Raw genomic sequence first — 288358 nt, forward strand, 5'->3', positions numbered from 1 at the left:
GTAGAGTTAGGCGAAGTTGGGCATGGGGAGGATTCCCTGAGGACCACCGAGAGGGTGGGTGAGCCTTCTGAGGGAGACGTGGCTGCAGGAATGCCGGTAGCAGCGACGACGATAGAGTCCCCACGTGTTCGAACAGGAATGTCGGAAGCAGCGACGACCATAAGCGTATTCGTTCCGGTCCTCAGACGACGAAGTGTGGTATAAGTGTGGGCCCCTACGGTCACGCTGGGGTTAAACAATTGCCCGAGTGCGGCACCTTGGACAGAGCTTCCGCGTTCCGGTCACCAGTACAAGATCTTTCAACTCCTGCTGGGAGACAGCCTGCATTCCTGTGTCATGCAGGCACCTTCCGGGTCAACATGGGCGCGGTCCGGACACACGTGCGCGCCCACCTGGAGGCCGCGTGGACGACAATGTGACCGGGTCCTGTTCCCTTTCCCTCGACCGAGCAGCGAGGAAACATCGTCACCGCCCTGCCGTGGATGGTACCATCAGTGCCATCGTGTGATTGGACATCATTCTTCGAACTGTATTCCCCTGCTAGGGATCTGGGGAATACGAAGAGTATTTAAGGAGCTGCTGGTTTGGTACCAGAGGAGAGCCCCCCTTCTTGAGAGATACCAGAGACTCCCGACTGCTAAGAAGCTCTCTTTGCTGTGAAGCACTCTCAGTTGCCCGCACTCGTACATTATGTAAATAGTCCTTGTATAAAGTTTTCCAAGTTATCTTCTTCCGATCGTCCTCGTCTATTCTCCGGCCCAGTCACGCTACCTGAATACCAACAACTGTGGCAGCGGTGGGATGCTGCTACCTGAATACCAACAACTGGTGGCAGCGGTGGGATGCTGCTACCTGAATCCCTACAACTGGTTGCAGCAGTGGGATGCTGCTACCTGAGACTCAACAACCGGTGGCAGCGGTGGGATGTCCGCATGAAGTTACCGGCTCCAACGGACCTCGGAAGCTACGGGACTGACAGGCGTCAGCTATACCTTGGCAGGGTGAGTGCCCAATGTTTTCCGTTCATTTCGCCAGACCGTACTAGCACAGGCAGATGCTAGGTGCGGATTCCTGCTCTCTGGGAAATTAAGGGAAACTGTTTTGTCCACTTCAAGCTAGGGCTTTTGTTTTAGTGGGCTTGATAACGCATGGTGGAACTAACGATAGAAAAGTTAAATGTGCGGGAGCTGCTCGAAATTTGCCACAAGCTGGGGATTTCGCTACGTTCTGTGAAAAGAAAAAAAAGAAATTCTCGAGGTTATGCGGCAGGAGGAGGTGACTACTGAGGAGGTCGACGAGGCTTGGGAAACGATTGTTGGACGCAAAGAAGAGCAGAAAAGACGAAAGTTGTGCGAGCAGAAAGAAAAAGAAGAGCTTCGGTTGGCTCAAGAGAGACGGGAGGTCCGTGATCATGCTCAAAAAATGAAGGAGCTCGAAATCGCATCGAACGGAGGGAATATGTCGCGGCTTAGCCCTGTAGCTTCGGTAGAGGAGCAAGTGAGGCAGATATTGCAGGATCTCGTCTCACCATACCGTGTGGGAGGCGATATTGCACTCTTTTTGGTAAATTTCGAACGTGCATGTGGGAAGGTGCACATCGACAAGAGCGCTTGGTCGGAGAAGTTACTTCCTCTCCTTCCGTGCGAGGCGGCCGAAGTCGTGGCTCGCCTCTCACGGGAAGAGTGTGATGACTACGAGAAGGTAAATAGCGCACTGCTTAGAAAGTAGCGGCTTTCTGCTGAAGCCTTTAGGCAGCGATTCAGGCAGGCAAAGAAAGGCGGGGAGTCGCTTACTGACTTCGCGTACCGGCTTAAAGTAAACCTAAACGAGTGGCTTAAGACCGCTGAGGTGCACGGAAGTCATGATAATGTACTGGAGTGCATCGCACTAGTGCAGTACTATAGCGCGATTCCAGAAAATCTGAGGATATGGCTGCAAGATAGGCTAACAGATATAAACCTATACAAAGCGGCACTGCTCGCAGACGAGTATTACGTTCGCCGAAACCTCCAAAGCAAGGCAGGGTACGATAACAGGTTAGAAAAGGGAGAAACCTATTTCAAGAGAATCCCCGACCGAAGGGTGCCACCAGCACGGCGGGATCACCGAACAGAGGAAGCGGGATCAAAAGGAGGAGGTAGCGAAAACAAGATGGAGTCACCCAAATCTGCCGATTCGCCAAACCAGTAGGCACCTGGAGCTCGCGCGTTTGAAGCGAGAGAGCTCATTGCCTGTTATAATTGCAACAAGGAGGGTCACATCTCAGTGAACTGCAAACAACAAAATATGGCGTTCACGTGCATGCGAGAGTCGGAGGAAAACCTTAAATTGCTGGAGCCATACATGCGGGACGTGGTGATAAATGGCAAGAAATTCAGGGCACTGCGGGATTCAGCGGCTACCATTGATGTTGCTCACCCGTCCTGTGTTTCCTCCACGGACTACAAAGGCGAATGCGCCTGATTTAAGCAGGTCGCCGAAGAACAGAGTGCATGCTTGCCTATAGCGAAGGTGACTCTACAGGGGACTTTTGGCAGGCTAGACACAGAAGCGGCAGTTAGCGCAAACTTGCCGACACACTTGCCCCACCTGTTTTCGAACAAATCCGAGCAGCTGCTGAAAGAGAAACGTCTCTCTTTCACCTCTGGCTTGGCTTGCATGGCGCTAACACGTTCTCGAGCGCGAGAGCTCGCAAATAAACTCGACTACGCTCCGATAAAGGAGCAGGCACCGAACCATTCTCCCGACCAGCCGGGGGATCCTTGCAGGAAAACTGATCCGTCTAAACCACATGAGCATGACCATGAAGGTGCTCCCCAACAAGCGGTAGCTCATGAAATCCAAGGAACTGCCGATTCCGTAGAAAATGGGGCAACAAGAACCAACGCGAAGGGTTCGACATTAACACCTGCTTCGACTTGTTGGGAGGAGTTGACTAAGATTGATAGGAAAGCACTTATTGCATAGCAGAAAAGCGACCCATCGTGAAGAGCTCTAAGCCATAAGGTGAGCGAGGGAGTCGCCAGAAAGAACATCAGCTTTCATGAGAATTCAGGCCTTCAGTACCGGAAATATTGCGACTCAAAGGGACGCGCATATGAGCAACTCCTAGTGCCTGACAAGTATCGGCGGCCGCTTCTAGCGCTCGCACACGGAAATGCATGGGCGGGCCACCTGGGCATAAAGAAAACAAAAGCTAGATTAGCCATCGAATATTACTGGCCTCGCTGCTGGAAAGATGTGGAACAGCTTATTAGATCTTGCGACACCTGCCAGCGGGTCGGCAAGTCGACGGATAAATGGAAAGCACCCATGACACTAGTTCCCCTAATTACAGAGCCCTTTCGGCTTCTTGTAATAGATACTGTCGGCCCACTGCCAGCGTTCAACTCTGGCTGTCGCTACATTCTGACCTCACTGTGCGTGGCAACCAAATTTCCCGAGGCCATTCCCTTGAAGGAGCTAAGTTTTGCATGTGTTGTAGGCGCCCTTTTGTCACTTTTCTCTCGCGTGGGGTTCCCTGCAGATACATAGCGATAACGGGAGCGTGTTCACAAGCTGCTTGAGAACAACGTTCTTTGAACGGTGTGAGAATAAAATAATCCGCAGTTCCATTCACCACCCTCAGTCAAATCCAGTCGAGCGTATGCACTCAGTTCTAAAGCGGATACTTAGGTCTCTGTGTTTTTAGCATAAGGGAGATTGGGAAGGCTGCATTCCAGCAGCACTCTTTGCAATGAGATCCGTCGCCACGAAAGCACAGGATTTAGCCCCGCTGAACTAGTCTACGGGCGTGACTTGAAGACCACATTGCGCATGCTAAGGGAGTCATGGGAGAGTTACGGAGAGGATCCCTGTGTAGTGGAATACGTCCTGAAGCTACTGGAAAGACTTGCGAAAGCCAGAGACCTCGTGGAAGCAAATGTCAGAGCAGCGCAGTCACTGTCTAAAGTGTACTACGACAAATCGGCACGCAAGCGCAATTTTCAACCTGGCGACCAGGTGATGTCGCGTCCGTCAAAAAGGAACAAGCTTGAGGTGCAATGGAAAGGGCCAGCTAAGGTGGTTTCCAAGCTTTCGGACATCAACTATGAGGTTAAATTTAAGAACAAACACAATCGAATAATCCAAAGTAATTTGATGATGCCTTATGTGCAGCGTCAGGCCATGGTTAACATGGAGCTGAACATGCCAGAGGAAGTGATCTCAGACATACCTTATGTCATACATAAGGACGAGCAGGCTCCGAATGAGCTGCTAAATTCAATCGACAGAGAGTCACATGTGACGGAAAGTCAACGAGGAGACATGAAAAACGTCGTCCGCGGCTTTGAGGCGGTGTTTTCAAACAAGCCAGGATAAGTAAGAGCGAATGGTGTAACGTTCCTTGACTCTGAGTTATTAGGGCGGGCAAAATTGAACGCCACGTCGGCCAAATCCAGTCACCTATTCCCGTAACGAGTGCCCTCTAAGCGCCAACCTGATCTCATTTAGCGAATTTTTTTTCCTATCTAAGTGCGCCTCGAGCGGGAGCACACGCCTTGGACAGGTGCCCTGTCAAAACTACTCGTTCGGAGACACCATGTGTTCATTCACGCAAAACATTTGATCTCTTCAAGGTCTAGTTGAAGTTTTTTTGCTAAGTGCAGTTTTGGCCCTGAGTTTTGGTTAGTGACTGCGACATTGCAACTAGCGTGGAAAGCACAAGGACAGAGGCAAAAGGATGTGCAATGCTTACCAGGCAAAAACCTGCGCAACAAAACACGCCACGCGGTTTGTGAACTGCACCATCGGTGTAGTGTACCTGATCCCACTGACCTGTGGTAAGTGTTATATTGGCCAAACAGGCCAGTGCCTTAATGAAAGGCTACGAAAACACCGGTCTACAGTCGCAGCTCTGATGGCCGGAGGCCATTTGGCCGCACATTGCCGCAAATGCAAAATAAAAACAGCAGGCGGTAATGAAGAAAAATGTGTTCCACTCTTTAGCCACACCAGAGTGCTGAAGCGGCTTCATAGGCAGGGTTACAGGGAAATATTTGAGGCATTTTGCATTGACAAGGCAGGGGACAAGTGCGTGAGCACACCCTCAGTAGCCCTCACAAATAAGGAGATAATTTATCTGTTGAAAAACTTGCGCATCAATTTGGTTTAAATGTTTATTCCTTGTTTTGACAACCTGCTTCTTGATAAAGTGGAGGGGGGCGGGGGCACAGTCTCCTGAGCATGCGCCGAAAGCAAGTGTTAAAATCTGTTACGTGTGCATTAAACGTCAGTTGAAGTCTAGCGTGCTGTCTCGTCTGTTCCTTTTGCCTCTGTCCTTGTGCTTTCCACGCTAGTTGCAATGTCGCAGTCACTAACGAATACACACCAACTAGCCCAACTGTCTTCCATGATCATACTCCTTTCTAGTACATTGGACCCTGTCCTTCCCAACTTTCTTCTTCGTGAACCGTCAACGACCTTTGTGAACCTGATCACCATCGCAACGTGCCGTGCCAGGATTCTTACCTTTGCGCTCAACAACCGTCTGGTTCCCTTGGAGGTTCAAGCCTTGTTTGCTCCATGCGCCCCTTCCGTTCAACATGCAAGACGCATCGTCAAAATTATGCGGTCAGAACTATGGCGGCAAGTGAGGCACTTGCATGTGTGCCTACGTGTCGTCACCTCGTCGCAAGTGAGTGTACATCGGGACTGTGAGGCTGTGCTTAGAACGAGAACTCGTGAGGCTTCAAATGTTTGCGAATTTTTGTGGAAGCAGTGCCTGCCGAGCTTAACTACTTGGAAGGACCGTAGCAAAAAATTGCCTGCTAGGACTGCACCGATAACTTGTATTGGTCTGGAGAAGCTACCTAAAAAGGTCGAAGAAGTGTAAAAACTTGGTCCAAAATTCTGCATTGAGCCCGAAGAGAACCCTGTTTCTCTTCTAGGTATTGTAAGGAACATAGCGAACCGTGCTAGCAGTGAAGAAAAGTGTAGGTGTGTGTCAGATGCCGTCGACTGTCTTCCTTCAGGTCCCTTAAAATCTGCAAAAAAGTTAGCGGTCAAAAATACGGTTGAGTTCTTAAAACGTAAATCACAGACTTTGCTTGTTTCTAATAAAGAGGGCGGTTTTGTTGTTATGCCTAGGTCACTTTTTGGTGAGAAAGCAGCCGCAGCTATAAGCAAGAATTTCGTCCGCGTTACGAGCCATCCTTCTAAAGTGAAGAAAAGAGCGTCTGCCCTATGCCAAGATATGAACCTTGTAAACCTCGGAAAAAGTATTGTGGGCTCAGAAAGGGATTAGGTTGAGCTTGTTTTTTTCTGCTAAGACCCATAAGGAAGGGATACCTCTTAGGGCAATAGTTACGGAAAAACTCTGCTTTCAGGGACAGCTTTCCAAGTTTCTACAAAAACACCTTAACTTGTTGACTCTGGATGATTCGTTTTTAATTCGGAACTCCAATCAAGTAATAGACTTCCTTTCGAGACATGAAAAAACCTGTGATGCGTTTTATGCTTTTTTCGTTGACGTAGTAGATCTTTATTACTGTATACCACAGACACAACTCTGCACAGCGGTCAGAGAGCGCATTGATGCGTTGGGTGTGACTGTCTTCCAAAATTCATCTGGGATTTCAGTAGATAACTTTTTAGAACTGCTTAGCTTTTACCTTTCTTCTACACTTGTTGAGTTTGACAATGCTTCTTACTTGCAGAAGCAAGGCATATGTATTGGTTCGCGTATTGCACCGGTTTTAAGCGACTTGTTTTTAGCGTCTATTGACAAAGAAATTTTTTCGCGTGTGGACAAGACTTTTGTTGCAAAAATTTTTAGATACGTTGATGATTATCTTGTTGGTTTAAAAAGTGTGTCGCCTGATGGAAGAGATGACATGGTCAAGAGTGTTTTTAGTGTTTTTTCAAAGAGTGTGGTAAGGGTCTGAGTTTTACTCGTGAGGTTCCTGATAAGGGTTGCTTACGTTACCTTGACCTCAGCATTAGCTTTAGTAGTAGATCACTATGCTGGACGTACTTCCCTCGTTCAAAAAAGCCTGTTCTTAGCTATAATTCGGCCCATTCGAGAACCGTAAAAAGAGGGATAGCACTGAACTGCCTAAGAGCCGCTCTTCAGAAGTCTTGTGAACACAAAGTGAATGTGAGTGTTGAACAGCAGGTCCTCCGTCTGCGTAGCGCTGGCTTCCCTGACAGCATACTCGCGTCCGTCGCTGAGAGCCTTATTAAAGAGCTCCGACAGGGACGCAAGACAGCAGGCTGCTGCAATGACGGCCCGGGGGGACGTCCGGTGCCGGTGCCCTACATGCACAACTTGTCCCATCGCCTCAAAAAGGCTGCGGGAAAGTGCGGCATCCGTGTCGTTTTGACAGCCCCACAAAAGCTGTCTAGGATGTGCCGAATGGTGAACAATGCTTACCAGGCAAAAACCTGCGCCACAAAACACGCCACGCGGTTTGTGAGCTGCACCATCGGTGTAGTGTACCTGATCCCACTGACCTGTGGTAAGTGTTATATTGGCCAAACAGGCCAGTGCCTTAATGAAAGGCTACGAAAACACCGGTCTACAGTCGCAGCTCTGATGGCCGGAAGCCATTTGGCCGCACATTGCCGCAAATGCAAAATAAAAACAGCAGGCGGTAATGAAAACGGCAAACGCCGCCGAGAATGTCTCTCCTCTGCTGGGCCTACGAGTAGGCCTAGCGATTAGGCCTAACAATCCCGCGTGGCCGCCGAGAAATAGGCAGATCGCGTGCCTACCTTCAAAAGTTGCGGTCCCCCTAGACTCCTTGTCACGCTGATAGTTGATTCCAACGATGATTTGTGCACTGACGGTCCAAACTTGGGCTAGAGCGGCCGTGTTCGACGGAGCTCATCGAACATGCGTCCGCTCGCTCCGGCTGCCTGGCGTCCGAATCCCGGCTTCGAAATAGCTTTTTGCCGTGACGTCAAAATGACGTGTACTTGAAGACTGATTTTTAGCACAGTTATATTTTGTGCCGGGTTGGTAAATTTAAATGTCTGTGGAGGAGAAACGAAGCTACATCTGGCATGGAAGAAAACACTTGGCTCGTTTTAGCAATTTTGAGAAAAACAAGTTCGTACTGTGAGGGTTGCTTCCTAGAATGTGATTGGCTGGAGGAATGTCACGTGATTCACGTGATGCACAAGCATAATTCAGTGAGGTCAAAATGACGTTTAGTGACGCAAAGGAAATGATGCCGTTGTTGAAAAATGCCCCATTTGGCTGCCATAATTTGAGACGGCCGCAAGATGGTCGAATTATGGTGGACATAGTCGAATTATGACCACACTGATTTATACAGCTGTTAGCTCACCGTAGTTTGGTAGGCGCTTATTTCAAGTAATAAACTGTTCAGAAACATGGTTGTTTTGAATGTACAAGCATTGAAACGGCGTTATAATGGTACCTCTTAATTAAGCAGCCTTTTAGAGCCTTAATTATCACAGCGTAATTTTACACCCGCATGAGGACTCTAGTTGCGCTCCCGTTTCAAACGCTTCTCTCATGCTAAGAAATTATCGGCCCGCGCGGTCGCGGTTGCTACCGCGCGGATATGGCGGCGTCCGTAGCTGCCGTTTGTTGTCACGGGCTGCGAGAAGCGAAGGATTCGTGAGTGCGCCTCAGTGTTTTCGAAGGACTACACGGTTCGTGAGTTTGACGGCCTGGCCAGTGATATATGGTGTGGTGGCTTTGCAAGAAGCTTTGCGGCAAGAGGCAGCACGTGAGCACCTTGGTCTGCCTTAAACATGGGATTGTAGGTGCTCCGGCCGTTACTCTGATCCTGTGTTTCAAGGCGCGATCGGTAGCTGTGAACGTCTGGACACCAATTAGTTCAGTGTTTGCCTCTATTTACACGCTGTCCCTGACCTGATATTCCACTGCGTGTGTGATGAGAGGGTGGCACAAAGGGTTGTCTGCCGGCTGAGCAACATGCTTCCAGAATGTGCTCGGCTTGTCGGCGGGACTGTGGTCATCAGTGCATCATCTGTGTGCTTAATTTGTGTGCATTGTTGTGTCTTTGTGCATAAGGGCAGTTTCTGAAGACAGCGGTGTCAGCAAGGCAGCGTACATGTGCCGGGTACATCGTCTCGAGCATCGATGAGGTAAGGGAAACAGCAACGAAAAATTGCTGTTGACTTTCTTCAGATGGCTGCATGCAAAGTTCATATTGATGGCTGGTGGCTTTCTTCGGGTGTGTAATAACAAGTCCCTTATGTTCCCACCCTTTTTTGGTCGCATGCAAACAGCTATGAATCTCATGGCACATTTATTTGTAGCCTATTAAGCGAGGAAGCCTTGCGCAAATAAAAACAGCATTTCAAAATAGTCTTGTCTGTAAAGTAAAACGCACAACGAGTTTTCAGATTACTACAATATGCGGATGTGGGTGACTAGTAGGGCGTCTGCATGTCTATGGTTTTCTTTCATTGCACACAAACGCAATGGCTTGGCATCTGCATTTTGATAAATGCAGTTGCAAAAGCATTCGTGTAGTGAGATTTTAGTGCAGTTCAATATTCTGAGGTAAAGTTAACCTTGGACTTCCCCTACAATGTGCCTTGTAGCAGTTGCCTTCACTGCAACACAATAAAAATAAATATGTAATAATTATTTATACCCATCAGTCTGGCTGTAGTCAAGCTGTTTTCACAGTTTTGTTTTACTTCCTCCATCATTTTGATAGAGATGACCAATAAAATATAACTGTTACAAAAGCAGTTTATGTGAGTAGTAGTTACAGTCATACATGAAACTTTAGTTTAATAATTACAGCCCTGTGATGTCTCGTATTTGAAAGTCTTTTCTCTTGTGTGTATGAAACTTGCATTGCACTCAAGCTCACGCACTAAAGACAGTGTTGATTGCCTTCCAGGTGACATGTGTATAATGTGCCTCTTCGATGCATCACTGCTATCCTAGGAAGTCATGTGCTGAGGAATGCTGCTGCAAGGTTCAACACCGTTCACCTCTCAGCTAGAGTGCTTCTCAAGCAAAGAATCATTCTTTGGAAGGGTTACACTGGATGTCTTCACAGGTGTCAAGTGGTGTACATATGGAACAGGATTCTTTTCAAAGGCGATCACAACTTGCACTGTGCGACACATTGCATGCATCCTCACTTAGCTGCAGGACTCACTGCCATAGTTTTCACCTGTAGTCATGCTATGATCAGTCTATGTAAACATTTTTTGTGCTTCAAGTTTCATTGCACACAGCAAGAAAGCTGTTCAAGTCTGTGATTTTTGTGCTGCTCTTTAAACAGGACCAAATTTTGCTTTCAGTTTGTCACTAGAGTGTGTAATGACAGGTGTGTTTGATGTGTAGACTAGGCTTTTCTCTAATGCTGCAGTTCTTCACGTGACAGGAAGCGTAGAAGAAACTTTAATCCTACCATCTGCAAATTGGCCGGATGTGTGCTTAAACACATGCTTTAACGCTACTGAACAGTTGCTAATTCTTAATGTACTGCAATGTTGTGTGCTCTCTTTATGCAGAATGTGCATGTTGGTGCTTTAGTGCAGTGAAACAGAGGAAGTCACCAAAATGTTTTTCTCCTGCCAGCAGAGCTTTGAACCAGTACTTCTCTTTGATTTCTGTTAAAAGCTTGTGCTCCATGACGTGATTACTGCTTCACTGAAATTTCTTGACATGCACGAAACATAGGGATGTGTATGCAGTCATTTATCACATCTTGCTCACGGCGCAGTCTGATTTTGTAGGCAACTGTTCGTCCGATAGGAGGTCCCTAATGCGTCATCTGTGTGTGCTCACAGAGCAAAGCAAGCTTTGTCTCCTGACATTTCTTTGCCTCTGTGCCTGTTTCCTACTGTTGCTTTTAAATGCTATGTGTAGTGATACAGCAATCCACTAGTTTTCCTCTGAGCAAAAATTGAGGCAACTCTTTCATGTTTGCCATCTGCCAAGCTTGTATGAATGAAAGACAAGGCAGCTGTCTGCTAGTTCGACCAGTTTCGCTGTGTAACGCCCCGCTTTTACCAACCTTGTTGCTGGCACTTTGCTTCTTAGCTGCCGCTAATGCTGTTAGGCGAATTTGACAAAAATTCCAGACAATCTGTTCAACCTATGTTTCTTTGGTAAAACTGGGGCATCAATGGACGCATTGCTATTTTTTGATTCAACACAGGAATTTACTGGATTTGGCACTTCGTGAAATGGGCATTATCAATGTGCACATATGCCGCATCACACTTCTTTCACACATTGCAACTTGTCTTGTTACCGGAGAAATCTGCCTCTGTGACCCTGATGTGTGTGGGATTTTATCACTTTTGCTGTGTGGCAGCAGCAATCGGCTCATTACTGTCATTGCCATCACATGTCCTGCAGCAGTCATGAAATTTTCTTTTGTATCAAAAACAAATGTGTTTGTTGTGATACTTTGCAGAAAGGAAGTTTGTTCTACAGCTGAAGAGCGTGTTGTTGGGCAAGTTGGCTTTGCATGATATAGAAGAAGTTAGCGCAAAACTTAGACGAAGACAGAGAAGAAACACACAAGACGACAGACGAGCGCTACTACCAACTGTTTATTGGGTCTTAACCCTTTGTGCCACCCTCTCATCACACACGCAGTTGAATATCAGGTCAGCGACAGCGTGTAAATAGAGGCAAACACTGAACTAATTGGTGTCCAGACGTTCACAGCTACCCATCGCGCCTTGAAACACAGGATCAGAGTAACGGCCGGAGCACCTACAATCCCATGTTTAAGGCAGACCAAGGTGCTCACGCGCTGCCTCTTGCCGCAAAGCTTCTTGCAAAGCCACCACACCATATATCACTGGCCAGGCCGTCAAACTCACGAACCGTGCAGTCCTTCGAAAACACTGAGGCGCACTCACGAATCCTTCGCTTCTCGCAGCCCGTGACAACAAACGGCAGCTACGGACGCCGCCATATCCGCGCTGTAGCAACCGCGACCGCGCGGGCCGATAATTTCTTAGCATGAGAGAAGCGTTTGAAACGGGAGCGCAACTAGAGTCCTCACGCGGGTGTAAAATTACGCTGTGATAATTAAGGCTCTAAAAGGCTGCTTAATTAAGAGGTACCATTATAACGCCGTTTCAATGCTTCTACATTCAAAACAACCATGTTTCTGAACAGTTTATTACTTGAAATAAGCGCCTACCAAACTACGGTGAGCTAACAGCTGTATAAATCAGTGTGGTCATAATTCGACTATGTCCACCATAATTCGACCATCTTGCGGCCGTCTCAAATTATGGCAGCCAAATAGGGCATTTTTCAACAACGGCATCATTTCCTTTGCGTCACTAAACGTCATTTTGACCTCACTGAATTATGCTTGTGCATCACGTGAATCACGTGACATTCCTCCAGCCAATCACATTCTAGAAAGCAACCCTCACAGTACGAACTTGTTTTTCTCAAAATTGCTAAAACGAGCCAAGTGTTTTCTTCCATGCCAGATGTAGCTTCGTTTCTCCTCCACAGACATTTAAATTTACCAACCCGGCATAAAATATAACTGTGCTAAAAATCAGTCTTCAAGTACACATCATTTTGACGTCACGGCAAAAAGCTATTTCGAAGCCGGGATTCGGACGCCAGGCAGCCGGAGCGAGCGGGCGCATGTTCGATGAGCTCCGTCGAACACGGCCGCTCTAGCCCAAGTTTGGACCGTCAGTGCACAAATCATCGTTGGAATCAACTATCAGCGTGACAAGGAGTCTAGGGGGACCGCAACTTTTGAAGGTAGGCACGCGATCTGCCTATTTCTCGGCGGCCACGCGGGATTGTTAGGCCTAATCGCTAGGCCTACTCGTAGGCCCAGCAGAGGAGAGACATTCTCGGCGACGTTTGCCGCAAAGGAACATGAATAGCTCGATGGAATGTGTGGAGGGGGAAACCATCGACCCTGTAGAACTGAAGACAGGGACGTGGTTCACCAAGAAAAAGGGCCGCGTGGTGCCCCTCGGAGATGAAACCCGGGCCGCTACCAGGGATGGGGAGCAGCGGCAGACTACAGGACATAAGGCCGCCATCGGAAGGAGACTGGCGGCAAAGTCAGTGGAAAGACAAGCAGTGCGGATGCCCAAGGACGCCGAGAAAATAATAATACGCCCCCGAGGCGGAGTCAACCGCCTTATAAAAGGAGGAATGATCGAGCTCGCAGAATCAATTGCCCGCGCCGCCGGCATCGAGCCTAAGGACGCTGAGGACGACATCTTCTCGGCAAACGTAAAACAACAATCCATACTAATCGCCACAACCAGCGAAGAGCGTGGAAGAAGATACTCGATTTTACGCACCGTCCTTTACGACAACGAAAACATCGAGGTAACGGCGTACCCCACCATGCCTGAAGACTGTGGCAAGGGAGTTGTGCACGACGTCCCACTGCACTACTCCAATGAAGAGCTCCTGGAGAAAGGAAAACGCAGGAGAAAGGAAAACCCTACAGTACTTGGCGTTCGAATACTGGGAGCGGCCTCTAAGTCAATACTGATCCTATTCGAGGACCAGAAGGTGCCGCGCTGGGTATATCTATCTCCCTTCGCACAAAGATGCGTCTTATACAAGAAGTATGAGGTCTGCCTCGCGTGCGGCCGCATGGGACATCGAGAAGACGTCTGCCCGGACCCGACGAATAGGAAGTGCCGGGGGTGCGGCATAGAAAACCCTAAAGATGACCACCAATGCGAGCCGAAATGTCAGCTCTGCGGAAAAGGACACCTTCTCGGCGACAAACGCTGCCGGGAAATATATAGGGCCCCATATATCTCCAAAAAGAGACAATGGGAGAGGAAGCTGGACCAGCAGGACCAACAAAAAATGACCGATACACCACGGGCCGGCGAACGCGAGGGCCGCTCAAGAGCCAAGAAGGGTGACGAAGAATCCCGAACACCGGGAAGAAGATCCAGATCCAATAGCAAGGGCTACAACCATTTCACAACCAAGGAGGGAGACTTCCCAAGGCTGCAGGAAAGAGCAACCGCCAACTCCATGCCCCGCCGCTCGAGCTCCGGTACCAGGAGCCGATCCAGCTCAGGGCGAAGGCGCTCTAGCTCGAGAACCTCGGCTGACTCCTCCTCCACGGCCAGCAGTCCCGGGCGCTTCACACGGGACCCCAAGGCGCCATGGGGGCCACCTGCAAGCAGACGCGGTTCGAGTGGAGATCGAAAATCGGTAAGCTTCACAGCCAGCAGTCCCCAGGCAAATAGAGAGGCAGATGAGAGAATCGAAAAGCTAGAAAAAGAGAATCAAGAACTCAAGAGCATGCTCCGCACGCTCACTGCAGAGATCCAAAATCTAAAAATGGGAAAGAGTACCCCTCCTTCTCCACCGAGGAACCAATCGGTACACCAAAAACAGGCACAGAAACAGACGCCCTCTCTCCCGCCTGCGAAGGCAGTAATCGCGCGCCCCGAGCCGAGGGACAACGAAGGGGAGAAAATGACTACTGAAACAATCAGGCCACCCCCGCAAAAACGCAAAGGGGATGAGACGGACCCGCTGGTGGCACTCGAAAGTAGAGTAGAAAAGAAACTAGAGGCTAGAGATGCTAAGTACGAAGCAAGATTCGAAAGAATCGAGACCCTCCTCACCCAACTAATGGGTGCAATGAATCAAATACAGACGCAACTCGCGCAATTCACTGCCGTGCAGAACGCCTTCAAAGAGAGGCTAACTACATTAGGAAAGACGGTTACTCAAATACAGCAAAATGGACAGGCGCAGAAAAAATGAAAACACTCTGGTGTGGCAGTGGAACTGCCGCGGTTTCCAACGAAAGCGAGCGCTCTTGCAGCAGCACTTAGAGCAGATTGAAGAAAAACCTTTAGCTATAGCCCTTCAGGAAACGGGAAAGGGACCACCAAAATTATCGGGATATCAAGCGTTCAACAGTGACCGAGGAGAAAAATCTCGCGTCTCCACGCTAGTTAAAAGACATATAGCGGTAGTCGAGCATGAGGTCAACTCACGGGATATCGAAGCCGTATTAGTAAAAATTATCACCGGTCGCAAAGACAAGGCTAGTCTCTTCATCTTAAACGTGTACAGCACCCCCCAGCAAAGAAAGGCACGTTTCCGCGCCCTCTTTCGCAAGGCGATTATAGCAGCTGGAAACAACACACTCATAATCTTAGGGGACTTCAATGCCGCCCACCAAGAATGGGGCTACAATAGACACGATCCCAAGGGCAGACAACTATGGGAGGACATACACGAACTTGGCCTCACCCTCCTGACGGACCCTAACTGCCCGTCCAGAGTGGGAAACAGCGTCTGTGCAGACACCACCCCGGATCTCACCCTTGGGAAAAACACGAGAGACGCGGCCTGGAAAAACACGGCTCAAAATTTAGGCAGCGACCACTTTATTCTGGCTCTCACCCTCAGCAAGGGCGTCAAAACACGTCGCCTCAAAAAACCCAAGATCACTGATTGGGACATGTTCAGGCAAATTAGAGAAAATGGTGAATCGGAAGGCGATATCCAAAACATAGAGCAATGGGCGGAGGAACTTAAGCAACAAGTCGAGAGGGCAACCACGACCCTGCGAGAAGACGATGCGCCAGCGACGGTTGATAGCAAACTCCTTCACATGTGGGAAGCGAAATGCGGCATGGAGAAACGCCTCCGGTCACAAAGATCGAACAGGAACCTTAGAAGAAGGATAGCAAGGCACAACAAAGAGATTGAGGATTACGCAGCAAAACTCTGCGAACAAAATTGGTGCAATAGATGTGACGAGATGGAAGGGAACATGAGTCTAGCTAATACGTGGAGTCTACTCAGACACCTGCTTGACCCTGATAATTCGAAAACCCAATCGGGCATAAGACTTACGAAAGCCAGGCACACGTTTGAGGGCTCGGACAGAGAACTCATGGCAAAATTAATTAATATGTACATAGGAGATACAAAAACCTCAATCCTGCCGGAGTACGAAGGACCCCCAAACGAGGCCCTAGAGCGCCGATCACGGAAGCGGAGGTTCGCGCCGAAATATTAGGCCTAAAAACAAAGTCGGCCCCTGGTCCAGATGGCATTACAAACAAGGTCCTCCGAAACTTGGACGATAATTCCATCCGCATGCTCACCAAATACATGAACATCGTATGGGACAGAAGCCGCCTCCCACAACAGTGGAAGACGGCAAACGTGATTTTAATACCGAAGCCGGGCAAACCCCCTAAGCTAGAAAACTTACGGTCAATCTCTCTAACATCCTGTATTGGGAAATTGATGGAACGGGTAGTCCAAACGCGCCTAACGCGTTTCATGGAGCACAACGATCTGTGGCCACACGAAATGGTAGGGTTCCGACCCGGCCTGTGCACACAAGATGTAGTGCTCCGCTTGAGACACGACATCATTGAAAATAGCACCAAGGACGCGAGGGTAATATTAGGTCTCGACCTGACGAAGGCCTTCGATAACGTAAAACACGCGGCAATCCTCTCTGGCCTCCGAGAGCTGGGGGTCAGAAACAAAACGTACGGCTACATAAAGGACTTCCTGTCGGGTAGAACGATAAAAATAAGGTTTCAGGACATTGAATCCCCCACCGTCAAACTAGGTAGTAGGGGTACGCCGCAGGGTTCAGGGCTGTCCCCATTCCTCTTTAATGTTGCCATGCGAAATCACCCGGCAGAATTGAGAAAAGTGGAAAACTTGAAATTCAGCATGTACGTGGACGACGTCAACTTATGGGTCACCCAGGGCAGCGACGCGAACATCGAGGAGCGCTTACAAACGGCAGCAGACACCGTAGTGTCCTATGCGGCTGAAAGGGGCCTCTCGTGCGCTCCCCAAAAATCGGAGCTGTTTATCTACAATCCGAAGGCGCTCAGGCACAAACGCCAGATAAACATCAACATAACAGTAGAGGGCCAAACAGTGCCAAAAGTCGAGCAGATTAGGATCCTGGGGCTATTTCTACAAGCGGACGGGTACAATGATACAACGATAAAGAAATTGAGTGCGTACGCCACGCAAGTCATGGGTCTGTTCAGGAGAATCGCACTCAAGGGTCGAGGCCTTAAAGAACGAAGCCTCCTGAAACTAATGCAGGCTTACATCACTAGCCGCATATGCTACGCCACACCATTCCTAAACATCAGATCGGACGAAAAGCAGAAAATAGACGCACTCATCAGACGATGCGTGAAGAGGGCTCTGGGACTCCCCATCTCGACCTCTACTGAACGCCTCCTCGAAATTGGTGTGCACAATAATTGGACGGAGCTAGCGGAGGCTGTGCGCATGGCACAACTGGAAAGATTCAGCAAATCTACCACGGGCAGAACCATCCTTGGCTGGGTGGGGCTGCAGTCAGACATGGGGACAGGACATGCCAACACGCGGACATTCCACGAGGATGCCGCGAACACATAACAGTGCCCCCGCTACCTAAAAACATGCACCCCACATACAACGGGGAGAGGAGACGGAAGAGGGCCGAGACTCTCGCAAAAAACGCGGAAAAAATAGGGCCGAAAGGAGTCGCCTACGTGGACGCGGCTAGCGGAAAGTCGGGGGCGGCGGTGGCTGCGGTCGTTGACGGCCGCGGCGTACCCGTCGCCGCCGCTTCCGTTAGAAGTCGAAACATAGACACGGCCGAAGAAGTTGCAATAGCGCTCGCTTGCGTTGGCACGGAAGCCAGTACGATCATTAGCGACAGCAAAACAGCTGTCTGGAACTTTGGAAAAGGGAGGGTCTCGAAGGAGGCAGTCAAAATCTTGGAAAAGGGAAAACTCGATAGACGAGTTCGAATAATTTGGACCCCCCCGCACGAATCCGTCCCCGGCAACGAGGCGGCGCACGAGCTAGCCCGAGCACTCTACTTCCGGGCAGCCGCAGAGCCGCCTGGTTGCGAAGGGATGGACGAGAGGCTGCAGACATGCAAAGAGATCATAGAGCACTATAGACTTGGTAGACGGTCCCTGCCACCACCGGACCGAGCGCTAACAAACAGGGAGGCAGTCGCATGGCGGCGCCTGCAAGCTGGGAACTTCCCGAACCCCGTCTGGCTCTACCACACGCAAGTGGAGGAAAGAGCCGACGATAAATGCGCGACATGTGGAGAGAGGGGTACTTTAGACCACATAATCTGGCAATGCCCTGGTTCCCCGGGCGCCAAGGAGAACATAAGAAGTAGAGAAGCCTGGGAACTGATGCTGCGAAGCGAGTCCCTCGCCCACCAGCAGCAAGCCATCCGCCTGGCGGCTGAAGCCGCGAAGAAACACTGTCGCTTCGCTTGTCTTTAGTCGCGGAGACCCCGGCCCCCGTTCTCCAGGCCTGCGTGCCGGGGATGGGGAGTAGGGGGTCTCCTACATCGGTGGAAAATAAAGTTCTTACTCACTCACTCACTATTTCGAAGCCTGATGGTTTCGCGCCACAGATTTAAAACTCGTGACTTGCACGTGATCGCCCAATGAGCCAATCAGAGAGACAATATGGCGGCGAACGGCGGCCATGCGTGTCGAGAATAGGGGCTGCGTTCCAATACTCCCAAGTAGACGGCTACTTAGACGTCTAGCCGGACAGCCGCCATCTTGGGACGCGTTCCATTTCTCGGCGAAGCAGTCTCATATGACTGCTTCGCCGAAGTCCACATCGATGCAGTCTAACTTGCTGTCTAAAGATGGCGGAGCTGATGTACGCGGATGAGCGAGTCGTGCTCTTGCGGGCGTCGGACTGTACACGGAGTATAGGAAAGGAAAAATGTGAGTCATTCCATTATGTTATTTGGTACGCAAACTAGTGGCTAATTAATCTTCGTGGACGTGCGATTCCTAGCAGTGAATCACGCCGGAGAAAATCGTGCAGTTGAGAGCTTTGCTACAGCAGCGGACGCTGTTGGTCTGTTTACGTGATCCGGACGATGCCGGATCTTAATTAGCACCTTGATTTTAGAGAATACTCGTCGCTGTCGTTGGTTTCCTCGGCGGGCGTTAAGACGGCTGGCGTGACGGTTAACAAATGTGTTCTTCTGTTGCTGTATTAGTTGCATCAACTCTTTCGCATGCATTCTTTTTTATCTCTACACTCTCAGAACAAATACACCGGCATGTTGCGAATTGATTTTAGTCGTTGCAGGATTAAAGATCGCTGCTGTATTTAGGTCTCTCGCTGTCTCCGAGTGCCACGTAGGGCAGACAGCAGGTTTAATGTCACGTATGTGTTTTCCTGTTGCAGTGTATATTAGCCGTATCGCATTTCGCGCATATTAATTACAGTCTTTCGTATTCTTATGTTTACAGGACCGTCTGGACGAGCACGTTCGAGGAGCATGTACAGTTGAGCATCAATAATAAAAGAATAATCGCATATCTCTTTAGCGTCGTCTTCGGAGAGCGGCCCCGTCTGCTACAAGTAGACTGACCGATAGGCACATCCACCAGTCCGGTTTACGCGCAAATTCATTCCAGAAGAAATGTGTAAACTTGTTGAAAACACGTTTTTAATTATCTTTATTGCTCAGTTTGTGAAAAATAGTAGTACAACTGTTCATAAGCTTTAGTTACATTATTATGTCGCGAGGCGGCGTGAGCAGTAGACAAGTTCCAATACATGGACATGTAGACTGCTTCCTAGACGTCACACTACACGTCTTGTTAGACGTCTAGAGTATTGGAACGCAGCCAGGGCCCCTGGTTATGGTGACTAGAGGGGGAGGTGGCAGCTTCGGCGCGGGCGAGTTGAAGCAGGCATTCAGGACGCAGCGGCGGCGCTGCTGTCGGCAGTTAGATCGCCTCGCAGGCAAGATGCGCAGAGGTATGCAGAGGCGCGATCGGTCAGCCCTCATCGCGGCATTTTATGCACGCGCTTAGACTGCGCCTCAGTTATTGTTTTTGCATGCTGTATAAGCTTTTTTTTGCAGATTTATGTTCTCTGTGCACACTATACTGGGAAATAAAATTACGGACATAACCTGGACGCGCGAAGCGCAGAGCTGAAGCAACGGACAGAACCTGATCAGCTAAAGGATATGAAGGTCACTTGTGGACTTAAACGATTGCTTGTATTTTATTTTTGTTGCCTATAACTTTTTTTAACTGCTCATGGATCAGTGCATCCGTTTATGGAGTCTACTTATCAAGACACTTGTAGCCCACTGAAAATAAATGCATAGCGCCGCGGGAGACTGCAGTAGTACAAGCAACGGTCAGAAAAAGAAACCTTTATTTACATTGAGGCATTTGCAGATCACAGAACTTTTATTTACATTGAGGCATTTGTAGATCACAGAAATTGAACAATATATGTACAGGCAACAAAGCAAACTATGTAACACGTCGTAGTTTTAGCAGCCGCGCCTTCTCTCTTTTTTCTTGTCTGTTTTTGTTCTCAGCCTGAACAAGGAAATGCAATCTTGTAATGGCATAAAATTTGATTACAGAATTCGGCACCTCTTTGTTGTGTTCAGGACAGCCAACAAAGTTCAGCTGATTTTTTGACAAGCATGATACAAGATCCATAATGCTGTTTGCTTTGAGCTTGTTAAAGGTGAAACAATGGGTAAATGAATCCTCCATCTTCAAGATGAGGGTTTCAAGCTCCTTGGAAGGATACAGCAACCCTCCTCTGTCCACCTCCATAGTTAAGCAGGCTTCATTCGGACGGTCAGATCTAGTGGCTGAGCAAAGCAATGATTTCGCACAATCCTCACACTTTGTCTTCTTTAACATCTTGCGGGCAGCATATCCAGCCACATAATATGTTATGCGGGCATCACTCTTGATTGAAACAAGACAAGTGTGGTCGGGCAAATTGTTGGTGCTTTTAAGCACATCGTGCACTTCGTTAAGGAACCCAATGTCCATGAGCTCATCGAGCTTGTTATTTATGTTGTTTGACGAAACCGGCGTCGGCAGACAGCAAGCTCTTGATCATGCCTGGAGAGACATTTCCGCCTGCAGGTGCCTTCGCCAAGCTGCAAAATGCGAGGCAGTTTACGGAAAGCAAAAATTGTGTTGGTGTTGGGTGATCATTCCATCCAGACATTTGTCGCAGGATTCCAAACATATTTTCTAAAGGGTCTTGACTTAAACGAGCAGTCATCAGGTATTTGTAACCAAGCTTGCCAGTAGCATAATCAAGGAGGGATATGGTACTGGCAAGGGTTACTCGAAGACCCTCTGCGGTTGGACCACTAAGAAAGCCCAGTTTGTCGACTTTTGCTTCCCAAGTATCTATGTATACCAGGAAGTCTTTGACAGTCGACAGGCTTCCAGAATTTGGCCGCATAGCATCCTTGCTGCACCTGGATGTCATCGCAGCAACGAGTTTGCGCATTCTTCTTGTAAAAGCTACAGTAGCAGTAGTTGACCCAGTGCCGTACATGCTTTCCACTTGTTCTTTATATGTATAAAGGCCCTTCAGAACTTCGTCGCTGAGAAGAGCACAAGCAAAATTTACCTTCATTTTTTCAAAGCCATTTGGCTCAATCACCGCCCGTGTAACATGTGGCATTGCTCTGAGCCTCACAACGTCTCTGTTGTCACACTTCCATGCCTCCTTGATGACAACCATTCTCGACCTCCCTTCTGGTGTTTCAAGGCCTTTTGAAACAACAGAGTTGCGGACGCACTTCAGTAGATGCGGGAAATCAGAGAGAAAGTGTAAACTTCTCCCAGCATCTGCAGGGTGCTGCACCTTGCATACAGTCCGCTTTGCTGACCCTTTCACCCCAAGTGCATGCCACATGCTTCTATTCCATGAGGCACCGTCTGTGGTGACAAAGTCCACGAAAAGGCCGGACCTCTCTGCAGCTAGCGTGGCATCAACAACAATCCTTGAAAGCAGATCTGCCTTCACGTTACTGTGTGAGCCAAATACTCCAAGGATTTGCTGGAAATCTCCAGAAAACGGCTGGAAAAGCCCTACCAAACCATGATCGCAGGTCTCTTGGCTCTGGGTTTGTGAAGAGTATGCACCAAGGTCAACAAACCCTTCAATAATTCCTGTGCTGGTTACCTTTAAGTTTTCAGACAGTTTCATTTCATCTATTAAGATGCCTCCATGCCGGTGATACTCATCCATGCCTTTAGTCTTTTCCGCAATTGCACTGAATATGTTTTCATTGAAACCAAAGCTGCTTTTGTAATTCTTTGTGTATTTTAGGAGGCAGCTTTTACTTGGCAGAACCATTACTTTATGTTTACGAATGTGTTCATACAACTTGGGGCTCTTCATTCTCATTACAATACATTCAAGAAGCCACTCTTCATTGTACTTCATCCCCTGAGTGCATTTCCTCCTGGATGCATCGAAGCATACCTTCACCTGCTGCTGTTGCTTTAAGGGTAAAGCAGAAATGCTTTGCTGAAGGTTCGAATGTGAAATGAATGCATTCTCTTCCTTCATAGTTTTCAGAGCATGCCAGTTTTCGCACCTTCTTCCTTTCGCGACGAAGCTGCATGTTACGTGTCACCAGCTTTTTGAACACAGTCAAACGATTATTTTTTGCCCTCATCCTTCGATAGGAGGCTTGATTTATGAGAAGTTTACGGAGGTATCTGCACTGAAGGCACGGTCCTTCATTCTGTGATGCGCTGAAGCATTTCGCACTGTGCAGCCTGGCTCCATGAAATCTATACTTGACCTGGCCAGTCCTGGGAAATTTTTCTTCCGCCAAGTCCTTCTCCAATCCCGCGCAGGAATTCATTTCGTTTACAGAGCGAAGGAGGCCTTCCACACTTACAGCGTCAAAAACGTACACTTTCTTTACAGATACACCCTGAACAAACACTGAACAGTGGTAGCGATCTCCGTGCGCGGAACACAACACGAGTTTTCTGAAGCACAAGCTATCGTTGTCTGGCGCGCAAACGCTAAATGCGACTGTTTCCGGCATTCCGGCAATAAGGCTTTTCGACCAGTACTCGGTCGGTAGGTTGTCTCCGCTAAGATGCTCCAGCTCTCGTAGGTTACATGTGTTTGAACTCATATTTTCTAGCGCTTAGTGAACACAAGGGACAAGAACACAAATACACAGGACGTACGCTAGTCTTCAACTGTCGTTTAATCGAAAAAACATTCAATATAAGACAACTCAAATGCTGATATTCACACACGCGCAGTAGCAACGCCACGTTTCAAGAACAACAATTCTTTTTTTGATAGATAAACAGATGGGGTGCTGACACATTTTGAACCTTCTTTATCAATGCACATAGCTTCGAAAATTTCCCGTTCCGATTGCGTTTTTAGTGTTCCTAGAATGCTTGTTTCATGCAAGATTGGTGTGCACGGTACAGGGTCAGGGTCGCCAGGGTACCGTTCGATGAGAGCGTTTGCAGTGCACCGCGAGATTCCCCCCCGCCTTACTAAAAGTTACATGTGTAGTGAACCGCTGTTTCGCCAGTACTCGCGTCGTCGAACGAAGTTGCCTCCTGTGGCGAATCGTCATTTACTTTCCTTTTCTTCCCCAGAATTTCTCCGCTGGATGTCTTAGACTTTCTTTTCGGTGGTAGTCATTTGGACAAATAAGATGGTGTGTTGGGAAACAACGTGGGTTGGCGCTGGCTGGCTGGCTGGCTGGCGCTGGCTGGCTGGCGCTGGCTGGCCGGCTGGCTGGCTGGCGCTGGCTGGCTGGCTGGCGCTGGATGGCTGGCTGGCTGGCTGGCGTTGGCTGGCTGGCTGGCTGGCTGGCTGGCTGGCTGGCTGGCTGGCTGGCTGGCTGGTTGGCTGGCGCTGGCTGGCTGGCTGGCGCTGGCTGGTTGGCGCTGGCTGGCTGGCTGGCTGGCTGGCGCTGGCTGGTGCTGGCTGGCTGGCTGGCGCTGGCTGGCGCTGGCTGGCTGGCTGGCGCTGGCTGGCTGGCGCTGGCTGGCTGGCTGGCTGGCTGGCGCTGGCTGGCTGGCTGGCTGGCGCTGGCTGGCTGGCTGGCTGGCGCTGGCTGGCGCTGGCTGGCTGGCTGGCTGGCTGGCGCTGGCTGGCTGGCTGGCTGGCTGGCTGGCTGGCTGGCTGGCTGGCGCTGGCTGGCTGGCTGGCGCTGGCTGGCTGGCTGGCTGGCTGGCTGGCGCTGGCTTGCTGGCTGGCTGGCGCTGGCTGGCTGGCTGGCTGGCGCTGGCTGGCTGGCTGGCGCTGGCTGGCTGGCTGGCTGGCTGCCGCTGGCTGGCTGGCTGGCTGGCTGGCTGGCTGGCGCTGGCTGGCTGGCTGGCGCTGGCTGCCTGGCTGGCGCGGGCTGGCTGGCTTGCTGGCGCTGGCTGGCTGGCTGGCGCTGGCTGGCTGGCTGGCTTGCTGGCGCTGGCTGGCTGGCTGGCGCTGGCTGGCTGGCTGACTGGCGCTGGCTGGCTGGTTGGCGCTGGCTGGCTGGCTGGCTGGCTAGAGCTGGCTGGCTGGCGCTGGCTGGCTGGCTGGCTGGCTGGCTGGCTGGCTGGCGCTGGCTGGCTGGCTGGCTGGCTGGCTGGCTGGCGCTGGCTGGCTGGCGCTGGCTGGCTGGTTGGCGCTGGCTGGCTGGCTGGCTGGCTGGCGCTGGCTGGCTGGCTGCCTGGCTGGCTGGCTGGCGCTGGCTGGCTGGCTGGCTGGCGCTGGCTGGCTGGCTGGCTGGCTGGCGCTCGCTGGCTGGCTGGCTGGCGCTGGCTGGCTGGCTGGCTGGCTGGCGCTGGCTGGCGCAAGCTGGCTGGCGCTGGCTGGCTGGCTGGCTGGCGCTGGCTGGCTGGCTGGCTGGCGCTGGCTGGCTGGCTGGCTGGTTGGCTGGCGCTGGCTGGCTGGATGGCTGGCGCTGGCTGGCTGGCTTGCTGGCTGGCTGGCGCTGGCTGGCGCTGGCTGGCTGGCTGGCTGGCGCTGGCTGGCGCTGGCTGGCGCTGGCTGGCGCTGGCTGGCTGGCTGGCTGGCTCTGGCTGGCTGGCTGGCTGGCTGGCGCTGGCTGGCTGGCTGGCGCTGGCTGTCTGGCTGGCTGAAGCTGGCTGGCTGGCTGGCGCTGGCTGGCGCTGGCTGGCTGGCTGGCGCCGGGTGGCGCTGGCTGGCTGGCTGGCGCTGGCTGGCTGGCTGGCGTTGGCTGGCTGGCTGGCTGGTTGGCGCTGGCTGGCTGGCGCTGGCTGGCTGGCGCTGACTGGCGCTAACAGACTGACTGACTGACTGACTGACTGACTGACTGACTGACTGACTGACTGACTGACTGACTGACTGACTGACTGACTGACTGACTGACTGACTGACTGACTGAATATGAATTGCCAGGAATAGAATCGAGCATTTTTGGACATGCACAAAATTTTGTATACAGCTAACAAAGTAATCAATCAGTTGCACTTATGTAATCATGAAGGTAGCCGCAGACACTGCTTAACGGGAATCCCTTCGCGCTCGCACCGAACGAAAGAATAACTGCAAGATACAGTTGGAGTCCTAACCTAGAAAGAGGGACCTCCAAATACTGCTTTCTCTGAATTGCGAACCGCCGGCAAGAGAGGAGAAAATGATCTATTGTTTAAACTTTCCCACATGATACACAAAGGTTTGTCGTAGTGAACCCACATCTGCATAAGTACAAATTTAAGTGAGGGATTCTGCATCACAGAAGCGTCATTGACACCTCGCAAAGCCTTGATTTGCACCACCGGATATTTCATGGGAACTTTAAGTGGCTAAAATCCACGATATTGAGCAATAGATCACTCATGTTGGCTGAAATATGTTGGAAGCGCTGGAAACGTGAAGTTTCTAACAGAATGAGGTGAGGGGCGGGTTATATTACAGGAGTGCTGAGAGCTAACCTTGCCAATAAATCAGCCACCTCGTTACATTAGACGCCCGAATGCCCAGGTACCCAGACAAAGCGGATCTCACGCACTGTGCATGGAACAAAAAACCTAAGCGAACGATTGAATAAAGATTTTCTCGAATTTTGGAGAACTAGAACTGAAAGGCAGTCTGCAAGAATAAGAACCCGTGCTACATGCCTAGGAAGTTTGAGAAGAGCCAAACAAATGACCATAAACTCTGCGAAGAATATAGGAGTATAATCTGGAATACGAACGGAATAGCTCCAAGCCAGCTCCTGCGAATATATCCCAACCGCTGCCTTCTCACAGCTGCCGGAGGCATCAGTGGAGGTAACAGTATGAAGAGTAAAATTCTGTAGGTGTTCAGAAAGGACACCATTTAGGATATTTGCGGGCATATGTTTCGCATGGGACGGGAAAATATGGTCATAATAGAAGACGGCGTCAGCCTGCGTATCTGCAACTTGTTGCAAGGAGATCAGATTAACCTGAAGCGGGGCTAACAGATTCTGCGTGAACCTAACTTGCGGAAGCTGATAGCGTGGCCAATGATTAGTGAAAAACAGGTGTGGTTGGGATAGAAAAATGGGAATACGAACGCCGGGGCCCGGGTCAAAGGACCTGAGGAAAGTATGCACTGTTAGAAGTTGGAATCGGGAAAAGAGATCGGGGATTCGGGCTTCCAGATAAAGGACAGTGTTTGAAGCTGACTTTGGAAGCCCGAGGCATAGCCGTAGGGCACGCCTTTCCAGTAAAGCTAATGGCTGCAGCTTGTAGTTTGCGCTACCAGAGAACAAGACACAACCAAATTCCAGTATCGGTCTCACAGAAGCCTTATTGAGCAACAGTAACGTGTCACGACGCATGCCAAACTTTTTATTGCCAACTCGTGTCAACCGGCCCAGAGAACGTTCCCCTTTAATAACATTATTTTTAATATGGTGCTGCCAGTCCAAGCTTTGATAATAAGTAACGCGTAGGTATTTAACCGCCGCCACCTGCGGTTTTGGAGTGGAGCGGTATACTACCGCCTCCACCTGCGGTTTTGGAGTGGAGCGGTATACTTGCGAGATGTACAAAAGTATGTCGGGCGGAAATACAAGCACGCCACATTTTCTGACATTAAGTGATAAATTAATTTGGTTCAACCAGACTTCAATAGCATTCAGGTATGCCTACAAACACTTGTATAGTGCATGAATATCCTTTGCTGATGCGAAAAAAGCTATATCATCTGCGTATACATAAACTGAAATGTTTGGATGAATGGGTATGTCCCGAACCAATATGTTGAAATGCAGTGGAGACAAAACAGATCCTTGCGGCACACCTGTTGATTGAACATAGGTATCAGAACAGAAAGATCCGTCTGTACAGAAGAAAAATCTATCTTTTAAAAATTCACAAATTCAAGCATAGATGTAGTGCGGTAGATGTAGCTGAGCAAGATTGTTAAAAAGGACCGTGTGTTCAACGCAGTCATAGGCTTTAGCAACATCAAATGTCACCAAAGCCACAACTTCTCTCTTGCGCATTGAGAGTCGTATTCGGCTCTCGAGATCCGCATGCGCGTATCATATGGAACAACCGCGACGAAAGCCAATCTGGGCGGAGCTGAGGCCGTTAACTTGATGAACATGCTCTGTGAGGCGACTGCGCACTACTATTTCTATTAGCTTTACTAAATTTGAGGTTAAAGCAATCGGCCGAATATTGTCTCAAATAAATCCATTCTCTGCATTTTTCAAAAGTAAAATTATTTTCGCAATTTTCCAACTGTAAGGAATCCAAGAGTTTTCCAATGACGCATTTACAATATCCAGAAGGTGAGTTGGGAAGTCTTGCGCTAAAATCTTTAACATGCCCACAGTAACCCCATGAGATTCCGGGGCAGCAGACTGCATCGAGGAAACAATTGGGAGGAGTTCCGACACGTCCACCTCGGGATAGTCCGAGCTGTGGGTGAGAGTGAGCAAAGGTTCCGTTTTCTGCACTTGGAAACGTAAAGCCAGCCCCTGAGCAATACGTTCAAGCTGTTGCTTACCTTCCTGCGGAGACAATACCATTGACTTTATGCGGTTGGAGGCCGGAGAGTTGTTATTCTGCGCCATGAATCTATATAGAGCCTTCTTATTCTGAGGTTTAGAGAGATATGTGTTTAAATTTTGATTATAATCCTCTTTTGCTTTTTCAACAGTTCTTTTGAAAGATGCGGTGTAGAATTATAATATATCCAATTAGCTGGGCTCAGATTATAGGAAAGGCTTTTTGCATGCTGCTTTTCTAAGGCAGAAAGCTTTCTCACACTCCTCCGTCCACCAAGGAGACAGCTGTCTGGCAGTAGCGCACACCTGCAGAGAATACAGAGCTCTCAGCAGCATCTTGCAGAAAGGAAATTGCCCGCTGAGCTCTTTCTGCTCGACCTGAGCTAACTATGGAGGGAAGCGAGGCCGATATCAATTTTTTATACGCAATGTGATTTACAAATTTCATGGTTGCACCTCTTTTTCTGATAGGAGAGGACATAAAAGTAAATGTAAATTGAAAGTGGTCACTAGATGTACCTGAGTCTACTGTTGACCATGCAGATACTCCAACCCCACGAGATGCTAATGTTGAATCTATAACTGAACGAGAAACTCCACGCATAAATGTTATTGCTCCAGAATTGCAGCAGTGCACTGCATTCATAGACATCTATGACCAGAGAATCTGGCCGCAGGAGTCAGAGCGACTGCCCCAGACACTGTGGTGCAAATTAAAATCCCCTGCGATGACTGTGTTGTTTGCTCCGCTCAGGAAGGCATCCAAACAGTTTGTCCTGTGAACACCTACAGGAAAGTAGACGTTAGTAATAGTTACTGTGGCCCACTGCGGAAGGGAGATTTCAACCGCCAACAACTCACAGTCAGGAAGCGTAACTTTCTGCGAAATTGATGCCCGGTGACATATTTTTGAAGAGATCATAGTTATTAACCCACCACCCGTGTCATTACTGCGGTCTACCCTGAAAACACGGAATTTTTTCATTGGAAATGATTTAAGTGGAGAGAGCCACGTTTCTTGCAAAATCAAAATATTTGGATTATGTTTATGAAGAAGTATTTCAAGATCCGTGAGAGAAGAAAGTACGGAAAGACAATTCCATTGCAGAACTTTTAGACCTGCAATGATTATTGACTGATGAAAGAGGCAGCAAGTCTCCTTCAGCACATTAGTCTGGGGGATTAGTTTGGGGGGTCCTTTCTTTGCTTTTATTTGCGGAACAGCTGACTTCGAGGGTGAGGAAGAAGCTCGACGCTTCTGGGAAGGACAGAGCATTTCAACATCCGTGTTACAGATATCTATGTGAGAGACACTGCCAGGAGCGCTGTTGGCAGGCGGGACTTGGGACGCGTCAGGGGGCGACATGGAGTCATTCTTACTAGCAGCACAATTTAGGAGCGATGCAGGCGTCGCTGCCGAAACAGATGATTGAGAAGGCAGAGACAGGCCTGCAACAAATTGAGATAAAGCCTCGGTAAAGTTTCACAGCATTCGCTCGACCACCACAGAAAGAGCCTGTTCTACTGAGGACACTATTGAAGTAGTCAAACTTGACTCTATATCTGCAACAGAGCTTCGCGCACGGCTGGCATATGTATTATTCTTCCGATCCAGAATTGCATACGCATCTGCTCTCGAGCATCGCTTCGCTTGAATTATATCTAGCAGGCTTTGTTCGTCAGCTCACTTCGAGCAGTGGGCATCATCAGCTGGGTGGTTTACACTTGCAGAGACAACACTGGGGCTGATCAGAGGAGCAGCTGTCATCCGAATGCCCGTCTCCACAAACACGGCAGCGAGTCGCGGATTTCCAGGCTTTACCACTGTGACCAAACCGCCAACAGTTGGTGCAGTGAAGTGGACGGGGTTACAGAGGATCCACACGATACACTATTGGCCAGACCTTGAGCTCAGAAAGACAGTAGGAGCCAGCAAAAGTAGTTATAACTGATTCTGTCGCTACACGCACAGGATTTAATTCTCTACTGCACCGGTATACAAAAAGAACCTCCACACCTGCATACTGAACATGTGTTGCAGCGCGAACCACAAGAAGGGACGACGACAGACTGAGTGAAAAGAGCGCTGACTTCCAACTATTTATTTTCCTGATAGGCCACGCATTTATACACATTTGAACCTTCAGCAGGAAAGGGCAGGCAAAGCAATCAGCATGAAAGGCATAGGAGATTAGGACAATCACCATCGATCCAGAAACTTCAGCTCTTTCTTGGTTAGAACAACTGATGGCATGCTTACACACCTGTCCTCTGCACGAGCAATACTTGCCGCCTCGATTATCTCCCTAACACACTGATCATTGTGTCGAGCAACGATTGTGCTTTTTTGGAACGCAGGCGCGCAAGGTTTTCTGCGGCGACGTGCAGACTCATTGCCACACTTACGACAGTGCGTGCTAAGATGGCCCTGGTCACCATCATTTACATTCTTGTTGTGTTCTTTCAATCTGGTATTTATGCACCTGCCGGTTTGTCCAATGTATTCGCGTCCGCAGGACAACGGAACGCGATATACGACACCATCGTCGCAAGTGACAAACTGATTCTGGTGTCTAATCATGCACGATTTTTCCTTTTTGCTGTAGCACGGGTTAGTCTTCTTGCACAGAACTGATAGTTTGAGTGGGGCCGAAAACACAACATTAACGCCTACGCGCTTTCCAATCTTCTTCAAGTTGTGGGAAGTCTGGTGGATATACGGAATGACTGCCACTTTTTTGCGTGCATCCGGGCCTGTCACGGCATTCTTTTCAGATTGCCGGACGTTTTTCATTTTCTGGAGCAAGCCCTCGGCCACAGAAACCACAAGGGCCTTCGGGTACCCTGCGTCAGACAGGCGTCTATTTTGCAGGGCTAGACTTTATTTGATAATATGGTCGCAGGACTTAGTCAGGGCATTTACAAAACAGTGCTTTACAACGCTGCGCTTCACAAGCTTGGAGTGGGCAGACACAGCGGGTAATAAACCTTTTTTCCCCCGTGGTTCATACCCCCAACAAACATGGTCATTGCAAACTTTAGTCTTAGTTCCAAAAATCTAATGGAATTGTTGCTGGGCAGTTCATGCGTCAAAACTAAAGGTGCTAAGTTTCGCTTGAATGTGTCAAGCACGTCTTCGGCTGTTACATGAAAATCCGCATTGGTGTTCTCAGTTATGATTAAAAGGTCATCTACAAATCTAAAGACTTGGACAACACTTGTACCTTCGAGACATCTTTCAATCATTCTGTCATGCATGGCTAAAAACAAGTCGCTAAGGACCGGGGCAATACATGATCCAATGCATATTCCGCGTTTTTGCAGGTAAAAACCTTTGTCCCAGGTGGCAAACGTAGATCGCAGGTACACATCAAGCAATTCTAGAAAGCCACTAACATGTAAACCACAACTGTTCTGGAACGAAACGGCACCCATCCTATCAATGGCCTGTTCAACACATGATAGCAGAGCATCATGCGGCAAAGAGTAAAAAAGGTCTTTTACGTCTATGGAAAAGGCAGATACATTTGCAGTCTTATGCTGCCGCAAGTATTCAACAACCTGTTTGGAGTTCCTAACAAGGAATGGGTCTTCAATTGTTAGCATGGCCAACTTATCCTGCAGAAAAAGAGCTAAACATTTCTGCCACGTTTCCTTTTCTGAAATAATCACACGAAGTGGGCAGCCATCCTTATGTGTTTTTGCGGAAAAGAACATGTCTAAACAAGGTTTCTTCTTGTCCTGAGTTTGCTTGACGAGTGTTTGCAATCCTAACCGCTTGCACAGTTTTTTTGCCAGGTTTCTTCTTGTCCTGAATTTGCTTGACGAGTGTTTGCAATCCTAACCGCTTGCACAGTTTTTTGCAAGCGCCAGTGCACCAGCAACTGGCAACGAACCAAGTAACCTGTATTGGTGAGTGTAATTTGCCCGAAAGGGTTGAAGCTGCACTATCTCGTGGTCCTAAGTTCTGTATTGAACCAAAAGAAGAACCTGTACATTTACTGTCCATGGTCAGGAACGTGGCGGCGGCAGCAAGCTCAGATGAACAGGACCGCTGTATTGCTGAAGGTGTAGAGTGTTTGAGGTATAGTGGTGCACCTTTTGCCCCCAAAATACCAGTTAGATCAACTGTCAACTTTCTGAAGAGCAACGATCTTGCCCTGTTAGTGTCGGACAAAGAGGGAGGCTTCGTGGTGATGCCAAATTCTACGTACCGTCAGAAGGCAAACGAGGCCTTGACAAAAAACTTTGCTGATAGGAAGGTGTCTTTAGCCAAGGTGAAGAAAAAGGCCATCGCTTTATGTGAAGAAATGAACTTGGAAAGATTAAGAAAGAGTATCTCCGCTTCTGATGTAAACTCCCTTAGTGTTTTCTTCACGGTAAAAACCCACAAAGAATCTGCGCCTTTCCGCGCTATCGTTACGGAAAAGGGATCCTGGCAGGGCTCCTTGTCAAGGTTCCTGCAGAAGCACCTTAGTGCTATTTCTTTAGACGACCCTTTTCTGGTAAAAAATTCCACTCAAGTCATTGCATATTTTTCTGGCGTAGAAGCTTCATGCCCAAAAAGATTTGCCTTTTCAATTGATGTTGAAGATTTATTCTACTCAATACCTCATCCCGAGCTGTTTTGCGCGGTCAGAACTTTCATTGAAGACGCCGGGCCTGTGGCTTTTCAGAATATGACAGGGTTATCTACCGACAATTTTCTAGAGCTTTTAAGATTTTATCTTTCATCCACCATTGTCACCTTCAATGATCGTTGCCTCATCCAAAAAAAAGGAGTGTGCATAGGCTCTTGCCTAGCACCGCTTTTAAGCGATATATTTTTATCCACCCTTGACAAGCGTATTCAGGCGTCCCTTTACAACGCCAGCGTGCTGAAAGTTTTTAGATACGTAGACGACTACCTTGTAGTAATGAACGCGACTGAGGCTCGGGATAGGGGTATTGTCGTGGACGACATTATTGACATTTTTGTTTGCAACGCCTTTGGCATGAAGTTCACGCACGAACTGCCGCAGGAAGGGCACATCCAGTATCTAGATGTGTGCTTTATTTTTGAGGAAACGCGCGTGTGCTGGCAGTACAAGCCACGGTCGAGAAAACAAATTATTAACTACAAATCGGCTCATTCTAAGCTCGTGAAGAGAGCTATTGCAAAAAACTGCATCCGCTCTGCTCTAGCCAAGTCGTGTGAGCATCGAGTCCGGGAGAGTGTCCAGGCCCAACTAAGGCGTCTGGAGAAGGCAGGTTTCCAGAAAGAAATCGTGGCCTCAGTGGTCGAAAGCCAGATTAGCGAAGTAAAATCTGGTGGACGGCACAGGCAGGTGGATAACACACGCCCGCAACAGCGACCTGTCGTTGTGCCTTACTGGCACAAGGTCTCGCACCGCCTCAAGAAGGTCGGGGACAAGTGCGGCGTCCGTGTAGTGTTTTCAGCTCCGGAGAAGCTGGGACGCCTGTGCCGCCTAGTAAACGAACCCAAAAAGAGGTCTGCCTGCAAAATTAGGCACACCAAAGCCCTCGTCGACTGCAAGGTTGGCGTGGTGTATAACATCCCTCTCGCCTGTGGCAAACGCTACATTGGACAAACCGGGCGCTGTATCAACGAACGCTTGCTAGAGCATCGCAGGACAGTAACTTCGATTAGTGGCGGAGGTCATTTAGCTGACCACATTCGCCGTTGTTCGTATAAGCCAGCATGCAAGGCGTTTTTGGAAGAAACAAGTGTGTTAAGAAAGTTCAGGACTCAGAAAAGCCGGGAAATTTTTGAAGCCCTCTGTATTGCCAATGATAAAGATCACTGCGTCAGTACTCCCTCTATTGTGCTTAGAAGAAAGGAACTAGATTATCTGAAGGCTAACGGTGTTGATCGTGTCAGCTAGGCACAGAAATTGTGGGCGATTTGCATGAAGGCACGTGTGCGATATGGAACCTGTGGCTCTGGTTGATTGCCTTTTGGTTTTCCCGATTTTGTGCTTTTGATATCAGTTACCTGGTGGTCACATGTGTACATATAAGACTGGTTTCTGTGAATAAACTTCAGTTGATGTCCGGCGATTGTGTGTCTGTTCTTCCTTCGTCCGTGTTTTTCGTGCGCCAGAACGATGTATCATAATGCGGTTGAGATTAAGAAGTGCAGGCATAGGGTGGGCGCAGCTTACAGAGGGCCGGGTTAATTGGAGACATGGGAGAGGCGTTTGCTCTGCAGTGGGTGTGGTCAGGCTGATGACGATGATTATTATGATTTGATAGTGCTAGGTCTCATGACACTGACGTCTGTGACGTCAATGCCGTTTCAGCTCCCACTCGCCATTCATTCTTTGCATCAAAGAGAAATGTACATACCCGCTCGCCATTCATTCTTTGCATCAAGGAGAAATGTACATATCTATTCGCCGTGCTTATATTTGTATGCATCAGGGTGCGCATGGAGAGCGGCTTCTCATCTTTACCATGTCCTAACCGATGAAGATGGAGCTCTAGAACCGGTTGGCAAGCGCGGGCCAATCAGAAGGCATCATTTTGTTGTCACTTAATGCAAGTGTAGGCAGGCTGTACGGAGGGAGGGGCGGTACAGTTATTGTTAGCGGTGCCTCCTTTAGTGCAGTGCCTGCAGCCTTGCGGTCGTTCCCACAGTATTGCAGTAGTCCGTCTGTTTCACTCAGGGACCGCGTAGTGCCGCAAGCCTATTATTATTCCACCCCTCAAACTTTACTTTTTTCAGCATTACTTTTGGTTTATGGTTTATCGGGGTTTAATGTCCCAAGGCGACTCAGGCTATGAGGGACGTCTGGGTGGAGGGATCCGCGCAATTTTGGCCACCTGGGAATCTTTAAAGTGCGCTGACATCGCACAGTACACGGGCCTCTAGAATTTCACCTCCATCAAATTTGCACAGCCGCGGCCGGGATTGACCCCGCGTCTTTCGCGTCAGCAGCCGAGCGCCATAACCACTAAGCCACCGCAGCGGCCCTTTCAGCATTACTATTTTTAAAAGTATTATTAATGCAGACCGTTTTTCACGACTGTTAAAAATAATTTAGGCCACATAAAATGCGCAGATCTCTGCAAAGCTGGTAAAAGCGTCTATTAGAGGGTAGTTAGGAGTCGTGGATGGCCGGGCTCGAGCAGCCAGACAAATCTCCCTACGATGTAGGCGGTGTGCTCAAGAAGGCCCTATCAGTTTAGTAATACTTGCTGGGGGGCTAGTTGGTGCATATTGTTACGGGGATGTTACGGCGGTAAGTCTATATTGGCGGCTGCTCTGAGATGGCCAGCACTCAGCTCAGAACCGAGCGCCCAGCTACCAACTGTCAACGTCGTCGTCGTTCAGCGCACCGCCACTTCTTCGTTCATGATTCGTCCACTTGTAACACTATCCCCCTCGGCTGAAGGCTACGTCCCGGTGCGTGTTAGGCGTGCGATGTCGATGGTGGGTGATAGGGCTTGAGGCGAGCTACATGAACGACTTCGGACTTCAGTGGAGCGGACGTCGAATTTGGGTGCAGCGGCGTGATTTCATACGTTACGTCGGTCACTGCCCGTAATACACGATAAGGACCTGTGTAGCGCGGCAGAAGTTTTTCACATAACCCCACACGACGGGATGGGAGCCACAGCAAGACGAGAGATCCGGCAGGGTATCGCACATCACGGTGCAGGCCATCGTAGCGGTGTTTTTGAGCCTCTTGGGAGGCGGAGAGCTTGTGTCGAGCAACCTGGCGGGCGGCGTCTGCTCGGGCGATAGCGTCACGCGCATATGTAGTGACAGGGCCAGCTGTGGGCAGCAGAGTATCGAAGGGCAGTAAGGGGTCTCGTCCAAAGAGAAGATAGAAGGGCGAGTAACCAGCGGTGTCATGGCGCGAAGAGTTGTAGGCGAAGGTGACAAAAGGCAAGCTTATGTCCCAGTCCCGGTGGTCGTCGGATACGTACATGGCGAGCATGTCTGTCAGCGTGCGGTTGAGACGCTCCGTAAGGTTGTTCGTCTGAGGATGATAAGCAGTGGTGAACTTGTGACGAACGGAGCACGAACGAAGGATTTCGTCAACAACTCGGGAAAGGAAGCAGCGGCCACGGTCGGTAAGGAGTTGACGGGGAGCGCCATGGTGTAATATGACGTCGTGCAGAAGGAAGTCAGCGACGTCAGTGGCGCAGCTGGTTGGAATGGCGCGAGTGATCACGTACCGCGTGGCATAATCGGTGGCGACGGCAATCCACTTGTTCCCCGTGGAGGACTCCGGGAAGGGCCCAAGTAAATCTAGCCCAACACGAGAAAACGGATCGGTCGGGATGGGGATCGGCTGCAGGTGTCCAGACGGCAGGACAGCGGGCTTCTTTCGGCGCTGACAGACGTCGCAAGCGGCGACGTAGCGTTGGACGGAGCGGTACAGACCAGGCCAGAAGAAACGCCGGCGCACGCGGTCGTACGTACGGGAGACACCAAGATGACCAGCCGTAGGTGCGTCATGCAGTTGTTCGAGGATAGTGGACCGTAGGTGGCGGGGAACAACGAGCAAGTGCTCAGCGCCATCAGGTCGCATGTTGCGGCGGTACAGCGTGTTCCCGTCCAGCGAAAACCGGGCCAGAGAAGTGTCGCGGCGGTCGGTGCTGAGGCGGTCGATGAGAGAGGTGAGGGTGGGATCCAAGCGCTGTTCGTCGGCAATGTGGGAGAGGTCGGAGATGGAGAGGACACAGGCATCCGACTCACAGTCTGTAGAAGGAGGATCGACGGGATAGCGGGACAGGCAGTCTGCATCTTGATGGAGGCGACCGGACTTGTGAACCACGGAAAAGGTGTATTCTTGCAATCGCAATGCCCACCGGCCAAGACGGCCAGTAGGGTCCTTGAGAGATGAGAGCCAACACAGGGCGTGGTGGTCGGTTATAACAGTGAATGGGCGGCCGAACAAGTATGTGCGGAATTTTCCAATGGCCCAAACAAGAGCCAGGCACTCGCGTTCTGTGATGGAGTAATTCTTCTCGGCGGAAGAAAGAAGACGGCTGGCATACGCAATCACGCAGTGCTGGCCGCGTTGTCGCTGAGCAAGGATGGCGCCAATTCCGTGACCACTGGCATCGGTGCGAAGTTCAGTCGGGGCAGACGGGTTGAAATGGGCCAATACAGGAGGGTTGGTGAGGACGGCGATAAGGCTGGAGAATGCAGTAGCCTGCTCTGGGCCCCAGGAAAAAGGAACGCCTTTCTGCAACAGATTGGTGAGAGGGCGATCGACGGCTGCGAAGTTCGGGACGAACCGGCGAAAGTAGGAACAGAGTCCGATGAAGCTGCGGACATCACTGGGCGAGCGGGGACAGGGAAAAGCACTGACGGCACGAACTTTATCAGGGTCAGGTTGTATGCCACTCGCATTCACCAAATGGCCGAGGACTTTGAGTTCGCGGCGGCCGAAAGTACGTTTTTTTGAGTTGAGTTGAAGACCTGCGCGGCGGAAAAGTGCCAAGATGGACGAAAGGCGAAGCAGGTGGGTTTCAAAAGAGGGCGAGAAAACAATTACATCATCTAAGTAACAAAGGCAGGTCGTCCACTTGAAGCCCCGGAGTAACGAGTCCATCATCCGTTCAAATGTGGCAGGGGCGTTACAAAGGCCGAAGGGCATTACCTTAAAATGGTAAAGGCCATCAGGGGTGACGAAAGCTGTTTTCTCGCGGTCTCTTGCGTCAACAGAGATTTGCCAATACCCGCTACGAAGGTCGATGGGAGAAAAGTAGCGGGCGCCATGTAAACAGTCCAGGACATCATCTATGCGCGGAAGGGGATAGACATCTTTCTTCGTGACCTTGTTGAGATGACGATAGTCGACGCAAAACCGCCAAGTTTGGTCTTTCTTTTTCACGAGCACGACAGGAGATGCCCAAGGGCTGTTTGAAGGCTCGATGATATCGTTGGCCAACATCTTGTCCACCTCCCGCTGGATGATCTGGCGTTCTGGTAGCGACACACGATAAGGCCTCCGGTGTATAGGTCTGGCATCGCCGGTGTCAATGCGGTGAGTCACTACCGATGTTTGACCCAGAGGAGCAGAAGCGAAGTCAAAAATGTCGGAGTAGGACACCAAAAGGTTGTGAAGATCCTGTGCATGCTCGGGGCTCAGGTAAGAAGCAATCATCGCAGAAATGGATTGCGGAACGTTGGCCAGGATGTCGGCCGCTTGAGAGACAGTAGAAGGCGGTCCAGGTGAGAGAGCAGTGACGGTACAGTCGGTGAGAGAAGACAAAGTAGCAAGCGATATGCCTGCAGGAAGAACTTGCGGTGACAAGCTGAAGTTGAGGACAGGAAGGGAGGTGCTATTCTTGGTGACGGTCACGATGAGGTGCGGAAGAACAACATTGCGGGAGAGAACGACATCGGCGAGTGGACAGGCAAGATAATCCCCATCAGGAACCGCAGGAAATGGGGACATAGGCAGATAAACGGCAGAGTCGGGGGGCAGGCGAGCGTAATCGGTGGAGCGAAGGCGGGGCGTGGAGCTTGAGGGTGTGTCGGCTGAGCTGAGAGGCAGGTCAAATCGTAGAAGGCCGCTGGAGCAGTCGATAAGGGCAGAGTGAGCGGTTAGAAAGTCTAGACCAAGGATCACATTGTGAGGGCAGTGTTCGAGGACGGTGAACAAAACTGGGATGTGACGATCGGCAAGAGTGACGCGGGCAGTGCACAGGCCAGTGACGGCAGCAGTGCTGCCATCGGCAACGCGAACGGTGGGCGAAGCGGCAGGGGTCTGAACTTTTTTGAGGCGACGGCAAAAGGATGAGCTAAGAACCGAGACTTGGGCACCAGTGTCAATGAGGGCAGAAACAGGAACACCGTCCACAAAAACGTCGAGCAAATTACAGGGCGAAGGCTGGGTCAGTAGAGGATTTTCAGGTCGGGGCACCAATGCAGCATCACCTCCGGGAGCTGCACTGGCTAGTTTCCCGCGAAGCGGCCTGCAGAGGACGGTGAGTAACTGCGGTGCGGAAGAGGTGAGCGGGAACGGTGGGCTGTCGGGGAGGGAGAGCGGCTGGTTCTACGAGGAGGCGGTGTGGACTCGGCGCTGGGTGGGTCATTCCGAGGCGTGAAGCGACGGGGTCCATAGTCATAACGGCGGTCGACGTAGGGCAAAGGTCGAGGAGGTGCGGACCAACGGCTGCGGCAGTGGCGGGAGATGTGGCCTACGCGCGAGCACGTAAAGCAGATCGGCCGGTCGTCAGGGGTACGCCCCTCATCCGGATTGCGATACCTTGTGTAACTTGGGACGAAGGTGTTGCGGGCCGTAGCAGTAGCGACCACGGGAGATGGGGCTCGCACTCCGAGGTTCGACGGGACGATGGCTGGAGGGCATGCCCAAGTTGGCGACCTCCTGGAGGACGACAGCTTGAATAAGGGATATTGTGGCCAGGGTGTTGTCCGACAAGGGCGCGTTGGGCGTAACAGGAGCCAGCGCCTCCAGTTCACGGCGCACGATGCGAGTCAGGTTGTCGGGGTTGGAAGGCTGCCTTAGTGTCGGCAGATCCTCGCACGTGGAACTGGCAGCTGTGTTAGGCAGGCGGTCGAAGCGGTGTGCAATGCGCCGGTGCTTGGCCTGCTCGAAGCGTCGACACACCTGCAGAACGGAGTCAACCGTAGAGCAGTCCCGGCATAGAAGAAGGTGGAAGGCATCGTCGGCAATGCCTTTAAGAATGTGGCCTACCTTATCGTCTTCGGTCATGTTGGGATCGACCTTTCGGCACAGTGCCAAGACGTCTTGAATGTATGTAATATATGATTCAGTGGCCGTTTGGGCGCGAGCTGCAAGTTCTTTTTTGGCAGCAAGCTGACGGCCAACTGGTTTCCCAAACAGGCCGCGGAGCTTTTGCTTGCAGGCATCCCACGTGGCAATCTCTTCGTGGGTTTCGAACCAGACGCGTGCGGTGACGGCGAGATAAAATATTACATTGGCCAGCATCAGCGTGGCGTCCCACCTGTTGTGCTGGCTAACAGGCTCATAAAACGAGAGCCAGTCCTCGACGTCCACGCCATCTGTACCGCAGAATGTGCCCGGGTCGCGAGGGTGGGCTACGACGACAGTTGGCGTGGCAGGCGCAGACGGAGGGGCCGGGTCGGTAGTCATCTCGCCGGTTCGGCCCGTCGTCTCAAACCCGCGACCTCCACCAAAAGATGTTACGGCGGTAAGTCTATCAACAGGACTTGTCGGGATAGTTGGTTGATCATAATGCAAAAAAGACGAACTGTGCAACAAGAACACGGACGAAAGGGAGGCAGACACACACTAACGCAGACTTACAACTTTACGAAAGGAAGGAATACAAGGCAAATATATATAGCGATCCCCCAACGCACTTCAGATCAGATTTGAAGTGCGTTGGGGGATCGCTATATATATTTGCCTTGTATTCCTTCCTTTAGTAAAGTTGTAAGTCTGCGTTAGTGTGTGTCTGCCTCCCTTTCGTCCGTGTTCTTGTTGCGCAGTTCGTCTTTTTTGCGGTAAGTCTATATTGGCGGCTGCTCTGAGATGGCCAGCACTCAGCTCAGAACCGAGCGCCCAGCTACCAACTGTCAACGTCGTCGTCGTTCAGCGCACCGCCACTTCTTTGTTCATGATTCGTCCACTTGTAACAATATTTTCGTAAAAGGATTTAGCACCAAAACAGAGAGCACACAGTAGGAGAAACGAGGCAAGCTCAACTTGCAACTGTTTATTCACAGCGGATGCAAGTGAATATGAGACACGGAACCAAGGACAGGAGTAACCACACATGTGCACGAGGATGTGCAACTCGGAGCACAGATGGTAGCCAGACGTGTACCTCACCATATTCTCTGTAAAAACGCAGTTTATTATTATGAATTGAAAGTGACGGGGTGCTTATACAATCGATCTACCGTGTCTTTCTATATGGAATGCCTCGACCAGCTGAGAGGCTATTTTGTCCTTACCCCTCTTTAATATCTTGGTTTCCTCCAGCTTCGCTCCGCGCATGTTATCTTCTTCACCGCAGGCTTTAGTATGATGTGGTAAATGAGATCCTGTGCCATTCGTTAAATTGCAGTTATATATGGTCTGCTGGGCAATTAGGCCAGTTTGGCCGATGTACATTTTTCCGCATGTAAGAGGTACCTGATACACCACGCCCACAGCACACTTCACAAACAGAACTGCGTGTTTCTTTTTACATTCTGTTTTCTTTATCTTAATGGTCAGTTTTACACCACAAGCAGGCCAGATTTTTTTTTTCGAGGCGAGAAAAACCACGTGTACTTCGTACTTCGCTGTAACGTGCTTCAAATTATGCGCTATACCTCATGGGTACATAAGGGATCACGACCGCTTTATACTTTTCTTTTTGGTAACTTCGCCTTGAGTGTTTTTTTCATTACATTCGTTTTTTTTTTCAACTATTTCAATAAGGTTTCTGCGACTTTACTACTGATCGAAGTCGGATAGCCAGCTTATTCCAACTTTCGAATTTGTTCCTTAAAGCTGTCCACCGCTTTATGGCGGCATTATTTTTTGAGTGACGCTTCCACGCACATTTGAGCAATCGCGCGCTTCATCGTTAGCCCGTAGGGAGTGCAAAAGGTCTTCTGTCCTTTTCCCTCTTTCACTTTCTGTACCTCTCGCTCTCTCTCTCTCGAAACTTTCCTTCTCTCTCCCCTTTCTCAGTGGCTTATGGAATGGGCACGTGCCGATGGCTGCCGGGTTAGGTTATCCCTGACAACCTGCGCTTACGTCCTGCTTGGAAGAACGTATAAAAGGACATCGCTCAGAAGAAAAGGCCATCGCGTCGACCGATAGGCGGGGTCTGCCATCTGTTTCTGGCGCAGAGCAGCTGCTGGGCTGTTACGTATGCGGTCTTGGTTGTTTTGTAATTATCCACATGCCGTTTCGTGACAACAGTGCATTGCATTTTCCCGCATTGCGTCGTGTTGTGACGCTCTGCATCTTCAATTGTGGGGATAAAGACAGCGGCCCTGGACGAGACGATTACACTGTGTGGAGGAGGAGGAAAAACTTAATTTGAGGCCAGCACTTAAATAGGCCCAGTGAAAAAGAGCGCTTGCTCCACCAAGGCCCGCTGATAATCTGCCGAGCCCGAGTGAAGCCAAGCGCTGACTTCCAACGGTTCACTTCTGAAACTTCTGAAATAAATAACCCTACGCACATATCAGACGACAAAGGCGTAAGATCATGTTGAGCTAACAACAGCAAAACAAACGTTAGCAGATTGCACATGGCTGGTTAAAGAAAGGGAATATGATAAAAAAAACTGTATATTCGGATACAACTAAATGAACACTCCATACAACTCCTTCTAATTTTTATTTTTAGTGTAAAGCGATCGTTAGATTTCGAAACAGGTTCCTGCTTTGTTGCTTGTTCGGCAGCAAAAGACGCATTTGTTGCAGAGAAGTTTGGATTTATAAAGGAAGGGGACACTTTTTTCCTGCCACTCAAGCTGATGATGTCAGTATAGCGGAAAGGACTCCGTGATTACAGTTTGGAAGTTAATGGCGGTGTGGACTCTGAGATGCGCAAAAGAAGAAACTGACTTGACGTCATCGCGGATTACGTGTGAAAACGACCAATGGTGCTGCGATACCTTATTTAATTGTTTTTTGTTGCTTATGAAATCTTCGTTTTCAGTGAAAGTACAGTCAATGCCTCTTTACAGACCTCTGTATTTAGCCTTCCCGGACATAAGCGGTGCATACGACAACGTGAACAGGGAACTCCTGCGGAACATATTAAAAGATGAAGGTATCAGTGACGAGGTAATTGGTTTTCTACAGAAAACATATCGAAAAAATTGCAAACTCTGGTTAATTGCTGTGGAGAGGGAGGAGACAGTCTAGGCTTCAGTTTTAGCGCAACTATATCAGGGGTGACGATTTTCAACGATACAGCTGATCAGGAGCTTACAATACAAGGCCATGAGATATCCCAAGTGGCCGAATACAAATATCTCGGGGTATGGGTAAACGAAGAGCAGATGTACACGGAAAAGCACGAACAGTCTCTTATAACAAAAGGGCGAAGAGATGCCAGGATAATGAAACATAGGGCATAGTGGGGATACAATAGGTCTGAAGTAGCGAGAGGTATTTGGAAAGGAATACCTAATATTGGTGCCGGGGTTTACTTTCCGGAATGCGGTTCTGTGCCTAAGAGCAGAAGTTCAGCCGAGATTAGAAGTAAATCAGAGAGCTGTTGGAAGATTAGCACTAGGTGCCCACAGGATAACCACAAACAAGGCGGTACAAGGGGATATGGGCTGGGCATCGTTTGAAGCACGGGAAGCTCAGAGTAAAATACTATACGAAGAACGCCTGAGGAAATTGGACGATAACAGGTGGGCAGCTAAGGTATTTAAATAACTATATACAGAAAGAGCATTGACTCACAATGGCGGAAAAGAACAAGGAAGCTAACCAGTAAGTATGCCAGACACGAGGACGGAGAAAGAAAGAGCATTGAACGAGTGCTTGAAAATGTGGAAGGTATAACTTGGATAGATTCAATGCAAAAGAAGCATAGTGTAGAACTATATCGATACTGGAAAATGCAGATCAAGAAGGAAGCGTTTTATGATAACTCAAGAGGCGGTGCCCTACTCTTTAAAGCTAGGCCAGGATGTCTTAGAACGCACAGCTATAAAAATAAATTTAACGAAGAAGACACATGTGCTGTGTGTGGTAACAATAGAACACCTCATACTAAAATGTGATGGTATCCATCCCGATGTCGATGCAGGCACAGTCACTCTTCCTGAGGCCTTAGGGTTTAGAAATAACAATAGTAATGTAAATAAATATGTGGTGGAAATTAGCAAAAAGCAATTGGAAGATTGGTGGTTCCAAAGCAGAAAGGTGAAATAAGGATAAAAATGTAAGAAGACGTATCTAAAGAAAATGGTGAATTTTAATAACTTGCAACACAGCTAAACAAAAATAAATGAAAAAAAGCTGAGCATGGTGGCAACTGCCATCACCCCGTTTGAAAGGGTATGCTCCTACCTTGCATCCACCGTCCATCCAGCGACCCGTCTGTACAATTGTATTTGAGCGAAGTTGCTGTGTTCTGGCCACTTGCATAAATTTGCGACTTTTTACTTTCAGCTCTGCTTGCTTATGATTTTCGTTTGCTTATTGAACAGCCGAAAATGCGCGGAAGGCGCCGTCAACCGCAGAGACGTCGTGTGCTACAGCGCGCGGTAATGTACGCATGCACGCATGTGTTGCAAGCGGAACCACAAGGATCGCTAGCGACCACCTCAGGTGGAAAGGAGGAAAAAGATAAAGGTAAGGGCAGCAGGTTTTTGGCGCACACGGCAGGCATCTTTCTAGAGGAGGCAATGGCTAAACTAAGACGGGAGTCGGAGCAAGAGAGGCCGCCCTATTCGCTTCCACGCAACAGTCTGCTGCAGTTGCCAAGAGACGCTGGCTTGCTGCCTTACTCAATAGTCGTTGGGAAGGGCAATATTCCTCTCATTAAGGTATCTGTCTGGGCTAGTTGGAAAACCACATTCTAGGTAAAGCGCACAGAAAAAACGCGGACTAGTGAACACAACAGACAAGCTCTCATGCCTGCTGCTATCATCAAAATAAAGGAAAAAAATGAAGGGGGCATTTAAGCTCCGCCTTAACAATACAATGCGATAGAGTAATAATTTCTATATATTCAGAAGATCATTCTCTACTTTACATTCATAGATCCCTGGGAGTACTAATGACCCTCCTGGTGCAGTAGTGCAGAGGTTAAGCGATGTGCCACTGCCCTGCGATAGCAGGTGCTCCCAGCGATGGGCAATGTGCGGCCCAGGTTGCTCTTACCAAGCGACCAAATATTAATTTAACTATCACCTGCCATGGTGGGCAATTTGCTCACTATCCGGTGGGCAGGTTCCGATATGACACCGAAAGACCATGTGATCTGCCTCCTAGGTTGTTCTCTGGGGACCACCTGCATGTACGGCGCCAGGATATTCGTAGTGAGCTGACGGAAAAAAAAAATTAGAGAGGGGAAGGGTTGAATGCCTTCGTGGCATAAGATAAAATAAACAAAACGCAGCAACGAGAGCTTCACATACCCGCTTACCAGCAAGAGTGCCTAAATAATACGGCTGTCTTCCGGGAAACACCTTTGTTGTAAGGTTCTGAAGAAAGCGCTTGGCATATTTTGATATGGGCTGGCAGGTTTTAAAACTCATATCTTTCAGCTTTCCCGGCCTACGTCATCGGCACAAGAGATTCCGGTCTGGTGGAAAAAAACAAACATGAGACTTCTAACAGCGTGGTGCAGCCACGTGCGATGCATACCGAGGCGGCTGTGACCGGGAGAAGAAAGGCGGCGGGGAACGCTCGTAACATCCAAAACAGAGGCGAAAACAGGCAGTTTCGCCCATCTGACCATGCCCCTTTGCTTGAAGTGAACTCGTGTTGTGTGCGATGCAGCAGCCCGAGATCAAGCTATGAGAGGCTGTTATTTTCCCGGGTGTTCTGCCCACACTAGAAAAGGGCACTGGCTGTTTCGTTTTGCTCGAGACAACGCGCGCGCAGAACAAAGTGAGAATCGCTAGGCCGTATCTCCAAAATTCTAAGCAAACACCCAAAAAGCACTAAAGAAGTAAACATTGGCATGGGCTCCGGTTCACTCAGGTAACCCGAGGAACGAAGCCGCACATCAATACCCTCGAAGATTTGCCAGCCGAGCAGATGAGTCGACTCCGAAGCGTGTCTGCCCCCTCAGCATTGCTCGTTATGTACAGAACAAGCTACGACTCGGAGAAGACTGCAAACTAAGTCGCAATGCAACCTGTGGACATACGCGAATATCTTTCCAGAACTAATTGAGCCGTGTTGTCATCTATGAGGAAGCCCCACCATGTTAGATCACATAATCTGGGACTGCCCAGAGTACCCACCTCCGGTAGACACGTACCTTCCTCCATGAAAGAATGGGAAGCTGTTCTCGCTAACTCGGACCCCACCATCCAGACCTGGGCGACAGCCAGAATAAAACTGCCGACCACCTCTCGCTCGCAGGTTTAGAGAGACTGTTGGAAACTCCAAACTCTACGAGGTAAGGCATGCGAAACACTTGCATTCCAGAACAATTTTTGCTGGAGACAGATATAATGCACTTTAATGTTGCGTCCTTATAATTACTGAAATTAGCAGTCGTAAGAGGCAACTTCCCGCACCTAATTTCATGGCAAATGAGAAGCTGTTTGAATGGCAGTCTTTTGGCAAATATGCAACTGCAGCTCAAAGCAAGTAATCCTGATTGTTTGAAAAGTAACTGAAATGTTAAACATCCGGGTCAAGACATAGCACTGGATTATGCTAGGCACGTTGCAAAAATGCACCGATTGTTCAATATTGAGGCACCAACTTTCTCGGCAGATTGGCTGCGAATGATATAATTTAGTGTAACCAACTCCAACTCACTGTTTAAAAAAATGGCTAGGGTAATGAGATGAGCAAAATATGTACCTGTCTCCAGCACTCCACAGCATGGAGGAGGTTCCGCAAAGTTGAGCCCCCAATGGCTCCGACTGAAGCAAGTGCAGATGGGCAAGTGCTACATAAGGGTAATCACATGGTCATGTCACGTGATACGGCAGAGGCTCGGCACAGCGGCACAGCCGCCAAACACAGAATATGCGTGTCAGCTGAAAGGGAAAGTTTGTCTTGATCATCCCACTTCTTTCCAGTGGTGTCAAAATCCTTTGAGGTAGCATTGTGGCTTGATGTATTACGCACAACTCCTTGTCCAGTCCCCGGTTTGTGTAGAGTGGGTGCACTTGCTTTTTTTTCGGCCCATAGTGTTCCAATAATTTCACGCTTCTGATGCTTTCAAAAGAAGAAATCTGTGTCATTAATCCTTTTCATTCACATTACACCAGAGGTTTTTCCTGCGCTTCATCAAGAAATACCTGATGTGTCCATGTTAATAGGTTAAGCAATTTTTTTTCCGAACCCACTGTTCTGCTTACAAACACCTGCACTAGCAATATGCTGTCCATGTGCTGCCACAAGTGCCATGTCTGAATGCTACGCACAGTGGGAACAGAAATCCGTTCTTTCTGCTCCGCCTCTCCAAATGCTTTGACATCAGTTTTAAGGAGGCGAAGCATAATGATCTTCGCCAGATCATTAAAATCAGTTTTCCTACCATTTCAGACGCTGACTTGATGGTGGCTGTAGCATGCCCTCGGAGATTATGCTGTGTGGTTTGATGCTTCACAAGGCCCCCTATTCCATCACAGGCATTTTTGCTATGCCCAGCTGCCGTGAACATCCACTTCGCAGGAGTCCAATGGTTGCGCTGGAGTTCACAATGTTGGTGCGTTTTTAAGGTGGCTTGCTGTGCCATCGACGACAGAAGTCACGTTAGTATATAAAGGTCCCGTATCGCCTAGCCACTCGTGGACTTTACTGAGAGCATAAAACATGAGCCAAATCATGGGTTGTGTCACTTGACTATGAAAGCCAAACTACTGATTTTTTTTCTTGTCGTGATGATGCAAGTAAATAAAGAAACTTCGCATTTTTTCCAGTGGTACAACGTAATTTCTTCAGGAAAGACAACCAACATTTTCTGCAGTCAAAAATGGAAGACAGTGCTACTCTTCGGCAAAAACTCCTTTTCCTCGCTAATGGCTTGCCCCTGAAGATGTCTTGTGTAGTTATGTGTTGTCCATCTTCTCAGGCACTCCCAGAGGTGTCCCAGAAATGAAATTGCGTTCGATTCTTTTCTTATAACGTTGCCGTTTTCCCACATTGCATACAACACTTCCTCTTCATCTATACTTCCAAGCCTCAGTTTGGTAAGAGCTTCTACGACGTGGGACATTCTTTGCACTCACCAAGTAAGCATTTACCCAGAGGAGGGCTGCACGCAGCCAAGTCGCAAAGGTCTTCAGTGCTCTTTTCCTGCCTGCTAACTTTTTTTGAGGGCACACACAGCCAGCTTCATGTGTTTCTACAATAAATGTGAATACACGCCTCCTGTGAGGGGATGGTAATCTTGGTAATTTTAGCCTCAGAGCGTACAATTTTGTTCAGTCGACGAGTGTGTTGGCGTTAGTGAATAGACCTAGTCATGACACATGCGATTAGTTCTTTCCATCAACAATACCAAACACATTTCTTATTTGGGGTCTGTCAACAGGAGTCCAGATAATCCCTTGATCACTGCTGTCTGCAGCTGCCCTTGGTTCAGTCACATTCTTTTATAGGAGTCAGGCATTGGCCACACACCCAGCTCCTGGTACTTTTTAGACTTTCTGATTGGACAATAGATGGTTGACGGAAAGATAGTTTGATTTTGGAAGAAGAATTAAAATGCAACAGCGCTCATTACGGGAATCGGAAGAGTAAAAGGCATGCTTCAAATCAACTGCCCATTCGGAGCAGACGTTGACAACCACATTATGCATCGTCATCGTATGCTGTTAATACAATGACAAAATCCTTGAATCTAAGCCGATGTAAGACTTGCATACATCGAGTTTTTAAAAAAGCTATCTGCCTAGATTCAAGTAAATACGGCATGGTATGTAGATGCCTTATTTGCCAGCAATTGAAGCAAGTGGGACACATGTATCCCGCTGCTGCACAAAGAGTTAAAATTTGGCCCTGTTATAACCAATTTGAGTGCATTTTAAACTATACATCCTTTGACAAGCAGCAGCAGTGGATGTTCATGCATGAATGGCGAGCTATTGAAGTCCAGGAGGCCTGTGCCGGGGCAGCACAAAAGTGGAGATAATGCAGTCCCATGTTGCTTGATACACATAGTAGCTCATTAATTTGACACAGGCTTTGTTCTTTTCAGCGCACATTTCCCAAATGCTCCTGCAAGCGCATTGTGCAACTTGCATATTTGCTTGCTCAATTTAAAACAGATGCACAAGCAGGAGTGATTAGTTCTCAGGGTTTAAAACATTTATTAAAAAGTGTATAAAAAGCAGTACAATGTGTTTGTACAAGGAGCCCATTGAAATGAGCTGCACTCAAAAACTGAGCTGTACATGCATAAAACATCACTGCTGACTGTTCCAACTATAAACCTTTGGGGATTTTATACTGGTTGGGCCATTCTCGCAAAAAAAAAAGTGTTGCAAGAGCAGTGCACAGTACTCATGGGGCACCACCTCCATTAAAAGTCTGTGCATACCGTGTAAATTCGTGTAAGGACCGCACTTTTAAAATTGAAATTTTTTAAAGAAATTAGTCTAAAACAGGGGGTGTGGCCCTTACACGAGGTTATACTGTATATTGAAAAAAGTTGTCGCCAGGTTACATTTTAAAGCCAGAGTTAAAAGCTACATGCTGCGACAGGGATGGAAAGAAATCGGTCTAGTGCAGTTCACTGCCGCCTGAACGTTGTCTTTAAAAACTTCTTCACACTTGATGGAGTTCGTAAAGTCTTGTGGCCTTTCTTCGGCTTTGACGGTGTGGTGTTGCTGGGCGTTCCCTGCAAGTGAAAAAAGCAAGGGCATGGATTCAGTCGGGGCAGAAGAATACATGGGCAAGAATGCCCAAGTTGAGTCTTAGCTGTATGACCATTCTTCAGAGGCTTGGAAGTTTTTTAGTGCGCTAGCACTAGATGCCTCGCTAGCGGAAAAGCCGTCCTGTCTTAGGGTGAAGCCTCTACCTGCCATGCGTGGCAGGTGGAGTGCGTTAGCACTAGGTGGGTCACTAGCAAAAAAGGCATCTCCTGGTGAAGCCTCCACCTGCCACAGCTTGCAGGTGCCAGTGTGGAGAGAGGAAAATACCCTCTACACCTTCAGAGGAGAGGGAAGACCAAGAGAGGGTGACAGGTGATGGGTTGTGTGTGGCAAAGTAGGGAGGGAAATCCCCGTTTCCTTTTCGTGCACTAGCACTACAGGATATCCAGTTTCGCACAAGCTGCAGCCAAGTGGAAACACAGCAACCGCGTCCCGCCAGATCGTGCCAGCTGCTGCTTACATTGTCTACAAATCAGTCATAAGTAACCTATGTGAAGAGCCCATACATATTGTGCTTACAAACCTACATCGCATTTAGTAGTTGAACGAAGTAAATCGGGAGTTAATTTTTTCTCTTTCTCAAATCAAGAGTATCAGAGTTTAGATCTACTTAAAAGGACATTGTTGGGTTAGTTGGTTACATTTTACAGGTGGCATACTAGCTTGCAGCTCATTTAAAAGAAGAAAGGAGACAGATTTATTGCATATACGGGTATGTAGGCTACAACCAGTTTTTTTTTTTACATTCTAATGATGACCATGCTGGGCAAGTCATATGTGCCCTCACACCACGTCAACAAGGTGGTTGGTTGTGGGACAAGCTCCCACCAGAGCTTTGCTTGAATTTCAGCTGTAATAAAGAGGCCACCTAAGCCAACACAAGCGAATTTAGTTCTGCCATGTTGGTGGTACCAAGGTAAGCAGGAACGTTAACATTCAAACCAGATTCTCCGCATTTAGTTACTGCCACACGGGGGGTGTTTGATATATTTTGCCTACTCGTCTGTAACTTATTTAATAACTGATGAAAGTGAAAGATGTTACTATGAAAAGAAAGTTTGAGGATGTTTTCATTTTGCACGTGGCGCCACTAATACTAAAGCATTCACAAGCAAAATGTCGGCCTACATGGATGTACAGCTACAACAGCGTGCCCAGAACAAATTTCTGACTGCTGGATGTGTTCCTACTATAAGTATCCACTGTTGAATGAGTGCCGTCTATGGGGAGGCATTATGTTTGCAGTCAGGAGGTGGGTGCATACTTATGCATGGAAGACCCAGCCATGTCAAGTGACAAGGAGTGTAGTGGACGCCCGCTCTCTGCATCCCATTCGTGAGCTCGTGGCATGTGTGTGGATGAATTGATTTGTGATGATAACCTTATTGAGCAGACTGTATTGCGGGCATTTTTGAATCACTCGAAGACACTGCAGAACTTGCGTGAACTTCTATACAAAGTTCGCCCTAAAAAAATTCGATCATTCAATGTGACAACATTCGGCCACCACAGACAAGTTGGGACACAACCGCAGTGTTGAAGGAACTGCAGTTTCGGAATCTTCTGCCTCACTCACCCTATAGACCTGACGTAGTGCCAAGTGGCTTCTGGGTATTTCCGAAGCTGAAGTTACATCAGAAGGGCACGCGCTTTGCGTCCGACGAAGAGGTCACCAATGCTGTGCCTAGCTGGCATCAGTAGTCGGCCTCATTGTTCCCTGACAGCAAGCAAACAGCAGTGCACCGATGGCAGAGGTGCATCAAAGTTGGTAAGGACCACATCAAAAATTGATTTACATTTCCGAAAGAAATCATTTCTAGCTTTGTTTTGACTGTAACTTATTTCATTTTCATCAGTTAACAAATATCTTGCAGACGAATAGGCAAAATTTACTAAACGCCCCTCTTATTTACTGAAATGTAACACAGGCTTTTCTCAAGATAATTGTCTCTTTTCATGTTTACCCTGATGTTATAATCGAATACCGCAATTTGACTGCCCTAAAGAGATGCCATGCTGCAGTCATTTTGAAGCAATCACAGCTCTGTTTTGGTTTTCGCAGTTTTGAGACGTTATATGGAAACGAGAGTACCATGCAAGCCAAATGCCAATCCATCCAAAGTCAGAAAGTAGTTCTTTTCATTCGCTGGGATCCCATGCCCGTCGTGTCGCGGTGTCATGTTCTTTATATGTGAAGTCATTTGAGGTGCACTTGTTTCTACTGTTGCTGCTGTCCAGTCCACAAGACATCAACACATGCTCAGTGTGGCGCTCGTTTTAAGAGGGAAGCAGCAGCTGCAGCCTAAGATGCTTTTTTGAATGCAAGACTGACCGCAAAGGCTTCCGTGGGCCTCAGCCTGGCCATCGCGTTGTTCTGGAGGAAAAGGTGGCAGACACTGATTGAGTTTGACGGCACCAAGAACATGGTCTTGGGGGTGTCGACAGCAATAAGGAGGACTCTGTCTCAGAGAACTCATTCTCCATAAATGAGGAACAGTGAATATTTTCAAAAACAGGGCAAGCGTCATGATGTCCATTAAAGGTAGATAATTTTTTTGCATCTGTTGGTCTCATATTACATTCACGGTTTTATTTTTTCCACTAGTCATCCCTTGCGCTACATTTGTGCCACGTTACACTAGAGTTAATATAGTAATAATATCCATTTATCCTGGATGAACAATAAACAAAAAAGCCTGATTAAAGTGGAACAACAGCAGCAGCCATAATCACAACACTTTTCTGCCAATTACCAAAGAAGACATTTAATATGATGGAATACAGGAAATACTTACTGAATCACATCTGACGGTGATAAAAACAGTGAATTCATATGAGAAAAATAATGTGAAAATTGCAGTTTCTCACACTTTCAAGGGCCGATACAACTATGACAGAAGAGCAACCTTCCAATAATAGTTGCAAGCGTTGCATCAACATTGCTTCTAGATAGCAATGTACCACAACAGCCAAACGTTTGCAGAACATAACTTTAGTGGAAGAACTTAATTTCATTGCGACTTTTGCATGCAACTCGGCACTTGGTCTGAAAATTAAATCTTAAATTTCAAGAATAAATCTATGCCTCGGGAAACGCATCTGGGCAGGTCACATTGCTCAGATGTCAAGTCCAAGCACCCTCTCAAAAGCACCTGTTCCCTAAAGAGGCCCTATCTCTCAATGCAGTTGATGAATACAACCCTCCCGAATATAATGAAGTGTGGTTGGTGGCATTTGAGTAGACCATGCATACATACTGGCCTTGCCTGTACAATTACAATCTCATTATCACTCAGCTGTACCCTAATTGGTAAAACTGTGCTGGCATGAGCACAGACCACCGACTCAAGGGACCGCAAGGTACGTAGTCGCAATCTCAAGGAGTACTGGCACCAAATTTCGTAGAGTTTTTCAGTTCGGCCCATACACAGAGCCGCAACGACACGTACGCAAGCGCCTCAAGAAACGATCGTACAGTGGCCTTCAGGAATTAAAAATGCTCAAGTCATTTCTGTTGTTGCTCCCTGATCATGCGCAGCAGCTTCCTTTCAATGGTGCCGCCTTTCTGGTCTTTTTGCTGACACTTTGACCAGTCGGCATGCTTGCACGGACTGAGCGACCTTGTAGGTCATCGCCGCGAGCTTGGCCAGCAGTTAGGCAACTTTTCAATCCCACCTTTTTCAATTTCACTGCTTTTTTGGATCACCATGTTCTTTCTGGAGTGGTGTTATAGGGGCTGTGAGACACTCTTCGGTCTCTGCGCTTGCTGGAAGCGTGGATTTTTCGACTGCGAGGGAAAGTTATCGGCACCTCCTTGTTCGCTATAACCGAGTGGTACAGTCAAAGTGGTTCGTTTTGTCTGTTATGCATTGCCATTGCCCTAATATACATTTTGATGATAGCGCCACCCTTGTTCGTAATAAGCAAGCATTCGCTATATCTGCAGACGTTATAATAAATGTGCTCGACTGTATTAAGTCACACTGCTGTATAAGATGCACTGATGAAAAACGAAAAAAACCAAGACTTATACACTGAAAAATGTAGTAAGCTTCCAACACTTAAACAAGACAGCACTTTTTGTGCTGAATTTATGCTTTGCTATGAAAAAAATCACACCCATCAAATGCAGTTTCTGCTGACTGAGCTTCACGCCGACCACTGCTGTAGAATCAGTCAAGTACCGTATTTACTCGAATGTAACCAGTTTTTTCCCGTATTTTTTCCCCTTATAGTCTACCCTCGCGTTATAATCGAATAACACACTTCGACTGGCCTAAAACAGTGTCATGGTGCAGCCATTTCAAAGCAATCAGCTTGGTTTTGGTTTTCGCAGTTTTGCGATCTTATGCTGGCAACATGGGTACCACGGAAACCAAATTCTCATCCATCCAAAGTCAAAGCATTGTTCTCTGTCATTTTTTTGTGTTCGTTGTGACCTCGCACTCAACGCATCATCGCATCGTGTTCTTGTGGCGTCGCTCGCGGTGTACTGATTCAGTGCACACGATGGCAACACATACGACGCTCGTTTTAAGAGAAAAGCGATCCTGTTAGTTGAAGAGGTCAGGAATTCTGCGGCAGCTCGAAGACTTGACCTCAATGAGTCAACCATCCACGGATGGCGGCTGCAGCGGGAGGGACTTTTTAAATGTGAGCTCGATCACAAAGGACTTTGTGGGCCTCACCATGGCCATCACGTCGAGCTGGAGTGGCGGACTTTATTATCGAGCAGTGCAACCGTCTCATGGGGTCAGTGTCAAGATGATCCGTTAGAAAGTTAAGATGTTGCTCGGAAGATGGGAACTTCAGAGCATCTTGTGGGTGAACTCAAACGTTCATGAAGAGGAACGGATTCTCTCTGCGGTGAACAACATCGATACGGCAGAAGTTACCGGGAGACTTCGATAGCGAAAAGGAGGACTCCGTTTTAGAGAACTCTGCCTCCGAAAGTGAGGAAGATGAATAAACATGGTGGTACGATGTCTATTATAGGCACTTTGTTTTGCGTTCTTAAGCCTCGCGTTACATTTGTGGTTTTATTTTTCCCGCTGGGCAGCATGTAAACTCACCCCTCGCGTAACATTCGCAGTCGCGTTACATTCGAGTGAATACGGTATGACTGCATTATGATCGCACAACGAAAGAAGAAAAAGATCCCTGCATCAGAACATCTAGGCCTGGAAGGTGATTGAGATTTAAATGTCTTGCAAGATCTTAAGGCAAAAAGACTTGTACAGTACAAAGGACAACACCAGCAAGAAGTGAATGCACTTTTCACCAGTTAAAATGCCTGTTGCAAGCAAGCACCTGTGCCGTTAGCCCTCCGAATGCACGTTTTGAGCTGGTTAAGTATGAAGCTATAATCACCCAATCTGCCAATTCCCTTGAGGCATGACTGCTTTGTTACAAAATTCAATGCATTCTGTTTGCTTTCTGCGATGCTAGCCACATGCATGTGCAGGGAATGTTTACCTGCATTAGAGCCACATCTGACGCTGCGTACACTACAATGCATATGTGACATTTACGGAATTAAAACACTAAATGCATCAGTTCTGCACACTAAGTGACACTGAAAGTTGGACTATTTCCTGTGCTCCCACACAGTCCCTTTTTCAATCATTGTGCAGCCCTCCATGGTTGCTCCTTCTGCAGATCAGCTTCCTAATCTTAGCAGCCAAATAACTCCTCATAGTTCACTGTGATAGAGTTGACAATTTTGAATTTAGCATGTGTTCTGTTGCTTGAGTATTTAGCTAAACATGTGTCATAAGACCCTGGCTGTCTCTCAAGACATGGACAGCAGCCTGACCCAAAAGGTATACTTTGACTAGCGCTGGCAAATCAAACTTTAGCTCAGGTCTGCTCCGCAGAGGACAAGTAAAACGCCGTCAATGCTCTGTCTGCCAAGCAGTCCCCATTCTTGAACGACAACTTCAAGAGCACTGGAGAGACTGTGTTGGAGAAATGTGAAAGCATTAGTGTTTGCCGCGATGTTGGTGGCTCCTAGTAGACTTTGGCAGCTCTTGTTTATATGACATCATATGGAATGTTGTAGAACTATTTGAAAACCTGCAGATCATCCTACTTCTCAGACACCGACATTCAGGGCTCAGTTTCTTGCTTTACTCTAATTGGTAGTAGGTCTGACGTCAACAGACGTATGGGACGTCACATGGTACCACTAATTAGCCCCATTAACTAACCCCATGAGTTACCCCTATTAATTATTGTCACAGATCGCCACCATTAATCAACACCATTAATTGGTGAAAGTGATTATGATTGCTAATTAGGGTCACTAATTAGCGCATAATGCTGACAACTAAAGACTGGCTCAATACTGCTTAGCCACTGACTTTATATACTTTACCACACCACTCTTGCTTCCACATTCTGCGGACCCATTCCAATGCCAACATAGCCTAGTAGAGCTTTTGCATTAATAATGGGGAACATTCCACACACGACTCGAGTGTACAATAGGTTTGGTGGATATGCTCACCCAGATGGGCTTGGAAGCGCCTTCGTCGCTGCTGCTCGACTGTGTCGGCCGCTTCCGTTTGCTCGTGTCTTCATCTTGGCCAAGTATAGGAGCATAGACAAACCTGCCATCCCCTTTGAGTGGTGTTGCTGGAATGGCGCTCTGCTGTGTCTCAACAGGATAGCAAGATTTCAGGTGTGATGGCACCATTGAATTCCGCCGGTACAGCTCGCTGTACCGGCCCATATGATCCTCCTCCCTGCATGTCATGTCGGCCAGGGTCGTTACAGAGAAGACGTCCTGCTCCTCGTCACAGGAGAAGCGGCTTTCTGCATGCAGAGTGAGGCAGCAGAAATTTAGGATGGCACATTCGAAGTCTCAACTGAAAGAGATCCCCTGCTTTTCACCACATGTATTAACAAGGCAGCGTTAATTTTCCCATTCAGCGGAGAAGCCGGCGGAGCACGAGAAAGTGCGGCTTGGTCAAAAAGGTCGCAACGTCACACAAGGAACGCCGCACTTAAAAAGTGTTTAAAACATCACAAATTGTGAATATAAGGTTGCAGCATGACTCAGACTTCATTATGGCATCCAAGAATGCAAAGTATATATTTTGCACTGAAAAGAAATCTGGGTGAGATAGGAATCGAACCCATGTTCCTTGGATTGCGGGTCAGACATTCTACCCCTAAGCCACCGAGGCATGTTCGCTAGACTTTGTTAAAGGGAGGCCTTGCGCATCTTGTCAGAGAGTGTCCGTGGCTGCGAAGCATGATATGCAAAGAGGATGCCAGGTCACTGAAGCGACCCATTAAGGCTACCACATCATACCCTTAAGTCAGAGCTCAAGTGTCCTATTTTCTGCACAACACGTGTTAAATTGTATAAGCATAATCTTTGCAGTGCGTAACATTATTCTCTTGCTTACATGGAACAGTGAACACTGATAAAAAATGCGCATTTTCGCATTTCGAAACAAGGGGATTCAAACTACTGTCTGTCGCATTCAAAATGCAGCACTACAGTAAAACCTCGATACTTCGAACTCGGTTACCGTATTTTCGCGATTCTAAGCACCCCCCGAATCTAAGCACCCCCCCTATTTTCGGAAAAAAATTTCTGAAAAACTTTGCATGCGAATCTAAGCACCCCCCTTTTTGCGCGGAAGAGAGCGTTGCCGAGGCCGTCAAGTGCACTTGCTCTCTCTTTCGTCGAGCCTGTGCAGTCCCGAGGAGGCGCGGCCTGCGCGTTGTTGTTGTTGTTGTGACTGAGAGAAGGATGAAAAGGAAATTGCACGGGCCTGCCTACTGGCTCGAGCCAAGCCACCACCGCGGCCACGTGCAGATAGAGGAGAGTTAAAAGATCAGAGGAAAGATAAAGAGAAAAGATAAGACGCGCGTCATGGGTCCGCCGGAGCGGACGCTGCTGAAAAAACAGATAAGCGGGCGAGGCCGCGGCCGCGCTCGCCGAAGCGAGGACAGAGGCGGCACAGAACGCAAAAAATAACCAAAAACCAGCCGAAAGCAACCGTAATAATTCTGTCAGTAGTAGTAATTATTTATTTATTTATTTTTGAGTAGTGTCGGGTCTGTCAGCCTGTTGTCACATGGGCCTGGTATTGGCGGCGCTCGGCAGGTTTCGCGGGCATCGCGGGCGCGCCTTGCTTTGTCTAGTGTCAGTTGCTTGATAGCCCTGACGCCTAACGTGCCTAACGCAAGTCGATATGAGTGCAAAGAGGGCTGCCTACAGCTTGAAGTTCAAGCGAACTGTGATCGAGTTTGCCGAAGATAATGGCAACCACAGTGCCGCTGCGGAATTCGGCGTGGACCGGGCGTGCGTCATCAGGTGGAGAAAACAGCGGGACCAGATTTTCAAAGGCGCCGCGACACGCAAGAAGTTCACGGGACCGCGCAAGGGCCGACATCCGCAAATTGAAGAAGTCTGCGAGTTTGTTCGCAGCGAGCGATGCAGAGGCTTCGCTGTCACTGCTGATGCAATTCAGCTCAGAGCGATGGAAATAGCAACACGAATGAAGATTCCCCGCACGGTGTTTCGTGCAAGCCGGGGCTGGGTGGAGCGCATGATGAAAAGAAATGGATTTTCGTTGAGGCGTCGGACAACAATATGCCAGAAGCTGCCGTCCGATTTCGAAGAAAAACTTATTGCCTTTCAGCGGTATGTGATTAATCTCCGCAGGCAACACAGCTACGAGCTCGGCCAGATCGGCAACGCTGACGAGACGCCGGTGTACTTTGACATGCCGAGGGCGTGCACAGTTAATGAAGTAGGAGCCCGAGAAGTAAAAGTGAAGACGACAGGTTATGAGAAGCAACGTGTCACTGTGATGCTATGCGTAACAGCCGACGGCCACAAACTGCCGCCGTATATCATCTTGAAAAGAAAAAGCCTGCCGAAGAATGAGCTTTTTCCTAAAGATGTCATCGTACGAACCCAAGAGAAAGGGTGGATGACAGCAGAACTGATGTCCGACTGGATTCGAGTCGTGTGGCAGCAGCGCCCGGGAGCATTGTTCGGCGCATCTGCAGGCACACGGTCAATGCTTCTGTTGGACGCGTTTCGTGGTCATCTCACCCCCCAGGTAAAAACAAAGCTCCAAAACAGCAATTGCGACCTGGTTGTTATTCCAGGCGGCATGACGCCAGTGCTGCAACCTCTCGACGTATCGGTAAACAAGCCCTTTAAAGCTAATCTTCGGCAGGAGTATGAAGAATGGGTGCGGAACCCCGACCGGAAGAAAACGCCGATGGGAAAGCTGCAGAAAGCACCCCCGTCAACCATCGCAAGGTGGATTTCGGAGGCGTGGAAGCGGGTGCAAGTTGATGTTGTGGTGAAATCATTTAAGAAGTGTTCCATTACAAATAACTTCGACGGAACTGAAGACGACCTGCTCTGGGATACTGAGAGCGGCTGCTCGAGCGGTGCGACGGACTCGAGTGGCAGTGAGAGTGACGAGTAGCAGATAGCGGTGCGTTCACTGTCTGCAGCTATTTTTCTTTTGAATGTTTCCTAAATAAAATGTTTTTTCTCGCGCCCGTTTCATCGAGATTTCGCCGCGAAAAGAGGGGCCCGGGGGGGGGTCTAGATTTTTCGAATCTAAGCACCCCCTCTCACTTTGGGCATCGCGATCGTGAAAAAAAGGGGGTGCTTAGAATTAAGTAAATACGGTAATTCGAAGGTTTTCTGCGGTCCCGTATTTTCCAATCTAAATCTGGCTGGATAATTCAAGCAGGCGGCCTATGTCAGCCCGGTTAATTAGAAAATTTCGGGTGCTATGTGGCAATGCCTGATTCATGTTTCGACGCAAACCCGGCAAAACGACGGCCGTACAGAGCCGCGAGGCAAAGCCACATAGCAATGGCGATGATTTATAGCCGGAGCACTCTCAGCACTAAAATCGGTCCACAGTGCACCCCGCGGACCGCCGAAACGCGCGCCTGCAGAGCAGAAGACGTGCTTCACTGCAACGCGGCGGGCATATCCGTTTTTATCACGTGATCTTGCCCCCCCTCCATCCGACGGCGTGCTTCACCCTCTCTTCACACAGCATCAGCGGGAGCACGTGTTCCGAACCGCAACCGCTCTTTAGTGATGCAAGACTATCGATAGTACTATCGATAGTTGTGTCACTATCGAACTATCGATGGTAAAAAAAAACTATCGATAGTAATATCTAGAGTAATATCAATAGCACCATCTATAATACCTTCAAACTGTACCAGCTACCTTTTAAGCCGAATTGTCCCGCTTTTGCGTCTCAGTTTAAAGTGGCAGTGATTTTAACTCTAGCAAGCTCTCACAATCCTGACAGTTATCTTTAAAATTAGTTAACTTGTATACAGCTCGGCGTGTAGAAGAAAAATGCACTAGGCTTGCACAGTGCATATGAATGCTATCATGAGGCACAGTAATTAACATTCGTTCTTCTTGCGTCGCCTTGTTGCATTCTTCGTTGCACCTTAAAGAAGCACAGCTGGTCGAAATCATTAGGAGAACTGCACAGTGCACCCCTCATAGCCGGAGTCTCTTTCGGGCATTAAGCCTCATAATACCGTGAAACCAACAAGGCATCGTAAATGTTTTAGAAACATCACAGGGCAACGAACGCAGAATATCGATAGTCTTACTGTTGACGGTCTCACTATTAATAGTCTCACTTTTGATAGTACTACTATCGATAGTTTTTTACACTACCGATAGCTTAAAAAACTAAAGTTTTTCATCACTACCGCTCTTCCCCCGTGCATCCGACGCTGCAAGTAGCCACGCAGGTCTCGCTTGCGCCATTTCTTTTGTGTTGTGCGCGGCGGTTAGGGGTCGGCTTTTTGGGCTGCGCAGAATTGCTAGCTTTGTGGCCATACCAGTGAATGAAATGCCGAAGTACGACTTTAACGCTGCAGCAGAAGTTCAGCTTGATCCAAGAAGCAGGCAAGAACGCTTGTTCCAAGACTGAGTTGGATAAAAGGTACGGCGTGCCCCTCTCGACGTTGTCCGCAATACTGAGCAACAAGCCGAAGATAATAGAGGCCTACAGCAAGACACATTCTTTGAAGCGGTCATGAGTGCGGGCCCCCACGTATCAAGATGTGGAATCTGCTCTGCTTCACTGGCTGCAGAAAGCAAACGCAGCCCACCTTCCCGTCAATAGAACGCTACTGCGGGAAAAGGCCAACGACCTAGCTCTACAACTTGGGCATGAAGAATTCAAGTGCAGAAACGGATGGCTTTGCCGCTTTAAAAAACGTAATAATTTGACATTTCTGACCATCTGTGGTGAGAGCAGCAGTACTAACGGGAGCGTTGTCAAGGGTTAGAAAAAGCACACTTTGGCGCCGCTGCTTAGCGAGTACGGTGCAGACGACATTTACAACCTTGACAAGGGTGCACTTTTTTTATAAGATGCTGCAAACAAAAACATTTGCAGTGAAGAACACCACACTCAAGGGTAGAAAACAGGCCAAGGACAGGATTACTGTGCGAACATGTGCGGTAAACACAAGCTGTCGCTACTGGTTGTTGGGAAGACGGGGAAGCCTCGCTGCTTCAAAAATGCACAGCTGCCGCCAAAGGATGAACTCGCCTACAGGCACAGTAAGAAAGCCTAGGTGACAGGTGCAATATTTGAGCAGTACGTGCAGCAACTTGACCACAAGTTCGCGGCCACAGGCAGGAATGTCCTATTTGTCGTCGACAACTGCCCGGCACATTGCGACATCCCACATCTCCAGGCCATCAGGATAGTATTTTTACCTCCGAACACCACTTCGATTTCACAGCCGATGGACTAAGGCGTCATTCACCACACAAGGAAGATTTATCGGCACAACTTGCTCAAGCGCATGCTCCTTTGCTATGACAATGGCAAGGAGTACTCCACTGACCTCCTCGGAGCCATATGCCTCATGGTATATGCTAGGAAACAAGTGGAGCCCACACTGATCTGGCGGTGTTTCAAACACGCTGGTTTTTCCAATGAAAGCACTGTTGATGCCGATGCTGATTACCCATGTACGCTTGACAAAGAAGGAGCAGAGTATTGCGACCACATCAATGCACTCTGCGCAGAGGAGGGAGAGTCCAACGCAGTCAGCTTTGCCGAGTATCTGAACTTTGAGAATGATGAGCAGAGAGGCTACTCAGATTTGGAGAGTGAGATTACTGCTGTTGCGAACATGCGCAATGAAAGCAAGGATAGCGACGACGACACTGACGAGCCTCCCCGAGCACCTGCTCTCTGTGAAGTTATCGGATCGCTGAACGTTATCCGCAGTTTTGTTGAGTGCCACGGTGGAAATTCTCGAATGTTTCACCTAGTTGACCAACTCGACAACATGACCTTAGGTGCCGCAAACTACCGGAAGCGGAAAAACCAGCATCTCTGGTTACTTTCAGTAATTCAAAGTATGGCGAATAAAGGTACCCCGTTCCTGCAACGAATTTTTTTGCCTGAGTCGTATTTCTTGGTGTGTTCGGTTAATTCGAAAACCCGCTTAATTCGAAGATTTCTCGCAGTCCCAATGACTGAATTAAAGAGGTTTTACTGTAGTACATTAAACCACAGAACCAATGAGAATGAGTGCTTTTAATTCTTTGTATTCCAGCAGCCACATATGTGGCCAAAAAATAACAAGACTCAAGATCTTTTATCTGACACGAATCTCCTGAATCATATTTGCACCACATGAGTTCTTCATAAAAGCCACTCTAGGTGAGAGCAGGTGCTGCGACAACAGCACCAGCAAAACAGAAAACATGGCATTTGTTCTCCAGAAGTTGTCGTACGGGGTACCACGTGCCTGCATTTTTAGTGAATGTTTACCTGTTCATTCATTCATACATTTTTTCTCTATTCTAATAAGAGCAGTAGATGCCCTTGCTAATATCTGTTGCAACATGTGCTGCAAAAGTTTTGTTAGGGGAATGATTGTCAGTGCATCCATGTGCGTTGCCATCAGAACCGTGAGGATACTGCTGTATCTGAGGTTGGCACATCGTTCTCTCGCAAACAGTATGGAAAGAGTTTGGGAAAGTTGGCTTGAAAAATTCAAACTACAGATGGTCCTTGGTCTCATGAGTGCAGAAAAATCCACAGATCATGATGAGACAAGGCAACTCTCGCCACTACTGCGTCCAACAGAGTGTTAAACATTCTGGACACAATAGGGTGCGATCGTGTGAACCGCACTGCACAGGAAGTGCCTCAAAGCAATGCATGTTGGTATCTCACAAGGCGAAACAAACAGCGAATGGGGGTTGCAGCGCAAGAGATTGCTTTCGCAAGTTTCCCAAGGAGTAACCCAGCACTCCCAGTGCACACGTATGTGTACGCCTACTTTTCCGAGAAATAAGGACCATTCAAACTAGTTTCTGGCTCTCGTGCTTTCGTTTTGGCCTGATGAGTGCATGTGTACAGTAAAAATTTATTTTCCGCAAGCAAATCCAGCATGGGAAACTAAGGGATAACTGTACTCATATCCATTCCCATAAAAATTTTTCCTATACGGCGCTAGGTGGCAGTCTCACAGCTTAATCAGAAGCTGCGAATGCCAAACAGACTAGCCATTATTCCTTATGTATCCCTAAAAACTGCACACAGTTCCGCTTTCAAGAGAGTGTTCTGTCTTCCACTTTGTAGTGTTTGATAGCATGAACTACTGCGGCCTTCGTCCTTGTGCACACATTCATATTCTTATGTACACAATACCACACAGCCCATCAGTCAAGAGCCAGTCAAGAGAGAGAATTCTTTGCTAAGACATTTTAGCACACCAAGTCATTAAGGTACAACATAGTGAAAGGCTCCTGATACATAAGCTCACAGCATGACAAACAGCCCTAGGTACCTGAAAGTCGTGTTGAACCAGCTCTTTTATGCCCTTTAATCGAAATCGAACAAAGGCACAATGTTGCAATCCAAGTCTTCTATGTGCACAATAATAATTCCCTGGACATTTGTCCCCAAGGTAATGAGACTTGAGCACAGATCTTCTAGACATGGCAGAACAACTGGCCGAATGCGACTGTGGCACCCTTTTGCATCGTATTTATATAGCCTTCCTTCTTCAGTTAAAACATCACTCCGACTCCACAATAGCCTGTGATGATCCTTTAAAGGATGCAGCTTGCAGCAAACTTTTTCTTATTTCTTGATGCATTTACATGAAAATATTTGGGCATTTTTATGACTACTCTCTTACAATTTCACTGTTATATCTCCAGAAAATTGCTTTCTAAGACAGTTAAACTTCAATTTCAGTAAAATCAGCAGTTTACTTTCTAATACTGAAATTTCGCTACATCGCCATTAGTCTCCTAGAATGGTAAGAATCAATCAAAAACGCACTGCAGATAACTGGCAGGAAAAAAAAAAAAACTTTATTTGTGATGAAAATGGTTTTTCTGCCCTTTCTTTGCCAGCAACAACAGCATTACGCACATCTTGCTTATGTTGCAAGCTTGCGAGCAACCTCAGCAACATACCTCACGGGTACCGGGAACAATGCGCTCGTCTTTTTTATTTTGCTGTCATTGTGAGCCTCTTGTGAGTGCCCTGAGCACACCACTAACGTGACGACATGCTCCACCACTGCAACATCGTGGCCGTCAGCGGCAGCCTCACGGCAGGCACCGTGACAAGCTATTTAAGGCAGGCACATTTGTTTTGAATTAAAATGATGAATTCATTGATGAAAAATGATGAATGGTGCCTGAAAAGGTTATGCACTCCCAGCCAAATTTTTAGCATTTTGACCAAGTACTTGCCTGAGAAAATGCTCGAGTCAAGGGCTGCCGCTTGCGCAAGTTGCCCAGACCTCGACTCCCTGAAACATAGAATCCCAAGGAAAGATTGAGAAATGCAAGTGAATTCAAGAAGAATGGCAAGCAGTGAAACTATCAGCAATTAATCACAATTAAGGGCAGCAGTAGAAGAAATTACTGTGCAAGCTAGCTTTTCAGTGTGCCACTACTCAGTAGTTTTTTAGAGACAGCACACCAAAAATACATGCTCCTAGGCACATCTCATTCCACCCTCAGGCCTTAATCACCAGAATCGCCAGTTGCGAAACAACTGACTAAGGCGGCAGTCAGACCTGTGACGCAGCCGAGGGTGCCAAGAATCTCTGGCTCTGGACAGGCCGCCACTGGAATCTGAACCTGGCAACGCTTAACTGCGCTATTGTTGGTTAGAGGACAGCCGAGAACTAGGTCCAAGATCTGTAAGGATATAGTTAGAATTCTACAGCATTAAAGAAAGGGTGGCAGCTATCGTAATGAAGCCTAGTAAGAAGTACCCATTTGAAGGAACCGGTGGGAGCCGGCCAGTATTGGGAGCTGAACCCACTCCCTCCCGAAGCCAAGGTGGGTGCGTGAAGGAAAGCATACGTAAAAGCACTATCGCAACCATGCAGAAAAAGAAAAAGATAGTGTACGATTCAGGACAGCCACCAGGCAAGGATACATGCGTCCACTTTACCGAGTGCATATTTACAAGAAATAGTATTTACAGGGTCGGACTGTTTCCAGTTTCACACATTATACAGAGAGCCGCAATGCAAAAAGCCCAAGAGTGGGACTAAAAAAAGAATATAAGAAAACTGAAGGAATGCCCAACAGTGTGGGAAGGAAAACAGTTCAATTACATGGCGAGGTGTGATGTAGTTAATAAGGGCTGTACAGGTGAGGCCAAAATAGCACACTCCGGCATACAAACTTTTCCTACACATTCCATACAAAAAAATTATTGTTTTGTCGCGGTATATGTGAGCACACCGGCGGCATTTGCTAGCATATCCACTAATTACCTCCTTATTTTTGCTAGCAAGGCAGCTAAGTGAAAAGCTTTCTTGTTGGACATTATGATACAAGTAGCATGTGTGTCATCACTAAATATGCATGTCTCAAGAAAATTCAGATATCCTGTCACCTGGCTTGTCAGAAAGAAAAAAAGGCCAGTAGCCAGTGATGCCTCACTTGCTTCAAAACTTATCTAATGTCTTCTCTTTCCACAAATTACCAGTCGGGGCTCATTCACCATAATGACGGAGAAGATCCACCCAGGTGAAGTGCCCAGAGATCAAAACCATGAGAAAATTTACAAGCAGAATAAGAATGTTAGGAATAACAGTTGGGAATTATAATAAGTGACTAGGTTGCAGTGCATCTGGCAGGCACTGGCGGGTTACAAGCAGCAGCTCACGAATATCCCTCAAAAAGAAATGTACGAGTTTTGTCCTACCGGCATTTATTTATGGGGCTAATACACCCATTATCCAAAGCAAAGGGCTGAAATTGATTTGAGCATAGCACAGAAGGCTATGAAAAGAGCACAGGAATTGAAGAAAATAACCAATGTACTTTATCCCAGCATCAATTAGGAGGAGAAAATGAATTTGGAAAGGATGCATAATGTGCAGAAAAGATAACCAATCTGTCTTGTTAAGGTAGATTCCAAGCAAAGAAAGATGCATAGCTAGGTTAGAGTGCAAACCAGGTGAAGCAGCAGAGATTGGGAAATATGCTGAGACAAGACGGCTATGATTGGCACAGCCCATGGCTGACTGGGAGAGGCCTTCGCTTTGCAGGGGACATAGACAAAGTAGCGTGCGTAGCGTGGGAAGCCTGTACCGCCCAGGGCACAATGGGCTACGGGACACAGCAAAATTAGGATGGGCGAGTAAAAGAAACAAGAATAATATTGGCCAGGCAGATGGAGATGCCATGCCCAGGGACAAGTAAGAGCATCCCTGCAATTCTGGACTCACCGGCGAGGGTTGCCTTTCCAAGCCGTCGCTGGCACTGAAAGGCAAAGAAAGCAATGGTGCACGTTCAATATTCCTGAAAGCAATGCAAAATGAGACTAACTTAAAGATCAGCAAAAGAAAAAAGGACAATACTGAAAAAAAAAAGAAAGGATTGAATAAATGGTCTCATAGTGTGAATAACTTACTTGGCAATTCTTGACAACCCTTTGTACATTTTTACACTGCAGCCCAAGCAGCACTACCAAACGACAACCTCCTGTGGCTCCACTATAAAACTTCACGACCCCTGGGACAACCAGTTTTCTGGGAAGAGCAAGGCAGAGCTTAATTCTTAACTGGTTTGGTTTGGTTTATGGGGTTTAATGTCCGAAAGCTATGAGGGACGGCGTAGTGGAGGGCTTGGGATAACTTAAACCATCTGGAATTCTTTAGCATGCACTGGCATTGCACAGTACGTTGGCCTCCAACGTATCACCTCCATCAAAATGCAGCCACCGGGGCAGAAATGAGGGGGGCCGGGATAGAACCTGTGTTTCTCGGACCAGCGGCTGAGCTTAATCCTCAGCTATCTCTTGTTCTACGCGCACAACCCTATGCCCAATATGGCGCCGCCCTTCGACCTCTTTTTGAAAAGATCTGTACAACAGGGTGTCCCAAATTGTGTTCCGCATGAACCTTGCACACACTATTCTGGGTCTAATACTATGACTGCTCAAAGCAAACTGTGTTACTCTATAGACAGTCATTTTAATTAAATTTGTCCATTTTCCTTTAATGTGCGTGCAGAGAGAGTCTGCATGCTCCTTTCTGGATGTATTTCAGGCAAGAAAAGACAAAAGTCAACACACATCGGGTTCCATGGCACTTTTTGACAATGCTAAGAAAGCTGAGAACCCCTGCTATAGCGTTTACAAGTGCGCTGCTTTCATGTGCTCATCAGCCGGTGAGACATCCTTAGAAACTAAAAAGGAATGCCCTTAGCTTCAACTGTACAGTGAGAAGTTTCACCCAGGCACTACTACGCTGGGTCAAGGAGAAACGAGTGCATCAAATAAGTAGGAACAAGTCAAGTGCAAGGCAATGTTCACTGTGCAAAGAACAAGACACCTTGTGTGCAATACAGCAGCACAGCTTGAACATGGAGCTTACGACAAATGCCTGCAAATGTTTCCAATGATTGGGCAAAGTGAATTCAAGAGCTGTGAAATAGTTTAATGCTAATTTCAGGCCATCAGGCATTGGATTCCACGCCAGAAGGTCACGCACACTACTTGCAGAGCCTCCAAAGCATTGCTCGTGAAGTGTGAAAGAGTACGGTGGCTTGTGCTCCGAAAAAAGAAAAAAAACACACAACCGGAAACCAGTGTGACCATCAGCATAGCCGACCAACTCTAAGTAATCTCCAATATACTTTGCCAAAGTTGAAGTTTTACTGGGCAGAAGCTGAAACCCGTAGCCGAGGAAACCGGTGTTGGATGCTTTGAAAAGAGTGAGCTCTGCAGTGAGCCATTTCCAGCAGGTATGCCTGTCTTGAAGAACTGCAACCTATTTTTCCTCTCTGAACACACATCATGGCTGAACACACTGTATCTACTTTGCAAGCTGCTGGTTTCAAACCCCAACCCAACTCATTCCACTAAGATTTTGTTGGCCTGGTACAGTCAAAGGACACGTTTCAAGTTCCGTCAGGCTGTCTGGTTTGGTTTCATTAGCTTTGCTCCCAGAGACTGTCAGAGTGCCATCAGCAAGCACTGCATGCTTGAATACTTGCATGGACTGCAGCAGTTACCAGGAACAGCCTTATCTGCAACAGATCAAGCGCGGTTCACAAGTTTTTCCAACACTAAAAGACTCAAAAAGGAAGCTGAACTATGTTAATAACTTGAAGAGCTTCGAAGGTTCAAATTTACGTTGTTTTTTTTTGCGGTAGCACTCAGAATGGCAGTGTGGCCACGAAATAAAGCAACAACAGCATCCAGACTTCTCCACATAGCACAGTGCCATGTGGAAACCACATGACGACGTCATCTGCTGGCATGGCACACATCCAGCTTCTTCAAATGAAGAAAGAAATGCCATCCACAGTAAACCCCATGCTACGCTGCTTGGTGATGGAAAGTGGAAATCTGGGTCTGTATTCAGAGTTTGTGTCATAATAAAAAGTGTGATAATCTGCCACAGCGGCTACACCTGATTGGTTGAAACGCCAGAAGCGGATGTGGTGGTTCGGATGCAGCAAAAAGGGTCGAAAATTGTGATGGTGACATCAGACACATAGCATACGCTCCTCTAGCAGCAGATACTCAAGGACAGCCAACATGGCAGCGCACTCTGAAGCGGTGCCTCTCGCTTCAAAGTGAACTCGTGGATATTACTGCGTTTTTCGGCACGTGACCTGGCTATAAACAAGGTACGGGACCTTCACTTTGTCTTATCTTGCGTATAACAAATTGGTTGGAAGATAAATTTGGCCTCTTTTCTTTAGCTGGACTATTCAGTTGCTTCTAGGCCTATCAAGCACCGGTTTGGTGTAGAAATCGTTCTCTTCCTTCAAACTGGATGGCGCCACTATCAGAGTCATCTCGTCTGCGCATGTTGAATGATGTAACGTAAAGCAGTATGACCCACAAAATACTTGTGTTCAGTGCGCGCAAACATGCATTTCCTATTCTAGAGCTCTGTATTAGCTGTTGAAGCGTCCTGCATCATGTTCTTGTGTAATGTCTGCCAGCGTGAAACCACTCACGTGCACAGATGGCTAGTCACCAGCGACACGCTGCTACACCGAAGCATCTCACATGCCAGAGGTGGTTTTTTGGTGTCCCTTACGGTTCTCGATAGCCGCAGTGGCGTGGCTCTGCATCATTGAGCTCGCGAGTTAGCTTGCAAGCTAGTTTTAAAGCGTCAGTGCGGGCATGCCTGCGCTTCGTACCATGGCGAACTTAAGAAAACTTCGTCTGCGAAGTCTCCCAACGCAACTATGAAGAAAAACACAGCAAGATTTTTTTAGCTCTTCCCTTTTATTTATTGGCAGCAGAAAAATAAAAAACCTCACAGCGTCATCTCGCGGTTCTTAGTGCCTGCATAAAGAAATAAAAACGTAAATTACCGTCTGCACAACCGTCTGATCACAGCACCAACTTGGCGTTCAGCGATGTTGCAGACGGTAAGTCATCACGCTGTCTTGTCCACCGCGGCAGGGAGCACGCATTGTGCAGAGAGTGAGTACATGCCACAAATTCTCCTCTCCATTCCCTTTTACCGTCAAGATAAATGTAAAGTGCCGTGTTGTGCGAACAAGCTAGCTGCCTTTTATATACCATAGGCGATCAACGGCTGTAGCAGCCACCTTCTGTCACTGAAAATCCATGTGTCGTTTCGCAGCACGATATGCTCTTCTTAAGTGCACCTCCAGCCTTTCTGATACAGAAAAGGGTATCTGAACAATTGTTTCTATTTGTTTAAGTCCATTGTTCAAGCGAAGCAGCTTTCATATTTGCCCCTTTACAGTGGAATCCGATGGGCAACTAAACTTATGGCTGGATGTTTCTTCTCTCGCATTGGTCGCATTCCATTTGTCGGAAAAGAGCAAAAGCGCCGCTGGTCATTTTGCTGCGGCAACCGCAATGCAGTGACATCCTGCCGCCACTCACAGTCTCAACCGAACTGACATCTGCTTCCGGCGCTTTGACCAATAAGGTGCAGCCGCTGCAGCAGATTATGACGCTCTTTATTGTGACACAAACTCAGAATACGGATTCTGGCTGCTGTAAGTGACGCCATCACTCAGCTTCTCAGCATAGAATCATGCCAAGGAGAGAAGCATGAACACAGCCACGGATTCGGTCAGCAATTGCTACGTCTCCGTTCAAGATGGTAGCACCAAAAACAAATTGTTTACTTGCAACTGTCATACAGTCCATTTCTTGAAACTCATCCAATTCTAAAAACTCTCAATCAACGGCTCTTTAAAGGAACTTGAGTACAAAGTGAAGTCGGCCTGTATTGACAGACTACGGCATTCTAATAGCAGAGAGACCAGTCTGACTGAAAATTGAGTTTTTAAAAGCAATAAAAGAAAAAAATGCAGGTGTCGCCATTGCCAGCTTATTTCGGAATTAATATGAGTGTGTTGATACCAAATTTTTTGGCGCAGATCACAGAGGCTATGCTACACTGACATTTGCTTAAAAACTGTGATAACCAGTCTTTCCAAGTGAAGGTGTCACGAGTTTGAATGTTAAAATTTTCTCGCCATTCGATTAAATTTTCCTGGCTATAAATCTGTATTCTTTGTCCAACAAATGTTTCCATTTGCATCCAGAAAAAGCTAGATAATCAAATTTTGCTGAGCATAATTCAATACATGTGTCCCATTTGCTTCAAGTGCCGACAAACTTAAAAACGGCGGACCTACCGTAAAAACCGGACTTAGGTCGACCCCCCGACTAACCAATTCTAAAAATGAAAAAAATCTTTTCAATGGAAAAAGTACCGAAAGACACCCTTACCTTGAAACAAATGCGACTGGTTGCACAATGGTGACAGTATTTATTTTCATTTAAATGCTGCTCGTATGTACACCCGGCCAATTTTTTAGCAGTATCGCATGCCCATCGCCCCACGTGTTTGTTTCTGGTACACAGAAGTACGGCGCCGTAGATCTAGCAAAGCCTTTCCTCCTTATGAATTGCCGCACCCAGGATGGCGAGCCCTTGAATTGCGCCCTCACGAGTCTAGATGCACGTGCAATCTTTACGGCTTTCACGCGGATGCATTCGACAGGCACAGGCAGCGATCTTGCACGCACCGTAACCTTTCTTTCCCATTCTGGATACGCTGCGGTCCACTCACGAAATGATGTTGTCTTCTGGTTGCTGCAAGTTGTAATACGCAGCTTCTGCCTCCACCAGTACTGAATGCTCTTTTCGGATACTCCATATTCGCGCTGTGCCGCCAGGTTGCCGTGAGCTTCCGTGTACTCAATTGCGTTTTTCTTAAAGGCGACGATGAATTGCCGCCGGCTTCCGCTCATTTTGAAACAAAATGTGAAGACGCAGCCTTTAACCAAACAACGGAAATGCAAAATGGCGGTGCGACCGCACTGCTGCTGATGGCGATGGTGATGGAGGCTGCTGACTTCAGCCGCCCATTGTTGCAAGACTTTCTAGTTTTTTTGCCAATGACCAGTATATAAGACGAGGGTCGACTTTGCGGCATCGTTTTTTGAAAAAAAGTTCGACCTATATTCCGGTATGTATATTATATTTTTGCGCGCTGAACAGTACCAAACTGTCAAACAAACCATTCAGCGTGGTTTTACGTTGCGCTGGCCCCCTTGGTGTTTTGTGTGCAGTTTTTACAAGCGTGGTTGTACAGTTCGATGAGGCCCAGTTTGGTGGGAAAAAAGAAATTTGAAAATCTGCTGAGCTTTATAGTATTAATCAACTGCCTCATAATACTTCATGACTCAATTTTCAATAGACCCCTCCCTGGTGTGAACAGTGTGACGTCAAAAAGGTGTGACCTAATGGGCAAAATTGTCCCCTTTCGATTCTGAGCCTGTTTTACTGGTGTTGAGTGCTCTCCTGCTGCCTTTGTTCCCCCGATTTGAGACGCCTCGCAGCCTTTCTTCTCCTGGCGAGAGCCTCCTCGGTATGGCGCATGTTTTGCCCATCGCACCAGAAACACATGAGCCGCCGACGACGATTGGTTGCAACGGCTTAAAAGTGATATCATTTAATTCCAGGAGTCGTTCAGACTGCAATTTTGCTATTTGTACGCATGTCTCACAATCATACAGCTTGTGCCTGATACATACTAAAGGGTTAAGAGAGCCAGACTGCACCTTTGAACTGGTCGACATTTGACAGGGAACTCCGTGACTGCCTGGCGGAAGAAGGCTGCCGCTGGGACCACAGACTCTCGAGGCTCGGGGTCGAGTATACGGACTCATTGGAAGCCCTGTCGGCCCTTGCCGACACCTTTGTGAGCTCCCGCAACTTAGTGTCGCAGAAGCTCACCTGGGCCTGGAGGGAGCGGTTCTGCACAGAGGAAGGAACAGGAAAATAGCAGACCGAGGTTGACGGCCAAGCTTCGACGAGAATTGCCACTGCCATGCAGTTCTCACTCAAAAGCTCACTGCCACTGTCTATTTTTTCAACAATTAAATTTGCTGCTGTACAACTGTCATCTTATTCTGTTTTTGTTTGCAGCAACGACTGAAGACATAAAAGGTTCTGAAGTTCTATTTGTATGCCCAGATATATCAATAAAGCAAACCACATTTAGTCTTGGATCGTATTAAAGTGCACTTCTGACAAAACAAAAATCTGCAGTCCTTCGAGGATTTAATTAGTGTCTACTGTAACCACAAAAGAGCCACGGCATCAGTTTTTACTGAGAACAAAAACCGAGTGAAGCTGTCCTCGGTGCCCTTTTAATTACCAATGTGTATTAGCAAATTGCTTAAACGATTTTGCACATACCTCTGCGGCCAGCTTGTCTCGCTCCTGCTTGAAGGCAGCCAACTGCACACTCTGCTCGGCCAGCTGGGTCTTGAGCGCAGTTATGTCCTTGCCGGAGTGCTCAATGCCCTGCTTTATCTCACCTATGTGCCTGGTCAGGCTGTACAAGAGAAGGAACGACTCTTCCAACTGGCTCGACACACTCAACGACCGCCTGTGACGGAGCTGCTTTAGAGACCGGTACTTACGCCACCTCACGCCTCTCGCGCAGAGCTCGCTCGTTGTGGTACTTGTCCTTCCAGGCGGCAACCTCGTCCCTAAGCACAGCCTCCATCTTCTTGAGGTCATTTATCTTCTCGTGGTCTACGTTAGCAGAGATTCGGGTGGTCAGGGCCCTCTTACTGAACCGTTCTGAGATGGACTGTGTGAGGAGGCGAAATAAAAAGTGAACCCGGACATCAAATCACTTTCTCGCCAGCATGCCTTCTCCTACATAAACGGCGACTTCAAGAAACAGTGAGGCTGTTATATTTTCCCGAACTGGGATTTGTTTTGTAACTGACTGCCCAAGCTTGTCTCACACATGTGTCATTTCTGTCAACCACCTTTCACAGAGTTGCGGGCTTGCTGAGCATGACTGCTGCCGGCAGTTACAGCATGTCTTGCGGCAACAAAGAATGTAGAAGAGGCACGTACACTCATCCACAAACTTGTCTAGAGCGCTCGAACAGTGCACTCAGTTGTAGATTTATGACGACCACCACTGCCTAGCAAGCCCGGTACAGTTTTTAAAGGCATCGCAAGTGGCACCCATGTCACACGGGCCGTTTCAATGCCCACTGAGTCAATGGACATCGAACCCAATGGGGACTGCCCAGTGATACAAGACTGTTTTCAATGACTATTGAACTCGATGGACATAGACTCAATGGAGGTTCGTGATTGACCATCGGAATCGCAAGGGCCATTGAGAAAAACCTTGCATTGAGAAAAACCTTGGAAAGCGCTTTTGAACTAGCCACCAGTGACCATAGAAATACCTACTCTTGTTACCAACTCTGCAATAATGTCATGCTGATATGAACGTACAGATGATTTCCTAACACATTTGTCAACGAAGCACGCAGAAATAACAGGCCAGGCAAGTTACCTCATACCGACGGCCGTCGGTTGCACGCACAGAATCACAGTCCGAACTGTCGGCAGAACATTTATTACTGGCCATAGTGCACTCGTCTCAGTCTTTATTACGATCTGATGCCAACTTCGTTAATGTCACGTCTGCCAATGAAGTGCTCTGCCAGCGTGTGTCATTCTGCATGGTTCCCACGCCAGCCGTCATACAAAGCGGGGCTTGCATATTTTCCCATCGTATGATAGCCGCTTTTAATGCAATATCCCTATAAAAGATTAGCCGGGCCTGTGCCAATTCATCATAAAATGCAGGTCGTCACGAACAGGGGACACGTAACCGGGATTCCACTGTAGTTATCGTTTATCATTAGAGCATAAGCAGACTGGAAATTTCGCATCTGGAGAACAATAACAGGAAAGGCACAACATGGTATGTGCTGTTCTGCTTTGGGGTGTTCACCACCATAGTGGAAGGCTCTGGATTATTTTCCAGGCCCTCCACTATGACGGCCTCACCTAGCTTAGCACCTAGTACAACGACTAGCTGGTTCATTAGAGACCCTCTGCTCAACAAGCATAGAATATTCGCAGGCATCACACATTCAGTGAACTACTGCCTTTTGCACAGGCAAGAAAAAAGTTTCGTACAAGCAACCTTCAAGGTAAACTGGAAGCCAAAAAACGAATGCTCTTTGTCAAAACGTACAAGCTGCATGTATGCTCATGTTATTGGGCCTGAAAGGGATGTCCAGCTTAGTCACAGTTTAGATGCTCATTGCTTATGTCTAATAGATTAGTCTATCTTCTATACATTTGGCCCTTGGAGGCATGTCCAATCAATATGTATGGGGTTACATTTACAATCCTAAGACAGGTTTTTTTTTTTTACAAGTTTTCCTTCGAGAATAGAAAGGTGGCTTGTTAGAATGGAGAGACAATAGTACTCGTGAATTCTTTGAACAGAACTACAGGAAAGTACTACTTAGGCATGCAACCAAGTCAAACAGTTCCAAATACAGTAAAAGCTCGTTAATTCGAATTTCATGGGGACACCGACACAGTTCGAATTAGCAACTAGAAGTTCAACTTAACTAATGGAAGTGAACAGAACATGCGGTAAATTGTGCTCAGGGAGCAGACGGGTAGAGAGATTACCCTATTTTATTGTTCTGAAATATTCAGTCATCACCTTTTGCTTTGTTCCGAAAGGCAATGGCGAACACCTTAATTCTTTTGGGGCATATTTAATAGAGGACTTGCCAATGCAGCGATTGGCAGAGCGGCAGTACGAGCGTTCTGCCCTGCATGAGCCTACCGCTTTGTCTTCCTTGTGAGAAGTCAGGTGGTGGTGCTGCAGCCCAAAATTATTGAAAGGACTCTTCTTCACCTTCCAAACTGAAGAGGCAGGCAGTGCTCAGCGCATCACAACTTGCACAGTGGAGGGCCACAAAGGAGTCTCAAATGGCGTGCGACCATTCTGCGACTGCCGCTTTTCCATAGTGCAACCTCCGTGGCTCCTCCATATTCACTAATGCTACTTTCCTCCACACTTGCAAGTCACAGAGGTAGTGTGACCATTTGGTTTGAAAAGTGACGGTCGCACATATGTTGCCAGATTTTCCAGCATTTCGATCCAGAGTCACAAACTGCCAAACCAATGAACCCACTTTTTGGCGATATCCTGTTTTGATAATGAACTGGCATTATCTTCACGCATGGTTTCATTTTCCTCTTGAGACGTTTTAATGTGATAATTACCACACGCGGAGGGCATATCTGAATTGCTACACCGTGTCGCGCCGTGTAGTTTGACTGCTATGGCTGCAATCAATCGCATGAAATGTGAAGCGAAGGGCACTGGAAAACAAAGACGCGCAGTTAACATCACCGAAAGCCTCACGTCATTTTGCGCACGTTGCAGTTTCGTGCATGACTGAGTGGTTTCGGAGTCTGTGCCGGAGACGTTGCAACATGCCCCATTTCCTGTATTTCGCCACTGGTTGTGCCATCCAGCGCTCAACAACTAAAGATATCACAGCAAGCTACTGCGGCCTTAAAATCTGTGCATACAAAGCACCATGCAAAGTACAGGAGAGCATAAATCACCAAGGTCATGAAGGTAGTTTAGGATACAATTGAGAAGATGAGATGCACCCATTTGTCTGTGAACTGAACAGGAAAAGCTAACACAGCAAGCTAGCCTACTGAAGCGTTCGAGATCAGCATTTACAAGCAAAAGCCAGGTAAAAATCTGAGGTCATGCATAGTTGCTATCCCCGTGCTGCCACTAACACAGAGAGCCCCCAATCCTCGTTTATCCGGCCTTGCACTAATTTTTACCCGCTCCACATTTCCAAAGAAGCACCGCAGCCTCGTGTGAGCAATTCCACATGCCCAGGCCACCTAGGCACGGCAGCGCGTAGTTCGAATTACTGGTGGCGCAACCCATTCATGTTCGAACAACGGGTTTTATTTTACATAGAATACAAGAAAGCATGGACAGACCACTTCATACAGTTCAATTCAGGCTGTCCAGAAATTTGAATTAATGAGGTTTGAATTAACGAGCTTTCACTGTACAGACTCTACACTGCCTCAAACTGTGCATAAAGACGGCAACCTGCTGATAGAAAATGTGCCTCGACGTCAATGACATAAAACACTAAAGCAGCAAAAAAATAAAATAAAAATCGGTGCATCAGAAAAAGCAAAGCGTCGCACCTTGAGCTCGTACTTTAGGCCTTCGTTCTTGTTCTCGAGTATCTTGCACTTCATGTACAGTTCGTCGTGCTTGGCGCTGGCTTTCCGAAGCTCATTGGTCAGGTTTGAGAGGTCCGCCTCAAGCAGTCCTTTCTCTGCCCTGAGTTGAGCGACTTCGGCAGCAGACTCTGCAGCTGCATTCGCGCTGGCGTCCCGTGCCCGTCTCAGCTCTTCCAGTTCCTGTTGCAGCCGTGCATTCTCCATGACTTCGGCGGTGAGCTCATCAATTTGCTGCTTCAGCGACTCTTTGTTTGCGTCGCGCTCCTTGACGCACTCGTAGTAGTCGTCCTCAGCTTTCTTCTGAAGCTGCAGCTGGCTGTTCAGCTTCACCTCGAGGTCGCCAATGCGGTCCTCCAGCGCCTGGTTCTGGTGCTTGAGCACACCCTGTTTCGCTTCCAGCTCCCTGGTCAGTGCTGCCAGTGCCTCCATGTTGGCACTGGTGGACACAACCTCACGTTCGCTGAGAGTCAGTTTTTCGCTCGTGTCAGAGAGCACGCTCTTCAGGCTGGCACACTCCTGCCGCAGCTGATCAATGACACCCGTCAGATGGCTCCTGTCCTTCTCGCTGTCTTCCAACCTCTGCTTCAAGTCATCCGCAGCGTGTGTGGTGGCAACGCAGGCCTCGTTGAGGGACCGCGACGCCTTCTCCGCTGCGGCGAGCGATGAGTGCAGGAACTGTTTTTCGAGGTTGAGCCTCGTGATTGCCTGCTGAAGAATAGAGACCTCCTGCCTCAATGACTCCACTTGTGCAGCGGCCTTGTCAAGTTGGGCCTGCCCAGCCCGCAGCTGGTCCTTGCATGCAGCTGCAAGAGAGTCCAAGCTGGCATTGCTGGTCTTGAGAAGTCGCTCCCGCTCCTCGGAAGCAGCAAGTTTAGCCCTGACAGCAGAAACCTCGTCTGCAGAAACCTGTAAAGCATCTTTCAGAGCCAGATTTTCGGACGAAAGCCTTTCATTCAAGGAAGCTTGCTCGGCACACTTCTCTTCAAGCTCACGTGCGGCTTTTTTTTCCTGTTCCAAGTGAGCCTCAAGTGCTTTCTTTTCAGCAGCGTCACTTTCAATGCTCTGCTGAAGCCGGCCACACTCCTCAGCCATCTGCTCACTTTGTTCTTTCTTCACACACAGCTCACTGTTAAGCTGTTTGTGAGACTGAGTGAGTGCAGTCAATCGGCTTCCAAGTTGAGCATTGTCCTCGAGAAGGTTTGAGACACTGGCGCGAAGCTGCTTTAGCTCGGACTCGAGAACAGCAATCTTCCCAACCAGCACCTGCTTCTCTTCCCACAGCCTGCCGGCAGTGTTTTTGTGTTCTTCAGCCTGCTGCTGCAGGGAAGTTGTCATCACCGTGTACTCCTGGCTCGCCAGATCAAACTTTGTCCGCAGAGCTGAATGTGCTGCCTGCACATTTTCCATCATCTTCACAGCCGCATCTTTTCCTTCCACAGCTGCTTTCAGCTGGCCCTCCCGTTCACTCAGCTGAAGGCGAAGCTGACAACAGACCGCATCCAGGTGATGCTGGGATGCCTCCAACTCTTGCACGCGTGCCTCACGTTCCTTCATGGTTAAGCCAGCATGCTCAAGTTTGTCCCGCACTTCAGCGAGCTGTGCCAGCTGGTCACCTTTTTCACGCTCAACTCGGCCCAACATTTCCTTCAACTCCATGTTACGAGAAACACTCTGCGCCAGATTCGAGCACATAGTCGTGGTGAGCTCCCTCAGCTTTGCATTTTCTTCTTGACTGGCTGCCAGGCTAGACTGAAGAGACTGCCCTTTCTCAATCTCTTCGCACAGCTTCGCTTTCAGCTGCTTCGCCGCCTCGTCCAAAGATTGTACCACTGCAAGCTCCTCTGACAATGCTTTCTGGTGCCTCTCATTTTCCGACGCCGCCTCGCGCAGCTGGCTTAGGTGCTCCGCCTCCAATGAGCGCAAGGCTGCGTTCAGCTGCTCATTGGAATTCAGCAACTCTTTGTTTGAGGCCTCGCAGCTGGTGGACTTTGCATCGAGCATGGTGATCTGTTGGTCTTTACTGGCAAGCTCCAGCCTCAGATCTTTCATCTGGGCTGCTTGCATGGAAAGCTCAGACTCAAGCTTGGCAACTACCATCTTCGAAGCCTGCAGCTCAGCCTCTAGACCGGCAGCGTGACCGTCTAGTTGGGAGCAGTGCTGGTCAAGTTGAGACACTTCTGCAGTGAGGTTGACCTTCGTCTGCTCCAGCTGCAGGATGGTGGCCTTCAGAGCATTGGTGTCCGTCTGGAACTTCACGGTGACTGCTTCGAGCTCATTCTGCGAAATGTGAACGCATCACAAAACAACAGTATTGGTATTGTTATAAGGGGTGTAACATCCTGAAGCGCGACAAATCTGCCATGAGGTGCGGTGTAGTGAGGGCTCCAGATAAAATTTAGACGAGTTGGTGTTTTTTAACGTCCACCGGCATCACAGTGTTTGTGTTAGCCTCCATCAAAATGTGTCCGCCACAGCCTAGATTTGTAGAGCAGGTGTTTAGCAAAAAGAAAAACTTCGACTAACCATGAGGTGCAAGGACCAATGCGCACTTGACTCCGAAACATAGCCATCACACAACTGCTCATTGGAGTTCTAAGAGTATTGTGCCTACATTTCACAAACCTTTCTTTTCTCCTTCAAGGTATACAAAGAAACAATGCACATAGATAAGCAAATGCGAGAGCAGCCAAGCATTAAAGCGCACATCGAATTAAGTTAAACCAGAAAATGTAGCAGTGCAAGCACTCAAACTCCTATGGGGATCAGTTTTTGATCACAAGAGAGCTGTGTTCCAAGCTCATCTTTTTATCGTGGGAACTCGATCTACACACCTCGAGCCTTCTTAGAAACTTGAAATTACCTAATATCCTGTGTGGCCGATTTATCTATTTATCGATGATTTATTGCATTGCCCTTTTCTTTCTGCAAGTTATTTTGGAACCATGCTTTTATCTTTTATTATTATATATTTTTTTCATTCCTGTAGTAACATCAATGTACAGTTAAAACTCGATTTAACGAAGTTGAGGGGAGCCGTGAATTATTTCGTTAAATCGAGAACTTCGTTAAATTAAATGAGGCATTTCTTGGGCATTACATTCGATTACAGTAAAACCTCGTTAAAACGTACCCGCTTAAACAGTACTTTCGTTTTAAAAGTAGTAAAGTCAAGTCCCCGACTGAGCACCCATTGAACATAATGCATTTTGCATCATAAACCGTACCAGCTTATCGCGGTCGTATCGGTTAGCACGTACCATTTTCACTTTTCGTCGCACTCGCGCGTGACGAATTCACGCCGGTAGCACCGACCCAAAGGACGGTTCGGCTAGCGGCGCAACAATCTTCCCTAAATACCGCCGACGGGACGGCAAGCCACACAGCTAATGACAAATTGGCGCCAAAGTTGGTAATCATACAACTAGCGCAATCTTTGGGGGTCCGTATGGTCATCGTCATGACCCCCCGCGCTACTTTCGAGTGGGTAGCGCCAACACCACAACCGGCGCTGCTAGCGCGTATGAAAAGAAACAACAAAAATTCTTACTCTACAAGAAAGGCCCGAGGGGACTACAAATTTATTTTCCGCCAAAGAAGTCGGTGATCTTTGCCTGCGTGCGCTTTGTGAGCAACGGCCGCACCGATTTCTCGTAGGTCTGAAGTGCGTCCAGCGCGTCTTCCATCCCCTCGTGTGCGCCGGCAAAATGTCGCAGCAGATCGAGAGCATCCATCACCTGACCTGGTGTCGGCACGGGAGCTTCGGCACCTGCAGGGTCGTCGGCAGCGTCTTCAGCCGTCACTCCCTCCACGCTTCCTACAAGCCGCAACATATCGGCATCAGTCAAAACTTCCGTTGTGACTGCTAACAAGAGTAAAAGCGCAACAACACGACACAAAGAAGGAGGAAACCGACAGGACAGGCGCTAACTTGCAACACTTTACTGTCTTCTTAAGCCGCCGCGTATATATCAACCACAGGGGGGGGGGGTAAAGACAGATAGGGGGGAACACAGTTGAAAGCACGTGCGTAGAAAACTCTAATATGGCACAACAAGAACAGGTGATTCCGCAGATACTATGCCATATCTAAAAACTGACATTCTTTTTTATACATCACGATCGACGGGGTGCTAACACATGCACTCCCACTCTTACATATTCCGTGCGCTTCTATCAATTCGCGTGCGATCGTGTCTTTACTTTTGCAGATTACCCTTGTTTCCAGAAGTTTTGCTCCGCATGCCTTCTTTCTTCCTTCTTCTTTCCAGGAATCCTTACAGTGAATCGGTAGATTGGACCCGGTCCCATTCTTTAATGACAGACTGTGTTCTCTCAAACGGTCATTAATACATCGCCCCGTTTGGCCGATGTAAGTTTTACCACACGTCAATGGGATGCTATACACAACTCCAACCGCACAATCTACAAAAGGATTAGCATGTTTCGTTTGGCAAACTTTATTCTTGTCCTTATCCGGGTTCGTCATTCGGCACAATGCGGCGAGTTTCCTGGGAGCAGAAAAAACCACTGGCACCTTGTACTTGGAAGCAACATGCTTAAGATTATGTGCAACTTTATGCGAATACGGGATCACAACTGGTCTAATTTTCTTTTCTGAGGTTCCACTTTCGTCTCTTTTTTCTTTTCGTACTTTCTTCACCTTTTTTAGTAAAGCTTCGCTGACTGAGCTCAAGACCGAAGGTGGAAAGCCAGCCTGTTTTAGCTTCTGAATCTGGGCATAAAAGCTTTCCTGCGCTTTGTGGCAACACGACTTCTTTAGAGAGGATTCCAGGCACATCATGGCGACGGCGCGTTTTACCGTTTTCGAATGCGTAGAGCCGTACGGCAACAGTTCCTTGCGGGCACGGGGGCAATACTTCCAGCATGCGCTTTCGTCAGTAATGGTGATGTCAATATCTAAAAACTACAAGCTATTTCCCTTCGGGAGCTCATAGGTAAAATCTAAGCATCCAGCGTGATTTTTAAAATCAGCTAAAACTTCTTCCACGACCCGCTGGTAGGACAAAGATGATTGTTTCCTTAATACAATTAAAAAGTCGTCAACGTACCTAAAACTCTTCAAAACACTGCCGTCAACAAAAGCTCCTGCCAAGGCTTTGTCAATACCCGCAAGAAAAATGTTGCACAATATGGGTGCCACACACGAACCAATACATATTCCGTTCTTCTGCAAATAGACCCGATCCTGGAACGAGACAGTCGTGGAACCCAAGTAAAATTCTAAAAGTGTCAGGAAGTTATCTACTGAAATGCCCGCGGAATTTTGGAAGGCAATTGGGCCATTTTCCTCAATGCAGAGCGAAACAGCCGCCAGCAAGTCTGGTTGTGGAACGGAGTAAAAAAGATCAACAACGTCAACTGAAAAGATATATCCGACGAACTCGTTGTTACTCAAAAATTCACTAATATCAAGGCTGTTCCTTACAAAGAACGGATCATCTACTACCAAGGTTTTGAGATGTTTCAAAAGATAGCGGCTAACCAGGTTCTGCCAGGTGCCTCTTTCACTGACTATGCACCTAAAAGGAACAAGTTCTTTATGGGTTTTGGCGGTAAAAAATACATCCAAATTATTACTCTTGCAGTCACGAACACCGTTTGCGAGCTTAATCAAACCCAGCTCCTGACACAAAGAAAAGGCTTGACTTTTTACCTTCCCTGGTTTCAGTTTTGTCGCCTTGAAATTTCGGCGAATGGCCTCATTCGCTTTTTCACCGAACATGCCCGCCGGCATGGCGACGAAGCCTCCTCCTTTGTCGGCCTGCATGAGCCGAAGGTCATTGTTCTGGAAAAAATTCACAACACGCTTCGTTGGCGATCGAGGACGGCGTCCGGCGTTGGGAACGGTCCTGATGAGGCTATCAACCCCATCCAAGAGGCATCTTTCTTTGTCCTCTTCATCGGCTTTGCTGGCCAAACTTCGATTTGTGTTGTGAATTTTTTCCAGAACAATGACCTTCGGCTCATGCAGGCCGACAAAGGAGGAGGCTTCGTCGCCATGCCGGCGGGCATGTTCGGTGAAAAAGCGAATGAGGCCATTCGCCGAAATTTCAAGGCGACAAAACTGAAACCAGGGAAGGTAAAAAGTCAAGCCTTTTCTTTGTGTCAGGAGCTGGGTTTGATTAAGCTCGCAAACGGTGTTCGTGACTGCAAGAGTAATAATTTGGATGTATTTTTTACCGCCAAAACCCATAAAGAACTTGTTCCTTTTAGGTGCATAGTCAGTGAAAGAGGCACCTGGCAGAACCTGGTTAGCCGCTATCTTTTGAAACATCTCAAAACCTTGGTAGTAGATGATCCGTTCTTTGTAAGGAACAGCCTTGATATTAGTGAATTTTTGAGTAACAACGAGTTCGTTGGATATATCTTTTCAGTTGACGTTGTTGATCTTTTTTACTCCGTTCCACAACCAGAGTTGCTGGCGGCTGTTTCGCTCTGCATTGAGGAAAATGGCCCAATTGCCTTCCAAAATTCCGCGGGCATTTCAGTAGATAACTTCCTGACACTTTTAGAATTTTACTTGGGTTCCACGACTGTCTCGTTCCAGGATCGGGTCTATTTGCAGAAGAACGGAATATGTATTGGTTCGTGTGTGGCACCCATATTGTGCAACATTTTTCTTGCGGGTATTGACAAAGCCTTGGCAGGAGCTTTTGTTGACGGCAGTGTTTTGAAGAGTTTTAGGTACGTTGACGACTTTTTAATTGTATTAAGGAAACAATCATCTTTGTCCTACCAGCGGGTCGTGGAAGAAGTTTTAGCTGATTTTAAAAATCACGCTGGATGCTTAGATTTTACCTATGAGCTCCCGAAGGGAAATAGCTTGTAGTTTTTAGATATTGACATCACCATTACTGACGAAAGCGCATGCTGGAAGTATTGCCCCCGTGCCCGCAAGGAACTGTTGCCGTACGGCTCTACGCATTCGAAAACGGTAAAACGCGCCGTCGCCATGATGTGCCTGGAATCCTCTCTAAAGAAGTCGTGTTGCCACAAAGCGCAGGAAAGCTTTTATGCCCAGATTCAGAAGCTAAAACAGGCTGGCTTTCCACCTTCGGTCTTGAGCTCAGTCAGCGAAGCTTTACTAAAAAAGGTGAAGAAAGTACGAAAAGAAAAAAGAGACGAAAGTGGAACCTCAGAAAAGAAAATTAGACCAGTTGTGATCCCGTATTCGCATAAAGTTGCACATAATCTTAAGCATGTTGCTTCCAAGTACAAGGTGCCAGTGGTTTTTTCTGCTCCCAGGAAACTCGCCGCATTGTGCCGAATGACGAACCCGGATAAGGACAAGAATAAAGTTTGCCAAACGAAACATGCTAATCCTTTTGTAGATTGTGCGGTTGGAGTTGTGTATAGCATCCCATTGACGTGTGGTAAAACTTACATCGGCCAAACGGGGCGATGTATTAATGACCGTTTGAGAGAACACAGTCTGTCATTAAAGAATGGGACCGGGTCCAATCTACCGATTCACTGTAAGGATTCCTGGAAAGAAGAAGGAAGAAAGAAGGCATGCGGAGCAAAACTTCTGGAAACAAGGGTAATCTGCAAAAGTAAAGACACGATCGCACGCGAATTGATAGAAGCGCACGGAATATGTAAGAGTGGGAGTGCATGTGTTAGCACCCCGTCGATCGTGATGTATAAAAAAGAATGTCAGTTTTTAGATATGGCATAGTATCTGCGGAATCACCTGTTCTTGTTGTGCCATATTAGAGTTTTCTACGCACGTGCTTTCAACTGTGTTCCCCCCTATCTGTCTTCACCCCCCCCCCTGTGGTTGATATATACGCGGCGGCTTAAGAAGACAGTAAAGTGTTGCAAGTTAGCGCCTGTCCTGTCGGTTTCCTCCTTCTTTGTGTCGTGTTGTTGCGCTTTTATTCTTGTTAGCTATGAACCAACATGCCCCGGAGAGTGTTTTACTGAAGTTGTGACTGCGTTTGCGTCGGCATTCACGTAGTCTGAGAAACTTATGCCTGTGGGCACTTCATCCATTGAGCGAAGGTGTTCCCAGGCATCTTCATCCTCGTGCACGGCGCTCGCGCAGTCCGGACCAGCTTCGGCAGTTTCAGGGCCTAGTGTACCGAAACCGGCAGTCCTGAAGCAGTTGACAATTATCGACGGCCTCAATGCTCTCCAAGCCGCCGCCACCATCTCAACCGCCATAAAAATATCTATTTTCGTCTCGCGCTTCAGCTCCAGGTTGAGGAGAACTCTGTCGACGACTCGACGCTTGTATGCGCACTTCTATGCGCACTTCACGCTATTAATTATCCCTTGATCCAAGGGCTGAACCACGGACGTTGCGTTTGGGGGGAAGTAGCGGAGCTCCACGCTGGTCAGCTCGACCTCTGCAACGTAGTGGGCCGTGCAGTTATCCAGCAACAGGCACACTTTCCTTTTCTGGCGACACATGTCGCTGTCAAATTCCTTCAGCCATGTAGCGAAAATGGCACGCGACATCCACGCCTTTAAATTGGCAAGGTACTTCACAGGAAGCTTTTTGGTGCCTTTAAAACAGCGCGGCCTCGCACTCTTTCCGATGACAAGCGGGTCTCGTTTGTCGGTGCCGTCCATGTTGACGCACAGCAAAAGAGTCAGCCTTTGTTTGCTGTGTTTGCCGCCGTGGCACGCCTGCCCCTTCAGGACGAATGTTTTTTTAGGCAGCATTTGGTAGAATAGACCGCTCTCGTCGGCGTTGTAGACGTCGCTGGGGGCATATTTTCCCAGAATGTCGGGCACGTTTTCAGACTGCCAGTCGCCGACTACAGCCGTGCTTACGCTGCTCGCTTCACCGCTAAGCACTTTCCCGACGATGCCATGTCGTTCTTTGAAGCGCGACAGCCAGCCGGGACTTGCCTTGAACTCGTTGTCGCCCAGCAAGCACGCGAAAGAGCGAGCTTTTTGTTGGAGCAGGTCTCCACTCACGGGAATACTATTCTTCGCCCGCAAATCCATAAACCAGGCGAAGAGGGCCTCTTCCATTTTGCTTTGAGGAGTGGTCTTCAGCGTTTTTTTGCACGAGAGATTCCCCGACGAAGTGGCGCGGAGGATGTCATCTTTCCCTTTCAATATTGTGGAGAGAGTACTCGCTGGAATGCCATGTGATGCAGCCACGTCACATTTCTTCTGTCCACTTGTCACAGCACGAATTAGTATGTCCGCTTTCTCGTCCAGGGTAAGCCTTTTTCGTTTCTTGCAGGGCTCCATCTGCTAGTCAGGAGGGTTAGCGGCGCGCTTGCTCGCACACACCACGTCCGCGTTCACGATAGCAAGGCTAGACTGATGGAGGCCTAACAGGCTGAGCTTGACAAAGACGTGCGTTCAAAGGCACAGGGAAATCCGCACAAGAGCGAACACAGAGCACAACACACAAACACACACAAAAAAAACACGCGAACTGCAACAGCGCCATCTATGAAATGTGGCACGAAACTTTTTTACTGCTGGCGCCATCTCGTGAGCTCGACCCAAAATTAAAACTCGTTTTGCGCCGCGCAGTTTGAAAAAAGCGACGGGATGAAGATGCTCCGCGCTGTTACCGCTGACTCGCAATCAATAAATTTTGGGGTGCTGTCTACAAAATAGACCAAAAATTAACACTTTTTCAACTTTATTTCTCGAAAAAAGGCTCGTTAAATCGGGACAGGTCACGGAATCGGTTTCGTTATTTCGGGTTAGTCAAAGCATTGAACCCTATGGGCATCTGAGGGGGAATTAGGATACCTTCGTTAAATCGAGATTTTCGTTAAATCGGGTTTCGTTAAATCGAGTTTTGACTGTACATGTTTTTCTTGTGAGTATATAATTTGTCCCTGTCCTGAAAAAGCCTCCAAGATGAGGCTAGCAGTACGTTGTAAATAAAATTAATGAATAATAAATCTGAACGTCTTGGCTCTCGCCCCCCTTTTTTTTTACCCCACCGCAGAGAGTAGCAGGATCAACCAGCATGGTTGCCATGGCGAAAAGCACATGCAGAATGCCTTTCAGCCAATCGCGTAGTGGGCTGTCGCTCTGCTATTGGCGGAGTAATACACAAAGTGGACTATGTTCAGTTGGTGCAGAGAGTCTGGCACCCCTGCGACAGCAGTTGAGCAGAAAACAATCCGCTTACTTCGAGCTTCTAATTTTCGTAACATGGTCTCTTAACTGCAAACATGCAGCGATTTTATCAAACTATTGCTTACATTGTGCCCAAAAACAGCAATAGAAATTAGTTTGGGGCATTTTCATAGGTTATATTACTTTCACTGGCCATCGCAGAGTAATGAGGTTGTCTCATGAAAGCCAACAGTCCATGCGTATTTTTATTTTATGGCCTTAATTTCCAGCTGTGTTGTCTACAACAAGCTATTTATTCACAAAGCCACTGGTGGTTCAGCATTGCTAACCTCAAAATAGTGAAAGCAGGTTTTTGCAGGAGGACACCAGCGCCACGTACCTGAAGGCATGATTGAAACCGCATTTCCTTTCGTGACTAGCGATCAAACGGAAGCTGATGAAGACAGCGACGTGCACTGCACAGCTCGAGAGTGCAGCACTAACACGAGGCATGATCGGCTGTGTGAACTTTTTAGCATGAACTGAAAAGTTCATGCTGCTACGGGCTTGAAACCCAGTCACAGCAATATTTATTCCATTTCTCCAAGTCGGCCAAGGTCACCCTCATTCAATGAGTAATTTATTTCTCGCCATTTTCCGCATTACGTGACTAACTTCAAAGGCTTCACCAAACACTGGCCTTTTCCAGGTTAAGCCAATAGTTCTTTTGCACTAAAGGAATTTTTCCACACCTCTCTTTAGTACACCTTTCACAATGAAAATAAAACTTTATTCACTGCATCCCTTCAAAGTAGACAAGCAAGGAGATATTCACCTTTGAAGAAGTGTGAAACAAGACCAAGGAAGGAATGCAAGGATAAATCGACATCATGGTGGGTTTACATACTCCTGCACAGTTCAAGTGAAGTTTCAGCCGAGAAAAAGTGCTTGTGTTCTGCTGCTCCTCATCCAAGTTCTCATGTTTCGCACTTATTTGAAGATAAAAGCGATGCAGTAAAAACACTCCTCAGGACAGCGACAGACACTTGCAATCGTGCAGTCACCAGAAAACCAAACAGCAACAATCCATGACAGTAAGTTTTATGGTACAAGAGCACCTCCAGCCTAATAGCACCAGACAAGGTGGCTGGCGAACTCGGGTCCGTATCATATGCTGTGAATTGAGTTTTCCAAGGGAGTAATAAAGCAAATGAAAAGTTGTGAGAACGATTCATGGCGCACAATGATGATGGTGAGCCTCATGAAATTATTCATAAGACAAAGTGTATTGGGCTTAATAGTACCCAAGTGAAGCAACCTCTGGTAACAATCCAGACTAACGTGCATACATATACCTGAAGCTGAGCTTTATCCTGCAGCAGCTGGGCATTAGTGTCTTGCAGCTCAGCCAAGAGGAGCTCCTGGTAGCAGCTGAGGCGGGGGGTCCCCGGTGACTTGCAGGAGGGTGTTTCAGGGCTGCTAAGGAATGACTGCCGTTCCCTGTGCACCGAGTAGAAATCCTTAGCGGCCTCCAAGTCCCGCATTTTTTCAGCCAGCTCCGCTGAGAGCTTTGCATTCCGCTCTTCCTCAGTAGTCAGCCTGGAGGCCAGCTGAGACATTTCCACTGTGTTTGCAGCGAGGCTCTCTCTCAGGGTCTGGCACTCTTGCTGGAGGCCGGACAGCTTTTCGTTCTGCAGCGACAGATCAATCCAGTGGTAGGTGAGCGACGCAGATACTACAGGAACGTTTCACAGAGGCATGAACAATATTAATGCAACCTCACTTAGGATGTCTGGCAATAAACTTCCGGCTTCTGTTGTGGGGACCTGCCCTGCAGCCCCCTGAGTTTGCTTTCCCGCGAGGCACCGTGCAGTGGCGGTCTCACCTCGAGGCTGAGCGCATTCCCTTGTGAGTTACATTAACTGGCAAGAGAGGGCGCCAGCATCGCTGCGCGGAGACTGCCAAAGCCCGGGCGCAGGAGAGGGGGCTTCGGCTGGGATCGTCGGCGCGACCGGACGTGCAGCTCGCGGCTCCGCTCTTCGCCAGCGGGGCGAGGAAGCGACGGGGAGACAGGCTCCCGTACTCGTCCCGTCCGGCCTTCGGAGTATATATCCCTTGCCCTAGCGCGGGCGAACATTCGCTGGGAACCTTGCTGGTGAGTCGGACGACCTCGATTCATTAGCGTACCTTGTTGCTAGCTGGCGTTATTGTTGCTGTAGCAATAAATGCCTGTTTGTGTCAGCCAATGTGTCGTTCCTTTGTTCCCTCAGAGCAAGGCCCGCCGTGGTTGGCGTGCGCTCGGTAGCGTACGCGATCACGGGGTGGGGTCCGGGCGGCTTTGAACCATATCAGCCGCGATTGAGTGGGGAGAACGTACTTATCACCCCATTCGACCCCCACAGTGTCTAACGCACTGCCCCGTTTGGTTAAGACAGTTGTGACGTCATTAACACCACGTGACCACCAGTGGACCAATCGTATGGCACTGCCAAATTTGAAAATCTGAGCACAGTCAAAATTTTTAAGTAAAACACCCATATATAATACGGACCCAAACATGATATGAGATGTAGCTTGGGGATGGCAAAAACGAAAAAAAACTTTCATCCGCATATAATGCGAGTGAAGAAAGCTCACCTGAATTCGCGCCTGAATCTGATTTCGCGCCTGAATCTAATTCAATGGATGCTCATAAGGCATACACACCGCGCCCTCCCGCACTTTCGTCGAGCATCACCTGGTGCCAGGATTCGAAAAAGTGCACGCATCTCCATGTGCCTGGGGCTGGCCCTCTTCCCCTCTCGTGCCAGTGCACTTGATCAGAGAATTTCAAACCAGGAAGAAAACAGCAGCTCACTCTCGCCCCAGCACTCGCATTAGCTATGTGGTCCTTTGATTAAAGCAAACCGGCGTGCCACTTCCGGCATGTGCGCAGTACGTGCACCCAGGAAGTGTCCTCGATGTCTGGGCTTTAATGATCGTTGGTTACTAGCTACTATTGCTTTCTTTTACTGCTCTTGTGGTCCTAACGTCAAGTGAGAAGGACTGTCCTCCTTCCGATAGTGTGGGTGTTGTCAGCATCATAAAAGCGCTTCAAAATTGAAACTACCAAAACAGTGAACAGATGCCACCGCTAGATAAGTGTCTCCCCTTGCTATAAACCCAATGGTGAAAGTGCTGAATAATAAGAAGACCAGAAATGCGAATTTCTGGCTGCGAATTGTTTGGATCTGCATATAATGTGAAGTGGAAATTTGACATGTTAAAATCTAAGGGAAAAAAAAACTTAATAAATGCAGTTTTTTACGGACGGCCCACCCCAGAAAATTAAGGTGTACTATTAGTGTGTCGTATTAGTAGAATTCTTTACGATATTAATCACTTATGACTAGCGGTGTGCGAATATTAAAATTTTTGAATACGAATCGAATATGAATATCAAGAAAAAATGGCTTCGAATATCTGTTCAGTACCAAAAAAAAACTTCAGAAAACAATGAGCAAGCAAACGCTGTTGCCCTTATTTTCTTCATAATAATGTATGGTCTTTGCAACTAAAATAAACAAAACTAGACTGCCTCAGTACTATATAAAAAAACATGATGTGCACAGAAATGTATACTACTTGATTAGACAGCATAACAGTATCCAAACTATAATGAGGTCATGCAAAACAAAATCCATAAAATGACAAGACTGGCAACAAAAAATAACATGATGACTATTAAACCTCATTCATTCGGAGTTCAAGGGACCAGAAGAAATGCGCGGTTCATCCGAAGGCATCTGTTAATAAAATTACCTGCGCCCATCGGGCCGTCGCCCATTTTGTTTGCAGAACGGGTGATATGTGGGAAAGCCCACTTGGGGAAATTCTCACAAGGTGAAGCCTTGCGGGATGAGGTCAGTCCGCGTGATAAATGGCGGAGAAGGAAGCGGGTAGGGCCTCTGTATTGTTGTCCTGGAATTTTTAACTCGATTATCGGCTAATTTGGCCAGATATTGTGGTTTTGCCTCGGTCGAATTTATGAAAGTATGCGCAGTATACGATCGCCGGCGAGTACAGTAAATGCTCGTTAATTCGAACTTCAGTAATTCGAATTTCGGGATAATTCGAACCGTACTACTTGGTCCGGCCTAGCTCCATAGAAGTCCATGTATAAAAAAGCCCGTTAATTCGAACGTGAGTTGGTTCTGCCACGGTTAATTCGAACTACGCGCCGCCGCGCCTGGGCGTCGTGCCGCCTGGCACATGGTCAGAGCAGGCCTTGTCGCGAGGCTGCAGCGGCTGAGTTGCCTCCAAAATGGGGGAGAGAAGGTAAAAGCGGGTAAAACCGGTGCCAGCACCCGGCGCAGAGGCTGGAGGGCAAGGGGTGGCAGCTGTGGCAACAGCTACGCCCTCTCTCTACCTCCGAGAACTGCGGCCTCCGGTTTTGAGCCGCCGATCTCAGAGGCCTAAGAATCTTGTCGTATAGCTGCAGTTGTTAACCGAAGGATGGCGCAACAAGCACAAAAAATACAGCGAATCCAGTACATCGCAGCTCCACTAGCACTCGAGAATTGAACGAATAGGAGGAGCCTTCGTCAACGTCTTTGTCCTGAACTCGCGGTGGTCTCGGCCGCTTTCGGCAGCCTCGAGTTTTCTGGTTTTCGGCGCGCTTACGACCTTTGTTGTGCGGATCGCTTGAAAAGTTAGGCCTCGGTGGTGTGCTTCGCCGTGCTGACGTGCGGTTTCAGAATGGCGTGCGCCCGCGGTAAATACCGCGCCAAAACACTGAAGGATAAATGCGACATCTTACGGGAAGTGGACGCCGCAGTCTTGTCGAAACAAGAAATAACCAAGAAGCATGGAATACCGAAGAGCACGCTGTCCACTTACATAAAAAATAAGAGGGCGATTGAAGACGCCTTAGAGGCAGAAGTTGCCAGCAAAAGGAAGAGGATGCGGCTGGCAAAGTACCCCGACCTCGAAAAAGCGCTTCTCCTCTGGATTAAGGAGATGCGTGCTCAGGACATACCGCTGAGTGGCCCCGTCATATTGGCGAAGGCAGCGGACTTCGCCCTGCGGCTGGGCTACGACGACTTCGCAGCTTCAGATGGGTGGCTGCACCGCTTCCGTGAAAGGTACGACCTTGTGTTTCGTGCGGTGTCAAGGGAGATGAAGGCTGTTAACTTGGAAACATGTGAAAGTTGGCGCTCCGAGGTCCTACAAGGCTACCAACGGAAGTACTCTCCGCAGGACATTTTTAATGCTGATGAGACAGGCTTATTTTTCAAGTTACTGCCCGCCAAAACGATCACGTACAAAGATGACAAGTGTACGGGGGGTAAACGAAGCAAAGAGCGAGTAACGGTGATGGTTGCGGCAAATATGACCGGAAGTGAAAAGCTACCGCTGTTCGTGGTAGGAAAGTCGAGCAATCCTCGCTGCTTCAAGAACATCAGGTCCCTCCCAACAGACTACGCGGCAAACAGGAAGGCTTGGATGACTGGAGAGTTGTTTAAGCAGTGGCTCATGAAGGTAGACAAGAAGTTCGAGCGCTGTGGCCGCAAAATCCTTCTTGTCGATAACTGCTCTGCGCACAAGATTGAAGTTCAAACGAATGCCGTTGAGTTGGCCTTTCTTCCAGCCAACACAACGGCAGTGCTGCAGCCCATGGACCAGGGCATTATAAAAAATTTGAAGATATTTTATCGGCGCCACATACTAGAAAGAATTATTCTATGCCAGAATTACGAAGCGACGCTCTTGAGTGCACTGCATATGCTTGTGCGTGCTTGGGAACAAGTGACAGGGGCTACAATAGCCAATTGCTATCGCCACTGTGGCTTCACCACGCAAGGCGAGCACGTGGACGAGCCACCTGCGCACGGAGACTGCGTCACTAGCGTCACCGCTCCCATGTCGGACGTTCTGAAAGACGTTTCCTTTGCCGACTACGTAGACGTGGATGCGAGCGCAGTTGTCTGAGGTGTGACCACAGACGAGGACATCATTTCCCAAGTTAAAAACATAGAGCCTGTCACTGCCAGTGATGACGACGAGGAAGGCGACGAGGCACCGGTGCGGCCCTCCGCTGCGGAAGTCATGGCCGGACTTAATGCCGCCCGCCCGTTCTTCAGTTTTGAAGAAAGCGAAGAGGAAGCCTTCCGCAACATTCGCTCTTTAGAGCAAAAAGTGCTTGCTGTTGCCTTCAAAGAAAAAAAGCAGACCACAATTACGGATTTTTTCAAACATTAAATTGAACTGGCGCCATGCCCTGCTGCTTCCTGGTCGCGGTGTCCTGTTTTTCTTCATTGCTTTCGTTAGTTCGAACTTCGTTTAATTCAAACTGAGATGGCGTCCCCTTGCTGTTCGAATTAACGAGCTTTTACTGTATTCGGGAATTTTCAAATATTCGGAAATTCACGAATATCAATTTTCGAATACGAATCGAATATCAAACATATTCGATTCGTATTCGAAATTTCGAATATTCGCACACCCCTACTTATGACTGATTGGTATTATCCCTTATGATTCAATGGATTCAATGGAAGGTACTGAAACACCCTAGAAAGTGATAACATGTGTAACATTATAAGGACAATGGAACCGGTTCCAACCAGAATTTTGTGAGAAAATCTCAAGAACATTGCACACTCATTGTAGACACCATGGCAGCAACCGAAATGCTATTTGCATTTCACCTTCAAGAATGTGGTTAAGAAAGGAAGAAGGAACTGCACAGGACCGCAGGCCGCAGTTTCTAGCAATGGCCTGCGATGCTGTGCAGTTCCCTTCCTCTTAGCATGTAGAGGTAACCACAACAGGAAAGAAACTAGCAGTTTGCACAGAAGTTCATGTCCAGTTACTTCTAAGTGAAAAATGTTTCATAGCATTTACTCATCCGCAGGAAAGCAGTTTTCCCATTTCGAATAAAGACAAGAAAGAGTGAGTCTTTCCCTCACAGTTATGAAGTAATCATCGGTTGCATGCAGATTAAGTTTTCCCTTTCATGCTGGAGCAACCTGTATATGCCAATAAGTCTTACAACTGAAAGAGATAAAAAGGTACAAACTCTAAATTTTGGTCAGTACATCCTTTCTCTGTAATGTGTTTGGGTTTATGGTACAGCAGCAAACGAGGCTATCATGCAGCAAATGCTGCACTGATTTTGAGCGCCTGTTGCAATCACAAAATAGATCTTAAAAATTTACAGTTTGTGCAAAACACTTGCTTCTTCTAGGGGCCAAAAACAAAAAATCTAAAATGGCACTTCCTCCTAACACTCACCTAGCATGACTTTCCTTTTATTGATGAACAAGACGTAAGTAACTGCAAATCCCTAAGTGTAAATTCGCTTGCAGCCAGTAAATTATTCACATCAGAGACACTGGTGACAGTAGAACCAAAACATAAGAGAAGAAATTCTAATTAAGTGGGCCCAGGCAAACTCTGCCGAGCTGACCCATGTACACCCATGCTTTAGGCGATGTTCATGAAGTGATGCTTCTCGTGATGCAATATACAATGGTGACAGCTCGTGCCTACCGCTGCCACTGGTACTTGGTGAAAAGCCGTCCCATTTTCAGTGTAGCATTGGTTGCTGCCCTGCTTCGATGTTGTCACCTCACGTTAACAGAGCAATACAACTCCACTAGTACCCCGTTTTAGAGCACAGCTCTTAATTAAGCACCCATTCGTGAGTTGAGCGGCGTCCCTTGCCATCTGCATAACGGCACACAGCAGAAGGACCCGGAAGCTTGGAGAAACCACCCGTTTAACCATGAAGAGTGCATAACCTTGTGTGTTGTGTGATGCCCTCTCCACTTTGCACACACATGTGGCAGCACCGGGTCAGAGAGAAGAAACTTGAAACCTCTGGAAATCCCGCTCCTTGCCTGTCAATGGCAACATGAGCCACGGTGACAGGGTGAGAGAGCGCTTGTACTGTGGATGCTATGTGTGTGTGTGCGCGCCTGCTTTGACCCAAAGTGAAGAACAGATGCAGCGAGCCCTATACATGAAGGACGTTTAGCAAAGTCAGTCGGCCGTGCCGTAGTTCTAGCTTCGAAGAAGCGTGCAAAAAATCATAACACATAAAGAGCTGTGCTCAAATTTTGCATTAGAAAGTATTGCAAGCGTCGGTGAATTGTTAAGACTAAACAGCACTAAATACGATAGAAACTATGAAGAGAATCTTTCTTGGGTAATACATTTCATTTCTAAGGGACATAGTGCAGTGGTGCTAAACTACATTTTGCGGTGTTGAGACTTGCGAGAAGCGAGGCACATGCCACATCATTTCTCATTGCACTACTGCTACCAGGCTTTCACTTAGCTGTTTCAATGCATGGCTCATGACAACACCTTCCCTAGCCCGTTCATGAAGAAGCAAGCGTCAGCAGCATGCACCATGTTGGAAACTTTTTTGCTGAAACCGCACTAAAGAAACAAACCCTGATCACAAGATAGCTACACTGAAAATTGCGTATCCACAGAGCCTTCTGCAACTGGCTAGTCTCATGAGCTACTTAAAGGCGATAGGAGAAATTTTCTGCAAGTCCAGAACCTGAGAGACACGATGAGCAGTAGTGGTTTGGCCGCTGCCAGCCGATAGTGCAAAGGCTGCGCACAAAAGCATGCTGCTGCAAATTATCGCCTCATGCGGTTAGCGTGTAACAATCTTCTAATAAGTGTTAAAAAGCTTGCCTCGCTCTGGAGGGAGATGTTCTGACGGATGGCGGTGTCATAGTCATCGTGGACTTTCTCCAGAAATGTCGCCTTGTCCTCCAGGAACTTGTTTTGTGCCTGCAGTCTATGAAGAAATGTGCAAGAAACTTGGTTCAAGAAAGTGTTGTGAACCCCCCACTTCTATCACCAGAAGCAAGGCACTAATGCACTGCACTGTGCTTCAAGCTACACCGCGCCTAACGAGGCCGCCCCCCGATGCCGGTGCTACTCTGGTTGTTACCATCAGAGGCAGCCCATCATAGTGCTCTGCAATTTTCTACAAGTGCCGTAGCAAAACAAAGGTTGTAAATAAGCAGGTTTGCCTTAACTGCCTGCTCAAGCAGAAAAGGATCCAGATATTGTACGCTACCACTGAGCAAAGTTAGGTGATTGCTTTGGCACACTTTTTTTGTTAATCGGTCAACGAAAAATGATTTCACGAGCAGCAATTTCATCAGAGTGTTTCTTTAAAAAAACTGGCACATGTTTATGCCTTTGTAACAGTACATATCCACAAAACATCTATTGATATCCCTCAATGCTCAGTCCTTCAACAGACTACTCGCTTCATGGGCAGTTTTACTCAGGAACCAAAGTGTCCATATTAACGAGGCATGACTCTGCCTGAATACACCCGAGAATTAGGGGTGTATAAATATTCGAAAGCTCAAATATGAATACGAATACGTTTGGATATTCGGTTCATATTCAATTCAAGAGTTTCAGAATATTTGGCAGCGATCAGCACCACGTGCCGATTTCATGAATTCAACCAAGGCAAAACCACAATATCTGGCCAAGTTATATGAAGATAGAGTTTAAAAAGCGAGAAAAACAGCAGAAAAGCACCATCTTCGTTTTCTTTTCCATCGTTTATAGCGCGTAGCAATCGCATTCGGACGCTGCTACGAAATTCCGCAAGTGGGCTTTCCCACATCACACCTTCAAACAGTCACAACACAAAATAACATTTATTTTTAGAGCAACAGCTCTACTCAATGCAAAACTAACTAGGGTTTCAGTCCGGTGTGTGTATATGATACTGAAGCGACCTTCGGACTTGGCTGTCTCACAGCAACAGCTTTAAAGATGACAAAGCATACTTTGAGTATGGCCAATGCAATGGTGCCTCCAAATTAGACTTAAGTCGTTTATGAAATGTTGCCCACTCTACATCCGAATGCCCTTCATAGATTTCGACTGAAATCGATGTCCAGGCTAATCTGAATATGCTCAGTATGATGACAGTCTCCAGATTTGGCCCGGGCCACTCTCAAAATTTGGTCCGCTTCTGAAATTTGACCTTCAATTTGGACACAAATCAATGTCCAGGCTAATTCGAATGCACTCAATATGATAGTAGTCTCCGAATCTGACACTGGCCGCTTCCAAAAATTTGCCCACTCCTGAAATTCGACCTTCAATTTGGACTGAAATCAACGTCCAGACTAATATGACTATGGCCACCACGATGGTAATCTCCAAATTTGACCTTAGAATTGGACCAAACCATGTCCAGACTAATTTGACCGTAGTCATTCCACTGGTTTGACCTCTGAGAGGCCTTGACATTTAAATGGAATCCAAAGCATGTCGTTTATCAAAATTCGCGTGATAGACTAGCAAGAACAGCTAGCGCACGACCACTCTGTGTACTGTAGTTAAACCGCTACTTGTTTTTTTTCTTTGTTCCAGCCATTCATAATGCCTTTCACGATTGAAGCCCACACCCATGGCATCTGTCCTCGCCCAGTGTGAGCTCCGCCATCTCATTCTGGTCAACTATGATATGCGGGAAAGCTCACTTGTGGAATTTTGCATTAGGCTCCCGAAGGGGCGAGTTTAGGTGCCACAGCAGGGCCAGTGATTGTGTAAAAATGCCATCTATTGCATGATGCATTGCAACCTGTGCACCTCTTAACATTTTCCTGCCCACACGTATGCCCATTGATAGCCCGCTATCGATGGTTGCAAGTTCGTAATTACGCGCTTTCCAAGCGTTTAAGGGCAGCCTGCGCCATCTAGTACGTAATAAAGGAACTATTCTTTCAGTTTCGGTTTTTTGTTTCACGTTCTCGCCGCACGGGGGTTTTATACGACGCTCCGAAGTTGGGTGACGCTCCCTCGTTGTGTCCGTGATGGCATCGACATCACGCGCTTCTGCTTCATGCAAACACGCGCTTCCATTGTTCCCGATGCATCTCCGAGCGATGTTTTTGAAGATGAAAGCAGCAGCAACTTGGAGGACAACTTCAGTTCGTCGGATTTTAGTACAGAAAGCAAAAGTGCGTCGGTCCAGCCCGGAACGTCCACAGGCATCCATTGGTAACTTTCGATTTCTCCGAATCGTTTCGCTGCGCTTGCATGCTGACCTGTAGATATCCTCCAACAGGGTGAGTTGTTGGGCTAGTTGGTGTTCGGATTTTACAGGCATATTTTTAGCGCAAAGGACGGGACGAGAACAGACAAGACGAGCACGGGCGCTACTGACAACTGCTTTATTGAAGAAAGATCGAGGCATATAAATACATATCTGGCCTGCGCCAGCGCTACCTAACAAGGAACTTGGAATCACAGCAGATGACGCGATAGGAAATTGATCTCAGCATTATACAAAACGACAGACGTGTCACTAACGCAGTTCTGACCCCCTTTCCTGATAAAGAAAGCTTCCAAAGTTTCACGGGCAGCTTTTTTGACAACTTCTGCCAAGGATTGAAGCACTCCGGAACCGTGGCTCACACTTGGTGCAAGCAATGCAGTGGGCAACTAAATTCGTGCGTTCCTTATTGTAGATATCTTTAGCATGCTCCCGGAGTCGATCGTTTACGCAGCGCCCTGTCTGGCCGATGTACACCTTGCCACATGACAGGGGAATCCTGTACACGACGTTCATAGCGCACTGCACAAACCGTTTATCGTGGTTCTTATGACAGCCCCTTTTTTTGTCTTCGCAAGTAATGCGGCGGCTCAGCTGAGCAAGTTTCTTAGGGGCTGAAAAAACCATAGGCACGTCAAACCTATTAGCCACCTTTTTCAGGTTGTGGGATACCTTGTGCAGGTACGGTACCACTTCCGGCTTTTGCTGACCATCCATAGTCTTTGCTGCAGATGTGCGCTTACCAGGATTCATTTTCTTGAGGAGCGTTTCCGCGACTGCCATCACGACCGACCCAGGGAAGCCGGCTGAAAACAGCCTACCCAATTGATGCTCAAAACTAGCCTGCATCTCATGGACACACGACTTCCTTAGCGCCAAATCCAAGCAGAGAGTTGCTATGCCTCTCTTTACTATTTTCGAATGAGAGGAGTCGTACGGCAAGAGCTCTTTTTGTGCTCGGGGAGAATACGCCCAGCAGACGTGCTTTTCCCTGAACATAAGCCTCAAGTCTAAAAACTGAAGAATCCCTTCGACTGGAAGTTCGTAGGTAAAACTGAGCCCTCTGCCATGTAGTTTAAAATCATCAAGAACACACTGTAGTGTTCGCTCATTAGAAATGGGGCAGAGGTTGTTTAAAACAATTAAAAAGTCGTCCATAAAACGAAAAACTTTAAGGACTTTGTCATTGTTAAAATGATTAAAATGATCGTGTAAAGAGCGATCAATATATGATAAAAAAATGTTGCACAAGCCAGGGGCGACGCATGAACCAATGCAAATGCCCTTCTTTTGTAGATAAAACTGGTCGTCAAATTTGATAAAAGTGGAACGAAGATAAAATTCTAAAAGGCCTAAAAAGTTGTCTACCGTCAAACCTGCAGCATTCTGGAAAGCCACAGCACCATTTTCATCAATGCAATCTTTGACGGCAGCAAACAATTCAGGGTGAGGCACAGCATAAAAGAGCTCTTCTACATCGATAGAGAAGGCATACTTCACGTCACTATTCTCTTCAAAAAATCGAACTATATCGGTAGAGTTCTTCACGAGGAAGGGGTCATTTATCACAAGGCCATTCAACACCTTCAAAAGAAACTTACTGACACAATGCTGCCATGTACCACCTTCGTTCACAATAGCGCGGAAAGGGGAATCCGGTTTATGGGTTTTAACACTAAAGAACACCTGCAACGCGGAACTTTCACTAACTGCAATATCCCTTGCGAGCCTCTCCAGATTATCATATATTGATCGCTCTTTACACGATCATTTTAATCATTTTAACAATGACAAAGTCTTTAAAGTTTTTCATTTTATGGACGACTTTTTAATTGTTTTAAACAACCTCTGCCCCATTTCTAATGAGCGAACACTACAGTGTGTTCTTGATGATTTTAAACTACATGGCAGAGGGCTCAGTTTTACCTACGAACTTCCAGTCGAAGGGATTCTTCAGTTTTTAGACTTGAGGCTTATGTTCAGGGAAAAGCACGTCTGCTGGGCGTATTCTCCCCGAGCACAAAAAGAGCTCTTGCCGTACGACTCCTCTCATTCGAAAAAAGTAAAGAGAGGCATAGCAACTCTCTGCTTGGATTTGGCGCTAAGGAAGTCGTGTGTCCATGAGATGCAGGCTAGTTTTGAGCATCAATTGGGTAGGCTGTTTTCAGCCGGCTTCCCTGGGTCGGTCGTGATGGCAGTCGCGGAAACGCTCCTCAAGAAAATGAATCCTGGTAAGCGCACATCTGCAGCAAAGACTATGGATGGTCAGCAAAAGCCGGAAGTGGTACCGTACCTGCACAAGGTATCCCACAACCTGAAAAAGGTGGCTAATAGGTTTGACGTGCCTATGGTTTTTTCAGCCCCTAAGAAACTTGCTCAGCTGAGCCGCCGCATTACTTGCGAAGACAAAAAAAGGGGCTGTCATAAGAACCACGATAAACGGTTTGTGCAGTGCGCTATGAACGTCGTGTACAGGATTCCCCTGTCATGTGGCAAGGTGTACATCGGCCAGACAGGGCGCTGCGTAAACGATCGACTCCGGGAGCATGCTAAAGATATCTACAATAAGGAACGCACGAATTTAGTTGCCCACTGCATTGCTTGCACCAAGTGTGAGCCACGGTTCCGGAGTGCTTCAATCCTTGGCAGAAGTTGTCAAAAAACTGCCCGTGAAACTTTGGAAGCTTTCATCAGGAAAGGGGGTCAGAACTGCGTTAGTGACACGTCTGTCGTTTTGTATAATGCTGAGATCAATTTCCTATCGCGTCATCTGCTGTGATTCCAAGTTCCTTGTTAGGTAGCGCTGGCGCAGGCCAGATATGTATTTATATGCCTCAATCTTTCTTCAATAAAGCAGTTGTCAGTAGCGCCCGTGCTCGTCTTGTCTGTTCTCGTCCCGTCCTTTGCGCTAAAAATATGCCTGTAAAATGTAGATATCCTCCGTGTGCTGAAGGTCAGATTTCTTATCTGCAGGGTGGCAACGTCTTTTGGGAGGGACCATTTGCCGGCGGCTGCGCAGAGCGTCGTGTTTTCTCCTGCACGACGACCAAGCCTCAACCTCGGCATCGCGCTCCAGAGTGGCGGTAGGAGGTTCTCCAGAGCTGTTGATTACTTTTTTTTTTTTTTCACTGGTGAAATCATCCGAGAAATATGCGACAATACAAATAAATATGCCTGGATGCATATTCTTGAAAAACCAACTTACGGCAAGAGAGATGGATCCTGGAGAGAAGTAACTCCGGATGACATGCACAAGTTCATCGGACTGCTAATCTACATAGGTATCGTGCAAGTCCCGCGTCTGCTCTGCACTCATACTGGAACAGGGGGAGGTTGTTCGCAGGCTTTGTACCACCGAAAGTGATGCCCAGAAGGCGATTCAAGGCGTTACTGGCATTCTTGAGCGTGACGGACCCAGAGAAGACCACTGCCGCAACCCACGGGAAGCTTCACCGCGTATCTTCTCTGATAAAACACATGAACGTTTCGTCTCCACAGTTTTTTCAACCGCATCGGTACCTGTCCGTTGACGAGAGGATGGTGAAGTCGAAACGTCATTCTGGAATTCGCAGTATATGAGGGTGAGGGTAATAAAATGAGGTATAAATTGGGGGTTCTGGCTGATTCAAAAACTGGCTACACGGTTCAATTCAATGTATATACCGGAAAGCGAGAAGCGCCTAGTGCACGTGGTTTGGCATTTGATGTGACGCAGCTGTGTGAGAACTACCTTGATCAGGTATACTTAATTTTTTTGGACAACTTTTACACATCACAATCTTTGTTCATCCATCTACTGGAATTCAAGACACTAGCTTGCGGAACGACCCGAAAAGATCGCCACGGTTTTCCCAGCGAACTAAAGGACACAAAATGGGGAAAAAAAAAGCAGGAAGAGGAGATGTTCGATGGTTGCGGAACAAGGACGTGTATCTGCAATGGAAGGATAAGCGGGTTGTCCACATGATGTCAACAGCCCACACAGCAAACGACTATGTTCGTGCAAAACAAGGAAAAAAAGTTGAGAACAAATGGACTGAAGTCTCAATCAGAAAGCCGCAATTCATAGACAACTACAATGTGGACATGCTGGGAGTCGACAAATCAGACCAGCTTATCGGTTCCTACAACGTCCTCATGAAGTGCGTGCGCTGGTGGAAGACCCTGTTCTTCCATTGTATAGACATCACTGTAGTCAACAGTTTTATACTGTTTGATGAGCACCGCCGACAGCATCCATAGGTGGCAGAACTGTCAAGAATCTCGCGCTTCGACCAGTTCGCCTTCAGACTAGAACTGATTGAGCAGCTGCTGGGACTTGAGCGACATTCTGTAGACCCCGCTGTTCGTCTGGTTGTTCCACCAGGTGGTGCACCCCAAGGTCTTCAGCACAAGCCAAAAAAAAATGGAGTGTTATAGGAACTGTAAGCTGTGCTACGAAGACAGAAAACAAATGTCTTCTGTGAGACCCATGCTACCAATTTGCGTTTCACTACGTCGAGAAACTGTTTTGCCCGTTGGAATGACATGCACCATGCCTAACGTTTTTTTTTCCCCCTCAATAAGTCCTGGACATAGAAAGCCGCAATTTTGTGAAACATTGTACAAATGTCTCCTCAACAAAATGTATATACTGAAAATTTTTTATATTTTGTGTGTATAAAGAAATATTGATGTTTTTGTATATTTTGTCCAGTGTTTGAAATTTTTGTACAATTTTTTTTTAATATATTCTCCAATAAACATGTTCATTGAGACTAATACCATTGAAAAGACAATTTCCTCTTCTCAACAATGATACTATTTCCTCGAGTATCAAGCATGTTCCGTAGGAGGAACAAAAATATTTCCTGTACCACCCAAAAACCACTACTTTTCCCATGGGCAGGAAAGTGTTAACCCTTTCAAAGACCCTCCCGAGATAACTCGGGAAATCACGCATGCACACCCTCTCTAACTTCAGAGTATACTCGTGTTGCCCTTTTAACTCACTCCCTGCCACTCCCAATACTACTCATGTAAAAACGAATAATGCGAACACGTCGTGCCATCTAAGGAGAGGCCCCATGGACACACAGAACATGTAGGGTAAATTTTAGATAACAGATGGAGCGCATGCTTCCACATCACTTCTACAGTGTTGCTCCCTTGTTCGCTGGCGATGGCGAGTCATCGTGCGATGTGCATGTGCGCTTTTATGGACGAAGAATTTCTGGAACTGATGATGAATTCTGACTCAGATGAAAGTGACAACGATGAAGCAGCTCAGCTAAATGGCTTGTCGAGCGAAGACATGGAAGAAGAGCCCCTACAGCCTAAGAATTCGGGCAAGGAGACCCAACGAGGGGAGTTCCTGCAGGAGGAAGGAAGCCAAGCCTCAGCAGCATGCGTTCAAGCATCAGGAACATGCAAAAAAATAAAACACAGCCGGGAGTGAGATGCAGTCAGAAAAAAACTGGGCAGTGAAAGGGTTAAGTGTGCGTAACAGCAGGCATGGTGATGACCAGAAGGCTCCTGTCTTGACCAAAAAAACAGCCTGGCCGTGTACTTCTAAGCTTCACTAGAAGCCCGCGGCTGTCCACCACGCAGAATGAGGTTTCACTAGCAACCATAGTATTTTTAGTTGCCAGTAATGTGCCAATTTATGATGTTACTCATTTTGCATGACCATATTACAGGTTGCACACTGTTACCGCTAATCAAAGAGTATACATTTCTGTGCTCATGTTTCTTTTGTATGGTGCTGAGTCAGTCTAGTTTTATTTATTGCAGTTGCAAAGGCCACGACATTTGCCTGTTTATCTTTCGCGAAATATTTTTTCATACTGAACAGATTATTAGAAACTCGAAGCAATTTTTCGCTTCGTATTCGGAAATTTCAATGTTCGCACACACCTGCTAAGAATGAACTGGAAAATGAAAACACATCAACGAAAGAAAAAATAAAATAAAAATAATTCAATGCACAAAAGGAGTGCCTAACAAGCCTGAAGCCAAGAAAAAAAGTGCGCACTGTGCCAGGTTGTCCTGCAGAGCGGCGATGGTCTGGTTCTGCTCAGAGTTCTCTGCCCGGAGGCCCTGGATCCGCTCGTTCATGCTCTTGATCTGCTTGTCTACACATGGAAACGAAAGCATAGAGCAAGGATTGAATTTATTTAATTTTATTTTCCATGCCCTCAAGCACCATGCAGTTAAAAGGGGAGTGGGAGGAAAAAAATAAAGGCAAACAAAAGTGGAAGAACTACGCAGTTCAAAGCATGCCATTTCACTATAAGGTCAAAAGGCAAACCATTTCATTCGAGAGTTTCAAGTCAAACTGTAATTTTACTTTTTTTGACAACTGCCCTTTCAGAAAGTACAACGTACTTCCGGTCTCTCAACAGTACATTGTAGGTAGCTATGTCTACCAACTGGTCTGGATAGTGTTTTAAAATGAGATTTTGACTGAAAACACTGTTAACCAAGTTGACATTTCCAAGTTCCCCCTAGTTTTCCAGGGTTACCTAGAGTATTTCTGTAAAATTCCCCAAGTGGCACAGATGCATTTTATGTCAAGACTGGCTCAAACAATGCCATCTTATGCTGCCACTCTCATGTAAAGATGTTACTAAAAATGACTTTCATGCTAGAACGGCAGAACCAATAAGAAAACTAAGCAGCGTACACAAAGAAACCAATAACTGTAAGCCACCAAAAATAATTTGTTCTTCAATTCTTACAGCACGACATGCCAAAGGGAGCGCATTAATCTGCTCCAGATTTATCAGTTTGGGCGTTAATGAAGAATCAAAAATAATTTCGCAGAGAAATCTGTCCCAAAGTGATAATTACAAGTTACACTGCAAGGTGCAGATATGCTGCACTTTCATTCACTCTCAAGTGCACATTTACTTTGGGGCATTGTTTATATAGGCATAACGATTAATTCACGGTCCAACCAAGCAGAAAAATTAAATTAGCATGTCACAATTGATACTGCCGCCTTGAGGAAAAAATTGTGCCCATCCGATGCTGTGTTATTTCACGCTTTCTCATTTGAGAGACAGCAATTCTATGAGAAGAGGTAAGGAAATGTTAAGTGGTAAAGCCACACCTGACCCCACGCAGCATACTGCACCGAGACTTAACCGTCTTGACTGCCTGGCAATTGTTGACACGCACCGAAACCTCAGCGGTATCTTTGCATTAGGCTTAGAAAAAAAAAATTTACGGGCGATAACGCAACGTGATGCAACAAATCTGCAACAGCTGGGTGTCAACCGTCTCTCCTCTGCTTGCGCTTCATGTTTTCTGCGCACTGCTTCACCCTGAAAGAATCACAAATCTAGCCGATAATTCAGACTACACAGAAAGCATGCCATTTCTCATAAGACATGAGTAAAAAAGAAAAAAAGACGAATCCGAGGTAGTCTTTACACCAACTGCTACATTCTTCCTTGTTAAGTGAGCAAATTTGAGTAGGCTACATCTGCCCCCTTAGCAGAGTTACACTCGACCATTACTCAGTCAAGCGAAGAACTGCAACTCAGCGATACTCAAGGAATAAAAGAAGCCCAGTTCTGGTTGGACTCTCGACAACGATTATAAAAGAAGCACCAGTTTGGGTATACCGCGCCCTGATGCCATTCCGAATCCATTTGTTTTTCCCAAATGCCACTGGCTCAAGACTACGCCAGGCCACTGCATTATCACCGTCCTAGCAAACCCAGGTTTAGCATCACCCTACGAAATGAACAATAGCGAATTAAATTTAAATGTAATTGCATACACTTGCCTCGATAGAAATGAGACAACTTATGCCTCGTGACTTTACGATAGTGCCACTTTTCTGGGGCAAAAATAAGAGGGGCCACCTTACCCTTGTGCTTGACAGCTTCCTTGAGCTCGGCAGCCTCCTGACGCAGTTCAGCATTTGTCTGCTCCTCGTCCCACATGTGTTCACGCAGCATCTTGAGCTCTTGTATCTGGCAGTGCACAGGCTGCTGTGATGGAGACAGAAGCGCAAATGCACGCCTCAGAACAAAAAATTGGCGGTGGTTAAGCTCTGGTTAAACCTGGAGTGACGACAACAACAGCTGGCCGAGTGGAACTTGGTCACATGACCAACCACGTGACGAACCACGTGATCAGCCATGGTGCCGCGCCGCCGGCAGGTGCTCCGCACCACGTGACCAACCACATGACAGCGTGGCGGCGGCGTTTAACATTCCAAAGTGACTCAGGCTGCGAGGGACATCGTAATGGAGGGCTCTGGAACATTTTGACTACCTGGGGTTCGTTAACATGCACCAACATCACACTGTACACTGGCCTCTAGCATTTCATCTCCATACATGTAATCATGTAATGCAAAGCAACATGTAATGTACATGTGCCCACAGACGTTTTCAGGACATCACAAGTAAGAAAGAGTTGCATCTTCTATAGGCGCAGCCAAGCATTGAAGGGTGCATAGTGCAGATTGCACAATGAATTGCTAAGCAACATTCTCTTCTGTTTTTAGCTAGATGCATAGAAATGCAAGCAATCCACCTTTTTTTTAGAGCGAGAGCTCTAGTACTCGAGGTACAACTCAGATTTTTGCCTAGATTTGCGTGTTTGACCTTGAAGCCCGACCAAGGTCAAACCAAGCATACACCCCCCAAGAATAAAATTGTATGACTATGTGCCTTCCTGCGCATAACCATGACATGCCTGCATGGTATGGTCATAGCTAATGACCAGTGGTCACTTGACCTTTGACCTTTAGAGCTGAGATTCGCACTGCCTGATGTGACATCATGTGATGGCATAGCAATAGCGTCACACCATTCCTTGCTATGGACCTCCTGCATGTTTGTAAACAAACGAGGTGGCGCTGCAGTCGCTAGCGAGCTCGTGGTAGGCAAAAGGTCGGGGAGTGGCGTCGCGGATATGTGTTGTGCGCGGGTTTTCAAGGCCTGTAGGCGCGTTTCCAGTTTCTGCGAATCACAGCAATGGTCGATGCTTCCAACTTAGTAATTTGTCGAAGTACACGAGCTCGCGTTGTCCACGTGCGGCCTATAAAGAGAAATAGTTTGCCACTGTGTATTGTATATATGGTTAGTAGTAAACATGTAGAAAGCGTTCCTGCCGTTTATGCGCTAGGCATTGAATAAAACAAGTTTTGACACTCTGCACTAGCCGGAATGATTTTACTTCGGGACACTAGTGAGGGGAAGTGCTGGCGTTGTTTCGCCGGAGCAGACATGCGCTCATCGTCTGCTGACATACGTACGTGTCGCGCTGCGCGAAAAGTGGGGACAGAGTCGTGTCCCCGATCTCCTGTCTCGCTTTGCGCTGTTTTTAGCCGCATGACCACGCACCAGCCAGGCCGACTTGTCCTCTTGTTAAGCTGGTCGATTTGGTGAAAATTTTTGATTTCTAGAATTATTTCCTTTCCTAGCCCTGAAGTCTAGTTTCGTGACGAAAAATTATAGCAAAATATTGAGTACAAATTTATAAATTACGCTTTTTAGAAGTGTGGTCGTCAAAAATTGTGAGGTAATTTCTTTGATTTCAGTGCCGCATTTCTTTGACCAAAGCGAAAGCGAAGATGCCATAAACGAGGGAATAAACTTTAAGGCTCGTTTTCTGACCTCTCACATTTTCTGCGACTGGATCACTCACCTTCGTAATTCGCATGAAAATCAAATGATTCCATTTGTCGCAAACTATTCCTGAGACGTTGAGGAGCGTAATAAATCTCTCGATTTTTTTCCCTACACGTGCAGTATTGTGTTAGTTATTTTTTGTAAGAAACGTTTTCATGTAACTATGCATGCATAAGTACTGATCATATAGAAAAACAACTAATGGCGTCATCATACAGAACAGGGCTTTATGCACATGCTGGCATAAAAAAAAAACTGCGAACTATCTACTCAATTAGAGACCTAGCTTGGGGGGACTTGACGACGGTGTTAATTATAATTACCCAGAACTGCGCCAGGTATAGCTATAAATAAAAGGAATGACAAACTAGCGTAGGAATTTCATATTTACACCAAGTTTAGTTACAACGAAAACACTTTTCATGCCGCGTCCCCTCTCAATCTCGCCACGTGTCTGTTAGTAGCACGCCTGCGGCTGCTTCTTTCCAAACAAGCTTCGCGATCATGTATTACCTCATGAAACATGACACATGCATGATGCAATGAAAAAGCATATGGCGTTTAGCACACTTAAGGTACGCTATTCTAAGCACACCAACGCGACCGCGCAAGATTGACACAACTTACCAGACTTCTTTCTACTTGAATGAAACAATTACGTCGTCATATCAAGAAACAGTTTCAAGTAACTATTAAATGTCACAAAACGCGCCGTTTAAACATGGTGTGCTATTAACAAAAAAACGCATTCCTTGGGGGCGAGTGAACCTGTCGGCGCCCCGTGCACTCCGGCTCAAGGTGATAAGTACGTGTGCAGCTACATGTCTTTTTTTTCCTTGAGCAATTATCAGCCTACTATCCTGAAGTTCAGGTGAATGAACGCAGTAACTTGCATGCATTAAGTGCATTGAGTGGCAGTGCCTATCGACTCCCAGACTTCGCGCTTTACTACCGTGGTCCAATGCCTGTTAGCCAGTTTCCAAATGCGGCATTTATGCGCGAGAAACCTATCGAGGCTAATTTAAGGAGGCATGAGGGTCTTGAAAACTTTTTTTTTATTTCTTAACATATCTTCCTGAAAACTGGCATGAAGATATATCTTCGTATACTGATCCCAAATATGTATTCAGATTTTATATATCTCATCTAGAAATGAAGATATGGCAAAATAATTTTTGCAACATAGGTCTTTTCTTACGGGCCATTATGGTAATTTCTTAATTAAAAAAACTAGTTTTAAAGTAATGCTGTCATTTCTAAGGGCCCATTGCACATCCTAAAGCTAAAGAAATTTTTAAAAAGTCATCACATAGGTCATGAATGAATAACAAAGTAGGGGAAAAAAAAACAATGTGGGAGTAATTAGCTTACATCTGACCTAATTGCTAGTCTATTGGGTTTAATGAAATTTGGAAAGCTTTAGGATGTAGCTGAGGTGTTGCTGAAAAAAATGATACCTACTTCAATAAAATCAGTCGATGCAAACATTCTGAAAAGTTGCGTAAGGCAAAGGCATTTGATCGAAAAAGCAAAGCTGAGAAAATTGCATTCAAAGTTTTGCTTACTCTGCCATTTTTGTTTACTGATCATATGGAAAAATTTAATGCTTTAGCATGCAGCCCAGTCATCGCTGAACACAACAACACCAAACTTACAGAAATCTGTTCATGTAAAGATTGTGAAAACCTCTGTATTGCATTGGCACTTGACAAAAAAAAGCTTAGAAAACCACTTGCTATTTTTTTTAAATCTTCCACACATTCACAGAAGTCCTGGGCAGTAGTCCTGGGTGCTGTCAGGCTTGTGCTTCTTGGTCATCCTCTTCTTCACCTTTTCAGCTTCGGTGTGACCCTTATCAGACCTGCACAGCCTTTGTTTATCTTTTTCAAGGCTCCTGCGAATGAGGCAGCTCCCAGGCCTGTAACCAAGCTGTGCTGCAACAGCTCTGCTGGTTGCTGCCATTCCTTGGTTGAAGCGAGAAACTGCTTCTGCAACAGCTCTTTCCACAGCCAGCGAAGAGTCATGCGTGTTCTTGGAGCTTTGGCTCCAAATGACAGAGTGTAGGCACTCAATGGCGTTCTGTGTCATGCCATCTTTGCAGCGCTCCAACAGGGCCTCGTCGCCCAGCCTTGCAAAGATTGGCTCAAGAGCAGTGCGAACATGGCCTGGCAGAGGGTTTTTGTGTGGTGGCGGCTCCACTTGGTTCGCCAAAGCACGATTGAAGGCACACCACGAATCAACTCCTTGAGGACAGCAACTGTGGTCTGGGGCTTCATCTGTCGAGGTCATGTGCAACAGCGTGGCATGCACCGCCTTTTTCATGCCTGCAACGTCGTGGCTGTGGCTCCGCAAGGCATACCCATAGTAGCTTGTAATTTTCTTTATCTTGCCTTGGGTGAGGTTGCCCTTTCCGCCAAGAGATTCTCCTTGTGCTTTCTTCTTCTCAACCAAATTGCGAAGAGCCGTCCCCATCCGCTTGTGGACATGGTTCAAGCAGTCCTTTTCAATGGATATATATCCATACACACCTTCCGAGGTCAATGCATGAAAGGTGCGGCTATCACCATCCGAAACTATAGTTGTGTACCGCAACCCATTTTTTTCCAGCGACCTGTTGAATAAAATGATAGCTGCTTCAGTCTCCATTCGGCCGGCATTGCAGTCAATGTTTTTCATACACTTGTCGTTCGCAGCCCAGTCACCGTACCCATCATCACTGGGATCAGGTGCCCCTTGGCACCCACGACAGTACCTCGAGAGCACAACGTGGTCCAGTACTAGGCCAGTGTACAGCTCTATGATGCAGCCAACTGCAATATTTGAATTGTGACCACGTGTTTTCCATGTGCCATCAAATATAACATCTACATTTCCTGGCGGGTTGAGGAAGTTCTGATACATATCCTTCACTACTTTGACACTTGCTGCTTCTGTAGCAGTAGCTACTGCCTGGCAAGCTTTCACCATGGTGTCCATATGACCCTTGAAAGTCTTGTGGTGAAGTCCTCGGTGGGAGAGGTTCATGGTGGCACAAAAATCCGCTAGGGCAGTCGCTCCCTTGCCTATACTTTGTATACCCTTCATTGCCCGCAAATTGACCTCAAAGGGCGTGATGTTGGATTTCCCGGGCACTCGTGGCGATGAGAAGTGCCACTCTGCGAAATCGCAATTTGAGCATGTGAGCTGCAACTTCACTGCTAGGCCATATTCTCTCTCACTGCACTTTGTGAGTTGGAGAGCGGCCATCCCACACTTGCTGCAGCTTGTGGACGCAAACAGCTTCTTTAGCACAGTGAGGTCAACGATGATATACTCTGTGCCGCGATCGTCTTCACTTGCCGTGCTCACGTTCATTAGCTCAAACTTGCGGGAAGTCGCGGACCTCTTCGCCAATGAAGTTTTGATGTTGTCGGCGTATTTTTCACGCGCCGCGCACTCCGCCTCCGTGAAAAACACCGTGTCGAAGCGTTGAGCACGCGAGCTCGGTTCAGCCGCGTCCGTCGGCACCGAAGCGGCGTGCGGAAACGCCGAAGTCGACGTTAGGCTTAGGTCAGCCGGCTCGGCCGCTTCCGACGACACGGAACTCGAAGCTACTTGCAGCGTATCAAAAGTCGACATTTTCGACGGGCTTAGTCCAAGCATATCCACCGGCACTGCAGAGGCTTGCGGTAACATCGAAGTTGACGCCGATCGGCATTGTCCAGCCGCATCCACTGGCAAAGCTGGCGTAAACGGGGTTTGTTCAGCCGCGTCCACCGGCGAAGCTGTTGTTGGCGAGCTCAGTCCAGCCGCATCCACCGAGGGCATCACCGAAGCTGCAGTTCTCGACGATGCAGCGCTCTTATTCCATGCGCGTCTCTTTTTGCTGACTGCTTTTCGCGTACTTGCTTTCAAGCGCGCATCTCGGGCCATCGTGACACACGGAACAAAGACACCAGGCAGGCAAATACATGCAAAAGCACGAAACTCAAGGCTAAAAGAAGCGATTCAATAGCCAAAATATCTACAAGAACGATAAAGAAAAAGGCAGAACGAAAAATACTAGCAAACAAAGAGGAGCGCAAAAAATGACGGACGTGCCGGCAAAAGCAGACGACGGGAAAGAGCCGAACAACGCGGTCGCGGGGCCGCGGGAGGCAAAGCATGCGTCACGGCCAATCAGAGGGCTGCGCTTTGAGGAGGCGCCCGTTTTACCCAATCGGCGGCTGTCTCACGACGCTTTCCCACCTTGACAACGGGTGCTGATGGCTCCGATGTGCGAGGGTCTACAACGTGCCGAGAGGCGCCAAAATTGAGAGCGGGAAACCAGCTTTCAAACGAGACCAAGATGGCGCCGATCGGTTCGCGTCGCGCAGAGCTACGGCAGCTTGAAAATGGGGCACACCTTCGCGCTTGGCGTTCAATTTCGGCTCACCGACGTTTCTAAATTGCCGTTTTTTTCATACTTTGAGTTGGAATTCACTATAATATTTTGCAGAGGCATAGTTGGGACATTAAAGACTTCAATATCGCAATTTTTGAAAATTGCCATTTTTGACCGTTTTTCGCGATTTCAAGACCCGCGTCCCCCCTTAATATTTTTTATGCTACTACGCGGATCCAGCAGTGACGCAGCTGGTCAATATATGCTGCTTCTGCAGTGCACAGGCTTGAAGCAGCCGCCGGTAACTGCGGTAGGCACGGGCAAGCGGAACCTGTTTTGCCTACCATGCGAAAGTCACTGCTAACATCAGCGCCACCGCATCTTCGTGACGTCGCGGGGTGAAGGAGGTCCATAAATACTGCCGGCTTTGCTTTCGCTCGTCTGCTGCGTTCAGCCAGATTGAACCGCAGTCAATTTTTTATGTGTGTTCTGAAAACTTGTTTGCACGTGCACGTGGCAGCAGACGTGAATAGGCACATGCTTGGCACCCAGATCAGCATCTTCCAGATGTTGGCACCAATGCTACCCATGCCACGTAGGCGCTGACTTATGCAAGGACTGCCTGAGCTGAGTGCAGCTGTTGTAGCTGCTCTTCTATGCGCGAAATATGCTGACCAAGTGAAAAAGTGCGAGCATGAGAGGGAGCCGGCATGAGGCACATTGATATGGGTGCCCACTCCCCATGCCAGACACGCATGCCTCACGGGTGTCTATGGAATCACCACCTTCAAAAGCTACACACTCTCGCAACGATCCAATCGCAATTGTAAACTAGCAATCAGAGGTCCCACAGATAGGTCAGCTCTGCACCTAGGTTGACTCCTGCAATTTTGAATGTCCATTTTAGCAAAAGGCCAACATAGGTTCAATGAACGCGACAAAGCTTCAGTGCACTTTTTTTTTTTCAAGTAATGACCCTGTGTGCTAGAAAAATGCACAATTTTGAAAATGCCCATAGTGCTGTTCTGCCTATTTTTTACTTGCCAGAAGTACTTGAAGCACTCCCTTCAAAATTACTGTAAGAAAGTTACCATCCATTTCAAATTCACATTAAAAAAAGCACTACTCGCACAAGCCTATTAATTATGCCGTTTCTGTCTGGTCCTAGCAAGTTCACATCTCAACCCAACACTGATTTCAAGGTCTCCAACTTATTTTGTCTGATTCCTGCCACAGGAAGTCATCACATAGAGATACGAGCACATTATTGTTGATCTTAAAACGATCATGCTTGCGTAGGAAAGAAATGAAAACATGTGATCACTTTACAAATAATTTCCTACGTTCATTTTGCATGCGCGTCCTATGTGTTGTGACACAAGGATTTCCACATATCAGCACATTTTATTGCATCCACTTCTATGAACATTATGCAATGTGCACAAGATATTTGATAGTGTTCAGGTCATGTGCACAAATATGGAAACCCAGCCTGAACGGGATCATTTGAACCAGCTGCAGCTCTGCAAAATGTGATAAAATTGCCAGCACAGTGGTGCTTTTGGACTGCACCTCCATCAAGATATAGCTGCTGTGGCTAAGAATCAAACGCATTGGCTCGCGCTAAGTACCAGAACGCCACAGCCACTGAACCACCACTGCGCGCCTTCCAGGTTCTTGAAAGGATTCATTGCTATTCAGACAGCGTAGTCATAAAGCACAGCAAATAGACTTACAAAAATGCTGCTTGCAGGCAAATCTCTCCAGTCTTTAGGGCTTATAAAGAGTAACGAAAGTTCTAAATGTTTGTGAAAAAAATTGTATACCGTAAGCTGTTCACAGATGAGGCTGCTGTAAGTAGTGAACAAGGCCAGGATTAGGGGTTTTGCCTGGGATTCTGCGTAGCACTGCAAGATATTACCGAGCTAGCACCACAGAGTAAGAAGGCACTATTTAAGGGGGAGATGCAGCTCTGAAATCCCCAGAAATTAAAAAAAAAAATGATGCTTTGAAAATTGTATCCGCTTGTATGCTTTGTTTTTAATGTGGTCCTGACCTGAAGTTTCATTGCTGAATTAGACCAAAAAGTACTCTAAAAAAATTGCTTCGTGAACTGCAGCGGCTGTGCATCGTGGGGAAACGCTCAAACAATGGGAACTTTACTCAGTTACAATTTTCAGATGAGATACTCATCTTGCAGAGCAGATTTCTTCATGACTGTTGTCCTAGGACAATGTTTTTCAAAATTTTGAATTTTTTATTTCTGTATGAAACTTTCACCTCACCCCAGATATGTCAACGAACACTGTATTGCAAAACATACAAAACCAAAATTTGTGGTTTGTAAAAAAAAGTTTAAGAAAGTCGACCTGTAGCCTGCCAGTAGGAACGCAATGAATGTTGAACACTCTTCTGCCACATTTTCTCAACTTTGCAGACTTTTCAGAGGAAAAATATATATTATAAAGCAATTTTCCGGCAACACAACAGTGAAATTTTGTGAGAGTAGGGATAAAATTATCTCTAATACAGTGAAGAATTCTTGTAAAAGTTTCTGTGCTAAAAGCAGTTATGTTATAAGGTGGGTTTACTGACCACTGGTACTCCTGCCATAAAGCTCAATGTGCAGGCAGACCACTTAATACTGCAGGCATGCGAACCAGAATACCGGTTATAGTGCGGTTTCCTGAAGGTTGAAGGGTGCAACCATGAAATCCCCCCAAAGTTTTTTTCCTGGACTGAAATAAAATTGCTGCACGGTTCACCAGTACCCGAAACAAAAAGGAGCACCTGTCGGTTATTCCAGAAACAAGAGAACACCATTCCCTGCAAGGCTTGAAATGAGCACGATATGAATGGGCCACCCCTTTGGCTTTCCTCCCCTCCTTTTCCCCGGCATGTCAAAGCAGTGGGACAGGCCTCACCGGACGGGGGTGCTGCTGTGGCGACGGGCTCAGCCGCTTCAGCGGAGATCCTGTGCTCGGAGACAGTGTGAAGCTGGTGCTCTTCCGGCGCTTTGCCCGCTGAGGTGCACTGGGGGGGCTCTCTTCATCGAGGCCCGCTGCACCAGGTAGGGTTACGAACAGAGTGAATTCAAACAGCACAGGCACCAGATAACAGTAGAACCTCACGATGCTCAGCGAGAGCAAGGAGAGCGTCCTCCAAGCACCAACCAAAAAAATGAAATCAGGCCCACCCTGTTCCTCGTGTTCTCCATCATAAGCACGAGAGTGTGTCTTTTTGCAAATGTACACGCATCATCCTAGTGGGCAGTCAGGTGTGAAGCAAGCTATGGGCTTCATAGCTGATGGGTGTGCCAACAGCACTGACCATTCCAGTCCTTTTACCAAGCTTTGGGAATCGCTATAAATGCGGCATGCTGATTTCGGCTGAGAGAGCATAGCTGCGGGCTGGCCTGGCACGCTGCCAAGGCTATGCAGACGCTCATGCGAGCCTCACTCGTACTACCCCAGATGGCGCGGCTGGCAGCATGCGTGCATTTCGCTCAATCACTCTAGTCAGTGGCACAATTCTTCCTCAAGTCAGTTTCCAGCAAGCAATGAAATTTCGTTGCACTGAAAGTGTGAAAAAAATCTACTTCATTATATTGAAGCAAAAAATACATGGTGCTCAATGGACGCGAAGTTATGAAAACGAATATTTTGTTACATTGAAGTTCGTTAAATCGAGGTTTAACTGTAATGTCGTAAAGTTTGGCAGATTGGTTAAAGTAGGCAACTACAGTAGAACCCTGCTGTTACGTTCCCAGGTGCCGAGTTTTCCCGGCTGCTGTTTTTGTGAGCCAGTCCTATCGAAGCTCCTATAGAAATCAATGCAATGCAAACTCTGCTGTTATATTGCAACTGTTGCGGCGTTCCTGCAAGCTACAGCTTCAGATATTGTTTACCCCACACTAGGATTCTGACCACCTATGTTTAGTGCTTAGAAAGGCGACAGCACATCAGTCAAAGTGGGGTTCGACTCCATCGGCACTTCGCCACCACCGTGTTCAGTGGCTCCCGGGACACTGTGCCCATGCCAACGTCTCGCATGGTTTATGGGTGGCATGAATTTTGTTGCAGCCATTAGCGTAGTTCCATCACCGCAGCGGCATGAGCTCTAAAGACTATATGCGCAAAACGAAACTCTCGTGGGCAGTGTTCTGCGAGATGCAGTTGTGCAGGCTGGCTCCGAGACATTTCTGTCATTCCTTGTCGCATGCAGTGTAAAAACGCAATTTCTAGGCTCCAAAAAATTAGGATTAAAGTGACTGCTGCAAAAAGAGCGCAGAAGCGCGCACAAAAGCCCCTACTTCACACGCTTCCTCCCTCCCTCGACAGCTGCCCAGGCAGATGAAAACCCATCACGGGGCTCTTAGGGCATCGTGCACATGCATATGATAGCGACAGCCACAATGCATTGAAAATTCCAGAGACGCCGATACTAGAAGAAAACATGCATGTCACAATGAAACAGCAAGAGTTAACGCACACCAATGATAATTTGTCGGTTCAAGTCTCCCGCCGTTAAGTGCATTTTGCTGCATGCTTGTGAAGTGGAGCTTCCAAGCGCCTTTATATGTTGTCAGCAAAGTGGCCAAGCATTCAGATTTTAGCTTGCATGTGCAAGTACCCGCGTGCTATTTTTGGACTGCCTTGCGCACGGATGGAAGATGAACACGACATCCGAAGCACAGGCCGAATCCCCCTTGTGGGTATATGCCGTGCCTGAAAAGGCAAACAACAACAGTGCAAGAGACACCATTTAGCACGCGAGATGGCAGAATGTGGTGACAACGCAGTGGTCTAATGCAGCAGCCAGCGAAGCTAATCTGTTCATGTCACTACGGGTTCAAATTTCGCTCGCAGCCAGTTCTCTTGCTTCACACCCCAACAGAGTGCCAGGAGATGCCCTCACTGTAGCCTTTTCCCAAAACAAGCTCCAAAATATATTGCATAAAACGAAGCAGCAGGCAACATTGTACACTTCTTTCACATGCGCTTCCTGGCTACTTTGTTTCGCGGCTGGTACATTTTACAGTGACAGCTGTTAAGTGCCTGTCCCTGGGTTTTGTCAGGTGGGCTTTGTCAAGCCGCAATCAGGCAGCTTTTAACCGTCACCCCCCCCCCTTTTTTTCTTGCGAGAGAAAACAGTCTGATCTGATTTAATCGGCCCAACTGGAGGGAACCATCTGGAGCGTAGTTATCCTGCAAAGAAGAAAGTAAGGAGAGAGAGAGACCAGGAAAGAGTGGTTACAACAGGGACCATCCGGAGGGTGGTTACTGCGGAAGGAAGAGGGAGAGTAAGGCTAGAGCAGAGGAATGTAGCAGAGTCCATCTGCGGCGGCTGCTGCAAAACATGCCACCCGAGGAGAGGGCCATCGGTGGTGCTGCGCCCCTAGTGCGGTGAACTGGATGAGAGGGCTAGTCGAAGAATGGGTATGTTGTGTGGAGTGCTCTGAAACTATGGAGATATGAATTTACACCTCAACATATTGTGAAATATAAATGCCTTAACAGGTGTCACTAAATCTCACGCTACACAGTGGTAACTGCCCTGTCAATTTTTTTCTGCGGTCTCTTGAAAAATGTAACAGCTCGGTTCTACTGCATAACTAAAAAAAATACTGAGCATCGTAGTACCAGCGACTGCGCCGTTTCAAAGGACATGATCCTAACATCCATCCATCCTGTGTGACTGTACCACAGAGAGAATGAAAACATGCCAGGAACAATGCACACCTTCTATGTATGCCTGAAGCACATCAAGCACGTCCTCCCCGCTGTCCACAATCTCTATGAGCTCCTTGATGCGCGTCTGGCCAGCATGGTCCAGCTGGAGCAGGGGCGCCACCTCACTCGTGGGGCTGCAGCGGGCAGCGCGGAGAGCCAGGGCTGAAAGGGCCAACACGGCGGCCATCGCCAGGGCGGCATCACTGCTGCACCCATCCTTGACCTTTGTGCCATCTCCGCGTGTGAGAAAATGTGCTGGTAGGAACCCGTGCACATCTGGAGAGAACAGAAAAACCAAATCCAGTCTCCAAACCAGGAGCAACTCCAAGTATTGCCCCTGCTGCACAGTGCAGAAGAACAAATAATTCTTATTTTACACTACATGAATTGCAAACATTTTTCCAAAAGTGGTCGTTCAAAACATAATTAGTAAAGAAAAGGCAAAGTGCCAGCTGCCAGGAACATAGGAGGCTCACTGAAAGATAAATTCATGCAAAAGCTGAGCCTAACAGCAAAACAGTTAAAAATTTCTGCAGTCATAATCGTGCTTCGAAGTGCAGTTCTGAATTTTGCTCTTAATTTACCACATGCCCCTAAGTATTTATCCACAGTTCAATCGTCTTCTCTGATAGAAATCGTGAAACTACCTAATCTAATACCCAATCTTTCACTTAAAAGGACCCCGAAACACATAATCAGTGCATTGTTTTGCCTGTTGGTTGCATAGAATAAGTAAATGCGATGCTATTAGCATCGGTTGAACTAAAGCCCCTCAATGAAGCAAAAGTAACAAAAAGCTTTGAACTTTCCGGCTTCCCTCCTCTCCTTGTGTGCCGCCGGATAACCGAGCCGCCCATTGGCGGAGGCGCCGTGGTCACACGTTAGCGCGTGCTTCTTGCTCCGCAGCAGACACCGGCGCCATTGTCACGGGGAGAAATCTCGCTTCGTTCTCGTTTTGTGCGACAGAGTTTCAGCGGGAAGCGTTCCTCCAGCTTTGACGGTTTCTGCGTGCGACGACGCCGCGCTTCTGTTGCTCTTACGGGTGCAACGGCAAAAGAGGCAGTGAGAAAATGTTTTACGTCACTCTGTCCGGAAAAAGTAATGCGGATCACTGAAAGGTTTGGCTTTGTAAGACCGGCCAGGAAAATATTGATAATGTGCTGGATCAGGATCTTTACGACATGAGCGGCCGTTCTTCAGTGTCGAATTTTTTTGTTTTTTTTTTCGAAGGATTTGGCGTGAAGCGCAAGTGACTGCAGCCTTAATGCTGTTTGGCATGGTTGTAGATGGGTTCATTTGCTTGTGGACTACGAAAGCCGTGCTTCTCATTTTCTGAACCCCGCCATTCACGCTGCTGGCTCTGCAGGTGTGGGTTTGATGTCACGGGCATTACATGGCGTATTGGCTTCGTTGTAGTCCGACTCGCTCACGGTCTCGACTCAAAACTTGCGCTTCATGTTGTTTGAGCTCCGCCGTTTATGATGCTGGCTGTGCAGGTCTAGGTTTTATGCTGCGCGTATCGCTGGACATGTTGCAGTTGGACTCCTTCGCTCACGAACTCAATACTAAAGAGGCGGTTCTCGCTGTTTGTTCGACGCTATTCACGTTGCGCACATCGCTGGATGTATTTGTTTTGTTGCAGTTGGACTCCTTCGCTCACGAACTCGAGACTAAACAGGCAGTTCTCGCTCTTTGAGCCACGCTGTTCATGCAGCTCGTGGTGCAGGTCTATGTTTCCTGTTGCACACATTGCTGACTGTATTTGTCTTTGAGGGTTAATACCAAAATCGGTCGCGACTGTGTCTAGGCACATGAACAGCAGCTTTTGCTTGAATACTCCATATCTGCATAGATAATACATGAGAATGCAAGCGAGGACCTCCGCTAAACGCAGTTGCATACATTTCCTTCTTGTGTTTTCAATTTTCGCGTCAAGCTTCCTAAACGAACATTTTGCTTCAAACATGGCTGAATAAATTCGAGTTTTGGTTTCTCACCGCGTGAATTTTTTTCACGCTGCTTCAACCAAAAGCGATTACTAACTGCAGCAGTCCAGACTGCTACGCGCTATGCATGAAAATTACACGAGGGAAGACAATGTCCTCTTATAAGCCAATATTGCATATGTTGACCGAAGATGACAATCACCTAAACAAACAACATTCTAGTGAGTCATGCAGAGCTGTAGCTGCGCGTGAAGCAGTGGTTAAAAGCCTTTTTTGATTGCTGCGACTCTAACCAAACTATTAAGGCTACATCAAAATTATTCTGCTCACAACCGTGTTACAGTGCGCAACCAGGGCACCGTATTCACCTGTTTACAAAGAAACAATTAGGGACTACCATCAGTCGGATCATTTTAAAGTGAGCCTGCGAGGTGTCCAAGGCATAGTAACTCTGATATAACTGCCAAGATTTCCTGCACTTAAAAAAAAAAGTAAGATTAGTAGGCTCCTACGCACAGCCAACTGCATGAGCAAACGCGTCTTTGAGAGAATATATTGGCGGCATTACACCACCATCCATTCAAATAAAGACTAGGCCGCAAAGTCTAGTCGTATGTCAGTCCACTTCCTCTTGGCGGAGTTAAATTTTGTATAAGATTGAGGATGTTCACCGTTGTACAGCGTGCTCGCTCACGCACGCCACTTCCATACTGTGCACCGCAATCAAAGCAATCACAGTGCAAAAATTTCCGATAAAGCAGTGCAACATGGTTCGGGGCAGTTGCTTGGGTAACTAATTTTTTATCTCCCATGCCATGATCTCATTGCAGCTGAATCGAAGACAGGAAATGGCACAAACAATTCATTCGGGCGCGAGATCCACTGCTGCGCACCAAAGCCCGAGCGTTTGGAAACAACACTCTAAGGATGGGTGGCATGCGAGCTCAGTCGCGCGCGCCACCTCCACCACGTGCACCGCAATCAAAGCGATCGCAGTGCAAAAAATGAAGCAGTAGAACGTTGCTGGGGCCAGTTATTTGAGTACACGATTTTTTTACCCTCCTTATGCCATGATCTCATTTCGACCACGTCCAAGGCAGAAAACGCACCTACGGCCTACTGTGCGCCAAAGAGCTAGCGTTGGGAGCATCTGCTAGCTTCCCCCTGCCTAGCTGCCACCACCGTCAGCGCCCGGAAGGAGCCGAGAGGAGGAGCGCCAGCATAGGAGGAGGAGGGAGGAGATGTCGTTACTTTTGTTCATCGAGGGACATTAGGTCGAACGCGTATACTCCGATTTTTAATATTTTAATTAGGTCACAAAAACAAATTCATGGCGCTGACGGTGTCACAATACATTGGCGGCTTTTAGCAGTGGATATGCCATCACTGGGCAGGAGCTTGATGACTGGACAAACAGTAAATATACTGCAAATCGTGTTAATAAATAGACATACGTTTTGTCAAGTTCTTGTGTTTTATATTACATCAACAAAAACAACTTGTTTACCTTAGATAAAGCACTGTAAAGCAAGTAATACAAAAATACACCACCAGAGGCTCCAGTTATTTTTTTTGCTTCGAAGGACTTTGCGCCTCTCTGTACGCGTCCTACCACCTAGCGCACCGCACTTATGGCTACTCTATATGTATCTTAGAACGGCTTTGCGGAATCGATCCGATCGCACCATTGCACTCTACAAGCGTTCGTTTAGGTCCCAAAGAAGCATGCAAAGAAAAAAGCCATTCGTTTCACATTTAGCAGTGCACATTGTCGGCTTGGGGAGGATTACCGGGCGGTGGTGCCAGACGGCGCCACGCTCCCATCAACAGCGTGTGTCCCTTGCTCATTGTGACCAATCAGCGCATTCCCAGTAGCGGCCATGGTACGCGGTAAGCAGTAGCGGTACGCACTATCCTAAAGGTATCTAGTATCTTGCGCAGGGAATCCCTCCGTCACAGTATCTCGCGCTCGAGTTCGTATCCATAAGTCAGGGAACGTCATTGATCAGTGCTCCCTTCTGCGCCGTCGACCTGACGATGAAGCATCGCTGGGTCAACTGGGCGTTCAAGTGGTTGTTGTAACCATGAAAACACTGCTACCAGCCGGGGCAAGAACTAGTTACAGTGGTTAGGCAAACATGGTGTGCAAACTTCCGCAACGTGCTCAGATAAGCTGTTTTGACTGGTCTATCCCGGTTTCGTCACTGGGAGAGTGAAATGGGATTGGGAAGCCCAGCGAAAATCAAGTTTAGGGCAGCATTTTGTTTGCTTGTATTTTGAAATTTCTTCATTGAATAACTCCCGTTCCTATGCACCGATTGCTGTAATTCTTTTTGAGTCAGCATCGGTGTGACAAAGAATCCATCTGAAATATAGCCAGTATCCGTTCAAGCAGTGTTTCGCAGCCCCTTTAATGATCCTCTCAGATTTTTGCATTACTACAATAGAGGGACCAGAAGTTATGAAATCCTGGAAGGTCGGAACTTCTCACAGACAGTTTGAATGCCCGGACATCACAGCAGGATTAAAGCAGGACGTGCAGGCAACCGCAGGTGATTATGCCACAGTCAAGCCATCAGTCAATCAGTCGGTGGTTTAAATGGTCAGGTGAACTGAAAAACTTATCAACCCAATATTCTGCACAAGACCCCAACTGGAATTGTGGGTTGACACCCCCACGCAACTTAAACATGAAAAAGCACAAGACACTACACGATCGGAAATAAAAACTTGAGGGGACACCTTAGCTCCACCTTAAGGGTATGATGCGATATCATTGCCGTTTTGCTGCATTTTGTTTCCTTGCATTTTTGTGTTTTCCCACTCCTGCCATAGCGCATATAATTGCGCTGCAGTATGTATAAATAAATAAATAAAATGAGTCCCTTCAACAGCCTGGGGTCCTCTCTGCGTATTGCTTCGTAGACACTAGCACTGCTCTTTCTTTAACCATCGATGCAACGCTTATAACCCCTTCAGGTGCTGCGTCCACATATGTGGGCGCGACTTTATCATTCTCATATTTTCATATACAAGGCAAATTCTCACCTTTGAATTCTGCACCCTTAACATATTGACCCTCCTTGTCAAGTTTGTAGTGTTATCTCTTCTTAGAGCTACAGCGAAACATGTAAAAACAAGTGAAGATGGACATCACAACATTTCTTGGGGGTACAAGTAGATAGCTTTGCGTGCTCTGTTTTCAAATAGTAGTGAATGATGCAATTTTCCATTCAAAATGGCTTGGTTTGGTTTATGGGGTTTAACGTCTCAAAGCGACTCAGGCCATGAGAGACGCCATAGTGAAGGGCTCCGGAAATTTTGACCACCTGCGGTTCTTTAATGTGCACCGATATCGCACAGTACACAGGCCTCTATAATTGTGCCTTTATCAAGATTCGACCACCATCGCTGGGATTGAACCCGCATCTTTCGGGTCAGTAGATGAGCGCCATAACCACTCAGCCGCTGCGGTGGCCTCCATTCATAATGTGTCAAAAGTTTAATGTAGAAACAGCACACCAATTTTCATTGTCAGAGAATAAGAAAAAGCGCCAGGGCATGTTTAGAGTACCGTGTCCTCAAACGTAAACATGGCACCTTAATGGCGTTTTCTAGCCGTTGTGCGCAGTTTCTTGGGGGGCAAATGTGGTACAATGTGGAATTATTGATTACAGGTGTTGAAAACCATGCTTCTACAAGGAGAAAGTTGGACGATACCAGCGCTGAAGCACTGTTCATGAAAATAGCCGACGGAGAAGCATCTCCAAAGAAGTGCAGCCGACCGAGGAATGAAGGCTCGCAGATGGCCGCAAGGATCCCTCACAAAGCTGAGCCGCTGCCAACAAACACAGCGCGCTATGATCAGTGCATAAAGTCAAGGGGGTCTCTGAAGGTCTTAGGCCCCCCCCAACCATACTGAAAACGGACCGGAGACCTACCCGTGCTGCAGTGTAGACTGCATGAATATGAAGCAAGCAACCATTTTTTATGCTTCTTGTCAGTGGTGGTCAGAACATTTCTTTAGCGTTTTGAAAATTTTGCTATGGTTGCTAGCGAAAATCGTTAACATGTATTATAAAACCTGAGACAGAGAAAAATACAAAGTGGGGAGCACAATCCAGGGGGCAGATGAAAAAGAAAAACCCGCATTCTTCACACCAAGGGTCAGTCCAGAGCTGGCCGCTCAGCTACAAGGTTAAACAACAATTGGAACACTGGTAGGATTTCTCCCCTTCGTAAAAACAGTGTGCAAAACAGGCCGTAAGCCGCTTTCTCTCTCCCTCTCCCTCTCTCTCCCCCCCCCCCCCCCCCCCCCTCTCCACCTGTGCTCAAATCCTGTGATGGAGCCAGATTTTAAGCACTGCCTATGATGGCAGCAACCATTGGCTCCAATTTCTGAATGTGAAATGCACACAAAAGTGCAGACGTGAAGGCTGCACATCCAAATGCCACATTCGGTGCCAGAAATGCGGAATTTCCCTCTGCCTGTCGTCACACAACGACCATTTTTATTGTTTCGTGAGCCATGAACTAAAGAATAATTCTCTGAGGCATATATTCTCACAGCTAAATGTTTATTCATGTATAATGATCAGTTAGAAAACGCAAGAAAATGTTGCAGTGTTCTCGTTCAAGTAGCAGCTTTAAGGTAATATGTCCACACATGTTGAAGTTAATAAAATGTACCCAAATGTGAAAATTCTTGCATCATTTTTTCCACTTCACTTCCACTTAGTCTACTGATCACGATTTATGCAAAAAAAGATTTTCCTTTTCAGCAGTCCTAACTGCCTCCTGAAGCGGTTAATCTTTCCTTAAGAGTGAAATGCGAGAGCGTATTAAAGATCCCTCCTGCACACGTACTCCTTCATCGCCTACGTTCTGCTCATATATGTGGAATTGGCGATTCTATACTTTACACTCCCACACCACCTCTAGCACAGTGGTGCAGCGGTTAAGCGATGTGTCACTACCCCAGCAGGTGACTGTTTAAAACACAGCCATCAGTGGTGCTTCAGAGACCCAGGTTGCTCTTCCCGAGCGACCAATCATTAATTTAACTGCCATCTGCCACGGTGGGCAGTCTTGGTGCTCAACTGAGAGCACCAAGAGAGCAACAAAACTATAACTGATTTCATTTAAAAAGCTTTTTACAGTATGCTAGACAAAGAACAAGTTTTAGCTGGCATTTGAAAAGAGAACTGGTGGTACAAAAGCACATTATAAATATTGCAGTTACCATTAAGAATTGTACAACAATATGCTAGATAAAAGCTTATCTCCATACAGTATTAGTACAGTTGTCCACACACTTTCCTAAAGCGCTTCAAACGATTTGCTCTGTTGCGCATTTATGACAATGCCTGCTGTCTGGTGGATCCAAACACATGGGGAGATAAATACAGTCTATGGGAATGTGCATGCACGGTAAAGTCTTGTTCCGGGCCCTAGGCCACTTGTAATTGACGCAAGTGTAATCTCCTGTGCATCGTTCGAGTGGCCTAGACAGGCATGTGGATGATGTTGCAGCCAAATCGCAACGATTCAAAATCGCCAGGGGCCAGACATCTGGATTAACCATCGTTTGAATTCAAAAGAGCAGGTGCTAAGAAATTGTGGACTTTCAGCCGCCCAAAACAGAGGACAGGATGAACCTCTAGTGGCCTTCAATGCCAATGCGTACGAATTTCTGCCTATTTTTCTCTCAATCAAGCAAGTTCAAATTAATGAAATTTTACACTTACAGTACCTCAATAAGCTATCCCCTAATGACTAGCATAGAAAAATATTAGCAAAAAAGTAACAAGGAAGGTGCTGCGGCCTCGTCGATTTCTCATAACCAATTTTTATTAAATTTAACACAACTCACTACAGCAGGGATTCCCAAACTGGGTTCCGCCGAACCCCTAGATTCCTTGGAGCGATTTTTTAGGTTCCCTGGGAATCCAAATCTATACACAGCTCAACCCCCATCTTCCCTTCACCCACTTTATTGTGGGAGTAACCGCATTTCAATTGCTCACTGCAGACTGCTTCATTGTACAGCAAGTCATTATTATTCGAATCTTGGCATTTCTTGAGCAGCCACATGTCTGCATGAGTGTCAGACAGGAAGGGAAGGAAACCAAGACACATGGGGTTCCTCAACACTTTAAGAGTTAAGGGAGTTCACCGAGGCTAAAAAAAATTTTTGCGCTGCAAAATCACTGCCCACTAGCCTCAATCATCATATCTTGTCCATATCCCATCACTTTTAACCTACAACTGTATCAAACTAATGTACTTATTGAACGAAATATGCAACTTCATGAGAAGTGCTATAGTGTTTCAGAGGTCAGACTCAATTACCAACCTTACAGTTAAAGATCAGCATTTTAGTATTTGCTTATTTAAAATACCCTAAAAAAACAACACAGGGTTCCTACATAAGTAGGGGGGATCATCTGATAGACTCAGTGAATACTTTACTCTTGTATTGAACACATTTTTTTTTTTTTGCAGCAAAGTTGACACCAGTTTCAGGGGAGGGTTCATTAGGTAGAGTGAAAAAAAAAGGTTTCTGCAGATATTTTTGCGAGAGTCAAAATTTCGTATCACATCCACTTGCCCGTCTGTTTGTCCATCCATCATCAACAAAGTTGGGGTCACCCGCGCTTGTGCTGCCGGTGTTGACCGTTGTTCGCTTCAAAACGTGTTTGCTGTATCACAGAACTATCAGACGTTTCTGCGATGGCCTCTGCGATGACGTGCTGAACTCTGGTCCCTGGAGGCCAGGTGCGCGGTTTTTATCCAAGGTTAAAAAAAACTCACTGCTGGGGTTCTCCGTAAAAATCTCAGCAGTCAAGCAGGCATTGCAGAATCAGGATGTAGAAGAGTGCTATGTGAAAATACTGGAAGATATCTATAACGACTGCACAGCTACCATAAATCTCCATAAAGTCAGTAATAAAATTCCAATAAGGAAGGGTGTCAGGCAGGGAGACACGATCTCACCAATGGTATTCATCGCCTGTATACAGGAATTGTTCCGAGGCCTGGACTGGGAACAGTAGGGGATAAGAGTCAATCAAGAATACCGAAGTAATCTGCGATTCGCTGATGACATTTCCTTGCTAAGTAACACAGGAGATGAACTTTGTAAAGCATAATCAATGAGTTGGACAGGCAGAGCAGAACGGTGGGTTTAAAAATTAACATGCAGAAAATCAAAGTGATGTACAACAGTCTAACAAATGACAGCAGTTCACAATTAGAATCGAGGTGCTGGAAGTAGTAAAGGAATAAGTCTACTAAGGGCAGGTAGTGAGAGCTGATCCGGATCATGAGAGAGAAATAACTAGAAGGATAAGAATGGGGTGGAGCACATATGACAGGTTCTCTCAGATCATGAATGGCAGGTTACCAATATCCCTCAAGAGAAAAGTGTGCAACAGCATAATCTTACCGGTACTCACCTACGGGGCAGAAACGTGGAGGCTAACGAAAAGGGTTCAGCTTAAGTTAAGGACAACGCAGCGAGCTATGGAAAAAAAAATGATAGGTGCAACGTGAAGAGACCGGAAGCGGGCAGAGTTGGTGAGGGAATAAACACGGGTTAATGGCATCCTAGTCGAAATCAAGAGAAAGAAATGGGCTTGGGCAGGGCATCTAATGCGAAGGCTAGGAGCAGGAGGGACTTTAATGGAGCAGGAGGCAAGATAACCGCTGGTCTTTAAGGGCAATGGAGTGAATTCCAAGAGAAAGTAAGCATAGCAGGGGGCAGCAGAAGATTATGTGGGCGGATGAGATTAAGAAGTTTGCAGGCAAATTAAGGGTGGATGCAACTGGGAAGGGACAGGGTTAAATGGAGAGACATGGGAGAGGCCTGTGCCCTGCAGTGGGTCTAGTCAGGCTGATGATGATGACAAAAAAAAACACAAAATGGTTACGAGTGTATAAGGCGAATGTATAAGCGTTCTGCGGTGTGAAAGGTGAGGCATTTTTCAATTCCGATCTCAAGCTCGCCAAATCTCGTGGAGGTCTGAAGGTCCGGCTTCCTTCATAGGATTTTAGAGTAGAGGACACTACGCATACACCGATGCAGCTGGGCACACAGCAGCATGTGGAGCAAGCCACCACCACCACAAGCGTTCCTGTCAAGAGCACGGTTTCTTGGCGTTCTGGCAAGTCTGCAAATTGTGCCACCCTCGCAAGCACTCTCGCCAAAAGAAACACTGTGATGTTATCAGAGTGCACCACCTTGGAGCTTTGCCAAGGTATAGCCAAGGTTTCTGCTGCGGATGGTGTGAAACTGAGGAACGCACTAAGGAAAGCTAACATTTAAAAATAAAGTAAATTTTCAATCCCAAATTGGGGGCTGGGTTTATTATGAGAGTAAATATGGTAATCCATAGAGACAGGCCCATAGGCTCTGGAGGAAACACGAGAAAAAAGGTTAAACAAAGAGGCTGCAATAACTGCCATTAAAACTTTCACACAGGCTTATAAAGAATAACATGCAAACACTGATTCAATAAAGCTGTTGTACCTAAGCAGGCCACAAATAGAGTTCTTCCTTTGCCAGTGCATTCTATATACTGAGAAAAACAACTCAGCGACTGATGTTACTAAAGTCACCAAAACAGGCCAATGGCAGGGATGGGGGGGCATTCATTCATTTTCGGTCGTCTTACCTCGAGAACTGTGGGACATCAGGAGAGCAGCAGCATTGTCAAAAAAAAAAAAAACTTCAGTGCATACTTAAAGGGACACTGAGGAGAAATTAAAGTTGACTTGTATCGTTAGAATACCAGCTCCTGATCACAATAACGACACTCTTACTGAAAACAAAGCTCCTGTAAGGTAGAAAATAGCAAGAACCAAAATACAGGTATCGCCGCCGCAGGCCAATCTCGCAAGTACAAGCGTGATGACATCATAGGACAAGAGACGCCACCTTGGAGGAATTTTCCTTACTCTTCACTTCCCTTCACTTTATTTCCTTAAAGACCCTCGTTTGAGGGTATTACATAAGGGGTGGGACACATAGATTAGCAACAGAAAAAGTACACAAAACTTGAACGAGTTATACAAAGAAAAATGATTATCGTGATGCAAGCAAACGCGTAATTTGGTTAAGAAACATAGTTTGGCATGTGATGGCAGCAAGTTCATGGGGAAGGCTGTTCCAGTCGCTAGCAGTCCGGGGAAAGAATGATGAAGAAAAAGTTGTTGTGCGTGCTCGTGGCCGAGACACCTGCTGCTGATGTCCGGTATCTGATGTCTCTGAGGCTGACAGAGGAAGGTTGCACGGTTTTGTATTGAAGTAAGTTTTGTTTTGAAACCAATAGTGCACTTTTATCACACAAGGAAGATAGACAAAAGACAACCTGAATGTTGGAAGCAAAGAAAACCGATGCTTGGTGGCGCCACAGGTGGCCAGGAAAGTTTCGGTTTGTTATGGCGCTTCGTGTCTATGAGCTTTGCGTGCCCCGTGGTTTTGTTTTTGACGCGCCTCGATTTACAAGCGCTGAACAGCAGAGGAACTGCAAGTGCCGCTTCAAGTGCTAGTTAACCTTTGAAGGAGCCTCTTAAGGCTGGTCATATGAGTGCCACGGTCGATGAAAAACTATGGTGAATCACTATGAGAAATCACTGTGAGCAAAACTATCACGGAGTCTGCGTTTACGTCACGTTTCACGTCACTCCGTCCTATGAAGTCACAAGAGGATGCCGTTACGTCATAAGAGTGCGCCGAGTTCGAATCGGAGAGCAGGAAAAACTTTTTCAACTTCGAATCCAAATTTCTTTGAAATAAATGCATCTTTCGCTCCCGGACAAGCGGCAACAAAGCCATGAAATGCCGAACTATCAGGTTTTGCTAACAAAAAATATTGATAGAGTCTTTTTCACTGTCCCTTTAAACATCACCTTAAGGGCATGGTGCAACAGCGCTAATGGGTGCCTTCAGCAGCCTGGGTGTTGTGTTGTGTTGGGTTTTATTGCACATAGGCACCTAAGGTCATCATGCGTCAAGCTCTAGGTATAGAATAAGTTTCCTGTAGAATGTTTAGAAATGTGAAATATTATTGATCGTGCAGATGGCCTAAAAGATTGTACTGTATAGTAACAAGAGAGGAGAAGAAATTTGGGAATGGCTTATTGTAAAAGCCTTAAGAAGGTCAGGTAGCCTCAGTGGCTATCCTTGGCTGGGCAAGGATCCTGAGGCTCCCAACTAATCAAATAAAAACCTCAGCCTTCTTCTGAAGAATGAGAAAGTGGCTGAGGTTTACTAAAAAACCAGCAAAGCAGCTGGTCAGAATTTAGTTTTTTCGAAAAATCCTGCCTCTCTTAAAAAGCTAAAAATGCATGACTTGTCAACGATTGCATAGTCTCCTAAAAGCATTATTGCATTAAAAAATCGATTCGTCATAAAATTGAATAAAGTGTTTTTTTCTTAGTCTTTCCAGTCTCACACAAGATAATATGATGTCGTTAACCGTAAGTTCACCTCCGCATTCTTTGCAAACAGGTTTGTCTTTTTTTTTTTAGCAGGAAGTTGTGCGTAAGGGGTGTGTGGCCTATTCGGAGATGGCAGAGAAACACTTTCTTGAAATGTTCCTGGTGCACACACAACTTCCATTCGCCTAAAACTGGCTTTAACAAGCACAGCTTGTTATTTACCCCATTGTTCCAAAAGGACTGCCATTTTTCTCTTAATTTACGCTGTACTAAGTTCATGCAATCCTTAAAAGGTATATTTACTTATTTCTTTGCCACGAGCTTTAGCAGCACAGAAATCTGCGTTCTCGTTGCCTTTTATTCCAACTTGACTCAGAACCCAGCAGAGTTTTATGTTTTGTCCTCGAGCTGTGGCTGTTATCTCGTGTATGCTGTTGCCATGTATAGGAGTGATGGTGTTTCTTGGGTGCAGAGCTATAAATACACTTAAGGAGTCTAAATAATACTGTTTGTGAGGTTCTCGTTTACTATTTTTTCTACGGTAACTGCGTAACATGTTGCAGTTAAGATGGATGCGCACTATTGAAGTCTTACTGTTTTCTCTGACTTCCCTCGGACCACTGCACTTCCTACGTAAACGTCCGTTTTTGAACCATCTGTATAAAAGTGCGTAAAACTACTGTATTTTTCTTCGAGTGCAAGGAATTCTTGTACTCTAGGTTGTGTAGCTTGTTTTTTTATGAGACTGTGCAAGAGTAAAATTGCAGATTTCAAGGAAATTGTGCCATGGAGGCAGTGGATCTCGTCTCGTAGCAATGTCAGGTAATGTGTTTAGTAAGCAGAGGTTTTGGCAAGTCTCTTCAAAACACAGGAGTGGCCTGATAGCTAGTGATTTGTTATAGTGTTCTAAATGGGCACTTTGTGGCAGCAAACGGATTTTTAAAATGTTTGAGCATGGTTCTTCTGTCTGTAAGTAACAGTTCGTTGATTTCTACATAAAGACTATTTATGGGTGACGTCCTGTAAGCACCAGAGGAAAGACTCAAACCTAAATTATGTATTGGATCTAGTCGTTTCAGGTACGAAGGTCTCGCTGACCCGTCAACTATACATCCGTAGTCTAAGCAGCCTGGGGTCCCCTATGCATATCACTTCTCCTAGGTTCTGCCTACATGCCCATATATGTGGAATTGGCCATTCTCTAAACATTCATAGAACTCAGGAAGTCCTCATACCACTACTGATGCAGCAGTTAGGTGATGTGCCACTGCCACAGCAAGGGGTTGTTTCAAACCCAACCACCAGTGGGGTGTTAGACCCGGGTTGCTCTCCCCGAGCAACCTCTCGTGACCAATAATTTAACTTCCACCTGCCATTGCGATGACGTCACAAGGTCACATTATTTATTACCAGAAAATAATACACAATGTAAGGAGCAAATATGAAACAGTGAGTTCAAGACATTTAAAAGAAGCTCCAAAAGTCACACCTACTCGTGGAAAGTGAATGCACCGCAGCCTGACACCATCTTAAGGTGGTACCTTCAGATAGGTGGTGGACGAAGTGGTCCAACGAAGTTTATGTTTGCAAGATGGCTACATGAGCTTGGCTAGACACCTTGTTCCACCAGCCTATATCCTGCACAGTCATTTTTCTATTAGAGAGTGAACAACCATCACACCAAAAAAAAAAAATTTACTGCTGCCACTCAGCCAGGATGAAAGTGATAACTCTCAAATCACATTAGACAGCACACTGACAGGGGCGGCTTCAGAGTTATGGCCTTTTCTCAATGTTTAACCTAGTCACTGTGTACAAAGGCAAAAACTGTCCCACAATATGCAACAAAGTTAAAGGAAACTCAGCACCTCGCAGCAGTCCCCACAGCCAACACACATTGCCTTAAACTCTACGTGCTCAAGGAATGCCTAGAGAGAAAACTATACTAATGTTTGTCTAGATTCACAGTTTATGCTATAAAACAGAGCTCAGTCAATGCAATGTGAATCCTGACTCAAGTAAGAAATGAGTTGCGTGAAAACCAAAGCTCAGGCAAGTCTTCCAAACACGCGCGAACACTACCCAAGGCATCGAGTGAAGCATTCTGCAAAAGCACTTCGGAGCAGGCCGCAGCCCCTCCACCACGTGGTGGGACTCACCGCAGAGGGTCTTCTCAATAACGGTGAACGTCTGGCTTGGGTCCACATTCTCGGAATTGACAGCGGGGTCCCTGAAGGGCAGCAGGAAAAAGGTTTGAGTAAGGAACCCTTCAGACTGGCAGAGCCACTCAATGGCCAGACCTAGAACCTCTTCATTCAGCAGCAATGAGTTTACGCATCCATCTCCATAATGACATACCTACTCCAAAGCTTCTGAGAACTTAATATGTTACGCGACAGCAAATTCTGTGTGGTTAGCTGGTATGCTTTCTCCCAACGTGGCGTCGGCTCCAGACCCGAGCCTTCTTTCGCCCGTTGAGACTAGCACTGATGTATACAACACAATACAATCCGACTTGCAAAGAATGTGGCGATATAGCAAGATACAATCACATTCGATGGAGCTGCAAAAAGGCACCGCCACCGGCGGACCTACTACCAGTCTCTTCTCTAGAGCTGTGGGAGGCTATATATACTGTCCAGCTCAGGCCCGTTGACGCAAGTCCGGGTCACTGAGTGGGCTCACAAGGTCGCCGAGAGCCATGGGCTCAAAGCCATCTAGTATAGTGCCCACTAGGGCTCAGTGCTGGCAATAAACGTTTTCCAATCCAATCCAATCTTGCTCATGCACTTAAAATGGTTTCTTGAGTGTTCATGCCTCCACAGGAAGTGAGTATTGAAATGGCAAGAGCGACAATAATACAGCAGCACAACCAGTTGTGCAGGCACACCAAGCGCCAGAATGTCGAGTTGCCACTGGCATACCACGCAATTATGAACTCAAGAAGAAACCCGGCACACCACAAAGGCACAAACAAGTACCGCTGAATGAGTTCATAAAGAGATAGGCACTCTTAGCTTCACACAGAAAGCCCTTGCAGTTGGTGTGTGCAATTACTATAAATTTCAAATAGCGAGTAAAATAATGCAGTAATCAATAATCGACTCGATCTGAATGTTTTATATTTGAAATCTCGAAGTATTCATCTCAAGCAAATAACATTTCTGGAATCTTGCTTCGTGTGGTTTCGGTTCAGTGTACCTCCTCCAGAATGACACTGTGGCGTGAGTGCAATCGAAGCCCTGACTCTATGGACACTTGCCAGGCGTACACGCCGCGTGCCTGTGCGACCACGAGCACACCGGAGCTGGTATGCGCATGGGCACGGCAGAAGATGCAAGCATGGCACCCAGATCTGCACCTGCCATGTGTCTGCGTCCACATTACCTGTGGTTCACACGCGTCAGAACTGGCACCGCAGCATGCATCGACCAGTGGGCGTGTGGCTACCTCAATTTCCGACGACTCTTGAGCCGACTGCAGCTGCCACAGCTCGTCTACTCCACGTGGCATTCGCTAAACAAAGTGTGACAGTGCAAGCATGAAGGGGAGCTAGCACGAGACACATGGTGCCCCTTTCACACGCTTGACGTGGGATGGTGACTGGAGTGTAGTGCATATATGCCTCACATGGTATCCATGGAGTCACCACCGAAAAGCAACAGCTGTGCTATGATGCAATCGCAACTAATAGCAGCAGTCTGAGGTCCCGCAAAGACGTATCATACCCCACAGATATGTTGGCACTGCATGAAGGTCGACTCTCCTAATTTCCGATGGCCATTTTTGCACCACGGGAGTAACACGCGCTAGAGTTGAGTAGAGACCACCCACTGAGAAGACGTCAGGGCCCACGTCCCAGAGCCATTTAGTTATGGTGTCATTCTGCAGGCGACTAAATAAAGTTGTTTCCTCCTCCTCCTCTGCCTACGACATGAATTTCTTTTCCTCCCCCTACATGCATGCTTTTCTTCTCATGGAATCCAGTCTGTTGCCCTTAACGACACTTGGTTACCTAGTCTTCGCATTATATGCCCTACCCATGCACATTTCTTTTTGATTTGGATTAGGATGTCATTAACTCGCATGTATGGCCCAACCCAGCCACTAGGTTTGAATGCATGGGCCTTGCGGGGAGTCTCGACCGGTACAATCAAACGACTCGGCCATCAGTTTTGAAGGACTGTCTCAATGGCAATGGCTTAGCCAATCGCAAAGGCTTAGCCATCATCAGCATCATTAATTAAAAGACTAGCGCATGCAACTAGGACACAGACATAGAAGGAGGCAGGACAAGCCAATGGCATGGGCTGATGACTGAACCCCCATCCTCAAGCTAAATTGGCCGGATCTGCAACACCTGCTCACAAGTGCCAAGAGCATCAGCAGCGATTTCCTTTTTCAGAACTCAAAGTAAATGAAACAGGCCTGAATGGTTTCAACGCGTATAGCCAGACAAAATTTACTTGAGAGTTCCTTAAACTTCGTGTTTGATTTGTTTGTTTCTGATTTATGAGGTTTAACTTCCCAAAGCGACTCAGGCTATGATGAGGGACATCATCAGTAAAGGGCTCAGGTTAATTTCGACCGCCTGAGCCAGCAGCCAAACACGATAATGGTTTGGTTTATAGAGGTTTAACGCCCCCAACAGACTCACGCTATGAGGGGCGCCATAGTGAAGGGCTCCGGAAGTTTCGACCACCTGCGGTTCTTTAACGTGCACCGACACTGCACAGTACATGGGCCTCTAGAATTCGCCTCCATCGAAATTCGACCTCCGCAGCCGAGATTGAACCCGCATCTTTCGGGTCAGCAGCCGAGCGCCATAACCACTGAGCCACCGTGGCAGCAAAGCGCTATAAGGACAGCCACCGCAGCCACAGAGTTTCTTAATATAACTAGAGGAAAAACTGGCGGTGCTATGCTTCATCCACCACGGAAATGCGCAGAAATGCCGGGAAGACTAGGTTTCTTACTTGGCTGTTGTAGGGCATAAAACATGGACTCAGCCATAAAAATACGACTCTTCTCGAGGCAAACCTCGAAGAAATGCTGTGAAAGTTTCCACACCAGCCTAACACCGAACTTTCATTTGCATTAGATCTGCTGAAGCAAAAAATGCTCTATTGAAATAACTCCCTCTGCATACAGAGGAGAGCCTCGCAGCGCAACTACCAACATCAAGGTACAATCCACACTTTTGGCCCAAAGCTAGGCAAGCCAAACACGAAGCCTTGTCTTGAAGTGCTCTTTTAAACTCGCACAGACAGTCGCACCAGCTTTCCTGCTACGTAATATTCAGAAATCGACCACAGCCACTGCATTGTTTTTAGTCTGGCATTGTACAGACAATGCATGGTCAAAGTTCAGCCATGCTTCAGCTGAGATATAGAGTGGGGAAGACTATTGTTGCAGTGGCACACCAGTTATGCCATTCAAAGGTGCTAAATTTACCGCACAAAAGAGAGCCTGGACAGAAAACAGACGGGACAGTCATGATTGGGCTAGTAGATTCATGTCATTCAAGGGCAAATTAACTGAAGGAATGAATTGAATTATACCACCTCTGAATGACATGAGCCGAATAGCCCAGTACCCTGTTTAACAGAGGCTTGTTATGCAGGAGTCAGGGCTAGCTATGCACCACTCACAGGAAGGAGAGCAGGTGAAGGAGCTGCAGGCCATCCTGCAAGTCCGAGACGGCCTGCACCTTGATGTGGTAGCAGGCCAGCTGTGGGGTGAAGAGGAAACGGGAAGATCAAACAAGCACTTGAGAGCATTTGGCCCATTAAGAGGGGACACTACCTTGGAGAGTGAACTTTTCAACCACTTGCCTGACTTCATTGAAAAAATACGGACTAGTTTGCATCCCTGCTGGGACCATCTCTGGCAAAATTAGTCGAAGCATTGCTGAACAGCAAAAACGAGGAAACACATGAGAAAAATCCTTCCTTGTCACTGCAAGCAACAGATATTTAGATGTGCATCTCTACTGTTCTTGACAGTTCTGGCCTTCTATCGCACATAGCATATAAATTTATTTGTTCCCATGTTAAAGCCCACAGTTGCCTCTAGTAGCACGTATGTCGTCCTTTCTCAGTCATCATATATTTGCACTCGAAACATGTAGAACTAATGCCGACTAGCTCAACTTTCCGTTTTACTGAAATGCATCATACTGTGGTGCAATCTAGTGGCAAAAGCTCAAAGCACTTCATTAGCAATGCGTAGGGAGCATTAATTTTCACTGAAGTGTGCACTCGAGAGAGTAAACTGTAATAAAATACGAAGAACACTTATGAAAGAAAAAAACAACACACTTAACTTGCAAGTAATATTTTGCATAGATGTAATCACTTGGTGGGTTACACCGAAAATGGCAGGGTTTCACTGCAAGATGTCGCATCAGCTTGTTCTATGAGATTCTCAATGGGCAATTAAAGTGATGGATTTTTGTTCTTTCGAAATTGCAGTGCTTGAGAAAACGACACGATCTTTTCATTTGCCCCACAATCTCAGGGTCCACTCTGGTCAGTTGTCAGTCCCATTAACCTTTTCGCAGCCTGCAGGCATACTAGGATTGCAATTAAAAGCATTAAAAGGGTTTTAATTACAATCTTCTCATGGCTTGTCAGTTAATTGAGGTTTATGGCACAAGGGTGACTTGCGCTCAGTGGACTAGGTGAAATGAGATGCAGTGATGTTTAGCCCTGTTTAATACGCAGCACCTCACAAGACTAAAAACCCAGTGCAAACAACTGCATAAATTCATGGAATGTAAACATGACAAAAATATCTCCTCTTGGCAACAGGTCATGTGGAACAGGAACAGTGTTAAGTGCTGTGTATGAGCAATTGAAATGTAAACACAATTGAACCTTGAGCAGTAAAATGAGAAGATCGCAACTGAGGGAGGCTGAATACTACAGCGGATGATGACTGCTGTTTAAATTTAAACGTGGCCTGTATTTCCTCTCCAGCCACTAATAATTTTGTTTGAGTTTCAAGCTTATGGCAAATGCGACCAGTGCAAGTTTATGTGCACAGGCTGACTTGCAAAAACAAGGATAGTCACATGCATAGCCAATGATAACAGGTCTCCTTTATCAAGCCAATTTGCTAAGTCCCAAGTTCAGCAAAGCTAAACATTCCACGAACTAAACGAAAAGCTTTGTAGAAATGGGCAGCAGCATTTGTGCCAAAATTAAGGCACAAGCCACGAACAGTAAAGGAGAAAGTGGTCTTTTCTGCTTCAACAGGCTAGCCCGACTGAACAATATGTATGCCATTCCTTACATTCCATCAAGAACACGAACAGGCTTAGTGGTGAGACTATGATTAGACAACTCAAAATTGGTATGCCTGCAAGCCATGTCAAAGGAATTTGCAGATTGCACTGAGCAGCTACACTGGACAGAGCTGGATGAAGCATGCCACACTGGCATGCTCTTCAATTCCTTTTGTATCCACCTACAACAAATACTCAGCCTACTGTCATGTAAGCGTATGAATAGAATTCTTAGCTCACTATCCATGTGGGTCCTGTTAAAACTTTTATTTAAACATGAAGCAAGAAAGCAGCATAAAGAAAAATGCAGTGTTAAGGTTTACATGCTGTACTATTAAGCACTGAACAAGCCAATAAAATTTAGCTCTCTGATAAATATTTTCCAGCAGCCAACCGGCAATGATGCACGCAAAAGTAGACAAACACACAAACAGGACTCACTCACAGGGCACTGCACAAACTACACGCCTACGGGAGCATGTAGCACATTTGAAAAGTTATAGAAAGCTGCGAGGACAGCTTCATGGTGGCTAGGGAGCTTCCTTCTGGGTAGATGACAGCGCATACCACCAGCGTGAAAAATATGGTGGATAAAGAACACGGGCTTAAAGAAGTGATACAAACAGAAGCGCCTATAACTACACGGTTTTTGGTAGAAGACATCAGCTAGAAATAGGTCAGCAATTGCTGATTGACAGGCCACGGCCCAACTGCTGGACTGGCAACATACAACCGTTTCTGTTACGCACTGTGTATCACGAATCTTCCTGGCTCCTTCATGACATACCTCTGTGGCGAAGTTTGCCTGCCACCATCGCCCGGTTCTTCGCCCCTTGTGCTTCTGATGTCCCAGATATCGTGAAAGTCACACAATGGCTATGAAAGCCTTTCATCTCTCTCCACATCTTGCCATCCTGTACATCTTGGACCCAGGTCAGGGTCAGCAAGCCTTCGTGGTATGGGCAGTATTGCCTTTTGCTACCCGTGCATGCCTGGGCCATCCACCAAGAATGCTAAGTAAGATTATTACATCATGTCTAGCGAGTGCAAGTGTGGCAATTTCAGGGTGGAGTTGGCATAGCCAGTTTAAAATCATGGGACCATTTTTCAGAACCGCGTTGTGGCACAAAAGGATTAGGTCCCATAATATTGATCCATTATGGAACTTGAGAAAACAATCTTGATAAAGGTGTTTTGAAAAATTTGGCCGGTATTCATATAACCAGCTCTAGTGCTGTTTTCATCATGACTAAATTCGTTGGCTGTAACACCTGTTTATCTCACTCGCTGCCTAGCTGTTTCGCAGAACATCTCTTCACGTTGCCAGCCATGAAACAACCTTCTCGTGGTATGTAAAACTGAACTCGTGGCTCAAAAGCCATTTATTCCAAGTGACGAACCAATTAATGCATCTTGCCAGGCTTGACAAAGTAGCCCCACACGATGCGCCCCGATGTCAACCGACTTGGCAATACAGCTCCGCCACTGGCAGTGGGCGTCCAGGCTGGCTGTAGTGATTAACAGACTTCATGCGCAGCATAGTGCATGAACACCAGGCACACGACTACGGAATGACTAGCCAGACAACCGAGCTGCCGACTGCGGGGTCAGTTTAGGATGGAAATGCCCCGAGGCTGTGCGGTGAACTGCTCCTAAATGGCTCCGGCAATGTCAGTGTCTTGAAGCTCCGGAACGTGAGCGCTCTGTGCGCTCCGCCTTCACAAAGTCGGTACAACACCCATTGCAAAAGCTTTCAGGAGTACGGTTACTGCCGTTATGCTCAACCTGTCATTGGTTTTGGTTTGCCTGCGGTTTCACGGAGCCACGAAGCAAGGCACGGCACTGGGGAAAAAAAAATTAAAGCGAGCGGCCAGCGTGAGCATGACCTGAGCTAATCTTTTTTCTTTCCTCAGCGTCTCATTCGTGCCCGTGTTCACGTCCAAGTGTGCGGTCCTCGGCGGATAATGTATGCACAAAACGAGCTAGGCCGTGAAGTATGGGCACATTCAAAAACGATGCGGAGTCTCCAAAGAAGGCAAGAGTACACTGGTACGAGAAAAACGGTTGGCAAAGATTCCACGCACCCATTTCACGATGACTGCCTCTTTCCCTCGGTTGAGCATGACAAGTGCGGTCAGTCGCCTTCGGTCACGCTGACCAACCACATCAACCGTCAACGCACCATGCCACATTAATGAGCGGCAACGTCAGTTTGCAGCCGTTTGCTTTTTTTAAACACGCGCAGCATGAACAAAAGGAGAGGGAGAGAAAATCGTACGAAGCACCTGATTGGTTAACAACAATTGATATCAATGGCGATGGGAATTTTTACTACTGCCGAGCTGGCAGAGTGTTTCAGTGGTGTTTCGGTTTCGGAAGAGTGTGATACAGAAAGACTGCGAGAAATAGCCACAAAAGTGTAGTCAACATGTGCCGTTTTATTAGGCAGATGGAAATTATTGCAAACACTCAACTGAACTAAGAACTACGACACGATGAAAACTGCAGCAAACGCTCGGTGCACCTGCGGTGCTTAGGTCATGGTTAGGATTGGCTGTCTAATGCGCTGCGGCTGCCTCTGTATTTGTACTAGACAACGATGTCGCAACCCTACAATTATTTCGCTATCTGACCGTTCATATAGTCGCCAGCATGGCAATGCTGTTGACATACGCAAACGTACTGCGCATCCACCTGCAGAGGACGTCCTCAAGTCAACGCTCATTCTTCGTTTCGTTGACACCGCAAGTGGCGTTGTCCTGCAGGTGATGCGGCTTCAGCTGCACCTCGTAGTGCCCTGCTTCATTCCTAACGGCCTTGATCACATCCGTCTGAAGGACTTGCTCGACGTCTTTGGCCGTTTTCAGGAGCTCCTGGATTTTGCTCGAGTCAGTTTCGCTTAGATTCTTGAGGTACTCTTCTTTCACCCTGCTCCTCGCTGCCCGTATGGTGTCTGGGTCACCTTGAAAGACTTGCAGGATGACACGGTTGAGGCTTTTGTAGGAGTTTAGAACCAGCGACCTCGCGGAGCCGGTACTCATGTTGTATCGACGAAGATCGCAGGAGTAGTAGCTCTAAACGATTACTCTGACCGTACAAGCAAACGTAGACAGCGTTCGCGCGTCGATGTCCGCTTATGTGTCCAGCTACATGACAAAGGATAAATAAACAGCTAAGATGATACGTCCACAAAACTACATTGCATGTCAAGATTTTGATCGGATGCACTAACCGCGTGCGTCGGCTGCTCAATATTTGGCTATTTACTGGGCTACGCTCGACTGGTGCGGTATCGTCTCTGTGCTGAAACTCTACGCTATGTGCAGCTAAAATGCACCAGCACTAAATTATTTTTCATCATTAATTTTGCTTTAAATTTTTAAGTCCACTAACATACACTACGTATATGTGTTGCTTTATAAAAAAATTGTTTTTTTAAATAGTCCCACCTCAGAAGCCGCGGTTGCGAACCGCTCTGAAGCGGTCTGCTGCTAAAAGAAGGTTGTAGGTGCGTTCTCAACTTTCACGCTTATTATTCACCTTTTAATGCGTTTGCTGAAAAGTCCTTTTGAAGCAGCGCAAATTTTAATCGGGCGAAAAAGAGCGGTGTAGCATCCAGAGCGCCCTGTTTCTCGCAGTTGAGCTGCAGATTCCCATCGCAGCAAATGATCGTATAAAGCGTGCGGTCAGCATCGGCTCACCCTAGGCTGCCAGGAGAAACATGGTGAGTGGTTGAATTTATTCCAAACTGTGATTGCGTGCAGTTTGTACGAGGCAGAAGCATGTCTGCATGCCCAAGTGCAATTGTGGAGATGCTTTTGCTTGACATCTTGAAAGTTCTTGAATTGATATGTGACCACAATCCGTGCTCGGTACTGAAGCGGATTAAAACACGCTGCTAAAAAAAAAATGTTTCCAAACAAAAAAACTCCACAGGGATCGGTGATCTCACCGGTCCTGTTCAACATGGCAATGATCGGCCTCGCACGCAAGCTGAGCAAGATCGAAGGTATCCAGCATGCCATGTATGCGGATGACATCGCTGTCTGGGTCAACCAAGGGTCACTTGGCCGAAAAGAAGAACTATTGCAGAAAGCAGCGACATGCGTGGAGGAATACGTCAGGGCTAGAGGACTCGCGTGCTCAACCGAGAAATCGGAAATTCTGCGGGTCGGAAAGAAGCCAACGCCGGCAGAATTGAGAGTGCGTTTGGAAGGACAGACCATTCCAGAACGAAACATGATAAGAATACTGGGTATGTGGATCCAAGGATGCAATAGATGCAGCCACACACTCAGCCTCCTTAAACAATCAACACAGCAAGTCAGCAGAATGATCACCCGAGTCTCACAGAAAAGGCACGGGATGAAGGAGGGAGATACAGTAAAGCTGATTAAAAGCCTCGTAATCAGCTGGATCACCTATTCCCTGCCGTATCACCACATGACAAAGAATGAGAAGGAACAAGCGGACACGCTTATAAGGAAAGCCTTCAAAACAGCGCTAAGCCTACCAAGAAATACATCAAATGAAAAACTCTTGATGCTGGGCATCCACAATACCTTCGAAGAGCTACGAGAGGCGCAAGCTGGATCGCAACTAACCAGACTCCAGCAGTCGACCACCGGCTGTGCGCTCCTCCGCAGGTTAGGTTATAGCAGTAAAGAAACAGAAGGCAGAGTAGCAACCATACCAGACGAAGTCAGACAAACCATCAGAGTCTGCCCTTTACCCAGAAACATGGACCCAAGCCTGCACGTGGCTAGACGAGCCGCTAGGGCAGAGTACGTAGAAAAACACCTAGCTACCAAAGAAAACACGGTGTACACGGATGCAGGCCTGTATCCGTGGAACAGGGACACCAAAGAACATAGAGTTGCATCAGTGGTCGTCAACCAGAGCCTAGAGGCGGTCACGTGTGTAACAACCAAAAAGTTTTCGGTAACTGAGGGGGAAGAAGTTGCCGTAGCTCTGGCAGTAGCTGAAGGGAACCGACTAAATAAATCACTCACGATTCTGATGGACTCGAAAGCCGTGTGCAGAAGCTGCACGGCGGGAAGAATATACAAGGGAGCACTGCAAATCATCCTGCAGGCAGGGCCTCCCGATACATTATTACAACACAAAATTTTCTGGATACCAGGACACGCCAGAGTGGAAGGGAACCTGAGGGCAGACAGTCCAGCTCGCGAGATGCCCCACCGAGCAGACACAACGGAGTCACTGGAACATACCACAACGGTAGAACCCACATATGCAGAAATACTAAATTACCACAGAGGAAGGAGACTGACGTATCCTCCACCACACCCGTTGCTGACACAGCACGAGGCAGTGGGATGACGAAGATTACAAACAGGTACTTTTACAAACCTACACGCACTACATAAGATGTATCCAGGACAATACAATGACAAATGCACGTGGTGCGGGGCAACCCCCATGCTATATCATATTACATGGGAATGTAGACACAACTATGCATTCCATAAACTAGAAAAGCCCAGTGCGGAACAGTGGGAGGGCCTGCTCACCAGCAGCGAGCTGGCGATCCAGAGAGGACTCGTGCGGCACGCAAGCGAGGTGGCAGAGTTCAGCGGGGCCCTGGAATGAGGGCACCGACGGTTGGAACTCGGAAGGTGAAGACGTCCGGAATCCGCTAAACCCAAGGAAACGAAAATAAAGTTATATTCATTCATTCATTTATTCATTCCAGGCACTCTTCGGCATCCAGATTGTCATTACCATGATAATGGCCAGCGTTCTTCAGAAGCTGTCCCCACAGTATTCGATATCAAGGTGGATAATCTGCAAAAGGTAAGCGGTACTTGCCAGTCATGTCTTTGCATGCAACCAATTAGTTTGACTCGAAAGATTGAGTGCTGAATTTTCGCGTTCTTTATTTTTTTGTACAGACCCTCCTTGAGGCATGCGATCAGTCTGAGCTTAGTTTGAGACTAATCTTAATCTTCACTAATTATATATATAATATAATTCCCATGCACACCTTGCCTTTTTTTTTTTTGCCAGGTCTAAAAAGGTCTGTACACAGCGTCAGCGTAGCTGTAAAAGCCGCTGATACCTCATGCTTTTAATTACTGTCATGCAGATTGACACGATATCTCCATCCGTCCGATGAAGAACTGAAGTCTCTTGCTGGAATCTCGGGAAAATCTTTCAAAGGAAAAGGCAAAAGGGAGAAGTGGAGGTAAGCACTCTCTTTGCCTTCAATGTTAGTATACGTGTCAGCGAACGGCTGGACATGCAAGCGGGGTTAATGACCCCTAAAGGACAGAATTTTAATTTGCTGTTAGTATTTTAACAAGATGAAGAAAAAGACTATTGTAGTATGTAGATACAGGGCAAGGGAAAAATGAGGGGCTCGTTATGTCACATACATTCGAAGGAAGCCAACAGTCACCCAAACCAATTGGAAAGCACAGGGGGATGTTTCTATTTATTTTTTAATTTGTGGTTTTGACGAATTGGAAATTAATTGTGTAATTAATTAATATCTAAAAAATAATTGATTAGAAAGCAGAAGAAAGAAAATATAGAAACATTCCCCTGTGCTTTCCTTGGTTTCGGTGTCTGTTGGCTTTCTTCAGCTGTAGCATGTGGCATATGTGTATGCCTGACTGGAATTGCAGGTTAATGGCCCGGCAAAGCTGTTTGCCGGAGCCTTCATTTTTTTGTCTCTGAAACTGTCAGTCTTCTCTCAACATTGCTGAAACATTGCAATGCGCAGTTGCAGGCTGACAGTGTTAAATGCAGCACTGCTCTCTTTTCTTATCTTGGGTGAGGCGGCTATCCTGCGAAAGCATTTCCTCCGGGATAGTTAACCAAGAATGGCCCTCTGTGCTGCATGACGCAAGGTGGATAGCAAAGACTTCATGAAAAACTGGAAAAGATGGCAAGAGTATCCTTTTAATGCTTTTACATGCATGCGAAATCCAAGAAACAGCGCATGTTTCCCGACATGCAGCAGTGCTTCAGGCAGGTTATCCAGTAGTGCGTATATGTTTTGAAAGCACACAGAACTGCCAAGATGAAAATTGAGACTCTGCAGACTTTTGTCAGGGATACAAATTTCAGCTGTAAAAGCACTTTTTCAGCTGAAAAACTAGCTGGAGTGACATTTTACAGCTGGGAATTGAAGAGAATCCAGCTGAAGCTTCTCGGAGCCCTCTGCCTCAGAACCCCTCTTGTGCACACATCTCCATACCATTTGCATTCTGTGTTGTGTAATCAGAGTGCTGGTACTGTAAGTGCCATGCTGTCGGCATTGAGCTCACAAGTGTGATGCCTGGGATCTTTGGATATGGAGCCGTGGAGTGCATTTTGAGAGCATGTTAGCGTACGGCAGTCTAGTTTTACCACTCTCACTGCACATGGGGCATGCTTCTTTTCATGATTGCTGACGGACATAGATCGAGCACTTGTACTGTTGTAGCAGTGTAGTCTATTGCCCTCCAGGAGCACTGGGTGCACCTCGGGGCACACACTGGGAGAAATGCATCGCCCAACTACCCACACTGCACAGGAACCAAAAAGTGATGGCGAAATCAGATTCAAACGGGCATTGAATAGGTAGTTAATATAAAAGCAAAATGTACAACCAGATTTGTCGCATTACATCATGTGATTGCTTGCGCATTTTTTTTTTTGCCACTTCTGCATTTTGTCCAACCCCTTGATGTGATAGGTCTTAGCAAGCACTGCTTTGTTTTCTACTTGGTGTTTCTTTTTGTTTATGCACTGGCTACCTGCCACAGTGACCGATAAACAGATAACTCAGAGTTGCCGCCTTGATCTGTGTTCGGAAACCCCTGTAGGCACCGCAACGGTTCCCTGAACCGCGATGGCAGGGACCACGAGGAGTTCCTGGTGCCCAAGAGCCTACCGGTGGTGTTGGAACCAGCGCTCATCACGGCGGGGGAGGCCCTGCAACTACGCTTCTATGCCGACTACCAGTGGCTGATGGACTTTGCGGTTCACGCAGCTGCCGTGTACGCCCTCACAGAGACTTACACACACTTCTTCCCAGGCCGTGAGGAAGTCAACCTCAGCCTCGTCTGGTGCCTGCTGGTGCTGGGCTTTGCCACGTATCCTTTTCCATGGCTCCGCTGAATGTCTTCAAAAACATCACTGGCTGATGTGGAGGTGCTGGGAGATAATCCTGGATTTTTTTACACAAACACCACTATACAGCATATATGCACAGAAGCTCAGTTGTATGGCAGTTCAATATGTAGAAAGCATTACATATCAGGTTAGAGTGCAAAACTGGGCATAGTAAAGGAGTATGGACACCAAATTTACAGTGGTGTATTTTCTCTTTTGAAATAGCATGCAAGACATTATGCATGAATCACCGTGGGGAGTGCGCCTAGGTCTAGTAAAGCATTTCAGTTGCTTCCTGCATTGTTTCAGTTTCATTTGCAACAGCCAAACAGGTTATCAGCAGGCGGGTATAACCACTACGTTGCATTTCTTGGATGAAGTGGCGACTGCTCATTGGAATTTTCATTGATGAGGTGACGTCATTATGCCATGACGGCTTTGAGTCTATAGACTTCAATATATGCTGCGCTTATAGTGGTTGGTGGATGAGATTTATATTAACGTTCAGTATGTTGTACTTAAAACCGGCAGCAGAGAAGAACCAGACGCAAGGAAGAAACGCACGGATGTGGACGAAGCTGCACTGACAACCGAAAATCTGTTAGGAACGCCTTATGTAGTCGCCATTGTGCTCACTGATCATGGTTTCCAGCATCGGAGTACATAAGAACAGGTGCATACACATATTAAAAAATTCTTGGTAAAGATCTTCTACAGCATTTCTAACAAAACCATTGCAAAAGCATCTCGGACAGCAAGCTTTCTGTTGTGGCAGAAAAAATTGGGTGCTTAAAATTCGTTGGTGCCTTTAAAGGGACAGAACAGTAAATTTAAAGCACTCAATTTTTCTCACCAGGATGGAAAGCCTGCTGTCCAATGTGCTTGATTCCGGAAGCAACAGTTTTGTCAGAAATGCTGTAGATGATTTTTACCTATAATTTTTCAGCCAGTGCGAGTGCCCGTTTTTATGTAGGCCGATGCTGGAAACCATGATCAGCAAAAATGATAGCGATTGCACATTGGCACGAATAATGTGCCACAGAATAATATAACTCTCACCCACCAGACAGTAGTTAGACATTTTGTAGCGAGAACTGCACTACGTTACCCAGTCGAGCATTTTGCCGTGAGACTAGGAGGCCGGCAGTACGCATGCGCGAAACCAGAGAGGAGCAGCAGGTGCGCGGCGCATGACGTCAGAGCTTGGCCGCGGCCGCGTGTGGGGTCATGTGGATAAACTGCGTATGAGCGGCTGCGTGTATAAAGGCTGAGGTGATACGACTCGGTGTATCACAATCGCTTCGTATGGGTGACGAAAAGAAGACTCCAGCCACCGCTATGCGGCGGTATCATCAAGAGAAGCTCAATTCTTCGGACTCAGAAGTTGTTGCCTGGCACTTGGCCGCTCTGCAGAGAAAGAATGAACATCAGAAGGCTAAACGAGTGGTGGAGACGCCTGAGCAAAAAGAAGAATGATCTTGCCAAGCGGAGACGCCAAGAGGCGGAGCATAACAAGCGGCACATAGCAACTCACTTGGTTCCTTCGCAAGAAAATCAAGATGAAGCAATGCCAACAACATGATCATCAAAAACAAGTGAAGAGGAGGATGTAAAGGCTCGTCATATAACTGAGCACGCGATTAGACCAGGGGGGAAACTGTAGCTCTCGCTACATATCCTGGCATAGCTGAGCTAGGCCACTGCCAATTTTTTTTTATATAGAGTAGCATCCGTTTCAGTTTCCACATCCAAAGCTATTACGGCGCAGTGACATACCCCTGTCGAGGAAGGTTTTAGTAGACCATCGTGGCTGCTTCATCGAGGAAGTGCAAAATATAGTAGGACTATCTGGTGGCAAAAAGTAAAAGCGTATCTCCAGCTATGCAAAGGGTGCATTGCTATTCATCGAAGGGCACACTGGATAGAGCGTCAACTTTAATGGAACTTTAGGAATACTCCTGAAATAAAAAAAACAGTTTGCATTTAAAACAAATCATTGATATCTTACTGAGATGTGGTTACGTGGTGCTTTACATTAATAATGGTAGGGTTTGACCGCAGTGGCATTTCATGCAATTTTCAATGGCAAATTGAAATTATAAATCCTCGTTTCTTAGATATTAGAGTGTTCATTTCTCGCAATATAAGGCGTGATCTTTACATTTTAATTGTGGCACATTTTGATCAGTGGTTGGCCTTTTAATAAGAACTGATAGAGCCAGTGGACTAGCTATTACAGGGTTGTGATAAGACATCCAAGGTAGCAGTATTGTTGACGCAGTAGGCACAGGAATGTTGTGCTATAAGGTGCTATGGCAGTAGCATGAAGTGCATGTAGTGGCCTGGGTTTTGAAAGTCAGCTGCTGTCATCACGTACAATAAATTGTAGCGTAGATTGCAGACACTGGCCTGCTTCAGGGAGGCAGAACCTACCACAGAATGTTCACGTTTTAATCAGTGCAGGTGCTGGTGACTGTACGCGAGTAAGCCGTGGGTGCACCCTCTCTGCAGAAAGCAGCCCGCGGTTTTCTGAGCCCAATTACTTAAAATAGACCTCTCCATGGTGTAAACAACTTGATATCAAAGGCTCGTGGCCTGGTTGGCAAAATCATCCAGCTTCGCTCCTGAATTAGCTTCGCTAGTGTCAAGCGTTCCCCAGCCGCCTGTCTTCTCCGAATTAGAGCCGCTTGGGTATGCATCGCGTCAGTCGCACCTTTTGCACCATGCTGCCAAAAATCACCTATTTGAATTAGAAAAGCGCTCGGAAGGGTTGCTATAAATGCAAAGCAATAAAAAGAAACACTTTGCGGAGCAGGGCGCGTAATGAGACTTTCCCAGTAACCAGGGGAGGTATGGAATTTTCGCTTGCAAACCCGTGACATCATGACAGTTGGTCAAGACATTGGTTGGAGGGTCTCCTTTGAGGGTAGGTGCCCTATTTTTACGTACAAATAGAGCACACATGGGTGGTGCAGCTAGCACCCAGCTTTTCTTCTCTGTAGATTGCAATTTTTATTATTTCTAGAAATAAATCGGTAATAGCCTCTTTGTTCCAAAAGAGTAAGAACTTGCTTATGCAATGGCAAAATTTGTGTTGAAAGTCACCACGTATAGCAACAGGACACTCTCAGTGCTTTTGCAAATAGCACCTCTCATCCTTTTATCCAGCTTTGATTTGTGCTATTGTGAAACTAGAAGCAGAGAAGGAGACATGAAGAGAATTATTCCTACTGCAATTTATTTAAATATTGTTACGAGGTGGTGACAATGCCGCGAAAAACAGACAAGCAGATTAACATGGCACTGAAACAAACTTTATTGGGCTGACTTGCACCCGTAAAGAAACTGAACAACTCGGCAGCAGTCATAGCAACAAACATGCTCGGCAGTCAGGGAAGAAGAGCAATCTCTGAGATAAGGCACTAAAAGCAGCTAAAACAATCCAGAAGAATGTCTAAATAGTTGCACGTGCCTGCAATCTTTCGTAATAACGCTGGTCACATCTTGTCTAACAAACAAAGTGATATACCCGTGTGCCAATGTTTTTAAACATGAACAAACAAACAATACAAAAGTTATGCGGCATTACTTCCGTATTGAAGAAGCATCGGCTGAATGCTTTACTGAAAAGTAAGGTCAACTTAAGCAGTCTTAAGGGATGTTTAAAACTGCTTAGGTGTGAGAAGGCGTAAGCCGGCCTGCTTACTTCATGAGTGCAGTCGCGGTGTGCTGTGATGTTGTGTAACATGATGCCATGCAGCTGGCAATTCTACCACTGCACGGCTCTGCGTAGCCACCGCCACACCCCTTCTGATCAGTGCACTAGCTTTGTGAAGGCCCCCACTACCCCGCTACATTGGGTTGCATTCGGATGCACCGACCGTCTGCGTGGGTTCATTCTGCACTTTACATTCATAGATCCCTGTGAGTCCTCATACTACCCCTGGCACAGTGGGGCAGCAGTTAAGCGGTGCGCCACTGTCCTGCGATGGCAGGTGCCGCCACCGGTGGGGTTCAGGTTGCTCTTCCTGAGGAACCTCGTGTGACCAATCGTTAATTTAACCACCACCTGCCTGGTTGCTTGAGGACACCATCTTTTATGGGTACCACCAAGCGTTAACACAGAGAGGGAGCAAGAGAGAGACGGGTTTTTGCTTAGTGGAGCAAGTAAAGGGTGACCCACGAGGAGCGTTTTTCTTGCTGAAAACTGGCGAACGGCCGCCGGTCATCGGCGCAGCATGCCGAACCCTCTTCGAAGACTGAGACTTATTCTCATCTGCTGAACTCTCGTAGAGTGAACGCATTTTCAACTTCATCGAACTGGCAAAACCTGGAGATCAACTGAATCTCTCATCTGATTCATGAACCACGTTTGCAGGCTGAGTGTTCGAAACTGGTTTTGCCCCCGTAGGGTGCAGCGGGGTTTGCGGAGCCTCTTCCAAGCGCACACCCCTGAGGAAGCCGTGCACCGAGCCGGGGGACGCTTGTACCCATTTTTACCAGTGGGTTTCGAACCAACAAATCAAGCCGGGCTAGATATGTTTGCCTGGCGGTCAGCCGCTGGTCGGAAGCAGCCAATGTGGGCTATCAGCGCAGATCAATCAGGGCACGACCGCGTTTCACTTCCGCCCGCTTCTACAACATGGCCGCGCCTGTCAAAGCGGGGAGCAGGGCCTCTTGCTTCACCACGAACTCGTCATTACCGCTACACTGTGCCTCACGTTCGCGGCAAACAAAAGTCGCACAAAGCTTTCGCTTTGTCTGAAGATGCCCGCACCACAAAATTTTAGCAATGAAACCCACCAGATTTTCACAATGCTTCTGGATTTTCGAAGTTGCTAGGCTTAGCCACTACGCGTCGGTTGACATCAGGAAGCACGGGAGGTTCAAACAGGTTAACTATTTTGGTTCACAAAGGAATCACAAAGAATAATTCGTCCTCTTTGTCGTCATTGAATAAAGGATAGCTTATTTGTAAATGCAAAGCTGTTCTTTTCAGCATTTTACTAAGCATATAGAATCGCGCCGCTTCTAGCAACACCGAAGTCCTGGCGACAGCCGGCCGTTTTCCGCCGCTTGCGGTGCTGCACGGCGGTGGTGCAGCGGCGTTCCGCCGCGCCGCTCAAAATCCACAGCGCAGGTTCACTCCATGTGGGTCTCCCTTAAGGCGTACGCCTTAAAACATGAACAACGCAAAATAAACAGAGAGTGCATGTTAGCACGCATGTTAGTGGTTCTGTCAATAACGACTTCATAGTCAAATTCCCACATTCAGTGAGCAGTCTTGTACGGGTCTAAGTAGCGGCACAAAAGCTTTTCACCTAGTCCACAGCTTCGAATCTGCATCCACACTCATGCATGATCACCTGGCTTGTATTTCACGTGGCGGTGGCAGAATATGCTCAATACAGAATAGGCGGTGGAATACACACCAGCCTCAATTGAGAAAATGCGGTCAGGTTCGTATTAAACTTTTGAAGTGCTGCTGGGAAGGTGTGCCCAAGGTGTGTCAAAAGGTGACTCACACCTATCTGCAATGGCTGGGCAGGAGCGCAGCGCTTGCTGCTAGCAATCGTGGAGTCCTCATTTCTGTTTCCGCCGCTTTACATCACTCTTGTCCTATTTCGTCATCAGAGTCCTGAGCTTGAATCATAGCAGCGAGAAAAAGTTTTTCAACTTCAAATCTAAATCTCTGTGTCCGTTTAATGGCTTGAGAGGGGCAAACTCTTGACCTTTGGCCCCCCAGCTTTCACCGCATATCCACAGAAAGTTCTCGACTCTACTTTTTTTATGTGGAAGAACTAATACTTCTGTGTCGCGGTTAATTTTACCTGCAGAGGGGAATTGTATTTAAGTGCTGCCATCTATCGACATAAACAGTTCACATCTGAGTTGCCTTGGATCTGGTGAGCCCTCTTAACTGGTGGCACTGTGTGGCCCTTGACAGGGTTGTTCTATCTCACTTTGGAAGTAGAATTTTGCCGCATGACGGGGGGGAAAGGAAAGTGGCAGAGATTTTCATTTTTACTTGCTGTGAGTTTTGGGCTGATGGTTGTCATAGTCTGGGGAAAGAAGAAGCCGCGCTGCCGGAAAACATTACAAAATCAGCTGCAGTCACCAAACTGAGTGCTGCAGTTATTGGCTGGCTCTGTTATGCTTGCCATTGCATAATCTAGTGAGAGGGTGGATGTGGCGAGTTTGGAAAAACAATCTCTGATGTCTAACAAATCATGCTTAGAAAGAACCCACGTGATGACAGCTCGGTGCATGATTAAAGCTGTCTTCAGGTTTGGGTTTGCTCAGAACAAAGCGTGCTCAGAGTGCTGGAGTTCTTGACATGCGCCCAGCAAGGTGCTCTTCTCGCTTACCGCCCTCTACTTCCGCGGTGAGGAGCCCGTTGGAGAGCGCTCGCTCTGCCTCGTCTCGGGCTTCACCTTCTTTGTCTTCGCCATGGTGGTGCTCATCGCTGACGAGGACTTCCTTGAGTTTGGTCTCCGTGAGGGTGAGAGAGCAGTGCAAGCTTTTTTTCAACTTGCAGAGAAAATGGGCTGCCTTGGAGGAGCAGCCAACACCAGGTCAGACTGTGCAGAAATGCGGAGTGTGGGCATTAAGTCGGCAGCTTGCAGAATGGATACTCAGTGAGTTGGGTACCATGGGGATACTGAGCTGTTATAGGAGCCTGGCATGCAGCTGTGTCCAAACAGTATAGAACCCCGCAGGGTGTTATGGTTTTAATGGGGCCACAGAGAGAAAAAAAATACAGTGACCGGGAAACGCATGTAAAAAATTGTACATTGTCTTCTGTTTTTTTCTATACTTCTAGCAAGGGCAACATGTTTCTCTATAATTTGCAAGGGGCTCTCACAATTGTCCCGCATGTGCATAACGTCCAAAAAGAGGAGAGGAAATTGAGGCCGGCTACACTGTCCTTGTCAAATGGAGCATAGAAATTGCGACAAGGAAAACGTTGATGACAGTGACAGGCTCTTAACCTAGGCTGTCGAAATGCTGGCATAGGGGAAACATTTTTTCAAAACAAAGAGACGCCGACCAGTAAAACGAAAAAATTGTATTGACGTTTCGGCGCCCAGAACGGGGGCCTTGTTCACAATGGAAACACACCAAGAGGGTTCGTCTTTTTAAAAGCTATAGTAATCGCCGTAAAGATCGCGCGTAAATCGGGTTAAGATTGCCCTCGTTACGATTAAGCGTGTGAGCCGTTGTCTGTATCACCAGGGACTCGAGATGAAGCCGTGATGTTGTCAGTTTCTCTTTTTCGATGATTCTTGCTTTTTCCCAATCTATTCTGTGATTTGCCGTCACCGCGTGCTCTGCCAAGGCGTTATTGCGGGTATCTTCTTTCTGCACATCACGAGCATGTTGCTGTAGGCGCTTCTTGTAACTTCCGGTTTCGCCGATGTAAACACCGTTGCAATCTGCACAAGGGATGGCGTAGACAACTCCTGGGAACTTCTCTTTTGGCAACTGATCTTTGACGTTCATCAGTTGTTGTCGCATTTTCTTGACAGGGACATGGGCAACTTGCACGTCATACTCTCGTAATACACGGGCGAGGCACTCACTTGTTTTCGGCACATAAGGAATAGCCGCACGTTTTTTGGGCGGAAGAGGGGCGTCCGGATGACGAGGCCGTGACAGCCGTCGTTCTGTGGACCTGATGAAATGGCTTGGGTAACCACAGCTAGTGAGATCTTTTCGTACCCTTGACGCGTCCGCAGCGGCGTCAGTGGTGTTTGTGCATATCTTCTTGGCCCGCTGCATTAAACTGCTCACAACGGCTCTTTTTTGGGCGGCAGGATGGACGGAACTGAAATGTAGGTAGCGGCCTGTATGTGTAGCCTTTCTATACACGCTAAACGACAACTTCTGGCCTTTCCTTGAGACGAGGACGTCCAGAAAAGGCAGACTGCCGTCCACCTCTTCTTCCAACGTAAACTGAATGGCGTCTTCCTGGCTGTTCAGGTGTGTCAGAAACTGGCTCACCGCGTCCTTGTGCAGAATGCAAAAGCAGTCGTCGATGTAACGGAAGAAGACCTTGGGGGCAGGGTGAAAGGAGGTTAACGCGCGTCGCTCCAATGACTCCATGGTGAGGTTAGCGGCCGTCACCGAAACAGAAGCACCCATGGGGGTCCCATGGACTTGCTTGTAGTAGTTTCCCCTAAAAACAAAGTAGGTATTGCTCAGGCAGAAAGCAAGCAGCCGGCGCAGGTCCCGTGCTTCTATTGGCGATCTTTCCGGTAGAGAGGCATCGCTATCGAGCGCAGCGGTGCATACGTCGACAGCAAGGTCAGTCGGTACACTCGTGAACAGGGACTTCACGTCGAAAGACACCATCAATTCACTGTCTTCGATCAGGGTGTTGCGGGTCTTCTCAACAAAGTCGTATGAGTTGCGAACGTGGCAAGTCCCATGGCCAACAAGCGGGGAAAGAACACGGTGCAAGAATTTGGAGAGGCTGTGCAGAGGGGAGCGGGTAAAATCCACGATAGGTCGCATTGAAACTCCTGGTTTATGTATCTTTGGCAAGCCATAAAACGCTGGCGCGGAACCATTGTGGCATAGTAACTTGTAGTAGAGCGGTTTTTGGCTCGGCGGGACGAACTGAAATACGTCGGCGAGAAGCTTCTGTAGTTCCCTCTCCAACTTGAGTGTAGGGTCCTTCTTGAGGCGGACGTACGTGTCACCGTCTTCCAGGAGAGACAGTATCTTGCGGTCATAGTCAGACTTGTCCAAAAGGACTGTCGCGTTGCCTTTGTCTGCTGGCAAAATTACAATATCTTTGTTGTCACGGAGGCTCTTCATAGCGGATTGTTCCTCGCGAGACAAAGCAGAACGGGAAGGCCCGCGATGAATGGCGTTGAGAACGCCCACCACCCGTGTGCGGGCCTCTTCGCGGCGAGTGTTCTCAACTTGGCTGATCGCATTTTCCACAGCGCATACCAACTTCTTCCTATTCGGTGCAGCTCCTAGGCTGAAATTCAACCCCAAATTCAGAACAGCCTCTTCAGCTCGGTTGGGCTTATACGATGAAAGGTTATGCACAGCGGGTTTTGAAATCATCGTCTGCCCTCTCTGGTGCTCGGATAGGAGCCTGCCTAACTTATTGTCATGAGCACGCTCACCTTTCTGGCGTTGACCTTTCTGGCGCTCACCTTTCTGGCGTTTGTGAGGTGAATATTTATGACGCACCATGCGAAAACTCTGTCACATCGCGATGTAACAGTTGAGTTTGTATTGCATAGGTTTCTGTGGGAGGTTGGGCGAGACTGGCTCGCAAAAATGCAGCACACCCAGGAACATGACAGTGGGGTTCTACTGTATAATGCAGTTGTTTCTTTGTATGCTTCTGAATACAATCGACTCCCTGTGATTCGAGCTTAAAGGGAAATGAAAATTTGTTGGAATTTGTGGAGCTTGAATTAAGGGTAGCCCTGTTAATACACTTGATGCTGGCGGGGCCAAAGCCTCTGTTTGAATAAACCAGTAGTTCAGATTAATTAGGTTCGTATTAACAAGAGTCTAGCTGTAGGTTGCTCAGTGAGAAGCTATTTGTGGTATTGTATTCTGTAGTTATGTTTGTATAAACTAGGTGGCGCTAGGCATGCGCCCTATCTGGTCAGCTGACTCGCACATCTGTATATATATTCATCATTGAACTGGAATAAAAGGGAGTTGGTCGAGGATGTAAGTGGCGGGTGCTTGACGTGGTGGTGCTCCTGCTGCTCCGGGCAGTCGGACCGGGCAGTTCCCCAACGGTACGGGATACAACAGTTGGCGACGAGTGGTGAAGTAACCGAACGCGGAAGCAATGAGCCTGCATCAACCGCCCGAGTTCCTGCCGACGCCCGGGAAGCCCGCCATTCCTTGGACGCAGTGGCACCGCCTTTTCAAGAACTATCTCCTGGCGTCCGGGAGCGACGCTCACCCACCTGCGCGCCGTAAAGCTTTGCTGCTACACTGTTTGGGTGTGGAAGGCCAACGCTTGTACTACGCGTTGCCGGAGGAGAAATCGTCGACGCCGCCTACAGAAGGAAAGGAAGGAAGCGGTACGAGCGACGAGTACGATGCAGCGGTGGCTACGTTGGACGCTTGCTTCACTTCTAAAACGAACGTCGTCGTGGAGCGGCATCGGTTCGGACAACGCACCCAACTGCCCGGGGAGACTGCAACAGCGTTCGTCACGGCGTTGCGTGAGCTGGCATTAAGTTGCGACTTCGGTAAGCAGGCTGACGATTTTATTCGTGACCAACTTGTAGCGAAAACGTGCAACCCTGTTCTTCGGGAACGCTTACTGCTTGAAGGCACTTCGCTCACTCTTGAACGCGCACTGGCTATTGCAAACAGTATCGAAGAAGCCACGAAATACTCACTTGAGCTGCAGTCATCGGCTGCGAGCGTTCAAAAGGTCGAAAAACATCGGATGCCATGCCGCTCAGAAACGCAGTTACCGCGTTCGCAGCAGCCGAAGTCCTGTTTCCGTTGCGGGTCTTCAGGGCATCTTGCAGATTCCAAGACATGCAAGGCGCGGGGTAAAACTTGCAGCAAATGTGGCAAACGAGGACATTTTCAGCGTGTCTGTAGAAGCGGCATGCCTGACGAAAGGGCCCTTGCTGTCCGAGAAGTCGACACCTGCAGTGCATCCGGCGATCTCAACGTGTTGCTTCTCGACCGGCAGTGCAAAGGAGGGATACACACAGAAGTCTTCGTACAAGATGTTCCTATACGTTTCCTCGTAGACACGGGTTCTGCTGTCTCCATTCTGTCGAACGCCACGTATTCAAGGTTGAAACGCTTCCCTTTGCAGCCAACATCAGCGTCACTCTACGATTTCTCTCGCCGCAGAATAACCATCGAGGGGTGTTTCACGGCGCCAGTCATCTTCCAGGATCGGCAGGCCGACATTCTCTTCTACGTCGTCAAGGACGGTACTGACATTCTCGGCATCGACGCTGTCGAAACGCTGCGTCTGCAAATCAACGGTACGTCATTGCAATGCACCCATATTACGCAAGCGCCAGAAGGCCTTGACCGTGAACTGTTTTGCCAGTTTCCGCACTTGTTTGATGGCAAGTTAGGGCTTGCAACAAATTTTGTCCATAAGGTCAAGATAAGAGAAGGAATCACGCCTGTTGTTGCTAAGTTGCGGCGTTTGCCATTTTCAATGCGAGACCGAGTACGCGAAGAGCTGCAGCGCCTTGAGCAAGAAGATGTCATAGAAAAGATTGACACGTCTGAATGGGTGTCTCCAATCGTAGTAGTAGCAAAGAAAAACGGCAAGATAAGAATTTGTGTCGATCTGCGCGAACCAAACAAAGCGATTGTCGTTGACAAATTCCCACTGCCGCACACGGAAGAAATATTGCACAAACTTCATGGCGCAAATTACTTTTCAAAGATTGATTTAGCAGCTGCATATCACCAAGTTCTGCTAAGCCCTGAAAGCAGGGAACTGACTACCTTCATAACCGATAGTGGACTGTACAGATTCAAGCGCGTCTGTTTCGGTCTTGCATCAGCACCGTCTGCGTTTCAGAAAATGATGGCCACTATTTTGCAGAACTGCAAAAACACTTTGTGCTACATAGATGATGTCATTGTGTACGGAAGCACACGTGAAGAGCACTTCAAGAATTTGAAACAAGTTTTGCACTTGATTGCAAAGGCTGGATTGAAGTTGAATGACAAATGCATTTTTAATGTGCAAGAAGTCGACTTCCTTGGTCACAGGATCAGTCACAAGGGAATACGCCCTTTACAAAGTAACATTGACGCCATCAAGGCTGTGCCAGCCCCAACAAATGTCGGTACTCTGCGCTCATTCTTGGGCATGGTAGGCTACTACGCCAAATTTATACCTGACTATGCGGTGGTTGTCGAGCCTCTTCGAGAGTTGCTACGTAAGAATGCCACATTCACATGGAACCCTGCAAGACAAGCTTGTTTCGAGCAACTGAAATGTTCCCTGGCCACAAGATGTTTACAGCTATTTGATCCTGCGGGTGACATTATTGTCACTACGGATGCCTCATCCATTGGCTTGGGAGCAGTGTTGCAACAGACAAGGAATGATGAACTGGTGACGATTGCTTTTGCTTCTCGCAGGCTTACTTCACAGGAACAGAAGTATTCTGTAGGGGAATTGGAAGCCCTTGCTTGCTTGTGGGCATGCGAATATTGGAGAGTGTACCTTTGGGGTCGTTCATTCATATTACGCACCGATCACCAGGCTCTGGTCACACTCCTTAGTACAAAGGGAGTAGGTCGCCGACCGTTCCGGATTGCGAGGTGGCACGCCAGGCTGTTGGCATACAACTTCACGATTGAATTTCACAAGGGTGACAAGAATACTGTTGCTGATGCTCTTTCAAGGATGCCCCTTCCAGGTCGTGTGGAGGAAGAGGAAGAAGAGACTGTTTGTGTTGTCTCAACATGCATTACTCATGAAGAGTTTGTCATTGAAACGATGCAGGACCCGTTGCTGCAGCAGGTTATAAAGTGGGTGACATCGGCATGGCCCGCAGTGAAGATGTTGCCTGCCGAAGCAGTTCCGTTCTACCGGGTGCAAACTGAGCTCTCAGTCGTTGGAGACCTCCTGCTTCGTGGTGACAAATTTGTAGTACCTTCGTCCCTCGTAGCACGGCTTCTTGACGCAGCCCACGAGTCTCATCCGGGAATAACGAGGACAAAGCAGCGACTACGTGAGCAATACTGGTGGCCTGCTATGTGCAAGCAAGTAGAACAATTCATTGCATCCTGCGCGGTATGCCAATCTGTTGACAAGTCTGCAAAACCCGTGACACCACCTCTGCAGCCAGTTGCATTCCCATCTGCACCATGGCAGAAGCTAGGCATCGATATTGTGGGCCCTTTTTCCGAAGTGCCGGCAGATTGCCGTTTTGCCATTACAGCCATCGATTACTACAGCAAGTGGCCTGAGGTTTGTTTCTCAGCAAGGGTGACAACTGCAACAGTCATCTCCTTTCTGCGAAGCATCTTCAGCAGGGAAGGATATCCAGACGAGATTGTGAGTGATCATGGTGCTCAGTTTACAGCGTTGGAGTTTGACAGTTTCCTCAAAGAACGTGGCATCGCTCATACGTATTCGGCAGTCTATCATCCGCAAGCTAACGGGCAGGTAGAGAGGTTTAATCGAGTACTCAAAGAGTACGTTCAAGTCTGCGCACAAGAACATCGGCCTTTGAAGGAAGCTATCACCGAATACCTGGGAGTCTACCGTTTCACACCGCATGCGACCACAGGAGTGAAGCCTTCCGTCCTTCTTCACGGCCGTCATCCCAGAACAAAACTTGATCTTGTAGGAGCGCCAGGTAAAGAGTTTTTTCAAGATCCGCAGGCAGCGATGAAGTCCATCCACAGCAGAGTAGCACAAAGGCAACAAGCAAGTAAGACTTACACTGACCGTCGACGAGCTGCAAAGTACTCTCCATTAACAACAGGTCAACCGGTGAGAGTCAAGTTGCCTGGTCACGTGCCTAAGGGCGCTCTGAGCTACTCGAGTCCATTCACCATTGTGGACCAATGTGGTCAAGATACCTACAAGCTCAATGATGGCCGCACATGGAATCGGAGTCGGCTGGTACCTTGCCCCCAACCAGTTCCACCACCTACAGTTCCGAAAAGTTGTTCGCCTGAATCAGCAAAACCACTTGGCGAACCACAGCAGGAGAACCACGACCCACCCCAGCAGCCATCTGTTCAGACGCCAGTTGAAAGGGACGTTCCAGGACTGAGGCATTCGACGAGACAAAGAAGACCACCAGTGTGGTTTAAAGACTATGAAAGACATTGAGTGTTTATTGTGTTTTTCCAGTGTTAGTTGCTAACTCTTTTGAGGGGGAATAATGTGGTATTGTATTCTGTAGTTATGTTTGTATAAACTAGGTGGCGCTAGGCATGCGCCCTATCTGGTCAGCTGACTCGCACATCTGTATATATATTCATCATTGAACTGGAATAAAAGGGAGTTGGTCGAGGATGTAAGTGGCGGGTGCTTGACGTGGTGGTGCTCCTGCTGCTCCGGGCAGTCGGACCGGGCAGTTCCCCAACGGTACGGGATACAACACTATTCATATCTGCTTACCATTTCGTAGTGACAATCTAGAGCAGCATTTCTTCTGAAATTGAGTGTTTTTCTGCTGTAAGCATGGTAAAACTCATTCTATAAGCTGGTGGTGCAAAATTGATTGTTTTCACCTCGTAATGTGGTTCCAGGCAGTGCCCTGCCTTGCCATTGAGTCTCCTCACTTTCCATTAAAGGATGGTAGCATGAAGCACTGGACTTTGTATTTTTTGTGTCATATTTCTTTTTTTTAAATTTCGCTTTAGTCACCACTTGTAACATGTGAGTAAATGCAAAATTTCATGCATGACTGCATGTATGCGGTATTGGAGTGCATTAAGTTCTGGGCCTGCGAGAAGCCACAACTCAATTCTTTGCACACCCTGAAGCAATTGAAAGCCTTGCAGTTCCATTCACTAGTTCACTTTTTATGCAGCTGATTAAAAAAAATATCTTTATTGTTTGAAGGTGCAGGGGCTGAAATGCCAAAGCTGATTGGGCATTACTTTTCTATTTCACTTTTTTCTTGTTCACTTATTTCTCGCATCTAGTAGACTACCATTACTGCTATGAATGCCTGACAAACTGATATTATTCTAACCTTAGTTCTATACTCCATTTCACACATAGCAGGCAACGCTGAGGAAGCTACAGAAGTAGTGCGTCCACGAAACCATATTACTCCGCCGCGTATCATTCGCTCTTTTTGAAACTCCAGTGAATGTTTGGACGAAAACAAAGAGCGGTATAGAACGACATGGTAGCTTTGAAAATTACGGCAGAAGCTGTTAGGTGCTTAGAGTTCAGGCCTACTGGCTGCAATGTTCACTGCATGTGAACTACTTTTTGGGCGCGGATTGAGTAGGAGCGATTTGCCCTGCCAACCGCATATAATACAGCTGCATGTAATTCTTACTTCTCGAAGCCTCAATGAGCCAGAGGGCAAAGATGTTGCAAGATGTAAAACGGAGTCGGTGATTGCCATTCACGGCACTTAAGATCTTTCGCAACAAAATGCGTTTACTTTGGCTCTAGAGCGAACTACTTTTTGGGCACGGACTTCGCCTGCGCGAACAGGCGCAGTAACTTTGGCAGCATTGCCTGCTACGTATGAAATGGAGTATAGTTTGGCTTGCATAAGTTATCTTGTATAACGGGGCACTGGCCCTATCTTTACACAGCCTGAGAGCAAACTTCTTGCATTTCGGCCTCACACAGATAAATAAGTTGACCTGTTTAAAGGTAACACATTGATGAGGAAAGCATGTTTCGGATGTTCGTGCTGACATTTGTTGGCGTTCAACTCACTTGTATGGAAGTGGCCATGTTCTTGCAGTGTCTTCACAAAATGAGCGTGTGGTGTTCTCAGGATAGCTTTTCAGTGTTGCGTGTTGGCAACCTGTTGAACTTATTTCTGTATGGATGGATGGATAGATGGATACGGCTGAACCCTTTAAATCGGGCGGTGGCTCAAGCCACCTAGCCATGACTTATGAAATTTTACTCTTCTCTTGATTTTAGCCACCAAACAGATAACCTTCGCTTGGTTACTTCTACCCGCATAAAATATACTTTCCCTTCACTGTCCCTAAACCCCAATGCCTTGGGTAAATCAGCCCCGCAGCTCTCCACTGTAGGGTGAAGCCCTTTACAGAAAAGTATGAAGTGTTCAGCCGTTTCCTCTCCGCACGCAATGCACAACGTGTCTATCTCGTGGTACCTGACTCTATACGTCTTAGTCCGTAAAACTCCCGTCCTGGCCTCAAACAACAAAGAGCTTCCCCTACAATTATCATAGATATTTTCTTTGGAAATTTCCTGCTTAAAGGTCCGGTATGTTCCCAGTGCTGATTTGGTCAGCATCCCTGTTTTCCACAAAGCTCTCTCTGTTTCTTTAACCTTTTTCTTGACCGATAATTGCTGATTTGCCCCCTACTGCTGTCCAGATATTTGCTTGTTAATTTTCTAGTTCCCTTTCTCCATTTCGTGTCAACATTCTTTATATACAGGTATCTGAAAACTTTCCTAGCCCACTGCTTTTCCTCCATTTTTCTCAATCGTTCCTCAAATGCTATCTTACTGCTAGCTTCTCTGCTCTCGAACGACGCCCATCCCATATCACCTTGTACCCCCTGATTCGGTGTATTGCCATGTGCTCCCAAAGCTAGCCTCCCTACGCCACGTTTAATTTCTAACCTTGCTTGAACATCTGGTCGCATGCACAGGACTGCATTACCGAAGGTCAGGCTAGGAACCATCACCCCTTTCCAGATCCCTCTTACCACTTCATACCTATTGTAATTCCACAGTGCCCTATTTTTCATGACAGCTGCATTCCTACTACCTTTATTCATTACATATTTTTCATGCTCTGTCAGATACTCAGCGCCGTTACTTATCCACACCCCAAGGTACTTGTACTCATCCACTATTTCTAGCGTGAACTCCTGTATTAACATTGGATGGATGGATGGATGGATGGATACGGCTGAACCCTTTACATCGGGCGGTGGCTCAAGCCACCTAGCCATGTCTTGTGAAATTTTACTCCTGTCTTGCTTTTAGCCACCAATCAGATAACCTTCGCTTGGTTACTTCTAACCTCTTAAAATCCACTTTCCCTTCACTATCCCTAAACCCCAATGCCTTGCAAATAACATTGTTCGCCCCCTAGTGGAGGGTATATAAGCTGCTTACCTCAAATAAACGCTCTCTTGGTTTTGTTCGCCGTTACCGGAGGTTGGGGCTCCCTGCCCGGTGTCTTCTCTTATTTTCGCGCCCTTTTAGTTCGGGCCGTGATACAACATAAATGGCGGCGAGGTAAAACTGTGTACAGCACACACCTGCCAGCATCGCCCAGAAGCTTAGTCAACCTCAAGGATGCGAGCTCGAACTGCGTCGTCCGCTCCAGCATTCTTCGTCGCTCGCGACTTTGCACCGGCAAGTTAGGCCTTGCAGCGCTGCCATTGTCACCCTGTTTTGTTGATGCCTGCGTTTCGTTCTATGCCGATAAGCCATTGCTGCCTTGTTCAATTGCAACCCGCCGCCGCCTCCATGTCTTGCTTTCTACTGAATGCACTAGGCTTGGAGGGGCAGCGAATATATTACAGTTTGGCGCCAATTACCGCGTTGGAGCTCATCAACGTGAATGTCAAGACCGAGCCCGACACCGATGTTTTCGACGATGCACTTGCACTGCTTGACAAGCATTTCGCTACAAGCGCCAATGAGCTGATGGAGCGACACCGCTTTTGGCAGCGTCGTCAACTACCGGGTGAGCCCTTTGAAGCGTATGACGCTGCACTACGTGAGTTTGCCGCAAGCTGTGACTTCAGTGACCAAATCGAGAAGGCCGTACGAGATCAGCTACTTGAAGGAGCAGCATCACAACAAATACATGAGCGTCTGCTTTTCGAGGGAACAAGCCTTACGCTGAGCCAAGCTGGGGACCTTGGCAAACACATCGAACAGACACGCCATGAACTAAAAGAGCTGTCAGCTGATTCGGTCGTGCTGAGAATAGTTGACAAGCCGGCACATGGAAGTGCTAGTGACTTTTCGGCGTGCTATCGTTGCGGATCTACCAATCATCGTGCCAGTGCAAGAGAATGCCGAGCAAAGAAGGCTAGATGTCGCAACTGCGACAAAGTCGGGCTGTGTCTGAATACATTGCATCAGGATGGCCTGCCAAAAAGCTGTTATGTCCAGAGCTAATGCCCTACTATGAGGTGAAGGAGAAACTCTCGGTAATAGACAACATTGTGAGGAAAGAATTGTTGTGCCCGCAACCTTGACACGCACCCCGGCATAACGAGAACGAAGCAAAGACTTCGAGAGAAATTCTGGTGGCCAAGAATGGGCAAGGAGGTGGAACATGCAGTGAGAAGCTGCCATGTTTGCCAAGCAGCTGACAAGTCGGCAAAACCGGTTAATGCAGCCTGTGGCGTTTCCGGAGCTGCCATGGCAAAGGGTGGCTATTGACATAGTAGGCCCTTTGAACGTGCAGCAGGGCAGCACGAAGTTCATAATAACTCTCATAGATTACCATTCCATGTGGCCAGAAGTTTACTTCACCAATACAGTGAAGTCCGAAGTCGTCATTGACTTTTTGTGTGGTGTCTTCAGTCGTGAGGGCTACCCGGAAGAACTTGTCTCGGACAATGGACCCCAGTTTAAGTCCCAAGTGTTTGAAAATTTCCTGAAGGAGAGGGGAATCAAACATTGTGTCTTCTCGGTATATTTCCCCCAAGCTAATGGCTTAATGGAAAGGTTTAATAGAAGCCTGAAGGACTTCATTCAACTTTCTGCCTTGGAAGGCCAATGCATCCAGTCGACTGTAGTGGAGTGTTTAGCCGTGTACCGGGCAACCCCGCACGCTACTACAGAAGTCTTGCCAGCTGCGTTACTTCATCGCGGCCAGCCCAGAACCCGCCTCGACATTGTGGGCACACTTTCGAGGGTGTTCTTCCAGCAGCCTGCCTTGGCTATGCGCTGGCTGCGTGCCCGTGTTCGGACAAAGCAGACTTCGATGAAGACATATACTGACGAGAGGAGAGCAGCGAAGGCTCCAAAGTTCCCGGCGGAAAGTGATGTGCGAGTCCGTAACTCAGCGACCTTGCGAATAAGAAAGCAGCTGGGTCCGAGTTCTTTCCGACTGGAGGATGGCCGTACATGGAATGCATCCAAGCTGGCGCCCGTTCCAGAGGAGTGTTGGACCGAGAGGAACCAGCAGTCGTGCCAGCTGCCTACTGGGGAAAGCGCAGACCCAGGTGCTGTGGAAAACTCGAAACTGCCTCTGCAAGCTGCAACACCGCCTTCGAGATCACCGCCCTGTTGCTTCAGATTCTTTTCAACCCCCTGCAAACTACATTTCTTCAGTAGTGAGATCAAGAGAACCGTCGACTAGGGACAGACGGATGCCGTCACGTTTCTGGGACTTGTACGTGTGACTCGTCATTTTTTTTTTGCGAAGAGGATGATGTGGTGTTCCCAGCTATAGCTTTTTCAGTGTTGCGTGTTGGCAACCTGTTGAACTCATTTCTGTGCAAATAACATTGTGCGCCCCCTAGCGGGGCGTATATAAACCGCTTACCTCAAATAAACGCTCTCTTGGTTTTGTTCGCCGTTACCGGAGGTTGGGGCTCCATGCCCGGTGTCTTTTCTTATTTTCGCGACCTTTTCCTTCGGGCCACGATACAACAGAGCCTATTGCTCAATATCCTATGAAAACAATATATAGGCATTGGTAGTGTAAAAAAAAAAGGTAATGAAATAACACTGAATCTTCATAGTTTAGCTGCAGTTTGGAAAATCTATGCGTGGCGCCCACTTTCTATGCAAATTTTTTTCTGAGAAGAGAAGCAGTCTGTTTCAAATTTTGAAGGCGGATTTCATTTTTTCTCTTGACAGCATACCAAAGCTTCAATGAGAGTTCACATCAGTTTCTACAAACGCAAGGGCTGAGTTCAAGGTGAGGCTTTTTTTTTTTTTTCAGAGCTGAACTAGACTGCAAATTTTGTGTTGAAAGGGGGTTTAGTAGCTCAGGCACCACCAGAACCAGGAAGGCAGAACCAGGCGCAGAACGAGGCCTTCTAGGCGTCCGCGGTTATTCTAGAGCCCGGCAGCAGCACGCGCTCAACGATAGCACTGCCGCTACCTCGTTGTCACATCTTCGTCTTTACAGTGTTATTGTTAGCGGTATATGATCGGTAGGTGTTAATGGTGGCAATTATTATTATTGTTGTCTGGCATACTGTGCATGACAATTCTCTCCCCATGGCAAGCAGACTCTTGTGGCACTATGGTGACCTGTCTCTGCCACTAGAAGCTCCAGTTTAAGCAAGGTGACAAAGGTATGGTCCCTGGGTGCTTGGATGTGTGCTTTTTGTTGCATGTTTGTTACATGCTTCTTTACTAAAGGCCATATTCTCATTATGGGGACAATTTGTGTATTTAGTGACCTAATAGTCAATTGAGGACATTCTATGGATATTTTTGGATGGTCCTTTGAGGGAAAGCAGTCGAAAAAAAGAGGCCAGTTATTGTGGTGTACTAAACTAAAAACTTGTCATGTGGAAAAACTGACTGGCGATTGTGGTACTTCGTAATGCAAAATTTGAATGCACGATATATTACGGCAGGAAACTTGGATGAAGCTTAAGCTACCCTTAAGAGTACAGTGCAAAGCACTGCTGCTTTGTCGCACAAGGCCTTCTGAACTATCGCACTGAACGAACGCTCCTCAGTGGTGCACAGCGGGGCGGTGCAACCCTCTCCTGACTGCAGTGTCCTTTCCTGCGTTAGCTGCTCTCTGTGAGAAAGCATTGCAACGTGCTTTTCTTATTGCTTCAAGGAGGAATGCTGAAGCCACAAAGGAAGCATATTCATTTGGAGCGGGCCACAAGTCGTGTGGCCCACACATTCAGGGTAGTATGTGCCCCTTCCCATGGTAGACGGTGTAAACACCACAAACAGTCCCCATAGACACCCATGTATGTGCTGGTTGATGGTTCAGCTGCCGATCCATGGCTTACTGTACTGTAGTGGGGACTAGCTGTTCTGTGGTAGACCTTATGCTGATTCGAACATAATGAGCCACTTACATGGTAAGGGGCCCACAATCTTTGCACAAGGAATCGCCTCACTTGGGCTAGGCAGTGTGTCGTTTTCGCAAGCCCTCCAATGTGTGCCACCTTAAACGGAGGGGTTGAGGAGGTATCTGCCTGCTACCGCATCTACTACATCGCTTGTGCAGTAATCGTTGCCCTGTACGATTTTAGCATGACAGCTATCGGCAAATGCATTTAGGAAGTCATTATGTAACGGCTGACTCAAACTGAGCGCAACCTCTCTCGCCTGACCCCACCATACTCTCCTCCTCCATTTCGGCCTTTCTGTCTTCCACTGCTACCCCCTCTTCTGCTTTTTCAATGTCATCCTTCATTCGTCATTGCCCTACTCACCCACCGCTTTGAGTTTGTTTCAAGGAGTTTTCTTTGTTCTATCCCCGTCACCCTTTCTGGGTCCAGTTACTGGTCAAGAGGCGATGACATAATACAGTATTTGTGGCACGTACCCTGCTGCTGCCTCTAAAACTTATACTACTACTGCTGTTATGGCAGTGCTGAAGCCCTGCGTAGCATACATGATGATACAGCTGTCATTTTTGTTTAAATTAAACGTCCCCCTTGATATGTGCTTTTCCCAGTGGGCCCGCATCCCAGCTGATGTTCAAGTTATGCCTGGCCGTCTGGTGCGGACTAGTAGGGGCCTTCTTCACATTCCCTGGCCTCCGCTATGCCCGCATGCACTGGGACTCCTTCAAGTACTGCGAGGGACAGCACCTGCTCAGGTGCATGTGCTGCTCTGTCCCTTGGGTCACTTCAGTTGAGCATTGAGTGAACAATTAAACAGTGAGTTAAAAAAACAAGACCTCAAGAAAGTTTTACAGGGTTCAAATGATTTCTGTGATATCAGGCAGGGGGAACACAAACGTACTGGAAGACAAAAACGAAACTTAATAAAGGCCCAGCAGGGTCGGCGTGCGAGTCTCCCTTATCTCGCTCCTTCTTCAGCATAGTTGTTACCAACTGCACAATCAAGCACATTATGCGCCTTTCTGTCAGCCGCGGGCAATGCACACGTGCTGATATTTGGCCATCTGTGCACCACGATTACACACTGCAACGCCATCTCAGGTGAAAATGGTGGATGTCCTTAGAGCATTCCCTTGCTGCCCAAATGTTGTTAATGCGATAGCATTTAGGTTGTCGTCATGCAGTTTCCGGTTCCTCTGTAACAAAATCCCCTGATTGGTCGAGAGAGGTCATGTGACCTTGTGGCACTGTTGCAACCTTCCCTGATGGGTCATCCTAATTCGCTGAGAGTGGTCACTGACCTTGTCATGTCATCACAACCTGCCTGCCGTGGCAAAAATGCCCCCCCCCCCCCCCCCCCCAGAACCCCCCAAATTTTCAATTTACACTGGAAATTTCGGAAGTAGTCCTACTGGAGAAAATGGATTAAGGTTGATTAGTGGGTTGGATTAGTATAATCCCATATGATAATCCAGTGGAAGGTACTGGAACGTTCTAGGTGATGACTCACGCATGCCATATAAGGGTAATGGAACCGGATCCAACCAAAGTTTTGGTGGGAAAATTACAAGAAGAACATTAGACACTCATTGTAGACACCATAGCCGGCAGCCTATAGGCTATTGCATTTTCTTTTCTAAGACTGTGGCAGAGAAGACCACCAAGTTTGTACTGTGTATGAAAGTGTGCCTCCAAATGTGTCTCTCTTTATGTGCACAGGCTGCTTCTGCATCTGAGCTTTGTTTCGCCCCTGTTTGTGGTGCTGCTGTGGGTGAAGCCCCTGGCTCGTGAGTACTTCACCCAGAGGTCCTTCCCAGGCATGAGGGGAAACCTGTGAGTGCCTACCACGTAGTACTACATTTCTGCTGCAGTTTGCTTGCCCTTCGGAGTTGCACACTGCTGATAGGTGGTGACAAATTTGGGTCAGACACACAGTTCATTACGTGCAGGAGCAGAAGGATTCCACAGTAGTTGCGGTATTGAAAGCCTACTGCAAACTTGTGTTTGGCCTCTTGATGCTTTTGTTACATAAACTCTGTCCGTTTTGTGGGCGAGCACTCTGCATTAGTTGTGATGGCTCTCACAATTGGACTTTGCTGCATGCTGTGTATGTCTTGTGCACATCACGACACCCCAACCCGCAGTGGTCACATCCCAAGTTAGCACACATGCTGTCCATCTCTGAGGAGACGCTCCTCTCTACTGCGACGCGCAGCAAAGTGCCAGCCCTCTCTGGTGTGCGTAATAAACCCATATTTTTTTAGACAGGGCTCAGCGCTACTTGTGAAGATGATTAATATAAGGATTAACGTCTAGCATGGCGCAAGCTAGGCTTCTTTTATATCAATAGTGCTCTGCCTTCCAAACTGTGCTAAAATGCTGGGCGGAGGGGGCATTCACAACACTGTGGTGCACCATGTATTCCAGAGAATGGAATGTGCCCTCAGTGCATGGCCACAAATAAAAAACAGAGACACTTGAGCTCTGCCGTAAGGGTATGATGTGATAATGTTAATGGGTCTGTTCAGCAGCCTGAGCTCCTCTTTGCTCGCCACTTTGCAGTCACGGACACTTTTTTTTTTTTCGCTGTCGCATAATGCTTTACCTACAATAAGAGTTCAATGCGATAGCATTAGAGATGCCTCCCGCACAAGTACCCCTTTTCTATCACCTAGGCTCCGCCCATATCTGCAGAATTGGTCATTCTCTGCTTTACACTCATAATAACGGTAAGTCTTCATACCACTCCTGGTGCAGTGTTGCAGCGGTTAAACGATGCGCCGCTGTCCCGGCAATTGGCTGTTTCAAACACAGCTACTGGTCGGGCTTGTGAGACCACTGATCAGATCTGGCGCCTTCATGACAGCGAAAGCTGGCGTTGAAATGCAGTGGCCAAACTTTGCATGATTCAGCAGTAATTTCAAGAGCAGTGTGAAGGAAGGCAGGCCATGTTATGCTGAAAAAGAGCAGCTGATGGTCCCTTTTGCATAAGAGTGCTGATTCTGATGTGGGAAGTGAGACATCGCATTGTGTGTCAGAGTCACATGGACAGATGAGATGAGGGGAATCAATTAGTGTTGCCCTAGAGACAGGTCTAAATTTCGATCAGTGGGAGAGGCCTTTGTCCTGCTGTGGTTGTCGCCACATTTAATAATAATGATGATGGAAATTGTGTGTTCCAGCATCTGTCTGGTTAGGTAAGGATTCTGCTTCTTCACAGTTGAAGAGAAATCTGCCAGTCTCGCTTGATGGAGAACCCTAGCAGCAGGTGGCAGTGCGGGCGCGAGATGATCAGTTCAGAGCGACTGTGTCCAGTATTTGAAATAGGTGAATCCGAACACATCCATCGAGAAGCACATGAGAAAGTTTTGTAATTTTAGAAGGCCCCCCCCCCCAATGGACGGCTTTTGTTTTATATATAAAGATTTTTGGATTAAGGTATACCAGTGCATTTGGATGTCTTGACAGTTGTGAGCCCCCTTTCAGACCCCTTCACAGAAGCAAGAACAGTCAGTTATCTACGGTAACCCAGGTTACTGAATGCACTCGTGAAACAAATAGCGGGATTAGGAATAATTGTGTGTCTTAGAGGATTTGCTGATATACGCAGAGCATGCAAAGTGTAGTGATTAAAAAAGGAAGAAAAAAAAGTTCACGCTCTCCACCCAGGATGAGCGGGGAGGCGTTCGAGACGAGCCGCATCGTGCTGGTGCTGGCTGTGGTGGCAGTGCGGCTGTGCCTCATGCCCCGCTACCTGCAGTCCTACCTCAACCTGGCCCCTGAGAGGATGGCCGACATGCGCAGGGAGGCCGGAAACATCACCAACATCGATCTGCAGCGGAGGGTGAGGAACAGTTGTTCTTGCTCTTCAAGTCAGCAGCTTGGGATAGAGCTTGCTTCTGGCAGAGTGCTTCTCTTCCCAACTCATACATTATGCACCCTGTTAGCCACTTTCCTAGGCTTAACAGCTTAAGTGCAAACACCGTATATTGCTGTGTATGAGTAAAGCAATTTTCCACAAAAACAACCATCTGAAACTGGAACGGTCGAACCATGGGAAGTATGTGCATTCTGCCAGTACCTGTTCTCAGCAGGATAAATAAAATTGTTATAATTTGTGGACAAATGAGTTTCACTGACAAAAACGAATTGTGACCTCCAGGACATGCGTCATGCAGAAATGCGAAACTACAGGACCTTTTGGAATGTTGGGAAGTGTGCCATGCATCAGTGGAGAATGCGACCTTTCAGCGATGAGAGCTCAGGGTGGCTCAAAAGCGCGCTGCATGTAAGAGGAGTACTATGATACCGAGCAGACAGCTTGGCCAGCCACCTCCGTCACTGCTATTTCTGTAGAACTTCATCACGGCGCAATATTCGGCATAGTTATTGAAGGGGTTAATTTCTAAATTTCGTTGCTTTAACTATCATAAGCTTTACTTGAAGGGAAGCTGAAAAGGTTTTCAAATCGCATGAAACGCTGTGGCTGGGAAGAAAGGACCTTGTAAATCATGTGTAAATTTTTTCCCGATTCTGTCCGTAAAGAGAGCTGCAGTCGCTTCTTAAAAACCCGCTGCCGACACGCCCTCGTCGCTTCAGGAGGCGTCGGGTGGGGGGCGGCCGAGAGGGTGAACTGGCGGAAGTGACGCCATTCACGGAGAGTCGGCCAGCCATCAGGCTGCGCTTGCTTCACTGCGGCCCGCGCTTTGGCGAACCACAGATCAACGTAACCTTCTGCCAGTGCCGTTTACTTTCTCTCGTTCGAGCATTCCGTGTAATGCTTGAAGCCTGTATATAAACCAGTTTTGGCATGCTACTTCTTTCGAACAGCACACAGCTTTGTAGAATACGTCGGTTGTTCTCCCCCAGCCTCTTCCACGTTAACCAGACAACCTGGTGTGCAGCATGCCGAAACTGCCTGCACAAAATATGTGCATCCATATTTCTCTTTTCGTTATATTACTTTCTTACCTGTTTGTAAACTCTGCCTTTTCCAGCTGGTTCACATCCATGCTGAGCTAAGGCCACTTCCAGCACTGTCTTTAAGGCACACAGTCTTGAACTCTTTTAAGCTCGTTACACACTGTGTGCCTTTTTGCTTTTTCGTGATTGCTTGCACCTCATGGCAGCACAAGCAATTCTCTTAATCTTTCATCAGCGCACAGCAAACGCAGCTGCACCTAACTGAACAAAAAAGCGATTATATAAGCCTAATATACTTGAGCAAAGCAAACATTTGCATTCATGAGCGCTTGGTCATGGCTGACGATCGGCAATGGCGCCAGAATTCATACTAATTTGTCCTTGAGTCAGAACGGCAAAGTTGTCAGCCGCGTTACGCATACATGTATATCATCCACAAGTAATTCTGCTGGTTGTCTCAATACGCAACAGCAGCAACTATATATCTCGCAGCATACTAGTTTTGATGAGCAACACTGCGAGCTCCGAAATGCAGCCGTAATTATTCTTCAGAAGCGTGTTCAGCATGCAAAAAAAAAAAAAAACAACGTACGGGGGTAAGTGCAGAAGTTTCATGGCTGAGCAGTAGCCCGAACATTCGAAAGAACGAAAGTGCACACGGGAGCTTCCCCCCGGTCGCCTCGTCTCTTCGCGCTGCAGTACAGCAGTGAACCCACACCAACTCATTCAGTTTGGCATTCTTTTGTAGTTCTAAAAGACCTTTGGTAGTAATTAGGCAAGTAACTATAAATAAATGAGCAAACATATGCTTTACCTCGCGCGACTTGTGTAAGCGTGCCGGTGATCTGATTTAGATCATGCTTACAGGCGTTACAAGAAGTTCGTCAAGAGAAAAAAAACAGCAAAAAAAGGACGCAGGACCAGGAGAAGACACACACAGACTGTCGCCGGAAAGAAGCTGGTGGCCGGACATTTATCCAGCAGCGGCACACAACAACGTTTCAGCGAAATTTTCTGTTTTTTTATTGCCACTTGCACATGCACCTACACAAAAGATATGCACGCGCATGCACCTACGCAAAACATATGTATCAGTCGAGATTTTGTTTTCGTGTTACCCTGGTAGGACGCGAAAGGCCCATACTGGGTTAACGAAATTTCCAGCTTGCAGGCGCCGCCTTGTGGTCGCTGCTCTATTAGCTTCTTATCCGGCGGTGGCACCAGTTTTCTGTTCAGTCTGTAGTTCTCAACGATTTCAGAATAGGTTTGCGCGCACTCGTCCTGGTTCCGACAGTCCGGCGGTTCCACGGTTACCCGGAAGAAAAGAATATGGGAATGCGCTGACTACCCCGGAGTCGATGAAAATATTGATAGCAGAGAAAGCTGGGAATCCCTGCTGCGCAGCGAAGAACCCGCTCGGCAGAAACAAGGCAATCCGCCTGGCGGTTGATGCCACGAAGAGATAAAATCTCTTTGTTAGCCTTTGGTCACGGAGGCTCCGGCCCCCACCCTCCAGGCCTGCATGCCATGGGCAGTGAGTAGTAAGAAGTCTCCATTTCCTGTGGAAATGAAAACTGTCATCCATCCATCCATCCAGTCGAGATTTCCAACACGGGAAAATGTCGCGACTTGACTTTCGCTTTCGGCGTACTCTGCGGCGTCGTTGGTTCCGCCGTTTTCTGAAGCTGCTGATGGCTCGAACATGCATGGTGAAAGTCCAAACAGTTCAACACTGCTTTAATTATCCATAATTTCCAAAACGTAGTCCTTAAAAGCTAGCTGAAGAAACGCGCTACGCAGCAACGCCGTCGGTGCCGGTCGGAGATCCCCGAGGATGACGTCACGACAGTCCCGGCCAATCGCGGGCAAGAACGGCGTTCGCTCGGCGCCCTGAGGCACTGGGGCGCGTTTTCTTCTAAAAAACAGCTTTTTGCGTTTATGTCCGTGCTTTTTGAATGAGATATTCTTTTTCAGCAGACTAAAAGCTATAAAATGGCGTAGCGAACTCATTTTTTTCTAAAAGTGCTTCAGCTTCCCTTTAATGCATTTGACCATCCCAGCTCACGCCTAATGGTCATAGTTCTCTAGAACTGTGGTTGGTGGTTGCGAAAGAACGAGTGCGCTCAGGAAGACTGCTATTGTAAGCGTAGAAAAGATATCGAAATCAGGTAAGCTGCCAGACTATACCATGCACTTTTCTGAACATGTTGTGGGAATCTGATTTCTTGTACGTTAATGCATAATATTGTTATAATAGTTACCTAGTTAGGTTACCAGAATGTGCCGTTTTGCAGGCAGGGACCTGCGAGTAAATGTGTTTGCGTAATTTGTATACTTTACATGCAAGCTGACAGAGCTATGCAAAGAGCACTTGATGGAAGGAAATAAACCGAGGTTATTGGACATTTTATGATGAAGATGATAATTCGGCGCATGGCAAATTACGTTCAAGCATACAAAAAACGCACAGTACAAGTATAAGCAACATTATAAACAACACAAGCACTTATCATTACGAAGAACTGGGGCAATGTGCGATGATCTTTATTTCCAGTAATCTATCTCAAGATGTGCGAAACAAAATATTCAGTAACCTCTTTTGATGTACCGTGAATAAGCTTCACGTGAAGCGGCTACAAGCAGAGTGCCAGACGAGGATCGCACCTCTTAGCATAAGCGGCCACCGCTATTGCAGCACGCCACAAAAATCCCCATCTCTCTTGTCCCGTCGCCTCTCCGGCGTTTTCTTCAGTTCACATTGCACCATGGTGAGACAGTAAAACAACACCCTTTGGCAGAAACAAAGGCAGAAAATGAGGTGCAGAGGCACATACCGTGCCTGCTCAACCTTAGCCTGCGTGAAGCTGTGCTTCTACCTCAGTTATCCTCAGTTATTGGTGCTGGCACCTTCTGTCGGCGCTTACTGCATCGCATTGGTCGCCACGAAAGGATGGCCAGGTCCGCGAAGCGCACCCATGGCCCATAGCCTGTCTGCCTTTTGAGTGCGTTCGAGCAAGATCTCCTCTCTTTCTTTGACATGTGTGCCAGAAATGCTTATTTCAAACCACAGCGGCCTTACGCAGAAAATATCATGGGAAGAAGATGACGCGAAAGACATGGATGAGTGCTGACGAGGGCACTTTACAATCCAACTAGCTGTTACAGGTGTAAAGAAGACGACGAGCATATGCGCAAGCCATATGGTCATCGCCTGGTGCATGCTCCTGGCTCCATTGTAAAGAAGGCGACGAGCAAGTGCGCGAGCTGCATGGTCATCGCCTGGCACATGCTCTCGGCTGGACTAGCTGACCTGCTGTTGGCACTGCTCCCGTTAAGAAGCTTCTCAGAATAAATCCCGCCTTACATTTGGTGCAGGTGCCGGGTAACGTCCTCTCGCCCTGAAACTCCGCAACCGAACGCTACCCCCTACCGCGATGCCTAACCACCAAGCCGTCCAAGTGAGCCCGGCCGCCGTCATCTGTGCTGGTTCTCTCCGCCAGCGAGACCCTGCTATCTTCAGTGGCAAGGACGACCATAATGTTAAGGATTGGCTCGCATCGTATGAGCGGGTGAGCGCATACAAGTGGGACGCGGAAACCAAACTGAACAATGTGATTTTCTATCTTACGGGCATTGCGAATCTGTGGTATCGGATCCACGAGGCGGACATTACATCATGGTCTGTTTTCAAATCTAACTTCTGAGAGGTATTCGGCTGCCTGGCAGTCAGAAAACTCCGTGCCAAACAGCGCTTGCGTGCGCGGTCACAGCAGGTTGGCGAGAACTTCACGAGTTACATCGAGGATGTTGTCGATCTGTGCAAGAGGGTGAACGCTCAGATTCCCGAAGCCGACAAGATCAGGCATATTCTCAAGGGCATTGATGACGACGGCTTTCAGATGTTGTTGGCGCGAGACCTGCGCACCGTCGCGGAAGTCGTCACCCTGTGTCAGAGCTTCGACAAACTACACAAGAAGAGGGCTCTGACACGCGAACACGCCACGAATGTTGACTCGCTTGCTGGCCTGAATGATGCAAGAGACCAGTCATCGCTCCAACCGCACATCAAAGCTTCATCCAAGAAGAAGTTGCTCGCCAGCTCTCGCTTATTTCCCGCCATCAAGAACCATCACCACACATAACTCCGAATTTGCGGCACATCATTCAAGAACAGGTCGCTGAAGCTCTCCCGCAAGCCCCTCAGCCCACACCTCTTGCGGCCCCGCTGACATATGCGGACGTTGTTGTGCGACCTCGTCCACCTACCTATTCTCCGCCTCCTGGTCCCGTTCGAGAGCCCGCTGCTTTTATTTCTCCGCCTGCTCATCTGCGAACCTCCTGGGGCACGCCTTATAATAATCGACCACCTGCTCAACTGGGAAACTCCTAGCGCACGCCTGACAACCGCCCGATCTGCTACTTCTGCGGCTTGCCAGGTCATGTGGCGCGGCTTTGCCGTCGACGCATGAACATGTCACGAACACCTCCTGAGGTTTCCGGTTACTGGTCCCAGCGTCAGTACTCACCTCCTGCTGAGCCACCCCTAAGCCGTTCTCTGTCTCTTGAGCGCACCTCCTTCTCTGGACGCCGTTCGCCTTCTCCACGTCGGCGCTCCATCTCTCCGATGCGACGGCGTCCCTCGACCACTCAAGAGGAAAACTAGGTGCCGCAGTTCCTGAGGCGAGAACTGTGCAGTCGTCGAAATTTGAAAGGCCTCGTCTGTCTGCCGCCAATTTAATTGAAGTTTTTGTAGAGGGCGTATCTGTGATGGCGCTTGTGGACACCAGTGCTGCGGTTTCTGTCATGGATGCAGCGCTTTGCCGATCTATGAAGAAAGTGAAGACGCCCTTTCTGGCCTGTCGTTACGAACTGCAAGTGCGCACCTCATCCAGCCATTAGCAGCGTGCACTGCTCGAGTAGTCATGGCAGACATTCTATATTTGGTTGAGGTCATCGTTCTGCCATCATGCTCGCATTCAATCATCTTGGGCTGGGACTTCTTATCGCTTCATGACGCGGTCATCGACTGTGCTCGAGCTCAAGTAGCGCTCTCCACGTTGCCGAATCCCGTGCCAGAGACTGAAACTTGCGGTGCCCCTGTTCCTGCTAAAGCTTCTGTCGCCGACAGTACCGATATTCCTGCGTGCTCTTCCATGATTGTGCCTCTCTCCTGTGCTTGTGTTCGCGATGCCAGTGTCCTCTTCACGCCGTCTCCTACTTTTCTGCGTCGCCATTGCCTGCCGCTGCCTTATGCCCTCCTCACTTTCTCCGCCGGACTCACCGCACTGTGGGTCTTCAACCTGTTTTCAAGCCCCTTCACTTTGCGCCGTGGAGAATGCGTCGGCACCGTGCAGCTCTTTGATTCTGTTTTCAACCATCCCGACGCTGCCGCAGAATCACCGCCGGTCGCCATGGACGCCCTCAGCTCACCTACTCCTGCGCCCGCCCCATTGTTGACTGACCTATTCCTTCGCTTTATCGACGCCACTCTACCTCCAACTCAGCGAACCCAGCTTCTTGCGCTACTTGAGGAGTTTCACTCGTCCTTCGATTGCCACCAAAGCGGATTAGGGCGCACGTCGACTGTCGAGCATCACATTGACACCGGCGCCCATGCTCCTCTGCGACAGCGCCCATATCGTGGTGTTTCCGCCACTGAACGAAGAGTTATTGAAGAACAGGTAGACACCATGCTTCAGAGCGGCGTTATTCAGCCTTCCACCAGCCCCTGGGCTTCCCCGGTTGTCCTCGTCAAAGAGAAGGATGGCTCCGTTCGGTTTTGCATCGATTACCGCCGCATTAATAAGATCACACGCAAAGACGTCTACCCTCTGCCCCGTGATGATGATGCCCAGGACTGTCTACAAGGTGCGGAGCTCTTTTCTTCCCTTGATTTGCGCTCTGGTTATTGGCAGGTCCCAGTGGCAGCTGCAGACGTGCCAAAACCGTGTTCGTGACCCCTGACGGCCTCTACGAGTTTACCGTCATGCCTTTCGGCCTGTGTAACGCTCCTGCTACTTTCGAGCGAATGATGGATACCGTTTTGCGTGGCCTCAAGTGGAAGACGTGCCTGTGCTACCTGGACGATATCGTTATCTTTTCACCTAACTTCCAAACGCATCTATGTCGCCTCTGGGATGTCTTGACATGCCTCACAAACGCAGGCCTGCAGCTAAACTTAAAAAAATGCACCTTTGCAGCCTGTGAACTGACAATTTTAGGTCACGTTGTGTCGAAAGACAGTGTACGCCCTGACCCAGTGAAGCTTCGTGCCGTGACTGAATTTCCTAAACCTTCCACCACTAAGGAACTTCGCAGCTTCCTAGGGCTCTGCTCTTATTTTAGGCGTTTCATTCGCAGCTTTGCCTCGATTGCTGCCCCTTTGACTCAGCTCCTCGGCGCCAATGTCGATTTTTCGGCTTGGTCACCCACCTGCGACGACGCCTACAACACCTTACGTCGTCTCCTCACGGCACCTCCCATCTTGCGTCATTTCGACCCGGAGGCCCCGACTGAAGTTCACACGGATGCCAGTGGCATTGGTCTCGGTGCAGTGCTCGCTCAGCGCAAATATGGATACGACGAATATGTCGTTGCCTATGCCAGCCGCACACTTACAAAGGCTGAGTCTCACTACTCTGTGACTGAAAAAGGGTGCCTCGCCATTGTGTGGGCCTTAGGCAAGTTTCGCCCTTACTTGTACGACCGTCCTTTCGACGTCGTTACGGATCATCACGCCCTTTGTTGGCTTTCCTCTTTGAAAGATCCTTCCTGGTAGTGGTGAATGGTTAATAAGAAAAATTTTCTGATCAAATTTTGGGGCTGTGCATGCATTCTATGGAAGTTACCGATAACTGCAAAAATCCTGCTAGCTGAAATGTCACAACTGTATGAACAGGGGAAAAATTCTATTTGTATATATTTGTAATGTTGTTTTATAGTTATTATTTGAACAGTATGATATTTAAAATACAGCAGCAGAGCTGCCGCGGTGGCTGAGTGGTTACGGCGCTCGGCTGCCGGCCCGAAAGAAGCGGGGTCGATCCCGGCCACGTCGGTGGAATTTCGATGGAGGCGAAATTCTAGAGGCCTGTGTACTGTGTGACGTCAGTGCGCGTTAAAGAACCCCAGGTGGTCGAAGTTTCCGGAGCCCTTCACTACGGCGTCTCTCATAGCCTGAGTCGCTTTGGGACGTTAAACTCCCATAAACCCATAAACCTTAAAGTACAGCAGCATAATGCTTAAGTTGAATGTTAAACTAAGTTTGCAGTGCCAAATTTGCTTTTTAACAACAGCATATCCATAAACTGGGACAATGCAGAATGATCTTTATCGCCAATAAACTACCGCACAATACTGAACGAAATTGTCACTGTCCTTTTTTGACACCAGTAATACAGTAACCCCTCATTATAACGAATACTGCGAAAAAATTCGCTATAAGCGGTAATTTGTTATAAGCGACCACCTGAGAAAAGCTAAAGCAGTCGAGCAGCTGCGATGAAGTCAAAATACAATGTATTCAGTGAAGGAAAACTTTATTTAGGTGCAAGAAAAGCAGTGAACTTTGGCTGTTTCAAGTTCCTACTGGGGTGCATGCAACTCCTGCTCTAATCTGATCAAGCATTGCACTAGGCGGTGGTCGCCGCCCATGCATTCAGTCTTTGGGACATTTCAAATCGCAAAGGCAGTGTCCGCTTTTATGGGGTGGCCACGGAACGCTACAAGAGTATCGCGCTGGAAAGCACCGCAAATTCCGTGTGGCTCGAGTCTGAGGTTGTGTTTGTTGTGCCCAAAAAACGATCAGCTGCTCATTGTGGGCACGCAGTGCAATTGTGAAAACTGAACATTTTTGCAGTAGGAGCTTTACATGATTGCTGGGAAATTTTTTCCCCGAGGTGTGCAGTCGTGAAGTTTACAAAGCAAGAGTTTTTGACGCAACGTTGTCGACAACACTGCGAATTCTACGTTTTGAGTGTCGGGGTTAACGCAGCGTCGAGTCCGCGCCGTTAACAAGTGTTTAGGAACAAAATTCAATGACCCTACCACGCGTTTAGACCCTTTTTCTAGTCGGATGGCGCGAATTGAGCATGACCGACTTGAGAAAATCGCCGGGGAAACAGCATGGTCACGTTGACCTGCCATGTTGACAGCCTGACTCGCCGCTGGCGACGCTCGGATTTTTCGTGTTTTTGGCAAGTTATCAGTTGATTTGCACCGTCAAAAGTGCAACGAAGCTAGGGGCAGTGTTTTATTGCGATGCAGGCTGATTATGACGAGCGGCAAGCAAATTTCTAGACCGGCTTCCGCAAAGTCGTTTTCTAGATTTGTTAACATAGCTCCTCATGTCGTAGGGCTTGCGACCAGCAGTCGCTTGCGACCGGGCAGCAGCTATACAAACATCATTGTTCTTACCTTTAAGCGTGACTTGTGGGTCACCTTCCCATTTAAAGCGACAACTCTCGGGAATGACGTTGTTCACACGCTTTCAAGAGTTTCGTCTGCTTTGGCAGATGTGAAATGGTTATGCTTAGCGACGACTACGGCAGCCAGAGAGCAGCTCAGTTCGTTCGTTGCCCGGCGCGTCCATTGTTGGCATCGTTGCCAAAAGCTCGGCCCACTCGCTGATTGGGTCAGTGGTTTGCGGCTCGCAGTTGCAATGCTGGAAGATTGAGCACCGAGCGACTGGCCTGCGACTGACGCTTTTCAACCAATGCGACTGTTTGCGACTGTCGCTTTTCGACCAAAACAGTCGCACAACCTCTGCGACTCGCAAGTGTGAAAGGGCCCATATTCGAAGGGACACTTCTTTTGGGGTTTTTAGCACGTTTCATCACCAGAAATGCTCTTTAGAGCGGTAAAACTTTGCTCATCGAGTGAACCTCATGGAATGCTACAGCGTAAGTCTGTCCGCGGTCTTTTGGCCACTTTTCAACATCCGAGAGACTGCGGTTTTCTGGTATTGCAAAGCATCAGGAAAACTTTATTTTCGTCTGGATTCTATCATGGTGGACACCAGTGATGCAATTGCAACCAAGATTAATGGTTCTGGCGTGCTGCACCGTGGAGTTTGACAGCTTCGTTTTGCTCTGCTATAAACAGCTGGGGGTACTCACTTGGTACCCGTTACTAGGCAGGTCATCGGTCGTAGGTTTGGTACTTTTGTGGCCTGTTCTGTGCCTGCATCAGACTAATTCGTCGGCGATATTAATTTGACACTGCATACACAAAAGGGTCACCACTGCTCGGCGGCGGTGATGTCTCCGCTCGCCACTTTGCTCTAAGCAAGTCAAGCTCTTCATGCGCTTCGAGTAATGCGGCTTAAAATGCATGCTTTGGGGTCGGGACCGGAACAAATTTCGAATAAAGCGATTTCGTTATAACGAGGGATTACTGTACATCCATGAAGACGGGGCGTCACTTGCGACTGATTCATTATTGTCTATTTTTTATTTTGTTATCTTATTTCTGTTTTGCTGATCTTATTTCGTTACCCATTTCTCTTTTCATGGCCCAGCATGCTTAGTTGGCGTCTCACTCGCTGCTTTCATTGCTGCCCTAGCTCTGATCAGTTTACCTGGATATTTCTTTTTATCCGGCACCTTGAGCGTAGGCTTCAAAATGGACAGGTGTTCGATCTTGGGCTGACGCGTCCAAGCGACAGTATGCTCTCGCATTTGGACTGTTTCATGCATGGATGGAAGTTAATGAAGGCTACGATTCCAAAGCACAGCATAACAGCACAGTACAGCAGAGCATAGCAAAGCACTGCAGTTTAACACGTGGGAAGAAAGGCAGCAGGGATAGCCGAGTTTAACAGCAAACACCATCCTTGCACTTTCCAGACCTGGCCATCACCGCAGCCTTTCTTCCCGTATGCTAAATGCCAGTCTCTCGTGCCATGCTTTTGAAATCGGCGTCTTCATGCACTTTCATTCATGCTTGATATAGTCCAAATGCAAGAGCACGATGCCACTATAACATGCAAGCCCAAGATCGACCACGTGTCCGGTTTGAAGCCTATGCTTGATAATAATAATAGAGCAGCGCATAAGACCGGATCACCAACTTGCCCAACGAACAACACTTCTATGCTTGATGGCACTTGATCAAATGCTTGATGAAACTAGCTAGGCATCTCATTTGAACAAATTGAACAATATCCCAGATGATTTTGAAGAATTGCAAAACATGGCAAGCAGCGTTCCTCCACTTGTGTTCAACTGCCTGGCCTCTCACACTGTCGCAGTAGATGGCACAACTGCGCACAGAGGGTGCCACAGTATCTTGGAACAAATGCCAGTTTGCATGGCTGCGCAAGGAAGGTGCCATGAGTCAGTGCACTCACAAAATTGGAGCTGACTTGTTAACGCATTCCTCTCAGCATCCTTCGCTTTGATCGCCTATGAATTTTTCAAGCAGTTATGGGTTAGCTTGAGTAGTTTAAACTAACAGGGGAACTGGTAGTAGTTGAGTGATTTGTCTTGGACATTAAGGGAATGTGGCTAAAGTAAAATTGAAAATTGGTTTTTGTGGAAAGGAAATGGCGCAGTATCTGTCTCACATATCGGGAGGGGACCCCTGAACTGGGCTGTAAGGGAAGGGATAAAGGAGGGAGTGAAAGGAAGAAAGAGGTGCCAGTTATGTAGCGGAGGTCTCATAATTTCCACCACCTGGGGATCTTTAACGAGCACTAACATCCCACAGCACACAGGAAGGCACCTTTTGCGTTTCGCCTCCATCGAAACGTGGCCACCGCGGTCGGGTTCGAACCCGGGAACTCCGCATCAGTAGCTGAGCGCCCTAACCACTGAGCCACTGCGGCGGGTGGCTAAAGTGCAAAGACCTAAAATCTGTGTTTTGTGCTGAGCTCTGTTTTTGTTATCCCCGTTGCTTCTCTCCTCTCAGGTGGTTCGGGTTTTCTATTACCTGTGTGTGGTGGCCCTGCAGTACATCACACCCCTGCTTGCCTGCGCATTCACAGCTCTGCTGCTGAAAACCCTCGGTGAGTGAAGCAGTTTGTGCATTGGTTCCAATATGCTCCAAATGGAACTTGCATTGCTATGTAGTCATGTTATCGCTGTCAATGTCATTGCAAGCCTGCATGTTAAGTTACGTCGTTACAGTTTTACTGCTAAGCCTCAAGGTTTTTTTAGTTAATTATTTTGAAGATACTCCCAGCGTTCATTTGAGGCCTTAGGCATGAGTGGGAAATACAGATACAATCAAACAGAACACAGCATAAAAGCATTGCAAGACATTTTTCGCATAGTTTGCGCATGCAAAAATGGAAAAATGGAGGCACATGAGTCCTACTTGTAGGCCGTCGCTGTGACAGGAAAAATGACAACAAATAAATAAACAAAACAGGTTACACTTTATCTGTTTTCAAAAAAGATTTACATATCTATGTTTTTCTTTAGCGCGCCGCAGAATGACTCAGCCGACCGACTTTCCAGTGTGTCTGGAGATAGCAAGTGCCAATCTCGGACCGTTCATGGGAAATACGAATTTTTAAACCATCTGTTTTACTAGAATATTCCTTTAATTTTCTTGAGTGGTGCCATCGCGTTGGATGTCTAGTGACTGGTTCAAAATACTTATTCTTGTCTACTCCTACTTTATCATGGTACAGTACGTATTTACACGATTGTAAGGCGACCTATTTTTCAAAACTTTAAAATCCGAAGTTGGGGGGTCGATTTAAAATCGAAATGAAAACATCGCACTATAAGTAAAGGTGAGACAAACAAGCTATCTGGCCTGCTACAGCGTGGTTGCATTTTTGCTGCGCGGCTCCGGCTCCATCGCATCGCTCTTGGTGCTGGCCTTGAGCAGCTGCTATGTCAACCTGCAGAACTGGCGCCCCTCTCTGCGCGCGGGGGCGGCGGCCAATGGCGGCTATCGATAAGCAGCAAACTGGCACCCAACACTCACCACACGTGACTGCTGATTGCGGTTGCTGATAAGCGGTAGTAGTCCGATAACGCAATCACGTTCCGCAATCGCGATAATGCAGGCGCGTCCAACAAGTTTTTACTTTCAAATGCACGCTCGGCGCTCAAGGGAGCGTTGATAGTTGACGGAAGGGCCGCTGTTCCAATTGAAGCGGCACCCTCACTTGGAACGAAAGCGGTGCCAGGGAGTGCCGATAGCCAACGGCAGAGCCGACGCGATTCACGCGCAGGTTCTCTTTGGCTTTGCCAGCTGCATTTCACAAGTTTTTAATGTAGTGCTTCGCCAGTCGTCATTTGTTTTGCAGGTCCGGCAAGCGACCGGCGCTCGTTCACGGCTACATTCAAGATGGCTGCCTGTAAAAGATCTGTGGATTTCCGTGGCTTGATTCGAACTATCCATCTTTTTTTTTTTTTTTTGTCGACGGCGTGGCGCCGAGAAGCGGCGATTTCCCTGTTAATCCCCGTCAGTGGGTCGGCAAGAAGCGTGCAGGGTGAGGCAGGCGGGCGTTGACTGGCCAAGGCAAAGACCATGCTTGAGGGAAGGAGAGAGTACGTTTTCTCTCGCTCGTCTAGGTTCAAGGGGTTGTCACTGCTGGGCGAGACAGGTCTGGACGCTCGCGCTTGACTGAGAACAATTAAGCGTAGCGCACAATCAGTGCAGACGTGGCTGTCAGAAGCCGCGGCTGAGGTTGCCGAAGCCCGAGGACAGGGCATACCAACGGGTCCCGAGAAGCGGACCAGCTTAACGAAACGTAGATGTAAAAAGGGGATGCTGAAGCACGTTCAGAGGCAGCAACGACAGACTGGCGCCGCTTTCCAGATTTTGTGGGGACGCCTGTCAACAGTCATCGCGAGGACGAGTAGTTTGCTTCTCGCGCCGGTAGCGGCTCGGTTGAGATCAATAATTGGCGTAAAGCTGGGAGCCACCAGGGTCCCGGGTTCCCGGGGAGCCGGCGACCCGGGAGAATGTTTTGGTGTATTTTCATATGTTTCTCTTTTTACTTTGTAAGGGAGAGAGTTTTAGTAATACTCTGGAAGTATGAGGCGTGGCACGTAAACCTAGTGGGCCAATCATTTCGAGAGTCCATTCCCGGAATTACATTTTCTTATAGCAATTTTGATGTTCTTTTCGTGCTATGTATTTTAGGGAGAGGGTTTGAACCTTGCCGAAACTGAAAGGCATGTCATGCAATTTGTAAACCAATCATGTGTTAGTTTGTTATTATTGGGTGATGTAAGGGGTGGGCCAGGCTTCAAGCTCTTTAAAACCGTGCCCCAGAGCCTGAAAATTTGTTCTGAGCTAAATTTAGATCCCTTGCATTTTCGACAATGTGAGGGAGGGAAGATTTTCTCTTGGCCAGTTCCATGTAATCTTGCTCGCCGTTTATTCTGTTGTAAATATGTGAATTTCTGTATAAAGTTTCAGTTTGCCTTCAGTCAAGTGTTGCCTGAGCTCGTCTGTTATACAGTCTCGGACGGTGGGGCACCTGTTGTGGAGCCTGAAGAACGAGCCTTAACACTGTCATTCGGTACGCTGAAGAAACAGAAACAAACAACTGTGTGTCGGGCCGCAAGTTCTACGTTCGCAACGGGTGGTACAGGTGTGGCAGCTGCAGCGAGGCAAAATTTTCAGCTTTCCACGCGACGTCGTGATGTGGCTGTTTGCGAAGTGCGGGATTTCGGTGTACGACGACGTTAGAACAACGTGCGGTGGGACTGCTGCAGCGATCACGACAGCAGCGCTAGTGAGGACGATGGTGCAAGTGTGGACGAGTAATCCAGTGACTAATACATTCTCGTTTTGGATTGTGCCCCCGGGCGCTCCTGCGCGCGGCAGCTGATAGCGGCTGGCGGTAAACGGCGGCCACTGGATAATGCTAGCACGTTCAACTATTCAAGGACAAACTTAAACAACCTCGAAGTTTTTTTTTTTTTTTTGGAAATGTGATATGGGGGGGGGTCGACTTACATTTGAGTCGACTTACAATCGTGTAAATATGGTAAATACATGAACTTCAACCTTTCTCTATAGCGTCTGATTTGTAGTGGGTCTAAGCCAGCCTGTTTAACAAGTATGCTTGGTGAAGTGCACCACTTCACCAAGAACTGAATAGAAATCTTGCCGATTTTCTTTGGATGCTCTCCAACTTGTTGATGTTTTGCTGGGTCCATGGGTCCCATACAATTGAGCAATATTCAAGGATTGGTCTAATAGAGGTTTTATACACTAGAAGTTTTATTTCTTGCGTTTACTGTCGCAAACATCTCAGATATCCCAGTTTCTTCATGGCCTTTTTTGTGATGCAGGTTATGTGTTCATTCCCTCTCAGGTCGGATGTCAAAACTACACCTAAGTATTTGTAACTTATTAAAGAAGAGGGAGCCTGTCCATTGATGCAATATTTTTTTGGTGACTGCCATTGCTACTGTTTTCTTTGTGTTTATCTTCATTTGCCATGTCGAGCACCATGTTTCGATAGAGGTGAGTGAAGAATTTAATACGGCCTGATCTCTTGGGCTGTTAATTTCATTATAAAGGGTTCAGTCATCTGCAAGCAACCTGATTTTCACCGGTATATTCATTACGATGTCATTAATAGAGATAAGAAAAAATAACGGGAGAGAAGCAACTTTTGGTGACACACGCGGTCAAATGCTTTTTCGAAATCTAAGAAAATCATGTCAACCTGACCTTGCCTATCTAGAACTGCTGCGATGTCGTGAACATTTCGACTAGTAGTCGATAACCCTTTACGGAACCCGTGCTGCGTACAATCTATGATGTTGTCAAGTTCGATAAACATCGTAATGTGCTTGAAAGTAATATGCTCGAATGTCTTAGCGCATGTGCACAGTATTGAGATGGACCTGTATGAAGTAATTAATGAGCGGTCTCCTGTTTTGGATATTGGCTTAATCTTGTCATATTTCCAATCATTTGGTAACTGTGCTCGCGACAAGGATTTGCTAAATAATGAACACAAGTAATAAGAGCAGTACTGTCAAAAAATTGACCGGGTGTACATACGAGCAGCATTTAAATGAAAATAAATACAGTAAAACCTCGTTAATTCGTACTCGAGGGGGACCGGAAACGCAAAAACGCGGAAATGCCATCACGCCCGGCAGCATGGGCCGAAGCTAAAACAGACATATCTGAGATCGTTATCGCTTGCTACACACTACTACACATTTGCGACGGGCGATTGCGGGTATTAAAATCATAGAGCCCGAACGGCGAAGGAAATAAAGTTAATCAGTTTATGCACCTGGAACTAATATCAAAATGCATTCGCATGAGCAGCAAGCTTAATGATTAAGTATGACACAATGCTTCAAAAACATGTTTACTAACAACAGAATGGCAAAGTGTATCAAAGCGAAAAATGATCGGTCATGCGCATTTGTTAGCGTTTTCTTTGCCGCGACTCAACAAGCATCATCTGCAACTTGCCCAACAGCTCTAACGCAGCATCCGAATTATCATCGGCGGAGAAGTGGCGCGCAGCCAGATCGAGTGCTGACGCTGTTTCACATGCACTAGGGGGTGGCAATGGATCGTCAGACTCGTCGTCGTCAGCTGTGCTCGCCGCGCCCGAGTCGTGCGGCGTCTGGTCAACGCATGCCACCTCAATAATCTCGGCATCGCTTAACGGCCCCGATGTCTCCACGCCGCTGTCAATGTCCACGAAGCTCTCGAAGTCAACACCCTCTGATAAAGCAGCGTAGGCAGGGTCCAGCGCGACGGAGTCCTGACACTGAACATCCAACTCTGCCGTGCTGCAGGCTTCTGGGCCTTCACTGAAGCCGCACTTCCGATAACAGTTCGCGATTGTGACCGCCTTGACAGCATTCTACGATGTTGCCAGCATGTGGCACGCTCCAAGCAGATTGGACAGCGGAAAATGTCCATACAAACAAGAATCCGCTCTAGGAGGTGGCGCCTGTACAGTGTTTTGAGGTTTTTAATAACCCCAAGTTCCATAGGCTGCAGCACAGCTGTGGTGTTTTTCAGCAGAAATGCCAGACGGATCGCCTTCAGTCCGCTTATGACACAATGGGCTGAACAGTTGTCGACGAACAACAGAATGTTCCTGTTCTGTGCCGCGAACTTGCTGTCGAGTGTGCGCAGCCAGTCGGTGAAAATTGCTCGCGTCATCCGCGACTTTTTGTTGAAACTCTAATCGACAGGGAGAGTTTTTAGGCCTTTAAAGCAGCGAGGCTTCACTGCTTTGCCTACAACTAGCAAGCGGCACCGTTCCGTGCCAGTCGCGTTTGCGCACACCAACACTGTTACTCTTTCCTTACTTCTCTTACCGCGCGTATGAGCACGTTATGAACACGTGTTGCCTTTGTAACTCACAGTCTTGTTTGGGAGCAACACAAAAATAAAGCACGGTTTCATCAGCATTGAAGAGATCGCTGGGCGAGTAATCGTCAAGGTATTCCTTTAGTTGGCCTGAGATCCAATTTTCACACGTTTCTTCATCGACTGCGACTGCCTCTCCACAAACGCTTTTAAACGTAAGTCCATAACGGGCCTTGAAACTCGACAATCAGCCTTCCAATGCGCTGTAGTCACTTATGCCCATCTGGCTGGCGAAGTCCGCGGCCTTTGCAGCAAATATCAGTCCACTTAGTGGAATGTTCCTGCTGCGAACGTCGTTAATCCATGCCATTACAGCATTCTCCATCTCGGGATGAGCCGATGTTTATAGTCGTTTCCGCGAAGGCTCCATCTCCTTTTGAAGCGCATCGAAGATCGAGTCCTTGTTCTTGAGGTAGGTGGACAGCGTGCTTTTCTTGACTGCGAACTTCTCGGCGATCACTCTTTGTTAGGAGACCACGTTCGGCCTCCTGTAATATCTCCACCTTCATCTTTAAATCCTTTGCAGAGTACTTTCCTCGGTATGCCATGATTGGCACAGTCGATGAGACGTCACTGGCTAGACACCAAGCAAACGAGGAATATCCCGCAACACAAACTTCGCTAGACACCGCGGCAACAAAAAGATTACTCGAGGCGCAAGATGTGCCGGGTGCTGCGTGCAGTAGGAAGGATAGGAAAGAGGCTCTCGCTACCCAAGCTGCACGCAAAAAAGTGTGCCGGAAGCCACGCGTTCTCGCAAGGGCTACTGGGAGTGTTTAGCCGACAGCACAGCAAATAAAACGCTGGGCACAGCGGTGTCGTCTGCTGCATGGGCAGGCATGTTGGGACGGCGCCCAAGTAGAGGGAAGCAGGTGAGGGGGGGAGCCCGCTTGATTGAAACAACTTTTATTTCCATCATAAAAAAGCGTGGCTTCAAAAAAAACGTGACGTAACCACCTCTCCTGAGTATTTTCCTTCCTCAATGGTCGCGTGCATCTCCAACGATCACGGCCACCTCGGCGCAACGAAAACCTGCAACGGCTTGTGCCGCAGCCGCCATGGCCAGAGCATAGGCGGCGCCCGCGCTAGGGTGGCTACCCGCGCGACCACGCGTCATCCAAAAATAGGCAAGCCAGCGCTTCGGCGCTCCGGCAGCGAAAGCCTGCTACAGCATGCACCGGAGGGTTGGTTCGGGCAACGAAATTCACGTCTCGCCTCGTGCATGCTGACATGCTTGTGGGCTTATTTTTTTTTCTCATCGTTCTGCTTTTTTTTTTAATTTTCAGTGCATTGTACCTGCTACGAGGCGACTTCTATATGCGAGGAGCAATGCCAGCCATCGGCGCTTAGTTTGAATTATCCGACGTGAATACCGGAATATTCGAATTATCGGAAGTTTTGGCCCACTGAAATGCACAGGGCTTTGCCGAGACCTGGCCATCAGTTCGAATTAACCGGAAGTTTGAATTAAGCGATTTCTAATTAACGAGGTTTTACTGTACTGTCACCATTGTGCAACTTGTCGAGTCGCATTTGTTTCAAGGTAAGGGTGTCTTTCGGTACTTTTTTCATTCAGAAAGATTTTTTTCATTTTTAGAATTGGTTAGTTGCGGGGTAGACCTATATTCTGGTTCGACCTGTAATCCAGTTTTTACAGTATTTCTAGTTTGGATTCAGTTTCGTTTAGGTGCCTTTGGATGTTCTTTTGGCCCTCGAGTAATTCAGCTAGCATTTGTTCAGTCGGGGGCCCGAGGTTGGGCGCTACATCGCCACAAAGCATCAACAAAGTAAAACAAAATCATTGAAATCAAGGAGGACCATAGCGACACTATGTGGGCACCTCAGCTGCATGAAACGTCAGTTGCTTGTTTTAACATTAGAAAATGTGTTACTGACCTGAATGTAAAATACAAGCGTGTTTGACATGATGCTGACATGCGGCCAGCCGACGTGCCCACTGAAGGAACTTGAAGGCAGCGTGCTTTTTATAGCCGGAGTAGTTGATGTCGATGAATCTGGCCGTGATAGCGCCCAGCGGTCGTCATACCATGGTGGTACTTGTGTGCAGCCTCCGTGGGAGAAGGGCGCTTGGATGACTGGGTACACAGAAGCTTGACAGGGTGACTGGTATGCGCAGTCTTCGTAAGGGGAGGGTTATTCGATGACTGAGCATGCTGATGCTTGCAGTGTGTTGGCCGTCAGTGTTGAGACAAGCAGGAACGTCTGCATGTAAAATACGAGCGGGTTTGACATGAGGCTGACACGCGGCCAGCCGACGTGCCCACTCTGCATATAAATACTATGAGTGCACCTTATTTACATGATTGTAAGTCAGCCTATTTTTCAAAATTTGAAAATCCAAAGTGGGGGGGGGGGGTCAACTTAAAATAGAAACCTAAGCATCACGCCATAAATAGAGGCGATACAAGTGAGATATCAGGCACGCTACAGCATGGTTGCATTTTTGCTGCGCGGCTCCGTCACATCACTCTTCCTGCTGGCCTTGACAGCTGCTACATCAACGTGCAGAACCGGCATCCCCACCCCACGCGCGGCAGCCGATGGTGGCTGTCGATAAGCAGCAAACCGGCACCAGCCCACTCCCCACACGTGGCCGCAGATTGCTGCTGCTGATAAGCGGCTTCGGCCCGATAATGCCTTCGCGTTCTACTCTAACTAGGCGTCGTCCGTCGTCCAACTTTTTGGTTTACTTTCAACTGCGCACTCGGCACTCAAGGAAATGTGGATAGTTGATGGAAGAGCCGCTGTTCCAATCGGGACGGCACCCCCACTCGGAACCGCAGCGGCGCCAGGGAGTGTCAGTAGCCGATGGAAGAGCCGATGCCGCTCACGCGTTGTTCCTCTTTGGCTCTGACGCATTTGACCACTGCCGGCCGTGTTTCACAAGCTTTTAATGTAGTGCTTCGTCAGTCATTTGTGCTGTGGGTCCGGTAAGCGACCGGCGCTCATTCACGACTACATTCAAGGTGGGTGTCATTCTTTATGCCTAAGAAACGAACAACTGTGCGCCGGGCCACAAGTTTGACGTTTGCAACAGGTGATACAGGTGTGGCAGCTGTAGCGAGGCAAAGTTATCTGCTTTTCCACGCGATGTCGTAATGTAGCTGTTTGCGAAGTGCGCGATTTCTCTGCATGACGATGTTAGAATGACAAGCTGTGGGACCGCAGCAGCACTAGTGAAGATGATGGCGCAAGTGTGGACGAGTAGTCCAGCGACTAATACATTTTCGTTTTGGAATGTGCCCACGGGTGCGCCCGCGCACGGCAGCCGATAGCAGCTAGTGATAAGTGGAGGCCCCAGGATAATGCTATCGCGTTCTCTTATTAAAGGCCAAGTGTAAACGACCTCCAAGTTTGTTTTCTTTTTTTCAGAAATATGATGTGGGGGGTTGGCTTACATTCAAGTAGACTTACAATCGTGTAGATACGGTAAATTTCACCTTCTTGTGCACATCCCATTTCTCTGTCTTCTCTCTTCTGCACCACTATGTGTCCTAGCCAGTGTCCATTTTGTTCTCACAATTTCAACAAAGGTAGTTCAGCTAGGCAGCAATGCTTTAGTAATGGCAGTGTTATAGCAGTTGTGATGAAACTTTTTTCGGGCTGCTTTTTTTATACAGTTGTTATCCGTGCTTGCCCAAATTGGTGGGTCGCCTAAATGAACTGTTATGTTGCTCTTAATGGTCATGATTTTCTAAGGTAAGGCAGAGACTTGGACAATTTGGTGAATCTTGGAATTAGAAGTGGTGATGTCCCTGATTTGTTCTAAGACGCACAAATGCTCCACAGTATGTAATTTTCATTGCTGCGTCGTTTTTGCTTGTTTTTTCTTTTCTTGATTACTTTTCTGTACATACCGCATATCACCACATTATTTATTGAAGTCAACCACCCAACTTGTAGCCCTGTGTAGTCAAAAATATTTTGACTGAACATACAACTCAATGCCCCCCCTCCATCTTGCCTGAAGAGATGTATCGAAAGTTCGCCGTGAAATCGCTTGTTTGGGTTGTGTCATCCTTTCCACATTTGTGAGGGTCCACACAGAATGAGGGGAAACAAGACACAATTAAGACTCAGTAACAAAAAGAACATGTTTAATAATATGGCTTGAACTGCAACTGGTGCCAGTGCTGCTCATCCAATGGGATGTGGCGATTTGGCAGACAAGTCTCTTTCCTGGAGCTATTGCATGTACTACGTGATGCTCAGCGGTGGCTTCAGTAAATGTTGCAATGGCGGCTGCTGTGGGGTGGGGTGGCTGTTGCCCAGTCGCATCGCCGGTTCTTGAACCGTGACAGATTAAAAGGCTTCAAACTGCTTTCAGATCTCTCCTTTAAAAAATCTCATTAGACACTATAGACTGTCTGTAGACTGCTGTCAGTAGTATGTAGACTTTCTATAGACGAATCGTTTAGACTAGCCTTTAGTCAATACTGATCCTATCGAGTCTTTATGGCCATGCACATTTGGTAGACTTTTCTCAATAGACGGTCTTTAGACTACAAATAGACAACAGGAAATATCTATAGGAAGGCAATAGAGTCTATAAGAAGTTAATAGAAAGACTATAGACCATTTTTATAGGGGCTATGGCATGTCCTCGTCTATTTGGGCCACATTTGGAACGGAATGAAAGATAAGCACGAAGCACTGGCACTCGTCTTTTTGTACCCTCTCTCAGGGTTATCACTTTCTTCCTTGCTCCCCGCGCCGCAGCTGCAGAGTCCATCATGACCGACATACTGTCGATGACATATGCAAGAGTGGCAACCGGGCCCCGGGCTGCCCGACACGCATCTGGTCACGCAGACAATGAGTAGTCGTGGATTCTCATGCTGACACATTTTACTCTGCTGTTGTGCACAGGGCATGTTTCGTCTGTTGCAGCACCTTTTGTTGTGTGCCATCTCCGTGGGATCATGGCATCACGGGGTATGCACAGCTCAAGCACCAGATGCGTCAGGACGCAATAGCAAGACCAGCAATCAAGGCAAAATAAAAAGCGATAAAATGTCGCGTCATCAACACTCGCATGCATCCCGACTGACTCCGATGTACTAACGGTCCTGTAGCTTCAGATTAGGCACGACACATACTCCTGAGGTTACCAGAAGTTTGCACTCCGTGGTACTGCTTTTCCAGGCAAGCGACCGCCAGCGCGAGTGAGTCGGGTAGGCTGCGCACAGTTGGAATATTCATTAACGAACTGATTTGCTATGAATTAAGCATTTTTTTTAACATATGGAGCTCTGTATATCCTGCTGGGCATGGGCACCAGCGCAGGGCATATGCTGCCCGCAGCTAGGCTGAAACAACTATAGACCTGGCAATAGGTCGGCTCTGCGTATATGTCGACACGCTCCCCACATTTTGGATAGCTATTCTTATAAAAACACAGACTTTTACATGGTAATACGTGGCAACTAAATTCGTGGCTAGCAGAACAAAAGAATCATTTGTTAGCGCTGTGTGCTATCTGCCCATCCTGTTGAGCCGGCACGGAGAGGACATTTCATGTCTGCCACTATGGCTGGATGTGGCGCTGGCTGTCTGACCTACTCAAAAGTAGGAGGTTAAACAGCTGCTCTAGCACAGTTCGCAGAGCACTGCACATGGCATGCAGAGGTAGTGAATCCGGATCCAACCTTGTGGTGGTCTTTTTTCCTACTTCCTGTAGAATGGTCTCACTTCTCAAAAATTACTATTTATTACATTATTCACAATACCTTATTAATTCGCAATGCTTCACAATTATTCACAATGTTGTTAATTTCTAATTTTGATCAAGAGTATAAAAATACATTTCCCCCTGTGCTGCTTTCTTGAGTTTCACTGACTCTTGGCTTCTCTCTTATTTATTTCTTGCAGTCCTGTATGTTGTACCTTCATTCCTGATTCTGCATCATTGTGCATTCCTTTTGACTGTTTCATGTAGGTGGCCACAGCTGGGGTGCCTACCTGTGGTCCTCGTCCGGCCCCGGCACGATGCCCATCCCACAAGGTGTCCCGACAAAAGGGAGTGCGCCCTCCCCAGAGTCCATCCTGGCAACCAGCCAGCAGTTGTCACTCACCCTGGCTGGGCTGCGGGCCGTCTTCACCCCCATGTTGTTCCGTGGCCTCCTTAGCTTCATGACCTGGTGGCTGTGTGCCACTTCCTTCGCCACCAGTGTTGTCGGACTGGTGTATCAGTCCTATACCTCCACCTCCTAGGCACTGACAGAGAGAGGGACGCCCTGTAGAGTAGTATTCCCATTGTTGTGATACAACCATTAGTGGAATGCAGATATTCTGTGGAGGCCGGCCTTGTGGACGTTTACAGCAGTCCCTTGTTTGACGACCGACACACTGCGTGCGACTCGGGTCGGGCAGTTTTTTGGTGGGCAGCTGATGGTTTCTTGCCTTGGTCAGTGTGGTACACTGCCCAGTCTGGAAATGCACAGGGCTGAAGGCAGCAGATGAGCAACGCTGCTGTGGCTGTTGATAGAAAAAGAGATTTGCTAGTTGGGTTTTGCAGAGCAAAACATCACATTGCTTAGCTTTTACATTCATAATGGATGCGGGTAAACACAAATCACTTTCACATCCTGTATAGTCACATGCCCTCGAGTGGGACTCACAGAGAGAGAAACTACTGAACAGGGAGCCGAAATTGCAAGCTTTTGGCATTTGGGCCAGAGTGTGTTAAATTGCCACTCATCACACGCGTTTATGTTGTCCTGTGATTGATGGGCACTTTTCAATGCATGGCAGTTCACTGCAATAGCTGTGTAAGGGAGCTTCTCCGGATTTGGCAGCACAGTCGTATGGCATAGGCAGGCACAATCGGTAACCCCCGATTTGGTAGTTTTCTGGAATCTGTGATTTCATACACTGAAATTCACATGGGCATTGGTCTTGTGGGCATGGACACGGGAAGTGAGGAGAAAGTGTAAGTGTGGCAGTGCAGTGATGGGAATGCATTGCAGCTAGCATAGTATTGGCCACAACTGTGAACATTTTTTTTTTCTTTTAATTTCGTTGTATCTTGTGTTTTCACTCTTTTGGATTTCTTGTTCAGGTTGAGTGTCACCCTCATGTATTCTGACTGGGTGGAAAACAGTCCCCCCCCCCCCCCCTTTTCCTCCCATTAACTTTCATTTTGCTCTGTGTTCAGTTTTATATAGTTAGATATTCACCTAATTGTTCCATTAGGTCGCAGCATGCCATCATGTGTGTAGTAAGAAACGTGAAAGCAGCCATGGGCGGCATGTTCTTCCTCCTCCAGTGTTTTATATGGACCTCATAGTGGCATACTTGAAGTGCTGTAAGCATAAACTGCTTCCCAGACAAGTTCGTAGCGTTGGCTTTTTAAAAATATTTTTGGTGTGAAACACGTGACACCTTGTAAACAGATTGCAAACCTTCTAAATGTTCGAACTGGGTGAACATTTTACTCTCCATTGTACAGTGCTTACTTCCTTCTGAAGTGTTGTGCCACGTGTGCCGTGACATTCTTTCTTTCTTTCATGAAGCGTCTACTGTAGCTCATTCTTAAAGTGGAATTTTTAAAATGGCAGATGTATTCCACTGCTGTTGAAGTACAAACCTCTGTTTGTGCAGTGTATCATGTGCAACAAGCCGTATGAATTCATGAAAGAAGCAAACATATGACTGTGACCTTTAATGGGGTGTTCGAAAATGCACTATTCTTACATAAAACAGATTTATCGCAAACGAATATGTGAAATGTGGCAGTTTAAAATTTGTCTGTTCTGCTCAGATGCATCAAAAATTGAATGTTTAAGCACTAGTGCACTTGGAAACACCGATTACGCACACATCCAATGTGGCATCATTTTATAATCACTTGCAAGAACCGCGCACACTGTAAGGTTGTCAGAAGGGAACATAGCATTGAGCTAAAGTGTTGTGTGTTCTAGTCCATTTCATTCCATTCTCATGATATACAGTCGCCGGCCGATTTTTCGGACTCAAAGAGACCCGGAAAAGGGTCCGAGTTATCAAACAGTCCGAAAAATCCATGAAGTACAAAAAAATCACTTTATTGAGATGAAATCGGCTTTAAAAAGTCACTGATTTTACCTTGCAGCAAAATTCATCTTGCTGGCGACAATTTGCACCTGTATTTGCGCCAAAGTTGTGCTTTCACTGTACACGCTAGACAGCAAGGTCATGGTGTTCAGTTGAATACTTCCCACGCTTCTTTGACGGACCCAGCGGGGCCATGTTGTCCACAACCCGAGTGCGCACCACACTGCTTGTCAAACACACGCAAGAACAAGGCACTTTTCATTTAAAGCAGTGGAACCGCCGGACGCAATCACAAAACGGTGAACAGATAACTTCGTGAAGACAGAGCGCCACTCGGTTGACGCGGTCAGAGAAACCCAAGTGACGAATGTACCCAGGTTCGAACCCGACTGCGGCGGCCGCGTTTCTATGGAGGCAAAACGCAAAGGCACCCATGTGCTGTGCGATGTCAGTGCAGGCTAAAGATCCCCAGGAGGGCTCCACTACGGCACCTTTCTTCTTTCACTCCCTCTTTTATCCCTTCCCTTATGGTGCGGTTCAGGTGTCAGCCCCTGTGTGAGACAGATACTGTGTCATTTCCTTTCCCCCAAAGCCAATTTTCATTTTCAAACGGCGAATGGCGAACGCATAAGACAAGCTAGGCTCCCTAGACAAGCGATTACTGCCCGCGATCCCCGCGACAACAGAAGCAAGTTGACAGCGATGACAATCCAACTGCCACCTCGAAGTGGCAGAGTTCGCACAGACTTCTAATGGCAAAAATGAGGTACCAAAAGTATGTCAAGCCAATCCAACTGCAGAGCAAATCCACCTCTCCAGCCGATAAGATGGCCGGTTCTAGCCCGCAGGCGACTGAAATTAGTCCGAAAAATCAAACTTTCGGACTTTTAAAGTCCAAAATATCCGTCGCGAATATGTATGCGCTTCTATGGGGTGACTGATGGTGCCTCATCGAAGTCCGAAATATCTTACAAGTCCAAATTATTTGAGTCCGAATTATTTGTCGGCTATTGTAATGCCTCCTAGTGTGACAGGCGGTACCTAGTCGGCATTCAGGAGCCTTGTTTGTTGTTACTTTTATTACATTTGTACTTGATAAAAGAACACCGTAAAAAACTGCTTAACAGTGACCTAAGGTGGTGATTAAATGTACATCCATGGAGCAAGTGTTACTAGTTAAATACCAAAGGTGTTCCTGGAAAATATCATACCACTTTCTTGTATTTTTGTACAAGCAATATTTGAATGCTACTGATTTGAAACTGCTATCACTTTCCTTCCGGAGTTATAGCTTGGTCAAAGCCGCCTTAGGGTGTGAACCACCATTTTCGTGTAGCAGGAAAATGTAAACTATGCAATTAGGCCATCAGTGTAGCATTTGGGTGTTTGGTGTGTTGCTGACTGCATAGCCTTTTATCCATGATGATGCCAATCACGCGCAAACAATCATACACCAGAGCTGTCACTTGTTTCTTGCTGACTTTGTTACTGTGAAATGTGCCTTTAAAGAATCTAATGAGCATAGGCAGAGCGCTGCATAACGAGGTTGTAATGGCTGTCACTTGCAAATGTACCATCGTCCCCACATAAACGAATTTGCCACGTCCAGGTTCCTTCTGCTTTGAGAACACGTACACCAGTTTTGAAGCCCCACTGTATAAGCTCCTTGATAAGACTTGATAGATGTTTGATACGGGATGCTGTGAAACTGAATGTGAAGACCATTTTTAAGGAAGCAAGTGTAGGAATTTCAGTCATAGCTTTGAACCAAAAGGTGTGGTTTATATTGCGATGCTTAGGGGAATCCCCCAAGGTGGGTCCCTCAGACAAGGTGAACTTTTCTTCAACTGCAATGTTATGAAAGCTGTATAACTTTCTTTTGTAGCTGTATGGTTGCGCTTGTGTGGATGAGTAATTACTCCCTTATTAGTTATGGTTTTTGTTGTGGTGACTGCCAGCTATGAATGTGTCATATGTGCTCCTTAGATGACTGAGAGGATAAAAGTTATGATGAATTTAGTACTATACAATTTATCCTGTGTTAAGTACAGTCTAACCTTGCAACAATGGATGCTGCCACAACAAAGTGTTTCCAGTTCCTAATCAAAAATCAGTGTAGTTATTTCACCCCACAGCAAACAATTTTGGAGCGCAGTTTCGTATCAAAGAAGTATTTTCTAGTAAGCATCCAATTTTTTTTTTTTGCACACCTAAATGCGCCCACAGACTTCAATATCTCGTGCGGTTACACCAAAAATGGCCGCTGAAGTCACTTTACAGTTTCAGTGGTGCCACTGAAATTTCCAGCAGAATTGCAATTAATGCACCAACGTGCACATAACGACACAATCAACTGCACAACTGCTTGCAGCTGTCTTGGCGACGGCTTGGACTCCGCGTGTGTTGTTCGCGGCCATTGATGTGAGGAGGCAGCTTTCGGCTGGCCCGCTTTTTCACTTGATTCACTTACTAAAGCGTGATGCAAATCAGTTGTATGGTCATTTCAATGTGAAGTTACTCTGTCAGTGGTAACAGGTAACAAGGTACGACCTTTTATGATAAATAGTGGCTAGTTACAAAGTGTTTTCACTGTAGCTTCAGTGCAATGCATGTTAGGACTAGCGACACTGAGCAAGTGGCGCGTAACCAGTTCACTGTCGTCAAGCGTGCGAGAAGTCATTGTAGGTCATGCACCGCTTGCTTGGTGTAGCTAATTGCTCGATGTACAAAACATCAGTTTCAATCTGCATCTGACGTAAGCACACGTGTGCCTTGTCAATGGTAAAATGCCTCCAGGCAGAGTGGTCCCAGTATGAGCTCTCACAAGACAAAAACGGATGCTTTGCGAAAAACAAAAACACATAGATGTATTACACGAATTCGTCTGTTGTTCGAAATTTCCAGAGTAACGCAAAAGTCCATGCTGTGGCACAGGCTTCGAAACTGTGAAAAAACAGGCTGACAGCTTCTGGGCGTAAGCGTTGTTCATGAGCTATCCAGTCCTGTCTGTCAATGTCCTAGTCGGATACAACTTAAGTCTGCAGTGAAGCTCTGCCCACATTCAGGACCGCTGCACACAATTCCTCCACTACAAAAAGTAGTCCGTTGTTAAAACTTGTTAACTAAACAAGAAGCTAATCACAAGGAAAAAATTATAGGCTCTAGAATTTTGATACTACCTGGCTTGTTTAACAAAGTAAAGCATGAAAAAGTGGAGTGTCGCCCAGTATTAACTGCTGTTATTTTAAGTTGTACCCTACTATAGTCTCATTTTACCACTTAAGCAAAATTTTTCTCGGGTGCTATGTTATTGCAGGATTCAACTGTACAGGAGCCGAGCACTTGTGGATGCCATTCAGTGCATTCAAGGTTTGGAACTGCAACTGACAATGTCATTCGACATAAATACTGAGATTGAGTGAAAAAAAACTACAAAACAGTCAGCACTACACCAATGAGAATAGTAAGCTAGGAAGAGTACACCGTACAAAATCAGGAACATTGGCTCGTACAGTGTAGCAAGTGGCAAGATTAAAGAGGCTGTGCACAACCAAATGCACTGCAACACAAGAAATATACACAAAAAGGCAGGAGAGCCGCTGCGGTGGCTGAGTGGTTATGGCGCTCGGCTGCTGCCCGAAAGACGCGGGTTCGATCCCAGCCGCGGCAGTCGAATTTCGATGGAGGCAAAATTCTAGAGGCCCGTGTACTGTGCGATGTCAGTGCACGTTAAAGAACCCCAGGTGGTCGAAATTTCCGGAACCCTTCACTACGGCGTCCCTCATAGCCTGAGTCGCTTTGGGACGTTAAACCCCATAAACAAACAAAAAGGCAGGAAGTGCCAGTGTGGAGGACATTACCATAAACTGCCAGTAATGGTCTGGGAAGTAGCTAAAGGTGAATTGAAAGATGGCAGTAACAGGTAAAAGCATGGTAAGTACAGTATTGGGAATAAAGCAATGCTGAACTGATATAATCCTAAACGAACAACGTTTTGCTTCAAACATATGGCTGAGTAAATTCGGGTTTTGGTTTTTCACCTCGTGAATTTTTTTTTTTTTTCACACTGCTTCGACCGAAAGCGATTACTAATTACTGCGGCAGTACAGGCTGCTGCGCACTATGCATGAAAATTACATGAGGAAAGACAATGTCCTCTTATAAGCCAATATTGCATATATATGCTTACCCAAGATGACAATCACCTAAATAAACAACATTCTAGTGAGTCATGCAGAGTTGTAGCTGGCGCGAAGCAGTGGTTAAGTCTTTTTTGATTGCTGCTACTCAACCAATACAATTAAGGCTACATCAAAATTATTCTGCTGACAACCGTGTTACAGTGCACAACCAGGGCACCGCATTAACCTATTTACAAAGAAACAATTAGCGACTACCGTCATTCGAATCCTTTTAACGTGAGCCTGCGAGGTGTCTGGGGCGTAGCAACTCTGAAATAACTGCCGAGCTTTCCTGCACTTAAAAAAATATTAAGATTTGCAGGCGCCTACGCACAGCCAACTGCGCGAGCAAACACACCTTTGAGAGAATATATTGTGGCGGCGTTACACTACCATCCGTTCAAATAAAGCCTAGGCCGCGGGTCTACTCGTACGTCAGTGCACCTCCTCTTGACAAAGTTAAGTTTTGAATAATATTGGGCAAAAGACGTCCGTCCGGAAACAACACTCCGGGGATGTTCACTGTTATGCCGCGAGCTCGCTCGCACATGCCACTTCCAGAGTGCACCGCGATCGCAGTACAAAAAGTTCCGATTGAGAGGTGTAACATAGTTCGGGGCAGTTGTTTGGGTAACTATAATTTGTTATCTCCCATGTCACGATCTCATTGCAGCTGAATCAGAAAATGCCACAAATCTGGTATTGTATCGGTAATGAAGGGGAAATTCAAGACCGGCTTCAGGAAGCAGCGTATGTAGTGTGCCAGCATGCGGTGAGGCATGGTTTAACGTGCTCTCCCGAGAAATCCGAGTTACTCCTGATCGTCCATGGCAAGAAACAGAATAAGACACTTTTATCATCCACTCCCTCTGTCACTATTACGGTCCAGGGTTTGAACACTCCAATAAAGAAAAAGATCAAGATCCTGGGAGCCATCATACTCACCAACAGCACTAACACCACTACAATCAGACAGCTCCAAGCCTATTCCGAACAAGTCTCTAGAATGCTACGCTGGGTAATCAAGAAAAGAAATGGGCTAAGAGAGAAGGAGGCCCTAAGATTAGTTCAGGCTTTCATTCTCTCTAAGATAACATACGCCACCCCGTACTTACGGCTTAGCAAAAAGGAGAAGGACCAACTGGATGTTATTATTCGAAAGGCAGTTAAGACGGCGCTGGGGCTCCCTTTACGCACATCCACTAAGCGCTTATTACAGCTGGGGATCCATAACACCATCGACGAACTAATAGAGGCCCACCGTGTAAATAAAATTGTCAGGCTGTCAACATCTAAGCCTGGCAGGAAAATATTGCAGAATCGAGAATCCGTCCACCCCGGGAAGTCGCCGACAAGATCGACATGCCCATGCAGATGAGATTACACATCACGGCTCACCACGTACCAAAGCGCATGGATGAGGAATACAACAGAGGACACAGACTAGCCAGAGCTAGACACCTCTCTAAGCACTGGGATGGAAGCAAGGACATGATCTACGTCGATGCGGTGACCCGTTAACGGGGTCGCAGCAATTGCAGCAGTTTCACCCCAGGGGGGTATAACTGCAAGCAGCATTGTCCAAGCGGCGGATACCACATCAGCTGAAGCGGCTATCGCACTAGCAATATCAAAGAACAGCGAGGCAACGGTTATGTCCGACTCACAAGCAGCAGTACGCAATTAGCTCAGAGGTCGCATTGGCGCTCTGTGTTGGGAAATTTTGGTAACGCCTAATCCTTCCAACGTCGAGATATTCTGGACGCCAGGGCACCTCTCAACAACGGGCAATGAGGCAGCCAACACAGCTGCTTGAGCTCCCCTCCTCCGAGCATGTGGCATGCAGCCTCCCTCTGACACAGTTAACCCCTCACCCTTACTAAGCTACGTAGAAATTACGGAGTACTATACAATCATAAGAAGGAAATATCCTCTTCTTCACAAAACCTTTAGCAAGATTGAAGAGCACATAATCAGGAGACTACAAACTAATACTCTGCCCAATCCCTACTTGATGAGTAAATGGTATAAATGGGTTCTGCTACTTAACCCACCCATTATTTGTGCTCTTAATAAATGTTTTTCCTCCTCCTGCCACAAACAATTGATTCGGGCGCGCGCTCCACTGCGCTCCAAAGCACGAGCATTGGGAAACAGCACTCTGAGGATGAGCGGTATGCGAGCTCGGCCGTGCGCACCACCTCCACCACAAAAATATTCGATAAAGCAGTGGAACGTTGCTTGGGTCAGTTATTTGAGTACATGATTTTTTTAATCTCCTATGCCGTGACCTCATTTCGACCGCAGCCAAGGCAGAAAATATGTGTCAATTGTGGACATCTCATTTAGGCGTTCTTATTGGTCATCCAACACAAGGCAAGATATGGTAGCTGATGCCACGAATGTCAATCGATGGGAAGAAATACTGTCAGTCATTCACCTCAATGATCCAGTTCTTGAAAAGAAGAGCAAAGATGATGGCTTTGGTCGTCTTCAGAAGGTTCGTAACCATGGTTGAGACGCTGAATGTGACATTTAGCAGTTTGGCTCAACTGGAGGCCTGCCAGGCAGTAGATGAACAAATGATCCCTTTCAAAGGAAGGCACCCGCTGAAATATACATGGTGAAATAGCCCAAGAAATGGGGCTACAACATCTGGGTCAGGGCCGGTCAGCCTGGATACATCCATCAAATCGAGTTTCACGGTGACAATTTGAAGTTGGACCCACCTGATGCACCACTGACAGTTGGCGCGTCAGGACTTGTCATGCTGCGCCTTGCCAGAAGTGTACCTTCAGGTACTTTCCTCTTTTTTGAAAAATTCTTCGCATCTCCAGAACTTTTGTTTCATCCTAAAGATATGGGATTGCATGCGACATGTACCATGCGCAAGAACAGAACGGCCAAATGCCCCTGATGTCAGAGAAAGAGCCCGAAAAAACGGCAGAGGTTCATTTGACTACAAAGTCGATAGAGACCACAGCATTATTGTGTGAATGGTACGGCAACAGGCTTATCGTAATGGGGTCGAACGTACATGTGGTTCACCCGCTCGTAAAGGTGGAACGGTTCGACCGAAAGAACAAAAGACTAACCTGAAGACTAACAAATGGTACAAACAAGTTATTTTTAACCTCATGGATTTGGCTGTTGTGAATGCATGGCTCTTGTACCGCGGTCTCTATGCAGAGTGCACCATGCAACTCAGCCACTTCAAGCTCTCGGTGGCGATTGGGCTGATAAAAGCTGTACGTCTGCCTCAGCAAAAGGAAGGCTACCTGTCAAAGTTCCCCAGCCCTTCTCCTGTGTCACCGGCGAAAATACAGAGAACAAAGCTGTTCACTCGGGCGAGGTTTGCCTACACCGCCGCGCTCGTTCTGGACAAAGAAGACGTTCGGCCACGCGCTCGGGAACACAGTTCGACCTCCAGGTGGCGCCGGCAGAAAGTCAGCAGCGTGGCATTGCCCCTCCCATCTAAGAGGCATCGACTCGATGCCGCACGCGAGGGGAAAAAAAAAATAAGGCGAAAAGTTAATGGCGGGGTTGGGTCCGGGGCTAACGGGAATAAAACGGCTTCATTCGCGCCACGTGGACGACCTCGGACGTCGGGTGTCGAGAGGACCGGACAGTTCCTTGAGGGAGCACCTCGTAGGTCACCGCGCTGAGGAGGCGTAACACCTGGTAGGGACCAAAGTAACGGCGAAGAAGCTTCTCGGAGCGCCCTCGCAAACGGATTGGGCTCCACACCCAGACTTGGTCACCGGGTGTGTAAATCACCTCCCTGCGGCGGAGGTTGTAACGCTCGGCGTCGCGTTGTTGTTGGCACCGGATTCGCTGTCGAGCAACTTCGGCGTCACGGACAAATTGGTCGGCATCCACGACAGAAGAGGGAGTAGGATCCGGAAGAAGCATGGCGTCCAGCATGGTCAAGGCTTCGCGACCGTGCACCAATGGAAAGGAGTGAAGCGCGTCGTTTCGTGAAGCGCAGTGTTGTGCGCGAACGTTATGTAAGGAAGTATCCGGTCCCAGTTCGCGTGGTCATCGTCGACATGCATAGAAAGCATATCGGCAGTTGTCTTGTTAAGCCGCTCAGTCAGTCCGTTGGTTTGCGGATGGTAAGCGGTTGTCTTTCGATGACTGGTGCCACTGAGTCGAAGTACCTCGTTCGTAAGTGCCGACGTAAACGGGGTTCCCCTGTCAGTTAATACGACCGTTGGAGCTCCGTGACGAAGCACAATGTTATGAATGAAAAAACTTGCGACTTCGGCGGCGGTACCACGGGGAAGAGCCTTGGTCTCACAGTAGCGGCTGAGATAGTCAGTGGCAACAGCAATGTACCGGTTACCCATGGAAGACTCCGGAAACGGACCGAGTAAGTCCATGCCGACCTATATTTATTTATTTATTTATAAATACTGCGGTCTTATAACAACAAGACCATCGCAGGTGGGTACATAATTTGTGTAACACCAAAGGACAAAAAAAGGAAATACAGCAGACAAGGCGTCACAGCAACGAAATTAGTACATCACACTGTACTGTATCGTTTCACAACCTCAGAATATATATACTGCAGTCATAGAGCCAAGCATATAATTAAGTAAATCTCAACAAATTACTCATCAACCGAACATTCAAAATTTCGTCACTTGTTGCAGCAGCGCCTCAAAATGGGACAAATTATTCTCTTCGACTATATGACCAGCAAGGTTGTTCCATTCGGTAATAGTTCTAGGAAAATAGGAATATTTGTAGCAGTTCGTTCTTGTGGATAAAGGTTTTACGGAAAGAGAATGTCTCAGGCGTGTTGCATAACCACTAGAGTAACTAACAATTTTCGAGATGTCAATGTTGTATTGCCCATGAATTAACTGGAAAAAGAATTTCAAACGACAGATACGGTTTCTATCAGTAACGGATGGTAAGTCACTCTTTTTAATAAGATTAGTGATAGAAGTGCGACCATAGGAATTATAAATAAATCTTTCTGCTTTCTTTTGAATCCTTTCCAATTTGTTAATGTTAATCTTGGTATATGGGTCCCAGATCATTACGGCATATTCTAAGATTGGCCGCACAATAGTGTTATACGCAAGGAAACGCGTTTCAGGAGTAGCGAACCGTAGTGCACGCCTCAAGAAGAATATTTTGCGCAGAGCATTTGCCGAGATGGTATCAATATGTTTGTTCCAGGAAAGATTATTGGAAATCCATAGGCCGAGATATTTGTAGCATGTTACCTCTGAGAGTGCACTATCGGAAGTACCATACTGGTAGAGAAGAGGATTCCTTTTAAGCGTTATTCTCATATATACTGTTTTATCAAAATTTATCACCATTTGCCACCTATCACACCAGCGCATTACCTTCCGAAAGTCATTATTTAGCCTGATTTGATCTTCACTTGAGTTAATTCGTTCATAGAGGACACAATCATCGGCATATAACTTAACATTAACAGAGAGATCTTGGACGATATCATTAATATAAATAATAAACAAAACCGGTCCAAGCACAGATCCTTGAGGAACTCCCGATTCAACTAGAATGCAATGTGAGAGGGCACCATTTAGTGTAACAAACTGGCGCCTGTTTGTCAGGTAAGCCTTAATCCAGGTTATTAGTTTATCGTTTTTTATTACAGAACTCAATTTATATATTAGCTTGTTATGAGAAACCGTATCAAAGGCCTTGCGGAAATCTAAAAATATTACGTCAGTTTGTTTTCCTTCGTTTATGGCTTCTGCAAAATCATGAATTGTTTGTATTAGCTGTGTACATGTCGAATATCCTTTCCTGAAACCATGTTGAGCTTTCGATATTACGTTATGTTCTTCAAGAAAGGTAGATAAATGTTTATGAATAATGTGCTCAAGTATCTTACACGCTGTGGAAGTAAGTGAAATAGGGCGATAGTTTTGCACCTGTGTTTTGTCACCAGTTTTATGTAAAGGTTTAACTCTGGCAACTCGCCAGTCATCGGGTAGGGATAGACCTTCTAAAAATGACACATAAATACTTGGAGCACCATTGCGCGTACCCAGTCAAAAAAAACCATTGGGTCCAATTGAATTTTCCAATGGGACCCATTGGACCCAAATGGTCAGCCAATGGGACCCATTGGACCCAAATGGTCAGCCAAAGGGACCCATTGGACCCAAATGGTCAGCCCATTGGGAGCCAACTGGTCAGCCAACTGGACCCATTGGGAGCCAACTGGTCAGCCAGTTGGATTGATGAATCCAACTGGACAGCCCAATTGGTTTCTCTAGTTCCGATTGGACCATCCACTTGATTTTGTAAGTTGGGTCGAACTGAACTTTCCAATTGGACTTATATTCCAGCTGGTCAGTTCAATTATTTTTCCTTGTTCCAACTGGACTACCCAACTGGTTCCCTGCTCCCAAATGAACTGGTCCAACAATTGTCACGTTGTGATGACGGCAGTCCAGCGGTCAGAAAGATGAAAACAGCTTCCGAACGAAATATTTCGGCTGACTTGCGCCCACAATGAACTGATCGAATGACTTGGCGGCGACGAAAGCAACAAGTATGGTCGGCGGTCGCCGAACAGAGTGCCCACTGTTCTCGGCCGTGTCCAACTTAAAGCTGATAGCGAACTTCTGAGATACGGCGTGCAAAGCTACCGTAAGTCTGGAACAACGCAGAAAAGGCTCCACCTCAGTGCGATCAACTGAGATAAATTTGTGTGCCAGCAGCTTTCATGAAAGAACAAACATACGGTACAAAGATTTGCGGCAATATTGAGTTTACATTGTGAATGAACTCGGCACTGGCGAGACAAGCATTTTCACCTGTTCTTACAAATATACAAACAGTCAATATTTTAGAAACTGGCAGCTCCATCATAGCCTCACTCCATAGATCGCCACATTGCAGTTCAAGCTGATCCAGTCAGCCGGTGAGCGATGTTATCCACATTTTCACATTATGCAGAGTACTGCACAAAATAGTCAAATATTAACAATTTATACACAAAATCGCAATACTTAATTTTAAAAATGTATTAAAAAGTTTTGTTGCTGTTAATCACTTTCAAAAATTTTGCTCTAGGATAATAAAATGATTCCTCAGTTTCGTATCACCACAACTGTGTGTGTGTCATGGCGCGCGCAGTAAGCGTGGTCGTGGTGGCTTGGTTCTTGCGCTGCAGTACAGTGCTCTAGGTGTAGTACTAGGATACCTGTGTGCGCGATGTCTTCGAGTGCGCCTCATTTTGCGTACGTCAGGTATAAAGACAATATAAGCTGTGCGGTGGTGCCCGTCACGGATGTGAAGGACTTTGCACCTGAAAATGCCCAAGACTTGATTCGCGAATCTATCATCAGGTGAAGTGGACAGATGCCGAAGGAGAAGCAGACTTTTATCCGGCCCGCATTCTCATGCTTGGGAGGTAATTACCTGCACTTTTCACTGTTAACTTTGTGTGATATGTGTGTGCCTGATGCAAATGTTAAGCGTTAATTGTGAAGCTGTTATAGAGCCTACGTCCGCGATCTATGCTTGGAAGCAGAGCACGTGGTCACATCTTTGTGTGCAAAGCAATTAATGAACGAACGTAGTTTGATAATAGGAATAGGTAAAATGATTGAATCTTTTTTCTGCTTGTAGAGGATGGCTGCAGCTTACGCACTTATTCAGCGTTGATGATCTGGAGAATACAAATCTTCAGGAGTATACATTTATAAAAGTGCTGTATTTGCAGCGCAGGACATGGCTCCTGGAATGCAGTATATTGCATTTTGCTATTAATTTGATCGCATTGCGTAATTACGAAAGAAAACATAGCAAGTACCTGTGATGCTTTATGAATCGCCAACAACTGAACAAAAAGCTTTCCCATGTTGCAGTTTTCATCACGTATCAATTACTGCTTCTGTTGTGACTGCTTGCATCAAAACCTATGCAGTTACTGCAGTGAATGCTCATCCATAACTTGATTCCACAAAGAGAATCTTAGTGTGCAGCTTAATGGATTTCGTTTGTTTGTTCACACATTAAATCTTATTCCTTGTTATTTGCTTTTCGGTCTTTATATTCTCTGCAGTAATGCATTCTGTGTCATGCTTCTGTTTGATTGCAGGGAGCTCGCGAAAGAAATGGAGCCTTAATTTTAGGACCTGCACTAGGACCTGCAAGAAGATTTGTGTCACGACTATTTATTTATTCATTCTTATACTTTAATAAAATGCTACAGATAATGCACTGCTTGCCTCCTGACTGTTTAATAGCCATCTGGTGCCCGATAATCGGAGCAGCCCAGTCGGTATCGGCCATAGAGTGGACCAGTTGGAGTCTACCAATTGGACATTACCAATTGGAAATTTCCAAATGTGTTTTCGACACCATTGGAAAATTCCAATTGGAATAGTCCAATTGGTTTCGGCCAATTGGAATAGTCCAATTGGTTTCGGCCAATTGGAATTTTCCAATGGTGTCGAAAACACATTTGGAAATTTCCAATTGGTAATTTCCAATGGTTTTTTTTGACTGGGTACTGCTTCAGAAAGGCATTTGGGATGTCGTCTGGGCCAAACGATTTCTTAACATCAAGATTTAGAAGTAAATTGAACACTCCATTTTCAGATATGGTAACATCAGGTATAGGGGGTAAAGACAGACTGAAAGATGGGAGATGACCATTGTCTGCAGTAAAAACAGTTTTAAAGTGGTTATTAAAGGCTACACAGGCTGCATTATCATCGCGAATACATTTTCCATCTATTACAAACATGTCGGCACTGCGGGGACTCGGGGTAATCGTCCTCCAGAATTTTTCAGGAGATTTTTCAATAAATGATGGGAGTTGGACACCAAAATATCTTTCTTTGTCAAGTAAAGTCTGATCTAATAATTGTTGTGACACCTCCTCAATAACACGGACTATGGAAGGGGTGGTTGATCTCGCTCGCTTTTTAAGACGTTTTAGTCGACGTTGCAAGTGCAGCGTCTCTCTGCTGATCCAAGGGTTGCGGCTACAAGACTGCTTAGATATCTTCGGCACGAAACACCCGATACATTCATGAACCATGTTCTTGAAGATGAGCCACAAGTCATTAATACTGCAAGGATTCGTTTGGAAATCGTCATAACGAAGGTCAAGAATGTCGATGATGGACTCATTATCTGCTCGTGAAAAATTTGGAAAGGAATGAAGAGCATCTTCATGCTTTAAAGAAATATCATTTAGTGACAATAAAACTGTCTTATGATCTGATATACCAGTAGCAACATCACAAGAGATGTTTTCCGTAATGTTGCCACTTAAAAAGAAGAGATCTAGGATGGACATCGAACCGTGCTGTATTCTTGTAGGCTCATTTACAACTTGCAGCAGATCAAAGTTTAAGGCAAGGTCCAGCACTTCGTTTTCCATCAAATTACAGGACTGTGAAGAAAAAGTGCACCAATCAATATTCGGGAAATTGAAATCACCAGTCATAATTATTCTGTCTCCCGGTTTTACATGACACTGAATATACTCTTTTAAATGGTGCAAGACAGGGACATGAGAGTTAGGGGGCCTGTAAATGGCGCCTAGTAAATACTTGATGTTATCAGCATAAACTTTGCAGAATATGCCCTCGACTCCGGTGACATCAGGTAATCTTATAAGTTGTAGAGATGCTTTGTATAGTATCGCAACTCCCCCGCCTCTTCTGTCACGATCTTTTCTAAAGACCTGGAAGTTATTTGGAACAAATTCACTGTCATATATATCTTCACTTAACCACGTCTCAGTTAGCACTACTACATCAGGGTCATGCGTAAGTAAAAGACCTTCCAACTCAATGAGTTTATTAACAACACTGCGACAGTTAGTATTTAAAACTCGAAAACAACCTTTTTTAGTTTTGTTCTGTCAGGTGTGCTTGGTAATCCTGTAACGCTTGTTTTTAGTTTAGTCCCAGGCAAATAAAGTCCCGTTCACACTTAATTTATCGAAGAATAACTTGACCTTGGCACCGTTCGACCTTTCCGCTGCAGAGCTTTCCCATAGTTTTTGCCTTATCTGACGAACGCCAAGAGAAAAATCCTCTGAAATCGATATTTTAGAGCCCTTGAGTTTGGGACAGGCTTTCATTATCGATACTTTTTCACGGTAGTCTAAAAATCTCACAATTACTGGACGATCACCATCTTTCTTCTTTCCCAGCCTATGACAGCGTTCATCCACTAATGGTTAAATCAAGCTTTTCAAGAAACACACTTTCTTTTATCTTCTTGATAAGATCATCAAATGTTTCAGTGCTCTCTTCTTTAACGCCATAAATTATCAGATTATTCCTTCGACTCCGGTTTTCTAACTCATCAACCTTATTCAAGAGGCTGGAAACATTTTGTTCTAGTTCAGCTATAGTTGATTTCAGGCCAATTACCTCTGTCTTCAATGTACCAAGAGAAGCCATTTGAGTTTCTATGCCACTTATTCGGTCATGTAAGCTAGCTACATTTTTTTCAAGTTTTTCTTGTCTAGTCAGGACATTGTTGATTGAAGTAGTTATGTTATTTTGCCCCAAGAGAAGTTGTTGCAACATTTCCTGGTCTGTAGGCCCCGGATTCGACTCAATGTCACCACAGATCAAAAGGCTTATTTTGAAAGAAACAGCAGAGACAACACTTTGTAAGCCAAGTGGGCATGGCAGCAGCAATAGAAAACGGTCATCACTGCGAAAACACTTCATTCGAGAATAATCACTAACCTGCACGATAAAGCAGAACTGATTGAGCATCATGTCCGATGTGCTGCTGCTTAGCCCACTGGTTGAGATGGCCGGGGGACAGCTTCTTATAGCCGCAGGTATGTCCACGTGACTTGACGTCACCGATGAGGTGGCAGAAGGTGAAACGAAGAAAGGCTGGACGATCTCGATGACGGGGCAACGGCTGGCTCGTGCGAATGACTTGATGTCTGGTTGATACGGAAGAGCAGCAGTAAATCCTTCTTCAGCGCAACCAAGGGAAGGCTGAACTTGAAGAAAGAGCGCCAAGGCCTGCACGATAAAGCAGAACTGATTGAGCATCATGTCCGATGTGCTGCTGCCTAGCCCACTCTGTTGAAATGGGAGGCGCGGGGGATCGATAGGCTGCAGGAGCCCGGCTGGTTTAGTCGGTGGCGTCTTCCGGCGCTGACATTCTCGGCAGGTTCGGACGTAACGGCGGACAACCGCAGCAAGCTTGGGCCAGTAGTACTTGGTGCGTATGCGCGCCAACGTGCGGGAAAACCCGAGATGGCCCGAAGAAAGGTCGTCGTGGCACGCGCGCAGAACTTCGTCACGAAGCGCAGCTGGCACTGCAAGCAGATAGACAGTGTCCGTTGGGCCGTAGTTCTTTTTGTAGAGTACCCCATCGCGCAAGCAAAACGATGACAGTCCGCGCTTGAAGAGCCGAGGTGGAGATGGGGCGATTCCTTCAAGGTATTCTATGAGGGGCAGCAGGTCAGAATCGGCCCTTTGTTGTTGGGCAAGGGTGGACGTGGGGAGAGCATCAAGAAAAGCGGAATCGTCGTCGGACTCGTCAGTGGGACACAGGATTGGGGCGCGGGATAGACAGTCAGCATCGCTGTGTTTCTGGCCAGACTTGTGCACGATGGTGACATCAAATTCTTGTAACCGAAGACTCCATCGAGCAAGCCGCCCCGAGGGATCCTTCAGGTTCGCCAACCAACAGAGTGAATGGTGGTGGCTCACGACCCGAAACGGGCGGCCAAACAAGTACGGACGAAATTTCGTAACGGCCCACAGCACAGCTAGACATTCCTTTTCCGTTGTGGAATAATTCACTTCTGAACGGGACAAAGTGCGACTGGCGTAAGCAATCACGCGTTCTAGACCATCCTGCCGCTGAACAAGGACCGCGCCGAGGCCAACGTTACTAGCATCAGTGTGCAGTTCAGTGTCGGCCTCTTCGTCGAAGTGGCCAAGCACAGGCGTACACTGCAGACGGGACTTGAGTTCTGTGAAGGCGCTGTCCTGGTCTTGGCCCCAGATGAAGGGTTCAGAATCCTTCGTCAGGCGGGTCAAAGGCTCTGCTAGCCGGGAGAAATTGGGAACAAACCGGCGATAGTACGCGCAGAGGCCCAAGAAACGACGCAGGCTCCGTTTGTCTGTTGGCTTAGGGAAGGCAGCTACGGCGGCCGTCTTTTCGGGATCTGGACTAACACCTCGTGTGCTGACAATGTGACCAAGAAACTTCAGCTCTTGAAATGCAAAATGACATTTCTCTGGCTTGAGAGAGAGACCAGCGGAACGTATGGCCTCGAAAACAGCACGCAAGCGTTTCAGGTGCTCATCAAACGTGTCAGAGAAGATCACGACATCGTCAAGATATACGAGGCATGTCTGCCACTTCAGACCGGACAGCACGGTGTCCATCATTCGTTGGAACGTGGCAGGGGCCGAGCACAAGCCAAAAGGGAGTACCTTAAACTCGTATAAACCGTCAGGCGTAATAAAGGCGGTCTTCTCTCGGTCGCGTTCGTCGACCTCTATTTGCCAATACCCACTGCGGAGGTCAAGGGATGAAAAGAAGGTGGCATGGCGCAGGCGGTCTAGGGAATCATCAATGCGGGGCAGAGGGTACACATCTTTTTTTCGTGACGGTATTCAGGCGCCTGTAATCGACGCAGAACCTGAGGGTGCCATCTTTCTTCGTGACGAGAACAACAGGCGATGCCCAGGGGCTCGTGGAAGGTTGGATGACGTCGTCCTGGAGCATCTGTGTAACTTGGCGGCGGATGGCATCGCGTTCTTTGGAAGACACGCGATAAGGGCGCTGGCAAATTGGTCTTTGGTCGTCAGCAACGACAATTCGATGCTTGGTAAGCGGCGTCTGTCGGACCTTGGAAGTTTCCGCAAAACAGTCGCGGAAGGAATAGGCTTTGCACGCAGTTTTTCTGACTGGCCGAGAGGTGCGGGTTCACGTCAGTCGGAATGGCTGTAGCCGTCGCGTCGGCGAGGTCTGACGTGGTGGATAAAGAGCACTGCCTCGTACACTCTCCAAGCTCGTCAAAACAAGCGACAACTTCTGACTTCGTCAAATGTTGCGGTTCACGAGTAAAGTTCGTGACTAAGATTTCGGTACGACCATTGACAAGGTCTACTAGGCCTCGGGCGACACAAACTTGCCGAGCGAGTAGCAGGGACATGTCCGCTTCAGCAATGCCAAGAGCGCCGGTGCTGTCAGTACACTCGACTGTGACGAACTTGCTGGCTCGCGGAGGGATTGTTATGTGGTCGTCACATATGCGCAACATTACTTTACAGGGCTCGGTGGTTGTGTTAACGGCTCGCTGGGCGGAAAAAGATACCATGAGTTCCTGAAGGTTTATGATCGCACCATACTCGTGAAGGAAATCCATGCCCAGTATGAGGTCCTTTGAACAGTCAGCTAACACGGCAAAGGAGCCGGTGAAAGTAAGACCACGGATTTGGATGCGGCAAGTGCAGACGCCGATTGGTGTCACGACATGGCCACCGGCAGTGCGGATCACGGGTCCACACCAAGGCGTCAGAACCTTACGGAGTGTCATGGCTAGCTCCCTGCTCATCACAGAAAAATCAGCGCCGGTATCGACGAGTGCGGTCAGTTCATAACTGTCGACGGTTACTAAAATTTCAGCGGAAACTAATCGTTCGCAGCACGTCGGTGAGGTCGTCGGATCGGGTCGTTGGCGCTCGGGCCGTCGCGTCCAATCGTCGGGTGGAGGCTGTTGACTTCGTGCAGCGGCGGCGGCCCTACCCCCGGAGGACGCCGTCTTCAGTTTTCCCGCCGAGGGGACGTGCCTCCGAACTGACCGGAGGTTGAGGGCCGACTGGGCGTAGCAAAGCGCCTCGGGGATGGCGATCGCGACTGTCGCCGCTGTGAGGTCGGGGGCGGCACTTGAGAGTTCAGGTACTCCTATATGTCCCGCGGTCTTTCACCATAGCGCGGTCGAGGCGCGTCCGGTGGGAATGATCCTCTCAGACCCATCCGCCGGTACGGGCAATTCCGCAGAACATGGCCGGGCTCCCCGCAGTGGTAGCAGAGCGGACGATCGTTGGACGTTCGCCACACGTACGCTTTGCGGAATGGAGGGCACGGGTCCTGCTGCTGCTCGATGGGACGCACGTAACGATGGGGTGGTGGTTGTTCGGCAACGGGGCGAAACGCTTGCGGCGCCGAGGCAGGTCGGCGCAGGGCATCGCTGTAGGACATTACGTGCGGCTCCGAAAGGGGTGCTGGGGGTGGCTGCACCGCTCGCCGGATTTCGTCACGGAGAACATCGCCTGTCGAAGGTACGCTTTCTGACGGAGCACTCAAGTGGAGGTGTCGCAGTTCTTCGCGGACAATGCTCCGCACAAGCGCTCGCAGCGCCTCATCCCCGGGGCCTGGCAAGGACGTGCAGTACTGAGCGGCCGCTACATTTGCCTGACGGCCGTATTGGGCACTCCGTTCCTGCAAGGAACGTTTTATGGTCGTCGCTTCCTTGGCAAAGGCGGCGACAGTTCTCGGAGGGTCGCGCATGAGGCCAGCGAACAGCTGCTCCTTTACCCCACGCATAAGGTGCCTCACCTTTGTAGCTTCGGGCATGGCTGGGTCGGCCCGATTGAAGAGGCGGGTCATGTCCTCAATAAACATGGCCACGCTCTCGTTGGACTGCTGTGACCTGGAGCGAAGGGCAAGTTCGGCATTCTCCTTTCACTCGCTCGAACTGAACGTGGCGAGCACCTCGCGGCGAAAAGCTGCCCAGTTAGAGAAGGACGCCTCGTGGTTCTCGAACCACGTTTTCGCCGAGTCTTGCAGTGCGAAGTACACGTTCAGCAGCTTTCGCTCGTCGTCCCATTGGTTGAACGCGGCCACACGGTCAAAACCGGCCAACCAATCTTCTACATCCTCGAACCGGTCGCCGTGGAAGGATGGTGGCGACCGAGGTGCAAGAAAGACGAACGGCGGGGCACTGCCGAAGGACTGACCTGTCTGGCTGCCAGTGGCGGAAGTCATGGCCCGAGCAGGAATCGTGAGTGGCTCAAATTCGGGTTGCAGTCCTCGCAGGCGACGGCTCGCTTTGTGGACAGGTGTGGCGTCTGCTCGTCGGGGAGAAGCGTCAGAGCTATCGTCCCGGTCAGCGTACATGGGATGATACCCAGCACTTCCACCAAAAATGTCACCGGCGAAAATACAGAGAACAAAGCTGTTCACTCGGGCGAGGTTTGCCTACACCGCCGCGCTCGTTCTGGACAAAGAAGACGTTCGGCCACGCGCTCGGGAACACAGTTCGACCTCCAGGTGGCGCCGGCAGAAAGTCAGCAGCGTGGCACCTGCATAGACTGTTGCCAAGAGCTCGGCTGGATGTGGTCGGGCACCCGTCAGCCATATGCTTTTCTGACCCTGGTTCGGAACTCCGCCACCTACGCGAGCGGGTGAAGCAAAAACAAAATTACAGTAAAAGATACACGGACGCTCGGGGGGCCGCTAGAGAAACCAGGGTGGTTGTGGGCGACCTCGTCCGAATCAAGAAACTCACAATTTTTTTTAAAGGCGACCTGGAATTCAGTTACCCAAGAAAAGTGATCAGCAAGAAGGGACCCTCGTCTTTCCGCCTTGACGACGACAAAACGTGGAATGCGTCAAGTTGTAAAAGATGCCACGAGCGTCTGCTGCCCTTCATACGTGGGATGAAAGAAACTGTGTAGCTAATGATGGCAGGCCTGCACCTACAAGGCAGGGCCCTACTCTGTAAGCGACCACCGGGACATCAGCTGTTTCGGCAAAGCAGTCGGCCTTGGCACCTGTAACTGGCAGTGAGCCCAAACTGATTCCAGTCGCCAGTGGTTCTCCTAAAGAAGCAGAGCCGCAATGAAGGGAACAGCCATCAAGAAGTAGGCGACCCCCAGATCGCTACGGCTACCAAGAGTCGGGTACGATGGGCGCTGGTGTTAATAAGAGCGGGTTAGATACTTCGCGAGTGTTATACGCGTATTTCATTGAGACTCCGAAAGACAAACACTGAGATGGCTTGCGTTTGTTTTGCTATTTTGTTGTTTTTTTGCTTTTAGTTACAGCGTACAGACAAGCACGCTGTTTTTACTATAATCTTCTATAGATGCACTAACCTACTACTTTATTAGTACGTGTAGCTTTGTTTTTGTAAGAAAGGGTATATGTTGTATATTTGGTTTTGGTTTGTCGATCGCCGCCGCTAGGGGCACCAGTTTAGCCCTATGGATTAAGCATTCGTATCCTTGAATTTTGGAAAGTTTATGTGCGGGTTGCTCGGCAGACGAAGCCGCGTCTCATTTATCGGCGTCTCACGCCGATAAGTCAGGACCAACGGGGTCCCGGAATGAGGGACTCCGCCTTCTATTGTAAAGGGCGAGACCCACTAGGGGCCTCTCCCCGAGCATCTCTCTGTACATATAGATAAATAAATCCTTTTCACCACCACCCCGACGAGATGTGAGAGAGATACTGCACCATTTCCTTTCCCCAAAAACCAATTTCACAAATTTGTTGCCCTCGCGCCACGTGTACCGCTCGTCCCCGAGGAAGCGACCGCAAAGGCGATCAAGCCGGGTGAAAAGTGAATTTGGTTTTTGAGGAAAGGAAGTGACGCAGTAAGTGTCTCACAAGTGAGAAGTAGATGTTTTAGTGGTGGGCTCCGGAATAATTTCGACCGCCCGAGGATCTTTAGCGTGCACTGACACAGCACAGCACGCGGGCGCCTTTTGCGTCTCACCTCCATCAAAACGAGACTGCGATTGTCGCACGTACCGCTACTACGCGGCCGCCCAGTGTCTACAGTACATGGTCTATAATCTGCAGGGCCGTATACTGCTAAGTACTAATAGGCATGTACTGTCACGTTGGCGGCGTTGGCGTAGAGTCAGCAACGGCGTTAAGCGACCGAGAGTCAGCAGCGGCGTAGCCCTGTACGAGAGCGCTTCCTCAACACTTCGTTCTCTTCTTGATCGGCGCGTTCGTCTTCCCGAGCGCTGGCGTCCGTACGACGAAAAGCTAGTTCATTACTAGAATGGCATCTCCCACCTTCTACTTCGAAGTTGTGGGGTTTGACATGGGGAGATAAATACGTTCTCCCCACTCAATCGCGGCTGACACGGTTCAAAGCCGCCCGGACCCCACCCCGTGATCGCGTACGCTACCGAGCGCTCGCCGACCACGGCGGGCCTTGCTCTGGGGGAACAAAGGAACGACACATTGGCTGACACAAACAGGCATTTATTGCTACAGAAACAATAACGCCAGCTAGCAACAAGGTACGCTAATGAATCAAGGACGTCCGACTCACCAGCAAGGTTCCGAGCGAATGTTCGCCCGCGCTAGGGCAAGGGATATAAACTCCGCAGGCCGGACGGGACGAGTACGGGAGCCTGTCTCCCCGTCGCTTCTTCGCCCCGTCGGCGAAGAGCGGAGACCCGAGCGACGCGTCCGCTCAGGGTGATCATCCCGGCCCAAGAGACCCCATCTCCCGCGGGCAGGCTTCAGCAGTCTCCCGCGCAGCGACGCTGGCGCCCTCTCTTGCCAGTTAATGTAACTGACAAGGGAATCCGCTCAGCCTCGAGGTGAGACCGCCGCTGCACGGTGCCTCGCGGGAAAGCAAACTCAGGGGGCTGCAGGGCAGGTCCCCACATCCCCCCAACCTTAAATAGACCCACGCGCCTGAAAGTACATGCTACGGAGGAGTCTCCTGGTCTTCATGTCTTTGAGGCACGTCTTGCAGCGGAGGTCACGCCGACAGCGTCCACGCAGACCTTCCGCGGTATTCCGAAGGCGGCGTGAAGGTCTCCGCTGGGACGACTCGTATGGCCCGCGGACTACCGTGTCCGCAGGGCCCGCGAATCGAAGGCCGGTGGGAAAAACTGCAGGCCAGGATCCTGCAGTAGTCGCCAGGGCAGCAGCAGCCGGAGGTGACTGCTGACTGGTCTCGCCACAGCTGCCCCGGATGGATGCGGCGAACAGGATACAGGCCGCTCCGTCGCAGCAGGTGGCAGCGAGACGATGTGCACCGGTCAGCAAGCCTGGGTGGCTCCACCGGATCTGCAAAATCGTCGAAACGCTCTCGGCGTGCCTTTAACGTAGGTCACGGGAGGGGAAACGGCATCCGCAAGGGCCTCGTGGCACAATGCCTAACTCGCTAGCAAAACGTGTCGGCGGCTGTGCAAACGCAAAGTTCGAGTGAACAAGCCCTTTCTTGAGTTGAACGAGACTGCTCAGTTCGTGCGAGGTTACAAAAAAACGGACGGGCAGCAAAGTGCGCCCCCTCTCAACGTCACGGTCCGGTGGTCATGTCTCTTTTAATGTGGTGCAGGCAGCTCCGAAAAGCCTCAGGCCTAACGACCACTCCTACAACGACCGTGACCACAACAAAGACCCGAAACGGGTTTGGTGCGCGCAGCCGCGAGGAGACATCAGCTTTGTGGGGTGGTCCTACCCCGCTCACTGCACAAAGCAGCTTCTGAGCGGTCGGCGCCCACCGTATCGGACGGTGTCGGAGCGCCCGGTGCCGAGCTGCAATACCAGCGAGCTCGTAGCGGCACCCGTGGCCCCAGGCCACCCGGCTCCCGGAGCCGCGACTCCCAGAGTCGAAAAAGAGATAGTAGAGAAAATATATACAGAAACTCGGACCACCCACGCGGCTTCCGTACTCACTCGCTTCGGGCTCGGCGACTCCGCGGGCGCTAGACCTCGAACTCCCTCGATGCGGACCAAGTCATTCTCACGAAGAAACTCCAGGGAAAAAAAATGTGCTGAGCATGTCGAAAAGTTCAAACATGCTGCAGCGCAATACACCTCGCACTCAAGAAAGCATGCCGCAGGTCCTAGCGATCAAAATTCACTCTAGGCCTAGCACTTGTCAAGTCCGGACAAAGAGCGTTCCTCGAACCGAACCGACAGTCGTCCAATGTTCCAAGAGCAGGCCCCACGTTGGGCTGCCAGATGTGGGGTTGAATTGGGGAGATAGGTACTTTCTCCCCACTCAATCGCGGCTGACACGGTTCAAAGCCGCCCGGACCCCACCCCGTGATCGCGTACGCTACCGAGCGCTCGCCGACCACGGCGGACCTTGCTCTGAGGGAACAAAGGAACGACACATTGGCTGACACAAACAGGCATTTATTGCTACAGAAACAATAACGCCAGCTAGCAACAAGGTACGCTAATGAATCGAGGGCGTCCGACTCACCAGCAAGGTTCCGAGCGAATGTTCGCCCGCGCTAGGGCAAGGGATATAAACTCCGCAGGCCGGACGGGACGAGTACGGGAGCCTGTCTCCCCGTCGCTTCTTCGCCCCGTCGGCGAAGAGCGGAGCCCCCGAGCGACGCGTCCGCCCAGGCCCATTATCCCTGCCGAAGAGCCCATCTCCCGCGGGCAGGCTTCAGCAGTCTCCCGCGCAGCGACGCTGGCGCCCTCTCTTGCCAGTTAATGTAACTGACAAGGGAATCCGCTCAGCCTCGAGGTGAGACCGCCGCTGCACGGTGCCTCGCGGGAAAGCAAACTCAGGGGGCTGCAGGGCAGGTCTCCACAAAGTTGCGCGCGCTGCCAGTAAATGCACCTATAGTGTCTCCGGCGCACTCTCTGAGCGTGGCAGACCTGTGCGCCAGCGACGGCATCTGCATACCCACCATTCCTCCGATCGGCGTCGACTTAGTGCAGCCGCACCTTACGTATACCGAAGGAAAACTGGGTTACTGCTTTCGCTTTACCCCGCCGCGGTGGCTCAGTGGTTATTAGGGCGCTCGACTACTGATCCGGAGTTCCCGGGTTCGAATCCGACCGCGGCGGCTGCGTTTTTATGGAGGAAAAACGCTAAGGCGCCCGTGTGCTGTGCGATGTCAGTGCACGTTAAACATCCCCAGGTGGTCGAAATTATTCCGGAGCCCTCCACTACGGCACCTATTTCTTCCTCTCTTCTTTCACTCCCTCCCTTATCTTTTCCCATACGGCGCGGTTCAGGTGTCCAACGATATATGACACAGATACTGCGCCATTTCCTTTCCCCCAAAACCAATTATTATTATTTGCGGCACCAGTCACTATATTATGGACGACTGCTACTTCGATATCCCGCGAAAGTGCAGGTGACAAGAGACCTCGCTGTGCGCACTGCAGCAACTAAAGCAGACGTCGTTGCTCTGGAGTTTCCCGCTCTCAATTTCGATCGATTTGTTTGCAATATACAGTTAGCCCTGGCCACCCAAATTCTGGCAATTGAATCAATGGCTCTTGTATTATTTGCTGAAGTACGAAGCTGCAATACGCAGAACGACCATGTCATGGCCGCTTTAACCATATCCACAGTGGCGAACAAAGATATCCGAACTGGCAAATCGCCATCTAGTGCGTGGATGACTATCTGCATGAGCTCTATGATGCACCAATGATAGGAAATCTTGAGCGCATGAGTGACGCCGATATCCGGTGGCTGGATCCAGCCCTGGGCATTTAGTGACGAGAAGAACGTTGTCACTACAGCGAGAGAATGCAACAAATGGTCCGTGGCGAAGTTACCAAGAGAGGGTGTAAGCTCATGTTTTATTCGCTACGTCATGGTCGGAATAAACAAGCCACTCGGTGACCAAAACGCGCGCGATACCCATCGCGCATTGGAACTTATGCTTGGTTTGCACGCTGGTTGCATAAAAACAAAGTCACGCGGTATCCAGGCCGTTGTGTTAGCCCTGTAGCGTATGAAAACGTAGCTCCCAAAGCATCGCAGTGCCCAAGACTTGCCGACGACAAACGGCCCCCGCCAGTCGCTGCCGTTCCTCATAGTGCACAGTAGTATGCTAACGCAAAAGTTTCCCGCGTCTTTCACCAGCCAGTGCAGGAGTCGCCTTTCAAGGCACGCGCTTTCTACGGCAGCATTTGGTAAAGCTGCCGTTTTGCCAGCAATGTCTCGCCCTTTTTTGTTGTTGTTGTTGCGTTTCTAAGTCCTCATGTTCTTTTTGTGGGAGGGTTCCTTCCCTCTCTGCGCAAGTTTTTGGACCGCGGGGCTGAGTCTACGGCGCCTCCTCGTTCGTTCTAACCGAGTTCCGTCGCAACGGTTGTTCGTTATATCTGAGACCCAGATCCGTTGCCCTAATGCATATTTTAACGTCCCCCATCGTGGACCTCTTTTTTCTCCTCTTCCCGTTCCCCAGTGCCGAGTAGCAGGCCAGATATAAAGCCTAACCTCTTTGCCTTTCCCGTCAATGAACCCCCTCTCTCTCTCTCTCTCTTGACGGTAGCACCGCCTTCTTTCTTATAAGCAAGCGTTCGTTATAAATGTGGCCGTTATAAATGGACTCTACTCTAATTGTTTTACAGGCCGGAAAGATCTTCGCATGTTCTGGGGTCAAGCTTCGAAGTGCAATAAAAACTCCTACTGAAGTCACTCTGCATATTTATTCGCCAGTTCAAGCACCGCCGTTCTGACCAGCTATTGCCTGATGGAATGGACAAAGTACGAAAATCAGGAGCACAAACAATTTTCAAGTGTACATGCAGCACGCATGCATGGATCGTACGTTACTGAACGGGACATAACACATTTTTTTATTTGACACGAAAAGTGAAAATGGAGAGTGGGGAAAAAGCTGCTTGAACACAGCTTGACAGCTAGCGCCCAATCCCCCCAAAGGCAGCAGTAATAGGTTTCATATTTCACGTTACATGATTACAAAAAAGCCTACATATTTTAAGCGTTAAATGCAGTATACAAGACTACAAGTTTCAAAGTTTCGAAGTTACAAAGGTACGAGGCAAAGGACAGTAATAGTTCACAGGACAAAAAAAAATTCTTCTTTCTCTAAAAAATAAGATCAGACAAGTATACGTGGAAGAGAGTCATACAGAAGCAAGGCATTTGTCTAAAGTGAAAACGCTAATATTTACAATGAAGTGAAAACTTCTCGTCATTGATTATTTCGACTGACATCACAAGTGTTCACCATGACATAAGATTATCTGCAAAATGCGGTTGTTTTTAAGCCTTTCCACATCCACGCCTTCTGAGTGGAAGCGGTTAAGAATGCCTGAAAACGTGTGTGCAATTTTTTGTTGGCCACGGTATGTACGCGAAAAAGGAATGTTCCACGGTACATGATGACGATAGGGGTAGACGCTCTGTGTGCTCTCTAACTTTGCCTGTGTTAGGAATGTCTCATGTTTGCCCCTAATTGCTCTCCTTTAGCATCTAATTAACTTGTAGCTATATATATGAGTAGCTTTTAATATATTGTTTTTGAGGAAAAGTGATTGAGTGTGTCCCAGGAAACATTCTGCATTGCTCGTATTGCTTTATTCTGCAATAGAACTAAGCTGTGTATGTTCTTTAATGTCGTGTGCCCCCAAATCGGTAAGCAATATTCAAGCTGCGAATGGATTAAAGAATGGTAACGAAGTTTTTTTTTACGCCAGTTGGAACGAGTTACGGTACCTATTTAAAATACGAACAGCTTTTTAGACTTTTCCGAAAAGAATCTTGGCATGTTCGTTCCAACTCATGTCATCTGTGAACGTCACCCCAAATGTTTTCACACTTTTGTCTCAAGATATACTACATGGTCCCGATCTGATGGTATTTGTCATTTTGACGCAAGTCCCTCGAGCTCTGAAAAGAACGCATTTTGTTTTTGCTTCGTTCTTTAGCGGGTTGTTTCTTTGCGACCATTCTTGAAGCGTATTGCAAATGGAGTTTGCTTCGCGAAGCAGAAATGATAAATGTCGGCCTGCAACATACACAGTACAGTCGTCGGCGTAAATTACGAATTTTTATCTAGGAATTGTTTAAAAAATATAGTCTACATAGTACAAAAACAGTATGGGGCCTTGGATACTGCCTTGTGGAATGCCAGTTTTCATAGGCCGAGGGCTTGATTTATGTTCGTTAATTGCTTCTAATTTGGTTCGTGAGTGAAGATAAGATTTTAGAAGCTGGAGCGAAAGTCCTCAGATATCACATCTTTCTAATTTTCTGAGCAATAAGTCGTGGTTGACGCGGTCGAAAGCATTGCTGAAATCTAGGTAAATACCAAGCGTCATTAATTTTTTTTCTAAGTTATCTAGTATTATGTCTCTTGGAACTAGGAAGGCGGTTTCTGTAGAACGATTTTGTCTGAAACCATGCAGACTATCTGTTATTAAATTATATTTGCGAGAGAACCTATTCACTCGGACATTAATTACATTTTCAAGGCCTTTGGAAGAAATTCGCAGTATAAATACTCGACGATAATTACTCATATTCTTCTTATCTCCTCATTTGTGTATAACTGTCACTTTCGCGACCTTCATGCTCTGGCGGAAAACCCCTGCTGACAATGCAGTGTTGAAAATATTATTTAATACAAGTTCAATAAGATACCCTACATGGTTAACTGGTCTGATATCGATGCCGTTACTGCGGCTGTTCTCGAGGCTCTGGATAAGCGTTATTACTTCTTAGGCAAAAGTGGGCTGCAAAAATAAGGTATTTGAATTCATTGGGCGGGTGCGTTTTTATGGAGGAAAAACGTTAAGGCGCCGTGGGCTGTGCGATGTCAGTGCACGCTAAAAATCCCCAGGTGGTCAAAGTTATTCCGGAACCCTCCACTACGGCACCTCCTTCTTCCTTTCTTCTTTCACTCCCTCCTTTATTCCTTCCCTTACGGCGCGGTTCAGGTGTGAACGATATATGAGACATACTGTGCCATTTCCTGTCCCCAAAAGCCAATAATTATTAATAATTCATTGGGATGATTGTGGGGGCGTCATCATCGTTTCTGTCGGCTTTTATATCAATAAAAAAAGCTGTTTAATTGGTCTGCGAGCTCTTTCTCTTCGAGAACTGTACCGTTTATTGTCAGGCTGTCAATGCGACTGCACTCAGTTTTCCTGTTAAGAGCACTGGCTATCCTTTTCCACAAGATGTTCCTTTTTTGTGGACAGTTTTCATGAAATACACGATATTAATAGTCATTTCTTGTTTTTCTTTTATTTATTTACTTTATTTCGAAAAGCTTTACATTCTAACCATTTACTCGTGTCTCCTGATTGGATAAAACATTGATAAAGCTCATTTTTCTTGCTTAAGAAGGTGTCTCATGATCCATGGCCTCCGTGCTCGCTTTGTTTTGATGGTGTATCTTTAAGGGAAAGGATTCAAAGTAAAGCGTCCGAAAAATGCTCAGGAATTTGTTATAAGAGTTATTAGCGTCTGTGAGCTGAAAGAAATCGCTCCAATCAATCCGGAGCAGTTTCTGTCTGAAACTTCCTAATGCCGCAGATGAGATCAGAATATGGAAGGCGAAGACGTTGTTCGATCGCCTGTCGCCTCAGCTCTGTTTATTTAGCTAATTTTTCCTTATTTACCTAGTTTTATTTGAATATTCGAGGACGGCAGCATCTTCAAAGCGGTACTGTCCATACGGGAAGAGTACGGCTGCTCCGGCGCCGGCAAGCCTAAAGGGACCACGCCATTCAAAGGAGGCTGGCTCGGCAGAGGCGGCCATGGCTTCCCAGGCTGTGGAGCGACAAGAACATGGACTCGACCACCCGTCCAGTGAGACCACATCGCTTAGTGGGGCTGAGTCGACGATCGCGGACGGTGACGAGTCAGTGGCCGATATGGTTGACGTGGACAACGAAGGCTTCAAGTTGGTGAGTCATCGCAAGCAACGAACGGTAGGGATCCCGGTAGTGGTTGAGCCCACAGAAAAGGGGGTTGATTTAAGAGAGAAGAATCCCATCTTACTTTTCGCGGCCATTCAATCACTGCTGGGATCAGCTCCGGTTCGAAGTCGGTTCACCATGCACGGTGCTCTTCAGCTGGATGTCTCGACGGAAGAGCAGGTTGACAAGCTCCTGCCGAGCTCTCAGATTTTTGGCATCAAAGTTAACGTGCGGTTGCCCCATTCCAACACGAAGAACACCTGTGTTATTAAGGGTGTACCAAAGTGGTATTCAGAACGCGACCTACTTGATTATCTGAAACCACAAGGTGTACTGCACGTGAAACGACTTGTGCGTCGTGTGGAGTCTCCAGGAAAAGAATGGGCTGCGAAACCTACCAACTCTATCGTGTTGACATTCGCTCCCAACTCAGAGCGCCCCGAAAAAATTGATCTTGGATTCACAAAACACGCAATTGCAGATTTCACTGAAGCTCCTCCACGGTGTTTTAGATGCCAACGGTTTGGGCACGTGGCCAAAGTTTGCACAAAGGATCGACGCTGTAAGCGATGCGGAGGCGACCACGACTTTAAAACCTGCAGGGCAGATTTTGCTTGCGCCAATTGCGGTGGCGATCATCCAGCGAGTTTCGGAGGCTGCCCCTTCCGTGTGAGCGCTCTGCACCGTCGGATGTCCTTTATTGCTGGTCCAAAAACCCCACCGACTGAGACGCCTGTCCCTGGATTAGACGAGTTCCCAGTACTGGAGTCTGATGTTGTTGCGCTGCCCAACAATGTCCCTAAGAGACCTGAGTCCAGCAAGACGCCAAGGCCCAGTGCGCGCGAGTCGACTGTTCGACCTCCAGCAAAAAGTGTCCATGTTCTTGAGCGGCCGGATCACAGCCAGACTCCACGGCAAGGGGGACCCTCATATGCACAAGTGACAAAAAAACCAGCTACTGCGGCCAAGAGTGTGTCCCCGTCGGCATCTTTTATCGATGTTGTAAGTGAGTGCGTTGCGCAAAATAAGGAGCTCAAAAATCAAAGTATGTCTGACCTTCTTCATGTTTTGTTTGGGGCCCTGCGTTCACATGTTCCAGCGATGGCGCCTGGTAACCTGAAGAACTTCCTACAGCTGGTGCTTTCTTTTGAGTCCCTAATTTCCACCTTCGCAGCAAACTTCCTTGAGAACTAAAATGGATGGGGCTAAACCTCGTGGATCTCATATGCACCGCAAAGTGCCGTTTATATTGTAGTGGAACTGCGCTGGGATTTTAAGTCGGTTAGCAGAACTCAAACTATTCTTGAAAGAGACTTGTGTTCCAGTATTGGCCCTGTCAGAAGCTGGCCTGCCAAGCGGGAGATGTTTGACTGGATATGTCGCCCATAAAAACTGCAGCATAAAGTCATTTCCTGCAGGAAGTGCTGCGCTTTACATAAGAAGAGAAATTCCACATGTTTCTCTAAGCGTTGCCGATCTTTGCACGGATGACATTGAGGTAGCGGCTGCAAGAATACAGCTCGGCTCTCGAACCCTTTCTATTGCATCCGTGTAGGTGTCTCCGCGGAAAAAGGTAGCATTAGATTTGTTTCTACAGCAGCTCTGCGACCGCTGCCCAGCACCTAGAATCATCTGTGGTGATTTCAATGCCCATCATGCCGTTTGGGGTGACCGGAACACGGATTCCCGTGGACGCAAACTTGTAGAGGTTATTAACAGTTTGGACCTGTGTGTTGCCAATGACGGAAGCCCCACTTTTTTCCGGCCTCCTGCCTCAGCGACAGCTATAGACCTGACACTGCATTCACCTGACGTCCGCGTGAGTTGGTCAACAGCACCCGACCGCATGGGAAGTGATCATTATCCGATTTTTGTGTTTGCTGCCGACTTTCGTATGCATGCTCCTAAAATTAGCAACGTGGTCAACTGGGACAAGTACAGAAAACACATAGAACGTGTTTCTGGTGATGTTGCTGACAAAATGATTTCTAGTAAGCTAGCAGCAACTACGGCGGTCAAGTTACCTGATCATTTTCCGGCCCCGGATTTAAAACTCAGGAACATTTGCGCAGCGAGAAGGGCGGAGCGCCAACTCGTGCGGAAGAAGGACGACAGGCAACTGAAGACGACCTTCAATAGGCTGAATTCTGCTATTAGACGGCACACGAACAAGCTGTACAGGTCGCAATGGGCCTCATTCTGTGCTAGTTTGACTGTGTTCTCACCGATAACGAGAATATGGCGAGTTATTGGCAGCTTTGCTGGAGAATCTCGCCCTTCGAAGCTTTTTGAAGCTCTTGCAATACGCAAGGAAAAATCTATTGCGTGCTTGGCAGAGGAATTTGCAGACGCACTCGTACGCGCTGATTCTGGAATAGATATATATTCACCACCTGCTTCCTCCAGGTCTATCACGGACGTCCCGTTCACGCTTCGTGAGCTTCAGACTGCGCTCAGTGGCCTGCGGCGCCGGTGTTCACCAGGTTCCGACGGCATTACCAATGAAATGCTGAATAATCTGCCCTTGCAACTCAGAAAGGAGCTCCTCAACTTCATCAATCGAGTTTGGGAGACTGGCGATGTTCCTCCGTCATGGAAGGTGGCACATGTAGTTCCGGTACTGAAGCCTGGCAAAGACATGAAAGACCTTGCCTCGTATCGCCCCGTGTCATTGCCCTCCTATGTTGCTAAGTTGATGGAGAAGATAGTAAATGAACGCTTATCATGGTGGCTTGAGGACAGCAAGGCACTGCCATCCTGTATGACAGGATTCCACCGAGGTCTTAGTGCCTAAGATAGCGTCTTAGACTTGATCAGTCGCATTGAACACCAGGGAGATTTCGGCCTTTCCACCTTAGCCATTTTCCTTGATGTTGCGAAAGCTTACGACAGCGTGCTTCAGAGCTCAATTCTAAACAGTTTGCAAGGAATGGGCATACAGGGCCATATGTTAAGATTCATTTACAAGTTTATAAGTGATCGCGCGGTTCGTGTACGGTTAGGGAGTACGTTAAGCACCGAAAGGGTTCTGTCACGAGGTGTGCCTCAAGGAAGTGTTCTTTCCTCCACGCTCTTTAACGCCGTAATGGCTGGCCTACCCGATTCGTTGAAAAAAAGTTGCAGGCAAGTGCGTATGTCACTTTATGCTGACGACATCTGTATTTGGATTACTGGCTACCAACACAAGCGATTAGCCCTGATAGCTCGACAGGCTATACTTTCGGCACAAGCTTACCTTTAAGGTGTGGGGTTGTCTCTGTCAGTGGACAAATCCGGCTTTATTCTGTTTCCAGGTGTAGGAAGACGTCAAGCGCGGTTGAAGATAGACCTCGGTCACTCTTGCATCCGTCAATTCAACCACGCGCGTTTCCTGGGCGTCATTATTGACTCCCGTCTACAGTGGCGAAAAGCTGTAGACGCGATTGTTTCATCTATATCTTCTCGTCTCAATGTGATCCATAGAATTGCACGTGAGCAATGAGGAAACCATCCTTCTTCAATGGTCAAACTTCATGAAGGTCTGGTGGTCAGCCGGAGAATGTATCAATTACCTTTAATTTCCCCCTCGGCATCACAACTTGAGCGTCTCGAAGTTGTCCACAGAAAGGACCTAAGAAGAGCCATTGGAGTTCCCCAGGCGGCTGCGAATAAGGCAGTACTTCATGAGTCCCTATTGAAACCTCAGCCTTATCGCTTCTCAGAGACTATTAATGCATCTTGACCGCTTAGGAGAGACGGTAGCTGGGCGATCCCTTCTCCAGCGGCTCTGCAAGAGATATGAGTCGAAGGCTTACTTGGCACTCAATACTCTTAGTTCTTTAGGCATTAATGTCCGAAGGCAAAGGAAACGGTTGAAACCCCCCTGGTCTTTTCCGACCCTCGACTGTAAGGTCACAATTCCCCATGTGAGCGCAAAGCGCAGCTCTCCTTTGGCAGCAACGCGTTCGCTTGTACTGGAATACTTGGAAACAGAGTATGCCTGCCATCTTCAAATTTTCACGGATGGTTCTGTGGACAAGGTCAAACAAGCTAGCGCAGCGGCTTTTTACATTCCTTCTTTGGACTGTAAGTGGTCCGTACGCTGTACTGCTGTTGTATCCTCCACAACGGCTGAAAGTGTTGCTATTGAGGCGGCTTTACGGAAGTTAGGGTCTTGTTCGGCTCAACCTGTTGTCATCCTAACTGATTCAAAATCTGCCCTTCAGAGGTTAGAGCGCGGATTCCCTACTGACGCCTTGTCTCTAAGCTCTCTGCGCTTGGTGCAGAATCTGCACAGCAGAGGCTTTACTCCACATTTCCAGTGGGTGCCCCCTCACATAGGAGTCAACGGTAATGAGGTGGCAGACAGTCTCGCCCATAAAGCTCTCTCAAGGATTCCATCAAAAAAAGTACCTCAAGATGGGAAAAGTCTCTGCAGGAAAACGGTGCTCGATCACTTCAGTACCCTGTGGAGTGCGTCCCACAAGCCATGTGTGACCAAGGGACTGAGAAGATCTCAGGCGACCCTTCTACATCGAATTCGCACGGCCTCTGCTCGCACTCCCGCATGGATGCATAAGACCGGCATAGCATCGTCTCCGCTCTGCTCTTTATGTGGTGTGTGCGGGGATATCGAACATTATATTATGTACTGCCCAAAGTACAACGCGGAAAGGCATGTGATGTTCGCTTCCTTCAAGAAGACAGGAACCCGTCACAGCACAGTGCAGGACATTGTCTACCCGAGTGGAAACCAGACATGCAGAAGGGAGGCTGCACGCCTTCTTTTAACATTTCTGCAGAACACGGATCTTGTTTTTAAATGGTGACAGCAGGAACGGACTATGGCCTACTGTGATTCAATGTGTGCGTAGATGATGTCTTCCGGAGTGGACTACTTTATACTGTGAGTGAATGTGTGTATGGAGTGTGGCACTACAATGGCCTATGTTCTACTGTGACTGAATATGTGCATAGATGGTGACTTGTGGAGTGGACTGTGATGTGAACTGTGTGGATTGAATGTGTGCATAGATGGTGACTGCGGGAGAGAATGTGTGCTATTATAAGAGACTGTGCGCTTAGTGGGGTAGATGCGGCATTGTTATATCGAAGGGACGCTGCGGTGGAGCAATTGCCGGCTGACAAAGCAAGGCTAACCCCACCTGTAGCATTTAACACCGCAACCTCAACGTCATCAGAATATGCGATTACATCTGCCTACAAACGCTACGGTGCTTTGTAATCAAAACTATAGGCATGTGGTCGCTTATGTCCGCATATAATAACCCCGATAGTGTGGCTTCTGACGGCGCGGTCTTAAGGAACATGTTCAGCAGTGAAGATGTAGATGCAGTGATACGTGTTGGGGATGTAATCACATTGCGAAAGTTATTGCATTCAAGGACGGATAGAAACTGTGCCGCTGGTGTTGAATTTTTAGATACGTCCACAATAAAATCACCTGCACAGATTAACTGATATCTGTTATTTGCTTGTGACAAGACAATCAAGGAATTCTAAAAACGCTGATAGGTGGACGGTACACTACCGCAAACAAATTTTTGCCCGTCCTAAGCACAGGACCTCGAAATTGTCATTTATAACTGAGAAATCTACTATGTCGCTGTCCGGGAACACGGTCTGTATTGCGATGCCCCTCCTCGTAGGCCTTGGCGATTTAAACAGTGATGTTGATAACCTGGGCAGTTTTGTTTAATGAAACGCTATAAAACATTACTGAAAAAGTTCAGTAATGATGCAGCAACAGTGTTGAAATACGGCAGTAACATTGCTTTAATGTTACAGGCTAATGTTGCCGGAATGTGATTTCAAGAGGGCATTATTCACGTTGCAACAACGTTGTGATGAAAATTACTGCAATAGTGCTGCAAAATTTTCTGCTAAGAAGGTTTTCAGCATCGAATTAAGTTCCAAACAAGTCTTCACTCATTGGCGCCGATATTAGTTAGCCAGTAGCAATATGTCATCAGCCAGGAATGCCAGGGGGAGCAGACCGGAAGGTGAAGGTACTGGTGGGCGATGGGGCATTGCAAAAGGCAGTGTTCCAAGTTGATATAAGGCCGGTGGCGGTTAAGACTAGAGTCACGCTGAACGGAGGCAGCTGAGTGACAGAGACACTCAGGAAAGGTGGCTTGAGTCTGTCGGGAGTCGCGACCATCGCATGCAGCGCTAAAGCGCCTGCATGAGGCAGCAGAAGGTGTCCGTGGACATGTCTCCATATATTTTACAGAAGTGACGGTGTAAGATGCTGGGAGGTGTCGACGTCCACGATGCGACGCGAATAATCCTGAAAGATATGCTTGAAAACTCCGTTGCTGTGCGCTTCAGCTGACGGGGGACACGAGGAAAACGCCGTTTCGGTGAGACGAAATGTGGGAAGTTGTGCTCGCTATGGACTTGAATGAATCGTGGCTGCATCTATACAACCTTGGATCAGTTTATGACCACATTGTCACGTAGTGGTGACTACAGTCCGGCGATCAAGATGACAGAGAAAATGGCTTCGAAACGAACCTCTTTATTTGGGCTAACTTGCGCACCCAAAGAAATGAATGACTCGGCTGCGTAGCAACAGGTGTGCGGGCGGCAGTCAAGCAGAATGCCCGCCGCTATCGGCTGTCACAATTTAAAGCTGCAAAGAACTTTCGAGTTACGGCGTACTACAACAAGTTACTATAGTAACTTGTAGTGCGCCGTTGTTGTAGTACTGTTGTATACAACCGTTTTGAACAATGTAGAATCAATTCAGCCTGGTTGCGATCCTTCGAGATAAATCTGGTCACGTTTCGCATCAGAAATAAAGCGATAAATCCGCGAGCCTGCGGCGTTAAGCACGAACAGATAAACGTTACAAAGCTTCGGTGCATTACCTTCCTCTTTAAAAAGCGTCGACATGATGCTTCACAATGTAAAGCAACGTGGGCAAAAAGAAACACAGAGAATGCAAACATAGAGTCATTTAAAACGCATAATATGGCGTTAGGCTTACCACATGTACAGCTTCTGAGAGCGCGCTGTGCCGCTGTGATGCTGTCCCTCCGTCGGGGGCCACTTCGTAAGCTTTGTACGGGACAATGTATACCGGCGCAGAAGCTTTTCACTCAGTCCGCGGCGGCGAATAGGCGTCCACACCCATCCACGGTCATCTGGCTTATGTTCTGTTCGGCGTTGTTGCAAATGGGTCGCAAGCCCCAAGGGTAGCGTTGGCCTGGCGGCCTGGGTCACAGCTGGAAACATCCGAAGGTCCTGGCAAAGGATGAATCGACTGCCAACAGAACAACTTGTTTATTCTGGCATCGCAAAAGAGCAGCCGGTCAGGGCGACCACGTTACTCGACGGAAGAAATCGAAGTCTCTGTTTGGCGTCCGGAGCAGCTGCCTTTATATCCTCGGAGTCGAGGGCAAGAAAGAACGGCTCGGGATGAGGCGCACGAGACGGCGACGCACGGACATGTTGAGACGGGACGCGTCCGCCGGGCCGGCGCCGGTCGCGCCGGTCAGACCTCCTCGCCTTCCAGTTGGGGAGCTCCTCTCCCCGGCTGTCGCGCTTTGACAAGCGTGGGCACCAACATGCACACACACACACGCACACACGAAGACACGTGGCATTGAAACCTGCCTGGACGCGCTTGGCGGGAGGCGTTGCGGCAGCACTGAACGGGCCCAAAATGACCGCCACTTTGAATGAAGCCCCGGCGTCCGTTGCATCCGCGCCGGCTATACCGCGCGTCGTAGGCGAAACGTAACAGCGTCGGCGTAGGTTGTAGCATCGGGCATCGGTGCGCTGTTGCCTTTGATCCGTAATCGGGCAAGCCGTCGGGATTATTCTGCGCGTTGAAGGTAGGCGGCGACGTCGATGCTTTCTTCTTCGGTAACGTGGGACTGCATGGCGTCGAGTGCGGTCGTGGCCTCCCTGCCATAGACGAGCCTAAAAGGTGACATCTGTGTGGTCTCTTGCACCGCGGTGTTGTAGGCGAAGACCACGTAAGGCAGGATGACGTCCCAGGTTTTGTGTTCAGCGTTGTTAAGAACGGCGACAGCACGTCTAGTAATTAGGAAAAGCGACGGCAAGTCTCGCCTGTTGTCATCTGTATTTGCTGGGGGGCTTCGAGCAACTCGATGGTGATCGCTCCGAAGTCCGCCGTCAAGGTGCCAGCTGGTTCTAATTACCGAACTTTGCCCGATCGGAGTGCGGCACCCGAAAAAGCGGATGGCTGCAGTTTGAGCACAACTGGACCTCTTTCCGAAGTCTCCGACGCCACCGCGGCGAGAAAGCGGTTGTTATCTTCCCAAATCGCCGTGACTATGCCGAGGGACAAAGGGGCCTCGTTTCTGGTGGTTATTCGGCATGCTAGCACCGCGTAGGGCTGGCGGTCATCGTCCCCAACCAACGAAGGCATCTCTAAGGACAAAGAACCCCTTTCCGGCTTCTCTTCCCGACCTTGCGTTCTGGCCTTGCGCGTCGGTTGCCATAATGAGGAACAGGTGTAGGCCGCACGTGGGAACCTTCAGCTCGCCAGATGACATTACCTACCACAGTCGACGTGACCTCGACGGCGTCCTCCTCTTTCTCGGGCTCAACATGAGACAGGGGCGTGTCCTTATGTGCGGTGTTGTGAGTTTTTGCGCGTGAGAGTTTCAGGCCACTCCCACCTCGGTGTGGCCGTCCTCAACACGGGTAATTTAGGGACGAGGAACGGTATAAAAACTCGACAGCGAGTGCAGTAAAGTAATCCCCACTTTTGATCCTCATGCTTGTAAATATGTAAATAAACCCACTCGTAATTTTCCTCTCATCATCGAGCTCCTTTAATTCGTCGGCAGTCTTGTCCTGGTGGTGGCGGTGGTAGCGTCGTTCCTGACCTGTGGTCCCGTCCGAGCGCGACTCCGAGCCCCACACATCCAACAGCGTCGACATATACATGACAGCCAAGTCGCCGTTGTGGCTGGCTCAGTGGGTATGGCGCTCGGCTGGTGACCCAAAAATGCGGGTTTTATCCCGTCCGCGGTGGTCGAATTTCGACGGAGGCGAAATACTAGAGGCCCGTGTAGTGTGCGATGTTAGTGCACGGAGGGTGCGAGAAAACCCCGGACGCCCAGCTGTTGGCTCGTCGTGCGAAGCCTGCAGAATTTCAACGCGAAGACTTGCAGGTACAACCAGGAGATAGGCGGTCTTGTTTGGTGCCAGGTTCTTCACGAGGACATCATTCCGTACGCAGAACGAAGTCAATCGCCGCTTGAACGAGGCTGGGGGTGAAAGAACCTTGACCTCCAAGTACTCGATAAGGCTTTGGAGGTGTGAGTCCGAGCGTTGCTGTTGCGCTAAAGTGATCGAGCTGATAGGTGACATAAAAGCGTCGTCATCGTCGTTCTGCGGTGGTACATCTACAGGGGCCCGTGACAGGTAGTCGGCCGGTAGAGGCTGCCAGTGCTAACCCTCGCAGCAAAGCCCGAAACGCGCCGGCCTGCCTTCAGGAGTACGGCGATGACGGTAAAAATTCGCGCAGTAGCTGCAGTAAAGTCGTCATTTCACATTATAGAAAGGGTGCGGCTATAAAAATGCGCGGCGATACAAGCGAGAGGTACTAAACCCCAGATATTTGCTATCTTCGCTGTGTAGTGCAATGAAATTTGAAACTACTTTGAATGCGCGGCCGCGCGGCTGCTAGGATTGGAATGGTGTAATCCCTTAGAGCTTTTTTTCCTCATTGTCTGCTGAAAAGTTGGTTTAGTGCTGTGCTGTCATTATGGTCTAGTGCGCACTTCCCGTGCTAGCCGAGGCCTGAGCGCGCCCGCATTTCACTTTCCCGTTGGTTTCGCTAGACCCGAGCCGGACGCAATGAACGCACTACGTACCGCTTTGCAGAGCCCACGCGTTTCTTTGCTGCATTCGGCACGTTCACTGAAGTGACATGTCGTTGAGAGTGCGGTAGAACGGGAGTAGTTCTAATTGCAGTGCATGGCACAATCGCAAAAATGTGCTGTTATTGACGTATTTATTTACGCCGCTTTAACAAGTGATCACGAAAGTCTGAGTCTGAAAAACGCCAAGGGCGCTTTATTGTGCCATCAGAGAGATAGTCACTACACTTTAAGCAGTTTCTGCAGTCTGGCTTCTTATTTCGTTTTTTTCTTTGCGTTGCCCTCAGTGAGCAGCCCAGCGAAATTTGTCAAAAAGGGCCTCATGAACTTTTTTACTACCTGTTTCGCAAGTTCCATTCGATGGGCCTCCGAGTGATTTCTGTCGCACATAAACAATGGATTTTTAACAATTGAAGGGACTACAACCTCTCCAAACTTATTTAAAGGCGGTGGCCCTTTAACTAGCACTGCACCGCTTTAGAGGCAGCACCATCAAGGATAGAAACGAAGCCCACAAATGCCAAAGTGGGGTAGGAGAGCTCTCCTCTGTTAATTCCTGCAATAAGGGCAGTGGTAGTTGAAGTGCATGTCGGTGCACGTAACTTGTCAATGCATCCCAAGCAGTCAATGTTGTCTTGAACTGCCCTTACCAGGAAGCCAGCAATCAGAGCTAGTGTACTTGACCTCAGGCTCTGTGGTGGCAGACCTGGAAATAAAGTGTGGTAAAAAACAGTAAACTGGTTAGTGATTTCTTTGAATAAGTGCGCTTGCTACAGAGACCTTGACATCGAGTGCAGGCCAGCATACAGTTAAATAAACAGCCACTTGAGACATTTTTCAGAAAATGCCTATACATGCTTCATTGTTATCATGCATTTTTTTACAAACATGCAGACCGTTAGAAGTATATTCTTAGCTATGTTTGCAGCGCTCGCTCCACAGTGCATTGATTAGAACAAAATGCTTACTTGGGTACCGCTCCAATGCAGACAGGTAGGGGAGCAGAAACTTTCCAACATCCTTTCCTGCAGTGGCCTTAGTCACTGTTTGAGCAGGCAGACGTGATGCTGCCCCTAGACTTGCCACCACACTTCCGACACTGCCACGTGGTGAAGAATGAATGATCCCAGTGACCAGAATCTTCTGAAGTGCCGACAACGCTGAGTCGGCATCTGTTTGATCATTGCTGCCATTTAGCTGCCTAACAGCTGAGAACAATGACTCTACATCATCACTAGAAAACTTTCCCGTTAGCACGAAGTGAAATCCTGCATTTAGCAGGTGTTTTGTGCACATAACAGTGGATTTGGTTGTTACTGTCAGTGCCTCGTGAGTCTCTACAGTGAGATATTCCAGTTTGTGGATGGTGCCCTCCTTCCACGAGGCAAAATAGTCCAGACATTCTGCCTCCAACCATTGAAGCCTACAAGATAAAGTAAGAAAAAAGGCACAATGAAGCATGATGCAAGAAAATGGCACCGAGCTTTTTATTTTTGCAGTATGAAAAAAAGAGAAAAATGGATGCTTTTTCAAGTGTACTTGCATTCTCGCAAATTAAGACTTCAGAAAGATAAGCGCTTTTTCATCTTTCAACCATGAGGAATATACCTTTCATCACTTGCACTGTAGAAGGGCATCTTCCAAGCATCCCTGCTGGCGGTACAAAATGTAGTGCTCTTGATATTGCGCGCCGAAAACCACTTGTACACTGTCTCCATGAATTCCACTGTCGGCAAGCAATCCTCGAATCCAGGAGCACCAAGACGATGTCTGTGCTGCTGCAAAAATCTCAGGACCGAAGTGACCTTAAAAAAAAAACAGCAGTGAGCATCTAAGCTGACTTCTGCCGCAGGTTTGAGGAGTTAAAACTGGAGATATTGAAGAGATACGAATAGTTGATAGCTTTTAAGCAGTACTAGAGGCTATGACTACCATTTATACTTATATGCAACGTTCACACAATAAAGTTCACCAATGCATATTTTACCTGCGGCGAGAAAATGTCAACAGCTCTACTGACATTCATTTTCTCGAAGTTACTTGGCCAGAGGTGCTTCTTTGTCAGGCGCAGCACCATTTTAAAAGCACCCTGCCGTTCCTGCACCTTGTAGAGCAAACTATGAAAAAATAAAGGGTTAGTATAATACTACAAAAGTTACAAAACAAAAAAGCATTGTTTGTTACCATAAGTAATCTGGCAGGATAAGCTTCCCTTTGTTCCTGAAAATTGTCTTTTCATCAAGAAACTGCGACCTGATATTTTTCAGGATATGACAGTAGTAAAATGACAAGTAGAGCTGCCGACTTTCATCTAGAGGGTGTATTGAAAAACAATGTTTAATAATGATTATTATGTCAGCTTAAAGCAACATCATAAATTCCATACACAACAGCCACAATGCAAACATGACAGAAGATTTAGCACAGAAATATTCATAGCAACACATGCGTTACATGAGGCAACATTGAATGACTACTCACATTATGACAGGCTTGATAGGGCCACCTGACAAGCTTGACAAAAATTTGCAGTTTGCCTGATGGTTGTCTGCAACTAGCCTCACCACCTGAAAACCTGCCTCTTCGAAGATGCCATTACTTTAAGGGGAAGAATCTCTAGTTGTCCTCCAGTTAGGGCCTTCGAAAAATAATACCCAACCGGTAACCTGCAAAACAATATAACAGTTGCAAATTTGACAGATATCATGAATTTTCTGCCATCTTTTGACACAGCTAAAAACAACATACCTGTAATGAGTGGAGCGGCCAACAAAAACAAAACATAGAAGGTGTGTTGCCAACTCATCTTCTAGGTTGTAATCAACTTCAGCACCTCCCAAGTTGACCAGACCATGTACAGCATCTGATTGCTTGTGGTATATAGTAGCCTGTTTAATAGACATCTCGTCCATAATAAGGGAACCACGTCGTGCCTGCAGAGATTAATGTAAAACATACATAAATAATTTCTTGATGTGCAACGGAGTATTTTACCTGTTCGGAGTGCAGTTTTGCTTCTACGTGGAGCCGCTGCTTTATGAGTGAAGAGATTACCTCTCCAGTGCAAGCACCGATGTACCTCTTCAATGTCGACCTGCACGGTAATTTCAGCACGCCATTCTCTCTCAGGAGCTGGTAACATGATGGAGATTTGGCATGCCAGAGTACACACTGGCGTATAGTTTCTTCCTGCCAGCAGCGCTTTGACAAGCCCAAAAAAGCTAGCTGCTCCTGAATGAAAAGGGCTCTTGCATCATTTTGCTCCACTTTTTCCTGAAAGAGTCCAAAATTGTGAAAGGCAAAATTTCAATAACGGATACCATACCTGAAGGACCGTGAAGTTTCTTTTCTTCATTACTGCCTCAGTTTTTTTGTTTTCATGTCTGAGCAATGAGAGCTCCCCTTGTAGCCTTACAGTTTTCTCCACAAGCCGTCTGCATTTTCTCGAGAGTGTTGCTACCTGCCTGAATAGTTCTGAAACTCGGGAAACCGAGAGCCTCGTTTGTGTTCCCTTAGCTGCCGGCTTTGAAGACAACAGGTCGCTTCTCAGTGCTTCTTCTGGAGCTAACTGAAAGGTGGGAAGCAAAAGCTGGCCAGACGAGGCTTCTTGGATTGGCTCTAGCAAAGAAATTCCTGAAGGCTCCATTGAAGCTCCTGGCGGAGGTTGTCCTGCAGGTTCAGAACTCCCAGATTTCTGAACAGTTACAGCCTCGTTGTTTCCATCATCACTGGTTAGTGCTTCTGCTGCAGCTGTGTCAGGAATACTTTCATTTTGCCTGAAATGCAATAAACAAACGAGTTTATTACAACAGCGGCAACAGACTGCTACACAGTTAGGCATCATATTTAGAACCAGCATATGTTGCTTTTAGAGGTAAACAGATAAAAAAATGCGGCAAGAGAATTGTATTTACCTGTCATTTTTCACGAGCCCAGGAGACTCGCTCACAGAAGGAGCTGATGCAGGAAATTTTCGTTTCAGTAGGCGTCGCGTCTGGTTTGGTGATGGCTGCAAGTACACAGGGAATGCGGGAAAAACTGTTGGCACAGCATCGGGTTTCAACCTCCGCAGCTTAAGGCCTTCACGATAGTTTTCTGGCCTGAAGTGAAGGCTGCAGGCCTGAAGTGAAGGCTGCAGACCCTGCTTCGGTCGCTTGGAACCCAGGGCTCTTTCGCTGGCCCTAGAAAAAAAGAGAGACATCGTGAAAATAGGTATAAATTAATTACTTCACGCGGGTACGTTCCGAGTACCGCTCAATGCAACGCAAACTCGACTGCTGGAGCGCACGAGAGCTCCGAAGCTCGATCGCCACTCGGCGGGCGCCGTCGTTCGAAATGCACATTAAAAGCATGTTTCAAAGCTGAGTGCAGCATAGTAACTTACCTTCGCCTTGCCGAGAGATGTTTTTCAACCATTGGTTCCGAATATCGGTCACGGGGAACTCATGAAATGAAATTCCTCTTGATGCTCGGCCGCTTGACTTGCACAACGGCACGCAGCAGTAAACCATCGTACCATCGTGCATGAAGCCGCAAACGCGAAAGCCGGCGCCCACGGGGCTTTGAACCACAGTGTCACTGAAATAGAATATGGCAATCAAGATTTAGCCACACCAACAGATCATCACGCACTCAGCTGACCGACTGTTTCGCGCACGTGCTTACGGGCCACGACCTACTGTACACAGTAGGTCGTGGTGTGGGCGGCCATGGGGTGGGGGTGAGCACTAGCGCCACTATTCGCGGCGGCGGTTTGGAAAACTAACAAAAACCACACAAGCAAAAGCAAATCAGCGGTGCTGGAGCAGTACAACATGAACTGGTGGGCGAGTTGGTCAGACATAGTTCTTGTAAACCAGCGCAACGGCTCGAAGCCAAACAGAAAGGGACAAAACACAGCGCTGGAGCAGCGCCGCATGCGCAGGTCGCCCTTTATACAGTAGGTCGTGAGTAGTACACTACTTGAAGATTACTTTTCAGCAATGCAGCCGTTCGTAAGAGAGACAGAGAGAGAGAGAGGGGGGGGGTTGAAAGCACTAGGTGATGGCTTCTTTGTTAGCCGCGAACATCACATTCTTGCCGCGCAAAAGTGATATACTGTGCCAGTTCACTTTCTACCCTAGCTTTAGATACTCTGATTTAGGTGCACGTATTGCTGAAAATCTTCCCATCATAATAAGTTTCACACTTTTTTTTAAATATCTCATTCATCTACTACTTTTCATGTCATGTTTTATGGGTTTAAAAAATGAGCGCTATTTCACTATTTCCTGTGCGATGATTTTGCGCGGTAACGTTAAGATAGAACTGTTGTTACTGGGTGTGCTTAGAGACTTGTTAAATACATAAATGCATTTGTACTCCTGACACACTGGATTTGAAACACTCTACATCCAGTACATGAGTTGCCATTCAGCTTCCTTTGGTGTTATCTGGTAAAACAGGCACGCCAGTTGGACGCCGGAGCGAACGGACGCGTTTCACATGGGCTCCGCGAATTTCGGCCTTTTTCGGCAGTCTTTCGACTTGCTTTCCCGGCTTTTGTGCTCAATTGGCGGCGGAATATCAGAGGACCACGAGAATACCATTTTTCCGGCAAGTAGGACTTTATTTTTGGACTTTCCGTGTTCGACGCAGCACGTAGCTGAGTTGAGCTTAATGCGCTAAGCCTACCGCGGCTGACTAGGCCCGCGTCCCCGCGGCGTCCCCTCCGGCGAAAGCTGTGAATCATGGACATTTTGGAAGAAACCACGATTACCCCCGAGGAACTCTTGGCACCAGGACAATGGTTCGCAATCGGAGGAGGAAGATACGTGCCGCTAGAGAAAAGTGGGCAGAAAATTCTGAAACAGCGAGCCCAGGAGAGGCAAGCAGGTAGGAAATTGGCGGCCAAGTCAATCGAGCGTCAGCAGACGCGCATTCCAGACGGCGCCGAGCAAATTGTTCTCCGACCACGTGGCAGCCTACTTACGCTTACCAAATATGGAACGGCGTATCTCACTGACATCATCAAAATGTCTGCTGGAATCAACCCACGTGGAGAGGAGGATGCAGGCAGTTCTGCCCGTCAGGAAGTCCCTGATGTACCGATATGTACCGGTACCTACATTAACCTTGTTCAGCGCTTCCAGAACAGCATCATGGTTCACGTTGTCGAAAGCCTTTGTGAGGTCCAGCTCCGAAATGGTTTTCGCATCTTTAGACCTTGAGCCTATTATGTCATGTTTGATTTGGAGCATGGCGTCCTGCTTCCAGCAAGTGAGGTTGTAACCCGACCATCTCATGTGGCCGCAGATCGCCTTGCTCCATGAAGCTCATCAGGCTGGTCTGGGCAAGCAGACTGATGAGAAAACCGATGCTTGGCAGCACCACATGCGAACAGGAGAGTTTCGGTATGTTATGGTGCTTCGCGTCTATGCTTTTTGCTTGCCCCGTGGTTTTGTTTTTGACACGTCTCGATTTAAAAGCGCTGAACAGTAGTGGAACTCCAAGTGCTGCTTCAAGTGCTAGGTAACCTTTGAAGGAGCCTGTTAAAGGGGCTGCGAAACACTGCTTGAATGGATGGTGGCTATACTTCAGATGGATTCTTTGTCACACAGATGCTAACTCAAAAAGAATTACAGGAATCGATGCATAGGAACGAGAGTTATTCAATGAAGAAATTTCAAAATACAACCAAACAAAATGCTGCCCTAAATTTGATTTTCGCCTTGCTTCCCATTTCCATTTCACTCTCCCAATGACGACACCGGGAGTCACTAATCAAAACAGCCTATCTGAGCAGGTCGCGGAAGTTTGCAAACCATGGTTGCCTAATCGCTGTAACTAATCCCCAGTGCCGCCGGGTGCCCACCAGTGATACAGTGGGTACAAGCTTTCCCCTGGCCTTGTGCTCGGCTAGTAACGGGTGAAATGCTTGAAAAATGTTATTGACCCCACCTTGAGTAATCGAAAAATACCTTGTGCCATGGTGCTCTTTGACCATAGACGCCCTTGCACCATAAAAATCTATAATCATTATCATCGTTCAAGCCAATGCTGTAGCATCATTTTCATGGTTAGAACAACCACATGAACGCCCCCGTTCACCCAGCGATGCTTCATCGTCACGTCGACTGCGCAGAGCGAGCACTGATCAGCGACGTTCCCTGACTTATGGTTCCGAACTCGAGTGCGAGATATTGTGACGGATTGATGCCCTGCGCAAGATACTAGATACCTTTAGGATAGCGCGTACCGCAACTGCTTACCGCATACTATGGCCGCTACTAGGAATGCGCTGATTGGTCACGGTGAGCAAGGCACGCGTGCTGTTGATCGGAACGTAGCGGCCTCTGGCGCCTACGCCCGGTAATCCTGCACAAGCTGACAGTGTGCACTGCTAAATGTGAAACGAACGGCTTTTTTCGTTGCATCCTTGGGACCGAAACGAATGCTTGTAGAGTGAAATGGTGCGATCGGATCGATTCCGCAAAGCCATTCTAAGATGCATAGAGTAGTCATAAGTGCTGTGCGCTAGGTGATAGGATGCGTACAGAGAGGCGCAAGGTTCTTCGAAGCAAAAAAAAAAAGCCAGAGCCTCTGGTGGTGTATTTTTGTTTTACTTGCTTTACAGTGCTGTATCTACGGCAAACAATTTGGTTTTGTTGATGTAATATAAATCGCAAGAACTTGACAAAACGTATGTCTATTTATTAGCACAATTTACAGTATATTTACTGTTTGTCCAGTCATCAAGCTCCCGCCCAGTGATGTCATATCCACTGCTAAAAACCGCCACTGTATGGTGACACCCTCAGCGCCATAAATCTGTATTGGTGAGCTAATTAAAATATTAAAAACTGGATTATATTCAGTTCAACCGATGCTAATAGCATCGCTATAACTCATTTTACGCAAGCAAGAAGCAAAACAATGCACTGATTTTGTGTTTCGGGGCTCTCCGAGAGCAGCACTGAAAGCAGCACCCCGACCCACGCATCGCGGGAGGTGAGCGCATCGACAGTGTCACCGGCTGTCGCGCACTTACACGGTCACAACGTGCAATGATCCTCCGCGCGCGCATTGGCTGCGTGTGGCCCGGGGAACGACGAATGCGTCACGGAATCGCGACGAGTGATGTGTGTGACGGATGCGGTGCAGTGGAAACACTAGAACACCTGTTCCTTCGCTGTTCCGCGTTCGCCGATGCTCGTCGCGATATGCTCGCGGCCTATAGGGCGCAGGGCATACTACCAGACTCCATCTAAGACGCTATTGTGGCCGCAGGGCAGTGCGCGCACTCGTGAGCGAACTTTGGTGAGCCTCTGTGCATTCCTCGAACACACGGGCTTGACGTCCCGTCTGTTCTCCGTCAGGTAGTTACACGCAGTGACCGAACGCTCCGCGAGTTCTACCTTGAACGATTAATAACTGGACGCCCCACTCCAGTTGTAACCAACACAGTGCTGTGCGCGTGTGTGATTTAATTCTTCTAAAATGAACTAATCACGCGCACAACCTGGACACATTTCTTATTGTGTAAATAGTTTGTACATACTACTTCTCCCCCTATCCTCTATTCCTGTCCCCTCACCTCTTTCATTTCATGTCTCCATTCTGCCTGCTGTCCTTTATTTCCGCTGCCCCAGCTCAGGTGCTTCAGTATCGATGGCAGATGCCGGGGCTAGCAAAAATCTTTTCCTTCCTTTTTACTATTATTCTAATAAAACCACTACTACTACTACTCTTTAAGGCTAGTTAAATGATCGCCACGGTCGATGAAAAACTATGATGGCGCGATGGTTGTTGATCGTACAAGGCAGTTAGCAGTATAAAGAGCACTTGTGTCTTGCTGGTTGTGCCAGTCAACTTCGAACTACTTAACGGAAATCGTTTAAGATACAAGAGTTAAAAAAAAAGATTTGAAACCCGCCGAGAACGTGACTCCGTGCTTTTCCAACTCGTTTGTTTGGGGCTCCATTCAATAGCTTCGGCAGTTGCCGTGAGCTGTTCTATTCGAGCTGCCGACTAATTTAATCACTTCACTGTACACAACTGAAGGTACATGCAAGTGAGCGCTCTCGCCACCCAGACCCAGACCCAGTGGACCCCATACCCGCGGAAATGCGCAGGGCGCACGGTTTCATGTAAGTGCGGAGCCCGTTGAAGCGTGGTGCGTTGGCTTGAAAGTAAAGCCGACGCATCAGGCTTGAGCACCCATCCGTTTTTTGTGGAAAAAAAAAACTGGCTCTTGCAACTGTGGCAAACCTCCTCTACGCCGCCTGCTGCACCGTGCAACGGCGCCGTTCAAGGAATCACAATCCATTGGCCTCAAAGTGTCGGGAAGCCTTCGATGCGCGCGACACGCCGACCTTGACCTCGCCCCTCGCGACTCCCCGCACTGGGGTTACATTTAATTAGCAACGGCTGCTCACGGCGGACGGGAGAAACGACCCACCGGCGCCTAACCTAATCGTGCTTCCTGTCTATAGATCGGCAACAATTGGTTAGCTTGTACTGCGGTTCGCCCTGCGCCAGAGCAGTGTGCGCTACTTCGTGCCTCCGTGTGTGCTGCTCTCACAGCCAGCGTACGTGGATGTACTGCGTTGTCAGTCTCTTTTTGATCAACACCTCAGTGCCGTACTTGCAACGCAGATGGAGGCTGTTGCACAGCGGAAGATCTGGCAATGCGACGTCGTAAGTTGTCCTAACAGCTGTGCCGAATCACAGCAGGGCAGTAGCAAAGCCCGTGGGATGGTGCGCCGCAAAGTGCCGATAGATGAGTCGCGGCGGACCACTTCGTTGCGAGCACAGTGAAAGAGATAGCTTAGGCGAGCGAACGCCGCCACCAGCCGTTGCACAATACTATTGTGCTCCCTTCTCGCTCGACAGATGGCGCTTCCAGCTTGCGCCCGTAGCGGCGCCGTTCGTGGCTCTAGCACAGTGTCTATGTATGCACTTCCAGGAAAACTTGCGGTCATCAGGTGATTTTTTAGGCGTTTGTTATACTGTGAATCATCATTAACTCTGAAAAAGTTGTCCACAGATCAGGACACTCGCGCGAGGCGACAGATAACGCGACGGAGAAGCTTTGGTGGAGCGGGAACCAAGCAAGCCAATATTACAATAGTTTTCAACTTTTCTCAGTTATAACCTGGAAAGAGAGTACTTCTCACTCAAGAATGAGGTAGAAGGGCTCATCAAGTTAGCAGTCGCGTTTGAGAATCCAGCAGCTTTGGTCCACCGATGGGGAAATGAATGTCAGTGTGTGAAAATGACTGAACTCATGCTGCCTTAGTCTGCTTACGCGAGAACTGCATGCGATTTTTATGAGGATGATGAGTGGGTGCTTTCTGGAGCCCACAAAAACTTATAACCCAGATAGAACCTTATGCGTTTATTTCATACATGAAGCAAAAAGTAGTCACAGCAAACCTGGATTACGCACTGAACACCTAAATTTTACTATTGTGTATACAATCAAAATAACAAACAGTACACTCAGCTCTGCTCCTTGTGGTCATACAAGTTTGGACATTTTACGCAAGTCCTGGCCTTTTTCTAAGTGCTTGCATTTCATTTGACGGCAGTACTGATGCATACAAAGGCTAATATAATAATGGAGCAGCTTGGTGAGCATGTCCTCTCTGTGGTTAGTAAAAGGGAAGGTGCAGGAGGTCTGATTGAAAATTTTCCTTGATACAAACCCTTTAACATAATAAGTTATACAATCAACCACACTTGCATCATTATTATCACACACAGACAAGGTTTTGTCACCATCGCACTCCCAGCTTCCTTCATTGATTATGCCGTCAAGCCTCTCTGTCAGCTGGTCCATCTTGTTTAGTTCCTTGGATGCTGAGCTCTTATATGCGCTCTTAAAGTGAGCCAAAGTCACAACGCCGTACTGTTCTTTCTCGGAAGCTGAACAGTTACCAAACCGCGGTTTCTTTGGGAGGGAGTAAAGAGACAGCGTACTGTACATTTTCAAGAACGTTGGGAAAGTTGGATGTTCGTTTTGGCAACCCGCTTGTCAAATAACACCAAAAAATTATTTTAACGGATCCTGATTAATTTTTTTCGGTCAGGAAATACTTGAAATCGCACTTTGTCAACAGGTAGAATGACATCTCACGAGCAGATTTGAGCGTCACCCTTAATCTTTTCGCAGTTGACCAGCTTAGGAAGAGATCTTGTGGAATTTCTCCTTTTGCAGCTTGTTCCTCCCATTCATCAAGCCAATCAGGGGCACTCTCAAGAACTTTAAAATCATTTCAGTCTATAGTCAGGCCTTCTTTTGGAAAGTGGCGGTTCAGGGCGTCAAATAAGTTGTTCATAAAGATTGTGAACTCAACATTCAGCTCGACATTAAACAGCCGATGTGGTCCTCTACGTGCTTAAAACAAAATACTTTTTGCTGCGGAATCGCTGAAAATTTGGGTTGCCAATTTCTCTCTCGTTTTAAGCTTGTTAAAAGGATTAACATGGTTGTAAGCCAGTTCTGGGCATACTCTCAGCTCAGTTCGTTCTTGGTGTCTGCTACAAACTGGGCACTGTATTAAGACCATTTAATGAACGTTCCACTTTTCTTCAACACTTTTTTTCATACATACGATTGCGTATGCACTTGAAGAGATGAGGTGCATCTGCGAAGACATGCACCTGTGAGTGTGTGCACAAGACGTAGCCAGTATTACAAAAAGGCATGAAGAACTTCCTCATGTCACCAGTGCATGAGTGTAGGTGAAATCGAAGAGTAAGCTTCACAACAGTGACTCCATGACAATAAGCACGGCTCACACAAAAGCCATATCCGAATGGGAAAATGCGCGTAACAACCGCTACGTGTGCGACATGGAGCACGCGTGCGCGCATGGAAGCTTCCTAGCGGGCAGCAGTTTGGTGCGCCTTCTCTTGAACTGCCGGCCAACTACTACTGCACTATCCTCTTGGCGCGGAGCGGCGCCTCTTCCTTGCCGTTCGCTCACATAGCTTACTCTTACACCATGGTTGCGTGCTATGCCGCTACGAAAGGTGAACGGCAGAGCATCTCTGTATGCCGCTGTGTGTTCGCTGCATTTTCGTCCCGAATACATGATATATCCATCCTTGAGTGCGTCTTTCAGGATTACATGGAAGCTTCGCAAACTATCCCAAGGCACGGTTCCATCAATACTCCTGGCAACAAGTGGACAACAGCCCTCGCTATGCCCGAAAGTAAAGTAACGAGCGTTAAAACACCAGCACTCCATTGACTTATCAGCTAGGTTTCCTCTAGCTTCTATGTACAGTCAAGCCCACCTATAACTGTCGGTCACGGGGCTCGCATTCGTTGTATCCGAAGTTCATAGTAAGTGGGATTCCTCAATCACAGCGAAAAATACAAAGTCAGGCAACGGTGGCGTTTATTTCTTGAAATTATCTGTTACTCATGTCTGCCTCTATTAGGAAAGGGCTTTCCAAGCACTTCATTGTAATTAAGTGGTACTCGTCAAAATTATTTCTGCCAACGAGCTGCTTTAGGGACGCTCCCAAATCAACCTCATTTACTTATGAAGGCATGGAGGCTCAGTAAGTCTGCATAAGGATACATGCAGAATACTATCCGTGATGTCTGAGCAGTGCAGCACATAAAGCAAAAGGAAAATTTTTTCATAATGGTAATGACGTCTTTAAGTCTCGGGCCATATTTCTTGATCTTTGCAGCATACTCCTGGTGGCTATTCATTTTTATGGGAATAGCAGGAGAGACCAGGCAGTAACAAGTGATGGCACACCCATGTGGCACATAAAGACAGCAAAGGCCAGGCACTGTGCCACATTCATCACCCCACCGAAGACAGTGACATTTGGCAAGTTGCTGTAATTTGCACTTTATATTCCTGTGTAGTTTGTGGTTATGTGAAAAAGTGCATAGGAAGCAACCAGGGCTGGTTCAAAGTCTTTAATAAAACTACCAGCAGTCTTTATCTTGTAAAAAAATGCACAATACTACTGTTTTCATCAAAATTAAGGTGAGCATTTGGTGAAGAGTCACTTTAATTGGCTGGTTGCAAAGCAAGACATCAGCATTCACGACTCATTCGCGAGCTCTGTTCGGTCCCACATGGCAGAACTAGTCGGGGTCTAGTTTCTGCAGACGGTGGAAAAAAAAAGCATGTGAAGTCAATCACCAAGAGAAAAATGCATTTGTCTATTACAGTGTATGCTGAGGACCTACAAATGAAGGCCTTCAAGTTGTGTTCTGTATCCTAGCTTCAGAGGTGCCATGGAACACACTGAACTTAGAGTCGAACCAGCGTACGCAAAAAAATGTGCAGTCCAGGCCATCCAAGGCAGACCTGGTGGAAGGCCACAAAGGGCGCTTTGCAGAGCCATGAAATGGCTGCTGCACTGAAATAGCTATGGGAAAAAAATGGAAAGCCTTCAACTCATCTCCAGTATCTCGTGCCATGAAGCGGTGCAAGGATATACCTATTCAAATAATTTGCGTATCTTGTGCATTGGTTGTAATTTTTGTTTTCTCCTTTACATTTTAAAAATTTTTGTCTGACATTCTGTGACAACCTATGTTTGTTAGTGTTATAAAATAAGGTATGTATGTAATGTGTCTTATTTGGAATTCATATTTTTACTTTCATCCTGTAAGTTTGTCTTGCAATCTTGTGTTTATTATTGACATGTAATTCCCTCACTCTATGCCGTAGCGGCCCCATATATTAAATGTCAAAACCCACCCTGTATCCTTCTTTTGCTGAGGTATCAAACACCGCTCTGTTTTTGTCACCAAGTACCACAGTGAACACCTTGTAATCAACAGAAAGTAAGCTCAGTCTACAATTTTTAAGGGTTTTACTTCGTTAGCATTCCTGAATGTACCTTTTTTAATGAATGTTAGCCTGTATGCATATTCATCTGCTAATTTGCTTACTCTGTGAAAAGTGAAGTATGTGGCAAATCAACATTTCATACCTCGCCACAATACCGGTAACTTTAAAATGACCTGACGCACTGCGACAGTCTCGTTTGAAACATCTTTGTTGTGCCCATCAGTGTTACTAGCTGCACATTTTCCAAAAACTAAATTTTTAAAATTAATCGGTTAGCCAACTGGCACGCTGTTAAATGAAGGCTGCACCTCTGCCAGGAAAGGACAATGTAACAGTTGGCATGCACAGCAGTTCTCGCTCGAAGCTGGTTTATTTGACGAGAAGTGCTATGTAAGCAACGCAGGGCCTTTATGTTAGCCCTGGCATGATGTTGTACCGAAGTGTCTCGACTACTTTCATAACCTGGTAGTAGCAACAAGCACACAGCCTTTAGTGCCTTTTCAAATAATTCCAGCAAACGATTAGGCATTTCTAGGGCGCTTGAAACTGTTTTCCTCATAACAGTGCTATCACATAGTAGCACATACCAACAGTCATGCCAGTGCACTAACAACCACAAAATCACCCCTTCATCCCCCTTTTTTCCCCGTCCCCCTTTAGTCGTCATTTCTAGTTTCATTCTGCAGACTGTAAATTTTATCTCTGTACTTTTTGATTATTTTTAGGAAGTTGTGAGCACTGTTTTATCGATATCTAGATAACATCGCTTGTATTTTACATGTGAACTGCCTGAGGGTAGCTTTTTACAATTTTTAGATCTTAACATTGAGTTCTGTACAAATTGGGTGTGCTGGTGTTATGTGATGTGTTGAAAAAAAAGGGGGGGGGGGTGGGGGCTTCTGCCATTTGACTCCTCACATTCAAAATTAGGAAAGAAAAAGTTATTCCTTTGCCTTGAATCTCTGCTCAGGAAGCCATGCACTCACAAGATGCAGTTAAGCTTTGAAAACAAATTAGACAGGCTGGCTTTAGCTGGGTTTTCTCATACACTTGTGAAAGGGGTCACCAAAAGCCTCATGCAGAAAATGAGAAAAGCAATGAAAGCTGGGGCAGATGTCCCCCAACAAGAGGGGAGACTAGTGGGGGTACTGTATGGGCACAAGTTAGCCCACAATTTGAAGAACTTTGCAAGCAAGCATGGCACAGTGTTCATCTTTTTAACCCATAGGAAGCTCGGAGGCTTTTGCTCTTGGTTCAGAAAAGTAGGAAAAAAGGAAAAAAAAAGAGGGATGCGTAACCAAGCATGGGGGCTTTTTATGAGGTGCCCCTTAGGGGTAATATATAAAATCGCCTTCTCAAGTGATTTTTCTTATATAGAATAAACCGGGCACTGTGTAAATGAGCAAATCTCAGGGAACAAGAGCAAAAAATTTAACAAAATAAATAGGGCCAAATTTAACAAAGCACATCAGAACTTGCCCTTCACACTCCTGTGAGCCATGGTTTGCTGGCATCGATTTCTTGCCAGAAGTATGAATATAAGAGCCAGGGAATTGATTGAAGCATTCTACATCAGAAAGAAAGGTAGCTCGTACATCAGTGAAAATTACATAACATTATATAAGGCCAAGAAAGGATCCTGTATCACATCGCAGTTGATAGAAAATAGATTCAGGACAACCTTAGACTTCAATTAACCAAATGATCAGGCAGGCTTTCATAAAGGCTACTCGATAATAGACCATATTCACACTATCAGTCAGGTCATAGAGAAGTGCACAAAATATAGCCAAACACTATATGTAGCCTTCATAGATTACGAGAAAGCATTTGACTGAGTAGAAACCTCAGAAGTCATGCAGGCATTATGGAATAGGCTGTAGATGTGTCGCGCCACTTTGTATGAGGCCGGCACGATAAATGAAATGATCGATTTACTGGCTGAAGTGCTAGAACGTCCGATGGCGTGAAGCCGAACGGCGCATGACGCCGGCACGAGGAGCAAGCTCAGTTCCACCACACTTCGGCGTCATCATCTTCTACGGCTGGTGCTGCTCCTGCGGCGTAAGGCCGCTTCTGCTGCTACAGTAGCCCCCCCCCACTAGTGAAGGAGTCCGGTGAAGCTGGGAGCCGGAACGATACTTTCCGCTTCTAAGGAGCGGCAGGGAAAGATGGTGGAGGAGGGCAGCCGGCAGGTTGGGGCAGAGAAAGCAGAAATGAATGTCCAGTGGGCAGTGTCGAGTTGGGCTTTGAGGGATGTTTTCATTCGATCATACTGTTGCCGACGGTATGGTGAGCAGTATTTGTAATTCGGGAAGTTCTAAGTAAAATCATAAGGTTATTAAAAAGTGAAGATTCAAACTGGGCACCACGGTCAGTGGTGATAGTCGAGGAAACCCCGTACCGGGAGACCCAGCCGGCGACGAAGGTTCTGGCGATGGTATCACTGGTGGCGTCAGGCAGAGGGAACGCTTCGGGCCAGCGAGTGAACCGATCGATGTAAGTAAGAAGATAGGACTGTCCAGCGGAAGGTGGCCAGGCACCCAAGATATCGATGTGGACGTTTTCAAAACGGGCTGACGGCGGAGGGAATGAGCCGATGGGAGAGGTCATGTGTCGCTGAGTTTTAGACTGCTGGCAAGCCAGGCAGGCACGGGCCCAGGCGCACACGTCCTTGTTGATGCTGGGCCAGACATAATGTTTCGTGAGAAGGTGCTGCGTGGCGCGAATTCCGGGATGGGATAGGCCATGGAGGGCGTCGAAGCCAAGACGACGAAAGGCAGAGGGTATCAAAGGGCGCGGAGTGCCGGCCGAAGTGTCGCAGATGAGGGGGATAGGGCACGAAGGGAGGATAATTTCACGAAGAACCAGCGAACGAGGGTTTTGGCAAAGGCCCATAACTTCCGAGTCATGTTGCTGTGCTTTTGCGAGGGCGGCAAAGACGAGGTTCAGTGATGGAGCAGCCGAGGCGACAGAAGCAGTAACACGTGACAGAACATCCACTGGGGCATTGTCGAGACCTTGCACCTGTCTGATGTCTTTCGTGAATTCTGCCGCGTAGAAAAGGTGACGAATTCCATGGGGCAAGATTTTACCGCTCTCCGATGTGATGGCAAAAATAAGTGGTTTGTGGTCGGTGACGATGTGCAATTGCCGACCTTTCGAGGAGATGCTTGAGATCCCGCACGGATATGTACAGGGCGAGGAGTTCATTGCCGAAAGTACTGTAGCAGTTTTCGGCAGCGGAAAACTTGCGGGAGAAAAAAGATAGCGGGCTCCAAGAACCATTCACAAGCTGGTGGAGCACGGCTCCAACACCAGAGTCGAAGGTGTGGTCATGGTGGGGGCGGGTGTTCGAGCGGACGTCTGGAGTCACCAGTTTGTCGCGCCAATCAGTATGAGGCCGGCACGATGAAGGTAATGAGTGATTTACTGGCTGAAGTGCTAGAACGTGTGATGGCGTAGAGCCGAACGGCGCGTGACGCTGGCACGAGGAGCGAGCTCAATTCCACCGCACTTCGACGTCATCATCTTCGACGGCTGGGGCTGCTCCTGCGGCGTGAGGCCGCCGCTGCTGCTACAGATGTGCCTTTAGTAAAAATACTGGAAGATATCTATAGCAACTGCACAACTACCATAGTCCTCCATAAAGTAAGCAATAAAATCCCAATAAGGAAGGGTGTCAGGTAGGAAGATATCTCGCCAATGCTATTCACCACCTCTTTACAAAAGGCATTCCGATGCCTGGATTGCGAACAGTTGGAGATAAGAGGTATTGCAGAATACCTCAGTAATCTTCAATTTGCTGATGACATTGCCTTGCTGAGTCACTCAGGAGATGAACTGCAAAGCATGATCAATGAGTTAGGCAGAATAGAACGGTGGTTCTAAAAATTAACTTGCTGAAAACGAAAGTAATGTTCAACAGTCTTACAAGGGAGCAGCAGTTTACAACGGGCAGCACTGGAAGTGGTAAGGGAATACGTCTGCTTAGGGCATGTAGTGAGTGCAGATCTGGATCATGAGAGGGGAATAACTAGAATAAGACTAGGGGGGAGCACATTTGGCCGGTTCACTCAGGTCATGAATGACACATTACCAATATCCCTCTAGAGAAAGGTATATAACAGCTGTATCTTACTGGCACTCATCTATGGGGAGAAAACCTTGAGGCTAACGAAAAGGGTTCAACTTAAAATGAGGACGATGCAGCAAGCTATGGAAAGGAAAATGACAGGTGTAACGTTAAGAGACAGGAAGAGGGCAGAGTGGGTCAGAGAAGAAGCATGGGTTAATGAGATTCTACATAAAATCAAGAATAATCTAGGGCACGGCAAGTAATGCAAAGAGAAGATAATCGTTGGCCCTCAAAAGTAACGGACTAAATGCCAAGAGAAGGGCACAGCAGGGAGCACCAAAAAGTTAGGTGTGTGGATACGTTTAAGATGTTTGCGGGGATAGGGTGGCTGCAGCTGGCACAGGGCATGTCTAATTGGAGAATTATGGCAGAGGCCTTTGTCCAGCAGTGGACGTAGTCTGGCTGATGATGATGATGAACTGATGCATGAATGTGTTTTTTGAGTAGTCGACGCCTGAGGATACGCATGCACGTGTTTTCTGTTAAATAAAGAAGCTGTCAGTGGTGCTCTGTCCCGCTGTCCTCCTTTGTGGGATATGTAGTTGCTTTGGTGCCTTTAAATAGTTAAAACGAACAGCTACCAACCGACCTAATAAAGAGTTCTCTTGAGATGTAAGGAGAACCACGTTTGTCTGCTCTTACCTTTAGGAGCGCGGAATCTAGCCCACTCTATAAGAACCTCGGAAATCAGCTGTACGTGCCTCTTAATATTCAACGTATCGAAACCCTGTCGGTATGGCTGTTGGGAATGATGCCCTTATCTTTGCAACAGTACAGGCTGGCAAGATGAGAGATTTTTTTTCCAGGGAACGCCAGAGCCGCCAAACAAACTGCTGGTACGTTGTCCCGGCACAGTAAAGGTTTCCCGATGGTGTTGGTCCGGTGATTTCCAGAAACTGGATGCACCGCTTGAAGGCTTCTCGATGATATGACTTGCAGGCGAAGCGATTTAGTGAGAAACGAACTTTTATACAGGCTATTTACAGATGGGTACAAACAAAAGTCAGTATACGGCCACAACTATCCACGGCCGGCCTAGCCGACCACCTGCACAGAGGCGAGGGACACCGCGTCCCAACAGTCAAACTGGCGCGCCTTGCACCAGCTCTCAATGGTCACTCCCTCCGCACTCGGCCAGACCGAGCGCCTGCAGCTAGGAGTAGCTAGAGACAAAAAAACACACGGGTGCGCTCCCTTCGCGGGTACACCCCGAAGATGCCCGCGCCCCTTTCCACACGTAAAAATAAACTGCTAACAGCGGCTCATCAGTTTTGACGAATAGGAAAGCTCAGAACTGATGTCAGTGTTTTCCCTTACCCCCGAGTTCCTCCCTAGGTGGTCTCGCAATCCTTCGCCAAGGGGACAGGAGTCCAAGGTCGAGAAGCCCCGCCGTCCGGAGTGGCGAAGGAAACCGCAAGGACGAATGGGGAGACTAACCAAAAAGGCATGAGTCTTCTTCTACCTTCATGAGCTTTCGTCCTGCCCATCCCATTATCAGCTTCTGTATTTCGGTTTCTACAACCACTTATAGTAATCCCTACCCCTTCTTGGCCTAAATTTTAGTTTGTATGACCCCCCTAACCTCCTGCAACCACCTCGGCTACGAAAACTGTGCGATCCAAATTTTGGTAGGTCATCCCATGCTTGCCACATGCAACTGGTCATTTAAATAGTCACCGCCTGGTTATGGCCAATCCCCCTTGTGGGTATGTGCCATTGTGTGAGGACAAGAACAACAACAACAACAACAACAACAACATGTACAACAAGATGCGACAGCGCGCCCAACCCTACACCTTCCCCCGGAGACTCGGCTAATCTATTCAGAGATAAGCCGAGGCAACAAACAACAAAAAGGGTTCGGCAAGTGGCGCTTGAATACCTCTGCACGAGCAAGCAACCGGAGCCTGCGAGCCCGCATGCTGCGACCCTTCGTCACACACACACAGATACATGCTACTAAGGTCCGCAAAATATAGACAAAAAAAAAACACGCGCAGAAATCCCACACTTTCGTTCGATCGACGTGCGCCTTTCTTGAGTACAACGAGTACAGTTTGTTGTCCATGCACACAGTTCCCTGGTCCACTATCCCCAGCGGTCACTGCTGGACGTCAGCCAGTGCACTATCGCAACAAGTGTTGGGTATTCTAGACAAGGCATCTGCGTTAGCGTGGTCGGCTCCTCTGCGATGTTCATTGGTAACATTGTACCGTTGGAGCGCAAGAGCCTAGCACGTAAGCTCTGCACTTTGAGGCACACTGCTCGTAAGAAAGGAGAGCGTATTGTGGTCAGTGACAACAGTCACGGTGGCGGCGAACACCCACGTCTCAAACTTTTTAATGCCCAGATTACCCCGAATGCGTCCCTCTCGATTGCCGCCCACCGCATCTGCGATGGTGTGAACTTGTGACTGGCGAATGCTATCGGCGCCTCAGTGTCGTTGTCAGAAAGCTGCGCTAAACAGGCACCGACTGCTACTGCCGCCGCGTCTGTAAAAAGCAGATACGGCTTTCGCGGGTCCGGAATGGTCAGTGAAACCGCCTCGCTTAGAGCTTTCTTTAGGGCTTTCAAGGGTTTGTCCGCGTCATCTGGCCACGGTATTTTCTTCTGCACGCCTTTTCCTGTCAGGCGTGTTAGTGGCAGAGCGATTTCTGCAAAATTGGGAACATAGCTACGGTAGTAGCCGCACAGCCCAAGGGTGCTCCTCAATTCTTTCTTTGTCTTAGGGGCTTGAATTCCTTCGATGGCCTCAATTTTCTCTTTGGCTGGGCCATGCCGGCCTGAGCCGACAACGTGCTCCAGGTAGCGGATTGAAGGCATCGCTACCTGGCACTTCTCCCAGCTAGCGTGCAGGCCAACCTTCTCCAGAGTGCAAAACACCCGCTTTAAATGATGGATATGCGCTTCTAGAGATTGGCTGAATACGGCGATATCGTTTAGATAGGCGCAAGCGTATCCTTCCTGTCCTGCTAGCAACTGGTTCATGTTCCTTTGGAAGGTTGCCGCTGCGTTCTTAAGACCGAAAGGCATCACCCGCCAGGCAAATTGGCCTAGGTGCGAGAAGAACGTTGTCGGAAGCTGAGAATCCTGAGCGAGTGGCACCTGCCAATAGCCGCGCCTGAGGTCCAGAAGGGTTATGAACCTCGCGGCTCCGACTCGCATGATCAGCTCCTGGGGGCAAACCATAGGAAATGCGTCCGTCTCGGTCAACGCGTTCAGCGCTCGGTAGTCTATGCAAAGACGTACCGACGCGCCTTTTTTTGGGAACGCACACGATCGGGTATGCAAAAGGGCTTTTACAAAGGTAGAGGAGGCCTTGTGCAAGGAGCTCACCAATTTGCCTCGTTACTTCGTCTTTTAAAGCCTCTGGGATCCTATAAGGGTGGCCTCGCCTTGGAGCTGCCCCCTCCGCGAACTTTATGCTGTGCTCGCCCACGCGCGCGATCGACGGTTCGTTCGCAAATAATGTCTGGTGCTGCTCGAGCGTGGCATGCACCAGCTCCGCTGCATCCCTGTCTAATTGGCTTCTTTTATCCGGCGTAGGCATTACCCGGTCCTTCGGGACGTTGCTTGCGCGCGGGGTATATTCGATTTCTCCAAAATCGCAGTCGTCATCAAATATGACGCTCACCGAACCTACCTTCCCGACGTAAGGGCGTAGATTATTTGCATGTACTAGCATGCGGCGACCGTCACTCATCTGCACATAGTACGAGTGCTCGCGGTACCCTTTTGTCACCACAGCCGGCCCTAGCCACTTCGGGTACATTTTCCCTGGCCTCTTATCATCAAAGACGAGGACCGCCTCACCTTCGCGAAAGGTTTTTACCATTGCGTGCTTGTTGTAGTGCGACGAGTACGCCTCTTGCTGTTTTCTAGTCGTTAGCTCCGCAATGTCGGCCGCGATCTCGAGCTGTGCTTTCAGATTTTTCAAATACTCAGCGGGAGCACTCGCTAGCTCCCCGGGTACCTCAATGTCTCCTGCTCAGCTTTGCTTCAGGATACCGAGTGGTCCTACTGGGTCTCGGCCGTAAAGCATTCGGAAGGGTGACACGCGAGTGGTGTCGTGTGGTACCTCCCTATAGGCCCAAAGAAGAAAGAGAATGTACTTGTCCCAGTTTTTCGGTTCCTTTTCGATTATGTTTGAGAGCATGATCTTAAAGACTGTTCCACCTCTCCACCGCCCCATTGCTCTCCGGATGATTGGGAGCGGAAAAGCGTGGGGTACAGCCGAGTCTTTCGAGGAACTCCTTTGTAAGAGCGGCTGTGAAATTGATGCCGCAGACTGAGCACACCATCTCGGGAACCCCAGTCTGGCTAAACACCGAAAGCAGCGCGTCGCCGGTTGCCCTGGCGGACAAAGACCTTAGGCAGACTACTTCTGGCCAACGCGTGCACAGATCTTTTACGCAAAGCGCGTACCGATGTCTTCGGCCAGATGATGGCTCAATCGGACCTATGATATCCACGTTCACTTTCTGAAAGGGAAACTTCGGGCGAGTGAGAGGCGTTATCGGTACCCTATCGGTTCGCCGGTGGTCTTAACGCACTTGACAGCTATGGGAGCTGTCACAGCGTTTGCGAATATCCGACTCCATGCCCGGCCAGTAGAAACTGTACTTTAGGCGAGCTTTAGTCTTGCGAAAGCCCAGGTGTCCCCCCCCCCCCCCCCCCCAATAGGACTCGTGTGCTAGGCTGAGTGCGGCCTCGCGCCGTAATCTTGGCAGTACTAACTGCTGTACCCCTTGGCCTAGCACCTGGTATTTATGATACAATACTCCGTCTACGATAGACATGCCCGCCTTTCCTTGGTTGGCGTTCTGCCAGGCCTGACGCAGAGTCTCATCCTCATGCTGCGCCACGCGAAACTTCTGTGCCCCGCTAAGCTCAGCCGTGCCGCCCGCCTGTGATGGCTCGACCTCATTGCTGTCAACTGTCTGCTGGGGCATGGTTTCGTCTGTGAACGCCAGGACGGGCTCGGTGCCTACGTCTGGCCCTGATCTATCTGGTCTGTCTTCAGCCGGTGGCGACAGAATTCCCACCGCCTGCACGAGACCCTCACTGTCCGTTTTTCCCGAGTCGTGCAGCTGTTCCCATGCGTCTGCGTAAATTAGACAGTCGGCTTGCGTGAGCTTGTCGGTGAGCGCACACAACACCGGTGTCGCATCGTCCACATTTTCGGTGAGGGGAGCGCCACGACACAGCGCCAACGGAACTACTGCCAGTTTTGCCTCTACCTTCTCTCCGAAAGCGGAGACGAGATCGATCGTCCCATGTAGGGATACGAACTCCTCAGGTACAAGGCTTTCGCGCACTACGGTGATATCTGCACCGGTGTCCACAATAGCGCCAATAACCGCTTCCCCTACAGCAGATTTTAATGTCCCTGAGCGCTGGACGCGTCGATTGCAAGGCATGGGTGGACACGCGTGCCGTTAGCCTATCATCGCGCGGTGGATTCTCTCATCTGTCAGCTGGGTTCTCACGATCAAATGGGCAGTTCGCGACAACATGTCTCCAGCTTCCGCATCGGAAACAGCCACCCGACCGCGATACCTTTTTCTTTTCTCCTCCTGGCCTGACTGCAGCTATTCTGTCTCCTCGCTTTGCTCCATGCTTCTGCGTAGGTGGGGCTTCAGTTCTCGGTTTTGGGGGCGTGTCAAAACCTTTAAAGCTGTCGGCTTTCCTGTGAGCGCTTCCCTTCCCGGTGGCTTCCTCGTATGTCTATAGCAGTGCAGCTATCTCATCTGCATTCAGCCATTTCTCACCCTCGCGCAGCTTGACATATTTATGTGCGTCTTCTGATAGCCCCGCCTTGAGCTGGTCGGCAACCAGTAGCTTCAATAATCCGTCAAAAGACGACACGCATCGTGACTTTAAATAAAAATTTAAGTAACTCTGGACGCGTGTGACAAAAGCCTTCCAGGTTTCTTTGCGGCGCTTGGTGGCCCCAGAAAACCGCCTTTGATACTCTGCGGCGGCTGAAAGTTTCAACTCGTCTAGGACCACCGCCTTCAACTTGTCATAGTCCCTGTGTTGCTATGCGGTGAACCGTGTCGATAAGTAGGTTACCCGCCCAGCCAGCACCGGGAACACCAGCTGCGCCCAATGTTCCTTCGGCACGTTGAAAGCCACGAGCGAGCATTCCACTGACTCAAACCAGACGGGTACTTCGCCGTCTGCCGGAAATTTGGGGAACGCGCCGGCGAGTAGCTTAGCGTACTGTATCAACCGCTCGTCCTCGGAAGGCGCCGCATTCTGGCTTCGAGCACGCATGATTTGCATCTCGAGCTCTAAGGCTCTTATCCTTTTTTCATACAATTCCAACTCTTTCTCAATGTTTTGGCCATGCCGTGACCCCGACGCCTCATTGCTGCCCTTGTCTCCACCGTCCCCCCTGTCACCACTGTCACTACCGCTGTCCATCGTAGATGCCTTGTCGGGGTTAAGATGACCAAATCGGGTTATCATCAACTACGCAAGCCTTAGTCAAACAGTGACCGCTAAGAAAACGAAGGAACCAGGGAACTCACTCGGAGCTGCGCTCAGGGTCCTCTTCTCGGGCAGGAATGGCGGCGACCTCGGACCAGGTGCCGACTGAAGCCGCTAGCTGCTGCCTTTACTTGGGGATGCCGTTTTCTGTCCGCTGAAGGCCGTGTCCGCTTAAATCTTCCAACTGCCGCCGTTGCTCAGGGATACCACTTTGTGTCTGTTGAAGGCCTTGTCTTCGGCGTTTCACGCCCGATGCGGTTCGCACCTTCGTACTCCCGTAGTCTGTCGTCCTTTCGGTATCTCGCCTTGGATGCCGAACTTCGTCCTTCTCTCCATGGATGTCTTCGCCCGTTCCTCGGGGCCGCTGCAGAGCACCAATCCTGTCGACTGCGCCAGTAAACGTTTGCCGGTGGTGTTGGTCCTGTGATTTCTAGAAACTGGATGCACCGCTTGAAGGTTTCTCGATGATATGACCTGCAGGCGAAGCGATTTAGTGAGAAACGAATTTTTATACAGGCTATTGGTACAAACAAAAGTCAGTATACGGCCACAACTATCCGCGGTCGGCCTAGCCGACCGCCTGCACACAGGCGAGGGACACCGCGTCCCAACAGTCAAACTGGCGCGCCTTGCACAAGCTCTCAACGGTCACTACCTCCGCACTCGGCCAGACCGAGCGCCTGTCAGCTAGGAGTAGCTTGAGACAAAAAAAAAAAAACACACGGGCGCGTTCCTTTCGCGGGTACACCCCGAAGATGCCCGCCCCCCTTTCCACACGTAAAAATAAACTGCTAACGGCGGCTCATCAGTTTTGACGAATAGGAAAGCTCAGAACTGATGTTAGCGTTTTCCCTTACCCCCGAGTTCCTCCCTAGGTGGTCTCGCAATCCTTCGCCAAGGGGACAGGAGTCCAAGGTCGAGAAGCCCCGCCGTCCGGAGCGGCGAAGGAAACCGCAAGGACGAATGGGGAGACTAACCAAAAAGGCATGAGTCTTCTTCTAACAGCGTGCACCAAAGCAAAACAAAATAAAACAACACCGGACGCGCAGCCTAGGTCACTGCCCTATCGCGGAATATTCGCAACACATGTACAACAAGATGCGACAGCGCGCCGAACCCTACAGGCATTTTCTGGGAACAAACAACAAAACCACTGAGTGAATCATTCACTGTGACGGCAATACACATGTGCATGCATGTTGGATGACACCCAAGGATGAATAAAGTCGTGGTGCCATAAAGTTACAATATCCTATAAGACTTATTCATACGCATTGCAGTGCACCAGAAAATAACTTTTTTACTGTGCATGTAGCATGAAACGCTTACGCATAACAATATAACTCCGCTATGATCTACTGTAAAATAAGAACATTCGGGTATGAACGCCTTGGATGCAAGTTGTACCATATGCACAGCCTAATATCGTGACTGTGTGCCTCGGCGATGATTACTCGGGACTTGCTGCCGACAGTGACGGTTCCTCGGCGCTTGGGCCTTGATATCCGGCCGCACCAGCCACTTCAGCCCTCAAAAGCACGCTTTGTCGGGCTGAGGTTGCTGAAATGCAGGTCGAAGTTGTTGCAGGAATTTCGTTGTCGGGTTTGGGAATAGGATCCATCGTAACGCTTTCAAGACGCCGGTGCAAACGTAAACGAAGTGGCGGTAGCAACCTCCGATAGATGCATTTAACGTACGGCCGGCGGTAGCTTTCATTTCGGCTGCTGCTAGACCGCATCGCTTTTGGCCAGAAATCCCGGAGTCTGTGTTTACGTCATGTTTCAGATTACTCCGTCCCATGATGTCATAAGAGGGCGCCAAGTTTGAATCGGAGCATCAGGAAAACCTTTTTCAACTTCGAATCTAAATTTGTTTGAAATAAATGTATCTTTCCCTCCTGGACAAGCAGCAACAAAGCCATAAAATGCCGACCTATCAAATTTTGCTAACAAAAAAAAATTGAGAGTTCTCCTCATTGCCCCTTCAATACACAGTGATCTCAAGGCTAAATGGCAGGAAACTTAGGACAAAGAAGTAAATAACAAACTGCATTTGGTAAAGCACATAATAGGTGAATGGAAAACCTGTAGTTACCAGAAACATTTCATAGAAGTAATTCTATGCCGTCTCTGTATTGGACGTCCACACCTTAAACTTCGGTTTCTAGAAACAAAAGAAGCCAAACCTATTTGTGAAAAATGTGTCAGATGAAATTACAGTACACTACTTCTTATTGTCGTGCAAAGAACTTGAATCACTGAGGAAAAAGTATTTTACTGCATGCTACAAAGTACACATTTCTTTTCACAAAGCATTGATTTTAAGTAAAGATGCACTTGTTGATATGTCGTGTTTTTAGAGTTTTAAGAGAAGCAGGTCTCCTTGAAAATCTCTGAATTCCGACCCTGCGCTTTACTGCATCTGGTTGTACAGTTTATGTCAAAAGTATACAGCCCAAAGGTTTTGATTCTGGGCTGCGCTGTGTCGCTCTTTGTGCATCACCAGCGTTCCAAATCCCAAGGAAGAGGAACTCTTGTTCTCGTATCCTGCGAACCTTTGGACTTGAAGTGGTGCTACAGAACAGCGCTATATGGCTTAGCAGCTGACTCCTTGGGCTCTACATTAAGGTGAAAGCCTTTAATGGCTAATGCTCCGTCCGTGCATCCGTTAAGCTCTTGCGCCCTCCGAGATTACCCGCGGGTTATCTTCGAGGCCATGTTGTGCCATTGCTAGTTCAATGCGCATGCGCAAGGTGGCGCCACTGGCACGCACACCGCGCCGGCGCCAGATGTCTCGGAGCTGTCGACTGAGTCGGGTGCTGCACAAATTCCCTCCTAGCGCTCGCTTCAATGGAGTCTCAGAATGCGGGCAAACGCAAGTAATAAACATCTTAACCACACATCAGTAACATAAGCAGCAACACCACGCTAAAGGCTTTCGCCTCACCTCTCTTTAGGTCAACAAAGTGCCTCCCTGAAATTTTTTTTGACAAAGACTACACCTGAGCCACCTTCTTGTTTCTAAGAAGGCTGAGGTTCTTTATTGGATTGGTTGGAAGCCTCGAGATCATTGCCCAGCCAAGGATGGTCGCTGAGGTCACCTGACCTTTTTTAAAGCTTTCACGAATAGCCATTCTTAAAGTTCCTTTCCTTTATCATTACTGGCAAGTACGAAGTAATGTCTTATGCCCTCTACACCACTGCTGAGTTTTCACATGATTGTAAAATTCAGCAGAAATTATTTTCCGACATCTTGAGCGTGGTGCACGGTAGTCTTAGATGCTTATGCTTCACTGAACCCAGCACAGCAACACAACATAAAAAAGGGCAGTCTGAAGACACCGCGCGGGCAGTTAAATGCAGATACCTCTGTGTGAAATCAACACAAATCTGTCAATGGAGGAGGCGTGCATTGTTGCACGGAATGCCATGTGGAATGGTAAAGGTCATGTTTGGATCCAGCCTCTTAACCCTTTACCTCCAAAGTTATTTTTCTGAAAACTTGCTCTATTTTGTTTTACAAACGTGAAGGGCAGAAACAGCGAAAAACTGAACTTTGCCTAAAGTACTTACCGCGGCGGCTGCGTATTCGAACCCGACCGCGGCGGCTGTGTTTTTATGGAGGAAAAACGCTAAGGCGCCCGTGTGCTGTGCGATGTCAGTGCACGTTAAAGATCCGCAGGTGGTCGAAATTATTCCGGAGCCCTCCACTACGGAACCTATTATCCTTTATTCTTTCACTCCCTCCTTTATCCTTCCCTTACGGCGCGGTCAGGTGTCCGATATATGAGACAGATACTGCGCCATTTCCTTTCCCCAAAACCAATTATATTATTATTAAGGTACATAAATAAACTATTTAAAAAGCAGCAAAAAGTTAAGCTTCAGTCCAAAATGTTTGTGGCAGTTTGGCTTCACGGACATGTTATTCGGAAGGTCATGGTTGTGCCGAAAGTATTTGCCTGGAAAGTTCAATTTAACTTGTTATTGTCATGAAAAGTGTTTGGAAGTAATAACTTTTGTGAACGAGCTAGTCTGATGCTTAAAAGGCTCTTCAGGTGCGTTCCATTTTGTAACCCTATGACTTGAAGCAAATGAAGCAGTGAATAGTAGGTGCTGCAGAAAGTGATACCCCGAGAGACCTGGTGGCAAACTGTTGGACACCCTTCCTTTTCTGTTTACGTTGTGATGTTGAAGGTTTTCAGCCATCCGAATTTCCACTACATTCCGCCCAATTATAAGTGCATATCTTGCCACTTCTGAATTGGAAATGTGGAGGCAAAGAGGGAGATTGTTGATGTGGGACCCTTGTCCACTGCTGACATGCTGCAACTTTGTTGTCTTTAAAATCCGCTGACTCCGAAGTGCAGCACAACAGCTCATATCATGGGAGATTGACTTCAGCTTTTTAATCTGAAGGGGACATAACACACTTTTGTTACTACCGCCTTTTTTCTGGGCAACCCATAAGCGTGGGAACTGTCCCCACCGCAGGCCACCATTTCTAGTTGCCTGTGACTAGTGTTCAAATTCTTTTCAGCGGCATTTTGCGCATATAAGAAGCATTGAGACAAAAAAACTCATCTTCGCTATGGGTGGAAACCTGTGTGAGTGACGATATGCCCAGCATGTCTTCTAAGTGAGTGGTACAAACTGCATGGACGAACCCCACTTGTCTTAGGTAGCGAAACGGCTAAGGTGCATATGTTGAATGCCTGGTTGAGCTGAGTGTCTTGCTGGCACATTCCTCATTAAACTGGAAAGAATGCAGGTGGCATCCGGTCTTGATAGCAGCACTACTCTTTGGACACCATTCGTGAGGGCAGTCTTTGTGGCCTTGTTGGTGTTCTTGTTTTTGTCGTTTCTTCAGGGTTGTAAATTTTAAAATATTTCTTTTTAAGGACACAATTTTGAGGCACCATCTTGTATGCATCGCCCTTCATACGAGTTTGTGACCTGAGAAGAGGGATTTTCACAAAGGTAAGTGCAGCCCCTACTGTGCCTCTGGTGCAGCAAAACATGGCTTTCGACTGCCAGTGCACATGGCCATGAAGAGCAAGTCATGCTTTCCTGCACGATGCAAGAGGTTGCAAGTGGAAGTCAAGGTGAGTTCGTTGCCCTTGTGGCCGTGCTAGACTTACCACGTTTGTATCTGCAATGTAACGTGAACGGTGCTCACGCACAGTGTGTTGCTTGCAAAATGCTCTGCATTTTGTTCTCTGTTGCCCTCTCTATGGAAAGGGATGGTTGTCTGATACCATGTCTGGAAGGACATTCCTTCTTGCTGCCTGCAAAGCATGGTGGCTACTACAGCTACGAGTGGCTAAAGTTACCAGTTTCAGGATGCAGTGAATTTATTAAGCAACACCAGCTCAAAGCTCTGGACAGCAAGTTGCTTGGCAATATAATATGTCAAAAAAGACGGAAGATATGACTTTTGGTTCTAAGGTGTTTCTTTGTAGAGTGTTATTTCTACCAGCTTCTTTCACTTAGGCCTTTTCAAGCCTTATATAATAGCACCGGGTCATACTTTGCTCTGCTTAATCTGTAGTTGAAGACCCTCTTCTCATCCTTTAGGGGCCTTGAGGGGTAAGTAAGCATTGCGTCCGCTCAGCTGAAATGCCTAATAACCCACGAAAGCATATGGGGCGGTAACAGTTGTCCAAGGCAGTGTCCTGAGTTAAAGGATGTCTAGATTATCACCAGTGAGGGCACTGCCAAAATCACACTTATTGAGCGTGCCTTCATCGCTTAGCTGACCCTCAGCGCATTTGTCAAAAAGCACATACTTGCATTCACTTACGCCTAATCAAGCCTGATACAATAGCATCAGATCATACCTTGCTCTGCGCCGCCGCGATGGCTCAGTAGTTATGGCGCTTGGCTGCTCACCCAATAGAAGCACGTTTTATCCCGGCCGCTGTGGTTGAGTTTCGATGGAGGTGAAATTATAGAGGCCCGTGCACCGTACGACCTCAGTGCATGTTAAAAACCCCATATGGTCGAAATTTCCGGGGCCCTTCACTACGGCGTCCCTCATATCCTGTGTCGCTTTGGGATGTTAAACCCCCCACAAACCATACCTTGCTCTGCTTAATCTGTAGTTTAAGACACTCGTCATCTTTTAGATGCCTTGAGATATAAGGGCGTATAGTCTTCCCTCAAATCGTAAAACTCAATAATCTCGCAAAAGTATGTACCGAGAAAACACCCATGTCAGCCTCTGATGCAGCAGAAAGGGAGAAACACAGTTTGCTTCTCCTTGCAACTTCCTTTACAGGCTTTCCCACATGCTTTGGATATACTGTATAAATGCGTGTAAGGGCTGCACTTTTTTTCAGATTGGGAGGCCAATTTTTTGGGTGCGGCCCATACACGTTATGATAGAAAAAAAATTTTTAAAACTAAAAACACACCAATCATAGAATGAGCGGCATTTATTCTATGTTCAGCAGTCACTCGTGGTGTCTTCAGACTCCGAGCTGGTGCTGTGCTCTGGTGCATGCTCATTCCACAAGAAGTCACGTAGCATGTCCGTTGTCAATGCGTAGCAGTTGTTCCACACTTCCATCACATAGCAGGGTAGCTCTTCTTCCATTTCAAGAAACTTGCACGGCTTGCCACGGAAAGCGTGCTTTTTGTAGCTTGTGTTCCTCAATGCATCCTATTGGGAGCACCATTGTCGGACGCACTTCTCGGCCATGTCAAATTTCCCACCCGCCGCACGCTTGCCGTTTCCGAGAGGAAACTCCTAGCTGTGTAGCTATTAAGGTGCTTGCCTATCGTGCTAAAATTGCTGCGCTCGGCGACAGCACACGGAAGCCACAACTAAGGTGAACAAACATGCTACCACCACTCCCGTTGCTCTGACAGCCACAAAAAGTTATGGATTTGGGGCTTATCCCTTCTTAACGGGCGCACATTAAATAAAAGTCCTAGCCAAGTTCGAGACGCTACGGCGGAGTCTGTCCCACCACGACATCCACACCACTGTTAGATGCGGGGCTTCTCTCCCGTAGCAGGCCACCGGTGTTGGGGGATTGCGCTTCGATCCCACCGCTGCCACCAGTTGTTAGATGCGGGCCCCTGGTTCGCCTGTGCCGTCTCTCGCCAAGGTCGGTGTCCCCGGGTTCCGGATCGGGAGACTGCTGTAGTGGGGTTGACGAAGAGATGAGAGGGTACTGGCAAGTCCCCCTCTCGGAAAGCGCGAGTCGGTATGCAGCATTTATTTCTCCCATGGGGATATTCCGACCTTTGGTGCTCAGTTTTGGGCTAAAGAATGCACCTTTTAGCTTTTCAAAACTAATGGACATCATCTCAAGGACATGCAGGATTTTGCGCTGCCTTACCTTGACGATGTGGCCATTTTTTCTAACTCTTGGGAAGACCATGTTTCCCATCTCAGGAGGGTACTGGACGAGTTTGAGGACGCTGGGCTAACCATTAAGGCCGAAAAATGTAGTTTTGGCTGCTCACATCTCACCTATCTTGGTCAGGTTGTCGGTAGAGGGACGAGGAGGCCGTCAGATCTCAAGATAGCCCCTATCGCTGGAATTCCCGCAGCCCCGAACTAAGACGGATGTACGGTCATTTCTCGGTCTTGTGGGGTACTACCAAAGGTACATACCCAACTATTCACAGCTAGCAAGTCCTTTGACCGATGCGCTTCGCAAAGAAAAGCCGAATAGCGTTATCTGGGACGCAGCAAAAGAAATTTCGTTTCAGAGCTTGAAGAGCGTGCTGGTTTCGCGGCCCGTGTTACGCGCGACGGACTACAGCAAGGAATTCGTGGTCCAGTGTGACGCCAGCGACAGGGGTATGGGGGTCGTATTAAGCCAAGTCGGAGACGACAATGAGGAACACCCTATCCTTAGTTTGATTTGAAGCAGCGCAAGGCCAAAAGCCAAAGAAGAGAGCCGAGAAAGAAACGGACGACACAGCGCTGAACTAACAACTGACATTTATTTGGCACGCTGCACGTATAAATACATTCAGGCACCAAAAAGGAAAACAAAGCAAAGAGCTCATTCATGCACTGGGATTCTGCAAGCCAACACAAGCTAAAATGTGCGATTCAGGAAGCGAAGTTCTTTTTGAGATAAAGACACTGATGGAGCGCTTACACATGTGTCACCATACATCTTGATGTTCGAAGCCTCGATTATTTCGCGGCACAGCTTATCTCTGTTCCTATCCACAACTCTGCAAAATTCAAACTGTGGGGTGCACTCGCACTCACGACAGTGCATGCTGAGGTTACGGGACTCTTTATTATCTACATTGTTGCGGTGCTGCCTGAGCCTATCATTTAAGCACTGTCCTGTCTGGCCAATATAAAACCTATTACAAGTCAGTGGAATAGAATACACGACATTTTTTTGACACTTCCCGAATTTGCGCTCATGATTTTTCGTGCAAACGGGGATAGTTTTCCCTGGATTGTTGACACGCATGCACAAACTTGATAACTTAATGGGAGCCGAAAAAACAACATCCACTCCGACTCTTTTACCAACACTTTTCAAATTATGTGATATCTTGTGGATGTAGGGAATAGCTGCTACTGGCTTACTTGTTTGACATTCAGGACTCGGGGAGCATTTCAGTTTCTTCAACAAAACATCGGCCACAGAAGAAAGAACATGAAGCGGATAGCCACAAGCAGCAAGCCTCCCTACTTGGTTGCTAAAGCTGCGTGCGGTTTTATGTCGACAGGATTTTGTAAGTGCACTCCTGAAGCTTGACATGACAATTCCTCTTTTAACAAGCTTCGAGTGCGCGGAACTATGAGGTAGCAACGGTTTATTAGCCCTAGGCTCGAAAGACCAGCACACACTGCAAGGTGAAAACTGCAGGCTCAAGTCTAGAAATCTGTGTCCTCTACAGGAACTTCATGAGTTACTTCCAAAGGGGCAAGAACATCAGAAAATACACCTCGAACTTTGGACACTTCCCTACTAAAGGCTTCGCGCCCACAGGGGAGCAAAACTAGATAGTCATCCACAAAGCGAGAAACAGCTGCAACAGCTGTGCCATTTAAGCGGTCATTTAGTTCTCTGTCATGCATAGCTAAAAAGAAATCACTCAAAATTGGGGCAATGCAAGAACCTATACAAATGCCCTTCTTCTGAATAAAAATTCGACCTTCCCACTCTGTATACGTGGATTCAAGGTAGGCTAATAACAATTCTAATAACAATTCGGTGGAGAACTTTTTAGAATTGTTATTAGCCTACCTTGAATCCACGTATACAGAGTGGGAAGGTCGAATTTTTATTCAGAAGAAGGGCATTTGTATAGGTTCCTGCATTGCCCCAATTTTGAGTGATTTCTTTTTAGCTATGCATGACAGAGAACTAAATGACCGCTTAAATGGCACAGCTGTTGCAGCTGTTTCTCGCTTTGTGGATGACTATCTAGTTTTGCTCACCTGTGGGCGCGAAGCCTTTAGTAGGGAAGTCTCCAAAGTTCGAGGTGTATTTTCTGATGTTCTTGCCCCTTTGGAAGTAACTCATGAAGTTCCTGTAGAGGACACAATCAGATTTCTAGACTTGAGCCTGCAGTTTTCACCTTGCAGTGCGTGCTGGTCTTTCGAGCCTAGGGCTAATAAACCGTTGCTACCCTATAGTTCGGCGCACTCGAAGCTTGTTAAAAGAGGAATTGTCATGTCAAGCTTCAGGAGTGCACTTACAAAATCCTGTCGACATAAAACCGCACGCAGCTTTAGCAACCAAGTAGGGAGGCTTACTGCTTGTGGCTATCCGCTTCATGTTCTTTCTTCTGTGGCCGATGTTTTGTTGAAGAAACTGAAATGCTCCCCGAGTCCTGAATGTCAAACAAGTAAGCCAGTAGCAGCTATTCCCTACATCCACAAGATATCACATAATTTGAAAAGTGTTGGTAAAAGAGTCGGAGTGGATGTTGTTTTTCCGGCTCCCATTAAGTTATCAAGTTTGTGCATGCGTGTCAACAATCCAGGGAAAACTATCCCCGTTTGCACGAAAAATCATGAGCGCAAATTCGGGAAGTGTCAAAAAAATGTCGTGTATTCTATTCCACTGACTTGTAATAGGTTTTACATTGGCCAGACAGGACAGTGCTTAAATGATAGGCTCAGGCAGCACCGCAACAATGTAGATAATAAAGAGTCCCGTAACCTCAGCATGCACTGTCGTGAGTACGAGTGCACCCCACAGTTTGAATTTTGCAGAGTTGTGGATAGGAACAGAGATAAGCTGTGCCGAGAAATAATCGAGGCTTCGAACATCAAGATGTATGGTGACACATGTGTAAGCGCTCCATCAGTGTCTTTATCTCAAAAAGAACTTCGCTTCCTGAATCGCACATTTTAGCTTGTGTTGGCTTGCAGAATCCCAGTGCATGAATGAGCTCTTTGCTTTGTTTTCCTTTTTGGTGCCTGAATGTATTTATACGTGCAGCGTGCCAAATAAATGTCAGTTGTTAGTTCAGCGCTGTGTCGTCCGTTTCTTTCTCGGCTCTCTTCTTTGGCTTTCGGCCTTGCGCTGCTTCAAATCAAACTATGAATAACCAACTCGCCCATCAGCTTGTGCTTTCAACCCTATCCTTTATGCCAGCAGGAAGTTAACCGTAAGGGAAGAAGCCTACAGCGCTTCGGAAAAGGAATGCGCTTGTCTGGTTTGGGCCGCACAGAAGCTAGCCTGTTATGTTTACGGGGCGAAATTTACTTTCGAGACAGATCATTGTCCGCTTACATGGCTGCGTCAAATGTCGCCCAAGAATGGCCGCTTGCTTCGATGGAGTCTAGCCCTCCAGCAATATAACTTTTCTGTGCGATACAAAAGGGGCAAATGTCATGGAAATGCCGACGGATTGAGCAGGTTATTCCCATAATTGAGGTATCCGTTCGGTGGCAATTCGGTGCCTTTTCGTATTTTTTTGGGTACTTGTTAGCTTTGTTTTGGCGTGGTGTCATATTATCCTTTTTCTTTTGCTTCCAAATTTGCCACCTCTCTTCAAGCCGTGTTCGGCGAATCGGGCCTTGGCAGCGAATTTGGCAGACATGGAAGCTGTTCTTAGTAGCCGAGATTACTGCTGTCAGCTACAAAAGTTTGTGCTTACGTTTACATTGACAATAGAGTAGTATTGCATAACAGCCTGGCGGCTCTCGGGTGAATTTCGTGCACTGCCTGGGGAGTGGCGCCATGTTGAGTGGCTGATTTCGACTAATGCCTTCGTTGTCCGAGGTTTAGGACTCTACTCTGTGCTTGCAGACAAGATGAAGAAGGGCCTCCCACGCTACAACTCAAGTCATCTCGCCTCGACCAGTGATTGTGACCTCTGGCCGATCGAGATTGTCCTGGCCGCGGAGGAGCTGTTACGTTTGGAGACGCCAACATGCCAAGAATATTCAAGCCACTGGGAATCATCAATCTACCGAGGCTTCAAAGGGCCGTCGATGTGGTTGCAGCGCTACGAGTGCAGGTGGTGGCGTCTACAAGGGTCCTTCCCCCCCCCCCCCCCCCTGCTGTTTACGGGGTGAAACGGCTCGCCGCTGTCTGAGTACGGCTTTGGTGAACCTGTCTTTTGTTCTCAACGCCGGACCCACCCGGGACATTTTTATCCCGGAGGGGACGACGGGGGAGCCGGCGAGCGGCGGAACTGCAAATGAGCCGTGACAAATGCGGCCGGGTTTGACTAAGCCAACGTCTCCGGAATCCTCGTGCTTCGAAAACAACTTCGACTTATACTGTGCTTTCCCACGCTCTACGTGAAAGCTTCTGCGAACTGCGGTGGGATCCATTCGCCCCCGCGCTACCGCTGTGAAGTGCAGGTGACTGACCTTCGACGCTCTCAATGGGACCCCCTTCGGGCTATTCATCACTGAAGCCTGGACAGCGCGGACACTAATCTGCCAGAAGTGGCAAGAGTGTGTGGCTGGGGGCGGACCTGGAAGACTGGAAACGTGATCTACATCACAGTGATTCGACGCATTTTTAATGAACTAGATTCCCCAACTAGGGACCTGGGGACAGCGGACCCTATTTAAGCAGCGATCTGGCGTGTGTTCGCCAGCTCCCGATTCACTCTTTCAATCTTTGTATAAATGTAAATAAACCCTTCAGTCTCTTCTTCACCTCGAAGACCCTCTCATCTCTTCGTCAACCCCACTACAGCAGTCTCCCGATCCGGAACCCGGGGACACCGACCTTGGCGAGAGACGGCACAGGCGAACCAGGGGCCCGCATCTAACACCACCTACCATTTAAGCCTATTCCAAGTTTCAAGGTGGTGTTCTTTCGTTGCGACCGCGCTTCCCTTGGAAATGGCTCGTATCATCTGTGTTTGGTCACCTCACTGCCAGCTCGGTTGGTAGGGTTACAGGGATCAGCATGTCAGAAAAAGATGTTTCTACCGCAGCGGTGGCCAAGTGGTTGAGCATCCGCCTCGCATGCGGGAGGTGCGGGGTTTGATCCCCGGTGCCGCTGGGTACACACCGGTGATACAGTGGGTACAAGCTTCCCCCTGGTCAGGTGCTCGGCCAACTCAGGGTGAAATGCTTGGGAAATAGGTCTTTGACCCCACCTTGAGAAGTCGAAAATACCTTGTGTCATGACGCTCTTTGGCCATAAATGTCCTTGGGTTTAAAAACCGATAATCATCATCAGAACAAGAAGTTTCCTCTTCCGGCCCACACATTGCGCACATGGGGGGCGTCTGCAGCTTTCAGGCGTCGGTGAGTGGTGACACCGCGGGTTCCCGATCATCCGCAGGGACATCCCCGCAGGGGGATGATGGTGAACCGTGCATCACCACGGACCCGAGCACCCGCGCTTCGCCGTGTGTGACATCGCCGTGTTCGGGGAAAAGGGGATCCTGGTGGTTGAGCCGATGCCGAGTGTTTGGACCTTTAAGGCCACTCGGCGGAGGCAACACGCCACTTTGGCCCCAGCTTCCTGTAGACGGCACCTCCGGCCTGACACGACCGGGGGAAATTGGCAGTCGCCTTTTCCTGTCCTGCCCTCCATCTTTCACTTTCCTATCTCTTTCTTACAACTTTCCTGTCCCCTCCTGCTTTCTCGGTTCTTTCACTTTTCATAGACGGCGAGGGTTAACCATGTGTCGCTGACAACCCTGTGTTATGCCGTATTAGGTTATAGTGGCGATGTATTGCTGGTGTGGGCAGGGCTTTTTAAAGGCGCCTTTCCCATCCCCATGTTGGGCTCCGTGGTGGGCTGCTAGCACCGCTGCCGAACACCAAACTTTTTTTATGGCTCCCCCCCCCCCCCTTCAGAACCTGATCGCTCTCATAAAAGAGTGCGGACCGAAGATATAACTATTCAATGCTTCAGGAAAACGAAGCAATCATTTCCAAAATTTCATGTCGTCCATAGTGAGGAAACAGAAAAAACTGCAAGAACTATGTCCCCATTCTTAGTCTCAAAATGTCTGACTGATGCCATCGGTCCAGGCTACAAACTGTCAAAAATGCCCAATGGTGACCTACTACTTGAACTAAAAGACATCGTCCAATACTGCAAACTTTCTAACCAAGTCCAAATTGGGGACAACATTGTGTCTATCACTGCGCACCGATCCTTGAACACAGTCCGTGTTGTGATTTCTGAAACAGATTTTATCCATCTCACTGAGGAAGAGATGCTGGAAGGCATCAAGGACCAAACGTCATAAACGTACACCGTAAAAAGATAAGAAAAGAGGACAAAGAAATCCCAACAAAACACATAGTCCTCACGTTCAACTGCAGCACACTTCCAGAGTCCATAGAAGCAGGCTATTTGAAAATAAATGTACGCCATTACATTCAAAATCCAAGAAGGTGTTTCAATTGTCAAAAGATATGGACACGGGTCACAGAGTTGTCGTGGCCACAAAACGTGCGCTAAATGTGCCTCAAAAGACCATGGTTCCGATAACTGTGAAGGAGCAGCATTTCGCTGCGCAAACTGCGGAAATGATCACCCAGCATATTCAATATCATGTAAAACATGGAAGAATGAAAAAGATATCATTACAATGAAAACAAAACAAAACTTCACATTCAAGGAACGAAAACGACTCTTCCACGCGAAGAACACTTTCACCTTCTCTACAAAAACAACCTCTGCTGATGTGGTGCGCGGGGGCGGTGCGCCACACAGCACTCCGGCATCTGCCAAGGCCACGCTCAGTGAGCCTATGGCAGAGCCACCCACGCCCCAGGCAGAGACCGCGAAAGCTGCTCTGCCATCCCCAAAGCAGGGAGATCCATCCAATGGGTCGGCCTCCCGCAGGACTTCCCCCCAACGGGGGAGGCCTAAAAATCAGACATCCATGGCTTCGCGGTCCTCTAGCACCCTCTTGAGGTGATGGATATAACTCCCAGTCCGTCTGCTTTGAAGCGGCGGAACAGCTCTCTTGAGCGAAAAAAAGGCAGACCCCTGATTACGGGCCCAGAAAAGTAAATTCCTTCTGCTCCATTCCCACTCAACAACACAAACATGATTTTTGTGATTCAATGGAACTGTCGAGGATTACTGAGAAACTAACACATATTTTATGGTCAATATTGCTTATTGCTTTGTGCCTTCTGGAGACCAATCTTGGTCCGCAACATGTGAATATTTTAAAACACTATAAAACTTATCGACGCGATCGCGAGCAGTCAAATAGACTCTCGGGTGGTGTCGCAGTTGTCATTCAAAGCGGCGTCCCTGCTCAAGAAATTAAACTTAACACAAAACTTGAGGCAGTTGCAGGTAGCGTCGTTACCTACACAACAATAACAGTATGGTCTGTATATCTTCCCCCGCACATCACATTAACAATCGAAGATTTAGAAGGCCTGATTGATCAACTACCGGGGCCATATCTGGTAGTTGGCGATTTTAACGCTCACTCCCCATTTTGGGGAAGCGAACGATGTGACTCAAGGGGACAAATCATTGAAGATTTTATCCTCTCAACTAATATCTGTCTTTTAAATACGCAAAAAGCCACTTATTGTTGCCCAAGCTCGGCAAAAATGAGCTTCCTCGATTTAGCTTTCGCTTCACCATCGCTTTTTAACGATTTTAAATGGGATGTTTTAAATGACCGTCTGGGAAGTGATCACCTACCTACTATCATCGCCCTCTCATCGTCTACTCCAGTCATCCCCACAAGACCGCGGCGCTGGAAACTTCACCTTGCCGACTGGTCACTTTTTACAGCAAGTGCCACACTAGAAAAAGAATTTTGTGAAGACCACAGCATAGACGAAATTAATGAAAAGTTTACTACATGCATAATATCGGCTGCTACACTAGCCATACCACAAAGAGCAGGACTCGTACACAAAAAACATAAAGTATGGTGGACACAGGAATGCACATTGGCAAAAAAACAACAAAATAAAGCTTGGGACTCGGCGTTGGTATCCCACAGCGGAGAACTTGATTGCCTTTAAGAGGGCCAAGGCCAGAGCGCGATTCGTTCGAAGAAATGCCGAGAAATCCTCTTGGCAGAAATGTGTGTCCTCAATAAACAGCTCAATAACTTCAAAAAGATGTGGGAAAAAGTTCGTAGGTTCAGTAGTGACCATACCCCTTTCACACTTCCTCTATTGACTACACCCGGGACACAAACATCATTAGAAGAACAGGCCAACATACTGGGTGAGCATTTTGCTGAAGTTTACAGTTTGTCCAATTACAGAGACACGTTCCAGAAGTACAAAGCAATAGCAGAAAAACAAAAACTTCCATTTGCAGCAGGCATGCACGAGGACTACAATCAACCCATCACACTCCAGGAATTGAATAGGGTAAATAGACAGCACCAGGCCCAGATAATGTGCATTACACTATGCTTGCTCATCTCTCCGAGGCTGCCGTGCAGGCATTGTTGAAAATCTTTAACAAAATATGGACAACTGGGAATATACCTGAGGAGTGGAAGAAAGCAATAATAGTACCTTTCCTGAAACCCTGAAGATCACGAACAAGTCCTAACAATTACAGACCGATAGCCCTCACCACCTGCATTAATAAATCTTTCGAAAGCATAATAAGCATTAGACTGACCTTCACAATTGAATCTCGTCGACTCTTAGATATACATCAATGTGGATTTAAGAAAACATGATCGACCACTGATCATCTTGTCTGCCTAGAAAACACCATCCGGCAGGCGTTCATCCACAAACAGCACTGTATCGGGGTCTTCTTCGATTTGGAGAAGGCCTATGATACCACGTGGAAGTTCGGCATCCTTCATGACCTAGCAGAGCTAGGGATCCGTGGCAGGATGCTGAACTGCTTGAACGACTTCCTAACTAACCGCACATTCAGAGTCCACCTAGGAGCAACTCTGTCCATAATATTCACGCAAGAGAATGGCATACCCCAGGGATGCATTTTAAGTACGATACTCTTCATAGTAAAAATGAATTCTTTGGCCAAAGTAATACCCAAGTCCGTAATGTATTCAGTTTATGTAGATGACCTACAGATAGCATACACTTCTTTCAGCATACTGTCCTGCGAGAGACAAATACAAATCACACTAAATAAACTGGCTGCTTCGGCAGAGAAAAATGGATTCAAGTTCTCCCCTCAAAAAACAGTAGCTGTTCTGTTCTCATTACGTCGAGGCCTACAGGTCGATCCCAATCTGTGCTTGAATCAAACCACACTGCCAGTCAAACAGGAACATAAATTTTTAGGCGTCACTTTTGACAAGAAACTTACATTTCTACCGCACATTAACAACCTTAAAAAAGCATCCCAAGCCCTCAATGTATTAAAGGTACTCTCACGAAAACGGTGGGGGTCCGATAGAGCATGCCTATTACAAATATATCGCTCTTTAGTGCGCTCCAAGCTGGACTTTGCGTGCATAGTATATGGTTCAGCAAGAGCATCCTACTTGAAACGACTGGACCCTGTTCATACTCTTGGTCGGCGCCTATCAACTGGAGCATATAGAACATCCCCTCTAAATAGTTTTCATGCTGAAGCTAATGAGCCCACACTAGAGGATAGAAGTTTCACACTTACATGCATGTACATCCTAAAAATCCGTTCTTTTCCTAAACATCTGCTATCCCATTGTCATCACGTGCCCATCTAGAAGATTATTAAATAATAAACCACATTTTATAGGCCACTAATAATGCGCTTTGAAGATAAATGCGAAGAGTTAGCAGTGCTGGACGCTCTACCGAATATTGCACAAAGACATGAATATCTGCCACCATGGTACAGCCTCCCTTCGGTGTGTGACTTCACACTGACACACGTAAACAAAGAGGAAATGCCACACGAGCGCATACTGCAAGAGTTCTTTGCACTAAAAGAAAAATATAACACCTACACTGAATTTTATACTGATGACTCAAGAACATTCATGTCGGAAGTGCAGTAATTCAAGGAAAAAACAAAAATGGTACGATTGCCACAGTATGCATCGGTATTTACTGCGGAGTGTCATGCCATTTTCATAGCCGTAGAACAAATAGAAAAGCAAAACAAAAAATAGCATCATTTACACCTATTCACTGAGTATGCTCAAAGCGCTGCACTTCTCCAATGCTGCTGAACCCATAATAGGAAAAATGATACATAACAGTTAAAACCACAAAGCAAAAACTTAACATTATATTCTGCTGGGTCCCTAGCCATGTTGGAATTATAGGTAATGAGTGAGCAGATGCTTGCGTAGCACAAGCTCGAATTGGTCATATAAGACAAGTTAACATACCAAGGAGGGTTTTTTCTAATTTACTGCACAGTAAACTCAGGAATAAGTAGCAGGTTGCATGGGAAGAACAGACAAACAACAAACTACATTCTATAAAACCCGTTTTGTGAGAATGGAGATAATATAAACACCAGGAACGTTTTACAGAAGTTATTTTGTGTCGACTACGCATTGGACACACACACCTTACGCACAACTTCTTACTGACAAAAAAAGACAAACCTCTCTGCGAAATGTGTGGCGATGAGCTCACGGTAAACCACATTTTAATTGTATGCACCAAACTGGGACAACTGAGGAAAAAATATTTCACAACATTCTACAATGAATACATCTCAATACACCCCATGTTACTTTTGGGTGATAAAGCACTGGTTGATTTTTCAAGCTTTTTTAAGTTTCTCAGAGAAGCCAATGTTTTAAACAAACTTTAGATATAAAAAACGTAACCTTTAACAAAAGCTCTAACCGTGTGTTTGGCGCATCATAGCCTCAGTTGCTTTTGCGCCATTAAAATCAATATAACTAATTAACTAACTAACGTTGCGCACATGATATCCGCATTGTCGTGGCTGGCAATCCGTGCTTGCCACTTCGTGCGCAGCACTTCCGCCCGAGCCTTGAAGAGCAGGGTACTTCTGAGGGAGTTGTCGAAGTGTTCCTGCACATTTTCTCTCTTGAGCGCAGTGTACAGGCGGAGAGGATGGATAGACGGATGGGTGATATTCGCATTACCTTTTATTCGGGTGGCATCTTGCACCACCTAGCTTATACTTCACCCCTTGTTATTTTTTATTTTTTTCTACAGTAGAATCGGTGATATGAAACTCACGGGGTCGCGAAAAAATTCGTAACACCCTAAATTTTGTATCTTCCAAACTAAGAAAATTTATATGCAAAAGCATGAAAAATACATTCACACAGATCTGTTTATGGTTGACAGGATTTATTCACTGCTGCGCGGCCACAGCTCGCTACTCGCAGTGTGTACCGTGCGATTAGTGATCGCGACTTTGGTGATGTGCGCACGGTGCGTACCGTTTGATTAGTGATCGCGACTTTGGCGATGTGTCCGTGCCACGCATCGACACTCAGTGCGCGCAGTGCATACCGCGCGATTAGTGATCGCTACTTTGGCGATGTGTGCGGGCCACGCATCGACAGTCGGTGTGCATGGTGCGTGTATCAGATAGCAGCTTATCAGCCCGAGAACGGCGGGCCGCTTCTTTCCCTCCCTCGTTCCCCTTCCCCTCTTTCGTTTCGTGGCCTTTAAAAAGGAGAGGAATAAACTGCCGAGGGGCTTTTTTCTTCGTCGGCACAGCACCTTGCTGCAATGTGTGCCTATTCCCTTTAGACGTACGATACATGGTGTCAGAAGTGCCGAAGCCCCGCCGATATGGATATTGTCAAGCCTCCAGAGCCGCTACAGTTCTCCGGAAACATACGAAGAAACTGGCACACGTTCAAGCAAAAACTGGAGCTTTTCTTCACGGCTACGCCCACTACACCGCCCAGATCGGAAGCCGCCAAGACGGCAATCCTTCTCAGCGCCGCGGGTGAAGAGGCTCTCGACGTCTATAACAACTTCTCCTTCGAAGCAGGTGAGAGCAAGGAAGACTACCAGACAGTGCTGCGCAAGTTTGAGGCGTACTGTGTGGATGAAGGAAACGAAGCTTACGAAAGACGCGTTTTTCGCCTCCGCGTGCAGGATGAAGGAGAGCCTTTTGAGCAATATCTGCGGCAGTTAAAGAAACAGGCGAAGCTATGCAATTTCGGCACGCTAGAAGAATCTATGATAAGAGATCAGGTTGTTTTCGGCACTAACAATCCGAAGATAAGGGAGAAAATGCTACGAGAAAAGGACCTAACCTTACAGAAGGCGGAGCAGATGTGCTAAGCGGCCGAGGTCTCGGCGCGGCAAAATGCTGCTTGGTCGAATGACACCCTACAAGTAGACTACGCCCACAAACGGGAGCATGACCGGAAACCTTTTCGATGTCGACAATGCAACAGGGCTCATGCGCAAGGAGACTGCCCGGCGTATGGAAAGATATGTTATGCTTGCAAGAAGCCGAATCATTTTGCGGTATGCTGCAGGCGCCGCCAGAGCAGACAGGTAGATGAAGTAAAAGAAGATAAGGATGAGGACGGGTTCGATATTTTAGATATCGGAGTGTGCGGAATCAGCGACGGGGCCGGTGCAGACTGGACGGTCAGCGGAAACATACGCGGCAAAGAAATTAGATTCAAAGTTTACACAGGCTCACAAGCAAACATAGTTCCTGTAACTCTTTACCGTCGTTTGAAAAACACCGCGAGCATCCAGAAAAGCACTGCAGTGCTGAAGGCGTACAACGGCAGTGCTATCAAGCATGTCGGAGTGGATAGAGAGATCCTTGTTCTCAACGGTGTGGCACACGTTGTGACCTTCTTCGTGGTCAAGAAGGGTCGGCAGGCCATACTAGGGCTGCAGACATGTCAGCAGTTTGGGCTAGTGCCGAAAGCTGTAGATTCGGTGGAATGGAATGAGACAGCACCGGAGAAAGCCTTTCCAGACTTGTTCCAGGGTACGGGGTGTGTTGGACGGCAGTATCGGATGGTCCTGCGGGCGGATGCTGTCCCAGTAGTGCATCCAGCACGAAGAGTACCTTTGGCCCTCCGGGACCCTCTTCGACAAGAACTGGAGCGCATGGAAAAGGCTGCCATTATCAAAAAGGTGGATGAGCCCACAGAATGGGTAAGCCCTTTGGTGATAGCGCGTAAGAAAGATGGAGCGCTTCGTGTCTGCATGGATCCAAGGGAAATCAACAAGAACATCAAACCCGAGCACTATCCAATGCCAACAAGGGAAGAGATTGAGGCAGAGCTGTCGGGTGCAAAGTTTTTTCCCGGCTAGACGCAAATGCAGGTTTCCATCAAATCCCATTAGACGAAGCTACATCGCGGGTGTGTACTTTTGAGACACCATTTGGGCGTTACCGATTTTTTCGTCTTCCTTTTGGAATTTCATCAGCGAGCGAAGTTTTCCAGAAAACGCTAACTGAAATCTTCGAGGGACTGGAAGGCGTCCGCATATACATTGATATTCTAGTGTGGGGTGACAGTGAGCAGCAGCATAACGAGCGCCTCCATGCCGTGCTAACGCGGGCAGCACAGGCGGGCTTGACGTTTAACAGGCAGAAATGCGTGTTTGGGTTGAAAGAAATTGCGTTCTTGGGCGACGTAATAGGTGAGCAAGGCGTTCGTCCCGGTCGCAACTTAGTTGAAAGCGTCCTTTCGCTGCCGGCGCCGCAAGATAGGCATTCAGTGCGCAGAATGATGGGCGTTGTTAACTACTTTCGCAAGTACGTCCCGTCACCGAGTGATAAGACAGTCTTACTGCGGACACTCTTAAAAGAAAACGTCATGTTTGAATGGACGGCGGCGCATCAGCGTGAATGGAGAGAAATTTGCGACGCACTGACAAACCCTCCATTACTCGCGCTTTTTGATGAAGCAAAGGAAACCAAGATCACTGCGGACGCTTCGGGGACTGGTTTGGGCGCTGCACTACTGCAGCGATATGGCAGTGACTGGCGACCAGTGTCGTACGCATCAAGGACCCTAACAGATAGCGAAACCCGCTATTCGCAAATTGAAAAGGAAACGTTTGCGGTAGTGTTCGCATGCGAAAAGTTCCATCATTTTGTTTATGGCCGCAGGGTACTGATCGAAACTGACCATAGGCCCTTGCTTGCAATTTCCCAAAAGAACATTGCAGACATGCCTCCGCGATTGCAGCGTTTTTTTATTAGGCTGCTACAATATGATTATACGTTCCAGTTCGTTCCTGGCAAATACTTGCTGCTGGCGGACATGTTGTCACGTGCACCGGTGCCAACGCAGGCGTCGAGTGCCTCATCGGAAGCAGACTGCGACATCCATGCCGTACAGGTCGTCTCCAGCATCGTAAGCACGCCAATGAAAGAGCGTCTGGAAACAGTGCCATTGACGAGTTCGTGCGAGTGTGCAGTACTTGCCAAAAGTATGCGTACAACCAGCAGAGGGAATCCTTGCTCATGCAGCCCACCCCGGATAGGCCATGGTACCGCGTAGGAATTGACCTCTGCCAGTTTGGGGGAGCCGCTTATGTCGTAGTGTACGATGCCCACTCAAATTTCCCTGAAGTAGAGAAGCTAAGAGGCACAGCGGCAAAAGAGGTCATAGCCAAGATATCGGCCATTTTCTCACGGTACGGCATACCGGTGCAAGTGTGGACTGACAACGGGCCCCAGTTTTCATCGCGAGAATTTCGTTTGTTTGCGCAGAAGTACGACTTCCAGCACATCACATCGAGTCCAGAATTCCCAAGGTCAAATGGGCTTGCGGAAAAGGGGGTTCAGATAATTAAGCGCATCCTTAAGAAGACGAATGAGTCACGCGGTGACTTTTGGTTGGGTCTCTTAGCCTATCGTTCTTCTCCCTTAGAAGATGGCCGCTCTCCGGGCGAACTGCTGCAAGGCCGACGCCTCCGCACTTCCCTGCCTGAATACAACGAGGATTCCAGTGTCCCAGTGCGAAAGCATTGCCAATCTTCGAGGGGAAAGGTACTGCCACCTCTCAAAGAGGGCAGTTCAGTTCGTGTGCACGGCGACAACTGGTCACGCACAGCAACAGTAATCGAGAAAGCAGCACCGAAGTCGTACGTGGTGAAGACTGAGAACCAGCGGCTCTTGAGGCGAAACAGGCAACACTTGCTGCACATTCCCGGAGGCGATGAAAGTATGCACAGAGATCAGGACGTCGACAGCCTGGGAAAACAGTGTCTCAGCGACAAAGACCGGGATATCGACCGCCCGGGAGGACACGCACATACAGACCGACAAAACATGGTGCATCCGACGCACGCGGCTCAGGAGACAGGCCGGGGCGTCGACATCTCGCAAGAACAATCTCCACGGCACAGACAGAACATCGAAGATCCAAAAGCAGCTACGCATGAAAACGATCTCACCTCGTCAGGTCCGCGGAAATCAACCAGGCAACGTGCGGATCCTCGACGACTTCACTATGACTGCAGTTTCCGCCAAATATCGTAGTTTGTCTTTTTGTTTTTTTTGGTTTTTATACAGAAGAGAAGATGTATCAGATAGCAGCTTATCAGCCCGAGAACGGCGGGCCGCATCTTTCCCTCCCTCGTTCCCCTTCCCCTCTTTCGTTTCGTGGCCTTTAAAAAGGAGAGGAATAAACTGCCGAGGGGCTTTTTTCTTCGTCGGCACAGCACCTTGCTGCAATGTGTGCCTATTCCCTTTAGACGTACGATACAGTGCGTACCGCGCGATTAGCGATCGCGACTGGCGATGTTTGCGGGCCACGCACCGACACTCAGTGCGCGTGGTGCGTACCCCGCAATTAGCGATCGCGACTTTGGCGATGTTTGCGGGCCACGAACCGACACTCAGTGCGCGTGGTGCGTACCTCGAGATTAGCGATCGCGACTTTGGCGATTTGTGCGGGCTGTGCGCCAACACTCAGTGCGTGCGGTGCGTACTGCGCAATTAGCGATCGCGACTTCGGCAATGAGTGCGGGCTGGACACCGATACAATGCGCGTGGTGCGTGTCATGTGATTAGCTTGCGACATTGGCGATGTGCGGGGAGCGCTTAGTGCTCGAGGGTGCGGTCACGGCTCGCGAGTTCGTATCATCTGTAGAGGCAAGGGAGAGAGTTCGTAACATTGCACAATGCACTCTGGCCAGGGAATTTCACGAATTCGTATCATGAAATTTGTATCAACCGGGTTCGTATCACAGAGATTCCACAGCATTTCGCTTCTAAAATGTGTAGTTTGACTATCTTTTTCTTCTCCAGATTCACCCCTCTATATTTCCTCCATCAGTCTTCTAACCTCCCCTCCGTCAATGTCACGCTTTTCTCGTCCACTCACTCGCCCGTCCTCCCAAGCAAATCCCAGCGCTCTCTGTCTGTTGCTGTTCCCTCTAGGAGGGCTGGGCGAAGTTCTGCGCTTCTCAAAACCAAGTGCACTATGGTCTCCATTTCGGTTCTACAGAGCAGAAAATATCCACTTCTTCAAATTTGGACCTATGTTTTCTTCTCAGAGCCCCTGTCCTAGCTTCAAAAAGCAATGAACTGGCCCGTGAGTTATGAAATATCTGCTCTTATTTAATGTCCTGTTTTCTTGCATATACCTAGCACTTATTTTTCCTGCGTTCTTTGTTTTCACATCCTTCTTTCTGTCTCCTTTACATCCTCTTTGACACTAGCATTTTGCTGAGCCCTCTCACTCAACTGTAGGTACTTCGCTCTAAGCTTTCAGGTTCTCTTCGTCCATTTCGCGTGAATACTTTTTACGTATGGATACTTGTACACCTTTTTTGCCCACCTCGTTTTCTCCATTTCGGTTAGTCTTATCATATTATGTTTTGCGGATTGCCTCTTGAACCTCGAACGACGCCTAGCCCATATCTCCCCTGACTCCCTCATTTGGAGTGTTCCCATGTGCTCCCAAGGCTAGCCTTCCTACACTTCTTTGTCTCATTTCTAGACTTGACTGTATTTCTAATATTGCTAATTTTATGCACAGAACTGAATTTCCAAATGTGAGGCCTAGTACCATGATTCCCTTCCATACACCTCTAACCACCTCATACCTATTATAGTTTTATAGGGCTCTATGTATGCTCCATAATGTCTGAGTTCTTTTTCCTTTATCCTTCAGAATCCTCTCGTGCTCTTCCAGATATTTTTTCTCTTCATTTAGCCATATGACTAGATACTTATAGTTCTTCACGTGTTCAACCTTAGTGTTTTGCATTGCTAGTGGGTCTTCTGTCTCATCATTATATATTATCCCACACTTCTCTCCACTGAAATGGAGTCCTAGCTTGTTGCCTAACTAGTTCCTGCAGCCTATCTCGCTTGTCTGCTAACACTACAATGTCGTCCTGATACATCAGTCCGGCCAACATTTGATTTATGTTCTGGCCTTCCTGCATATAACTCACGTCAACTCCTACCTTACTCTTTTACAACCTCTCTTCCATTTGACTCTAGTATATCATGAAAAGCAGCGGTGATAGTGGACAGCCCTGTCTTAGCCCACTTTTAATTTTAGCTGATTTTATGGTTTCTCCCTCCAGTGTTATCACCACCTCATTGTCTGAATATACATGTTGTAGAAACTCAACCTGATTTCTATCTGAACCATATTCCTTCAATTCGCCCTAAGCTTTTCCTGTTTCACATTGTCATATGCCTCCTTAATGTCTAAAAATGCTATCTATAGAGGCTTCCGACTCACCTGAGCTATCTCTATACACTGAGTTACAACGAATAGATTGTTTTCCAACCGTCTGTCTTTTCGGAAACCATTCAGCACCTCTGCCAACATCTCCTCACATTCTGCCCATTCTTCCATTCTCGTTTTCACCATCTGCATTGCTAGCCTGTATATAATTGATGTGGCCATAATTGGTTGCTAGGATTTAATGTCCTTGTTTCCCTTGCTGCCGCGGTGGCTCAGTGGTTATGGCGCTTGACTGCTGACCTGAAGGACGCAGGTTCGACCCTGGCCACAGCGGTCGAGTTTCGGTGGAGGCGAAATTCTAGAGGCTCGCGTACTGTGTCGTGTGTCTGCACTTCAAAGAACCCCAGGTGGTCGAAATTTCCGGAGCCCTTCACTTCAGCGTCCTTCAAAGCCTGATTCAATTTGGGAGGTTAAACCCCATCAACCAACCGTTTTAAGGCTAATAAGGTGGATTGTCGAGCTGCCATTTATTCCGCTGCCATTTATTCGTTCAACCGTTTTATATTTGTTTCATCCTGCTCTTCCAATCTTTTGGAACATCTCCTCTTAATACTTTTTCAGTGATCTGTCGTAATTTCAATTTGCTTTTTTGGCCTAGTACGGTAATTAATCTCATATGTATGCCGTTTGGTTCTATCGCTGTTCCGATTGGAACCTTGCCTTCTATTCTGTCCTATTCTGTCCTATTCCCTTGCTGTCATCTCCCTTGGGAATTCCAATTGGAACCAGTTGATTCTTGGACACTATGGAACCATTAGGATTAAGAACCAAGTGGAACCAGATGGGACCAATTGGACTAGAAACCTATTGGAAGCAGTTGGCTCAGTAGTGCCAAAAATTCAACTGGTTCCATTTGGCAAGCAGACCAATTGGTATGGAATTCCAAATGGTTCCAATCGGGTCCAAAAATCAACAGGTCTCAGTTTGCTTTTCTGCGAACAGTTCACTTTTAAATCCAATTAGTTCCCGTGGGAGCTGTCGTTATGGCATATTCAAAATGCAGCCAGAGGTGCTCCAATTGGCTCCTGTGTGAATCTGCCAGAACGCGCACCTGTGTTCATGAAGAAGTTAACATGCACTATTTAAAGTAATACAAAGACAGTAACAGTGTTATAAATTTTATTGAGAAGAATATAGTAAGATGGTACAGCTCACTCAATGGCCGTGTACTGAGACCTAAAAACAGAGAAATATTTACTAGCGAAAGTTTTCAGATATATTTCATTAATAAATTGGCTCTGAGATTTAAAGCAAAGCATTCTCAATCATTTGTGGCTTGTAAAACTATGACAAATATTGTGCCATCCTTGCATGCATGTATGCTATAAAAATGTAATGTAAAAGAAATGAGATGCAATATAAAAAGAGCTGTTTTCACACCTATACATACACCGATTCGATTTGCACAGGCATAATCGTTTTAGCACAGAAAGGGCAATCAGTATTTATAGGGACTGTACCAGAATAAACAACGAATAGATAATAGAAAACTACCAAAGGGCATGTGCCTAATGCATACAGCTTAACTCTGCAAAAACTCTCCATACTTACCGCTTGGCAGCCTTATCAACATCAGAGGTTGTTATGTAGCTCGCTTATGTAGCGGTCGGATGATATCATCGTTTTCCAGATGGGCTTCAGGGAAGCCCTGAGAGTGTAGGTGCTCTCTGTAACAATCTATGAACTGAAAACAATAAAAATGGGTTTGAAGACTCAATGCACACACCAATATCCACAAATGTTTAACTTGTCATACCAATCACTACTTTGATATTTTCATTTCAAAACAAGGTATGCCTACAGGTCTGGTCACTATGAATGCAAATATAATAACCTAACTACACTGTAAAACTGAAATGGTATGTGCAGAATATTTGTGACTTACAGCAGCACATTGGCTATGAAAGTGTGGGCGCGGCAGCGGCCACATCTATTTCGCTGGATGACGGGCACCGGTGGAGTGAGGCCTAGCCAGCTGAGGAGCGAAGCGCCTGAGCTGCTTGCCGACCTTGAGAGCTCTCCGGCGTTCGATGCTCGCGCTGCACTGAGCTAAGCGTTCCAAGCTCACGCTCATCAGCGCGGGACGTGCGGTGCCGCGATGGTGATCGCTACAGGGGCCCCTCCCTAAAGAGAACGGCGATGTTCGAACAAACAGAAAGAACGCGACTAGAAAGGACACACAAAATACAGTTATGTACAAGGCACGTGGCGTTCCTGGTGGATCCGGGAGAGCAAAAACGTCCGGGAAGTAGTCAGGGTCGAAGATCCATGTGGGGCAGCCGGCAGCACAGTCAGGTCTCAGGCAGGCGATCAAAACTGAAGTGTGGGAGGTGGAGAAGTTGCCACGGGGCAGTAGGGCCGAGGCCTGAGAAGCCTGATGTGAGAAAATGCAGAGGCGAACGGTACACTGCTCGCATAAAAAGCGCCATGCTTGGAGGGGGCACCGGAAAAACTACTACTTGACGGCGAAGGGTGAGGGTGGCAAATAAGGTTGGAAAACTCGATGTGTAGTCCAGTGTGAGAGGCCACGGTGAAATGGGCGATACTGAGCGGGACTGAGGAGTATGGGAGGATGGGAGACGCAGTCGAAGTGTCTGGACTTGCAACAGACTGGAGTGGGGCAAACTGCATGATTGTGGCCTCTGGAGGCGCGCTGGGTTCTAAGGTACGCGGATGAGTTGGCTTATATACTGACACATGAGAGGGTGACAAGCGAGACAGCACTAATGTGTCAAAGGTGTCCGAGGAGGGAGGGTGAGGGTGGACTCGGCGGCAAAGACACTTTGAGGGTAGTGTTTGCAGGGTACAGTGCAGCTTCATGGGCACAGAAATTCATAACGAGGTGCGGTCTTGACGGACTGGCAGTGCAGAACCAGCGTCTGCAGGGCGCACAGAACCTCGGGTGACAAGGTGCTGCGAGGGGTCAGGGCAGCCGGTGGTAAAGGGTCAGTGGTTGCCTGAGGTTCGTCGACGGATCGTGTGCTGGTGGCTGTTGGACCACTCGGGGCAGTCGAAGAAGTTCAGCTTTGGGAGTGGTGGAGGCAGAAAGCGCATAAGGGTCGACGGGGGCTTTGGAGGGCAGTATATTGCAATAACGGAGGACCGCCTCTCGCAGCTGGTCGTACGGGCGATCGCCTGATGCTGCACTGCGAAGCTGGTTCAGCCAGTCATGTGGCAGGGTCGTCTTTAAGAGACCATATCGTTTGCTCTGGGAGGACATGTTGATGAAGAAACGAGCCTTGACTTGTGCAAGCCAAGAGTGCAGTGCTCCGGACTAAAGGATGGAAGAACAACGTCCGTGTCTGCTGTAGTCGTCGGGGCTTGGGTATCGTAATTTGTAGTTGGTGTGCTTGAGTCAGTACTGGGAAGGCCTTGAGGCGACGAGCTTGGTGCTGTTGCTTCTGAGATTGTTTCAAAGAGACGGCGTCAGGGAACAGAAGGGAGGGGAACTCCTGCGTGGTGCCTTAAAAGCGGAGTACGGCACCTTTGAGAGCGCGGTGCCGGAGGTGGAAGAAGAGCAAGGCGAAGAAAAATGCCGGGCGGCAAGGCCTCACGGATGAGGACGGCCTGTGCTGTCGGTGGTATTAAGCCATCAAGGTAGAAGGTCACTTCTGCCTGGTAGAACCAGACGGCTGGATGGGATTTGTAGAACGGTGGAAGAACGACCATAGACTGGCGAGTTCCACCATTTGGATCCAGTGGCATGGTGTAGTCTTCATGGCGGAAGCTAGGAGCGGCGATTGGCAGAAAGTCTGGAACGGGTTGCGCCTTAGCCACTTGCAATGGCTTGGTGGCTCTCCGTGGTCACCAGAAATGCAGGCGTGGCGGCGGCCACATTTGTTTTGCTGGCTGACAGGCACCGGTGCGGTGAGGCCTAGCCAGCTGAGGAATGAAGCGTCCAAGCTGCTTGCCGACCTCGAGAGCTCTCTGGCATTCGATGCTCGCGCTCCCCTGAGCTATGCGTTCCAAGCTCGCGCTCGCCCTCGCGGCACGTGTAGTGCCGCGATGATGATTGCTACAAAAGAAATCGTAGAGGGCTCAGTATTATTCTGGGCAGTCTGAGGTTCTTTCACATGCATTGATATTCTCTAGCATAACGTTTCACCTGCATCAAAAGGCAGCTGCAACTACACTTTGGCAGAGGCTTTCAAAGAGGGAGAACGCAAAGTTTTGCAAAGTGCTTTTCGGTGTTGCCCCTCATACCTTCATTCATGTATGCGTCATCTTCCACTTTTTTAGCTGCCTTTATTTTTGCCATCTAATGATAGTGTAGTTTTTTAATACTCGTTCATTGTATAGTCACTATTAATTGAACTCTGGTATTTTTAGTTCTGGGCACCCACAAGACCTTTTATACACCCATGTTAGGCAGGAAGGACTGCAGGTTCGTGAGGCGCCTCAGCATTATTTTACAATTTGTTAGGGTTTCCTCAGTTTTAAAAGATTGAGAAGCTCTGTCCTTGGGTACAGGAGATCAGTACAGCCATGCGCCCCCACTGCTTGACGCTTCTTGACACTTTATGCATGCAGAGCACTGGTATAATCTGCACTACATGGCAGGGCATTGAAATCTTTTTCAGTGAAAACCAGACCAAACAGTAGGAAGATATACACCCTGTTTAACAACTTAATGCTGCAATCCTGTGTTCTCACTTCAAAATGTTAGTACCTGTTATTATCTGTTAAATCGCTGTTGAGTTGACGTCTGCACCTTCCAGTACGGCCACCTTCATGGGGTAAGAAGTTTCTTTCTTTGGCGGCCAGGATGACGGGGGCAATGTTTCCCTGAGAACATATTGCAATATTTAAAATTCATGCATGACAAAACCACGTAGTATATACTGTATTTACACGATTGTAAGTCGACCCTTTTTTGAAATTTAAAATTCCGAAGTGGGGGGCTCGACTTACAATCGAAACGAAACCTTGAATTGCCAATAAAAGCAAGGAAAACAATCTATCAGTGACGCTACTGCGATGTTAGAAGTTTTTGTTTGCTCTACGGCTCCAAGCGTAGCATTCAGGTATTCCGCAGGCTTTCTGGCTAGGATTTTTCATTTTTTATTTTTACTGCGCATA

At 47.7% G+C, this 288358-nt stretch overlaps 2 protein-coding genes, 1 long non-coding RNA gene and 1 pseudogene across 10 annotated transcripts; 2 read left to right on the forward strand and 2 right to left on the reverse strand.

Moving 5' to 3' along the window:
• Positions 1-48714: 48714 nt before the first annotated feature.
• LOC144094220 (uncharacterized) lies at positions 48715-140262 on the reverse strand. 3 transcript variants are annotated; one of them, XM_077628153.1, is made up of 18 exons: positions 139072-139237; positions 135351-135430; positions 131859-131929; positions 117320-117586; positions 114503-114639; positions 105442-105562; positions 103597-103696; positions 95183-95288; positions 87844-88179; positions 76388-78703; positions 72781-72953; positions 72554-72692; positions 71914-72109; positions 67837-67869; positions 66066-66099; positions 64066-64124; positions 55807-56114; positions 49008-49264 (listed from the first exon to the last, which is right to left on the reverse strand). In XM_077628153.1, exons 1-18 carry the CDS (start codon positions 139177-139179, stop codon positions 49157-49159), a joined length of 4692 nt encoding a protein of 1563 aa, XP_077484279.1. In that variant the 5' UTR covers positions 139180-139237; the 3' UTR covers positions 49008-49156. The 3 variants fall into 3 exon arrangements, with proteins under 3 accessions (XP_077484280.1, XP_077484279.1, XP_077484278.1); XM_077628152.1 differs by having other exon boundaries at positions 105442-105565; XM_077628154.1 differs by lacking the exon at positions 67837-67869 and having other exon boundaries at positions 48715-49264; positions 105442-105565; positions 139072-140262.
• Positions 140263-140424: 162 nt separating this feature from the next.
• On the forward strand, positions 140425-197142 carry emei (transmembrane protein 161-like emei). 6 transcript variants are annotated; one of them, XM_077628156.1, is made up of 12 exons: positions 140425-140495; positions 140626-140711; positions 142704-142804; positions 143097-143195; positions 144823-145092; positions 151459-151613; positions 164622-164682; positions 166420-166563; positions 167528-167641; positions 169478-169652; positions 181640-181736; positions 193017-197142. In XM_077628156.1, the coding sequence occupies exons 2-12, from the start codon at positions 140709-140711 to the stop codon at positions 193289-193291; spliced, it is 1494 nt and encodes a 497-aa protein (XP_077484282.1). In that variant the 5' UTR covers positions 140425-140495; positions 140626-140708; the 3' UTR covers positions 193292-197142. The 6 variants fall into 6 exon arrangements, with proteins under 6 accessions (XP_077484282.1, XP_077484281.1, XP_077484283.1 ...); XM_077628155.1 differs by having other exon boundaries at positions 140425-140711; XM_077628157.1 differs by lacking the exon at positions 193017-197142 and adding an exon at positions 182976-183327 and having other exon boundaries at positions 140455-140711.
• An 8741-nt stretch (positions 197143-205883) lies between these two features.
• On the forward strand, positions 205884-207519 carry LOC144095075 (uncharacterized). Its single transcript, XR_013306695.1, has 2 exons — positions 205884-206707; positions 207398-207519. It is a non-coding gene; the product is annotated as an uncharacterized LOC144095075 (long non-coding RNA).
• Positions 207520-234062: 26543 nt separating this feature from the next.
• Positions 234063-256711, reverse strand: LOC144095635 (uncharacterized; annotated as a pseudogene).
• Positions 256712-288358: the final 31647 nt, after the last annotated feature.

Source organism: Amblyomma americanum, chromosome 6 (genome assembly GCF_052857255.1).
Source record: "Amblyomma americanum isolate KBUSLIRL-KWMA chromosome 6, ASM5285725v1, whole genome shotgun sequence".
Lineage (NCBI taxonomy): Eukaryota > Metazoa > Arthropoda > Arachnida > Ixodida > Ixodidae > Amblyomma > Amblyomma americanum.

What these genes read in the sequence shown, in the direction of transcription:
- LOC144094220 (XM_077628152.1), bottom strand. Translation starts at nt 139,179, where the DNA reads ATGTGGCATGGTGCGTTGACGGTTGATGTGGTTGGTCAGCGTGACCGA. An exon ending in GCTTCAGGCATACATAGAAG is followed by an intron (nt 114,640 to 117,319) that starts GTGTGCATTGTT and finishes TACCTGGTGCAG; the next exon opens with CGGGCCTCGATGAAGAGAGC. An exon ending in TGGTAACTGCTGCAGTCCAT is followed by an intron (nt 66,100 to 67,836) that starts GCAAGTATTCAA and finishes TTTGCCTTTCAG; the next exon opens with TGCCAGCGACGGCTTGGAAA.
- emei (XM_077628155.1), top strand. An exon ending in CTGGTGCTGGGCTTTGCCAC is followed by an intron (nt 145,093 to 151,458) that starts GTATCCTTTTCC and finishes ACATGCGCCCAG; the next exon opens with CAAGGTGCTCTTCTCGCTTA. An exon ending in TGAGTTTGGTCTCCGTGAGG is followed by an intron (nt 151,614 to 164,621) that starts GTGAGAGAGCAG and finishes TTCTCTTGACAG; the next exon opens with CATACCAAAGCTTCAATGAG.